The sequence below is a fragment of the Lepisosteus platostomus genome, chromosome 4 (genome assembly GCF_059453375.1).
Source record: "Lepisosteus platostomus isolate fLepPlt1 chromosome 4, fLepPlt1.hap1, whole genome shotgun sequence".
Classification (NCBI taxonomy): Eukaryota; Metazoa; Chordata; class Actinopteri; order Semionotiformes; family Lepisosteidae; genus Lepisosteus; species Lepisosteus platostomus.
Genome location: NC_142614.1, coordinates 65,628,007 through 65,887,929, shown reverse-complemented (window position 1 = coordinate 65,887,929; position 259,923 = coordinate 65,628,007). Strand labels below are relative to the sequence as shown.

Genomic DNA, 259,923 nt, shown 5'->3' with positions numbered 1-259,923 from the left:
CTACCTGGACAGACTACATCTTCCCTACCCAGTATATTATATACTGTATGCTGGACAAATCATTTCAGAAGGGATTTGTACTGAGATTATCTGACAACGTTATTAGGCAAAATGCGTAATGGGACATGCATCAAACACAGCATAATGACAGAAGGAACAGTGAAACACAAATCAATGTTGTCAATTAACAAACTTTGAGTTTTTTATTTGGAACAGTGCACATCATGCAGGCCCAGAAGGAAATGGCCATGTTACAGGATGCACAGTAATTGTATACAGTATATACGGTACATTACAATGACAATGGACTAGACCAGGAGTCAGCAACCTTCCAGAAGAACCATGTCAAGAGTAAGCTCATGCACTTGTTTTTACGAATTTGCTTCATTTAATGTCAATAATAGCCCTACGTATACTTTGATTAATAAACTATAATCAAATATAAAATTAATCAATTCATATGCCCTTGCTTTCCCTTGCTGAGTTCTTCAGTCTCAGGCTTGTTAGAAAACTTTCAGGAGTAAATTGTGTCAGAACATCCAGAGACGGCAATATGTGGAAGACGTCTGGGAGACCTTCAGCTGAAATGCATTGATAAAGGCTGAAGATTTATCTATATGTAGACTCTTCCTTGTGTAATGTCTGCGTTGTTCGATGTTTTTATTTCATTTGTTTAATTCCGTTTAACATGGATGATCTTTTCCTTAGACAGACCTGATTGAAGTTTTACATAAGAAAATAAGCAATTAAGGCCCGTCTAGCTTGTTTGGCTTTTAGTAAGTAATTGATCTAAGGATACTATCCTTCATGGGTGGCACAGTGGTGCTGGTTAGCACTACCTTGCAATGCTGGGGCCCTGGGTTCAATTCCTGGGGGGCTATCTATGTGGAGTTTGTATGTTCTCCCTAATCTTGCATGAGTTTCTGCTGGGTGCTCCAGGATCCTCCTACAATCCAGAGACATAAAGTACTGGTACAGTAGTTTAATTTGCTTTTGGAAATGTGAGAGTATGTACTGTACATGTGTCTGTGTGTGCCCTGAAATTGATTGGCTAACCATCCAAGATGTATATCGCCCCACACCCATTGCTTGCAGAGATTGCCTGTGAACCTGAATTGGATAATTCACTCGAAAATAGAAGAATGAAAGTGATGTTAAGTTCATGTGCTATCTCTGAAAAATTGTATAGACTTCCACAGACGCAATAAGCTAACAAGAAGAAATTTGAATTTGTTGACAATGCAAAAGCATGAAACATTATGAACTAAACTGTTGAAATATTAAAATATTACAAGTCTAGTAATTTTAAAAATCAAAACTTTCTTTAAAACGGCATTTCGCAAGGTCGTTTGATTTGTTTTTACCACCAGGTGGCACTAGTGTGCTTTCCAAAGGTGAAAATAAGCATACGCCAGCAAAGAGAGAAATATCTTGATTTCTATTTATTTTGCATAACCACAGCATACTACATTAGTAATGTGACATCTGTTGGCAAAGTTTCATTATTAACTAAACATTGGTTCGGATTGCTGGTATAAATCATTAAATATGTGAGAATACGGTTATTGGTACTTTATGGAACAAGACAATTGATTTTTTAGTTATTTAATAACTATTCCAACAAGAAAAGGACAACAGCTCAATTAGGCAAATATTGGATGCTGCTTTTCAATTCCGTTTTTATGCGTATGTTGTCCTAAAAAGTATGGACTCATCTAATAAAGTTAGGATTATTATCAGATAAACATTTTTAAGCCTGCTTCAGCATAAAAATTGTGTTAATACTATATTAGTGCCTTTTAACAGTTCATATTACTCTTAAATTACATCTTTATACTGAAAACTGTCTTCTACAACCCACTAGCCAATTGTTAGAGGTAAAGAAACACAGCAAGTTTGCTAGTACATTTTTATCTTCTAAGTTAAATGTATACCCTTATACAGATTTCCTCTGACAAGAGTTTCCATTGTTTAAAATAAGCTTTGGACTCAAGCATGGGTCTATAGTTTCCAGTGGCATTTTTTGGTTAGTGGTTACTATCCTGTAGGTACATAGTTAGTTACCAATATTGTAGCTGGAAAGAAAAAAATACCAATATTGTACATTTACCATACATTCTTAACTTAATACTGACCTAGTTTTTGTCTTGGTACTGCCGCCCTCAGCATGTTATTTATATCCTCAGTAAATGCATGGAAGAGACTGCTTCGTTGGAATGTTTTTCTTTTACTCGATTTATGACTAGACTTAACCTAAGTCATCTCCTTCAAGTTGGTTATCTAAATAAAAGCAGCACCATACTGTATGTAATTTAAGATCGTGTCAGGTTACAACAAAAAATATTACATAGTGAAGTGTATACAAAGAAGTCATTTTAATCACAGAGGTTTTTTTTTGCTCTTGTACACTCTAAAAAAAGGAAATTCCTTCATCTTATACCCAAGTAGAAAATAAATAATAATAGGTTATGCTTTAGTCCAAGTTGAAAACTGACAGTCTTAGGCTGAATTGTTACACGTTTTAAAGAGGAAATTGCAACATATTTCACCACAAAGGAAACATTAAGATATTATTGCCCCATTTTGCATGAAACTCAGTGGAGATTGCACCAAGTGCCCCTGATTCATTTGATTGGACATTTTTTTCTTCATACCTGACATAGTTTTTAATTGACTCAACAACAGCCCGGTTCAGTGTAGTTGTCAGAACGGGTGGCTGGCAGTCAGAGAGCAATGAGTGCTTTGAGATTTGCACATGCTTCACATGTAGACTGAATGCATAAATATTCCACAAAATATGAAATAGTTACTAAAACTGAAAAATGAAAAAAATGGTAATACTCATTCATTGCATAGCTTAGTTTACGCATAAGCTGATTGAAACCTACAACCTCATCAACAAATCCCTACCAATTACAGTCGTTCTTATTCTGCCTGTGTTTTTTTAAGCTTTGTACATCCCCGACCCCATTTCAAGCAAAATAAAATAAAAAAATAAGTCATTTCCATTCACTCTATCCCTCTTCTTCTTCAAAGTGAACTTAAGAGATAAGAAAAGGAAACAGAACTGATTAGTAAGATGCAAATAAATCAAAATAAATCACTGTTCTCTGCCATTTCCAAAATGCAAACTCTGCATGTTGCTCACAAAAAATAAGATAAAGAGTCAGACAGTTCGTGCTTAGAAACATCTTGTAAGTCAAATCCCACTCTTCTCCCTCTTCCATCTGTCAGTGTGCATCCTTCCTTCCCTCCTTTCTAATTCCCTAAGCCAAATTAGTACACATTGGCAAATGTTTTGGAAAAAGAAGGATTTGCAGTCCAAGTCTTAGATGCTCACGTGAACCTTGTACCTCTTTAAAGAGTGGCACTGTTTTCCAAAATTGAGGACAGTGCTATTGTTATATGAATAGACAAAATGTTTTTTTTTGTCTTGTTTTTTGCTGTTTTGGACTGGATTAAATGTGAAGAATTAGTTGTCAAATTTCAGAATTTCCAATGTTTCGGCCCAATCTTCGTTCCTGATTAAACCGAACAGCTTTGATACCAGGAACATGAATTTTGAAGTGTTTCAACTGATTGGTGTGTAGAGGATTTTGAAATGCAGCTAATTATAGTGCTCAGACTTATGGAAGTTTTGGAATATGTGAACTATACCTTTGTGTGAACAGGTATTTTCACTCATAGAGTCAGTTCTCTGCCCCTCCTGTAGCAAGTTAACTGAACACTCAGAGGCTTGGGTGCTGCTTAAAGTGTCAAGCTATGAGCCTGAGATTGAAGAACTCAGCAAGGGAAAGCAAATGCAAGGATCACACTATAATTTTAGATATCCTTATATTTTAATGTTAAGTGTTTCATTAATAAAAAAATATGTCAGACTATTATTGACATTAAAATAGTGTCAATGACATACAAGTCTCCAAAACCAAGTGCAAGAACTAACTCACGACACACCCCTTCTTAAAGGTCGACAACCCCTGGCTTAGAGCATCGTTATGTTTATCACAAGAATTCCATATAAATTACATATACTGTTTGGCAGACGTTTGTCTTTGGTAGAATCGCATTACCTAATTCATCATAGTGAAAATGGCTTGGCCTTTGGCAATCAGCGTGTGCAGCTAAAATTAGATTTAATTTTGCCGTGGGGAATCATTGATTAGTTGGTGCTATGATCAAATTGATCCGACCCTACCAATAAAGTCAATATACCTTATCACACTGTTTATTTTTACTTGTGTTTTTGAAAGCTATGTTTTGCCTTTTATCCTTTATCACCTGTTCTAATGAGGGCTTGGAGTTAGCCTATCCGGGAAGCACAGGGTTTAAAATGGGACTGAGAGTGCACTACTGCACTTCCGTTAGATACAGAAGGTTACCAGTTCATTGGCGCTAGCACTAATCCCTACAGGCTACAGCTCCAACCCCCAAACCACTGCATTACCATGTGTATTAAAAGGGGCCACCAATAACTGGAGATTGACACAGAACATCCAGTTTCCAAGGTATGTAATTATCAGCATAGATCAAAGTACTGCACTGCTCAGTTCTATGACAGATGTCCAACTCAGAATACAGGAAATGCATAAGGAGTGGTAAATCATAAATAATGTTAGAAAAATTATTGTTTCTCTTTGAACACCAGCAAAGGACATGTGCCCAGACCTGTTTCTAAAAGTACGAATGATAAGGAAAGCATTTTCTTTCATTTCACAGTAATATTTAAATAAGAACTATTGAGCTAATGCAAATCAGATTACTGTTATAACCTGCTGGCTCAAAAGAGAAATACCTTGTCAGTTTGCGTGACGCAGCAGGTAGTAGTGAAATACAATAAAGTAATGTACTCACTGGCACAAGTTCATAAGCCAGTTTGAATCATTAAAATTGTGAGGGAAGCCAGTGAAAGAAGGATAGAGAAGTTAACAATCACCGGCATCTACAGTACCATCATACCACATACAGTATTCACTTTCTTTTGCTATCCTTCTTTTCAGTACACATGCTAATAGTCTGACACACAGCTTTCCTCTAGGACTTACTTCTTACTCAGGTGTTAATTCTGGAGATTAGAACTCTTTCTAAATCAGAAAAAAAAACATGATATGTCAAAGAAACCCTTCTTGGAAAACTTAATTACTTCCACTTGCATGGAAATTGTAATTGAGTTGTGCTGGTACGTGTGCACAGCAAAATGTTCTAATGACACATTGTGGGGCCGTGCCTTGTAATCAAGACCATTTATTTTTCTATAGAACAGCAGACAACAAAAAAAAATATTTAAAGCTTGTTGTTTTGAAAATAATGCAGGTAAATACAGTACATTACGATAATGGAATTAACCTTTGATTCCTTGATCCGTCCATTATCAGAAATCTTCTTAATCCTGGTAAGGATCATGGCAATATAGGGCAGCACAGGGCATAGAGTGAGCTGGATAGCATGTCACTCCATCCACGACACACACAGAGACAGCAATGTACTGTACAGTACCTAGGCAGCACATCTTTACAGTGGAGGTGCAATCCAGAACAGCTGTCACAAACCGCATTCCTACGTGCACCTCTTGCCGCCAACATCAGCGCACGAATTCATCAATTGTAATTCCTCACGCTCTTCCCTGTTTATAACCTCTCTGCTCAGTTTTCGCTCACTATTGGGAATAACCCTTGGCTTTGTCTTGTGCGCGTTTACTACTCTCGACCTGATTTCTGGCTACCCGACCTTGTTTTTTCTCGTGCTTTGACTTCGTCTCGTCTGGCGTTTGGGTTTTGGATACTCTCGACCTGACTCTTCTGATACCCGACCTATCTTTTCTACCTCGACTACGACCTTTGCCTTTTGCCCTTGGGATTTGAACACCAAACTCTAGCTGCCTACAGTCTCAGTGCCGCATAGGGTCCAACCAGGTACTCTTAACGGTACTTAAGGTACTCTCAACCCTTGACAACACCCAGACCATAATAAAACATGTGGTCGAAACTCCATGTGGATTGCATCCCAGTCTGAAGTAAAATACATAAATCAAGAGCTGTGAAACAACAGCACTAAATGTTACACTAGTACCTACCACTCCTTCATTTTATTTAAATGATCCTATACGTTTGCGGTTTGGCAAAGTATAAGAAAGATCCCTTGATAGTGCATTGTTTAATGTTCTTATTACACACCTCTGTAACTTTTTTTTTAACTTCTTTTTTAGTGCAACATCAATATAAGTTTTAGGTCTTCTCATGTTTCATGGCGTATTGGTTTTAAAGCAACCCAATCTCAAGATCATTTTCTTTAGATTGAAATGGTTGTTGCAATAAATTAAGTCTAACCATAGTGTTAGCCTCTGCATTCTCTGATTATCTGTCATATAATATCCCCTTAATTTTTGGAAAAACACATCTGTTCCAGTTTATGTTTTTATATTACACAGATGGTTTGGGTGTTTTATTTCACCTCCCCCTAAACACACAAATTTTAGGTTTTCAAAAACTTTGTTTTAATTTGTAGAATTTTAAGCATTGTTGTGATGCATGGAAAAATACTGAAAATAAAATAAAACACTCCACTTAATTTTCATAAACATTTCTTCCTAATTCAACTTTTATTTGTCTTTTTGTGCTTGTCTGGCTACACCACACTTTTTTTTCCTGTGTCTGAATCATTCCATAGTGCTTTTTTTCATATTTTATACTGAGAGCTATAACAAGTGTTCTAAATTTACCATTTCTAAATTGAATTACACTTCGGTGATGTCATTTTCCTCCTGAGGAAACAAATGATCAACACCAAAATGATTTTGTGTCCTTCCTTAATTATGTACCGTACTTTTTTAGGGATGCCAAGTTTTACACAATGTTTTTTTTTTTCCCCAGATATGTTATTTTACTAAATTAATCAGAATCTGAAGCTTGTGGCCGGTGTCTTTCTGATCAAATGAAAGATATCAGTCATTCTCTGTGTGTGAGTACAGGGGTCACGGCTGTGAACTGAAAAGCAAAGACATAATTGTAAATTCCATACTGGGTGGGTATGTAATAAAATAAGGTCATTCTAAATTTAATAAAATTATAGCTATCATTATTATTTTTTTTGCTAGTGCTCAGTTGCCATAACTTTAAGGGAGAAGGCCTTTAATCACTGAAGTGAAATTGGTTTGCTGTAATGCAGCAGTATTAAAAATTATTAACATTTAGAATTGATTTTTGTGATTAAATCCTTCTGTCCTGCGATGGACTGGTATCTCTTCCAAAGTGTACCCTGGGGCTCAAGACATGAACACAACCTAGGCAAGAGTAATGTTACAGAGAATAAGTCTATATTTTGTAGAGAGAAGTAATTGAAAAAACAAAACAACTGTTCACTTCCTTCAGGCTGTATATTCTTCAAAAATAACTTTAATATCAGGTTGGCTTGTTTGCCTCGATAAAATAAAAACACAAACAAAAAAAAGGCCAGTCGCCAACACAGTGGAAAACAAATAATTTTCTTGTATCCCAAACAGACGTATAGATTTTTTTCTCAAAGTTAGAAAAACAAATGTCACATTTTTTCTCCCTCAAAAAAACAGATCCCATATTGCTTTCTTAACAGAAATAGACTACCTCAGCATCATGTCTTCCTTTCATTCCTCTTCTTACTAATCGTTAGGTCTTCTTCCTTTAATTCAAAAAGAAACTAGTTGTGTGCTTGCTAGTCCCATTTTATCTTTCCCTTTTTCTCCTCCTCTTTCAGTCTCTTTTAATTAGTGCTATCTGTGGGTCCCTTGCTTATTTCTTTACTTTTTTAGTACTTCTCTCTTCTACCCTTCTGCTTCTTGTGTTTCACTATGGTTTAGTTTAAAAAAAAGTCTTAATTTTTCCTTCCAGCTCATTCTTGTTATATCTTTTTCCAAATGGAAAATTGTGTACTCACCAAATAAAGTCAGAAGTAGTTTGTATGGTTGCACAGCTTCAGCAAGCAATGAACTTACGCTTTGTCATCTCTGGGTCCTGTTATACTGTTATAAGGCCTGTACGTAGGAGTGCTCCTGTGTCTTCGTACCCTTCTGATGTCCTGAAGTGATCGGCACAAATTTGATGACAGTTGTTGTGAGCAAAGTGTTTTGTCCGGCTCTGTTTTGATCATAACACAGAAAACCATTGATGGTAACAGACACATTGATGTTGGGGGCAGGGAAGCTATGAAGCAGAGACATCAATGAGGAGGCTGTTTAATGTAAATATGGATTTAATTAAGGGGATAATCCTGAATGAGAAAAGGGGGAATAAAAAAGAGGTGGGGGAGGATCTATGGCCTTGTTGAATCCTGTGGAACAGAGGAAGAGATACATGATGATTTAACTGATGCAGGTAGACGACAGCCTGAGCTGAAGGTAAGGGGCAGAGCTGGAGCCAAGAGGTGTGTGACAACTCCACTGATGTGGACAGGCAGCCGCTAAACTGAACGTTGGGGTATAGAGGTGCATGAAAGATACATTGCTGTAGACAGGCAGTGACCCAAGGTCTGGCGTGCATAGCTGGAGCTGGGCAGAGGAGCCCAGCATCTGAGCAATGCAGAAAGCTGGTGCACAAGAGAAGAACCGCTCCACCCTGATCACCAAGACCACCAGGTCTGCGAGTATTTCAAGAGAGCAGACCATGCATAAAATAGACACATCCTAAGAAAAGTAAAATGTCCTAGAATACATGTGGAATCTGATGAGAATGAACGGAAACAGTTTAAATGTATTCAACTCTTTAAATGATTAGAGTGAGCAAAACAGATATCTAAAAATATATTTCAGTATTATAACAGCAAAAGAACAGTAAAAGATAAAGTTTTTATAAAGATGAATGTTTTACAGATAAAAATGGAAAGTTAATTGTATAATATTAAATAAACATTTTGATCAAGTGTTCACCAAGGAAAAACTCATCAATATTTTCCTCAGCTTCTCCTCAGGCTAAGGAAAAACTAATGTACAATATTTCTAGTATTAGCACTGAAGAAGCAGAAATCTTATGATGCTAGAAGTACATAAAACCTCTTCAACTTTCTGATGATTTTCCAAAATGTACATAAATAAAAAATTCTATTCAAAGCACAAAAATAAAACCCTTCCACAGTCGCTCAACAGTAGTACCTATGGACTGGAGAATTGCTAACGTACAGCCCATCGAAGAAAAGAGTGACAAAACCGAAGCACATAATCATAGAGTTACATCTGTATGAGTGATTATGGAAATGATAAATAGAACAAAACTAAAGGATCAGCTGGATTGAAATAAGATCCTAGAAAACAGGCAAAGTGTCTTGTAGTCAAACAGACAAAAGGAACATGGAAATGATGGGTGTGATGTTAAAGGAGAAGGTGGCCATGAAAAGCTGTGGGGTGCCTGCTGACTGCCAGGGTAGGACACCAGACTGTCTGACTGCCAGGAATAGGACACCAGACATGCCTAGAGCTGAAGACCTAGCATCAGGAGCAGCAGGGGCAAGAGGGGCGAGTTTGGGGCATTATTGGGTGTTGGGTATAGGACACCTGCTGACTGACCTGCAGGTAGGATGCCAGACAGACCCAGGACTGAGGAGGTGGTATCAGAAGCAGGAGGAGCTGAGACAGAAGAACCTCAGCTCCTCCTGCTTCCTGCTTGGACTGAGTTGGACACCGGTGAACAGAAGCAGAAGAACAAATTAAGATTAAAGAACATGAAAGAAGGAAGAAGGTGTGTGACTTGAAATTCTGAAGAGCATGGTTCACATACTATACAGACAAATAAAGCAGGAGACGAATGTGAAACAAGAAGTATGTTTTTCACTTTCATTCTGCCTTGTTTTCTATTTCCTGCCAGTTGCTTGAAGCTTTCAACATACAGAATGATTGTAAAAATGTGAGAAGAGGTGTAAGAGTTATATATAAATAATTATCGACTTTAAAAAAGTGATTTAAAACAGCAAGGTGAGTTTTGCTTATTTGTTGTTATCCCTCCTGAAGCTTTTTAATGTTTTTTACGTATGTCTAGTGTCCATCTGCACTCCTCTTATGCCTTCATAGCAGACAAAGCTGCAATCTACAGTTATCATCTCATCCAAAGCTGCAATCTACACTTGTAATCTTATCCAAAGCTGCAATCTAAACTTATCACCTTATCGGTGATCTCTTTTACAAATAAAATATCAACTGCAAAGAATGGACGATTCAGTGATGAAAACATCTACAAATGATAAATATCTGGGGTTAACTACCTTCTGTACTTCTAAGAAAGCTTTGAATTTTACTGAACTTGCTCTGTGGATACTCATTATTGACTTATGTTTTCAAGACTTTTCATAGGAGTAATAAAAACAAATCAGGCTTTAGATAAAAGATGTTTGCTTTGGTGATGCCTTTTCATTTGGTTTAAACTGGAATGCCCTAACAATTGATACAGCATATTCCTTCATTCTGTTCAGCAGAAGGAAATGTCGAGACACAAGGGAAATCTCCTGAAGAAATGTCTGTATGCATGGCTCATTTCAGGTTCCAAGCACTGGAGGCCCTTTGCTTTCAATCTGAACGAGTCTTTTTACCCCATTTCTGTTTGGCGTTGTGCCTCTAGTTTTTCCACAAGGCAATCAAACATGCCTTGCAGTCAGTGGCTTGTGCAGAAACCAAGCTTGTAAGCTTTTAATCAATATCAGTGGTTAAAAGATCACTGATCACTAACAGCACATTCCGTACTTCTAAACCAGTATATTATAGGGGAGTAAAACACTGATATGCTCTCAACTATTACCTACCCTGAATAGTATTTTCACAATTTAGAATCCAACAGCATGTTTGGGGTTTCAGACTATAAAACTGTAACTAGGCTATACTGTAAGTCTGTAAATGATCAAGAATGCAAGTGCATCTCAGAACCAGCAGAATTTAAGAGCCTGGTGCTGTAGTCTGCAGGTGATATACTCCCTATAATGAATATTTCATATTCAGATGCTCGTGCATGTAAACTTTGCTAATTTTTATATAAACACATACTAAAGTGTTGTCTTTTGCTTGTTTGGCATTATTCTGTTACTTTCATTAAAGTTTAAGGATTAAAAACCTGTTTTCATATTTAAGCCTCCTAACAAAGGCCATTGCTCTACCCTAGTTCTCTAGAGCTGTACACTTTGTTCTCTCACCTGCAGACTACAGAACCAGCATCTTAAGTGGTTTTCTGAAGAAATCTGTACTTTCTTAGGACTGAGACATTTCCAGTTGGCAACCAAGAATAGCGCAACACTAACAACAGAACTTGCATTGTATTTATAAAGATATATATAAAAATATATATAAAATATATTCAAAACAAAACAAAAGTGAAACGGACAATGAATACCTGCTGGTGGTAACATTACGTGCTAACACCAAGGAAAAGAACACTGCACGTCAAAGCACTTTTGATGTTTTACAAAGGTGAAAAAGGGTCTAAGGACGTTCAAAGTCAATTACCACATTAAATGGATGTAATTCAATGAAAACAAATTAAAGCACAGGCAGCTCTAGCAGTTGCAGTACTCTACCAGTACTCAGGAGGGGTGCATGGTCTACCCACAAGGATACTAATGATCTCCTTTAAGAAAGTACTGCTGGCCTTGTCCAGTTCCTTGATTTGACAAGATGTCAACCCATTAACATATTCACACTCTCCTCTTCTTTTGATTGCACGTCCTCCATTATTTAAAACAGTGTTTTTGATCCATCCATCCCTGCAGCCTTCTCCCTTCTGGCGCCCAAGCTGCTGAAGGATCTGTGTCAATAGAGGTTGTTTCGCTCAAATGACATGTGTAGCAGACTTTGGATTTTGCTTCACCCCGTTAAAACACAGTGAGTAACCCTCACATCTGACTGTCTTTTTCTTAGTCATAGTCGTGGGCTTGATCTGCCAAAACAGTGCATCTCAAGAGATTTTTGGTTTCTGCAGTATTTGTTTAAACTTTTGTACACCCATTCACACAAACTGCAATCAAATGGCACATTCCTCCTGCGTTTGGAAAAGCTTTAGTTACTTAACACACAGCACTGGACAGCCCCCATATCTTTATGATTAATGCAGTGACACATTAAAATGCATTTCAGATTATGTTCAGAATATGGGATCATATTTATGATGGTTTTGGTTTCCAGAAAGTAAATCAATAAGTTTTTGAGGTGTGTGGGGTCTAGGAATATACATAATGTAGCATGAAAAAGTACCTTTTCTTTTTTAATTTTCTTAAAGCCTCAGATAAATGTATTAATCCTACAGTGCAAGAAATAACTTTTTAAAGAACTACAATGCCCTTCACAGTTATTGGAGCAGCAACATCAAAACTGTTGTTTTTCTTTACGGTCATGTTGTTTGTATTTGTGATCATGAGACTATTGGGAATAATAAATATAAATTAAATCATATGTTGGACAAATCCAAGATTAATATGTATAAGTAATAAATGGAAAAATAACAGCATATACTAGTATAATTAATATATACTGTAATAATATTTAATTATTTATTGTAATGAAATTTTATATAATTTCATGTATATATTTGATCATATTAGAACATAAATACTTTAGACTATTTGGGACACATTTACTTTAAGTAGATATAAAGTAAGTCAAACATCTATTATATTGTATAAACATTCCATACACAATGCCTTGCAAATGTATTCAGACTTCTGCACAGTTTCACATTTTGTTACTTTAAACCCTGCAGTCACGACTCTTTGATGTAGCAGTTCATATGTGTTATATACATAGATAGAGCTAAGTACTGGCAAATCGTAAAGGAAAGTTTTCAGACCGAGAACTGGGCCCACAATTCACAGTTAAAAGGCACAATAATCCAAAGAACAAAGTCAAAGCTACACTGGAGTGGCTTAAGAATAAGAAATTGAATATCTTTGAGTGGCCCAGTCAGTCTTGACTTGAATTCTATTCAGAAACTGTGGAAAGACGTGAAAACTGCTGTCCATACAGTAAGCGATCCCCAAACAATGTGAGAGAGCAAAGCAAATCTGTCAAGAAGAGTGAGCAAAAAGTGGACAAATCAGTGTGCAAGGTTAGTGCAGACTTCCCCAAGAAGACCTACAGCTGTCCTGTAATTGCTGCCAAAGTTGCTTCTACCAAGCAGCTTAATGAGTTTGAATACTTACAAAATAAACATGTTTTAGTTTCTGCTGACATTTACTGTAGCTTATCTTGCCTTTAGAAGTCTTCATATTGAGCATTCAGGTTTTGAATAAAATAGTATAATAAAAAAAATGTGTATTTATCATTTTTAATTTCACAGCACGGAAGACCATAGGAATGGTCTGAAAACCTATGCAAGACAGTATTTCCAATTTTCCTATCCAGTCTGGTAGTTAATAACGAATACTGCATATTCAAGGATCTCATTGAGCCTTTTGTTGGAAGAAGCCAAGAAATCAGCCTTTTTCTTCTTTCCACTCTTGCAAGTCTTTTTCAATTAATTAAACCTTAGAGGCATATACGGTTTGAAGAATATTCCCCTCTTTACAAGAATTTTGTGAATACCGTATAAGGCCTAAAATGTCCATGTTGTATTTTGACTGGCAGTTTCCCATGTCCTACCTAGTGTTTCATTTCACCAAGTCAAAGGGTCATTCTGCCCAATAATGCTGGCATAGTGTTGTCACTTTAGGTTGTCAGGAATTGTAATAACAATTTCCTGAATCACCTTACTGCCCTTTTAGGTTCAGTGCTATCTACCCTGTGTTGATTTCACACTTGGTAGCATGCCAGAGGTATCAGATCTTCAAAAAGGCCACAAATAACAGCTGGCCATTTGGCTCATCATTCTCAATTTGCTCTACCTTTTTTAATAGTGCTAAAGCCATTCATGTGGTGTACTAGGAACAAACATACAATCTCTATGAAACCTCTACCACCAGAAAGGCCATTTTAGAGTAGTGCCTCAAATCTAACCCGTGTGTTTTTCAGATGTCGGAGAAAACAAAAACACAAATTAGAAAGATGACGTTCATAACACTACACTAACAACTCCTAACAGCCTGCATCCTGAAGAAGTGTTAGTGGGGCCAGCAGGGGGTGCTCACCCTGCGGTCCATGAGGGTCGTAATGCCCCAGTATAGTGACGGGGACACTATACTGTAAACAGGCGCCGTCCTTTGGATGAGACGTAAAATCGAACTCCTGACTCTCTGTGGTCCTTAAAAATCCCAGGGTGTTTCTCGAAAAGAGTAAGGGTGTAACCCCGGCGTCCTGGCCAAATTTCCCATTGGCCCTTACCAATCACGGGCTCCTAATAATCCCCATCTATGAACTGGCTTCATTACTCTGCTCTCCTCCCCACTAATAGCTGATGTGTGGTGAGTGTTCTGGAACACTACAGTTGCCGTCGCATCATCCAGGTGGATGCTGCACATTGGTGGTAGTGGAGGGGAGTCCCCATTATATGTCCAGAAAAATGCTATATAAGTATAAGCTATTATTATTATTATTATCCGAAGCTAGAATTGAAGAACAGAATGCACTAACCAGGAATTGTGAAGCTGCACTGCTATCCTCCACTAAGGTAAAACCATGCCAGCTTGGTCTGGATCCCTTCTTTGGCCTCATTAGATACCCTTGCACTTATAACTTGTTTTACCACAGGAATGTTTCAAATGCAAATGAAACCTTAAAGAAGCTTTATTTCTTAAATGTTTCATATTTCATTCTTAACACTCATGCATCAAAGCTCTGAGTCAGTCTTCTTCCACAACTACAGAATCTGCAATGACCAATTTCACAACCTTTTACACTGCTTGGTGCTCTGCTTTACCCTTTTCACACCATTTTTCAAAGCTCAGTAATTATTCAGATCAAAGCTTTTATCTAGATTAGGTTTATTAGCAAAGGATGGAGGTCAATTGCTTCTTGACTGGAAATATAGCCCACATGAATGAATAGGCGAAGGTATGATTATTGTTCAGTGTTTACACTAAGGGTAGCAAATACTTTAAGTGCTTTGTTTTGTTATCACACAAAGGGTGGTTTTGACTCTGATCTGACCTTTTATGAAGTTTGTTACTTCCAATGTTAAAAAATAATAGTTCAAAACATTTACTGAAAAAAACATGCAATACCATCAAATTCTGAAACATCATCTCAAGATACCGTATACATAGCTCAGGTGACAATACAGAAAACTTTCATATTCAGTTTTACAATTACACTCTGCAGCTGCTAATAATATTTTTTCTGATTAACATTTATGGTTGTGTGATTTATAATTTTCCTAAAATAAGATGACACTTTTTTGCTCTGGTTTGAATAGTATCAAAAATATCAAAATACTTAAATTGTTAACCTGAAAGCCGGAAGGTATTTTGCTCAAGAAAACATTTCTATGTACTGCGTGTCTAAGAGAAGCACTGTGCACAAGATTGTGTGATAACATACAGTATTTGTGATTGACTCACATTACATTTATGAGTTCAATATTTCTCTTGTACCACATAAATCCTCATTCATCTAAAATTCAAATTCATGGGAGTAATACCGCAGTTCATAAACAGTCATAGTATTTTTATGGAAATTCTAATTAGTTTGGGGGAAATTACCACTTTGAAAGTGAAAGAGTGATGGGTGAGCTGACACTTTGAAAGAGGTGAAAGAGTAAAGGGAGTTAACAATTTAAAAGTCGTGAAAGAATGAAGGGAGAACAAGCTGTAAAAATAGAAAAAAAAGTAAGTGTTTTTTGTTCTTTGGTAATCTTAAGAGTAATCTTCTCTTTCCTGATTATTTTCAAACTTTGAATATAAACACCAGTAAAAAAAAAAGTTTTATATATTAATACATCCTCTGGTGCAGAAAGTAGTGCTTCACCAAATATATACTTTTGACAAAATAAATTTCCATTTTACAAAATTTCTGATATTGAAGGGGATAATCATTAACTGTTACTGTTTTTTGTTTGGTTAACTAAATGAAAATGTTTACTTCTTGTCCCATTAAGACATTCTGTTATAGTGCATTTAAATTATACTGTACGTGTTCTAAAAATACTATACATGTATCTACTCTAATACTATAGTATATACTGTAACGCATACGGCCGACATTACAGGTTGTGCGAGCCAACTTGCCAGTGCGGTGACGTGTGACGTCTGCCCTTCCCTGTGAATAGCAGGGACCTCAGTCGCCACGCTGAGGGGAGATCTCCCTTTAGCTCAGCTGGCTGGTTCCCTGTTGAGTTATGTCAGAGGACCGGGTTCAAACCCCCAGCGGTGGTGAGCTGACCTGAGGCAGCAGCGGCGAGGGAGCATACCCATGTGAACCCGAAAGCGCTACAAAACTATACTGTTTTTCTGGTTGAAAACCCGTAAAAAGACTGCCTCAATCAGATTTCACAAGAAATGAGTCAGATGCTTAAAATGCATTTTGTTTTTACACTGTTTTAAGGGTTGAAGAAATACCTTCAGTTGAAAATACTGGTTACATCAGTGATACTGTTTACCTGAACTCCAAGAGACCTCCAAGATCACTTGGCTTTCACTTTAGCGTAGCTAATGATTATGAATTGATTAAATGTCTTAAATCACCAACATTTCTAGCAACAGAAGTTCTGACATTAACCTCAGCCTCTGAGGCTGTGACAGTTCAGAATGTGCACAAAGTATCTGTGTTTGTGTGTGCTCCAGCTCTCATCAAATCTTTAGCATTTAACTGAGGATCTATGCTGAAACATGCTGTCTCTTTTTTTAAAAAAAACACACGCTCCTCCTCCTCTCAGGAAGTGTGTCAGTGAAGAGGCTGAGATGTCGTACTGCTCATGCCGATCCATTAAATCACAGCTCTGCTGACGCAGGAGCTGACCAGCACTGGGAGCAGCATTTCCTTTGATAGGGTAAGCCTCCTTCATGAGTGGGATACTGAGTCATTTCAGGTGGGCTGGAGAAGCATGACTCACAGCCAGAATCCCACAGCCAGACTTCCATTTGAACAGTGTGTAAAATCTGTGAGAGATTAGATCAGGATGTGTAAAGGACATCTGCGTTAATCTACTTTTCTCACTTAGCGTGTGCTGTATGAGGCACTCTACTTATTTGCCTCACTTTCAGGCTGGCATTTTTGTGATTTTAAGAGTCAGAAAAACTTTGTTCTAAGAGAAATTATCTTCAGTTTTTAGCAAAGCAAAATTTATGTCACATTCCAGTCATTTTTCTTTATTTTCCTTTTCTTACTGTACTAATAAAAGGGAATTACAATTGATCAAGTTATTCAGATGTATTGACAACATATTCAATGTATTGCTTCAGCCACTGGACATGTACAAATCTTAGATCATCTGAATTATTTTTCTTTTGTCTAACCACCACATTGGGCAGCATGGTAAAACAGTGATTAGCTTTGTTGCCTTGCAGCACTAAGGCTATGGGTTGAGTTCCTGTGGGGCTATCTGCATGGACTTTTGTACATTCTCCCTGTGTTTGTGTTGGTTTCCTCCGGGTGCTCCAGTTTCCTCCCACAGTCCAAAGACATACGGTTAGGTTATTAGCCCTGTTGTGAGTGTGTGCGTGCCTGTGCCTGTGTCTGCCCTGTGATGGTCTGGCATCCTGTCCAGGGTGTATCCTGACTTGCAATCATTGTTTTCCAGGACTGGTTCGGGCGTCTCCACAACACTTTGTTGGTTAAAGTACAGTAGATAGAAAATGGATGGAAAGATAATCTCCAAATTCACCACTGCAGGGGAACAGAGGACTAAGCATACTCTCCTCCCACACATCCATTGTCATACCTGGTGACATACTGTACTATGTGCCCCACAGTTCTTTACAGGACAACTACATAACCCACACAATCTTTTCTGCACTCCTACTATAGCAAGCCTTATAGAATGAGCCAGTCAGGAGCCCCCACCAACTGATATATTTGATAGAATCCTAAATCTTTTAGATCTGTTGTGATAATAATCAAATTTCAACACCACTTGATACCTATGCAGATATTGAACTTTTCACTGCTGATAAACATCTCCCCTTTTCTTGTAATGAAGCATAGCATATTACAGTACATCAGTTTCAATCAACACCAATTTAATTTGGTAATTTCCCCAACGATACTTATGTACAGAATGTATTGTCTTTCAATATACAGTATTTCCTTATTCTACTACAGTAAATGTACTTTTTTACCACTCTTATACAACACATTTGTTCTACTATGTTTTTTCAAAATATCTCAGTGCTTTTACTTAAATTCACTATATACTTCTCCTTGTTCTGTGGTATGCTTCAGTAAACAATTATAGGGATTACTTCAGAACACTTTTTTTCAGATCTTAAACAAGGTTTCTTATCAGAAAGCTTGTAATCTAAGAAGAAATTAGAAAACAGGACTTTGGGGGGGCAAAGACTACAATCTAATGGCCAAATTCTATGTACTATGGAACCTTATACTGTAACCCTCTGACAAGAAGAGGTAAAAAAATTGTTTTTGCTGTTAGAAGCATGATTATGCAGTCTTTTGTCAGCAAAAGATTTCTTTAGAAACTTTCACTGTAATATTTTCTTCTGGCTGTAATTTATTCATGTGCTACAGAAGAGTCAAGTAGTGCTTAGGGATCTGGACTTGTAAGTGGAAGGGTGTGATTTTAATTCCTAAGCAGGGTGCTTCTGTTAAATAAATTTGTATAGTACCCATTGCAAAGTAGAAGCTGTTTTCGACTGACGTATCTGCTTGAATAAAGGATAACTATTGTTGTTATTGTTACACATGATAGATCAGCACCCATGATCCATAACCCTTCAGGATATATAAGGAATTCAAAGCCCTTAACATGACAAACAGCTCTGCTTTCACTGGGAATTGAACTGCTGCTCATGGTCAGCTCGGGTTTCAGAGCCACACAGCACCACTACCCATAAAGAAGAGAATTCCTGAGGCCAGGTGTCCCGCAGCAGGAGTGCTATCTGGGTTCCAAAGGGCCGACGTCACCTTCTGTAACAAGCCCAGTGCCAACTGTTCTCTTTTTCATTCTCCTCCTTTTCCTCCGCAGCAGCCTCCATGACTGATCACAGGCATCGGTTTCAGTCATTCAGGGGATGGCAACAATGTGACAAGTCTAGCTCTGCTCCAGCCAGGATTTCAGTCTTGGCTGTTCAGGGCAATTCCATTTTCTGAGCCGCACAGTGCCACTCCCCAGGCATTGGGAGAATTCCTCTACGCCATAAGGCCAGGTCTCCTGGTGGTGGAGTATTAAATCTATCTAGGTTCCAAGAGGGTGATGTCACTTACTTTAACCCTGTTACTTATAGACCTGATAAATAGTTGTAATTGCCTTTAAGAATAATTCCATTGTACAACCAACTCAATCACCAGCTATACCACTGGAACTCCACCACAATGAAAACCAGAAGACCACAAGTGGTTCTCTAAGACCAGCAGTGGGGATCACTGGTGCAGAGTTTTTTCTTCTCATTAATTGTTCCAGTGCTGCCACTGCCTGAGATTGATTTGATCAAATGTTGGACCACGAAGGTATGCAGCATTGTGACAGTATTTTTTTCCAATGACTGATCTTCAAATCTACCCATGCCAACACTACACAGACAGGCTCTCCAAACTAGAATCAGCTCCAGACCCAAGAGCTGCCATACTGTACATTTGAAAAAGTTTTTAAAAAGTTAAAATTCAAAATTCATCACATAGCTCAAATAACATAGTATGCAGCTGATAAAGAGGTGAAATTATAGATTGTGTATAAATATGGCATTGGAGATATTTTCACCATACGTATCCTATTATTGTCAAGCCTCTGAAAGTACATGTAAATATTTACAACTGGTAAGATGTTCCAGAGTTATCAACCTCTAGTACACCCTCTTGCTCAAATTGTTTTCTTCTTACTGCACTGTTTTCAAGCTCATGTCTTACGTACTTAAAGAAAGTTGTTGGAGAAAACCTATAATAAAGCAACCACATAATTATGTAGTTATGGCCATAAATAGCCAGAAATGTTTTGTGTTTCTCAAAGTGTGTGAAATAGCAATCTGCAGTGTTAAACTGGAAAACAAAGTAATTTATGTATGATTTTCCTGGACAGAACCAGACTATCAGCATGTGACGTAATAAAATGGGAGAATCTACTCATCAGCTTAAATGGCACAAAAAATAATGCCAAGCACCCTGCTCACTACTGAAGGTGGTATCAGGAATATGAATGCTATATTTACTTTTGATTTTTCTGCAGCTGCATACATTTTTATAAATTCAATTTCATTTTGTTTAGCATTGCTTTCACTATAAAAACGCCTTTTAATAAACCTTTGAGGTAGTACCAGCTGCCCAGTTTCTATTAATATTTCCAACAGATGATGCAGACAAATTGCTCCATTTTCAACAGACAGGAGAGTGACGTCATGACCGGTATTTTATTTCTGAAGTCTGCTGTCATCTGTTCAGGAAGAGTACTTGCAAAAGCTTTAATTTGACTTCAAACAAATGAAAAAAACACATAATTGTAATTAATTCAAGATGAATAGACTTCAGAAACTATCCAAGAATCAATCTGTGCAGAGTGTTGAATGACCGACTTTTGGCTTTGAATCAAGTAGCCTGAATAACATGCCATACAAAACCTACAGACTGAAACAATGCAGTTGCTTGAGCAGAAGGCACACAAAAATGAAAATCATTTATTGTTCAAGTCTACCTAGAGTCACACAAGTTAAAGGTATACAGTTGTAAGCAGTTGGAGGTCAAATGACTAAATACTCAGATAAAATACCAGCCAACCAGATTAAAAATAATACAAAATTATGTTAGTTTCTTATTTTAGATGCAATCAAACCAAGGATTTCAAAGAATATTACTGTATTTCTGGCACGTATGTAACACACAGAGGGAAAGTACAATTTTGTAGACTAGTTTGTAGATTTGAGCTTCTATTTAAGAAAGGAAAATGTCTACTGTTTTTAAAGAGAAGGGTATCTTTTGAGATGGCACAGCTCACTATTCAAATATAAGAGATTACAGGATATAATAATTACTGTACATGCAATCTTCAATATATGATGTTTGCTACAATAGTGTAATGTAAAACCAGAGCTGGATAACATAATTAGACGATATCCAAGAGAAGCAGAACAAAGTCGTGTCATTTTTTGCCACAGGTTTTTTTTAGTCCTAGCAAGGCGCTTATCACTCTACTGTGCATGCTGTATGCATCCTTTGTCTGAACTATTATTTCAGTAGTTTGATCAAATTCTCATGATGCCGAACAAGCAGATGAATATGAAGTGTGGCATGACACGGGGGGGCGTGCCCAGTGTGGAGGCGGAGACCTAGAGGATGGGCGGTGCCTCGCCTATGTAGTCCCGGCTGTTTTGGCTACTAGAGGATGAGCCACAGCTGTGTAGGTCTAGTATAAAGGCACACTGGTCACCCCCCAAAGGGCCGAACAGGGAGAGAAAGGAGAGTAACTTTTCACCTGCAGTTACGGAGGGAATTGTACTCTTCTTTTTGCCTGTCCCGTCACGTATTTCCACCGGGGCAGGTGCAGTTTTTCCACACACTAAGTTTTTGTTTTGTTTTGGCCTTGTCTACCCTTATCTACCAGACTGGACCCCGCTAAATAGGGTAAGCCCAGCCTGGCCGTGACGCACAGCGGTTAACCTTTCTTTTTGCCTTTTTGTGTTATTTTTGGTCCCCGCTAACCTCAGGCTGGTGCTTCCGTCCCTTAGCGGCGCTGACTTCGCCGTGGCTCCGCCCACTCCCGCACTGCTACAGAAGAGATGGCATACTGTTCTGTACTCATTCGTTGGGGTTACTTCACCTGGCTGAGGAAATAAGAAAGCACTGTCTGAAGATTAACACCTCCCCCAGGCAGTTAGGGTGAAGGGAGGGGAACTATTAAAGATGTGTACAAAATGCAGACATGGAGAATTTACAGTATACATAGGGGAGCAGAAGAATTTGACCAATCTGCAAACTTGTTAAACAGCATCATTTGTTAGAAGAAGAATCTGACGATAAAAGGAACAAAAATACAATAACATTATTTTGATCACAGCCTAATAAATCCCACTTTAGTAACACCGCTCCACTAAAGCATTCTTAAAATTAGCTTTTGAACTAAACACAGAGCTCTGTCATTTCTTTCGTTTTGTACTCGCTACTGGAATTTCATTAAGACGCGGTAACGTTTATCTTCCTCTTCCTCGATTATTAAAAAAAAAGAGATGCTTATTTTGTAGAGCTGAAAATTGGATGGATACCAGAGAAGACTGTTATCATGGCAAACACAGGACAACAGTGGGATTTGCTTCGCTACCTGATTTATCCATTTTGATACACAGACGGTCCTTGTTATAAGTCACCCCAAAATACATACTGTACGTCGTTTCTCACTTATGTCATTGATAAATTGAGGAACTCAGCAGAAGTTTTTCAAGGCACAAGGAACCAGAAACATAGGTGGTTTAGAGGATTATTTTGTTCCAGAACTTAAACAATATAGTGAAAAATCAAAATGTAATAGTCCAAATTCTTCAATGCTGTTGCATGTGACTTAAATGATGAGTCGTTATGCCCCAGCGTTGAGCTTAAATTCTTACCTCCTCCAATATGTTGCTGATCCAACCAATGTACAGTATCAAGGTGTAAACGTTAATTTTAAAATCAGGAACAGTATGTTGAAAAATAAAACTATCCTGTAGCAGTGAATGACTTATTTGGTTTTGCCAAGATCTTCCACAATTTGGAAAATAGTTGAATAACTATGTTTTTATTTATTGTTTTTATGGGTTACAGGTACATCACATGCATATACAGTACATATAGTGTCTGTATTGGGTAATTAATGTATTTAGCTGAAAACATATCTCAAGTTAATTACATGATTTCTTATAGGTATTGATTCATCTTTCTATGTAATTTGTTATAAGCTGCATTATTTTAAAATGTAACAGACGTACATTACAATGGGCCCTCTGTACTGTATTTGGTGAGCTACAAGTGAAAACACTCAATCTAACTAACGTTCCCTAATTTGATCCTTTTCCCTTCATTTTTATGGAAATAGCCCCCTACTTTATGTTGTATGGGCACAGTTTATCCTTTTATCTTATCTCTCCTCCATGTTTAAAATGTTCTTAGGGGACAAACAATCTCCTATATTAATTTAGCTATAAATCCTGACTTTCTGGTCCCTTAACCCAACATACTGTACTTCAGGGAACAGGTTCTTTACCCCTTTGTTCTGGGATCTTACATTTTCTACATCAATTCTCAGACCTTACATTCTTGTTTCTCTCCCTGGCCCTGTCAGAGAAGACAAGATGTAAGCTAAACTATGCTGTCTTTAGAGATGATATTTTGCTCTTTCTAAATAAGTGCGGTGCTTCCTGATGTGTACAGACATGTTGGTGCCCAATAATGTTGAATAATTCTAGTTTATAGTAGTCATCCCCTGTCATTAATCTTGACAGACCTGAGAATTAGGAAACCTGCACTATAACTGGAAGTATAATGTATGCTTTAAAGAAAAAGGTACACATTCTTGAGAGTATGTCATCTGAATGTTGACAAAACATTGAGTCAACAGCATAGATCAAAGGCAGAGAGAACTTATTTGAACTTACTGCTATGAAACTACCTTATTTGTTAGAAAAAATATAGCAATTTGAATTTAAAATGTGTTCTGTACAGGTTTCCTTGTGCATTAATTATATTAGACCAGTGTAATAAAATTGTTATTTTGGTGGAAATGTCTGCAGGACCTGGTATGGAATTAACATGCCAATAAATACCTCAATATTGAACACGAGATGACAAATCACACATTTGTCGGACACATTTGGCTTATCTAGCCTGAATAGTAGACAGTAACTTTTGATTCAATGATCTAATCCAGCAGCTTGCTGAAGGAAGCCAGGGTATCTGCTTCAACCATAAAGCTATGTAGCTTGTTCCATATTCACACAACCCTTTGAACAAAGAACTACCTCCTGTTCTCAGTTTTAAATGCACTTTCATTTAATTTCCTTTTGTGTCCTCTATGTCCCAAGTCATTGAGACATGGATTAATATATTTTTATTGACATGGACTTTATCGGTCCTTTTGAAACAAGCAAGAAAAACCTCTACACACTTTACCATTGCAAATAATTCATAACAGGTAATCTGGAGGCTATAGGCTATGTACAGTGTAATGTCAGAGAGAATTCGTGCACTTCTCAAGGTATGTTTGTCTCCCTTGAGTAATTAAATCCCTGTGGTTTACTGTCATGCTATAAACACATAATAGCATAGCTAATCTTCAAAAGAGCACATTAGCCTGTTGTCAAGCAAACTTCTAAATTGCCTTGGGTGGCAAAATAGTATCACATTCAGATTCAGGAGAGTGAAAATTGGCTGTTGCAAGTCAAGGTTAACAAGCTAAAAAGGTTCATAATTACGTAAATCTTTTCTCTACATATGTTTAGAAAATTAGTTAATATACCTAAAATAATTCAGATGTGTAAAATGCCTTATTAGATATTTTTATGTTGTTTTATTGTATTTTCATAGCTGATACAGTATGTACTTATCCCTGAAAATGTTTTCCCATTTTAATTTTAATTAATTAAAAGTTTACAACAAAAATACATAAAGTGTTAGTTACACTACAATTTTCGCACCCGTTCAGAGTTTTTTAACAGTAGAAATGCAAGTTGCAAGTAATTTCATGGAAAAAACATGATTATGTTATGATTCCCACCTTTAGCTATATTATTTCCTTTGAAAACATCTCATTTGAACAGTGACAGAATGTAGGATACATTTAAAATTTGTCGTAGACACATTACTCATCACGCAGAATAATTTGATCGATGCAGTGTGTCAAAGGCCTGCTTTTATTTGTGATTAATAATGTGATAAATAATTTCCAAAGAAATGGGGAGGAGCACTGGACTTCACAGACTCGTTAAATATTGAGAATAATTAAAGGCTGACTAATGTCAATTTTCCTGAAATCACTGTGTGCACCAATGCCAAAAACCACTGTGAAAGAGGTTTTTGTTAGAATTTGAAAAATTATTTTTGAACTAATCCATGAAACAAGTAGTTATCTTAAGGTACAGTGCATCCCTGCAGTAGATATTCACGTAAGTGCATCAGCAGTATGAAATATGTTCATCAATTTCCCTACGGGATTAATAAAGTATTATCTATCTATATTCCAGCTCCAGGAAGGATGATCTCTGCATCTGGAGCTAACGTACAGCGGTAGTCATTTCAGAGACAGTCAAAGGAGTGATTTTTTAGAAAAACGTTGGTCATTTGTATCTAGGCTTCCTTCAAAACATTCTAATTGACTGATTTACAGATACTACAGGCACAATCTTGGTGTCTATGAACTTTATTAGGAATTGATAAATATTTGTTTTTCATATTTTAGAATCAGAATACTAATCATTCATACACGCCATACAGGGGTTGTATTTTCAGTGTACATATGCATTTTTAATAAGTAATGTTTTGAGCACAGTTCTATAATCCCCTTTAAACATATCCTGTTCTTTTCCCAGCTGTTAACAAAAATCATTGGAGGAAAAAGTTAAATTAATTAAACCACAAATAAAAAGAATCAGGTTCAATGATCCATTACTGATTGATGTGTGTTACCAAGGCTACAAGATAAGTTATTGATATACATGTTATTGCAAGGAGCAAGTTATTGGACCTCTGACTCACATATTGATCACAAATCCTCAAGTGGCCTTTTTTCCTTTTGCTAAGCTAGATATTAACCCTTTGTCTCTCAGCTCAGCAGGGTTGAGACTTGTGTACTGTGCTACTACAGTATATGGAATGGAATCTACTGTATGACGTTTTTCAGTGAACCTTAACCAAATGCAGTGTTTAGCTTCATCTGTTTGAGTTTCTTATATACTGTATACCGGTGTGACTGACAGTTTAAGATTTAAGTTTTGTCAATGTGCAGAAATCTAAATGACAGTTTTCCAATTGTATATGTGGTTTATAAACCATTTCATTTGGGCCACCTTTCTCAGATCACTAATAATGGAATCCTAAAAGGAACTCAACAGTTTGTCTTCAGCTCTAATCTTGACATGAAGAACATCAACTTTCCATTTGAGTTAAGATAAAAATGTGAAAAGTTTTTAACACCTTCCATTTAAATGCATTCAAGTGGCATTCATGTTCAAAGGTATTAACTTTACATCAAGTTTCTCATCTTGCTGACTTGAGTGCCTTCTAAGTGTTACATTCTGGTTAAAGTAGAACTCCACTAGAGAAACAATTAACATACAAATACACACAAAACTGTTTTTAAAACACCCCTAATACGGGTCGGCTGGCTGGAGTGCACTGCTGTGGTCTGACCGACAGGTGGAGGTTCACTGGCAGGTCTTGGATCGGTGCAGATGGTCCGACCGGAAAGCCCAGCGCAGTGACCCTGACTGGACGCCTGGGGATGAAGGGCGAACAAGGAAGCCCACTGTGGTGCAGCTGACAGGAAAGGAGCGCCGCTAACTTCAGTGCTGCTAGCGAGGAGTACAGTACCTGGATGCTGAAAGGAGAGCGATGGTATTGGAGACTCAGGATCTCACAACGACAGGTTCCCGAAGCCGGGCAGTTCAAGGAATTAGCGGGATTTCCAGGGCTTAGAGGTGGCGATTAATTAGATGGATGATCGTATGACTGGGTCCCTGATTGAAAAGGAGAGGGTCGGATATACAGACAGCCTGACCCGGTCCTCACAGGCTGGGTTGCAATGCAAGCACTCGGGGGAATGCTGCTGTTGCCCGTGGCAACCGCGGGCAGTGAGCTGACCCCAGCCCAGGCCTTACGATCAATTAATATTGTATTATATACTACCCTATAGGCATCCATATAGGATAGCTGTTATTAATAGCTTATACTTTAGCATAACAAACACTTATATGATCTTCATGTTATGACAAGCTCCAGTGTTCCCAAGTGTCAGTGTAGGGCGAATCCGACTCAGGCAGGTTTATCGCCCTGTTGCTGACAGAGGGCCATGCTAGTCAAGGAGAGGGAAAATGCAGAAAGGAGTGAGAGAAACATTTGTAGAGCTTCCACTGGATAGACACGAGGACAAAGAAAAAAGAGTCGTGTCTTCCCTTCTGTTTAATAGGAGGAGGAAGAGGAACAAGTGAGCTTAACCAAGGGTGACAATTGTAGCAATTCAATGACCTACAAAGTGGTTCTAGGTCATTTAAATTTATGCCGAGCTGTTTGAAATTTCAGAGAACTTACAGAAAGTTCATTTTCCATACTTTATACTTTGATTTTACTCTTTCATCTTTAAAATAAAATCAGATGAAAAACGTTTAGAAAGCCTGAACTAATCCACTCTCCAAACGTCACGAATGGAAAATGTATGAAATTTACAGTACTTGCCTGACTCCACCAATGTGAATGTGGCTTGTGTAAAAAAGTTTCCGAAAGGAAACTACTTCTAAAGGAAAATGACGATGCCATTTAATCAGCACAACGTTCACTTCAGGGGAAATTTCTCTTAGCAAAGAAATTCTTTTAGCATCTGTGCCCAGACAATTACTATGGCAAGCCCGCTGAACCATTCCGACTTTGAATTTGACATATTTCTAATTGATTAACATGAGGCAAACTATCTAAAGAAAAGACAAAAGCAATCATTATTTCCTCCTACACATATTTCTTTGGCAAGGTGAAATCTGGAGTGAAGATTAAAAGATGGTTTTGGAGTTGGAGTCAAGTTGGCCTGAAAAAACAAGCCCAAAAAGTCTTTGAATAACATCATAGTACAGCACTTTCAGTAAATTCGAATTATTTCACCAAATAATAGAAAAGAATAATAACTTTGATGGCAAATGCTGAAAACCTTTCATAATTCTCTAGTGTTATTTGGAGTTAAATTCTCCTTTTGTAAAATACTCCACAAAGTTGTTTGTGATACAAGCTTGAACTTTGGTTAGTGATTTGGTAATGCCAAACACCATAATAAAAAAATATAATGCCATCTTGTTTTTAGCAGTTCAATGAATCTATCTTAGGATGACCATACCTTTGCTTGTGGACTGACCGACTTTGTGAGATGTGTGGAAACAAAGCTACAATCAATTCCAGTTTCAGAATATAAGTAGTATTGGCTCACTGTTTGATCCAACAGGAGCGATAGATACATTTTTCTATTTTATTACCAGCTGCTGCAAATAACCATCTTCTGCAAAGAATAAAAGGTCATCAAAAATGTGTAGCTGAAAAGAACTACAGTAGCAACTGATTGATGACTGTACCAGAAGTGTAATAAATACAACACCAAGACACAAGACAAAAACAAAAGCAGAAAGCATGCAAAGTGCTTATAAATTCTGAATATCCAATGCTGACAGATATCCTTAAAAATGACAGATATTTGGTTGACAAATGATGGAAGTGACAGAGGGATCCCTAACTATTTAATTTGCCTTTTCTGTCATAGTTCTGTTCTGCATTGGAAAAACAACATTGTTTTTAAAAATGCAGTGGGAGTTAACACTTATATGTCTTTTTATACCTCAAAAACATGAAATGACAATGAAATGACACTTACTGTAACTCTATGGCAGGGATACTCTATGGCAGGGATGAGGCTGTTAATGCCATACCCCGTTTTTCACACTGGCTTAATGACCTCACTGATGATCAGGATATTGATTTTTTGTGACTGCCCCAACTAAGAATTGGGTACTTTTGATGAGAGATTTCAACATTGGAATACCCCAATAAAGTGGTAAAAATAACTCTCAGGACAACGAGGATACTGAAAATGTTCAGTTTATTGTAGCTTTTTCAGAGACTCACTTTAACCCACAAGGTTTCAGTTAGAGATTACTACCATCCATTCAAATAGAATTGTCTTAAAAAATTGCAATTTGGCTCCTCAGAGTTCTCCAGAGTACTCCTTTATTATTTCCCACACACATTATTAATTTGTACCTCATAGTTCAATATTACTGTCTACTGGCCAGCAGCCATATCACCCTGCAACTCACAACTGGCAACCCACTGAAGCTAAGCAGGTGTGGATGGGAGACCTCCTGAGAAAAACTAAGGTTGCTGCTGGAAGAGGTGTTAGTGGGGCCAGCAGGGGGCGCTCACCCTGCAGTCCATGTGGGTCCTAATGCCCCAGTATAGTGACGGGGACACTATACTGTAAATAAGTGCCATCCTTCAGATGAGACGTAAAACCGAGGTCCTGACTCTCTGTGGTCATTAAAAATCCCAGGCTGTTTCTCGAAAAGAGTAGGGGTGTAACCCCGGCATCCTGGCCAAATTTCCCATGCCTCCTAATAATCTCCCTCTATGAATTGGCTACATTACTTTGTTCTCCTCCCCCCCTCCCCCACTCCGACGGCAGGCAGAGCGACGCGCCGGTTGGAGTATTTCTCGGTCGCAGTTAATGGCAACATCAGCTCAAAGATTTGGTTCAAACCACCAAATGGAGAATGGTGTGCCGACAAGTGGACCCTGCTGATGCGGGATTAACGCAATAATTGATATATTAGTAAATATATATAATAAACATTATAATATCAATATTACAAAGTCATAATATTGAAAAAAGCAAAAACAGCATAACAATGCACAATCTCCAGTCTTAATTTTGAAGATCCTGGGTTTTAGAAGAGCAAGTCTTTATTTTCTCTCTTTGTTGAAGTGATACATTTTAGCATTTGCTGTGACAATACTACCTTATATGTGTTTCAAATATTTAAATAGTCTTAAGACACTTAATATGAGAATATGAGAATGTGTGAATTGTGTTACTTTCTTAAATATATGTACATATCCAGTCCAAAGAGAAGAGAGCAGACGTGTCAGATCCACAATGATAATATGAATATTTTCTCAGCACCAGTCAAATGTACAGTATATAAATGTTAGAATACTAGAAAAAGTTACTTCCTTACACTGTTATTGCAGTTGTGAATTGGGATTTAACTTGACATTTCTGAATAACAGTCTCTCTAGCTATTGCAGGTTAATATGGAAAAAGTGTTTTCTTAGAGAAAAGCTTTCTCTTCCACAGACTGAAGTGAACATGCTGGTTGTTACATATGAATGCCCATTTCCAGCAAAGCTCACTCACCCCAGTTGTACCTTTGTACCTTGGAATTAGAATCAGACTGAAGAGCATGCTAATGAGGCCTTCCCCTTTGTTGAAACATGAAACATTGCTTCATTAGCCCTGAGGGGTTAATTATTTGAATTAACCTTTTACTTCAAAGTTGAAACACAGTACTATTTTATACATCGCTAAAGGCAGTATTATCACAAAATGTTAATTAAATAAAATGGCACCAGAAGCATTTTTACTCAATTAGTAAATTAGTAACATTACGTTATAACCTTAACATGAATGCCTAGAATGCCTTGTTTAGGATGAATTAAATAGGATTCGCCAAGAAATGCAACATGCAAAAAATGATTTCAAATCCATTAGATCTACCATCTTTTCTAAAAGCTATATACATTACATGGTATTGTACATCCAAGGATGTACTGTACCAATTTCCAATATAAAAAAGTAACTCATTTTACAGTAAATGGGCTTGCAGTTAAGCAATATAATTCATTAGGAGCAAACAGAGGTTAATTCTATGCTCAACAGGAGAAAAAAGAAAACACAATATTTCAGCTTTGGAGCATATTTCAGGTATGAAGAAGAATGGGAGAGAGCAGGAATATGAAGGAAAGAGCTACTGTAAGTAAGTAGGGAAAAAGAAAGGATGGATTAAGATAAGGTTTATCTTATTTTTGATCTTGTACTGAACATGATTTTCTAATAGAAAATGTGATATGGAGTTTATATAACGAAAGTTTGGGAGGTATGACAACAACCACGCTCAATCATTCCCAGCCGTCAGTAATCAGCAATCACTCCCTTCGTCCTTCGTCAACGCTATAAATACCAACCGCGATATCCCTCTCCCTTGCGTGCGACTTTTGCATGTTCGGGTGCGTCTTTCACTTTGCACAAGCTTTGCTAATTTCTCTTGCGTTTCAATCGCCTTCAGACCTGTACATTTTCTGCTCTGACGAAGAACCTTTGTCAGCACAGAGATTCCCCTACACTTCTCGACCAGCTCGTTCCTCCTGCCTTTCATTCCAGCGTCCTGTCGCCTCCATCCCCTGCCTTCCTACCAGCAGCACTCATCTCCGGCCACCTCTCTCAAGATTCAACTCCTTGCTGAAGTTCACATGCTGCAATTATCTAATTCTCCAAGCAGCCCCCCCCTCATACGTAAATGTAAATGTTCCCACCGCAGTCGCGCATATCCGCTCCTCCTTTCCCTGGATCGTCTCCCACGATTACAGACCTGACGCCGTCATCTGAAGGCTTGCGACAGACCAGTTTAAAGAAACGCTTCCAAATTTTCCGCCGCACTCTGCTGAAGTCACCCGCGCAGCCGTTCCCCAGCCTATGATAGAACTTGATAGGCCTATGATAGGCCATCAATGCTTGCTATCCAGTTCCAGAGTCCATAAGAGTCCCAGCAGTTAATTCCTTACACTTAATTTATCGTCAATTAGCAAAGGTGTTACTTGCCATAAGGTCTACAGGCTCCGCATTTCCTTCGAGCTGGCCACTCCATCCGTCAAGGAAACCCTCATCAAACTTATAACGGCTATAAAAGAACAAGTCACTACTGTCTACCTCCATCTCTCCTCCTGATCACCATGCGAATCAAGTGCAGAAGTCTCCAATTTCCATTGCTGCTTTTGAGGGACACAATCGCAAACATGGGCCCGTATCCATCCGGATAACACCGGCACCACTAACCCAATCCAATAATAGCAGCGATTTCCTTTCCCATCTCCAAAGAGCCTACGTGGTTTCTCATCGTTTAGACCTCATGTTCGTTTGAATTCCCTTCCGTCAACACCTCAACGCGTACCTATTATAAGCAACTCGCCTAGAGTACGCCAACAGAAGCCGACTTCCCTACAGTAAACCTATACAGAACGCAGACAGGGACTCCGGCCACCCTACTGCCGCAACAATCCATGCGTCACAGACCACACGTTCTTCAGGCTCCTCCAAATTCTGCATTGGTGGCTTGGGGTCCTGCTTGGTTCTTTTTGGGGGTTCTGGCCTCCTTGTCCTATGGCCAGGAGGCCAGCCCTCAGCCAAGCGGGTTAAGCCAATTATCAGCTCCATAATAGTTCATTACGCTTCAATCTTGGCATTGTCATTCCTAGTGAACTTATATATAGTGTTCCAAACTGCAAAACATAGCATATTTTGGAATTGTAAAAATTTACAATTTGTTTGTTATATTTTGCAAAAAGATTTGCCACATAGTGACTTGGTGTAGATCATAGTAGGTGCCAATTATTGTTATTATAGCATGCAATAAATATTGCTCTATAGAGGCTGTTCAAGACATGTTATGATAAGGCTTTGTTCACCAGCATTAGCTAACGAATGAAAATTAAAGTGAGATGAAATTCAATTTGACCTAATGTTCTTATCTTTTGGAAAGAATACTCAGGCGCCAAGCTTATCATGCAACTCCAGGGAGACAACAGCCATGAGATTGTGACAAGGGAGATAGACAGGGAAATAATTAGACAACAAGAGATACAGGGCAGGTGAATTTAAATAGGCTTTGGATATCCCAATGCTGGATTTTCTGATATCTGCTCCCTCTAATAAAATGCCAATATTAAGTTTATTGTGATCAGGAAACTAAATAAAAACTTGGTTAAAAAAATTCAGAGACCTTCACACAATTCAAAATGCACAGTTTATTTTTTTCTGAATTCTGACCGTCATATATAGAACTATTATTTTATGTGACAGCAAGGTTTCAGGAACAGATGTAACAGTCTGCTCATTACTTTAACCCAGCATATTCACTTCCCCTGGCAAAACGCAGACTTAGAGTAACACTATACTTAACCATAACTGTAACCCAGCAGAATACTGCACTTTAACCCAGCCTAACACTCTCCTTAACATTATCCAAAGTTGAGACCTATCTCTATCCTTTACCTAAGATATTCCAATCTACCACTCTGTGCTGTAAAAACTAAATGTACCCAAGATTAAACCAAGCAATATTACAAAATTATTCCATACCTCAAACAAACTTTATAAGCTTCCTTGTCTAAACTCTAATTGAACCATGAACATAGCCTTGGCCCTAAATTTAAGCCTGATCCTAACTTTAATACTGGCACCAACCAAAACTAGACATGCTGGAAGTGATCTAAGCAAAAATGGAAATGAAAAATGTAATTTTTTTTTAGTTGGCACAGTGGTTAGCAGTTGGCATTGCTGCCTTGCAGTGCTGGGGCCCTGGGTTCTGTTCTTGGGGTGCTGTCTGTGTGGCTTGCATGTTCCCCCTGTACTCGCATGGGTATCCTCATAGTGCTCCACTTTCCTCCCACAGTCCAAAGACATACAAATAGGCTAATTTGCTGCTGAGAAGAATTGGCCCTGGTGTGAGTGTATGATGTTTGTCCTGAAATGGACTGTCGTGTCGTCCATGGTGTGTCCTGCCTTGTGCCTGATGGTTGTCAGGAAGAGCTCCAGAACCCCCATGACTCTGTGTATTGGATAGAACAGTTAGAAAATGAATGGATGGATATAGTGGTTTTAAGAGATTCTTGTACTGATTTTATTATTGCTAACAAAAATGATGATTATTAAGTTACAAAATAAGGCCTTTCTTCATCCAGATGACACTTTTCCAATTCTTCAATGCCTCGAATATCATTTGGTACGCCAGGCTTGGTACAATGCTTTGCTATATGTTTAGGGGCTTCAAAACAGGTAATAAAATCACTTCACTATTACAGTATATGGCCACAATGGTGGCAGTCAGTAGTTAAAAATAACAATTTCTTTTTTTTTTCTTTCTTGTGGGACTGTGCACTCATTGCCACAAGAACTCACAGAATTAATAGGCTTTAGAGAGGCTGCTCAGGTTCTTCTAAAAGCAATTAATAAAGAAGCAAAACTAAACTGCAAAAGTATATACTGTATATTCTGATATTAAATGATATTAAAGAGTTTAGCTCTAATAGTTTTGATATAGGGGCACTTTCCCATTTCTCATTTAAATTAACTGTAGTCTCCACTCCTTTTAAGTCTCAATCTTGAAGACATTATACAAAGTCCAGTGTACATATTGCTGTCTTAGCTCTCCTCTCTATAATGGATGGCAATCTGACATACTGTCATACTAAAATATCCACATTTTCATTATTTTAACTAATGCAAACACAGGGGAATTGTGTCCAGTCACTTTTCTAGACATACCAACAATGCTATTGTCTCTACAGTCTGACGCTGCTTATTATTTTGAGGTTTATGGTCTTCACAAAAAAAGTCACAGGCTTTTTATAGAAAAAATAATACAAAAAATACAATAAATAAATCTAGTTTCTCCATATCTCTATTATAACTATTAATACATGTTTTTATATTTTACTTTCACATACATACAGTATTATTTACCCATACTTTATTGCACACAACATACTTTTGATAACACAGCAGTTGCATCAGGCCTGAAAGCACTTGGTTGTACTTCAGGAGAACAGAGTAATGAAGCCAATTCATAGATGGGGATTATTAGGAGGCCATGATCGGTAAGGGCCAATGGGAAATTTGGCCAGGACGCCGGGATTACACCCCTACCCTTTTTGAGAAATGCTCTGGGATTTTTAATGACCACAGAGAGTCAGGACCCTAGTTTAACGCCTTATCTGAAGGACGGCGCCTTTTTACAGTATAGTGTCCCAGTCACTATACTGGGGCATTAGGATCCACATAGACTGCAGGTTTAATCATTATAAAACCTAAAGAGAAATGATTTTTAATAACTCTTGGTATTTTATTAATAATAACACTGGGACTAAATGTATAATAATCAATTAAAATTGCTTAAAAGTGTCTAACACTTTCCAGCAGTCACAGGCCAATCTGTCAGAAGTATATCATACATTACTTACAATGTCTTCTTTCTCATTAACCAGGTGCAATATTAAATGTATTGCATTATGCTTTCCATTAAATATTATAATTACATTACATTAATATATAATGTAATGTGTACAGCACCATGTTTCTGTAAGACTGTTCTTTACTGTAGTCTATGTGTGTGTTTTTGAGTAATTCATGCTTTATTTATAACATTGTTATACAGTAAAAAAAATCAGCCCACTGAACACATATACGCAACACACAAACAATCTTATAAAAGACAAAAGCTACTAAAAAAGCTTTGATGAGATTATCCAGGATTTTGAAAAATGTGGTGATCCCTTCTCCCCTAGGATATTGGATAATCAATGATTTGCTGTTATTTATTTTAAGGAAAATAAAACATGAACCGTTTTGCAGATACAATTACCTTTGTGTCTCAAAATGTATACATATAACAAATGACATGTGGTTTTGTCTCTTGTATAAATATTAAGAATTGCAATTTCACCAGCTTTCAAGTAATAGAGATTATATGTGGGCAAAGGTTATCATGACAGGTTAGTGCTATCTTAGTCAATGGCAAATTATGAAATAATATTTGGATTTAAACCTTACTCTGCATTACAAAACATGAATATTTCACCACCCTTTTACTGTATTATAATTTCCTAATTGGAAATTATTTTAATCAGCATTTTGTATTGTAAGCTGTCATTTAACCAAATTTATGAAAGTAGAGTGCAGTGTAATTGAAAGTTTCAAGTGAATGATTTTATTCAGCACCTGTGATCAAAGCCAACACATGTGTAGCCTAGTCCTTTAAAGTATTATAATTATCATAAAAATACTTCCTTCACCTTCACTTTCACATAAAACCTGAAGCAATCTTGAAGTTTCACTCAAAATCAATACCCAATTAACCAACAGAAACAAACATAACCCCTACCTGTCAGTTTTATTTAGCTAACCATCTACATTGGCCTACTTTGTCTTTCGTCCTTTTGCATATTTTACTACCATTCTCTTTTTAGAATCAAAAGAACACAGCCACCTTCATCATTTATTAACAAAAATGTGATTTTAAGGATAGATATCTATAAATGTAAATGCATTAATTTAGATTTTTATTGAAAAATATTACCCGCTTTCATCTGCTGGCAAATGATGTACAGTAAAGCAATTCACTAAAAATGTCAGTAAAGCTCCTATTTTGAACCCAAGTGAAGTCCTATTATCATGGCTGGCCCCTAGTTCAATCTTACAGCATATCTTCATCTTTTTAATGGGTGCAGGAGGACAGCCAGAGGCTCCAAAATGTGAACTTGATGTCATTTCAGGCATGTCCTGAAGCCTCTTGTATCTCACTTAAAGCAAATCTCTGAATCTCTGAAAACATGTACAGTATAGCCGCCAGCGTGTCTCATTTAACTGTTCTCTACTCTTGCTTATTTTGACACAGGCTAACAGAGTGTAGCTGTAGCCTAAAGGACATCAAATTCAGTTGTTAGCCAGAAATATTACATTTTCTTTGACCTCAGATGAAGTGTTAGTACCTACACCAAAAAAAACATTTTTCTTTAGCATGTATTTTTTATGTATTAATTTTACTGGTATTATTAGTATTATTTTGAATGTGAGGTGTGACAGTTCTTTAATCATATGTAGAGAAAGATTTGCACTGTTTGGTGTTACAGTACAGTATATTGTGGATCTGTCCAGTATATTGTGGATCGGTCCAATATCCAATTAAAAATGGTTCTTAAGTTTATTTGCAGCTTGCACCACATACTGTATGAACTATCCAGGAAGAATATGAACATCAAAACAACATTTGTGAAAACAGCCACAAAATCTGGAAAAGTGAATGTGCTGTAGACCGATTTACATAAAATTTCATCCCACATTATTTGAAGTTTACACCCCATTATCATCATAGCAAAACACAGAAGAAGAGAGACAGTAGATGGTTCCAGCTTGTTAAAGGAATACAAGTACAGTTGTTTATCCTGACAAACCCAATTTACATCACTAATCCAAACAAGTTTGCTCTACTACAGGAGTTGAACACAGACACTCAATCCTTGGAAGCCCAAGATGACTTTTCCCAGGATATCACCATTATAGACAGTGATGTTCATACACCAATCACAGCAACTTCAGTCAGTACCAGTGCTACCAAAAACACAAGTTCATAAGCAGTAGTGGTTGCTGGGGACAGTGTCCTCAGTCTCACCACAAGTGAAATATGCACTAAAAGGTCAAAAACAGTATGATGTCCCACTTGAGTTGAGGCGATTAAATTCTTCTAAAGAAAACAAGGCCTAGTTGTCATTTTTCTTTTTGGAACAAACAACATTGGGATAAACAGCACACTTTCACCATGAACAGTTTTCAAAGACCTTGAAGAAAAACACAGCTGGCCTCAGCTTGCCAAAGGCTGGATTTGTAGATTCCAACCATTGCTGAATTTCTTCATCAATATTAGCTTTCTATAGAGGCAACTCCCAAGATATGGGAAGCGCTCTTCATGGAACTCAATATATGACCTTGGGGGCATGTTTATTTGTAGATCATTAGTTCTATGTTGGAGTCGTTTAAGATTAAATAAATTGCTGCCCATTCTATAAATCAGCTGCTCTCCACAAAGAGCCCGTCAGTAGACTAACGCAGTGTGGTACTCAGAAATATTGTAAGGATAACTGTGGAGATGACACACCCTTATCTTTTTTCCTGTCATTACAGAATTATTGCACATTAACGTGACAAATCACTGATATCTTCACAGATGGCAGTCTTGATTCAATGGTATGGAAACCAAGACAGTTGATCTCATTGTCCTGCAGCTTTCATCTGTTGGAACATTAAGCAAGGTATTACAATATACATATACATGTTCTGCCACCTATTTTGCCTTGGTTGCCAGTGCCCCACTGAAGTCGTTATTGTGGAATAACTTTTTATTTCACACATAGACTGGGAGAAAACATCAGGTACACACGCATCTGAAACTGAAGGTAGACGTGAGTATCAACCACATCTTTGTGCTATATATTATCACTTCAGAACAACTACTACTGGTGGTTGAATTCCTGCATTGCTATAGTCATTTCACACAATAAAGCACAAAGGTAAGTGAACAATTGTGATCATACTTTACCGTAGTAGTCTGTAATAATAATTGCTTTCAATTATATAGCGCTGTTCTGGACACTCCACTCATAGCACTTTATAGTAATGGGGACACCCCCCTACAACAGTACCACCGATGTACAGCCCCACCTGGATGATGTAACGGCAGCCATGGTGCGCCAGTACTCACACCACACAGCAGCTATTAGTGGGGAGGAGAACGGAGTAATGAAGCCAAATCATTGGTTGGGATAATTAGGAGGCCATGATTGGTAAGGGCCAATTCTTTTCGAGAAATACCCTGGGATATTTCATGACGAGAGAGAGTCAGGACCTTGGCTGTACATCTCATCCGAAGGACAGTGAGTTGTAGGGTGATATGGCTGCTGGTAATATAATCTATTGTAAAAATAAAATTTCATTTATGTATTAAATCAGCAAAAGAACAGCAATGAATGGAGTAATGGGAAACATTTTGATCATGAAAGGAAAATAACTAATGTATTAAATTAACATTTCACATTTACTGAAAACTGTTTACCAATTAAAAAACTGACAACACGATTAAATAATCTAACGAGAGAGGAATAAATGCTGTACAGTAGGTACTACAAGTAACTAAGATAAATTTAATTTATGTTATTCATAAGTCACTCACAAAACTTCCTAAATAATTGATTCTCAGACTTCAGGTGGTAGGTTTTCGAGCATGTACTTTGACTGAGAACACATTTTGAAAAGAAAACATGGAGTACACATAAGCAGCGGATACTCTAATTGATGTGATGCTATTAGTGGAGAATGACAAGGATGTGTATAATGACCATTGTGCTCCTAATTAATATAGATAATCTGGGTTCAGGTACAGTATAGTGAGCCTATACCTGGTCTCACTTTAAATAAATTAGATACTGTTGGAAAATACTACCAAAACAGGTAGGTTTAGCAAATGACTGTAGACGTCGTAGTAAAGAAAATTCAGAAAGTCTTGACACAATTAGAGACGAAGATGACATTCACATTCATTGCCATGAGCTCCTCCTACTCCAACAACATTCATCAGCAATACTTATAGAAAAACTTAGTCATCCTTTTAGATCTCATTCCAGTACAGTACAGTGCAGGTACAGATCTAATTAACTCAGGCTGCAAAAGTCGTGATGCTTCATAATATTCAGCCCATGCTGTATTTTGAGTATTTTTGAGTATTAAATGTGTATTTAATACAGATACTGTATTTTACCCTTGTATCCTACAAGCATGTTACAAGGGAGAGAACAAGCTATTCTTGTCAGCTATGATAAATCCATCATCATAAAACCATTGGATTTCCATTCTTCACCACAAGCAGATATTGAGGTTTTATATTTTTGGACATTATGGACAAAGCTGAACATTTCTTAAGTGATTCTGTTACATGCTGATCACTTGCTTTAGCTCAGTAAAGCCCTAAGGCCAGCCAATAGTACAGAACAATTCTTGGGAAATCAATCTCAATGAAGAGTTTGTGGTGGGTAATAATTACAACTCTGTTCCCCAGAAGAAAATCAATCATCCTATTTAGAACTAAATCAATCACACAACTGCAATCACTGTTGAAATTGCAAGAAAATAATGTGGAACACAGTCATAAGGCACATCTTATTAAATTCACAATGCAAATATTTTTCAGGATTTTGGAGAAGGCTATCCATGTAACATACAATTATTAATATTGATATTCATAACTCATGCTTATGGTGATGTAAACTGATCTGCCTTTTAACAGCCATGGTAACTTACAATAGCACCATACTTCAACACTGCTCTTTCACACTCCCATTTCAAAAAGAAACTGAAAGCAGGACTCTCCTGGCTTTTTCTATTGGCTCCTCCAGGGAAGTCTTTTGCGTGGAGGTAAGATTGTCATTAGCTACAGCATGTGTGACCAAGATTCTCTAAGAAACCAAAAACGTCTGGGGTTTGTGTGGGCTTGTGTTGGTCAGTGTATCCTTGCCCTGTAACAGTAGGCCATGTCACACCTGAAGAAGACTCCACAGCCCAAACGTTGTGTTTCCTTTTTTTTCTTTTCAGCATGGAATAAACCCGTTACCTGTTCCTTTGCAGCCTACACATGCTGACGCAGCTACTGTACCTACTTGAGCTACTCGAATACTTGCTTAGTACCTGTGGACTTCTGTCCTAATGAGTGATTATTGTTCCTCCAGTCATTGATAATCATATTTAAATGGCACAGTGCTTCCGTGTACAGTGCTCATTCACCCACTGGGTGTAAACAACGCTGTGGAGATTATATCCGCAATTAGAGAATCTATACTTGTAACAAAGCTTTGTTAAAAACAACACAAGTGATTGGAGATTTTCCTTAAATATTTGAAGTCACTTGATGATTTTTATAGGGAGAAAAATCCATTAAAGGGCTTCATTTGCTGAAAAAGCATCAATAAAGAAGAGAAAATGAGAATTGTTGCCCATGTCCAGGTTTAAATATGGTGGAGTACATGCATACTATGGCCTTATTTTTTCTCCTCAAGTATATACAGTACTATATAAAAAGAATGGTGCCATGTACAGTACAATACACACAGGTTAATAATCCTAAGCATTAAGCAAAGCCTGTAAATAAAGAGGATAACAGTAATGGATTGTCCCTAGATCTGAATCCTATCAACATGTTATGGATCAGTTTAAAAAAAATACCTTTGATGAAGCATTACCAAAATATTTCCAGAGATACTAGTCAAGAAACTCAGTGCACTGGGTATCAACATCACCCTCTGCAACTGGATTCGGGACTTTCTGTCAGGCAGACCTTGTCTGTCAGGCTTGGAAATCACACCTCCGACACACTTACTGAACACTGGTGTCCCCAAGGGGTGTGTGCTTAGTCCATTGCTCTACTCTTCTACACCCACGACTGTAAGGCTAAACACAACACCAACTCCATCATCAAGTTTGCCGATGACCCCACAGTTGTAGGTCTGATCACAGACAATGATGAGAGGGCCTACAGGGAGGAGGTCAATCCCCTTTCATTGTGGTGTGAAGACAACAACCTTACCCTCAATGTCAGCAAAACCAAGGAGCTGATCGTTGATTTCAGAAAACTGCAAAACGGACATCCCCCTATCCACATCAACGGGACTGAAGTAGAAAGGGTCAGTAATTTCAAATTCCTTGGCGTCCATATCACTGAGGACCTCACATGGTCTCTCAACGCCACCTGTCTGATCAAGAAAGCGCAATAGCGCTTGTACTTCCTAAGACGTTGAAGAAGACTAAGATATGTCCCGAGGTCCTAACTAACTTTTGCAGATGCACTACAGAAAGCACACTGACAGGTTGCATCACAGTGTGGAATGGCAACTGCAGTATTGCTGACTGCAAAGCCCTACAGCGGGTGGTGAAAACTGCCCAGTCCATCACTGGGGTTGCCCTCCCATCCATACAGGACATTCATGACAGATGGTGCTTGAGGAAAGCTCTAAGCATCATCAAAGACCCCACACACCCCAGCTACAGACTGTATGACCCTCTACCATCTGGAAAACAGTACCGGAGCATTTGGGCCCTGACTACCAGACTCAGAGACAGTTTTTACCCCCGCACTATCAAACTATTAAACTCCCAGCCTCTCTCACCTACGATCTGAACCTCACAGTGCCTTCTCTCTTACCAAATACTCAAACACACCTTGAAATCTACCTCTACCTCACATGTCAAGAAGCTCACTACCCATAACTTTCTATCCTTTATTTCATTCTGTTGATGTATGATTTTGCACATCTGATGTTGTTTTGCACATTACCTGTTACCTGTTGTTGTTTTGCACACTGCCTGTTGTCTCTGTCTTTCTTTTTTATACAATTGTATTGTTGTTTTTTGTAGTACTTATCGTCTGAGATCTAGCTAAATAGCATTTCGTTATACCATATACCTGCATATGAGTACAATGACAATAAACTTGAACTTGAACTTGAAAGATGCCAAGAACTGGTTTCTAAATACACTAAATGACGGCTATCTGTAAATGAAGCAAACAGTAGGCACATGAAAAGAAAGGATGTTCAAATATTTTTGGTTAAGTATGAAAATGCAGTTATGCCTTTTCCCCTTTATCCATATCATACACTATTTTTTCTTTTATTACATAGCCAGATCTCGTTTTGTATTGTTCAATAACACAATTAAAATTGACAGATTTTTAAAACTTTCTTTCTTTAGATTTGTCTGCAGCTGTATAAATCTAAGCTAGTTTTTCATTTCTTTGGCAAAAGAAAATAAGTCTATCTAACTTGTATACCACCGGATGAGATAGATGTGATGGTGTGGTACTGTTAAGAGAATGTTAAAATAAAGATGCCATTTATATTTTTGACACTGTCCTCTAAGGCAGTCATCATCTCTTTATAATGATAATAGGGATCAGGCATGCATGGTTTGCGTCACTGCAGGCAACTGTAAATCTATAATGAGATCATTTAAAGGTCTCGAACATTAGTTGTATTGTGGAAATAGAGCATGGGTCATTACTCTATTAGGGTCACTAAATCCCATTTGAACACAGCTTTAAATTCTCTTTAACCTGGTAATTAAAGCTCAAGGCTCAGAAAAATATTACAAGTCTGTGAAGAATTTTCCTCCATGCAAAAGCATATATACAGTACAGGCATACATGAACAACACAAACACCACATGCATGCATTTTCTCTTTCTATGAAAACATAATTATAATAACAACAATAACATTGGTATACTGTATATTGGATCGGTATGTTTGGCATACCAAATGTATATTCAGGCTTGTTCGCAACCTGCTGCAGCGATTTCTTGAAAAGTGGTATCTGGACAGGTGAAGGTAGAGATTCAATACAAAATGGTGGTTGCTTGCCATACAGGATCATCATTTAAAGATAACAGTTAAGTAAAGGAGATGGGCTGCTTGTCTGTAATCTTTCTTATGTTCAATACAGTTAAATGGTAACATTAGTTCCTTCTTGACAATTGCAGTAGGTGTTCAAATAATAACATCTTACGTTTAATAACATATTCCTGATCTTAGTCTTCCTAATACTGCATTATGCAGTATTGGGTGGTTCTAGAAATGCTATTAAATTGACATCAATTAATACACACTTCCTTACTAACAAGGTATTATTATGGACCAGGTTTATTACTGAGAATTACTTTTTAACTGAAACTGGCATCAGCAAAATCAACTTCCTGCTTCTTGCTATACTGCATTCTTCCTCCTGGGTATCTTTGCTTCGAGAAACTCTATGAAGGGTGTAAAGGGCCTGTATAAAAAGCATGGGCCAATACCTGTACGTTTTTAAATCATCTGAATGTGCAATACTGGCCCTGATGTGACCATGTGTGTGTTTGTGTCTGTATGCATTCTGCCTTGCGCTAAAAGCCACTGTGACCCTGAACTGGATTACAAAATGGATGGATGAATGCAGCATAGTGACTGGGGATGAGCCTGTGGTTAGTATGCAATTCCATACCAAACTAGTCATGGAATTGCTGTGATATTCTTATGACGTTGTCATTAGGTCAGATTCTTCATAGGTATAGTTATATTCTTATATCCTTCCAGTTATATTCTCTACTTATATTCATGTTCATATTCAAGAATATTCATATTCAAGAGAAGAAAATAACACAATGTTTCAGCTGTGGATCCTTCTTCAGGTGTGACACCTGAAAAAAGGCTCCACAGCTGAAACGTTGTGTTTCTTTTCTTCTCTTTTCAGCATGGAATAAACCTTTACTTGTTCCTTTGCAGACTACGCATGCTGACGCAGCTACCCACTTGATATTCTTTCTTTTTTTGCCTTATCCTCATATAATAACATTGCAATATGCAGTAATGGATGGTTCTAGAAACCTAGATACTATTCCTCTTTCCCCCATCCCCCTACACACCAGAAGAAGGCTCAAAAGCTGAAATGTTTTTATATTTATACAAATTAGTGGATTCATGACATTTGTCACATAGAGTATTGCAGCCTTTTATCTAGTTTTGCAAGAACATTTTTTAAAGAAGTTCTGTTTCAAACAAAAAAAAAATGCTAACTTTTTATCGGGCTTCATGGAAATGTTTAAAACGAGGTCAGTTCCTTGAAGAAATTCAGCAATAGGATGTTGATGAAATTATCCATTCGCATGGAAATTGAACTTAATGACCAGAAAGAGCTTCATCTTAAACAAACAACAGTAGTGCAGCCTGCAGGTGCAAACACACTAACTCCCCAGTCTGCCTCACCATTCGAGATAAATATTCTTTGTATTTTAATTTCAATTAAATACTTCTCTTTCTGATTTTTATTCCGGGTGATCTGTGAGTTTTATTTCAACAACAGGATGTTCTTACATTTCAAGAACACGTTATCCTTCAGGCTGGTAGACATTTCAAAGCTGTTAAAGTCATTGCTTGTTAAATAATGTACGTTCTATTACTAAATGGTCTGATGTGGTCTAGTTTAGAACATGATTTCCTCTGATGTTATTGTTTTGTTTTTTACAAGCCAATTGCAGTCATCATACAATGTTTTCTGCTCCATGGAAGAAGGCATTCCTCATCTTGCTTGCAGGGGTTGGTCTCTGGATGTGGCTGAGAGGTACTGACAGTCCAAGAGAGTCTTTCTGTGGCATTTGCTGAAGAGAACAACTTGGAAGAGGGCTAAATGACTGTTGGACAGCCTTACACCCTGGCTGTTCTCACTAAGGGCTGGGAAACATTGACCCCAACTGGGGATATAATTGAGAAGGAGCGCTATAAGGAACTCTGAATCCAGTGGACATGCCCTATGTTCAGGAGGCAGTGGCAGAAGCCCCTGGTGGGACTGGGTCCATTTCTGTGGCTAAGGCCACTGTGGTGATTAAATGTAATGCAGAGGTAGGTGAGATCTGGACAGAAATGCAGCCTAGGTGGCTAACTGCTAGTGCTGCTACCCCTTCACTCCACACCTGCACCACACAAGTACTATTTCTGAATGTACTCATTCAAACAGGCTCAATCCTGTACCATCCGCGCTTCACATTTACTGCATATCAGACTCTACTCAATCAAACAAGCTCAAGCCTGCAGCCTAGGCACTTCTCATTGATACCCTGCTACACACACGTTTGCTTGGTTCTGCCGAAACGTCAGCTGAACTGATTCACTAGTAGCTCATTGTTTTGGGGGATCCTATTGCTGGGATTCGACACCACTGATCTCCAACCAGCACTGTCATTTCCTCAGCCAGGTGATCTAAAGTCAACATATTGAGTATTCAATCACTTCATATACGTTGGTGCGTTTTCGTCATTACCGAATTACCAAAATGTTTGAATAGAAATGCTTCCCTACACATACTGTAGAAGCATCCAGGCTGAGAATAGCACAGTAAGCATCTTTGCTAGCACCCCTACCTCCGCCCAAATTTCCCTATTGCAGCATTTTCTTCCTGGCTCATATTGCTAAGTAAAAGGCAGGATGTGACAGCGCTGATCTTTGACTAGCATTGCCATTTTCTCAGCCAGGCGAACTGAAGCCAAAGCATTAAGTACAATATCCCTTTACGTTTATCGGCTCATTTCGTCATTAGAATCTAACCAAACTGAAACTCACAGTTGCAGCACAATGTTCTGTTGAAAATGTTCTTTTGTCATATAGTCGGTTGGAAATATTTGCAGAGAAGAGGAAACATGGATGGAGAATTTTATGCTTTTGTCATTTAATATTGTAACGCTTACGGCCGACAAGCAGTGTGTGTAAGAGCCGGCGTACCAGAGCGGGTGACGTCACCGCCCTTCCCTGTGATAGCAGGACCACAGCTACTGGGCTGTGGAGAGATCTCTCTTTAGCTCACGGGGCTAGGTCGCTGCAGAGAGACGCGGAAGTCCCGGGTTCGAGCCTCCAGTCGGGATGGGGCCGACCAGATGCGGCAAGGGCGCCCGCCTGAGCCCCCGTTGCGTTACATTGGTGTCAGAAGTGGGATGGGATAGCCCTTCGCCGGGGACGGCGATTTAAGCGGGGGAGAGTGTAACGCTTACGGCCGACAAGCAGTGTGTGTAAGAGCCGGCGTACCAGAGCGGGTGACGTCACCGCCCTTCCCTGTGATAGCAGGACCACAGCTACTGGGCTGTGGAGAGATCTCTCTTTAGCTCACGGGGCTAGGTCGCTGCAGAGAGACGCGGAAGTCCCGGGTTCGAGCCTCCAGTCGGGATGGGGCCGACCAGATGCGGCAAGGGCGCCCGCCTGAGCCCCCGTTGCGTTACAATATTTCCTTCCGAAGAGTCATAGTATTTACCATCAATGGTATAACTGCATTTGGCTCTTACTGTACATATGCCTTAAGGTAGTGGGGCACCATCTGTTTTGTTGTCTGACAACAAATGGCATTGCAACTTTCAAGCACTTCTGTATCAGGTAATGTATTTTTCATGCAAATGTACATTTCTTTACATTCTGACTTTTTTGTTTGCTTTTTGTCTGCTCCTAAAACACACTCTTTTAGCAAATGTAGTTTTTCAGAGCTTAAAATATACCAGATGTGCATATAACCAAGATGTATCCTCTTTCTTAGGAGGGTTAAGCCATATTAAAATAGATTCCAGAAGAATTTGCTCAAATTTGAATGAAGTTGCTGGATTGTACTACTGTCTGGAGTCATCCAAGACACTGCTCTAGAAGATATTGAAAGATTCAGCACATCAACTGTTGACTAAATATTTGCCTAGTACCTCTATACTGATGTAATCTGTATACTGCTGCATTCACTTAAATATAATTCCTAAGGCCCACAATGCAAGACTCACTCTTAAATTAAGCGCTTTGAGAAGCCACCTTTAAAGGCGCTATAGAAAATAAAGTTGATTATTATTATTAAATTTTCTACATGCTCCAATGTAAACTGTGCACGATTTACTCACATATTGCGTAGTACCGTATATCTGCACAACCATTTCACAGCTTGGATCAATATACATAAAAAATCTTAAGTATTTAAAGATCTATTTTTCACTTTCTAAAAATAGAATAGTTTATTTGCACCTTTTGTTTCCTGTAAACCAATTTGTGAAAGGAAAGGTCAGAGAGATTTTGCATAAATCATTCTTCTGTTTCTTCACAGGCAGAGACAGGCAGGGTTTTCTGAGATAATCAGCTCAGCCCTTCAGGGCCTGTGGCCTTTCTTCTGATGAACAGATTTTCGGATGGAGGGACTAAGTCAACATCCAATATGTAGGAAATCTGCTTCAAGGCCTTTCACAAAAATGCAATTTGATGGAATCAAAAAGGCCAAAAAAAAAACAAAAATAAAAACAGCAACAACATATGTTACTAAGAATAAATAAATGAACAATTTTTCATGATGAAATAATACGAAGATGACATAAATGTGGTGAAGCTTGTGAATTTCTATGGAGTTTCTTTTTTTAACTTCTAACCATGTCTTAGACACACAGCCCGAGAGATCACCCAGAACACGGTATATCTCACTGATATACAGTGTTCTGTTTCAGGGAGCTCTTCCTACATAGAAAAACACGGATATTTTCTAAGAATACTCACTTTTTAAAAGGAAATTGCTTTCTCTTTTTATTTGACTAATTGTTCTGATTGGATGTCAGATTTTGTTTTAAAATGTTATATATAAGGGAATCAATTTTCCGTATTGCATTTTTAGAATATTCAGGAATTAGTGTTCCCTATGTTGCCATTAAACCCTTTCAGACAGAATGTACGTACTGTACTATATGGCTTTTGTCTTCCCGTCCAGGAGGAGCACCAGCGAATTTGGCTGCAGCTCTTCTTACTGGTGTACTTTAATTTCTTTATTTTATATTTTAATACTTGTACATTTTTCCTTTGCACTCACTTAATCTTTATATTTAAATTCATTTCCAGTTTTAGCTCTATTAATATTTTGCTCATTCTCTGCAAAAAAAAAAAGAAACTTTCACCTCTTTCCCTGCTGTGCTGCTGATTTGAGGCGTTCTTCAAACCACTGTCCCCTGATCTTGGATTTTACACTGTTTTTGTCTTTATGTCCTGAACTTCACCATAATGATTGTAAGGTAAACCTCATCACAATTACTGCAACTTAAATGGAATTATTTCCTCAAAAAAAACATCTTCCAGTCTTGTCTTGAGATCGGGATTTTGTGACCTACTGTATGAGATACATCCATCCCAGCTCTGGATGCTGTATTAAGCCAACCTCTTTGAGCTGTGTTAAAATTCCTGTTATTTTGGCACCAGGCCCCTAAATTGTCCTGCTCTGGTGCTGACCTTAACAGTTTACTTAACAGCTGCCTCCCTTGTCTGGAACACATTTCGCTTCTCACCAAATACCCTGTTTCACTGAGACCGGCCAAATCAGCTTCATTCAACACCCATTCTGCAAACAACAAAGCAGACTTTCTAAATAACTTCATTATTGACAAAACAAACTCAACTATCTGTGCTTGACTGAGACCTGGCATAGACAACATGGTGGTCTCTAGCTTAACCAGAGTATTCCTCCAGGGTACGGTTTCTTTGAGCAATCTCACAACTCTGGCTGTGATGGGAGCCTGATTGTTATTTTTAATTTACTTTTCTGTGTGCATTCATCTACTGTATCTCTGCAGTCTTCTTTTAAGTATCTTAATTTAATTGTCTGTGTTCTCCAGTGTGCAATAATTGATACACCTCATAGATCCCCAGGTATAATGATACTTTTTTAAGTGAGTCTGCTTTTTCACTATACTATGTTGCAGATTTAATAAGATGCTTATACTGGGTGATTTTAATATCCACATTGATAGTATTTCAATATAGCTAAGGATTTTTGAGCTCTGTTTGAATGCTTTGGTTTGTCACAGCTTGTTCTCAATCCAACCCACAAAAAAAGGTCACACATTTGCATTCAGGCATTATAAATGACTCTTTTTCTTCTCACTTATCTTATCTTGAACTAGGTCTTTCTGATCACTTGTTCTTTCTGATCGTTTGCTCTCTTTGATCTAAAATTCCCTGTCTCACACTCTTCAACTTTACAGCAAACAGTTGACCAGAATAAGTTTGCTAAATATATTCTCTCTTCATTGTCTTGCTTTCCTATATCTGATACTCTGGATGACAAACCTTTAATAGCTCTGTTTTAACTACTCTTGATACCTTAGCTACTGTACTTTTCAAAAAACATCGCATAGACTCCTATACTAGCTGTGCCACGTGTTATACTGACCTGTTGTGTTAAATGAAGGCAGTCTCACACAAACTAGAATGTAAGTGGTGGCTTCCTGACTGTGTACATCTTCAGTCTTGAAAGCAGTACTTACAGTAACTGAATACTAGATACAAACTCCACTGCATACCAGATATGGGACCCGCTTCTCGCATATCATTGAGAATGACCAAAACAATCCTAAATACCTATTCTCCATTATTCTCCAATTATCTGCCTTATCTCAACTTTTCAACACTTTTTTGGAGTTTTTTACAACCAAGGTAGACAATAACCGGCATCACATTCACTTCACCACTTGCACACCTCCTCACTGCAGGCTTTTTTTTGCCGCTTCTTCGTCGTGTTTCTCTCACCTGACACTGCATGCTTAAGTAAATTGGTATTGCGTATGAGATCCATCACCTGTCTACTAGACCTCATTCCTTCTGTTTTTTATATGTCCTGTTCTCCAGCCCTCTGCCCTACCATCCTCGACGGTTTTCGAGTTGACTTCAAAATCCTCATGCTCACCTACAGAATAAGGCTCAGTATCTGTTTATTCCCCACCTTGCCACCTTTCTTTCATTTGACTTTTACATGTCCCCCCAGACATGTTTGCATTCTATGAGTTACATGTCTTTCTCTTGCTGCACACCAAAGCTCAGCACCTACCCTTAGTGCATTTAAGTTTAGACACAAAACCTTTCTGTTCAGAAAAGGCTTGTTTTCAGTTATTGTCTGTGTCTGCTCCATTTTCCAACAACTGTGCTGTTTTTTGGGCTGGGTGGTGGTGGTGGGGGGGTTTTGTGCCCCTGCAGTATCAATGTACATCAATACCAGATAGATTGCCCTTGCGGTATTAACGTGACCCCAGAAAATTACCAGGTCAAGAATAGTCACTAAATGACTAAATATCAGTGAGAGGTATGGTTTAGAAGATTAACTACGAAATGGTTCAGAAGAAAAGGTTCAATTGCTATCTACTGGTGACCAGTCCATTCTAGGCAGAACTTTAAAAGTGTGTACAGACCAGTCTATAACAGCATCACTTTTAAAAACATGGATTACACTCTAGCTGTAAAAGTTCAATATATTGATGTTAATAATTTAGGGATAAGGATCTAAGGGAAAAGGTCAGTACCTTTAGTTTATAAGGCATTTTATGTAACCATTCCCTGAGAAAAGAAAATACAGTTTGAAAGTACAGAATGGCTAAGTGGCATATGTGCTGCCTATTCTTCTGGGAGAGTGCTTAAATATATCCTACTGTTTTGTACAGTATATTGGTTTGCTTCAGTATTCATTCTGCTCTTACCTTCTGTAATAGACAGCCAACAGGAATTATGAGACTAACAGGCTGCATCAAAATTCTCTGGAACTCTGTATAGTGATGCATGCTCTGAAAAGTAAAAATGTCCTATTGTACAGTCATAAAACTGCATATTGTGACCTACCTGTTCTTCAAAGCTGTTGAACATTTTTGAATATCTTTTTACTCATAAGTAGATCATTAAAACAGTCATATTAAACCAGAAATATTCAAGGTGACTGCAACATTCTTAGTGAGGTCATTAAGCCACTCTCCATATTAATGAACCATAGCATGAATACCGGAACAGACCTGCAGATAACCCATGAACAGACATGCAGAAAGACAAGCTAGAATAGGAGGAAACAAAGATAGGAAGAAGAACTGACATAATCATTTATCATCTTCATCTTCATCAGACACTTGCGTTGTGAGAGGGTACAGTACCTTTTTCCAATTGGACTTAAAAACAAATTCTGTCCAGTTAATTTGAGTGCTCAAAGACTACCAGACTCTGAGCCTTATTATATAAGAGAGCTTGCTGGCTTATTTATTTGGAAATCTGATTTATTTTATTGTGGAGTCTTCAGGCTAAACACACTGTCCTATTTTTAGTGATGTATTGTTAGAGTAGGGAATTTGGTTCCCATTCATTTTTGAGTACTCATTTGAAGAGGGAGATTTGGTCCTTTTCAGGACCTATTTTGTTTACTGAAATGCACGTTCTCTCTCTTTGGCCTATTTAGATGTTTGTGGAATTTAGATTACGCAGTAGGTATAGGATTCTAGGATTTTCTTTGTCAAAAAAGGGATCTCACATAACCATAAATATGCGTTCATATTTCAAATATCATAGCTCATAGTGAAATAGTAGTAGTGTGTGTTGAGTAACATTTTGTGAATTGTATAGTTATATTTTTTAATGTTCATAAATATTTGTTAGTGTTATCTATGTTTGGGGCTGACTTTTACTCCATTATCAAGCTGGGCTGGAGAATAAAAGAAAACAAATGCCATATATCACTTGGTAATCCCTGATTGTAGGGGGAGGAATCATTAACCGTCATAATTTGCTTACATAGCAAGCTGGTATCAGTACCTGATTCCTATTTGATCTTCATATTTGATTTAATAACATCCTTATGTTTTGAAATTTTAACACCCCCAGGTTGTAACAATGGTAATTTATTTCCCTATGCTCTGGTGGAAATGAGATATTTTTGAATGGATTAATGAGTAGCCAACTGTGCTTATGATACCCTCTGGTAACTTGTTGAATGCAAACTAGTATCTGATCATCATTAACTCGGGAACACGGGTTAGTATAGGAACATCATCTTAGCCAATCTTAATTTTGGATCTAAAATTGACTTCCTATTTTTTGTGCCTAGTTAAAATGATATGTTAACCATAGGAAAGAAAATACAATTCTATGGAAAAATGACAGTATTTATGTCTCTTTCACATTTTATCATTTTCTGATCTTTCCATCCCCTCATTTCACAGCACAGTGATCTACAATTTGAAGCAGAGACAGGTAATTACTATAAATCAGATCGGACTGTTGTATGAGAAGGTGATGGCATGCAATTATGCAGTTTAATTTTTTGAAGTTATGAAAGTGTTGACTCTGACCTTTTTATGGATTTTAAAGGTACTGGTCACACATGTTGTTCACATTCACGAATGTGAAACTAGGATGACGAACTGAGAACTTGTCTAGTGATCAACATTATAATTTGGCACCAGCAAGGTGAAAAAATCTCATAATTAGATTTCAAATAAACTACTGTTTCCTGTTTTTAACAGTAATGTGAAAATGTAGATTTTTCTTTCCAAATCATGCCATAGACTGTAACATTTTTTAAAGTACCATGTATATTTTATTAAGTGTTTTAGAACTGCAATTAAGAAACTACGTCTTTTTGTGCAGCACACTAATGAGTATATTTCCAAACATATGGGAGGTGTTTGGAAACAGTGGGGTATTGAACATTTATGATGTATTCCCATAAGGTACAGAATGCCCATCCCATCAGGCAATGCCAACTGGATCATTCAGCCATCCTTTCATCTATCTACTGTATGTCTGTCTGCAAACATACAAAGGAAAATGAATTGAGATCTATTCTAAATTACACTGTTATCGATAAGCTTTAGTGATTGATTCCCTATCTCCAGCTCTCACATTTCTGCATTTTACTGCCAGTGCTTGTGGCATATGATGTTGTCAGTGATTTTGATTATTTAACCACATTATTGTCTCACTATCTTGTTGTTGGTAAACACAATGGAGAAGATATGAGCAACGTTTAGTTCAGTGCACAAGCTACTACATGGATCATTGCAATTAGCTGAAACAGGTGCATAACCCTGTGATGAGGTGTAACTGAGCAAGAATAGAAATTGAGGAGACAAAAGTACCTACGTATTATGTCTATTGTTATACCTAAGTAGTGCACAACATGCCCTAGGTACTTGTATTATTAAATGATTGCGGAAGTTTAAAGATCAGTGACTGTTTCCTTAATAACTCGAAAATGAAGAGATTCTGAACATGATATATTTAAAGAAATGGAAAGTCAGACATAGTGGTGGTTTTCTTTCGGTTTATACGCCACCAAATACAGGATGGCTCCCTCGCAAAGAATATCTTTTCTTATTAAAAAAAAAACCCTTCAAAGAACATAAGAGGACGGCTTAAAAGGTTTCGGCAAACAAAATACCCCCTGCTGAAGATTCATTGTCCTGTGTATTAAACCAATAAAGTGTAATATTGAATGGAAAATGCCACGACCCCAAACTTGATCAGTTAAAAAGTTCAGGGATATAATTATAGTAACACACATCCCCCAAGGGAGGTGAAATTGTGAGCAATATGTATTGCTGATGCAACTAGTTCCGAAGTGACACCGGTCTCCTGGGCAACAGTGACATCTGCTAAAATGAACCGACGTAAATGGTGAAGGCAGCTTCTGTCACTGATTTTCCTTGCTTCAGAGCACAAAGTGGAGATCAAGTTCTTAAGAAGAAAAAGAAATTGATGCGTGAGCTTGAAAACATCAAAACAACCATTGAAATAACCTAGTAGCGTCATCCTGATTGTTTTTCTTTGTCTGTGAAATGCCTTCAGTTAACTTTAACAAAAGCTAAATGCCAAAGAAGTCAAATTATTGAGATTTAGGATAGACAACTACTGCCGACTACTTGTCTTACACACATTCTGGACAAAATAAAGAATGCATATGCACATCTTCCTACACTAAACTGAGCTATGCTCTTCATCCTTCCTGCACTCCCTACACTAAATCCTTTGATTTAAAGGGTTTAAATGAATATATATTCCAAAATATAACTTTTTAAGAGACAAACGTTTTTTTTAATATAAATAAATATAAATTTATATCACACATATTTTATCCCTTTCTAGAAATTAAATTGTGCTTTTGGAAAAAATGCATCACTTTCACTGTATAACATTTTGGTATGGAGCAGTTCAAGAACAGATTGTTGCGTTTAGTTGATTATTAATCATTTTATTCTAGTCTTCTAGAAATCTATAAAAGCCTTTCATGGCTCACAGGTCCACTCAGACTGCTTTCCAAATGAGTACCAGGGGTTAATCGTTCTGGGGTATTAGGACAGATCTAAGAGCAAACATGTGGAGTGACTGTTGAGAAAGCAAAATGGGAAGAGTGTACTGTATGTAGTGGAACGTATAATGTGCTGCAGGCGATGAGCATTATTAGAGTTAAAAGAGCTATCTTTTACCCAAACTTGTCTGATTGTACCAATCTGGTCATACGTGCCAGGAGCTCTCAATCCTGGTCATGCTGGTTGTTGTTCCACCTGTACTGGGAATAATACGTTGAACTTGAACTAGTTGTTTTAAGTTTCCTAACATGAATAAGGTTGCCTTCTACCTTGAACTAAACTTCCGCAAGGCTCAAAACTAGGCATCTCTTTAATCAACACAAATACAAGCCTTTATTTTAAACTAATTATTGCTGTGTGGTTCTCTCCAAATGCTTTATGAACATTTAGAAGAAATACTATTAAAAATAATAAAGCTTCAAAATAGATTTTTCTTTTTTCAAACAGCAAAAAAAGAGACTGTGGGTTTTAGACACAAAAATGGAAAAGAAGATTCTGGAAGACTTTTCAAACGTAGTGGTCCTGAACTTTCCTGCTGAAAATACTGAAGGGTTATGAAACTGTTTGATTTCACTGGGCTGGCATTAGGTCTTGTCAACTTTAAAAAGAAAGCCAAGCAGGATAGTTGTAGCCTGCCTATGACAAGTTTACTTGTTAGTTCAGGTTTATTCCATGCCGAAAAGAGAAAAAAGAAAACACAACATTTCGGCTGTAGAGCCTTCTCCACAGCCGAAACGTTGCGTTTCTTTCTTCTCTTTTTGGCATGAGATATACGGTAGTTGCTATTGTGATGGCCACATAAAGTTTACCCGTGCATACCTAATTGTAAATTACATTTGGTAAGGCATAAAAATATGCATATAAATCAATACCATACACAGTTAGGTTGGAGAATACTTTGGTTAAAAAAATCATTCATAGACAGAAGGTGAAGAAATGCCTCATATCAATGCTGTAGGATGTGATAAGAATATAACATTCTGGGGTATAAGAATAGATTCATGCTCTCTAGCTTTGATATGAAGCTCTGGAGCTTCTAAAATGACGCACGTCCAGCTGCAAGCTGTCCTTAAATATGAGAATCTCTTGATCACTGAATGGATAGCAGCATTTCAGATTGTTTATTCCCCCCTTCATTTCTTTTTCAAGATGGCGCCATGACATGGCGACGTCTCGTTTGTAACTCTCTAATCACTATAATTAGTTTTCTTCCATATTTAGCTTTGCAGACATTAGTATAGCTTTTCAGTCTCATCTTTGTGCAACTGTCCAGCTTTGCAAGTGTTTTATCAAGCTATTGAACCATTTACGAAACTGCAAAATCGCTAAAATCTTTTCTTCAGCTTTGTCTGGGATGTAATTGGTTTTATGTATTGATTCAAGAACTTCGTCACCCAAGTCTGGTTAATACAGCTAGAGTTTAAGCACTGTTTAGGTGGCATTGATAACATTTTTCTGCCTATATCATTGCATTATATGACCCTGTGTTTTCTCTGTCAGTATCTGGAAATGAACATTGTAAGTGATACCTAAGGCAAAAAATTCTTTTAAAAAGAACTGTCACCTCTATCCCTTCTAAATCATAACCTAAACAGAAGAGAATATGATCTCTGGGCCAGATTTTCTTGATCAGCTGTAGAACAAAATAGATTGTGTTTATATCTTCTGTGATTACTGAAAACAAACAAAGAGCAAGAGTCTCATTTTTCATGTGGATAGTAAATCCAACTGAGTTTAATGTTGTCATTTAGAATGTTTTCCTTAAACGTTGATGAAAGATATTTAACAGCAGGTGCAGAAAGCATTATGTAAGTTTCAAGCCACACAGTACTATTCAAGAGTATAGTACTGTGCACAAGGAAACACAAGGGATACATTACTGTAAAAATATTTAAAGGTAAATTTATAAAGTTATATTGATCTCAAACACTTATACAGTATATTTCCCTATAGATGTTATTTCTGACATACAATCACACAAACCATCATAATTTCCCAATTATTGAGACTCTGCTGACATACAGAATTCCAAAAGGAAAAAGACATGTAAATTAAATCTGCAATGTACAAATTTGTTTGAGCATATGCATATATATGCAGTATCTCCATGCCCTGGATAATATATTTGAGCTACTGTAGTTTCTTTCTAGGTTCATGCCAGTGAAGCAACAGTTGGATGTTCTACTGCAGGAATGTTGCTACATAAACAATTCAAGTAAAAGGGAACTGCAACACTTTTTATATTTCTGGAAAAGAAAGAATGAGCACTGATTAATGCATTCCAATATGCAATAAGTAAAATGTACACAGTAACTTGTAAAACCTCCAATTTACATCACAAAATGGACAAATTTCCAGGTATGTGCAGCGCCATGTTCTGTGATTCCGAGCGAGGCAGCAAAACATTTGTTGGCATGTGCGACCCTATGATATTGTAAATAAGCAGGTTTGTGAATATATCTCTTTTAAACCAATATAATCCAATTGCTTTCGATTTCAAGAAGGTTTTGCTGACAAATACTACTTGTTAACTTTACATGTAGATCACGTTGGGCGGTGAAATGTCTGGTGCAGAACCTGTATTTATTTGCTTGTACATCACATTACATTAGACATTACGGAGACTAGTGAGCAGGAAGGGCCACATCACGTTGCAATTCCGATGCGAGTTTGAGACAACATGGCAACTTACAGTGCTTCCACAAAGTTCACGATTTTGTGCCTAATTTGAAATTTGTTAATTTTTTCTATAATGTCAATGAATTTATTTTGTTACCAAGATGTAATAACCGGTCTGAGAAACTGGAACTGCAGTTGCCCTTTAACAATGTTCCTCTTATTAAGTCAAAGATAAAGTATTATTCCTGTGTTTAATCTTAATATATTTGAAACCCTCATTTAAAAATGTACTCTTATTTTAATTCAGCAACATCAAAGCAAATGGCAGGTAAGAAGAAGTATTCACCTACATGTGTCAGAGCATATTTAATGCTGACAGATTATTAATTTGCTGCTGACATTCTCAAGCTTTCAAATACCTGCATGGCTGGAGGCCAATTGCATTATGAGAACTCTGCATGAAACCATATGGTTATTGCTTTGAGAACTGCTGTTCTCATACTAACATGTCCAGATAAGGTGACCTTGCAGTTTTAAATTACAAATAGGAGAGATTTATTAACCCCTTAACATATACAATATCAATGTATTTTATTATAAAGCTGTGCTTCCAAAACTATTTTTTAAAAGCATAGTAAAAAAAGCTTGAAGTTTGAACTGTAAGCTTTCTCAGTGGTTTTAGCATTAGTAAACTATGAAGTGTCCTAACAGTGTCTCACCTTTCCATGTCAGCTCTTCCAGAACTGTTATCCAGTGATATGAGGCTTAGATGCACTGAGCTCTTCTTACAACTTGTGTTGTTTCGGTTCATCTGACAAGAAACGTATTGGTTTAGACACAGGAACACAGTCTTCTATCATTCTCTTTCATTCATATGTATGTAGTAGTGAAAAAGTGTAATGGTGAATTTGAACATTACAATATGTATCTCCCAGCACAGTAAAAAAAAGCCACAGTTGTTTTTATTCATGTATCAATTCTGAATTCAGATTTTTTATCATAAATACAGAGTGCCGCTACAAAATAAATTCCATAATGAATATCCTCCTAATTCACATTTTCAGTTTTCATGTAAACAGGTGCACAGTATGGTGGCACAGTGTTTAGAATTGCTGTTTCACAGTGCTGGAGCCCTGGGTTCAATCACTGGGGAGCTATCTGAGGAAACTGTTTGTTTTCCTCATGTCATTTACTCCAGGCGTTCCAGTTTCTCATGTAAAAAGACATACTGGTAGGAAAATTGGCTTCTGGGAAAACTGGCCCTGATGTGTTTGTGTCTTTATGTGCCCTGTGATGGACTGGCCTCCCATCCAGTGTGTATCATGCCCTGTACCCTTTGCTTCCTGGGCTCCAGATCCTCTGCAACCATGTATTGGATAAAGTGGTTATAAAATAGAAGCATGAACATAAACAGTTGAAATGAATCAAGGTAATGCCATTGAACATGCAGTATATAAATATAAATTCATATAAATGTAGAAAAAACAGAAGTAGAAAGTATAACTTGCTTGCACTGACACAGTATCAAAATCAAGATAATCAGCAACCATTAGATCATAGGAGACTGTACTTACAAATCTGCACAAAATGCTCTTTGTGGACCATTGGTTTCTGCCTCATTAGTGGTGAATTAGTATAACTGTTAGAAACTGTGAAAAACAAAACAACGAAACACTCCAAGCGATGTCTCTATATTCTTCTCTTTTAAATGATTAACTTTGATCCAAAGCAGTAGTTCACAGCATACACATAATGGTGCTTTCTTCATTCAAAGTTAGTTTGGTAATTGGAAAGCAGTCTGGCTTATTGGTTCTCATTCTGCAAAGCCAGCGCCAAGCAGTAAACAAAGTGACTGTTTCATGGCCATAGATGTGATGCCCTTTCATGCAGTTTCTAAAAAATGGAAGACCACTTTTTCAAGTGGGAGACATGAATGGATTTGCACTGCCACTTATGATTCAGTCTCAGTTGGTGAAATGTCAGTTCCCATCCTCTCCGTTCACCTGTCTGTTCCCTAATTATTCAGATTAACACTGGAGTGGGGCTGTGTTTTAGCTTTCATCTACATCTGAGTCATAAATGTCAAGTCCATCCAGGCTCATTCCGACACCTCCTTTTTTCGTATAGACCAACATGATTGGTACTGTAGCTGGATAGAGCACCTGTACTGTGATTATGCTTGCTTAATGGAAATGTACTTTACTTTACCTCCTGGGAGACATAAGCCTCACCACCTGGAGAAAGCAGCGAGATCAATTTTCTTTTACATTTTTGTGTACAACTTAATACTTCTTTCAAGTTTCACAAGCCAAGCAAAAGCTAAACAAAAGTCTGGCTGTATTGCACACACTTCAAAATATTTGTTTTACATCGGGCAGTATTTACCATTCTTTATATTGAGCAGATATATTAAGAGAGAGACAGTCTGACAACAGCCTGGGTGCAATTGTCAATTCACATACATGTATTTTGAAAAATAGCGATGGAATTTTTAAAACAAGTCCAAATTAACATAACACAGATTTTGGGATTGCAAAACAGGAGAAGTAAGATGTCTCCAATGACTTTAACTTGTGTTAATATATTATTAAATTCTACTTTTGGGTAAAAGTTGTCTTAAAAAAAACTACAACACAAAGTAAAATATGATCACCAATTAAGGAAGATCACACAGCCTGGAAAACATGATGTGCAACATTATGTATTTTATTCTTCTGTAAGGTGCTGATATAAGCAAAATAGGCCTTGCTGTCAGCTCAAATTTCTGGGACTCTCAATCAATCCGGATTACTGCAATCAGAACTTATTTGAAGTTACAGTACATGTCTAGCATCTACTTTTTTCCACACATGTAAACTCACTATTCACCATCTTTATCCACTAAATACTGTAGAAAAAGAAAAAAGAAGGACTGAAGAACAGAATAATAACATACAATACAAAGGGTATTTCTTGAAACTTTGCAAAACCCCCTATATAATACAGTACAAGGGAGCGGGAGATTTTCAGCCTTAAGAGGCGTCCTCAGCTAACATGAGCATGCTTGTTTAGCAATGGAATTCAAATAGACAGTTATTAGGCGCATGTTAGGGTCTAGGTCATGGTTACTTGGGTCGTATATTGCTAGAAGCAGATTCTGCCAGTTATATTTTGGAAGGAGGAAAGAGATGATGAACCTGAAGTCAAGTTATTCTACTATTAGCCACACTAACAATCAGGGAGTACCAAGGCAATCCATATACTCGGACTACTAATAAGATGCTTTTCAGAAGGATATAACATACATGATTTATGTACTGTATAGAATGCCTAATATTAAAATATGAAGGCCAATTGAAAAGCAAATAATTTTACGAAAATACATATTTCTCTTAGCTGACTTGATTTAACCAGATCAATGTAAAACTACTACTGTAATATTAGTTACTACTAAAGTAAATAGTAATTTTTATTAAAAGTAAATAGTAGTTTTACTTCTTCTATTAGTCCTACTAATGTAAAAGGCAGTAGGTTGGCACATGTACTTTGCCTTACAAAAATATTCAGACATTACCTATGATGGCCCATTTTGTGAAATTACAAATTTATACAGGCACATTTAAAAAAATATTTTATTGAAAACCTCAGTGGTCAAACTTCTAAGGATCAGATGAGTTATAGTAATTGTCAATAACCAATTTCAGCCACAAGTCCTTTCAGGTCTCCCTACAAATTGTCCACATCGGACTGGTGTTATATTCGCCCATTCTTCTTTGATAAATGTGGACAAGTTCACTCTGATTGTTTGGGGATCACTTATATACAGTGCAGCTGTTTTTTTTTAACAGGATTCAAGGACTGGAGTCAAGGACAATCGTTTTTTTTTTGCATTCTGAAACCACTCCAGTAGCTGTAGCTGTAACGTTGTGCCTCGGATCATTTTTTTGCTGAAATTTTAACTTTATGCCAGTTTTAGGTTTAGGCTTGACAAGTCCTTGCTGATAAGAAACAGTAACATAACATAATACTGCTACCATGCTTGACAGTGGGGATGGTGTTGACTGGGTATTGCATTATGTTGTTTGCATCAGATGTAATGCTTTGTATTAAGATAAACAAGTTCAAATTATGTTTGGTGTTGGCCACAAAATCATTTGCCACATTTGCAGTTATTTAGATCATCGTCATTTTGTTGCAAATCTCACACACCTGAACACACCCTTAGTGACCAAGTTGAGTTTTGTTCAGTTCTATAAAGCCCCCTGTGAGGACTGACCCATTTACATCTTCTCACATCAGCCACTGAACTTTGTAACTCATTCAGAATCGCCGTTGGTCTTGTTTTGCTATCCCAAAGAAGTTTTTGCCTTGTCTGGCTGCTCAGTTTGGAGGGACAGCCTGATCAAGGTGTCTTCTACTTCTTAATAATAAGCTTCAAAAAGTTCAAAGGGATATTAATGGTCTTTGAACTGTTTTATACCCTTCTTACAATATGCCTTTATATAGTTAAGTCCCTAAGTTGGTGTGAAAGCCTCAAGGTCTTCTAAATTGAATATTTGCTTAACATTCACTACCTGATTACCTTACAGAGAAAGGAGTATACAGTGGTGCTAGAACATTTGTGAACCCTTTAGAATTTTCTGAATGTCTGCATAAATTTCAGCTAAAATGTGATCAGATCTTCATTTAAGTCATAAAAATAGATGAAGAGAACCCAATAAAACAAATAACATACAAAAGGATATGCTTTTTCATTCATTTATTGATCAAAATGATCCAACATTAAATGTCTTTGTCGGAAAAAGTACGTGAACCTGTGCTTTCAGTAACTAGTGTGACCCCCTTGAGCAGCAATGGCTTCAACCAAACGTTTACGGTAACTGTTGATCAGTCCCGCACATCAGCTTGGAGGAATTTTGGCCCATTCCTCCTTACAGAACTGCTTTTAGATAAAATATATTGATATGTGAAGCAGTCCCACCATTAACAAATGGTGTCAATGCTTTGAATATTCAGAAAATGGTTACTGAATTTCTTGGCAGTTTTCTTAATGAACCCCAGGTTCTTTTGGGGGAAATGTGATGTGCTGTAGCTAAACACTGGTAAGTAAAATTATTTAATGTCTAATAAAAAGTAAATTTACCTCACATTCTATTAGCCTTGAGTGTTGTTCACAATAATGTTTATTTTTGCTTGTTTCTAGAAATGGGTTACCTTTGTTTTCCCAGCCACTTGATATAAGAAGACCGCTGGAGGGAGCACTGATAGTAATTTTAGATCTTGTCTTGTTCTTTTTCGAAACTTTGCAGAAAACCACAATTTCTCCATACTGCTTCCTGTGTAGATTTCACTACTCCAAGAAAAGCGAAAGTTGCCGGTCAGCTTCTCCAAGACGCAGGAAATTAGTTTGTCCTGCTAAGCACGCCACAGCCTGTGACAGTCCCTTATTTTACAAGGAAGAAGCAGCAGAATACGTGCCATAAAAGGTACACAGAAAATGAAACTATCCACAGTTCCAGAGGAACACAGGATATTTTATACACACGGAAGTTTCATTTTCATATCTGCAACTTTGGATCAATGTTTTAAAAATAAATAATACATGTTTTCAATCATGTGCTTGATTGCATTTACAATACACTCTACATTTAATGTAGAGGTGCACATCTTAGGCAGAGAAACCATGCCAAGAGACAAACTTTGGAATGTTAATTCCCTTTAAGATTAACAGGCTCTATTACTAATAAAATTGATATTTTGTAAAAAAGACAACACAGAATTACATTTTGAGATACTTGTGAAGAATACTAGCTTGCCTTGAATTTGTATCAGGAACTGTATGCTGTATGTACGGTATGCACATATTGTACCTCACTATAAATGTATGTCTGATCATGTGAACCCTTTCCTGGTCTAGCAAAATGTTTCTTCACTGAAGCTTTTTGTGGTGCATTTGTTTAAAGCAGTCAACCCTCAGGATGACCACATGGACAACAAAGAAGGTTCTGAATTTGCAGTTTACTGTGGAAGAAAAACAGAAAATGATGCTGAAAAGCTGATGTGCAATACATAACGTGCTCACAGACACTTCCAGAATGAGGCCATACATTGAGTCAAAGTGCTCTCATTCCCAGTATACTGCTGACTTCATTTCAGGACATGTTTTGCAGAATTGAAAAACAAGTTCATGTGCACACGTGCAAATATGCACAATAAAAAATAAAAAAAGATATGAAAAAAACAGTGTCCAAATACAACAACATAAACACTTTGCAGTTACATACTGTACCTGTATGTTTTACTGAAGCTTAATCAGCTTCCTTCTTCCAGACTGGTTTTGGGCAATGGGAGGTACTGTAGGTGCTAATATCCAAACGTCCTCTGTATGAAAAATTAAGTCATATTTAATTATGTGTCTATTGTCCAGTAAGAAAAGCTGTCAACTTTTTATCAGTTAACTAATTAACGAATTTTAGTTAATTAATTTTAGCAATTTATTTGCTTATATTAATGAGTGCAATGGGCCAATTTGTACCACTATTGCATATCAAAGAAAAAATTCTAAGACCCAAAACTGTAATTTATAACTAAACATCCCATTTCTAACATAGACATTAGTCAACTATTACCTCAATGCAAACTGAAATATCTAACTAAAATAACAAAGTTAGATATTTAGTAAATTTGTGATAAGAAGAAATTCGATTTCTGTAAAATCATGAACAGCATTCTAAATCACTTTAAAAAGATGCATGTTTTCATATGTGTTAAGACATGTCCATATGTGCTCACATATGTGGGTTAGAAGAGCAGGCTCATTTAAAAACAACACTCAATATGTGTTTGAAGTATCGCAAAACATATTGCTTAATAAGCACAGTAAATGCCTCATTAGAATTCAATGTCCATCTCATATGGGTCCAACACAACTGAAGTGTTTTTGTGGGATTGTTCAGTTTTTACCCCTTTATGCATCACAAAAGCTCCTGCTTCATGTAGGTGGCTTTAAGCCCAGCTCCTTGTCACCCACACTGAGAGAGTGACTAATTCATTCCTGCTCACACCTTGTATTCAGAGCTGAGTTTCACCCACCAGTGCTTGTGGATAATAAATGCAATCTATCAGGCTAACTGTTATCTAAATCTATACTCCAACTTTCCGATGTACATGCTCACAAAACAGAATCACTACAACAAATGTTGTATTCAGAAGAAAAATGGAATCGTATAACACCATACTCATTGGGGCTACATAAAGAAATGAAGATTTCAGCTGCCCATCTGAGGTGTTTATTTTTGGGTAAAAAAGAAAATTAAAGGCCTAGCATGCTATATGCATTATTGAAATAATAAAGAAAGGGAGCATTTTCCCATTTTAAATTAATATACCTTTTCATCATTTTAATTGATCAAACACTCAGTCATTCCTGTTATCGTGGAAGCAAACAAGTAACAATTAAACTGAAACTCCTCACGTACAGTATGCACCCAGAGCCATTAGAATCTATACCAACATTCAACATGATAAAGCAGCACATTCATTACATCCTGCCACCCAATGCACTGCTCGCAGCTGAAAAGACTTAATTAGATTAGGAACAATACAATGTACTGTGACTAGTACTAAACATTGCTTCCTTGAGTCTGAAATACTTATTCAAAGCTTTGTGCAAGAATAGAATCTTTTAATTAGTAACACATTTTCTTCCCCCTCATTGCTCTTCTTCCCTTTAATATTAACATTACATCAGGAGAAAAACAGATATTTTCTGCATTTGTCTTCAAAACACTTCAATGACACAGAAAAGTAATTTAGATTCAGGAAATACTGTACATCAACACATGTAATAAAGTGTTTAATTTGATAATACCATACAGTATGTGTGGCTTGCATTTGTGTCTGTTATGCATTTTTGCCCCTTTCTTTGCATACTGTATAAACAGTTGTTTCCTATGCATTGTCATTTTGTTTAAACAGTTCAGTTTTCAACTTTAGTAAGTTATGAGATTGTACATATTTTTCAAAAACACAATGTTATTACAGATTGTCTTTCACAGTTTGCAGATTTTGATATTTTCTTGCTCTAAGCCTAATTGATCTAAATAAAATAGAAAGTGAACAGATTAAGCTTTTCCTCATAGTCCCCTGTATAATAAATAAGCAAGAATAAAATGGCAGGATCAGTAAGACACACTAAATTAATCTAACTCTGTTCTGTTTACATCATCATAGTCTGGAAGTGTGATTTACAACTCGTCTCCTCTCCTCTCCTCACCTCACAGATCACAGTCTCCAAGGTTTGTAGATCTTTTTTTTAAGCACACCTACAGTACATCCTATAGACAATTTCTATAGTTTCTTTATTATGATTCAATAAAACTATTTAGAGCTCTCTAAACCATGGAAGACCATCCTGATCAGACAAATGCTGGATTTTCTGTTTTTTTTTTTCTAATTTGAAATTAGATGCTAAAATAATGATTGTGGGAGTGGGAGATGTACAGTATCTAGATGTTTCATTCAAGCAGGGTTTTTTCTCTTCCTTCCACAGCTGATTTTGGGCTGTTGTCTGAATCTTGTGTCTCAGGTGCCCGAAATTTGGAATCCATTATCTTATCAATCTGAGAATCCAATTTAATAAGACAGTTACCAAACGTCAGCTTAACATTTGCAGTAGTTCTTTTAGGTGGAATACAGCTTTTCCCCCTCATTAGTACAGAGGTAGTTTCTCTGTGGACTCCCAGACGTCTACATTTACGTGGAGCTCAGTACCCTTACTTACTGGGCTACAACCAGCACCCCAAAGTCCTCGATAACGCTTGGAGAGCTTCCGATTCAGACAGCAAGGAATCATATACTTATCAAAACAAAGGGCAAGACGAGACAAACACCTATGAACCAGTGGAGACCCATGGCACAAGTACCCTGAAGTAAACCTGCTTGATGAGTGAAGGGACACAGAAAACTTGGTGGAGGACCTCCAATACATTCGACAGGATCAGTACTGTAGCATAAACCTGTGTGCCTCTCTAGAGGTACACGAGTCAGCGTGGCACACATAAATTGCTCCTGACATCATCTGCCTGCATCTGTCAGAACTCAGATGCAAAAGCCTACAGATATAAATTGAAGCATAATTCTAAATGACTGCAAAGACATTATATAACCTTTAAAGTGTAAAACAGACATACTTTGTCTTTGCGATGGGTAGGAGAATTCTCATTATAAATAGAGGTATTTTTTTTTCTCTTGAAAGGAGCTTCAGGACTGCACACCCAAATTAAACTCTCACTGACGATAAAGTTATATAAAGCATTTTGGGTATCTCTCTTTTTCTCTTTAAAATGTTAAAAACAATACATATCTGTCATAAATGGTTCTTATTTCTCAACGAAATATTTTAGTTTAACCGATTTGTATCTCAATGAAGTAAATTCTGAGTAATATGTCAATAATGTACATACATTTGCATATTTCAGAGAGCAATGTGACTTTGCCTATAGTTTAAAAAACACTATATAGAGAAAGTTCTGTAACACTGCAAAAAGCATAGAAAAACACACATTCCAGGAGTGACAGTAATTCCAGATGTGGTAAAATAAAGGCTGAAGTATCACACTAATACAGTAGTAGTGACTAATATGGAACAAAGACTTTGTCCAGATATTTTTAATACTTTCTCATCATGACACCAGTGGTACTGAACTCATAATTTACCCATTAATAACACTATTCTCTTCACCAAAGAATACTAATGAGTTAAACATAACATTTATGTGTTGAAATATCCTATGGTGTTATGCACAATCCATAATGTCTGCTGTAATTGTCTCAACCTATTACACTTACATGATTAAATTACAATTATAATAAAAAAAATATTCTGTTTTGTTCAGAAATAAAAATTATTGGATGAGGACATTTCCCATTTACAAAAAAATACCAATGCTGGAATACCCAGATAAAAGAGATTAAAATGTATCAGAAGGGACAAAATGGCAATTAACAAAAAACATTGAATGATATCAAATCAGCTGTAGTGTACATGATCCTCTCTACAGTAAAGTTGTAAAAATGGCTGGCGTACTTAAACAACTATGACTGAAGACACAGGCAGACTGAAACATTGCTTAAGGGCCTTGAGCAGCTCTACCATGGGGGGGTGGGGTGGGAGGGAGTCATATTATAGCTTCCACATTCCACTGTAAGAAAGGCTTATGGCTGATTGTGCTCATGCAGACTCCACAACAAACTTCGCCAGGTTTCAAAAAACGAATGTACAGTACCAGTCAAAAGTTTGAGTACACCTCCTTGAAACCACGTTTGTCATGATTATCTGTGCTTTAAACTATATAAACTCATCTGTAAACACTTAATATTTAATTAGATGATATGTGTACTTATAATCTAAAGTGAACATTGAAAATGTTAATTTTTGAACACCCAAAGCAAGTAGATTTCTGTCCGAAGCCCAGGTTAGTTAAAAGTCAGAAATGTGTATCACATGGTGTTAGAACACTAAAAGAAGTTTACAATTGTCTTTGTTAGATGTTCTCACAGTTAACTAGCATGTTACCTCATTTACCTTTTGTCATCAATTATTGGTAAACAAGTGAGGGTCCACGATTGCTACAAATATAGGGAGCATGGGCAAAAATTTGTATTTCCTGAATGAAGATGGCAAAATTTGCTCGGCAAACAAGGAAAAAAGACTATAGTGACTTTAAGAAATGAAGGTCAACCTTTAAGACAAATCACAAGAACTTTGCATGTGTCAGTAACTGCTGTGGCCAAGACTATCAAATGATATGAAGAAACTGACACTCATGAGGACCTAAAAAGGTCAGGCAGGCCAAAGGTGATCTCAGAATCAGAGAATACGTTCATTAGAGTCACAAGTCTGCAAAACCGGTGACTAACTGCCCCTGAAATACAAGCTGAGCTCAATGCAACTAGAAGAACAGATGTTCTAATATCAACTGTTCAGAGGAGGTTGACTGAAGCTTTTCTCAAAGGTCCAGTTACTGTGTTTTTTGGCCCAGGCAAGTCTCTTCCTCTTATTCTGCACTCTTAACAATGGTTTCTTTGTAGCAATTCTTTTGCCCAACCTTTACATGAATGTGTCAGAGGATCAAAGCAGTAATGTGAAGCTCCTTCGACAAGATGATGGGTTTCTTGGATTGCTCTGGCATAGAAGCTCTACCGAGTCTACAACCAACTCCTAGAGCTCCATCCTGAAGGAAGGGATTGAGCTTGTAAATGGTACTAGTCCTCTTCACGCACTTTCTCTTAAGCAGAGTGTGGATTTCCTCAGGGAACGTGGCACATGATTTCCAGCTCTGCCCTTGTCGGGTCTTCCACAGAAAGGCGACTATGTTTGGCCTTTGCCCTCTCCAGTTCCACCTGTCTCTGTAGGTTTTCTCTATTCAACTGATGAGGGATGGCTACCAAAATCCTACTTGCCCTACTAAAACTAAGGAGCATGTCCCTTAATCTTAGAATCCAGACTACCACACGTTTCAACTTTGTCCAACATGAATAATGATGAACCAAATTCTTGACTGTATTGTTATTCTTAATGGTCACAGTGTTTGCCATTACAGCCCCTTTGACCTCTGGGTCCTCGGTATCCATCCTTCAAGCATTATCCGGGATTTCAGGCCAGTTCTGCTCTTAACTTCTGAGAAAGCTTGGTCCTGAGATCCAGACCTCGTTCTGCAAAAACTTATCAACCTTCTAGCCCCTGGATGCATAATCTGACAGATTTTGGGAGGTACTGACATATCGCCACTGTGCCACCTTAGACAACTCCAGAATGGCTAAGACTCTATTTGCCACAAAGGTACAGAATCTGGCATGTTCATTCCTGAGGTATTTCAGTACAGCCGTATTGTCTGTCCAGAAGATAGAATCTGTCAGTTCTAGATGAAGTTCTTTCCTTAATGGTCTGTCTATCCGAGCAGCAACCACTGATGCAGTCAGCTCCAGGCGTGGAATAGTTGGTTGCTTTAAGGGGGCAACCCTGGCCTTTCCAATCATAAAGGCACAATGTATTTTTCCTTCCTGGTTCTGCAACACAAGATAACTCACTCAACTGAGCTTCATTCTGCTTAAGTCTCGCAAAATCCTCTTCACAGATAGGAATACAGGTGCAAGGATTCCCAGAGGATCATTGGTTGAGCCCATCACAGACAGTAGACCTCTTCTTGTGAGTGGGTGATCCTTAATTATGATCTGAAAGTGAGGGAATTTCCACTGTCACTACTGGTTTAAAGATGGGATTGGGTATGCCTTTATTTGGACTATTATAGGACCGGGAAGGCGCTGTAACATCACAGTGGTCCATTTGCCATCTACATTTCTTTTTATTTTTTTAATAAAGGATGGTTTTATGTGCAGAGTTCACTGCTTTGCAATGGTTTCTTCCCGACTATCCTCCCATTAAAACCACTTCCATTTAGTTTTTTCCTGATAGTGGTCGCATGAACACTGACATTAGCTGTTGCAAAAGAGACTTGCAAATGCTTGTTGTTCTGGGCTGCTTTGTGACTTTGTTCCAGGTTGCTCTTAGGGAGATCTTAGCAGGATGACTGGTCCCAAGTAGAATCCCTAAATTCTTGTTTATTTTCCATTTGTAGACAGTATATCTGTCTACACTGACTGTCAAGTAATGACTGTTCAGTGTAGGTTTCCTGCACTGGGATCCAGGCAGTGGGAAAATAAAATTTTAGACAGTGTGTTACAGAAACTGAATGGAAGACCGTGGTTTAAGATGACTATTATACTGTATAACACCCTCTGAACAAGGTTAGCACTATTTTATAATAAATAGCCCTCTAATTATTAGATTATTACAAGATAAAGAAAATAAAGAAATATGTCTTGAGCCTTAATTTAAAGTTTAAGACCAGTGACCAAGGCACTGTTACTAATACTCAGTTGCCATCTCATATTACCGTCACGGATGTCGGAAGGGACAAACCATGGAGAGGCAGGAGAGCAGAAAAAGACCCATATGTGTAGCGTGGAACGGGGGGTTAGCCCGGGCTCAGCAGTTCAGGAGTCGTATAGAAACCAATGCCCTCAGGCAGAGGACGTGGGGTGAACTGGATGTTAGGCGGGTCTCAGGACATCCGAATGTCAATGCTGAGCGCAGGAGAATAAGTGACCCCGAAATATATAGCCCCAGAGAGAGAGAGACACCGGAAGGAGAGCAAAGCACAGGAAACAAGGGACAGGACAGAGTAGGAGCGCCCTCTGGCGGCAGAGGGTGTGACAATTACATCTAATGAGCTCTTTGGGTCATGTCATCAGTTTTTTTAATAAAGACACAGCACTGAAACAGCACTTGTTAAGCTCAGACTTGTAAACTTAATGTTTTTCCTCTTTTCAGATTTAAGTGCAGTTTTTGACTGTTTTAAAGGTGATATCAACCTATTTAATTAGGGGGTTCCACAGGGGTCAGTGATGGAAACTTTATTGCTTAGTACTTTCATGTTACTTCTTGGTCTATTTGCAATCACATACTTACAGTAGGTTTCACTTTTATGCTGGGGATACTCACAGACCAATTTTTGCATTTACAGTACAAGTGCCTTTCTGCTTATATGATATGGGTACAACAGAACTATCTTAACCTAAATTGTGACCAGACTAAAGTTATTCTCATAGGATCCTTACATCAAGTTCACATAGTTGATGACTTCAGCATTTTTATTGATGGTGCTGAAATCAAACCCAAAAAACTTAGGCTTGCCATTTGAAGCTTATAAAGAATGACACCAGAATATATTTTCTCTACCTGCGTAACATTGTTCCGTTAAGGCCTTTGCTCTATCTGAATGCTGGAGTACTGATACATGTCTTTATTTCATTGAGAGTAGACTTCCCTAACTGGCTTACTGGAGTATCTACAGTATTAAGGGACTACATAGGCTTCAGTATGTCTAGAATTCTGCAGCTTGTGTGTGAACTACAACAATTTTCCATCAGAAATAACCCGCATTCTATGTAGATGCTCTGGACTCTAAAGTTCCCCTGCTTGTGTATAAGGCGCTGAATAGTCTAGCTCTAGGTTATCTTAATGACACACTGTATAATCCAGCTCTTAATGTGAGATCTGCTGGTTCAGGCCTTTTCACTCTGTTCCATTAAGTGGGTGACACAGCCTTGTCTTGTACAGCACCATGTCCATGCTCATTACACAAACCTTAAAACAATTGACATTTCTAAAACCCACTTGAGCGAATCTGACATTTCACTTTCTTTAGGTTTTAGTGTATAATTTAGTTTTACACTTGGTTCTTTGGGTTCATTTTCAATGCCTTTATCTCATGCTTTTTACTTCTGCTACAGTATGTGTTTGCATGTATTTTTAATACAGTGCTTATAACCACAATTGTGATATTATGCATACTAATAATGTATGGAAGAATGTTTTATCCTGTTTTCTTTTCATATTTTTCATAAACATTCTCTGTACCAGCCTAGGAAATGTACAACTACAAATAGCAAAAAAGAAAGAAAATATAAATTTTTCAATTGCCATTTACAGGGGTCATTCACAGGATGATATCCATTTGATGTTGTCAAAGTAATTGCTATACAATTCCTGATTCCCGCTGCTTGAAGCCACTCCATTAAAAGTTACCAGTAAATGGAGCTGAAAGCTCCCCTAAGCATTTTGGTAATACAATCAGTTTACAAATCTTAAAAGATTTCTTACTGTTGTAATGTCATAGGGGGACTGAACACTTTGAATCAAGACAAAAAGTCAGAATTACTTACACAGCCGCGCTTCCTTTCAATACTCTCCGTTTTCACCTCCGACTCCACTCTCCTGTCCATAGGTAAACAACGTCTTCCGCTATTTATCAAAAAATCCTGCACTTGACTCGGATCGCAATCCATAAATCATTGTCTGTTCTCGTTCTTTTTCCATCACCGTTTAAGGAAGTTACCACACCAATCCTGAATCACAATCCGTAAATCGATTTACGTTGTCTGTTTCGTACCAGTCCGTTATTCCTTAACTTCAAGTTCAATACAAAATTTACTGACCACCCAACGCCTCCTTCTTCTTGCTTCCGCGTGCTGAGTCAGCTGCCTCCTCCCCGCGGCCATCTTGCTTAGGTCCATTCCGAGTATTTTAAGAATATCAGGTGGGTAGCTCCGTCAACATGTGTAGGCTGCAAAGGAACAAGTAATGGGTTTATTCCATGATGAAAAGAGAAGAAAACACAACGTTTAGGCCGTGGAGCCTAATTCATGTGTGAGTAGGCCCTGAAACGTTCTGTTTTGTTTCTTCTCTTTTCATCATGGAATAAACCTATTCCCTTTAAGAATATCATTGCGGAAATGCCTATCGTTGATGATCTTCCCACTGGTGAGTTTACACTGTATATGTTAGGAATATGGTTGGCATTCTTTTTGCAAAGTAACATTGTACAAAGATGACAACATTTCATAATTCAACTCCTTCTCCCCCACCCCTGTATTGGATGAAGTGGTTAGAAAATGGATGAAATGTTTTGGCATGATTCTATAGGAGTGTACCCCATCTTCGTAGAAACACTTGAGTGTTAGATTAAATACAGTGCATGCTCAAATGCTATTGCCAGGTACTACACCAATGGCAAGAACCAAGATTCACAACTGGCCTGGGTATCGTACATTTGTTGCATCAGGGTATCATCTTGTCAGGCAAGAACACCATGCCACATGGTGCCAGCCACCCCAGTGATTATTTACAGCATTACTGCCATTAAGTCAGTGTCCCACTACTTGAGTGACATGCAGCAACCATTATGTGCCAACATCCCCACTATGAAGCAGATCAGATGGATATATTGTGAGAAATTGCTTCACAAATTGAATTCATGGTAACTTGTAGGTAGGTTTTATTGCGCAAGCTCAGAGTCTGGAGACAGACATGAAACAGACTACTGAATGCTGATATTTGTTTACACAAAGAGAAATTCATAAATAGTAATGTCTGAAAATACTCACTTATGACATTACATTCTCAAGTGGAATCATCAACAACATTCAGACCTTATGCACCATTTCATGAAACAAATAACCTCACACAGAAAATGGCTGATTAAAGTATCAAAATTCACCAAAGGGAGGTGCCCTTTTTCATTGTAAAAAAATTCAATTTTAATCAAACTGAATTCTTGTTAAGGATGATAGTAATCTATTAATAGTTTTTCTTTAGAAAACCATGTAATTGTGTTACCCATTGAAAGTAAAGTGCTTGGCAAATATAAATACAATAATCATAACAAAGCCTTTTAAGAGCTGAAATACCCCTCAGGGATCAATAACTCTTCAAGCTAATGACAGTTATTCTGATTAAAAGTACAATGGGAGGTGACAGATGAGAAAATAAACAACACATTTAGTTGCAGTTGAATAGACTTCTACTGGTATTCCTTACACTAGTAGCGACAGTATGTATTTCAATTAGTGATCTCTCTCAGTCTGATATTTCATTCAAATTTCTCCAGATGGTTGGAGAAAACATCTGTTCACACTTCGAACCCCTACACGTATTTGTCTAATTAACCAATGCAACTTCAAAATAAAATGTATATGCGTGGAATCTATTAAATATGCCTCACCAGTGGGAAAGACTGTTTTTCAACTTAGTCTCCTGTACAGCTGCTCTGCTTCACTAGATTAGTGATAAAATTGTTATAATTTTATAAAATGATGTCATTTTCTTTCTGAGCCATTCCTGTACTATTACTTGGAGTTCTATTCCTTTACAGGAACCCTGACCTTAGAGATCTTCCTTTGTTGGACCAAACAAATTACAAATTAATTTTTTAGTGCTGTTGATGTTGGGATTTGAACAAATTTTGATAATTCTGGCACATTCAAACTTCTTAACTGTGTAACTAATCTTTCGTTTATTAACATTTGTGGTGGTGGTGGTGGAGTGGTTGAAATAGAAATCTAGAAGCGCTAGTGTCATATGTGGTCTCATGGTGAGACTTCTGAGAGCGCCAAAAAAAAAATCAACTCTGGAAGGGGACTGGTTAAAGCAGCAATCCGTGGGGGGACTGGGCATTGGGTTGCAAACTGAGTCTCATGGCGAGACTCCAGCTTATGTCTCGTGGCAAGATTTCAGATTAGTACAGTCTCAAGGAGAGATTGCTGGTTATTAGTCACAGTGGGACTTCAGGTTAAGTCAATGATTCCATTGAGAGCAAGGAAAGGTCCTCAAAAAGTTACCTAAATTGTTGTCATTTCAGCCCACTGTACAGTAATGAAGTTAATAGACCAAATTTGGCGGCCAAATAGAATCCACTAAGATGAGCCAAGTTTCCACTGATACTACTCATAAACAATTTCCCATTAGGCACTGTAGGCACAGTGCCTATGGCCTACGAAATTATTAGGGCCTACGAAGGAGGGAAACACTAGTGACTAACATAAAAATGAGCTGCAACGACATGCTTGCGATCGATTCTAGGTGCTCCAAATCAATAATCATGCGCTATCTAGCGGCTAGTCTAGAAACTAGAAGTATCAATGTGATGGTCGCTCAACTCACTCCATCAATCACATACAGTACAGTGGTTAAGCATCAGAATAGTTGAAAGTGCATCATGGCAATCAACGTAATTCAATTGGCGTTTACCCCTTTTTTTGCACATTTCAGAGTGAAAGTGCCTAGGGCGTATGAACACCAAAATCCGGCCCTGCTCATAAGGGCCGGAAAGGTTATAGGCATACAAGTGACGTACCAGTTTCAGGTTAAAAAAAAAGGTTAGCTAGGAATAACAACAAACAAGAATTAAGTGTACTGAAAGGATTATGGAGTGTTTACTGAAAATTTGGTATGTGTATTATGAAAAACACTTAAAGCTGCATGCATGTTTGCTATTACCAGTTACACGACCTAGTGTTTGCTGTGAATAACAACAACCAAGAAAACAGTGTATTAATAGGTTTATTGGGTGTTTTAGGTTACAATAATATGGCTTAACCCTCTTCGCTGAGGACTAACCTCCTGGCCATAGGACGAAGAAGCTAGGGCCTCCATGCAGAGTGAGGAGTGACCAAGGGACAGCTGCAGAGGGGGAGATGAGGTGGAGGTGGGATGCAAAAGACACGAGGGAGAGAAGGCAATCACGTGCAGAATGGATAGTGTTTCAGGTGAGGTAATGACGCCAGGAGTGATTGTGAATTACTGACCACAAAGTCTCATTGAACTTGGTTGTTGTCATGTCTCCTGAACTTTCATTACAGATTTCATTTTAAAGAAACGTTAGTGTGTGTCATTTAGATTATACAGTACCCAGGGAGTATTGTGTGCAGATTCCCTACTCTCAACTGCCATATAAAGATTTTTTTAAGATCACTTTATTGACTATATACAATTTGTTGTATTAGGAATTTGTCTTTTTGCATACCCCAGCTTGCTCTCTATGAGACACACAGACAGGGAGAGAAGCTTGAGGTCAGAGCGCAGGGTCAGCCATTTCTACGGTGCCCCTGGAGCAGTTGACATGAAGTTGCCTTGCTCAGGGGCCCAACGGAGTAGGATTCCTCTGCCAGTCGCAGGATATGAACCAGCAACCTTCCAGCCACAGGCACAAATCCTTAGCCACAGTGCTAACGCTCCAGCCTAGGGGAATCTGTCAGAGGGGAGTTATATGAAAGTCGGTGTGACTCCCAAATAAAATAGCAGCACAGAAAGCCAGACAATACAGAAGAAAGAGCATTCTATTTTTTGAAGCAGAGGGCAGATTTGTTTTAGGCATACATTACCTGACAAGAATAAGTGGCTTCATAGACTTTACAGACTGAACCTTTTTGCACCACTATATTTGCATTATAAAGATAGCATAGAGTACCAACCAACTTAAAATAAGATGGTCATTTATGCAATATATTATTTTTGTCTTATTATTGAATAACAATAATTATTACAATTGAATAATAAAATACAATTATCATTTAGTTTATAATATAATTAAGTTGTTTTGAACTTTTAATCCTGCTCTCAGGACCTGATGGTAACAGAAGTCTCAGGGATAATCAATATGAATTTTGAAAATGCAGGTCTTCTAAACTGACCTTTAAAGTACTTTGAGCAGGGAAGTTCCACATATAAAAACTAAATTATACCATAACCACAGGCATCCAAGGTAATGCATGTACTGTAAGAGAATTAAGGACTGGATAACTGATAGCAAATAGAAAGCATGAAAGTTCAAATTGAGGATATATTATTTGTAGAACATCAATTCTACTTCATTAGGAACACTGCCTTTCTGAAATTACAGCATGTACTGTATGTTATCTAGAGTGTGGTATCATTCGAAAACTAGATTATATTAGTCTTCTTATGGAACAAAGGTCATAGCACCTGAGCAGTAAAAACAGACCATACTATCAGACAGTCTCTGTGTTTAACACTGGGCAATACAGTGTTTCTTTATTCTCTCTTCCTACAGACATATTGCAACTTTCATGGTTAAAAAAGTTCTGTTTTGGATCAGCTAACCAGCTAATCAAACTTTATATGGGGAATTATTCAATCAAGATTTGTAGGGTTTCTTCAGTTCAGTGAAAAACTTCAATTGCTTTTGTTTGTGCTGTAATTTTTTCGCTTGGTTTCTTAAAAATGGTTTTCGTCTTTTGAAAAGTTTGCTGTTGAATTTCTTGACCTTTTCCTCTTAATTTCAGGGTGAATACATTCTTTGTTCTACAGAGGTCAACAAAAAAGAAAACAAATCATTCTGAAATTATACATCTGTGCACATTTGAATATATTCACAAATTTGTCAGAAATGGAAAGTCACCATGTCATTTGTCATCTATACGTCATCCTTAATGCGATTATTTAATTTCTTTAAAACACAGACAAGTTATATTGGCAATTATTTACCTTAGACAAATAGTGAAAATACAATGTGTATACAGTGTTTCCTCCAGAACTTTTTGTAATTTGTTTAAATTGTGTGTAGAATTTGCAAAGTATTCACAATTTTCTTTTACAAGGTTATCACAGAACTAATATAATTCAGGTGAAGTGAAATATTTAGTACAACAAAGCAATAAAAATTAAATATAGAATTTTGATTTTTTTACATAGATATGACTCGCTATCATCTTTCAAAATAAAATGTTTTATGATCTTTATTATGTGCCTTTTCACTTCACTTTTTTATAAATTCATTTTAATTTTAATGAAATCAAACAAGATTGATCATGCAAGCTTCATTTATGAACAGCTTTAACCCTGCGAGACCCAATCATAGATTTTTTTTCACATTTGGATGAAAAGTCAACAGCTTTAACTCACATTGAAGTATACAGTAGATTTTCTATATCAACTGGTTCAAAGAGGTCTCTCAGGGTTAATCAGTTTACGAAATTAACTGACATGATAAATCATACATTAAAATGAACATAGCTATAAAAAAAACTACAGAAGGTATTCCCACAATATTGCTTCTGCCTGTTTCTTCTTGTAGTATACTGTAATTGACATTTAGTTTTAACCAAAGATTTATTTTATGTTTTTTTAACATTATTTGATAAATCTTCTGGAGCTTCATTCTTCTAATACAATAATTGAGAATGTTTTAGGATTAGGTCTTTATATTTGGCTAAAATATTTACTGAAGATAGGATTTTTTCAACAGGAAAAGCAATGCTTTGAATATACAACTTGAAATTCTACAAGGTTTAGTAACAAAGTTCAAGAGTTTTATATAATGCTGTAAAGGACTTCACATATTGTACTACAGAAATGAAACAAGGGATATTGTAAATACAGTAAAAATACAATTTGTGCAGTGAAAGATTTGGTTCTGTTTTTTTTATCTTAAAATATTTTATTAACATCTGTTTTCCTTTCTTCATTTGAATCCGTTTTGAAATACCATTTTTGTTTATTGCAGCTTGTTTTTTTTCATCAGCGTTCAAGACAGGCTGTTAATTTCTTTATCTTTGACAATCACAACTATTGACCTACAGCTTTGCAAGAACTATGAGACAATTCTTTTCTATTCTATCTTTTACTATAAGAAAATGTCTTGTGTGTCTCTAACTTTTTATACAGTAGTGCAGGGTCTTTAAATCTCAAAAAAAGGAAAGTTCTGCTCTGGAATCAGTCGAACAGGTGTCTAGGGATCATGGTCTGACAAACCTAAGAGTACAAGTCATTTCTTGTAACAGCTGTCTGTTAATCCTGGATGACATATTGACCTGACACACATTTTTAGCTGCAAAGAAGAGGGTTTATTTATACAGTTAATGAATGGTCACCCATTTGAGTGCTCAGTCTGAAATCTCCAATTTTTTGTAAAAAATATAAGACCTTAATTGCACCCAAAGTGTAGGCAAACAAACAGAAGACCAATGTCTGGGAGAACAGGAGATTCTGTGGTGAAATTATCTGTTGAGAAAATCAACCCTTCCTACTGTACCATGAATAAACTGGACTAACATCCATTCTGTGGGCAAGCATATGCTAACCGCATTGGTTACATGTTCTGTGTAAAATTGTTTAGTATGTGTCAAGAAATAAAATTTGTATAGATTGCTGATTTGTGTGTGTGGTAAAATTCTTTCATTTCTGAACATGCATTAAAAATATTAGCAAAAGAATAACAGCTGAAAATTGCTCTAAAATGCCTTCGAACAATCTCTTAATTCTTATAGTCTGATAAGTGCTATGGATGACAAGGCCACTTTTAAAAGGGAATTTGAACAGACTGTCACCAGAATGCTTACGGGTGAATGATTTAGTGCACTCATAGCTGGTGGCTGCTAAAAAAAAATGTTAAACAAAGTATTATTAATTTAAAGACCTATTCCAAAGTCAGCAATGTGTGCCATTCTGCTGCAGACCAACTTTTGCTTCGTTTATGTTTCTCTCACATTGTGAGACTGTGCCATTAATGGTTAAGGGATAGATGTTTGTTCATAGATCTTTGCTTCTCTGCAGTGCTCTGGAACAGAAGCAGACAACTGTTTCATCCCCACAGCATCCTGGTGAAGGCCTGAAGCCAGGCTGCATTTCCTTTTAAATCAACCTTTGTGTCACAAGGTGATTGCCTCTATTTATTTGACATTGAGTGACAGAGTTTAAGATGCTGGCAACAGTCACACCTGGATTTCTAAATTGTGTTTGACATCATGTGGCATACAAAAATGCACATGTCTATTGCGCTTTAGCTCCTGATGGAAGAAATTATATCCAAGGGAGGAGTGGCTCTGGACAAAAAGATAAAAAAAAACTTATTGTTCAGTTAAGACTATTAAAGAGCCAACCTTGCTTTACTTTCTCTTCAATTTTCATTTAATAGGACAATTAAAAACAAACAAACAAATAAAATTAAAACAACATGTGGTTTAAGCTTTGTCTACATTCAGCCATATAAAAGTTTTCCTTTATCTTTGATGTTCTTCTTTGCCTTTGAAATGGGGGATAATTTCTGCTATAGCTAAAGTAATCGTTTTGTAATGAGGACACTGTCACAAAGGCTAGTAGTTGCTAACCTTCAAATGTCTGATAATGCATTTTGTATTCATCCTGTGTGATTACACAACATTCACAATAATACTTGCTATACACTGATTATATATAATTATTTATATGCACTGTGTACGTTCTGTGCTTCTAAAAAGTAAAGGTAGCTATTATTATAATTAAAGGCTATTAGAGTATATACAAAATGCTAAAGTAAAGGTTAACTTAAATAAAAGGTGCACACATTCAGTCCTTATGGGTAGAAGCTAAGAAGATTATCAAGGGATTTTTTAAAACATCAACCACTGAAAACCTTAAAATTTGTGCATTTACAGTAATAATTAGCTCAATTATGTCATTAAACCTGAAGACCCTGTGATTACTTCCAAGACAGGAGTTGTGCATCACTGGTTTAAATCTTTTCTCTGAATGGTACCTTTGTACTTAATTTTCTTAATTGTGTTGCTTTTAATCTCTATGAGGTGTTTAGTTGAGACACAGGTCTTGAGACTAAACAAGATTGCATTTAGTGTAAAGACAATAATAATAATAATAATAATAATAATAATAATAATAATAATAATAATAATAATAATAATTTCTTACACTTACTTTTCTGGACACTCCACTCAAAATGCTTTACAGGTAATGGGGATTCCCGTCCACCACCACCAATGTGCAGAGAGCAGAATGACAAAGCCAGTTCATAGATGGGGATCATTAGGAGGCTATTAATGGTAAAGGTCAATGAGAAATTTGGCCAGGTAACACCACTACTCTTTTCAAGAAATGTCCTGGGATTTTAAATGACCACAGAGAGTCAGGACCTCGATTTTACATCTCATCCATAAGACAGCGCCATTTTACAGTATTATGTTACCATACCTGTTACCTGTTACCATACCTGGGCATTAGAGGCCACTCAGACCGCAGGGTGGGGGCCCCCTACTTACACCACTAGCACCTCTTTAAGCAGCAACTTTAGCTCTCCCAGGAAGTATCCCATCCAGGTACTGAGCAGGCTAAAACATGCTGAGCTTCAGTGGGTTGCCAGTTGTGAGTTGGAGGGTGATATAGCTGCTGGCATTACAATAAGTAATTCTTTACTTATAAGTTTAATAAATTACAGTAAAGTGAGTTTCTATTGCGAAAGTCCCTTCCTCATCTTAAATCCCTGTCTACCTCTCTGAATTACATTCCCAATAGTTGGGTTCCAGAAGGCTGAGCACAATTATATAATAATAATAATTGCTTACACTTATATAGTGCTTTTCTGGACACTCCACTCAAAGCGCTTTACAGGTAATGGGGACTCCCCTCCACCACCACTAATGTGCAGCACCCACCTGGATGATGCGACGGCAGCCATAGTGTGCCAGAACGCTCACCACACATCAGCTATCAGTGGGGAGGAGAACAGAGTAATGAAGCCAATTCATAGCTGGGGATTATTAGGAGGCCATGATTGGTAAGGGCCAATGGGAAATTTGGCCAGGATGCAGGGGTTACACCCCTACTCTTTTCGAGAAACACCCTGGGATTTTTAATGACCACAGAGAGTCAGGACCTCAGTTTTACGTCTCATCCGAAGGACGGCGCCTGTTTACAATACAGTGTCCCCATCACCATACTGGGGCATTAAGACCCAGATGAGCCGCAGGGTGAGCGCCCTCTGCTGGCCCCACTAACACCTCTTCCAGCAGCAACCTTAGTTTTTCCCAGGAGGTCTCCCATCCAGGTACTGACCAGGCTCACACCTGCTTAGCTTCAGTGGGTTGCCAGTTGTGAGTTGCAGGGTGATATGGCTGTTGGCCATATCTGTTAGCATATACGATCGACTGCTTTCATTAACCTTTAATCCTTCAATGGCTAAATATATGGTATTTCTGTTAATTTGGTAAGAAACAGATCACTATTATAAGTATACAGTTTGGCCTACTGTACTGTACTTGTACAGTATGCTGAACTCAGTATTTATCAGTGTTACGTTCCATATTCCTCCTCTAGAGGGTGCTCCTACCCGTTTCTGTTATTGATTCAGCTCCATAATTTCCTGCTGTGTCTTGTTAGTGTTTTGGCTTTATAAGCCTAGCGTCTCCGCTGTTCCAGGCTCAGCACTGGAAGACAGACGTCTGAAGACCCGCCTATCACCAGACCTGGACTAGTCTGAGGGCATAGGCCTTCACCCCGGCGTCCTGACCTACTGAGTCCAGGGTTCGGAGCACTTGGTCCTGTTAAGGTTTTATTTCTCTGTGTTCCTGGTCTTGGTTCCCCTTCCCGGGGATTTTAACTGTCTTCCCAGTTCATGGAATATAAACTATGCCCTGACAAAACTTTTGGACCTCCCTGAACTTGGTTGCTTCTGCTTTCCCTCCATGCACTAGACCACTACAGTCAGCGCCCCCTGTGTGTCAACCCGTCCGGACCCTGCTGTATCTTCCCCTGATGTCCTTCTTCAGACTCTTCTGGATTATACCGTCCCACATAAGGTATTTAACAACATACTTCACGGGAGACAGAACCAGCTCTCGCGACAATCAGGTTCTTTGCGTTCAATAAATACAGTACATACATGTACAGTATATTCAGAATATTCATTATTCTTCAATCCAGATCACCAAGTATAGTTTTCACAGACATCAATTATTAATGATACCAGATAAAGATAAAGAAAAGGGAAGCATGTTTTTCATGTAATTAATAAAATTCCTATATTTTTAAAGGAATTCGTTTTGGCTCAAACCCTGTCAAGAGGGATATTTGAGGTTACAGCATGGCTGTGAGCAGCAGGGCAGCAACAGAACATTTGTAAATATTTGATAAAGTCAAGCAGGGATCTTAAACGTTCAAGGCAAATGTGGACTCTCCCTCAGCATTCCACCTTTGAATTTTTGCATAGAAAGTAAATGATTTCAACATTAGGCAAGTCTACAGAATTTGAATACCTAATCTTCAGATCATGTGGTTTGATAATTGGTCTTGAAGGGGTCAATTTCATAGTCAAACTATAATAACGAGTATCCATTACAACAACTCCCTTTTTTACAGCTGTGAGGGACATTCATTATTGGGTTTTCCATTGCCTTATAAACATAACACACTTCTATGAATGTGATTTGAGAAACAGATATGCTTAAAGGTGGCTTTAGAATCTTAAATTAGTGCAGAAAAAGCCTTTTACCTTAATCATTCTCTATCAGCATTAACAGTGTGAAAATGCTGGGATATGTAAAAAAGTGCATGAAGTGGAGTGCATAGAATACTGTATAATTTTCCCTTCATTACAGACCCTCATTTCACATTCCTCTGGTACATTTCTGTAGTCTTCTCCAGATGTTGGCCAGACCAGGGATTTTCCAGGAAAGCTTCAATGGTTTAATGAATTAATGACAGTAAGTAAGAGTACTATAAAATTCATAAATATCTGCCAGAGTAATATATACTGTACACTTCTTTCCAAATGTATCTGCTCTGCCCTTAACTACATATTCTGCATATACAGTAGATTCCTTTTCTAATGTCACTCATGAAATGACTGAAATCTGTTTGGTCAGGGTTAATAAGCTTATGGGACCTAATAAAGCAATCTTTGCTAATCTTTGCTAGAATAATTATTTCGATAATATTATTCTAATAATGCAAAGCTACTTTTTTTTGAAGGATTGAATGAATTTTTGTTTGGTTTGGAGGCTTGAAGCCAGAATCCTCAGTAAATATTTGACTGCAGATGTCCATCTTAAAAAGCTGCGCAAGCTCTGGTATATTCAATACTCACCCTCTGTATGGTTGCTGGTTAGCAGATGTCATATTGTTTGTGGGACTGCCATGACAACATGTCACAACAGAAATTGTGATTAAATACAAAAAAGGTCCTGAAGCCACTCAACTAAGATTTATATGTCCTTGTAAATCAGTTGAGCATTAATTAGAAAAAATCTACAGTAATTTGTTGAATGTTCTTTTGAGAAAAAAGCTAATGGGATTGTAGTATGATACTAGTGCTCAAAGACAATTATCTTCCAAATAGCTTTGTCAAGTAAGAAGTACAGTACAATGCAGCAATCATAATGGATTTAGAACACCTTTTATATAATCTGGTTTACACTGGTTTACCATAAGTTGCATTTTACAGCTCATTTGCTTGTTGTTTTGTAGCAACCAAAAAGTGCCTGTTACCTCTTACTCTCTCTTACGCAAAACAATAAAGATTAAAAATAGCATTATTACCTATTTTCCTCATTATTACCTATATGTTCCTATCCTATGTTGCTTGTGTAGATTTTCACATTCTGGTACTCAGCTTTGAATGATGTACTTGTAAATAAAAGTTTTTAAAACTACTTCATGACAAGCTTGTATCTGAAGCTCTGAAGCTGTTAAAAGGTCACACATTTATTTTAAACTAAGATATTCATGCACACTAAAAATGGAAGATTATGATGGCAGATCAGTTGGTTATATGTAATACATATAATGTTACTTGTAGTTTAAAGAGTTTGTTGATTGTTTGTGGTGAATTTCTCTTTCAGTATCATATTGGAATCATATTCTTAGGACCAGACAATCTCTGAGCTGATAGAAGACAATGTCATGGAATGTTTCTTTGAGAAATGAACATTACTTTGTCAGACCTAGAGGAAATAAATGTGATTCAACAATTGTGGCATATACTGTATTACACCAGATCAGATATGATATCTGAAGGATACTTATTATTATAATTCCCAGTAAGAACATACAGATTCAGTTCAAATTGTTGATCATTTAATTAAATAAGTGATGCATGTAAAATAGTTTTTCTTATAGATGTTTACTGCTCCTTTGTTTCACCATTGATGGAGTTATGCGACCACAGTGGAACTAGAACAGATACTGAGTAAAATGCTGACTTACCTAGTTTGAGTTTCTGACTCTAAAATAGGTAAGGAGATTTGGGAAGGTGCATAAGTCTCTAAGCAACTACAATGTTCCTTAGCAACAGCAAGGTAGTACAGTCATCTCCAGCTGTTTAAATGTTAGTGTTGTTTATATGGTTAACTTCAATGACCAAAAATCTAACTCAAAAGTGTTCATAAAATTGTTTTGTTTTTAAATTCAAATATTTGCTTATTTTCATATATATATTTCTCTTTAATGATTTTCTTGATGTTTTTAGTGTAGCTTTTAGGGGCATTTCTGTGATGATATTGTAAAGGATAGAAAACATCTCACCTAGAAACAAAATAAAAATCCAGCATTTTCCTATTTGTTTACTATTACTTCACCAGGAATAACAACATCAGAAGAATCAGATGATTTATGAATGTGTATTGAGTATTTCAAGTGAAATGATTTTGGTTTAACCCACTTGGTTAAGGGACAGTCCCCTGACAATAGAACAAGGAGGCTCAGACCCCTAAAAGTAAACAAGTGGACCTCAAAACCACACATGCAGAAACATAAAGACCAGTAAGGTGCAAGACATGGGGAGAATGCAGTGATTCAAGCCATTATAATGAAAAGCTGTGTGGAGCTGATTTGGATGAACTGCAAGTTATGCTTTTGATGACCAGTGACCAAGTTTATTTATTAAGTGGCCGGAATTACCTTGACAAGCTGCTGAGGAGGCCATACCAATTCTGTTATAATGTCGTGGTAAGATGGAAAAAGCAGTTTCTGCTGGACAGGCTAAGGAATCCAAGTGCTTGATCCCAGTGAAAGGACAAGGAGAAATGAGAGCTGGGGAGGTCACTGTGTGGGCTGAATCAAAAAGAAGCAAAATATCCTGAAGGTGAAAAGAGTATGAGGTACGAGACACAATGTGGCCTTTCTCATTAATGTTGAGGGGATCAGGTGAGAAGGTACCTTAAAAAAATTGCATAGTTGGAGATGATTATGATTGAGAAGAAGTTCATAAGGACTAAGGTACAATTGTATTCATATTTAATAGCAAATATAGGTGCTCAAATTAAACTGTATTGTTTTATGTTTTTTTAGACAAAATGTTAGGGTATCTAAAGATAAAACATTGATATCAGGTAAGCAGGGACAAACAGAGGAATTGGAAAACATTGAAGAGGCTGTAAATTCAGAGCACTTTGGAAAACCAAGGAAGTTAATAAAGATAAATTTCTTACATTTTATCAACAAATGATGAATGGTAGTCCAATATAATTGCGTACTGTATGTGCAAGCAGATAAAATATCTCTTGTAATTGGCATCTGCTGTTTTGGATAGGCTACTCAGGACATTGAAGACTTTTGATAAGCAAGATAATTTGTGGATGGGATGTGAACACATAAACAGTTCCATACATAAACTTATAAGAAAATTGAATTCTTCTCAGGTGAACCCTCATTGCAGAGAACCAGATCATGGGAGTTTTTGCGCGGTAACATATGAAAAAGGAAATGCTTAAAATTTCAGAAGATGGGAAGTTAACTAAAGATGGAAAAAGCGTGATGAAATGATCAACATTCCTGATTGAATGGAGTTAGTTCAAAGGAAAAGTAGCTAGGAATATGGCAGAACTGGGCAAGGATCCAAACTGGCATTTGGAGCTAAAGTCTTAAATTTCTGAAACTAGAAACGAGGAAGTACATCAGCAATATTATTAAATGGGATGTGAACCGCAGTGATTAAGGAAGATAATCAGAATGAATGAGGACAGACGTGTGTTTCCCATTTTGACCCTGAAAAAAGGTAGTGATGTTGATGGAGTAAAATTTAAAAAGTTGGAAGCATTTTCAGCATGCGATCTTGAAGAAAATTCAGAAGGCCAGTTTGCTGCAGACATATAGATAGTTATAGTATATACAATAGAATATTCAAAACAATAGAATATAAACATTAGCGAATCATGTTGAAATATCAAGGAAATGTCAATGATAGAACACCTGCTGACTATAAAAGTTTTTTCTTTCCTTTTTGGGGTTGTTTTGTTGTTTGTTTTAAAAAAAAAGCACAGTGGTGAATATTTTGTTATCTCCTGTCTTTTTTGGTTATATTATTTGATCATAAGAAGCATGGTCGTGGCATCTAATTTTGTATTAGTCAAACTGAAAAAAAGAGGTATGTGTGAGATACATTGGAAAGGTTATGATTTAGAACGTCTGGATGAAATTAGTTAAGAACTTCCCTTTGTCTCATTTTGAATTCACGCTGATCTCAAGCAATTCAGATAGCAAAATTATGAAATGTAGGGAAACATAAGAAAATACAGTGCAAGCCCTAATGTGGGAGTTAGCATCCAGGAGTGGGAGACACATTATGTGGAATTTTTGTGCCTGAAGTAATATACAATGGTCTGGTGTTTTTATGTTTTATTTATTTTTGGAACTTGTTGATGTTAAGGCTTTTGACATCAATCCCTCCATCCATTTTCTACTTGCTCTTTTCCAATTCAGAGTCACAGGGGGAACGAGAGTCTATTCTGTCAAGCAATGGACACAAGGCAGGGTTCACCCTGGATGGGACACTAGTCCATCGCAGGCCAGACACACACAAACACAGACAATCACACACTCACACTAGGGACGGTTTTACCTAGAAGCCAATTAACCTAGTAGTACTGTATGTTTTGAACTGTGGGAGGAAACCAGAGCACCCTGAGATACTTCTTGCCAAGGCCAGGGGTGGGTTGTGATTTGAGCATGGAAACTTACCATGTGTTGCATCTGAATGTATTGGATAAGAATAGTTGTTACTGTATATTGTTGGAGGAAAATCCTTTAACACTCTTATGATTTTAGTTAATCTTTATGCCACACATTGGGGTGACACTCATTTTACTAATAACCTTACTCCCATTCATCCTGATTTGAACACCCACCACTTACTTTTAGTGGGAGACTAAGTGCTGTATAAATCAAGTTTTAGATCACTTATCTTTAAAACCCCACATGACATTCAAAGTCTGCGTCAGTAATACAATTATTTCTCACAGGCAATTTCTGAACCTTGATGTTTTTCGTATTCTATGGGTATGGAGTGTTTTATTTGTTCCTCTGGTCACTATATATACTCACACGAAACATTCCATTTTATAGACAATAACTTAATATGAACTGCAAACTTTTGCATTTACCATAGCACAGTTATTTTAGACTATAATACTTTAATTCTGGAGATTCTTTAACCAAAGAGGCTGTGCCCAGAGCACCTTGGCAATTTAGTCTCCTTATGATAGTATGAAGAATTTGTGAATTTTCTGTCTGACAAGATTTTTTTTCTACAGCGGTCCCAATTATCTCCATATGGAAGGCAAAGAAAGCTCATTTATGTGGTAAGATTATCTCCTGTACTGCTCAAAAGAATAAAAGCAATAGGGACAGACAACATGTGTTAACTGACCTCATTCTACAACTAGACCAGTAATTTATCCTTTATAAGACCAGATTAAAAGAAAAAACATAATTTGATATCCTCACAACTCCTCAATTAGTAAAATAATTAAGCCCCATTGTTCTACCTATGAACTTTGTGGAAAAAAATCAATTTAACTCAGAAAGCTAAATGTTATTTGTAATATGACTTAAGCACCAGTCTTTTTATTAATATTTTTTAAATGTAGTAAATGCAAGAACTATTCATTCTTAACTGTTTTCCACATAGCTTGCATGTTTTCCATGATCTGCAGGGTTTATTTACTTTATTACAGATCCAGCCATTCAGAATGCGTGCCAGATTACGCAGCAATTCACAGTGCAAATGCTTCAACACAACATACTGTACTGCACCGCACTTTTTTTAAACATTCTGTTGTCAGACTGCAATATTTTGTAAAACTGCCAGGTGGCGCAGTGAATGTTTAACATGGCGTGTGGAAGTATTTGGGCTTGAGACAATCTTTTTCTGATTACATAACTTAAAATGTATAGTATTTAGACTTTATAATGTAAAATTGTGTATTACAGTATGTTAAATATTAAATAAAAAAAGAAAGTAGGGCTATTTTACAACAAAAAAATATTCAGTTGGATATATAAAGTAGTTTATTATTATAATAATATTATTATGAAGAAGCTTGTACATACAGTAAATGGTAGTGGTAGCTAAATACAAAAACATACAGAACAGTATTCCACCTTCTTCATAAACATTTTATGCATCGAAGTCTTTAACTCGGTAACTTACAGTGGTTATTTTGGAAAAGTTTTGACATGCTTGTTCAAACTATATTAAGTTTATATAGTTCATATTAAGCTACAGTATAATGTTTTGACCTTTTCTAAGAATATGTAATAAGAACACTGTACTTGCTGTTGTTATTGTTGTAGAAAAAAATGTAGTACTGCCTCAATCCCACATGACAGGGAATATTAACACGCAATTTTGTAACTAAAGAAATTCTGGCAGCTAAAAGTATCACTTTTCAGAAACATTTTGATATGTTCATTTTACGTATGTACATTTTGCTGTCCTTATAGTTGTAATGGACAACGAAACGCTCATACTGTACACTGAAATGGAGCTCATTGCATTCAAGCGGCAGTTTAGTATGGCAGTTAGACTCTCGCCTGCTACTCAAAAAGTGAAGGATTTGATTCCTGGACAGAAATGTTTTATTTTATAATATAATAGTTTATTTTTATAGCTTGCTGTAAACGTATCGTTTATTTCAACAACAAGTAATCAGGAAACAATTTAACTATTGATTATGAAAATATATTTCACACATACTTTTCTTTAGTGGATTTAAAACAATATGGCATCATACATTACTTTCTGTATATACAATATACATATAGAGTATACAGATCATTGATGTGTATGCTATTGTTTTGGCATATCTGTGGATATGACTTAATGTGCTTCATGTGTGAGGAAAAATTCACTATCAATTCTCTAATAAATGAAATAACTAATTTAATGATAAAATTAATTTGTAAATTATATTCACATTTCCGAATATTAAGTAATAACATTCATGAACCTCCAGGCCAACAATCTTGAGGTTCTTCGGAAATAGCAAGAAAATTTAAAGATGCCGCAATTGAGTTGTTACATGTATACAGCACTTAGTTTTGAACACCAATTTTAATGCCACTATGTATATTTTTAAATGATAAAATTTAAAATCTAATTTTTTATTTGTACACATTTTTTGCTGCCCTTTTTTCTTCCTAGTAGTTAATAAAATTACTGTATGTGCGCTGTTCCCTTATGTTACATGATTACTCCCTGGAAATTAGACACAAGAAGGGCATAGAGAACATCGTGGCACTGGGGGAATCTTTCTGTATGCTGACGAGTTATAGAGGAGAAACGTTGTGTCCCCCTTCTGTTCCTTTCAGCATGAATTTAACTTTCATGTGTTCCATTGCAGCCAACACATGCAACGCAGCTCCCTACTCAAACTTCTTTAACTAACATTATGTCTGTTACAAAGGGTAGGGGTTTAATGTCCCACTGTGTTTGTTATTTGAAATGGGCAGTTTTGCTTGGGGGATGGGACTGAAATTTCAGTCTTCTGCCCTCTTCTCCTGCGCTTCTTCTTGCACATTATCATAAGTCAACACTTATTTTTCCTTAGTGCACGTTCTGTAGTTTTAAAGCTACTACAGACCGTCAGTGTGAAACATATTTATTTGTACTGTAACAAAGCGTACCCCAGTCACAGAGTCCTACATTCAAACTATTCTTGAGCAGCTGAAACGTGCTGGGTGCCTGGGGCAACATCTGGATGCTAACTGCTTCCTGCCGGGGCGTAACAATGACCTCAGGTTGTTTCATGCCAATCATGCAATCCAACTGAAAGAAGAAAAATTAAATAAACATGAAAAGACTTTTTAAAGTTTTCATTAACAAACTTTATTCCAGAGATATTTCGATGTCAATAACTACGCAAGGAGAGCACGCAGATCTCATTACACTCTATGGAGAGATGAGCAATTACCTCCATTTGAAAACAAATGTGTTCTGAAGGATTTTTTAAAAGTATCAAAACATTTATAGACTTTCCTAATACATAACCACAGAATATATATTGTTTCCATTCAAACATAATTCTACTTGAAGTAAAAACACATTCATGATATGTTCATACCCCAGTATCCGAATCTAATTCATTCCTGAAAATCTGTTCAGAAGGCGGGAGATCTACAGTAATGAAAATTTGATTATTTCTTATGGGGAAAATTCCACTCTAAACATACAGACCGCTATAGCAAGCTTAGTGAACAGCGTAATTCTACTCAAACAAGCAATCGTCTAGAATGATGTGCATATTGTTCTCGACTATTATGCTAAAGAATCTTTTTCTCTTTGTTAAGATCCCATAATGAACAGCAACTACAAAACAAACACAAAGCTTTTGCCTCGCGGCGTCCTTAACCACAATGCTGTGCGCATGCGCAGAAACAAACAGCTGTTCACAGAAGGTTCTCAGCCAAAATCGGACACTTTCGAACTTCAAATTTTGGATTAGCAAAATTTCGTTCTTATAACGAATTACAAAGTACAAATTATGATCAATGCTGTAATTGAGAGTAGTTAGGGTTAAAATTTCTATCAATGTTTAAATGAATAGAATTTTGTCATTTTTTTAACTAAGCCAAACTATGTAAGTTTCAATGTCTTTATGGACACAATTTGAAAATGTTGATAGTACTTTATGTAGAAGTGCATAGTCTGATACCTAATGTCACAACCCAGAAATTGACAAAAATGCCAATGTAAAAGAAACTCAAACATCTGGTTTCAGTAATTCTCTAATACCTCTACGTAGTGCTGAAAATGGCTAGTACTTCAATTATAAATTAATGCAATGAATGTGTTTCAGAGCAACAAACCAGTGCAGAAAATAACTATTAAGGCAGAAGATTGATTGTATTTTATAATTTTGGAATCACTGAATAAAAGCTTTTTCATGATTTCACATTCTAAACATATGGACATACAAATTATTACCAATACTATAATTAAGAGTGATCGAAGTAATAGGGTCTACTTTACTTAGGGGTAGGGTTAAAATTTATATGAAAGTTCAAAATGAAAAGAAGCTTGTCAATTTCTTTAAATTAGCAAAATTAAGCAAGTTTCCCAGTTTTTACTTACACTAGAATTAGAATGTTTTGAGTAGCAGTCTATAGTCTAATACCTAATGCCAGTACCCAGAAAAAGTAAAGAAATAAAAAAGTGAAAGAAACTCTCACAGTTTTAATTAAAACATTAATTCTACTTACTCTTTTGCATGAAATGTTTTTGAATGTGAGACCAAAAGAGCTTAGAAATCTCATACATCTTAAATTAATGCTTTTTGCACAGACACCTTGAGCCTGGAGAGCTCCAACTGCTTGAGCTCATGTGTGCATGGAAAATAGATCTTCGGAATGAGGTTTAAAACATGTAGGGGATTATTCATGGGATCCTTGAAAGCTCCAATGCCTAAAGGCCCAGTACATTGTTGAAAGACCAATGACTTATATTCTTAAAATATAAGGGACCTATTGAGGTCTTGTTATTCTAGGTGTTAATCATTAATATTGTTGGCTAATTGACAACATAAACATGAAAGTGGATTTATTTGATAAGATTGTATTTTTCGCCAATGCCCTCCACCTCACAACAGTTTCTCCCTTGCTGGGGTGGGGGTGAATGTTTTGCACAACCATTTAGGTTAGACTTGATAATGAGATAATGGGCCACAGCTGTCTTGATTACTTAATTATTGAACGCAACCTTGAAGTCTAATCTTTTATGTTACAGTACTTACATCATTTACAATGTGATAAAAGGAAGTCTGTCCCTATGGGAAACATGGGAAAACTACTGTAGAACCAACCCACGGCATACTTAACTATTCCACACAACCCCAAAGGTATCATTTACCTTGGGTTTCAGGTGACTCCCAAAATCTCATATACGCATAAGACCTCTTCTGATACACTTAAAGGAAAATACGAACTTGTATAAAATTGGGTAGAATTAGCCTAGTAAAGATGATAATATTACCCAGACTTCTCTAACCTCTATCTATGCTATTTACTCCCATGACTAAAACTGACATAAAGGATCCGAATAAAGCAATATGAACATTCATATGGACAGGAAGAAAACTAAAAATGAAATGTAAGACTGTGCAGCTACCCAGGGATTATGCTGGATGTGCCCTGTTGAATCTGAAATACTATATCTGGGCAATACAACCAAGAATCCACCAGCAGTGGATTCACGCACCACCAGACTCCACCTGGGTGGAGATGGAGGCTGAACTCAGTAAACCAGCTTCTATTGTAAACCTCTTAGGCAGGAAGATGACAAATTTACCCCCGCTTGCTAAAAAGAACCCATTGATATTAAACATGGAAACATGGATCAAGATAACTAAATTCTTAAGTTATTATCCCTCTCTTTATACAGTATACCGTCTTCACAGGTGGGTGACCCTAACCTACCCCCTGGAAAGACAGGCTCCCATTAACTGGCAAACCCATTAACTGGCAAACAGCACGTACAGTATACATAGAACTTCTGACCTATTTGAAGGAGGGGTATTCAAAATTATTTGAGCATCTCGGAGCACAATATAATATACCAACTAGAGACTTCTTCAAATATCTCCAGGTCAGTCATTATGTACTGTAGGTACTAACAATGGTGGTCTTGATTTTTTCAGCAACTCGCACACATTGGGAAAAAAATTGGTAAAGAGTAAGAACGCAAAGAAATTTCCATCCAAGTTTTACACCTTCTTTTCTAGGCATGAGGCAGACTCCCTACAATCTTTACAGACAAATTGGAGCTAAGAACTGAGGTATTATATAGATGGTGATATTTGGAAAACTATTTTTCTATAGCCTTCAATAATCTCCATCTGTAACTGGTATAAAGAACTGCAGTGCAATTTGCTACATAGTGTAGAGCATACTGTATGTATCTCCACAGATCTACAGCAAATTGAGAACAGACACATCACCTAACTGCCCTAAGTGTAAAAACCAGGTTGGAACACAGCTCCATTGTCCATAGTGCCTTGATCTCATTAGAAACTTTAAGATTCATCCTAAAAGTTTAACTGGAATGCTTAAAAGAATTGCAGGGAAAAGCCTTTGAAATCATTAGTTAAAAGAAGAGTTCAATATACTGTATACTCTTAAGCCATTATATATAATTATACTATGATATTTATACCTTTTTATGGCAAACTCTGATATAGCTGACTTTATTTGTTTTTTTCTTTCACTGTCTCTATCCCTTTTTTTCATTTCTTTCCCTTCATTTCATTGTTATTCTCTTAGAAAGTATAAAAAATCATGTTTTTACTGTGACTGCCTTGTAATATTGAATAAAATTAAGAAAAAATGAAGTACTTTGTGTGTGAAGGAATACACTTAAAACGTAGGAAACATTATTACATTCAAGAACATGGTACATATTACATTAGACGCGTCATGTGCCTTACAATATAATATTTTAGCTTTACTGTGTGCCATTTTTCTCCTTTTGCAATAGAAATGTGAAGGGCACACAAGCTTTGGTTTTGTTGCTCTGAGATTCTTCCAGCTTGACTTCAGCTTATGGAGGAAAAATGCCTCACAACAAAATATCACATTCTGAAGCTACTGGACAGTCATCAGTATTCCCCCTCTTTCCCTGTTGTTCTTTTTTTTTTGCTGTAGTTGCTGCAGCAATAAAGGAGAAACACTGAAAAAACATTCTGCACTTAAAAATGGTCTAATGGAACTGACAACTTGACATGCTTTCTTTCAGGTTCTTTATATTCTTTAATAATAGTGCCTATTAGTCGCTAAGTGCAACGAGGACTGCAGAAAATTTATTAACCCCGTGATTCCCTGGATATGCTTTATGAATTGTACATCGTTTTATTGTTTCCACATTTTAATGTAATGAAAAAACACCATACTGTACATGTGTACTGAATAAATAATTTATGTAACATGATGTGAATCATTTTAAGAGATGAACAAAATGAAGAAATGAAAAAAGAGCTAAACAAAAGATAATCTTCACTCTTTAATGTTTTTAGATTAGTTCATCGCCACTGAGACTGCATCACTCCTTAGGTAAACCACTGACTTTTATTTTGGTATCTTCTCACTGCCTGAAAACCAGCTTTCCCTGAAACTCACAACTAGCTAAATGAAAACACTAGGTTTCTAAGCATGAAATTAACATTTGATCTACTGAGAAGGGTCAGGTCCTTCAAATATCAAAGTTCTCAACATATAGAAGCATAGGGAGCACAGAAATGAGATATTCAGTTTACAAATTAAATGCCTTTGTTGGCCTGCTACTAAAGAACATCTTGTCTCAATCTGAAAGCTAAATCAGTAACACCTCAAATTGACAAAATATGGTTTTAATAATTAACATAAGTAATATGGTTTGCTTTAAACAAACAGGGAAAAAATGTACTGTATGATGTCTATTGCTGCAATGGGCTCTCCATTTTAACATACAACAGAAAACACAAGGCTATGCCTTTTATTTATGGAAATAAATATCCATTCTTCGTCTTTTATTATATTCAGTTGAGCGCATTGAAATCTTCAAAATATGCAAACATTTTAAGCAATCATGCCTAAAACACTCAAGATTTTCATGCTTTGTGAGCATACTGGGTTAATAATGCTTGCATTTTTAGACGCGGCTCAGTTGTGCCACTGTCAGTCACATTAGCTATGGTTGTATCTCCTTAAATTTAATCCAACCCATGCTTATCTAAAATTCATGTTTCTGATTTGAATGGGGCTTATTCAAATTCCATACTGATAGCTAGAAATAAAGCTTTGCTGGAGCAAAAGAAGAGAAAAGATGGATAACCTACTGTATGATCAAGTTCCGATTGGATTGGATTTGACTGGATTTTATTCTGCGATGTGCTGATGCCAACGACTTATTAAAACCATTACCTACAGGACTCCTGCGAAATACACATTGCTCTGTGGTGTGCACAGTATGTGTGCATGCATGTGGAAGAGACTGGGAAATATGACAAACTGAAGGAGAGTTTTGCTCTGTGTACCCCCCTAGGTAAAGAGGATTACTGCATCAAAACAATCATAATTACACTATGGGTATAATCAGGATGCATTCAGCAGTTCTGGACTTACGATAATCTTAAACAATATGTTGTTTACCATTTATATTTTCAATATATTCTTACAATTTTTTACACCAGATCGACTTCTAGAGTAAAATTACAAATCCTACTGCAATAATCTCATTAAGAAATCTATGCATACTGTCTTGTACTTCACACTGCCTACCACATCATTCGTAATGCTCATAATCTACTTAATGGTAATTGCTAAACATGTATAATGTACCTGAATCTTTGAATACATAATTTAAAAATCTAGAGCCAAGCGCAAATTAAAAAAACAACAACACTACAGGACTGTGTGTTTAAATAAAACATAATTTAAAAAACACATTTAGTGGAATTATCCCCCCCCCCCCCCGTAACGTAGTCACACAAAAATAGCAGTCCCCATGAATTTCACTCTGCACAGGCGACAGTGTATGGAGAGGCTGGAAGACTGGACTCTATTGTCCTTTCAGAATACATACAGTAGGCGTGCTAATCACTATTTAAAGTCTATGAGACATACATGTACTTATTTTTCTACATCTGGTTCTGGAGCTATTTATTGCATTCCCTGTTTAGATTTACTGGAGTGTTTATCACATTTTTTTTTTTGTTTAATAAATTAGCTACTGCACTCTTCATGCATATCTATTTTTTCTGACTGGACTCTGCTTTTTTTCCATCTAAATAGAGCTCCTGCAGAGGTTGGGGTCGAATCAGGTGGATGGCCATCACATTTCTAGCATGTTTCTGCCATACTCAATAAAGTTCATGTCATAATGGTGTGACGATATAAACATTCAGAGGTTTGGTTTGAATACCATTTTTCTCTTTTAATCAGAGAAACTTTTTTATCTAAAAACAACAGCATGCAAATAGGACATTTTCAGCATCTCCTTTCCCTCTCCACCTCTCTACTTTTCCCAGCTCTCGCTTGCATGAGATCTAATCCTCATTTTATTTTTTAAATCTGTAGTACTCCACTATTGGAAACACAAACAAAAGAATGCCCCACAAAAATCACAAATCCCACTGTTCCGATGATACCCTTTTAATGGCATTTAACAGAAGCCACAGGGACTTCTGGATTTACAGTAATATGAACCCACATTTTAAATTAGTGGGTTTATCAAGCACATTATTAATTAATTTATTAAGTAATGGGTTACAGAAGTATGCAGCTAGCCATTCAGTCATGTAGTGGAAGCTATTACCCTGGATTCTTTCAGTTTGGAAAAGATCCAATTAGATCCAACTGGCCAATTAGCTAGTAACTGCCAAAGGCCAAGTGGCATGCGTCATTTGTAAACATTTTTATATTCTCATAAATAGTTGGTTGAAATAACCATTACCCTGGACTCTTAGTTAAGTGTTAAATAAATAATAACTTAGGATCCTACAGGAATCTGGCCCCTGTAGAATCTACAGTAGGTTGTTAAAGCTAATATTTGTTGTACTATAATGTCAAAAACAAGTAAAAGAAAACACACCAATTGTATTTTTATTTCTCTACCTGGTTATTTGGTGATAATCATTTTCAGATAAAAAGGCCAATTTTATATTTTATGGAATAATTCTTCAATCACAGTAAATCTGTCCCATAATTCATATTCCTTCATATGAGGAAATGTAAACAGAGGAAATAGAAATAAATGCATAGGTTATAACAGTAACCTTTGTAGTGGTAACTGTAGACCAGGGATGCGTAAAATCCATTTAGTGAAAAACTACATATTTACAAACACTTTTCAATTAGCAGCTAGTTCAGTTTTTTTTTTTTACATTGAAACCCATACAGTATATCAAATTAAATATTCCATCCCAAAAAATAATATGGCAAATTAATTGCTTATAGAATACAAAAATGTAGCAGGAACATGAGGACGTCTCTTCAGGTAGTTCCAGCAGTGATGATGAAACGCTTATCTGGTGGAGTTCTGAGCCAAAAAACTTCAAAACTGTGATGTTGGGTCCATCCCAAATATAAAATAATTGTACACTGATACAGGAGGAGTTGTTTTTATTAATTTGTTTATGTAAACATAGTGTTGTGAAACAGCTAGAGCAAATTATTATGGACATTGTCATAATCCATAGTGTTAGAGAAGGGAGCTGAAACAGTGCAAAATAGAAAGGTAAAGCAATGTTTCAATTGTTGAGCATTCTGTACTGTAGGTTTGGAACGCACACCTGAAGATGTTTCAACAGCCAAAACATTGTGTTTCCCGTTTCTGATTTTTCAGTGTATAATTTACCTTTTCTTGTTCCATAATTCATAATGACTACAAGCACTCAAAAAGCACCAAAATCAGTCCTTTGTATAGTACTGTATATATACTTGATAAAGTACTGTACATACTGTATTTATTTATCACTGATCAGAGCTAGTTATGTCACATTAATGAGCTCTAAGTAAAACATAGCTGTCCATAGCAACTGACTTTAACTTTATTTGCAAAGCAGAACTAAAAATGTGTTTAGATTGTTCTACTTTTGAGAATTGACCAAAAAGTCAGAATTAGTTTATATTCATATTCCCATAAGGTATCCATACTTACCTGTATAATGAAAATCTAAACATTGTATGGTCTTTACAAAGAGACAGGGATCGCTTGAAAGAATAAACTACCACATTTAGGAGCAGAATACAGTACTTTGTCATAGGAGCTGCATGGTTTACATTTTAATCAGCAGGAAACATACATCTTCTGACAGAAACAGAAGGCTGATTGTATTTTGCAAAATACAAACCACTCTCTGAGGAGCAAGTGAAGTATCATTGTTTACATATACAAATTACAGTCAAGAGGTGAATGTTACACCATACTGTATTTCCACATTCCAGCTCCCTTAACTAGGTTTCAGTGCCTGAAATAATTTATTTCACTTTTATAGCTGTATTCTGGTTTCATAATTTAGATTTTTCTGAATTAATCATTTTAATTTAGAATACCTTCTGAATATATAGGCTGCTGGGTCTCCTGTTTGCCCGTTGAGGCCAAGATCAAAGATTGATTCCCACCTTTGGTAAAAAATTTAGTTATGGCTACTTTTCAAGCAGCTTCTTACCAATGCCAAAAAAATCATATTTTAATGTCTAGTTTTATGGTTTTATGTCATTATATAACCGTTGGATCCATTATTGTTTCATTACTGGTATTATTGATTCGTATATAAGGCAGTGTAGAGGTGCAGTGGTAAGCATCACTTTCCTGCAGCATTGAGGCCTTGGGTTTAGTTCCTGGGGTGCTATCTGCATGAAGTTTGAATGTTCTCCCTGTTTTCAATTGAGTTTCCTCCCACAGTCCAGAAACATAATTGTCTGCATTTTCCTGGTGAAACAGGCCCTGGTGTGAGTGAGTGTGTGTTTGCATCCGTTTGTGCCTTGAGATGGACTGGAATTCTGTCTAGGGAGTTGTTTCCCCTGCGACTCTGGATAGGATAAAGCAGTTAGAAAATTGATGGATGGATGATTTGCTTAATTAAAGAAGTAATGCTTTAAGTACTTCTAAAGGAAAACTTACCCACTGGTCAGGTAGCATTGTGCAGTAAAAGGACTATTGTAATTCCTTTTTTTTGTTAATAACCACTACATAGCTTTTTACTTGGTTATCCAATCAGAGTTCCAAGTAAAAGTTCCAATCGGACCCAAAAAATAATGGCATGCAAATATTTTACCTATAGTATGCCATTTCGCCTTAGATTGGGATGGTTAAGTGAAGCATAATTACAGAGTTGTTAGCAATTAAGTAAAGGGAAAAATGGATTTGGCTCATACATAATTGTCTAGTATTGTATTGTTTATAATTTAAATTTGTAACCAATAAACTGGTTTTAGAATTTTAAGAAAGCCCAGCCAAGTCTTATAGGTGGTAGTAAAATTATGCATATAAAGCTATGTGCTAAACTACAAATACAGCACTCAGCACACACTTTATTGCATATAGATTTGATTAGAATCTTGCCCTATTCATGTTTTTTGTTATCCTTTTAATATTTTCATATTTGGATAAATTTAGGAATTAGTTCGTATTCGAAGGGATCTAGAAAACAGTCTCCGTCTGGGATATTCAGGTGTTCAACAAATTTTCCTTAGGATATTAAGCCAAAATTAATTTTGTTAAAACCATTGAAATGATATTGATGTACTGTATGTTATCTCTTCTGCTAGTGTTAAGATGTTCAAACATGTCAACTATTCAACTAGCAGATACTGTCATACTCCAAGCTGAATACTGTTTGTGTCTCAGGCACACTTAAGAGGACCATATGAGCTAAAATGAGCTTCTAACTCGCTGTGCAAGAGGATACGCCCATGTGTGTTTCCAGATGCGTGCTCATATTGTATACCCTAGTGTACAGTATGTGATCAGATCCCAGGTTCAGATTGTATTTGACACTCACTGAGACTCTAAGCTGAACAACCTAGATAAACATAAAACTCACAACATCGAAAAGCCAACATCCTGCTGCAGGTACAGTATGCCTTTTAGCACCTACGGTAGGTGTGTCATATCACTGCAACATGTTCATCTTATACCTTTGTAGATATAAAATGCATAATTTCTCCTAAGGGCTTCTTTCTGTAAAACTGATTTTGTGATTTAAAAAAATTCCACTCCGACAATTTGGATAGACAAGTAAAAATAAGGCCCCACCCTTTTATAAATTCATACTGCCCAGAAGAGGCTCCTAGTTCTACATGGGACTGTCCCAACCTCCTGATTGAGTGTTAAGCTTAGTTTGAGAGAAGGGACTGCCCTTTTATTTATTTTATGACTTATGCTGGTTGCACAGTATCCAGTTCTATTCTTAAGGTCTTCCTTAAAGCAAATCGTGAGTAATTTGTTCAGATGTTTTTGGCATATTCATTAATCTTGGGAAAGATATTTATGCAAGTATCTATATTTAAAAAATTAAATCAGTAAATTACTGCACAAAAACAGCAGACTACTGAACCAAAAAAAATACTGACAAAAAAACTTGTTTCTACATGAATTTATTTACAGATCTAATATATGCAAATGAATGACACATGCATTTACTTGGTTTCTTACAAGTACAGTAGTCATTCTTGTAAACTGTCCAAGTGTAGTGATACCTATAGCTCTACAGTACCATCAACACCTAATTTAGAAAATTACACATTCGTTCTTATGAATGTTTAATTAGATTAATAAGACTAGCATATTTTAGTGACATTTTTGTTTTATATTGGAAAAATAAGAAGTCCTGGATAACAATGCATCAATTGCTTGAGCCTGCTGATGTGTGGTATTAACATATTATAAGTTAGGTATCTTATGTATATGGTCCTTATTTTTATAGACCTTCATATACTGTACTGTATATATATTCACACTAGTGAAGACTTTGAGTAAAATGGCGTTCCTCACAAAATATATACAGTATATTTGTCATTCAGTTTGTGTCAAAGTTGCCTAGTTTTTTTGCAAATCACTGTAGATTTCAAAATCAAATCTGTGAAAATCAAGCTGGGTGTATTTAAAATAATTGTTAATGTAATATTATAGTATTATTTTATGCAATATTATATTTGCCAAAAATAATAAATCTTTATAATGGAAGTAACTGCAAGTAGTTCAGGTGGGTAGCTGTGTCAACATGCGTAGGCTGCAAAGGAACAAGTAATAGGTTTGTTCCATGCTGAAAAGAGAAGAAAGAAAACACAACGTTTCAGCAAAGCTCCACAGCCCAAATGTTGTGTTTTCTTTCTTCTTTTTTCACCATGGAATAAACTTATTACTTGTTCTGTAACTGCAAGTACTTAAATATAGGTAATAGCACAAAATGAATAATATACTTATTTTTTTACTTTTAGCATGCTGCCATCCTGATCCTGCTATCTGAAGAATTTGTTTATTAAAGTGAAGCAAATGAGTATAATAGGCTTTATGAATGCTGTTCCATTGTTCAGTGTGAGAGACATACAGTACAGAAATATGGTTATGGAGGTTTTCTTAGCTGTAACGTCAAACACTATATCATAAGATGGGTTCTCAAAGAACTGCTAATAATAATAATAACTGACATCTGCCAATAAGAGGGATGTGTCTTTTGGAAAAGTAGGTTTGTGTAATTCAACTCTTTATTTAAACCTCAGACTCAGAAATAAGCTCAAACACAGAGCTGAAAATTGGATCCAGTCTAACATTTTAATCAAACTTGCCATGACTCCCACCTAGAGTCTGCTACCAATGAGAAAAACATTCAAATCTTTGCCAAGTGTCACTTACACTTAAGGTAGGTAAACACAAGAGTATGACCTTTATGGCAAATTATTTTGTCAGCGAACATTGCACAGTAGGGCAAAATGTATTGTCTGGATTATTACAGGCCTGTTATAGGTTGGCTGTGCCTTGCTATGATTAAGAGTGGAGAGTCATGAGAGAAAACTGAGTAGAGAATTTCATAATGATAGAAAATGACATGGCTTTGATCTCCTTTGCTTTCTTAAGCGATGTGAACCAAACTCTCAGTAAACACCTCTCTCAACAAACAAGAGTTTCTGTAGATCAGGGTTCAAGCTGAGAAAATGCTTAGATTGTTTGAATCAACTTACATCTGCAAGTAGACAGCAGAATCCCTGTCTTTTGCAACATCCGCAACAGGAAAAGGAAACACACAAGAAAGTGCATGAGTAAAAATAAATCATCATTGTGACACCATGACACACACAATAACGCAAATCTGACACACATAACACCCAAAATGGCAAGAAAAGCATACAGTTTTTTACAGCAAACCTTGAGACACTGCGTCTACCAGGATGAACTAATTTCCAAGTCTAAACCCACGTCTGTGGTGAAAACCTCAGCAATTCAGAACCATTCAGAGCAAATGCTGGCAGCCAGTAATATACAACAATTTGGTTATAAAAAGGCAGGGTGATGTTAGATCCTTACACAACAACAGAGAAAATGAAATACTGTAATTCCAAGTCAGTTCAAACCAATGAAATATTTTTTTCTTTAAAGTGAATGAAAATCGTTATATCAAGAATCAGTGGTATCTTGGAGCAGGGGTTAACATTACATTCTCACACCACTTGGACACTGACTTCAGTTCCGGGCCTGGGGTGCTATCTGCATGAAGTTGTATGAACAAGTCTCCCCTTGTTTGGCATGAGACCTCCAGGGTGGGTGCTCTGGTTTCCTCCCACAATCCAAAGATGTACCAGTAGGTTAACTGGCTTCTGGGAAAAGAGGGCCTGGTGTGATTGTGTGTGTGTCTGTGTTTGTGTGTGTCGGTCTTGTGATGGATTGGCATTCCTTCCAGGGTGTACCCTGCCTTGTATCCATTGTCAACTGGGATAGGCTCCAACTCCCCTGTTACCCTGCTTATTGGAATAAGCAGTTAAAAAAATGATGGATATCAAGAATCAGATTGACGTCTTTCAGAAGCGGAAGTGGAAAAAATACTTTAGCACTGTTTACAGTGAAATCTAACACTGAATCATTAGGTTTCTGGTGGACATGAAAGCAACAGACATTAACAATTATGTATCCTGGATTGCAGTATGAATTAGAGTGTTTGGGATCACACGCATGCACTTTTCTTAATTTGATGCTTTGTCACTGAATAATTCATAATATTCAATGTATAATGGCACTGTTGTGTATTCACTTTTCAATGTGGTGAAATTAAATTAGAATTCATGTTTTACATCTATGGTCAGATATGGTCAGAATAATAAGGAAATGGACAAAACATACTGTACACACAGTACACAGTTTTTCTCAGAATTTCTTCTACTTTTTTATCAGGAACACTTCCACTGTGAACTGTCCTTTTTGTGTTGTAAACTTGCTTGAGATAAATCTTCTTTCCGGCACATTAACGTATGTTAATGTTGACAATTGCTTAAATAGTACTTTTCTATGTGCAGTAACTGTTACAGCAGAGCAGTCATTATTATATATAGTCGTGATTCTTTGTTTAACAGTCTCCTAAGTAGCTTTGGATAATGAAATTTGGATAATGAAAAGTGAAAAGGTATCTTGAATTGCTGCAGTACAGTACATTCCCGGTTTCAAATCTTGTGAATAAGTTATCAATTTAGTTAGCAATTACATCACCTTATCTACAGTGACTATATAGCAGGTTCTGAAAAGAAGTTGAGTGAGTAAAAGCAAATATTACAGATTATAGAGAATACCTACAGTGCACAATTGAAAAATTAATTAAAATTAAAATTAAATTAATTGTATATGGAACTTTATTGAAAATATAAAAAATAAATGTCTGTTTAATATATCTACTGGTATCCATTACTGATATGTTTAACATATTGCATGTTATGTTAACATGATCTGGCTTTTCTAAATCTCAGTTGCCTCTCCCTTAGAGTGCTGTTACCATTTAGATAATCCTATTGCTTATCTTTAATAAAAATCTCTATTGCTTTATATGTAATAGAGGTCAGATGTGCTGGTTTATAATTGCCTGGTTCACATTTGTCGCAGATCTTTACATTTGCTGTTTTTCATTGGGTGAGTTCTGCTCTTAACTCTGCAAATACTGTTGTAAATGGTCTCTCATTTCTTTCAGTGTCTTTTTCTTACTGTTCAGATATACTACAAATCCACTTTCTAGAAACCAAGTTCTGGTGCCTTTTGTCTCTCCTTTCTTAATAATAACAATGTTATATAAATATATAATATAATAACAAACAATAATAATTGTTATTTATTTTGTTGTTATGTTAACAATTTTCACTTGTGTTAGCTTTTATGAGGAAATGAAACCTTAAAAAACACAAACAGGGGCATATTCATCAAAGATGAATGAACAGAGTCAAATATGTCATTCTACACAACGTCCTGTTGTGGCGAGGTGGCAAACATATACTAAAGAATGCAGAAGGAAATTTTTTTGCATAATCTGTGACAATATGGCTTTCCCTGACTGGTGGCTTTCCCATTTTCCTAGAAGCTGAAGACCACAGGCAATGGGACTTCCCCTAGACAATGGTTTGTCCTATGTAGGCATGAATATTTAAATACTATTGGTCTGAAAGCCTACAACAATAATCAATTTACAAGGTGACATTCCTAGAAATGTATAGGTCTTTTATACAAGAGGTGTTCCTTTCAATGTGAACAGTGTTCTCATATTGACTCCTCCTTGAGAAATATTCAGTTGAATTGGCACAGATGATATATGTTGTACTTTAACCTAATGACGAACAACAAATCAAAACCTGCCTGCCATGAAAACAAGTGCTTGGGAGCCAAATACACTTCAAATATAAAACCTTTCACACAATTAAAGACTTTAAAGAATCCTTTCCACTGCAGCAGCTTTATTTACATGTATATATTATTTTGAAGATCATATTTGACTACTCAGTGTTATGATGTGGCAAGCAGATGATTAAAGCCATGTCTTGCTAATAATCCAAGAGCTTGAGCCCAGTGAAAGGCTCAAAGAGAGACGAAAGCTGATGGCGATTGCTGAAGCAGATTGGAGAGTGTCACGAAATGGTCTTTCAGGACCCTATGCAGACAACACAATCCGGGGGGAGTAAAGAAAACACAGGGAAAAAGGCATGCAAGGGGCTGGAAGGCAAACAGGGGGGCATGTCCACGGTGCGCTGGTGTTCGGGGGAGGTGTGGCTAAGGCAAACAGTCCGGGGAAGTCCGAGGCAAATCCAGGAGTGTAGCAAATGTCCAAGACGGGGTACTCCATCCAGACAGACAAACAGAGTAAAAAGCCAGAGCGGAATCCGGCGGAGGGTCGGGGGAATAAAAGGGGGTAACGAGACCAGACGCTCCCTAATCCCGGACTCAGAAGGACAGGACACGTGATGAAGCTTGTGTCGTCGAGTCTCTCCTGGACTCATGGGTAGACGTCCATCTTCCAAAGCTGATCACTGATAGACAGCAACGTTTGGCTTATAAAGCATGGGGGGCTGGAACCAGAGGCAGGTGCGGGAGATGAGTATAAAACAAGGAAGGGCTGGAGCGTCCTTAAGAGGAGGGGTTTACGATCATGACAGAGAGCGGAGGCTGATGGAGATTGACGAAATGAGAGGCAAGAGCAGATGGGCTGATCGTTGGATGTTGGCAAGGGTGACTGCGCTGTCTCGCAGGGTTATCAGACTCATCTAAGTTTCATCTAAGTGGCACTGGTAGAGTACTTGGCTGAACAGATTCAAGACAGACGGAGACATTCTCGGGCAGGATTCAGGCTGAGTGCTCTCCTGAAATATGTTCTAGTTATGACAGAGCACAGGATCAGGGGCAGATCGGGGTTTAAATATCCTACGCTTATGGAATACGTGCCCATTAATAAGCAGGAGATGGTTGGGAGAATCGGCTGGAGAAAGTACTCACAGCCCCAGGAGACTGGGAGAAAATGCGCAGGAGTAAAAATTATCCAGTCATTTCACAAAGTTGGGTTGTATGGCATAGAGGCAAGAAGGAGTTCATTACTTATCACAAGCATTTTAAATTACCCATGGAGATTGCAACAAAGCATTCATTTGATACTGCTAACATGTGGCAAAAGGTTTTGTGGTCAGACAAGACAAAATTGAAATGTATTTGTTAAAAACACAAAGTCTTACGGTACTTCTGCACAGACCCAACACAGCACATTGCATTACCTAGTTGACACCATTCCTACTGTCAAGCATAGCAGTGGTACTGTAGCATTATGTTATGTGGCTGTTTCTCATCAGCAGGGTCTGTGTAACAAACAGTTCTTTACGGACCCTATGCGGATGACACAATCCGAAGTAGTGAGGAAACATGGGGGAAAATCATGCAGGAATACGGGGATGAAAACAGGGGGGCGTGTCCAAAGTGCGCTGGTGCACGGGTGTGGCCGAGGCAAACAATCCAAAGGTAATCAGTCCATAGGCGAATTCCAAAAACACAAGCAGAAGTCCATGGCCAGGTGATCCATCCAAAACTAAAGATTTAAATCAGGAACCGGGTCGGAACCGGCAAGGGGAACAGGAACAGGCATAGAAACTTAAAAACATAACGGAGCCAGGTGCAACCAGGTCCCGTGCTCGCACGATATGGAAATCAGATGCAGATTAACGTCAGCGGATTAACGTCAGCGCCTGGCTATTAAGGGAAGCTGGAAGGAGGCTAGAACAAGGAACAGGTACAGGGAATAAGGCAAACAAGGAAGAGCCGAAGCACCCTTTAGTGGGAGGGACTACAATCGTGACAGACTGGAAAGATTGACAAGATCTGGAAACCCACTTTAGTCTGTTAAAGTCCTAGAACTGAAATGGAATTTTGCACAACAATGACACAAAAGCCAAAGCTAAACTGGAATGGCTTAACAACAGGAAAGTGTATGACCTCGAGTAAGCACTTTGCAGGCTAGACCTAATAACTGCTGCCCATCAGTGATCCACAACCCATTTAACAAAACTTGAGCATGTTTGCAAAGAAGAATGTTTGCAAAGAAGAATGGACAAAGCATCCCAGTCTGCAAAGCTGTTAGAGACTTATCTAAAAAGTCTTTGAACAATAATTGTTACCAAAACTACATCCAACACGGTATAACTCAGGGGGTTGTTTACTTGTGCAATCAACACATTTTAGTTTTTGATTTCCCTTTGCATTCTTTCTTTTGCTGACATTTAACTTCTTTTGCCCATATGAGTGTTGACTTTTGAACTTTTGAATAAGCTCGGTTTGAATAAGAATAAATCATTTTAAATAATGTGCATATTTGTAATTCAACAAAATGGGATAATGTTGGATGGGGATGGATTCTTTTGCAATGTACTGCAACAAATTCTAGCATGAATTGCTATGTATAGTGACCATCAGATTTATTTATCCATTGATGAAATAAGAACAAAAAATGTCATGTAGCAGAATGAGTTACGGACTGGATAGCGTTTCTTGATTGAAAAAGTTCAAATGTTATACATTAAGCTTAATATCATTGAATAGAACAAAGTCATACTTGAAATATATAATTAAATAAATTCCAGAGTTCAAGATGCTTACATTTATACTGTAAATGTCTACTGTAAGTATTGATTTGAATAAAAGTAAGCAAAAACAAACAGTAGTTAGAACCTCATGGCACTCTAAAGGAGGCATCCAGTAAGTGCAGTCCCTGTCAGAGGAGGATTCACTAATATAGTAACTACAAGGGGCATGAAAAATGTGACCCTTTTTGCAACAAATATGACTTTGGGCTGTGCAGTGCTATTAACTATACTGTATAATCCCTTTAGAATCATTTAGGCAATAAATGTAACTTTTTAAAAATATTTTATGTTATCTGATATTACAGGAGGATTTTTCCTCCTATTTAATGTAATATGAATACATCTGAAGGGCACTGTATATAGTCAGTAAGTCATATAAAGGCAATGAAGTATATCAAACTCTTTATTGTATGTCTTTATCACATAATATCATAAGACATATAGGAAGAAAAGAAAATCATTAATTCCCAAGTAGGCACAAAAAACCCATAGAGGCACCAATAAAACTTTAGATTAGGAGATGCAAATTGCCATTCTAAATGAAAATTGGTGTATTAATAGAGTGACATAAATGTGATGATAACCTTCTGATTAATTGTTGGTTGATTCATTGGATATTAATAGCAAAACTTGAATTCTGACCATAGCCTGAAAGATACCCAATATGATTTAGGGTTTGGAATACTTTTCATACTGCAATTTTGTAGCAACCGAGTAGAACGTGTGTGTAGCATGGAATGAATGAGAAGCGCAGGTGATGCAGGTCACAGAACACAAGTCAGTAAATGTGTATAACATCATTAATAATGTATTAATCAATTAATTAGAGACAGTTACAACCGATACTTAAATTGTGGCTTGGGTGCAGTCCAAAAGTGTTCTGCTCTGATCAGGAGTGCATCAGAAACCTGTTGAATCACCCTTGAAAATGAAGCTTTATGTGCCTCCCACTACCCATTATGAGTTAGTACTGTAGATCCTGCCAGTTTGGCATTTACTTACAAAGTATGGCATCTTTCAGCCCTGCGTTGTAAATCCCCCACTGATTCTTGACAATTCTCCAAATTTGTTTCCTTGGTATGTTCACATTTGAGTCTGGACCTTGGCAAGGCTTTATTTCTGAAAACAATAATAGGAATAAATAGATCTGTTGCTCTTTTCTGCCCAAATGAAACTCACATAGGCAGCTCATAGTGCATAATGCTCAAAAGTCTTTTTTAAGAAAAGAACACAAACTTAGGCGATAACAAAATAACTTTATAAACCTGTCCTGTTTCATTGAAGGAAGATCTTTGTGGTCTTTTTCCTTAGACAATGTTTCAAAGATTACTTGTAAATGGATGATTTACATGACACCATAACACATTAAGAATAAAATGTTAAAATTCTCAAATGTAAAAAAGTAATTTCAAAGAAAACCTATTAAGATTAAAAAACAGGATCTGGAGTGCATTACATACACACACAATAATATCTTTCTTGATTTTTGGTGTTTTCCACAAAATTTAAACTGGTGGAGTACATGACGTTTGTTGCTTTGCTTTTAATTATCTTGGTATTTTCCACTATGGCTTCTATCATTACAAATGCTAAATAAGGGAAAGTTTTAACTTTAATCTTTAGGGAAGTTCTCAGTTCTTATTTAGGGAGTGTACAACACTGTTTCTTTGATCATTGATTCCATTACTAAATTATGAAGGGGTTTAACCAGGGCCAGAGGACAGAGTCTACAATGAGGAAAGTGCTGAGGTCATATAGTTGAAGATCAGCATCTTGGCATGTTTTCATTTTGGCGAGAGGCAAATTTGGTATAACATGGGCATAAACAGAATAAAATATCTTTTCATTTTTTAAAATCACTGATAGACTGTTTCTCATCTGGTTTCTACTCTTAGGTTTAAGAGTTAAGCTTGAAGAAGCTTGTGGTTCACAAGCTTTTGGTTGATTGGGCCAGTTTGGAAATATGCACTGAAGGATCACTGATCTTGGGGTTGATGGCAGAGGCTGTGATTCTGTAATAGAAGATGCTGCAACAAGCCCAAAGTAACCCAAAATGATTTGTGCCGAGGCCATCTTTGTTTAACCCGGTACAGAAGTTGTGAGGGACCCTGTAGTGGATATCCACTAGCTGTTGCTTGTCAGCGAATGGATGGAATGGCAGACTGAGAAAAATTAAGTGACTAGTAAGAATAAGGAGACTCATAGGGCTAATTGGCAGAATTGAGCTCAAAGTACTAGAAGTAAATGCCCTGACCCAACTGGTCATTTTGCTACAAATGAATGAATAAAAATGTTTTGGAACCCCCAAAACAAAAGCTATAAAGATGGACTTGGGAGCTAGTAGGGGTCCAATACATTCATCGTGGGCCACACGTGAAATCCGGGTGAGGTGGGGGAGAGACAAAGTTGGGGTTGATACCATACTCAATTGGAGGCCAGATGAACATTTGCCAACATTGCCTGGACTGTGATCAGACCACAGCCAGTGGCAGAGTTGAAGGCTGTGACACTGCTGCCGACTGACACATGTGAGGTGGGGTGAGCACTGGTGATGGACGTAGGAGACTGGGGTAATAAGAGAGATGAAACACCGCAGATAGGAGTTCTAGAGGTTCTAGAGTATGGGGCAGGGGTGAGATTGAAGTGTTGCTTGTTTGAGAGTTGAGGTGGTACGTTATGATTGGAGATGATGGGGTAGAAACTAAGCATGGAGCACAGGCAATACACGGGAATGGTGGAGGATGAAAGGTCAAGTCCAGCATAGCTAAGTGGTAAAAATGTCTGTATCAAGAGCAAAATGCTGAGTGCAAGAAAAGTTGCATGCAAGGGTGCTCAATAGGCAAAATATGTATGCTTAAGAGAGAGGAAGTGGGCAAGATTAGATACTTGACCTCCTCCCAAACTATTCTTTACAAATTCCATTGGAGAACTTACAAATTTAAGATTTGAGAACTATTATCACTGCAACAATAGGAAAGAGCACTGGTTGAAAGATATCACTAACATATACAGAGCCTTCAGAAAGTATTTTTCAGCTTTGCAGTGGTAAGGACTGGGGCACTTGTCAGGATGAAGGGGACAATGAATAGATGCAAATACAGGCAGAGATCAGTACTGTCACATTCCCTCAAAAGAATCCCCAAAAGTCGTGCGGCTGCAGTTTTGTAGCAACCGAGCAGAACGTGTGTGTAGCATGGAATGAATGAGAAGCGCGTGTGACACAGACTTGATCTTGAGGGGATGCAGGTCACAGAACACAAGTCAGTGAACAGCTGGCAGCACTAGCGGGACTAGCCAACTTACAGTAGGTTTGGAGCTCTGTAGTGGGTCACGGAAGATGCTGCAGCAACCTAGAAGAGTAACCTGACAGGAAAATAGGAAAAGAGCTACCTTTTGCTGAATGTTTCTAGACAGAATGGATGAGATCATATTCCAATTGGAATACCCTAAAGAAGAAATATGAGCTACGTAGGCAGCTAGAAGCTTTGGGAAGGGAAAGAGCTGAGGGCCGGTACTGATCCAGTTAGACACCAACTGAACTCATCATATTAGTAGCCTAGGCAATGGGCCCTAGAGAGAGCATGAGTTATAAATGAGAATGCCAGGTCTGACACTGTCTTTGCAGGGACAGCTAAAAGATTGATTGGGCAGAGGGGAGAGATGAGATAATGGATATAGGCTGGGGACCAGAAAGAGGGAGAAAAAACGGATAAGGAAGGAGGGCAGAGCGAGTGGGATTATGTAGAGAGAAGGGAAGGTAAATGGGGAGACAAAGCTGTCATAGTTGTTTTAAGTTTTAATAAGGTTTGACGATATCAAGTGAACTAAAAGAAAAATACAGACACACTGTGGTAGCAAAAACATTTGTTTTCAGTGGAAGGTTCTGGCTGAAGTGCTGAGAAAGTGACTCTTGTCCTTGCATATAGGACATATACTGTATAGAAGATGAATGTGATAAATGTAAGGTGCCACCAATGCAGAGTGAGACACGTCCATCTGTGACAAAGCAAAACACCAAGTGCTAGAAAACATGCAAATAGGGCCATATTCGTTGCGGGGGGTGGTTATAGTACATTTGTTTAAAGAAAACCTCTCTAAGATTATTGTACTCTTCTATGTATAGTAATATATATTCGATGTGACACTTGGTGGGTTTCTTTATTTAGAATGACTGTTACCTTTACTGTATGTCTTTTACTTTCTTGTAAGGATATTCTGCTGGGACCTTCAAGGCATAAACACTGATAGAATGTGCTGGAGGCATGAATTAAAAAATAGAGGTCTTGTAGTTCATTTTTCAATAAAATGAAGAAATAATATACTGATGTTCAAAAGAAACATAACACTGAGATCAAAGAGATTTTATCATATATTTTAAACAGATCATAATCACTGGACGTTAATAGTTTTTAAGCAAGAAATAAAACTCCCTGTCAAAATGAAAATATTATGTGTGGAAAATAAATTAAAACAGTCTTGGGAACTCTGATCGGTAGATATGATTAGCCTATGGACAGACTGCTTTGGGTACGCCATTCTTGCAGCTGAGGAAGATCATGGTGGCATTGGTGAATAAGTCTCAAATATGTTCAACTGGAGGCAAGAGAAAATGCTGGCCATGGCAAGATTTGAACATTGTAGTCATTGTCATTGCTGTGCCATTGTAAACCTAGCACTGTGTGGTCTTGCACTGACCTGCTGGAAAATCTACATTTCTGGACTGGCTTGCAGGCACAGAAAAACTGTTGGCTCAGTGACTTAGTGAATATATCACTGAGTACTAAGGTTGCCCTCCATTAGCACCAGAGTTGCTCTTGTGTTAAAGGAGATTCCTCCCCACATCATCATGCTTTTACCACCCTAGCAGTTGGCTTGAATAATACACCAGTCAGCACAGTACTCACCACAGAGTCTCCACACATGTTGTCTTCCATCAGGCCTGTCAAAGGCAAAATGGCATTCATCAGTGAATAAAACACAGTCTACTGTCTATACTGCCACTTCAGACATCTTCCAATGTTCTCTGGCCCACAGAAGATGGTGATTTCATCTCTCAGCTGTCAACGTTATCCCTGAACAGCATCTAAGCATACAAATTATTTTCGTGCAGATGGCAAGTAAGACTCATTTTGCTGATGCTTGGATTTTTTTTTTCCCTGGAATTCTATGTACTATAGCCTCTGGATTCTGAAAACAGTTACATCACGGATAGATCACTTGCACAGATATTCTGGCATTCAATCATGTCAGTAGCAACTAGGTAATATTCAGTAAATACGTGAATGGTTTTGCTGTTCTTGTAGTACAGTAGTTAAAATAATGTATTTCTGAATGCAATTTATATACATTCTGAATATTATAAGTTTAACTCATATTAGAAACCAAACAGACAAGAAGAGGTTAATTTCATGCAGGAAAGTACTACTGTTCTGTTGCAGCTCACTGATTATGCAGTGTCTCCACTCTCACCTCTTTAAATATCAAACACGCAGCACCTGGTATTTTTATTGAATCACATGACTTGAGCTCAGTATTTTTTACCCCCAAGAACTACTACTCATAATTAAAAACAAAAACATTTCTATTCACCATTATTCATGTAAATAATATTATACATGTTCCATGTTAGAAGTACTGACTTGTATCGCTGGGATTTTGAACTCACCATGGCATACGCCATTCTACATACAATTGTTATCATAAAATAAAAAGATTACAAAAATAACCAAAATAAAGATGGCAAACTGCCCTTGTCCATCAGGAAAACAGAAGTCAATTGATCCAAGGATTCCATCCAGCCATAGAAGCTTGGGTATCGTTATTCAACAATGTGGTTGGGTACTGTAGCTTATTGTACAGTGTACTCCAACAACTCTTTGGCTAGAGAATCACTTCCTGGTCTAGGTTTTGAATGTATTTCCATGTGGTTTCCACTACATTGTGTTTCACTGTTTAGCATAACATTGTTGAAATACAAATTTCAATAAAAGAAAACACATAACTGAGACAAAATCCTTTTGTAGAAATTCCATTCTGTCTGGTGTCAAATTAAATAACATACGGTTTTGAGGTTATGGCATGTCCTTTGATTAGAGATGTAGGTGTATAGACTGTCTGAAGTGCCAAAATTACTGAAACCTGAGAGGGAACAATTTCAAAACTAACTACAAACTTCAAGCAGGCTCCTCAGTTTCATGTTTTGTAAAACTTTTTTATGAGTGAACATGCTGGCAAACAACTGGACTTACACATATTGCGGTATACACTTGGTGACTGAGAGCACAAACTGTACACCTTCACAATTGCTTCCAAAGTGTGCAGAACCACCCCAAGGGCACTGTCAGACAATCATCATTATGTCAGGGAAAGGAAGAAAATATATATTTTATGGGCCATACCAACAACATTGAACCGTTTTTTGAAACAGAAAAGTAAGGCCACTTCCAGAGGTCAGATTCAAACACGAATTAGATCCATGAAGAATCAATGTAATAAAGTTGTCACGAAGCATTCTTTCAGGACCCTGTGCAGACAACACAATCCGGGGAGGAGTGAGGAAAACACGTGGAAAAAAGCATGTGAAAGGGCTGGAAGCAAAACAGGGGCCGTGTTCATGGTGCGCTGGTGTTAGGGGGAGGTGGGGTCCGAGGCAAATGCATAAGTAGAAATAGTCCAAGACCGGGTAATCCATCCTGATGAAGACGAATAAAGTTAAAAGCAGGAGCGGGATCTGGCGGAGGGATGGGGGAATAAAAGGGGGGTCAAAGGACCAGATGCTCCCTAATCCCGGACTCAGAAGGTCAGGATGCCGTAATGAAGCCTGTGCCGTCGAGTCGCTCCTGGACTCGTGGATAGGCGGGCTTCTGGGCGTCCATCTTCCAAATCTGAGTCCAGACTGGGGGGAACGTCTGGCTTTTATAGCACAGGGGGCTGGAACCGGAGGCAGGTGCGGGAGATGAGTATAAAACAAGGAAGGGCTGGAGCGTCCTTAAGAGGACTTAAGCTTACGAACGTGACAAAAGTCTGTACTGTAAGGTGAGGTCATACCTCTAATTGATACTGTAACCTCCTTTTTAGAATTAATTTAAATAAGAGGAGCTCAAACAACAAGAGTAACATCTAATTCTAAATAAAATGTAAATAAAATTGCTTACATATGGTTGAGATTTGATGACAATGCTACTGAGCTATAAAACAGAAGAATATATCTACTGTATATCATATTTAATGTTTGGTGACTTTTGCTGATACATGTATAAAATAAAAGGAACAAGTAAAGGTTTATTCCATGCTGAAAAGAGAAGAAAGGAAACAACGTTTTGGCTGTGGAGCCTTCTTCTGGTGTGAAACGTTATGTTTCCTTTCTTCTCTCTTCAGCATGGAATAAACCTTTACTTGTTCCTTTGCAGCCTACGCATGCTGACGCAGCTCCCTACTTGAACTACTGTATAAAATAAAATACTTACAAATAATAAATAAAACTGTTGTAGCCTTTTTTAGAAAAGTTAAAAGACCAGTTTTAAAACTACTTATCAGTTTTAAAACTGATTTTATTTATATACTGTATACATATTTGTTCAGGACTGTATGTATATTTAAAATGAAGTGATATTACACATAATTTGCTATCTAGAGATAATTTTTTAATTCAGGGTAATTTTTTACAAGAAGAATATAATCCTGGATTCTGGCTGTAAGCACCAGAAAGACAGAAAAGTTTGTTTTTAGAAGACTTACACTTACCAATCCATACACAATACCATGCCATTTTATATGTCAGACAAAATGAATAAAACTCAGGACTATGTAATTTGTTTATGCTGTTACTTTGATCATTAAATAAATATTAAATCCACTATCATCTACAGTTTACTCCTCCTGTGGGCACAACACTGGCAAGCAGTGTTGCTGATTTATTGAAGGGCTTAAACACCACAACAGAATATGCCAGTTTACTAAATACCCTAATTTTAGAAAGAAGCAAATTGAAAGTTCTGGTAATTAGTTCTGGTAATTAGCATTTGTATTTTGAGAAGCTTGAAGATTAAAGAGAAGCATTTGAGGAAAAAAGTTTACTTTTAGTAACTCATACTGTACTTAGATTACATTGATTTTTTTATATAACAAAAAGTAACCAACCCTATAAAAACGTGGTGAAAGAATTTGAAAACTGTGAGAAATCTTTACAAATGTGAGGTATATCTAAATGGAGGCAGATGCAGATTTATCTGCAGAACATTTGTAAAACAAAGAAATCCAGAGGAAAACCTTATCTCATGAGGCAATGCAACTCTACAACATGTGAAATAAAATAAGGAAGAAAGCAAAGTTTGGATTTATTCTGTAGCTAAACAACTTCCGTCACTTCACTAGGAATGTGTCTGTGGTCCTTTCAGAGTGTTTCCTAACCAAGAGGGAGGAGTTGCAGAAGGTGAAGGTCAATATTGCTAGAAATGTTGTTATAAAATGGTGCCCACATAGTGTATGTACAGTGAACTGATAGGATTGTTTTTTATGGTGTGTTTGTAAAAGAATGTCACTCGCTGTTACTATCTGTGTGCAATCACCATCAGCAGCATTAAAATGCAGCACTATAGTTTTTAAAGAAGTGATCTCTGAACAGGCATGATGAATGGGAAAGCATCTGAAGGAGAAGATGGGGCTGGTTGAGCTGTGGAAAATATTGTGAAATACTGCTCGAAATGTGTTGTTAGAAATGTTATACTGGTCTCAGACATTCACAAATGCTAAAAACAGAGATTAAAATTGATACTGTGAAAACAATGGTCTGTACATTCTGCTTCTTCTCTTCCTTTGTTCTTCCATTTTATGAAAATGTCCTGTTCCAGGCGGCTTCCTTTAAACAGGTAATCTAAACTGGCAATACAGCTGGATCATGAAAGATCTTGGCTACAGACAGGCCAGCTGTACAAACCATACAGGAACTGCAGTTCATGCAATTAAAATAAGGTCCATTCATTCCGATGTGGTATAATGTCTGTATTTCTGTCTTATTACATTAATTAATCAATACATTTCTATATTTTCCTTCAGAATAACAGTGAAAACATAGCTTCATTTAGTGTTACTTCCCTTTCAAATTTTAACTAACCCTTGATTAATTTCCTTGCAATAAACACAGTATACTGTATAAGGTACAGTATACTGTATGAACTAAATATTAAGAGATTATGATTTGAGATACTGTAACACATACTGTCCTTCTGTTTATATTATTTTAATTTCCTTTGTTATTTTTCAATTAACGTGTTATCATAACACCTGAAACTCAAGTCAGTATATTTGTTTGCTTTTAATTATTTCACTAATTACATATTTTGAGACCTGTCTCCATATTTCATTACCTGATTATTATCATAAGTACCCTATCACACTTCAAATTTTAAAAGTTATGTGTAAACAGGGGAGGTACCACTGGGCACGTTGTAATGCAATCCCAGCCCTGATCCTAGACACCCAACAAAACAACAAAAAAATTAGACATTACCAAAGTAAATATTGTCTTAAAGCTGCAGAACCTTCTGAAGTTAACAAAAAATCTTTAATGTAATATCTAGATCAACTGATTTTGAGTGTTTTTTAGCTTTGAATATACCTTTAATTTTGGACTTTAATTAAAATGAGCATTTTTAAATATACTCTATTCATAAAGAGTAAAAGGATGCAGGAGGATGGTTATTTAGAGGGTTAGACTGTACTGAAGCAATTAAATGACTTGTGAGAGAAAAAATAAGGAGTACTGCACATAGACAGATAGCAAGAACAAGTGTTCTTGGGTACCAAAACAGTAGTTAGAGAAACTGGAAACTTACTGATTTAAGTGCCTTATCCCCTTATCTACCCTGAGAAACATAGCTTTAGCTGCTACAATCTTGCATTCTGTAGCTATCCCCTACAGCAGCTCCAACATGTTGTAAAGCTTGTAGGTTTGGAGACAGTTATACAGGATAATATCTTTCCAGGTGATGCTTGGGTGAACACCAGTCTCTGAAACAACTGCTATAAATAAAAGTGAAGATTCCATATTCCAATGTCATGAGAGTAATTTTAAACACTACTCGGAATAAGACTAAAATTATTTTATTTCTCTTAAAAGTATGAGCATACCCATGAAGTCATATTGAAAAACTAGCCAGGTCTGGAAGGTTTTACCATAAGAGAGTACTATTGTATTCATTTCTGTGGATGAACCTTCCAGGTAATATCAAGCTTTGGAGAAAAGGTTAGGTATTTCCGCAGACAAAATTATAACTATGACAGTTCTAGAAGCTTACCCACAAAGGAAATTATTTAAGTTAGTGATGTCAAGTATGAGACACACTCTAACAGCTGCTAAATCAGCACTAAATGGAATTTTCCTTGTCATGATTCCATGCTTAATCCAACTTGGGCCTGTTAATATACAGTATATTTTATGATATAGGACAATAAGTTGATGCAGCTTTGTGTAGTATTAAGGGTGTGCTGTGGGATCCTGATTTCTTGTTGTCGTAAAAGAGGCACAGGTCTAATGCATGTGCCACTATCTTTGCCACTTGTGGCCAGTATGTGGCTTGGAGGAGACGAATGGCGGTCAGATAATATCACCCTGCATATCACCATATCACCCTGCAACTCACAACTTGCAGCCCACTGAAGTTAAGCAGGTGTGAGCCTGGTCAGTACCTGGATGGGAGACCTCCTGGGAAAAACTAAGGTTGCTGCTGGAAGAGGTGTTAGTGGGGCCAGCAGGCACTCACCCTGCAGTCCATGTGGGTCCTAATGCCCCAGTATAGTGACGGGGACACTATACTGTAAACAGGCGCCGTCCTTCGGATGAGACGTAAAACCGAGGTCCTGATTCTCTGTGGTCATTAAAAATCCCAAGGCGTTTCTCGAAAAGAGTAGGGGTGTAACCCCGGCGTCCTGGCCAAATTTCCCATTGGCCCTTACCAATCATGGCCTCCTAATAATCCCCATCTATGAATTGGCTTCATTACTCTGCTCTCCTCCCCACTGATAGCTGATGTGAGGTGAGCATTCTGGCGCACTATGGCTGCCGTCGCATCATCCAGGTGGATGCTGCACATTGGTGGTGGTGGAGGGGAGTCCCCATTACCTGTAAAGCGCTTTGAGTGGAGTGTCCAGAAAAGCGCTTAGTGTTAGCAATTATTATTATTATTATTATTATTATTATAATGAGGTGGGAGAACCACAAGAGTGGCAAAGGTAAGTTTGAGACACATCTATAAAGATGTGCTAGAAAAGACAAGTGCAGCACGCTGTTCGGCCGGCGAAATATTTACATGTAAAAGCAGAAGTCCAAGATCACAGTTTGACCTCCTCCTGAACCTCTGTTCAACCACTTCATTTCATCTGGTTGAAAAGGACATAAGTCTGATTTTAGAAGGAGAAAAGGCATTTCATGAGTTTATTGTGGGCTGTGAGCTCTTGCACTTCTCAGTTGCTTTATATTCTGCAGTGCAGAATGTATTTTGTGCACTGCTCTGCCATTGTTCCTGTTTAGATTGTTGTTTGACAATATTCCTGGAAAAAAATAGTTAATTGAATGACTTCTCCAAATGAATAGTGCATAAAGATATCTGCATATCACTGTTAAAATCTGTAAAATGAAAAGCAATGCACAAGACCAATTTTTTCATTCTAAACTTCATGGCAGTGTTTTGGTGCATGTTTTATAGGTAGGTAGATGACATTCGTACTAAGGCATATCCACCCATCCATTTTCTAACTTTTAGTATGTAGGAAAATTTTAGTAGCAACTGGATTTTCTTACTGTTTAAACCCCATCCATCCATATTCTAACCACTTCATCCAATTCAGGGTCCCGGGAGAGTTGGAGCCGATCCCAGCAAGCAACAGGTGCGAGACACACCCAGGACAGGATGCCAGATTGCTGGGCACAAGCAGACATGCACACACTCACACTCACACCAGGATCAGTTTTCACAGAAGCCAATTAACCTACCAGTATGTCTTTGGACTGTGGGAGAAAACTCACACGAACATGCTTATTTATACCTTAAAGGTAGAGCAAACAACACACACATGTAAAGGCATTTCTACAGTATATATTTTATGCTAAATATTTACATACTGTACCATAGTAAAGGATTAATTGTCAATGGGAAAGGGTGTTGTGAAAATGAAATTCCAAATTAAAACTGCACTGTCTAACAACTAGTATTACTGTACTAACTTTTAACTTTGGCTAAGTTTGAGTGTGAGAAACTTGCTGGGAAAGGAATCTTACTATCAGTTAATGCACAAACCTTGTTCATATACTGTACACCATTACTTTTCCCTTTGCAGTATTGTTTACAAATAGCTGTTAAGATGACCTGTGAAAATCTGTCTTCGAGTTCACACACAAAAATGTAAGGTACAATTACTCAAGCCGAGCAGTGACTCAGAATCAGACCTTTCTGTTTTCTCTCAACTTTTTATTGTTCATTGATACAGTACGTGACCTTTTCGACCACAAGACGTCCTGTATGACATTAAGATGTATGTATACTTTGTGAAAATACAACTTCAGACGGAATTTTTTTTTCTCAGCCTTGTCTGGGAAGCACTTTTCATTGGAAACTTCCAGCGTCTGCCACATCCTCCTCTGAAGCTGATCCGGTAAAGATAAACAGTCGTCTGCACCTTGCTTCCCTTCCTGTATGCTGCGTATACTGTATTTTCACTTACTTGAGACTTAGAAGGCAGCTCTCAAACGTTAAGCATGGTTCAATATGCTATAAGCCCAAATTTGAGCATGTGCTTTTATTTAAAAAAATCTTCTTTGATTCATGTTTATCATTATTTACAGGAAATCCCACTCATTTGTTGGGGGTGGGGGGGTGTTTTGAAAAGTTCTTGAGATGTACTTGTATGCCATCTTGGACTTGGGTGGAGAGTTGTAAAGTATGTTGGTAACTATCAAAAAGATTTGATTCTTAAGATAGGTTTTGTACAAAACAATAAATTAAATTAACTTAGTGAAGTGCTAATAACCTTCCATTTGATATTTGCTGTTTTGACACACTATGCTCATACATTGGGGCTTAAACGGTTAATGTACTTTTATAGGCCTCTGATGGCATGACAACTAGGGCTTTCGAAGGCAGTGGTAATTATAATGGTGGGCTCAGGGGAAAGTAATTAGTATGAAACATTAAGGTAAAATCAATTGATACAAATTAAGACAATTATCCATGTAATGCTAATACCTGTACCCACTCAGTTCCTCATTGTTGTCTTCAAGAAGCCTTAGCAGAAGCCATTTTAATGGATGAGTTAGTTACCATGGCAAATAATTATCTAAAGAGAAATGGGAAAAACAGAGAATAACACTCGGCACAGGCAAACACAGATGACATACATCACTCTTTTATCCTCACTCTTTCATTCAGTTCTTCTTGTACAGCGGCGCTGTAGAGTTGTTTATCATGGAAATAAGGTATGGGAATGCAGCCTGAGAGTGGTTTGTCAGACCCTTTAAATTTTCAGGTGCTCTATACTTCCACCACATTGATTGCCTGATGGGGATTACTGTTTTAGTAGAAAAAGGATTCCCAGTCCAATTAATCTTGTTAGTGAGAGTTTGACACGATAGATTGGAATCTGTTTGTACTTGTCAGAAGCCCTGAATTGCTCTGTTGATTTCCAACCCTCTTGGCTGATATTCCAGAATAGCTCTGTTTATTAAAAATGTATTATGTATACTGTGCATTCAAAGGAATCTGTGTGAAATTTGCAGCAATGTGTGTTTCAGACGCAGAGGGGGGGTCAATTCAGAAAAATATAAAAAAATCATATTGTCTGTTCTCAAATGTTTGGAACTTTATTAAAAAAAATTAAGAACACTAAAATAATGCACTATTGCAATCTAGGCATCTGAATGAGAATACAATACTGTATATTGTGGCTTTAAGACTTTCAATAAACAAGCTTAACTCCCATTGTTCATGATGAGCCAACACTACTCAAATATTTTTTTTTACAGTTGGCATTATTAAGCTGCAGAGCAGCAGACTGGAAACAATACTTAGTACCCATTTGAAGTGTAGGGTTACAAACTAGCATTGTAATCTGTGGGGTATAGATACTGTATGTCAGGAAATGTTTTTGTTTTCTATTAATTTGCCAAAATACTTCTAACACTTTTCCTTCAGGCTTCTCTTTCCAAGCCATTGTAATCAAACTAATGTTTGCCAGGTCATTTTTCCTGCATCAAGAGTTTGGTCTTATACAGTAATTCAATTTATAGATCTTCCATTGCTGGAACAGTAAATCTAATTTTTGCTTAAGCTATAGTAAAGGAGGTTACTCAAGAACTGCGCTAATCGGAAAAGAGATAACAATCTTACTCAGAATCATAGATTTAGACATTGTGGTTAAAAATCTCCCACAGGTTTTTGTCTTCCTTCCTTCACTTAATTGCAGTCAGGAGAACAGACAGCAGGCTATGTTTTGTGGTAAACTGTGTACTTTCAGAAGAAGGTATTAAAATGCTTGTGTCATGAAAATGGAACAAAGCCCTATCACCTGTATAATTTCAGTAAAACTTCTCTAAAATGCGAATAATCTCATTTTTTCGTACATTTCAGTATTCGTAAGAGAGCTGTAATGTTCGTGCTACTAACACCTACTGTACTTCCCAGGCACTAGTAATTTAATGAGACTGGCACATCAAGTTTCTATACAAGATTTTTATCACTTCACTACTCGTAGGATGATGAGGCAGTCTAGGCTTTGTGAGTTTTTGTTTCCTGCTTGTTATTCTTTCTTACGTCAGATCTGATACATGGCAGAACACTGGTATTTTCTACCGTAAATGATGATAGTTCTGAACTGCTGTATGTCCACATTGCTCCATAATGCAAACTACTATTTCCATTTTGGAGCACGGCATTTATAAATAGCACTAGCATTTTCTAAAGAACTTTGCTGTCAGTTGATATAATCTGTAGTTTATATTTTGAGGTATGTATAAACTCCAAGCTTGTCAAAACTAAGTGGGATCAGAGGACATGCATGGAAACTACAGGGCAGTGCATTTGAAACTAAGTACAGGAGGCACACTGTTATGAGAAAGATTTGTGGGAGTCTGGAACAAACTCCCAAGACATGTTGTTGAAGCTGATATCCTGGCTGTGTTCAAGAAACAAGCAGATCTGATCTTTTGAAACTTTTTTCTACTAAAACCTTCTAAAAACCACATACTGTAAGTCATTGTAGATGGGCCAAATGGCACCCTCTCTTTGGCAAACTTTTTTCATGTTCTTGTGTTGTTGGTTATGGTGCTTAAACAAAACCTGATATTTTATCTTTTTATTCACGCGTTCTTACATTCCTTCAATCTCATTTAAAATATTGGACTTCTTTGGTTTAACGTCGGTGGTCGCTAAATACACAAATATTTAGGATTCAAGCTGCAAAAATATTGAGACGGTACACAAGACTTTTAAAAACGATATATAATGTTTACAGTTTAGCTGGTATTTCACCATGAAAAAGTTAAGACTAGTTTTCATTCATTTTTGTCCATCAATCCATTTGTTATCAGAAAACCCCTTATCATGATGAGGGTTATGGTTATTTATAGATTGTCTGGCATATTTTTATAATATTCTGAGGAATACCTCATTAACTTAATTTAAACTAAACTTAATTTAGTTTTTGATCAAATGATATTTTATATTGCAACAATGAGCTGTAGCCTTCCTGTGGAACTTTGATATTTGGAATATCAAAACCAAGAAACGGATTATAAAAAAAAATGGAAAGAATGAGATTGTGGAAGTTAAGTACAGTAAGAGAACAGATTCTCAAATGTTTCTTGTCAAGGTCTCCTGTTGAAACAAATCTACCCTTCTGCCATGCATTTCATAGCATTCCTCAGTTTGAGGCAGTCCAGTGGTACTTGAATTTGCCACACATTAAAATGATTTTTTATGGAAAATCTATTTTATGGAAGTTTATCAACACCCTTTCAAAAATCTCAATATACTGTACATACTGTACCATATGCTCTGTGTGTGTTCTTACTGCTGATGCTTGTTCAATCAAGAGGTTAAAGCCAGACATACATTTTCTAAAGTCGTATCCTGTAGGATCCTAAGTGATCCTCTATGTTAGTTCTTATTATTGTTGCATTAATACTTCAGAAAATCAGTCTTATTGGTCTGTAATGACTTGTTATCCTTTTTCTGCATGGGCATTATCAATCTTTCAGTCCACAGGTACTTCTTCCCCATTGTTAAGCAAAAGTTGAAAGGGTTGCATCAATTACCTGTATACTGTATACTGTAACATCTCATTTTTTCTTTGAGTACAAGTGACTGCCATCAAGCTGAAGATTTGTTCATCTTAAGCATTTATAATACCCAAAACACTTCTGTCTCTTTTATGTTGAAGTAAGTTAATACGTTTTTTTGTCCTTCCACAGCCAGAGGCATGTTTCAGATTTGTTCATGGTAAACACCTGAGTATAATACTCATTTAGTATATCAGTCATTTGCCTTTCATTGTCTAGAAGTATCCTGCTGTTAACCCAAATATAGATAGATACAACTAGTTTTCACTTTTCTTCTGTTCTTGGTTTTTGTTGGATGTTGGAAAGGGCTGGTTTTGGAACTGGGGGTTTGAACGTTCTTACTACAATGTTAGTACAGTATGTTGCCATACCTTAGTGCCAGAATCAACCCTTTTCCCCTCACATGCAGTTACAATAACACAGCTGTCAGTGGATCTCTTAGATACTAAAGTAAAAAAATCTGTGATATATTGCCTTTGGGAGAGATCAGGTAAAGTTATCAAGTATTAAAAACAGCATCAAGACAAACATAAAAAATAAAATTGAAACTTCACCCTTTTCTGTCTGTTGGGGTACTTCTTGATCCTGGAAGTCAAATCTACAGTACTTGATGTATCTAAGGTAAATCGTGTAAGTTAAAAAAAGATCTTTAGCTTAATAAGCTATGGGGGACCCTGTGCAAGATGACAAAAAAATTGAATTTCCTTCATGTGTACTTTATCTAACTCTCTTAACTCTTACCCAGAATTATGTTCTTATAGTTCTATTTTAAGATTTAACATTTGAGTTTAACATTTATAATTTAAAAAAAAAAAGATCCTTAAGATTATGTTGTTCATACTTAAGATTATCATATATGTAATTTTGAACTGTTACTTTTCCAACGTGACTGTCCTATGACAGTGCAGTTCTGTTGGTCACACTCATACTGCCTTCAGTTCATCTTCACATCTGGTCAGAAAAATACTGCATAATTAAATATAACTTATTTTCAATGTTGACACAACATTTCAAAATAATTGTTCTTTTTTGGTCAGATGATCTAACTGACTGCAATTTAACTTCATGTTAGGAGACAAATGTAATCAAATGTGCCTGATATTGACTTAAAGGAGACCACTAGATGGATCATCTTTATGAGAGAGATGTGGTACAAAATCTCATTTTCTAGCAAATGAGATCCAAAAACATTTGCCTAAGGAAAAGAATGTAAACATCAGCATGTTCAATTGGCAATTTTTTTTTGTAGCATCTGGATTATCTTACTGTTTAAGCAAGCAGCTATATCACTCTGCAATTCACAACTGGCAGTCCACTGAAGCTCAGTGGATCCGATCCTGGAACCAGTAGGGATTGCTTATCTTGTAGTCTGTGTGGATCCTAAGGCTGTAATGTAGTGATGAGAAACTATAGTTAAGAAAAGGAGTCGTCCTCTGGATAAGACATAAAACCAAGGTCCGTGGTCATTACAAATCCCTGGGCGTTTCTTAAAAAGAGTAGGGGAGTTAACCCTGCTTTCCTGGCCAAATTTCCCCATGGTTTTTATCAATCATGGCCTCCTAATAATCCCCATCTATGAACTGACTTCATCACTCTGTTCTCCTCCCCACTGAGAGCTGTAGTGTGGGGGGGCTACACATTGATGGTGGTGGAGGGAATTCCAATTACCTGGATTCTGGCGTATCTCAAAAAAGCGCTACATAAATGCAATTAATAATTATTAAACTCCATCCATTTTCTAACCATTTCTTCCAATTTGGGGTGGCAGAGTGGCTGGAGTCTATCCCAGCAACTACTGGTGTAAGACAGGATACATCCTGGATGGGATGCTAGTCCGTCACAGGACATACACAGACACAAACACACACACAGTCACCAGAGGGCTAATTTTCCCGGAAACCAATTAACCTACCAGCATGTCTTTGGACTGCGTGAGGAAATTGGAGCACCTGAAGAAAACCCACATAAACATGGGGAGAACTTACAACAGATAGCACCTCAGATCCACAATTGTGAGGCAGTCATGTTAACCACTGCGCCGCCATGCTGCCCTGTTTATGCTCCTTTTTATAAACTTACTGTACAAACACCATAACCCTCTTCAGTTAATAAGTCTTTTAAGAATATTCACTGGCATTAGTAACAAATGCTTTCTAACAGCTGACCTTTACATGGTGATACATACACAAGTTGTCCGATCATTTTCAAATGCCTCATCGTAATCTTCATGATGCTAGACAAAACCATCGAATTCAGAAGGTGCAAGTCCTGCACTAGGATTGCACTTCTAACGGAATAGGTGTGATTTGTTTATGGTGTGTTCATTCCTGAGAATTCCTGTGAATAACACTTAAAAAAGTTTTATCTCCACCCCTAAAATAAAGCATCTCCAAAAGTTCAATATGAAAAGTAATACAGTGTATCAGATGTGTGTTTGGCACTATTATTTTCTCCAGAATTATACTGTTTTTTTGGATTCCACACAGCAGATAATGAATGTTTTGCTATTTGCAAACCAGCATGATAACAGATGGCAAATAAGGTCAGATTTTAAACTTGGCACCTTTTTCTATTTGTGAAAAAAGACGCCATTCCAGGATGCCTGTATCTGTATCCTACAAACCACAGCAGACATTTTCATTTCAATAACAACCATTATTCAAATGACCTTTTGAATGGGCTGTAGGCCTGCAGGGATTTTCAATTGGCCTTCTTCTTGTTCTTAAATGATACTGTATACTGCCAGTTTAAACAATATGCTAACTCTGCCATAAATAAATTGCTCATGGAAAAATTTTAAGTGGGATACTTTTTGAGAAAAAAATATTTACTGTATTGTTTCATATTTACAAAATGGTAAATAAGTAAATGTGTAGTAGTCTGTAGGGCTTTTCACTTGACCTTCAGTGCTTTTTAAATTGTTTATGGCTAATTTAAACATTATGCAAGCTATGCAACAAACATCCAAAATTGTTCAATTAGAATCCTTTTCAGCAAAATAGATATTTTTTTAATATTTACCAAATGCGTAGACCTCTTAAAACAGTTTTTCAATGTCTTTAAGGATTTGTTTCATAGGGCCAGAGAGGTTTTAAAAGCATTTTTTAACAAAATCATTTTTGTAACTATCCAAAATTGACAACAACAATGCAAATAGCCTAAATGAGGAATTATGTGAAGACCAATTTGTTCACAAAAAAATAGATAAAGACTTTCCTTATACCCATATCCCCATGCCTTTTATGAAGTATTACTTTACGTTTGTTAAATTAACATTTGCAAATGGGCTATTGGGATATTTACCCCAAACAGGCCTAAAAAATGCAAAAACACAAAAAAGAACTAATTTCTTCTTGTTCCTTAACATAACACGTTTTGGTGTATATGCCTTACATACAGTATGATCTTTACCTAACATTTACAGGACAGGAACAGGAATGACTAAATTACGTTCCCCAGTTGTAGTTCAATTAATGCAACTGCACAAAAATAATTATTCTTGATCGTGATGATATGTTTAATTTTTCCCCACTCGTGACATACATATACATGACACATGTGAAAAAATACTTCTGAAAGATTGAAAGTGAAATATGTTTGCCATCATTGTTTGTGCTATCTCAACAGTTTTCTGCCCAATACTGAAACATGAGTCTGTGATTCAACTCATGTATTGTTTGTGAGTCTCTTTAATTACCTTAGATTGCAAAGGCTTATCATAATAACATACTCCACCCTATTTCTAGCACTCCCTTCTGCAGATAAGCTTTCTGCCTGTTGAAACTCGGTAAATAGAATAATGGAAGGAGATTTTATTGGGACTTAGGGTTGCTAGGAGTTTTTGTACTCTAAGTGGATTAATCTTAAAGTGAGAGTGTTCATGACACTCGAAAGACTTTGAGAAAAGGTTCTTGGTGATGATGTAGCTAGCAGGATTGGAGATTCTCATTGCAAGAGTTTGTGTGATCAGAAGGGCTTATGAAAGCTTTATGACATATCTTGTCAGGAAAGCTTTAGATTCTACTTACTGTAAGAAACCTTGTGTCAAGCATGGAATTATGCAAAGAGAGCCTTATCAAAGTAGGGTAGAGAGCCCTCTGAAGTTTGGCCATGCTAATAAATGGAAAACTGGAGTGTGAAATGATCATCCCCTCCACCAGCAACTCACAGCACAAGCCGTAACAAATCTTTTTACTGAGAACAAGACTGCTTCTTTAGCAATGTCTCACAAAAAAAAGTATTTTGAATTAAAAGGTGAGCTTGTGAATGTATATTTATTGTGTTCATTGAGATAGATAAGGGATAGATAGATGGAAAGGTTTCCAAAAATTCAGCAAAGTTGGTGCATGCTGTCCATCTTTCTCAGATTCATCTGAATACTATCCTTTGAACTTTTCAAGAGAAATAACACTCATAGCTTCTTGAACTCAGTTCTAAGAAGTAGAAAATCCCTTTTGAAAATATTATGATAATCTAACACTCATGGACCGCAAGGGGTAGGAGATGGGACTGCAGCTGGTGTCATAGTGGATTTCAGATGTACTTGATGTCTATACGAGCATGAATAGGAGTTTAGGCTGTGATTGGTCTGTTCTAAACATTCTTACATCTTTGATACTATTCTACTTTAAATATTACACTTAGGCCTACTGTTGTTACTGTTGACTCACTTTGTAAAGTGTGGGTTTCAGTCATGCTTGGGGGAAACGTGGTAAGGGCGAAGTGTTCGGTGTAGTCTTGGAAGTGGAAGGGGTCTGTTAATTAATAAATGCACCCTTTATTAATTGGAAATGTATGTTCTGTTCAATACGTCTTCTTTTTTCCGTTACATTTCCCGAAAACAAGTTACAGGTAAGTTCCACAATACCTACTAGGTCCTACCTTTAAATTGCAAGTAGTGCTTATTTTAGTATGGAATACCCAACCTCTAAGGTAACCACCACACAAGAAGTTACAGTAGATTACTTAACATGGACAGAGGGATCTTTTGTCATGGCAATACAGGATTGATGTCAAGTGAAGCAGCACTGTTTATAAACAAGACAAATTTGTTTAATTCTTAACAGGATGAAGAAATCAGTCACCAAGGGTAGGCTTTCCAGTTATAGAGCCAGGTCTCTAGAAATGTTCTGCCAACAGTCACGGTGACCGTTTCAATCACAGATTTGGGGTTTAGAAGTATTGGTGTTCAGAGGTATAATCTGGGGCACTTGAGCTGGATTAAGAACAAGCAGACAAACATGCCATATCCAAGATAAGGATGGGATATGTCTGATGTAAGAGTAGGAAGGCAGACACGATGCTGGATAATGAATATAATGATAATACGCACGCAAGGCGGGCTGAGAACAGCGCCCGGGGGTGGGACTACGGGACTGTACTGTATATAGTGGGACGGAGGCTGGGAGACAGCCTCTTCCCTTCGTGTGTGTGTTAGTGTAGTTGCAGCGCTCTAATCCCTGTCCCTGTGTGTGTTCCTTTCCAATAAATGTGTTGGTTAACCCCTTTTCCTGAATCCTATGCCTGCTCAAATCTGTACCAAACCCCGCGGTCGTTACACTACTGTATATTCCCCAGTGGGGGGGAAGCTTCCTGAAGAGAGTAGAGTTTTCCATCTGAGATCAGTAGGCAGAACCTCTGAGATGTACTGCAACAGTCGAAGCGTAGAATCAGACCCAGAAACGAATGAGGGTCTGACACAAACTCTAACTACAGTATATAAGCAACCAGATTTTTCTTTGAGGCTTCCCAACCGAGTATTAATCAGTCCCAACCTTACTTAGTTACTGAGATGTTATGAAATCTGCTTATGAGATGGTAGTGTTGCTGTCACTCTATTTTTCCAAATTTTTTAAACAACTAGACCAATACAGGTATTCTGACAAACTGAAGAAAGCAGTCTTCAGCCAGGTCCCTGCTTTTAATATTCAGCCACTGGTGTCAGTGATGGACATAAAACTTTCATAAAATAAAATGCTCACCTGTTAGTCTATCCTCTAAAACATTGGTCACTAACAAAAAAAAAAGCCAGGCAGATTTAAAAAGGGAAGCAGAATAGTTCAACCAGTATAAGAAATAAAATCTCCTTTCCATAAATTTAGTCAAGGTTTCAGTCAATTACAGTACACTCGCCCTCCATACTCTCACTCCTCTCTCTATTTTTCTCATACTACTTTATTGTTACTTGTGTTTTGTATAACACATGGACACATGAGTTCCTGGTCAGCTTCCTAATGTTGGATAAACAGTTAAATTATTCTAGATTTTTTTTAATTGATGCTTTCATGGATTACATATAAAGTCTGCTGGAATGGGACCCTCCAGATTCAGGACTGGCGATTCCTGATAGAGGTTAAGTCCCTGGTCCTAAATACTCTTTTTGATGTACATCTCCACCTTTCTTCCATATTTCCAATTCCCTCCCATAATGATGTACTGTATGACTTCATATATTGTGCATGTATGAATGTTTTATTCCCTTTTTATCATGAAAATGTAATTATTATTTTAGGCTCTGTTAGAAGCCTGTTAATGATGACAGTTATCTCATATATTACTGTGGTGGGGCGATATCGTATAGCCTGCAAACAGTGTTTGGTGCAGACATACTGTATGCTGTAAGAATGAAAACAATCACCATACTACTGTATGTGTTCTTACTGTACCTGAAGTTTTCCATTGACAATTTTAGCAGTAGATCAGGAAGAGAAAACCAATGGGATTTCGTAAGTAACTGCGAATAGTATTAATTGTTTTGTTTGAAATATTGAAGCTGGCTTACACTCACCTCTGCCATAGGCTAAATTTACACTTGAAGTCAGGGCCACAACATTTCTTGCAACTTTAACAGAGTTTTGTTTTACCACAATAGAATATTTCTTCAGGAATATACTCTAATCAAAATTCTGCTTTATATCAAGGTATGCAATCAGTTTTGAATGATGTGTTTAGTCACTGGGAAAACACACTGAATAATATGTTAAAGTGGGAGTACAGAGGGGCTGGTTTTATGTTGCTCTTTATCAGCTGTTCTTCTTTATATGACAAGTCTTTAAAGCCTACTCTGGCATTTAGGGATTTTTGTGTAATTACCCTTAGAGGTATTCAGGTCTTTTCATGTAGCAGGTGTGTGGCAAAGACAAAGGGAATGGTGAGGAGTAATGAGTTCTAAAATACTCCTGTTTTATGAATTTCTGATTTAAACTTTAGAAATAAGAAGTTTAAAGCAGAGCAACAACACAGCCAGCAGATTGTTGTCAACACTTTGGAAAGACATGTCATTGCAATTTTTATTGGTCATAGCTGAAAGGTAAGCAGCCGGTTCAATTTGCCTTGAAGACTCGACAAAACAATGTCCAATAATATGGGAAACCCTTCGTGAAAACTTTTGGTATCTCTGATTCATCTCAAACTGAATCAGAGATACCTAAAGTTAATCAGGTCATGTTTGTTCATAAAGTACAGCATATAAAGACTAATTTGTTATATTTCAACTATTGAAATACAGTATGTTTAGCCTGTTGAGAAATTCTATATAGTGTCTGTAATGTAAGAAACTCATGTAAGGATTGGTTTAATTACAATGTAATATTTTCAAAGCAAGAGTTTCTATTATACCAGGTTTGCTTTTAAGGAAAACATTGTGCTGGAATGTAGATTAAAAAATCTATTTTTTAACACATTATCTGGAACTAAAGACGGAAGTCAGCAAAAATGTCTTCAGACCTTATGAACACATATTAAGAAACATTTAAAAGGCCCTACTTACAGCATTAAGTATATACTGTTCTTAATTATACATTTTAAATTTGGAATTTTAAGTTAGTAATTATTGGATTAGAACATAACTATTTTTAACAAATGTTTTATTCATATATAAATTTGTTTTAATTTCATGCTCTATAATTGATATGAAAAATATAATGTTATTACATACAGGGAGGGTGTTAATGGTTCATAAATGTTCAATAATTGTCAGTGCTGACAACAACTCGTAAAGGCAAGTTATAAAAATAAAAACTGTCAGGATAGGCTCTTTGTGGAATTATCTGCTTACAATGAGACTCATGAAGGCTTAAGAAGGTACAGTCAGGATGCCCTCAGGAGTGTCACAAGTTCTGGCTCAGCTGGTTGCAGGGTTACTGTTTTGTCAGACCGAATGAGGATGCAGCCCAGGAGCAAGGTTGGCTTATGGCACCAAAACTGACTGGAGCAGTGGGGGATCACTTGACATCTTCTCCTCATAGTGGAGTGAGAGAGGAGAGTTGAGGTAGCAAAGTTTTTGAGTACGCCCAGTGCTGTTGGATCAAAAGACATACATACTGTATGATCTTTGAAAAGTGAGAAAGATGACAGCAAACTGGTTGCTGCTGTGTAAAAGATGCAAGTGTTGGTTCTAAGGAAGTGTCCCTGGCCAAACAGGATCAGTCAGGCCAGTCTGAGCGAAAGTTTTAGTAAAGACCTAGAACGGTCTGCTCCCGGAGACATAGAAGATTCTCAGTGGAGAGAGAAGAAGTATTTTAAAAAAGGACTGAAGCAAAAACCAAAGTCAAGACTAAGTGAAGAATAAGAGAAAGCTGACTACCATGATTAAAATCAGAATGTATCTGCAAGCTCTAATAACTGGTGATTAACGAAGTGCTCCAGAGCCTGATGATTAGTAGAAGTTAGAGTGTGATTTAGTGAATGATAGAAAATGGTGTGGAAGAAAGGTAGTGTGAAGCAAGACAGATACTGTATGTGTATGTGAGTCTAGGCTTTGGAAGACTAGCAGACTAGCAGAAGGAAGAGAACTGTGCAGTCTTCTAGAAGAGGTCAGTGTGAGACAGACCACTTAAAATGTAAAAAACTAAGATACATGTTGACATTGGCAAGACCTTCAAAGTGGTTTCACAATTTGCCACTGTGTCATGTTATGGTAGTCTTAAATCATCCTTTAATTCTGTACTGCACCACACTAGAGATTTGTTCATACTGTAACTCTTTGGTGGAACCATTAAAATTACAAAGACGCAACAGATATATTTTCACAATATTTTCATTTTGTTGTTCAAAATCTCTTTCATTAATAGAAAGTACACTAAAACTCTTACTTGCCCTTGCAACAATAAAAATACTCAGTGCAACATGGGGGTTAAAATATTTGCAAGGAGGACGCAAATACAAAGAAAATCAAGAACTTACATCTCACAGCTGACCAAGAATGCAACTCAGTTTTTTTTTATGTTAGCACAACACTGGGCTTCTTTAAGATGAAATTATGTAACTTTATAATCATTTTGTCATTTTATAAACCTCAGGGTTAAAGTATCCATAGAAACCAACAAAACAAATGAAAACACTTCCAACAATAATGAAAAGGGGCGTTTGAAATACAGTGATTTTTTTTCCAACTGCAAACTTTTCTAATTATTTTTTGTTACAGAAAGCAAAGAGTTCAAAGCTCCTTACAATGAAAATGAAGACCATGAGGTAATATATATTTGGTGTTTGTGCACATACATTGTGCACATGCATCTGTTCATGATAAATACAGACAAACTATAGCAACTCCAAAATACATTGTAAATGAATATAAATGATGTTTTTATATGTTTATTTGGAATGATATAACTTTTATCAAAATTACAAGGATCTTGAAATTAAACCTTTATGTTAACAATATATATATATAGAAGAAGAAAAGTACTTGCACCACTTTATCCATCAATTAGAATCTTTTAGAATTTTAGAATTATAATTTTTTTTCAGTTATTCCTAGATTTTGACATCATCAGGAAAAACAGAATGTTACACAGTAACAGAAAATAAGCTCTAACAGTATTAAACTTTCTGGGAAATGCATGTGAAACATGAGATTCTTATTTCACTCTTACTCCATTGCAGTCTTCCTGAAAGTCCTGATTGTTGACATTTTAAGTCATCTTTTGGCAGCCGTAGCTGGGATTTCTCCCTTTTTAATTGCATACTTTTTTTTCACCATTAGGTCTGTCCTTAGCATTTCAATTGGACTGAAGTGTAGCAACTGAGAAAATCAGTAGAACAGTCAATTAAAGCTAATGTACACTTCTTCAAACATTCAGCTGGACTTACAACATCTCAATAGATTAATGCAGTCTGAAACCACCAACAACAAAACTATCCTTACATAATAAGCACATTCTATAGACTCTACATCCCAAAGTTAAATACTAGAATATGTAGTAATACAATAAACATAATTATTCACTGAAAGTAATAATAAGTCATTATTTCCCTGGTATTTTTTTTATAAATGTATCATTACCAAACATACTTTTTAATTTAGTTTGGACCTAACTGATATTTTTGCAAAGACAGTATTTGGATTATCTTTTTAGAAAAAAAACGAAACAAACATTTTCAGGGTTTTGCTATTAGGGTTTCTTTGTTGAGCTGTCAAATAACTTGTGTTGGGTAACATTTAATTTGTGCATTTAAATACATAAGACACACCAAGAGGCGTGGTAAACTAACACTGGAGATGAAATGATGAACAAGTCATTATAAGTTCAATTACAGTGTGCACAGACTTTCTGGCTGCAGGCAACTGCACCAAATTAAGAAAATTACTGTAGCAGGAAGGTCAGTAGGAAGACAATGCACTCAATTGTAGATTGGTAATTGAAACTACTTTGCACACATAGTTTAATAAACTCTAATTACTGTTTTCTTTCATTAAACGCTAAACCTGTGCGTACTGCACTTTGTACAACCACTACCGAAAGTTAAAGCATTTACTAGCGGGGGAATTCAACTGAATTTATGAGAAGTGTGCAGTAAACAGTAATTCCTGAGGCATGTAATGTATATTCTTCAGCAGTACAGAAACATAAATCAACTTTCATTTTATATGGTGAGACTTATCTACATAGTATTTGTAATGTACCCCAAAGACACAAAAATAAAAAATGCAAAGAAGTTATCTAAACCATTAAAATACTGATAAAAGAGTCAATTCAAGAATGAGATGCCCTTAAAAAAAGGATTTGATCATTTTTTAGTTTTTGCTTTCTCTCCAAATTCCATGGACTTTCAAGAGTCCAATATTTTAATCAGCCCTCTATATATTAAGGAGCTGAAGATACTGTACCTAATAAGAAGAAAAACAGGAGTGATCAAAGGACACAAAAATATACAGCAAACTAGGAACAGTAAAGATTGCGAGTTGTAAAAAAGCCCAGCAAGACTAATAAATTGTGTTAATATTAAAGCAAAATATTTCTGATACAAAACTATGTAAAATATGGGGTTTCAGGTTTTGAGTATTGAAGATTCAGGTACACTACTGTAGTTATTTATTAATTTGTTCAAAGTAGTAGAAAATAATCTCGGTGTATAGACAGCATATTTTATAAACAACCTCAGGCTGCTGCTGTAAATGGTGTGGGTAGACCAGTAGGTAGCACGCTTCCCATAAAACCAGAATAATAGTAGGAATGTTATCCTGGTCTTTTTAAATTTCTCATTTTTCTACCTGATGAAGTGTGTAGTGGAATTTTTGGTGCATAATATATGCCATCCTACACATAAAGATCCTTTGTAAAGAAATCCCCATGTAAATTCAATTAATGCTTAAATGGTGAATAACATGGTGGAAGTTCCTAATATTTTGGCCAGTGACCATAATCCATCTGTCCTCCATCCATCTATCCAACTGCTTATTCCAATTCAGGGTGGCAAGGAAGCCAGAGTCTATCCCAAGCAAGCAAATGGTGTAAGGCAAGATACACTCTGGACAGGGCAACAGTATACTGCCGGGTATCTATCTGACATGTTGACATTAAATCAATAAAATAAAAACCATGTCTTTCAGGATGTGTGTGTCAGCCTTCTCAAACACATTGGAATTCTAGGGGAATTTCTTCCCCGATCCAAGACAACAGTGTGTTTAAACGAGTTTCCAATAGATTTCTCCAGAGAGCTTATCAAGAAGTGAAAGAAACATTCAGATATATTTTGGTACTTTTCCAAAGTAACAGAACTTTTTTCTTAGGTTTTGGATTATAATTCAGCACTACGTGTGCTTTTAAAGACTCTGAAGTTCTCTGTACATTCAGGAAAGATTTATCACTACTACTGTATCTATTGCAGCAATCACATGACAGTATCCATGAAGTTATTACCATAGCTTTCTTTTATTAAGTACTGTAAGAATGGAAAAGGCCCAAAATCAGGAATGATCAATCACGAGTACAGTATGTCAAATAAATGCAACATAAAAATAGAGAACAGGCAAAAAAAATGTAATGTTAAAATCCCTATACAATACAGTACCCAAAACTGTTGAAATCTACAAAACATGTCCAGAAGGTGAAGGTTTGAACCTAAAGTACAATAGTGTCTATCTAAAACTACTAGAAGTGGCTAAATATTTCATGTCTCCTGCTGTTTAATCTGAGATGGGATTTGTGAATACTGGAAATTAATACATTATTAATGATGTGTTCAGATGGAGTTTTCATGAAGATTTTTTTGTGGTTTGGGGCAGTATAGCATAGACTTTGTGTTCTTAACTGCTGTATTGTAGTTGAAAGTCCACACAGCAAGTGTTGCTGCTTTATATTAAAGCAAGTTTACAGGTAGTTCACCCATCTGTGTAAGTGACAACCAGCTTTTCTGGGGTTAATACCTGCAACTAACTGTGTCCTAACAGGAGGGTAAGTCATGTGCTCTCTAGTCCGTTTAACGCTACAGGAACCAGGATAAGCTCTGGCCCCAAGTTTGGGTCTGGATTGTTTATCTATCTTCTTTTTAAAGAAAAAATAAATTTAGTAAGATACTGTATGCTCGCACTGTACAGTATTTTTCGTTGGCAGAAGATGTTTTTGTACAATATATGTGTATGGGGTCCACACATTTCTTACACTTAAATCAGCAGGTGTTTTAGTGTCTTCAGATTTCTTTTACATCTGTCCTTCGAAGTTGCCCCCTGTCAGTGCATATTTCCCAAACTGCAAACTACCATGCTTTCCTTCTTCATGGTTGGGCTGCAGATATATTTTCTTAATTTAATCTGAACTCTTTTTCCAGACCTCATATTGCACACCACTCTCTAGCAGCCCAAGCACTGAATTCCTCCTTTATTCAGTTTACAGATTAAGTTGACATTTTGACATCTCATTCTTCTGTATGCTCCTGCACATTATCTGAAACACTTGCTTTCCTGTTTCTGTCAGAACTATTATTTGATCACATTCAGCATAAAGTCTTTGTTTAAATAAGGAGAGATCCAGTGTCAGATAGAGGTGGATTCGTGCCATTTAGAAACATACAGTACACTGTATGAATTAGGGTATTGTAATACTACATTTTCTCTATGATTGTACCTTTTTTCAAACTATTGAAGAAAGAGTAATGTGATTTATTTTTTTTAATATCTGTCGGTCTGCCATCCTCGTCAGGACAAGCAGACTAACAATCGGATGGATAGAATATCTGTAGGAAGAGACAAATCAAAGAGAAATAGTGAAATTTAGATTAGTGGGAGATTCGTAAAGCTAAAGCTGAGTATGCAAGATGCCAGTGATTCAAAATATGGAGAGTAAGAAATATAAATTGGCAAATATAAACTCTTTTCTAAATAAAATTGAGCTAAATTAAATTAAATCGATTAAATTAAACAATGTCCATTTTTAAAGAGCTGGCATAAGATAATTAAAAGCACATAGTAGTGAGAGTACCTTGTAATTGGGCAACAAGAATAGAGCAAAAAAAAAACTTTTGGGATCCTATGTAGATTCCCACAGAATTTAATTACTAATTAATTTTAATTCAAGTCGCATACAAAATACAAAGCCGCTGCAGTATAATCCATGTGTAATAAAATGGTACTGTGTGCTATAAACAATTAATAGGTAATATGTTTACTGCATTGCCAAAATAAAAAGGAACCAAACACTATCATGTTGCATGTTGCTCATATCCTGATGAGGAAAAGAAAAAAATACTTTGCCTTTCGTTATTAATTGTCCTTTCACCCATCAGACTACTGTAATATTTCCAATAAGTTAACACCCCTTACAGAACAGCCCTTTTCACAAGAAACTAAAAAGAATTATATATTCTATACTGAATGCAAATCATGTTAAAAAACCTTCCTTTTACTGTATGTCTTTGCACATTCTGGTTCATTACCTAAGGATAGGGATACATCTTTGAAGAGAAAGGTGACTCATTTTTATTTAACAACTAAAAATCAATAATAAACACTGGTACAAGGCCACTGAATACTGGAGTTCTTGAATCACTCTAGGCCATGTGGACTGTCTTTACCTATCAATAATTTTAAGTAGTGCAAGTAAAGCATTCACAAGCCATGCCCTACCCCGAGGGACATTGCTATGGCTACACTGGCAATAACAATAAGAAATAACACAGCTGAAACTGTTTGCATAGTACTGCAGTCTTGACTCTTGCAGCCTGTTTAGTTTCTCAGTACAACTCGGCAATTACAACGACATAAGGGAGAAAAAGCATTAAAATAAACAATTGAAAGCATGTTTTCTGTCTCTCCGAAGCACATTTGAGATTAGCTTCTAACACTAGACCCACACCCCCAAAGTATGGAGAAATGCAAATGAAACAGACTCTCGAGAGCGGTGGCGCATTCATATATAAAATAACCTTTATTGTTTTATCATGTATGTTACACGTATGATACTCATATCACCTTTCTGCACCATTTTGCTCAGGACAACCAAGATTTACATTCTTTGTATCCTTGAAATCCGTCTTCATTAGTCATCTTCTTACTGTTAAAATTGGTGTTAATTGCTTCCTGCAGTTTCCTAGAAGATGGTATTGTGAAGACATTTTACAGTATGCAGTCACATACGGTATAGACAGAAATTCTTAATCCTTGTCTTTAAATGTTTTCCTGGTGACTGTAACCCTTTGGTGATGTGTCCATTGACCTATTGTGACACAAATGCTGGAATCAATGGCATGTATATCAATGATACCATTTTCATTCTGTGGGTTGTCACCGGTGGGGAGGATTGCAGTGGAGGGAGGGTGGAGATGACAGGCAGGTATCTGTCAGCTCTCCGCCCTGATATCCACTTTCATGACCTGGGAAAGAAAGACGTACAGGGAGGGGAAGTCGAGGGGGAGGTGGATGAGGTGGTCTCTTAAGTCTTTGGATAATCCCCGGCGGAACTGTTAAATGAGCGAGTCTTGATCCCAAGTCATCTGCAGAGCCAAGTAACGGAATTCAGCTATGTATTCCTGCAGAGGATGAATTCCCAGTATGAGGATGGAGAGGCGGTGTGCGGTGAGGCGATGCGAGTGGAGCTGACCAAAGGCGGCCTGGAAACGGATGACCTCCGCTGTCTCAGGTGCGTTCCGGATGAGAAGAGCCGTGGCCCAGTCCAGGGCTCGACCAGAGCGGTATGAGACAATGTAGGCTATCCTTTCGCGGTCGGAGAGGAAACAGCCGAGACGGAGTTGGAATGCCATTCAGCAATGGGCCAGGAAGCCCTGACAGTTGGCGGAGACACCATGTAACTTATCTGGGGTGGGGAGTAGTATGGGGCTAGCGGGTGCAGCAGGAGGCTGAGGCGGTATGGCGGCCGCGGCCAGCTGGGGAGACAGTGATCGAGCAATATGGGTAACTAGTTGCCGCACGGCTGCAATTAGCTGACCCAGGGTTTGGGAATACTGGTGGAGGATTGAAACAGTTTTTTCATCCTGACCCGCAGGGTTCATGTTGTAAGCTCGGTATTCTGTGACGGAGGGTCAGAAAGAACCCTGTGTGGGTCGGTTCCGTGGACGAGGGCGAACAAATCCGAAGGGGCTAGACGAAGTCGAAGTCGGTGAGGCAAGCAGTGTCTGGATCCAGAGCAGTAGAAGGGCTTATTCACTGAAGGTCTCGGGAAGAAGGAGAGCTCAAGGAAAACAGCAGGCTGTTCAATATTGAGCAGTGAAGTGCGGGTTGATGAGGGTTTAAATAGAGAGTCATGTGCGGAATGTTAATTGGTAATTAACGAGGTCCGGCTGTGCTCATAACATACTTATTGTATTTATCACTACCCACAAGCCTCTGAAGCTATTTTGGTAGGTAGGAACTTGTAGCAATACACAAGCATTGGTGAGGATGGTGGCCTCTGATGTATTTTTGATGGAGTTTATAAATTGTTTTGGCTATTGTTTTTGGTTAAAATACAAAATTTATTATAAAGCACACATTAGTTCTGCTTAATCAGCACAAAGTGTTGTGTAGTTAGGGCATTGCAACACTTTAGCCAAAGAGCACTGACAAGTTGATACTATAGGCTGTAGATCTTCAGAAATGTTTAACTAGTTTCATTATAGAATAAATGGTGAGTCTGGAGAGTTTTATAAACAGAAAGAACAGGAGAGTTGAATGCAAGAAGACAATTCAAATCCTTTTGTGAACTCGGCATACATACAGTTCCATAAATCAAAATCAAACCAAAATTAAGGAAAGTTAGTTTTTTTGTTCACAGAACTTTGCCAATTCTTTGAAAATTTGTCTGGATTGAAGAGTTCAAAGAAAAGCTGTCATTAAAAAGATCATGTTTAGAGTCAAAGTGCTCCATATGTTTGCAGTTTTGCAGACTGTAGTCATTTGCATGCATAGTAAGCAGACTATGCACTGTAGTGGTCTGGTGAAATAGATTAATAGTCTTCTGTTCACTGTCCGAAATTAAAATAGTGATTTGCACTGTCAGGTTTACCCCAAATAAAAGACTTCTCTAAAACATTAAGCTTTATTACAGCCTCCATATTCACAATTTAACTCAGAAACCTGTGGTGCAACCTCGGTCTCACATGAAACTGTGTCTCGCAACACTTTTTCCCCTAATGTATTTTAGGTTTAAACATTACTTCAGTAGAGTTCAGGCAATGTTTTACTTTTGTCCTGTAAGTAAATAACACTCTCGAGTTCTGAAAAGGAAAAGTCATGGACTTGAACAGGGCCTAATACAGTCTGTACAGTAGGTATCTGGTAAATCTTCCCAACCATGTTGTTGAAGATGATGCCTTGGCTTCTTTCTCGAAAAGGCGGAATGCAATCTTCAGTACAATTAGCTCTAATTAAACGGGCCAGATGGACAAAATGACTTCTCACCTGTAACATTTCTCACAGTATGTTCCTCACTCCATCCCTGAAGGTTTTATAAAGACCGCAGTGTATATGGGCTTTGAAGCGTCTGTAATTCCAACCAATCAAATCTCTGGTTAATTCATTTACTGTAACTCGGTGCTAAGATAGAATGAAACAGGCTCAAGTGGAAACTAAGTGAATTTAAAACTGCAAACAGGAGACACTTCTTTTCCCAGAGGGTTGTGGGAGTACGGACCAAATTAACCAGTAATGTTACCGTATCTGCTGTACCAAATGGGCAAAAAGGCCTGCTTTAATTTGTAACCATTCTTTTGTTCTATTAAAGAGAAGATGCTGTGGCTTTCCAGGATCAGAGTTAGCAACACTGGTGTAGTACTGTATATCATGTATTTATTTTCTTTTTTACAGCCAATGGGTGGAGATGATACGGTAGATGCTGGTTGTAGCGGCAGTGAAGTACTCATCAAGCAAATTACATTACAAGTAGCAATTTTGTTAAGCATTTTGTTGTTGTTTTATTATTGTGTGCCAGAATTTCTACTTATCATGTAATGCTTAAATGGATTTTATTAGATAAACAACCTGTGGGGCTTATTTAAAAAATGCTTAGTTCCACCAGTAAAATACCATGGAATGTAAAACTGAGCTGTATCCTTGGCCAGAAGAGCTATTGCGAATTACATATAAACAGCCCTCTGGGTGATGAATACTATTGCATCTGTTATTGAATTCCCCCAAGCAGCTTCTTTTCTCCCGAGACAAATCCTGTGAATTTTAAAATATTTCCCTGTGACCCAGTTTATACCTTTTTCCCCTTCTGGAAACACTGCATCTTGATTACCAGATTGACTGGTTTTAGAACTGGAAACATTAATGTAACATGCATTTAAGGCTGGTTCAATAAAAACAAAGTATAGGTTGTGTGATGGATTGTTTTGTTGAAATACACGAAAAATCTTAAATGCATTCTATTGACTCTAATAAAAGAAAAACATTTTTTCTGAATTATTTGTGAAACTTGCAAGAGAATAGGATTTGCAGTATGAAATAAATTACTGCAGACACACGATTTAATAAAAATATGGTACATCCAGCCTCCTACAATAAATCACTATTTTATCCTTCACAGCATTTCCTCCTGCTGTGAAAGGGTCTATATTTCTCAATGTGAGCTCTTCTCTGTGTATTTTGCTTTATTTGCATTTGTGGGAGAGCTGAAATTGGGTGTAATTTCTAATTTACTACTTGACTAATATACAAAATAGTGCACAATCTTCACTACTGACAAAGTGAAAGACATGGGGTGATGAATTGATGCAAATTTTCTTTTCCATTTATTGTTGTTCCTAGTTATTATTATACAAATAGGTTTTTACTATTATGATTTTACAATCTCAAAAGAATAAAGTTGTAACTACAGTATTTTCTTATCTTTTTCATAACTCTAGATATTGTATGCTTATTTAAAATATTAAAATATTAGTGTGGGACATTATTCATACATTTTTTGGTATGAATAAAACAGTAGAAAACAGTGGGTCGTATTGTGTTTAGTGTACTGTATTTGCCATATTTTCATGAAGATTGTAGATAACAGTATACAGTATACAGTCTGAACAATATCTGAAAAACATGATTTGAAACAGCTGGGTCAACCACTATCAGTGCAGAGAAAAAGTCTCTTATCCCCTCAGGATGCTTCGTATTCTCCTATATTGTAGAGTAAAACAGAGTAAGATTGTCACTAAAGTCTATAAGATGAAGATAAGCTGATTAAAGGAAGTGACAAGAACCAGAAATCTGGGAGACACATTCTTGAGAAAGTTTGTATTAATAGAGAAAAATAATTAAATTACAATTCAATGCTGGAAAGGGGTTCAAAAGTCTTCTTTTTCTGGACAACAGTAAGCCTCTCTATAAACTACCCAGGTTTGAAGCCTATGTCCTTCTATTAAAGCTTTCTCCATATCTCTTCACCATAACTTGTTTCTTGCTTGGATACTTTGCTCTTTCCTCTTATTTCTAGTCATATTTCTAGTAAAAGCAAGTCTGTATGACGATTCGGCTACATTAAATGTATTTACAGATAGATAAAAAGTTAATTTCAGTGAATGTAACATGGAACAGCCTTCAAGTATCACATGTTTTTTTTCTTTTCATTTTGCATGGTTGTATCTTGTTTCATTTTTACCTGTAGCCAGAGGCTTTGCAATACAATTTAGAATGCATCAATTCTTTAAAGGTCCCATCATTTCAGAAGTATAAAGAAGACAACGTGCACAAGCTTCAATAACAGACCATATTTTCAAGGCATTGAATCTCTGCTAATATGCCATGCCAATATGTCATACATGACTAATTGCTTATGATTAACTTCTGCCCATGTGGAAGATTAATGCTATAACATTTGTCAACGAATGCTGGCTGGTCTTTGCAGGAGTTCATCATAGTAGTGCAAAAGGTAATTTTCAGAAATTCTAACATCACAGACCTAACTACAGTGTGTCTAGTTAATGACGTGTTGCTCTTTAACAACAGGCTTTGATGAACAAATTAATTATTAAAACATGAACACTCAGAAGTTTTTACAAAGAAAGGGGTTAGAAGCACACTGTATGCTCATAATGCCTTATTGCTGGGTGTCTGCACATCCTTATAAAAAACAAACAATATGAAGATATAAAATTAAATTAGTTGTCATTTTGAAATGTGTGTTATGTATCAAACAGAGCACAACTTCCCCTACTAGTAAGGAAAAGGTTCATTGCAAATTGAAAAAAAGGGTTACAGGTTTGTACAATGATAACATCTCAACACTATTTTAAAATAATATGTAATATTACATATCGGCATATTTAATTATATGATATATACTGTACTGTACATGGATTCTGTTTCATAATTTTCTCAGAAACAGACAGACTCTACATTAGTGTGACCTGGTTTTAAAGCTTGCTTTCTGTCTTGTACTTGACTTTGTTTCGGTCCATACCTACAGTACGTAGACTCCAGACTGTAAAATTGAATAAATATATATTCCAATTTCTCTGGCAACAGGTAATGCATTAATTATTGATTTTTACAGTGTAGAAGCCTGAGTGTGATTCTGCCAAGTTAATAGAACTCCTTGGGAATATTGAAATTGCACAAGCTCTTTTTGGAAAAATCTGGAATGATCCTTCATCATGTGCTCAAACAGTGGAATGTTATTATTATTATTATTATTATTATTATTATTATTATTATTATTATTATTATTATTATTATTACACATTGACTATGTACAAAAAGTACAATTATTTTAATAATTATCATCATTGTAATACAGTTGTTTCCATGAGTTAATCAAGGAGCATGTGCAGTATTATCACCACTGGCTTTGGCAGAAATTGCAAATATGCTTAACTTGCTAGGACTTTTTACCAAAAGAGTCAGTAGATCTCGTAGTCCACATGGATCGAAATGCAGTGCCTAGTAGCTTAGATCATTTTCAGACAGGTTGATAATGTCAGCAGTCTAGTTTACTTTAAAATTTGTTTTCGTTGTCCCATAAGGCAATCTTTCTAATAAGGGAGTATTCATATCCCTTTTTAAAAATTAATTTAAATTAATTTAATTAATATGGGGCTGCTGAAATGTCCAAAATAGTCCATTATTTTCTGAAAAAAAAAACGTTTTTTCCTAGACAGATACATAAATTTCCTTTGTTCATATGTCTTTGATAAATAGAAGTTTCGCCCTTTTATATTGTTTTTTATTAACAGTAGTTTTTCAGTAATAGTAAAAGAATGTACTAATTATTCATTTTTTATAAGACTGCAATACCCAGGACAGACATACAACTGGTTGTAAAATTTAAAAGTTTTTAAACCACAAATGGGAAGCACTTTTTGAAAGTAACAGGAAACCAGATGGGCTGTACATAAATGAAAGGTCTTATCTGAAGTTCAGGAAGGATGATGACAGCCAAGCCTCTTTCATCCCAATTGTTCTCAGTCATAAAACCATTCCCTTGGACATTTTCTGGAAGCTAATTACTGTATATCATTTCATTTCATGCAATGATGCATCCACGAATGGATAGTACTCCAAACAGAAAAACAAGCCGTCACTGTTTCATAAAGAAAAACAAACCATGCCTCTTGAGGTAATATACTTTTGGATAACTTGAGCAGTCAATGAGTTTTAGGCATTTCCAAAGACCTTCAGTATGACTACAGCATGACTTCAGAGCCTAACATCGACGTCACTGGTTCACAGCACCTTGATCTTCTGAGAATGAGCCAAGGGCCTACTGCAGTAGTGAAGATGGTGGGGAGGTGAATGAGCGATGTGCAAAGAGATGTTCAGAGGCAAACATTTCATATGTGGGAGTTTAGGATCTGACATTCTCCAGAATCTCTATTTAAAAACCCCATTACAAAGTGTTGCATTATATGTCTCTTGAAACAAATTCTTAATAAGAAAATTCCATATCAGAGATGATAAGATATTAACTAGTATTCACAGCAATCCTTTGGACAGTTCTTTTTTTTTCTCAGGATTGACAAAGTGAATATTTAGCAATAAAATCTGGGAATATCTATTAAATTATACAAGAGTAGAAACTTAATATCCAGTTGTGTTATTTGTATTATCATCGGTAACCCCAGTAAATAATTTACCCCATTGTGTTATTGTTTTGTTGTTAGGTGGGTCCATCTTGTGTATACTGTGAGACACATTCTTGTCTTGTATCAAACATGGCAACAATGCTGAATAATTTATCTACACATACAGTACTGTATCAAATATCAAAGCCATTTTCAATGTGCATGAAGAGTATAAAAGCTTGTTTTAACCAGCAATCATCTGCAAAGGTTAAATTGGTCAATAGGTTAATATTTTGAATGGTATTAAATTTATATGCACATAATGCTGTGCAAACATTTTTTCTCTCTTTCACTTAATTTAAACACGACTCTATGGTTGTCTTCTACAAAAATGTTACACCTTTTTATCCCAAGAGATCTGTATGATCTTTTATTTTTACCGAACATCTCACATTCAGTAGGTTTGATTGGTTAATGTGATGGATCATCTGCTATAACAGTTCATAGTGATAGGCAGCTACTGTATCCAGATTACAGGATTTGAGACTCCTATTATAGTAGATTGGGTTTCTCACAATTTACTGCTGTTGATGCACTGATATGGTACTGTATATACAATCAGACACACTACTTTCCTCTCAAGCCTATTCCTATTCCTTATTTTCTAACAAAATACCTGGATCAGATAGCTCAATTCCTGTATTTTCTTGCATCTAATCAGTTCTTCAAATCTTTTCATTCAGAGTTTAGGCAGATACATTGCACTGAAACCATGCTTGTTAAGGTAGATAAGGATGAGTTCATGGCATTTGACTCCTATATTATTTTGACACTAATATGTTAAAACCAAGACATTAGTGCCATGAAACACCAGTCATTAAATTCATTAAGTACATCTGCATAGGGATCCCTGGTTCTTCCTTTTAGTGGTTTGATTCCTACTAAGACAAGAGGTGCCTATTCACAAATCTGTGCTCCTTTAAATCTGATGTTGTCCCACTTACTATAGGTATCCAAAAGAGATCTGTAATTAGGACATTTAATTTCCCATTTCACATGTTGCCTCTTGGTCATTCACCATCACGGCCTTGAACTTTTGAGTGATGACATCAAGTTACCAGACTAATATTATGCTCTCAGGCTCCCAATATCATCTTTGAATAGTTGGTGACATCAGCAATGTTGCTGACAGTGTTGAAATCAATTTACTGACAGAAGTTAGAAACCATGGTAGTGTTATTTATTTCTGTGTTATCACTGATGTGGATGTTAGAAAACTCAAATGGGTTTCTTTATTCTATCTGAGTAACACTGCCCAGTTAAGATCTCATGGTATACCTGTACAGTAAATACACGCCCAATGGTACAATATACATACAGTACATGGCCATTTCTAGACCACCCCTTTCAAAGCTAATACAAGAAAAACAAGCTACAAAGAACGTATGCTTGCCCAGCGTTTCCTGATGTCACCTGAAAACGGAAAGTTGTCTTTGCTGACCATTTCAGGTAACATGTCAGAGCACTGAGGCCCTCTTTTTTCACCTCCATTAACTGAAGAAAGCTCCAAAATGAAGAACCTTGTGTGTTTTTTCATCTTTCATTTTGTTTTTCAGCATCAAATGAACTTCTGCTTGATCATGTGCAACCAGTATGCTGATGCAGCTCCTCTTACTCTTAACTCTCATATAATATCTGTAATTGTTTTTTGCCTGTTATTTTACGGAACAAAAAATGCAATGTAAAGAGCATTTGAAGAACAAATCAAGCCTATTCAGTGTTTCCCCATGAAAAACTGCAATAGCAATTATTTGTCTTAACTGCGTTTGCTAGGCAACAAAAACTGAAATGCTGTGATGGTGCATATTTCATAAGGCAGAGGTTTTAGTCTTTAAAACAGTGGTCTTCCCTCTGTAGAGAAGGGAAGAATTGACAAAAATGTGACTTGAAAAAAAACATAACTGCATTTCCTTTTTTTGCTGTGAAGGTTTGGAATATTACTACTGCAGTTACTGAATTACTAATTCAAAGCTGCATGACTTCAAGGTTGAAGACGTCAATACATTTAACACAACCAAATGTGAAAACTGAGTAAGGTATAAATATGAATACTTTTGGAAGTCACTGTAACTATACCAAACAAATGTACTGCCCCTTCATTTAAAAGGAAAAAGGTCTTTACTACTAAAAATTAGGTTTTCAAAATGTGTGTCTAGAAAGAAAAAAAAAAGTACTAATAATGCAGTTCAGCAACAGATCAAAAATAAAACAAAGCAGGCCTGTGATACCTCCAGAGACAGTGACACTATGACACTGCAAAATGTGATGTAAAACAGAGGGGTTCTGCTATAACATTTCAATGTAGAAACTAAACAAGCTTGTAAAATAGAAAGTTAACACAGAGTAAGAAAAAATGTGAAACTAGCTTCCAGCTGCATTTTCCAACTGATAAAATTATTCTTTGATCACAAATCAGAACTGTGAACTGAATGGAGACATGATCTTAGACACTGTAGCCTTAGGTCAAAGCATTTTGATCAGATAATTAAAACAATTAGGAGGTCTACAGTACGCTTTACAAACTGTACTTGCCTTCACAAATTTTACCTGCAAGGTTTCTGAATCAGTGGATGCAATTAAGGACATGCAACATCCTTATGTTACTGATTAGTTTTGGCCAATACTTCCACAAAGCTAATTCATTCATACTGGGTGGTTACTTTCTAAAGGTAATATACACATCTGCCATTGTGCTGGGAAACAGACATAAGCTTTTTTTCAGTGGTGAGTTAAGAGAGCACGTGAACAAACGTGGGGAAAAACTGAAAAAACAGAAGAGACCTAGATCTGGTGGTATTGATATAATCATAAAACATTTATAATTACTGTATATACCATTATAGAATAATGGTCCAAAACATACATGTGAGTTTAAGGGTTTTCTCAGATGTGATAATCCTATTGTCTTGATGTTTGGAAACATGATTCCAGCTCCCCAGACTCCTCACCACATTCTTTCCATAAGGCATGAAGATGCCACATTTCACCAGTCTTCCACATCTCCCTAATAAAGTGTGACACACACATTTCACAACCTCATGCATGGCTCTTTGTGCTGTTCCTTTGTGCCTTTCAACTTTTTTGTTTATGATGGTATTTACAGCAAAATCACTAAAATTAAACATTAAATTTGACAGAAAATAAGTATAATGGACTATATACACCTGAATACAGTGAAATATTAGGAAAATTAATTTCCAAATGAAAAAACATTGTCCATAATCACAAAACAATGATGTTTTTAACTTTATATTCTGCTTAAGTTGCTGTCTTTGTCTTTTATGGGTTTTTTTTTCAATTCTAACAGAGTACCGAGAGTTAACATAGATTTGTTACTTCTTGAATTCTTCCACTTATTTTCCACAAGGTCATAATTTACCTTCTGGTAAATTGTTGAGAGCTTATTTTTATTTTTGTCATTAACTGAAGAATGTTCTAAGAATTGTTTTTGATAGCAAAGAACAACCAAGGTCATAAGTTAAAATCCTTTTGATTTAAAGAAATCCTAAATCCACAAAGCAATTAAACATTTCTTCTTTTAGGATCCAGTGATTATTTTATTACTCTTAATTAAAAGTTAAAGTATGTTTTTAGATTGAAAATATTCAATTGAGAAGTGCAAATCCTAGTTTATAAGCATCCAATGCACTGCCATTTACAGGGACTGTTTTCAACTTCATGCAATATACAATAATATACAGTACACTATTTATAACACAGATAAATCACTGTAGTAAATGGATATTAGATGCCAGATTAAACTATGATTTTAATTCAGAGTATATATGGATTTTAGCACTTTCCCAGAACTATCCAAGAGAATGGGCATTCAATTATCAGATTAGCTCTATTTCATGCTGCTTTTAATAGCACAAACACACATTAGATCAATTTGTTACAGATCGGACACGAATCTGCCTAAATCATACCAAGAGCATCCACAGCTGGCAGTGCTTTTTATAAGTAATGCTTATAAAAATCCTCAACTTGACCCCTCGCCAACCCAAGAACCTGCATTTTAATGGAGGGCTCATAAACATAGCTGCAGCTATGCCAATCTCATACTTTTGTGGATGTTATTAATACAATAAAAATATTTCTTACCTTTTGATGACATTGGCAAAATCAAAGTTTGATACTGCTGTTCAGAATTTTCTTCATGGTGCTGCCATAGATGTTCATTATTAATAGCAAAATGTCTAAGGCAAAATGCTGATACCATAGTTATCATAGTTTACACAGTATATAGTCTAAATCACCATATGTGGGAATAGGAAAAAACATCCAATAACAACAGGCCTGGGTAGACTACATTTTTTCAGTTGTACCTACTGTAAGAACACCAAATAAGACAAATACTGCTACTGTTAACCATGCTCTAAGGGAAAGAAACAAGTCAGAAATCCAGCCAGAAAAATTATGGAACTGAGTCCAACAACTCACAGATTTTTTTTTAAAAAATTTGTGACTAAGGTGAGGTTTGATCATGAATCAGTAGTGCAGTAGGTGTCGGCTCTGTGGTTTGTGCCATCTGCATTTTTCTTTGTGGTGGTGCACAGAGCAGGGGTGGCAAGGAACGATGAATTCAGGTGATTTGATGAAGTGAGCTCTCCATCTCTCTATCCCCCAAACACGTAGGCAGCCTTTTCCTGGCCTGCAATTACACATTGTAAGGGAATGACTCACTTCAACTTTCCTTAAGAAAGCAGGACTGTCTGCGGTTAAATCAGGGCAAGCAATTCAAGGGGTTCTAGTAGAAAGCTAGATGGCAGCTTTTTACATTGAATAGAATGCAAATAATTGAATAGCGGTGGGTCGGTGGCTAAGGATCTGCGCCTGTGACTGGAAGGTTGCTGGTTCAAATCCTGCGGCTGGCAGAGGAATCCTACTCTGTTGGGCCCCTGAGCAAGGCCCTTAACCCTAACTGCTCCAGGGGTGCTGTACAATGGCAGACCCTGTGCTCTGATCCCAAGCTTCTCTCCCTGTCTGTGTCTCCATGGAGAAATGCTGGGGTATGCGAAAAGATGAATTCCTAATGCAAGAAATTGTATAGGGCTAATAAAGAAACTATCATTAGAAGAGGTGTCCTTTTCTTGGTTGGCAAATTTTGCCTTTTAAATTCCAATCTCATTAAGGAAATCCTACTGCGCATAATTCTCACTAAGGTTCTTTCTTCGCTGCTTTGTTTCTAGATTTTGAAGTCACGTGCCACAGTTAATGTAAGAAATTTAAGAAATGCAGAAGTGCAGGAAGCCTAGTCCATGTGCTGACGTTTCTCACTTTCGTCAGCGCATTTGCGGCACAGAAGCTGATCTTGTCCTGTTGGATAGTTTAGATCTACTGTAGTAACTGAGGGTTGAGACGTTTCAGTGTAAGTGAACACTATTTTCTGATTACAGGTAATTGATATGCTAGTCATAGTTTGCACCTGTGAGCATTTTACTGAATTTCCTAGAATCTCCAATGTCCAAGGATTTCCACTGTAATCAATTAGTACTTCTATTCAGGTTTGCAGATCCTGAAACTCATTCCATCACTGAAAAGAGTAAAAGATTTTGAATGATAACACTATCGTATGCAAAAGGATGATTCATGTAAAACCTCACAGGGTAGCCTGCTTCATTTCACTGTGTTTTTCTTAAATCAATAGGTGAATAGTATTGTAATGTTATAAAGAGGGGAAACCGCTAGTCTACAATCAGAAAAAGATTAGCCTAAAATTATAGAGTATCAGGGGCTACCACATGTTTCAAACAGTTAAGGCACTCAAGCCCTGTAACTCACACACTGCTGGTTACAGTTTGGGCTGTCATTATTTTAGGATTCCCAAAGAATTGCCACAGAACTGGCCAAGTACCTCCATGGTAAGGTGGGCTTAAACCGGCTTGTACAGCAACAACAGTGATTCCAATGATTTGGCACCTCTGGGTTAACAGTGCTTGCAGTAAGAATGTCTCTCACAAGCAAAGCTGACAATCCTGTAGGTCCTGAAGTGTGCGTTTCAGGAGGATGTGCAAACGGCCTTCAAGGGAAATCACAGTAACAGCCACGTCGGTAAACCATTCCCCATTCCAGATGGTGGTAGGATATAAAAAGGACAAAATAAGCGGCTATTCCAATGTAAGGAGTTTTGAAGAAATATTTGGGAGGAGGACAAAACCGAATCTCCCCCACTTCTGCCTTCTTACGTACTGTACGTAAATCGTGGTTTTTGCTTCCTCGCTTGTGTATTTCATTTTCACAACTGCTCTCAGAGGCACACCTCACAGTGCTTTTCTTCTATGGGTCCTCTTTCTATCCCACTTCTGCTGAAACCCAATGTTTCCACTGACTTAGTAAGCCACAAAACTCCGAAAGTAAAAGACGTGCGTTTTCAGCACCCCTCACTTCGTCTCTGTGGCTTCTCCTTTTCTCCGACTGCTCGGTGGAAATCGAACCCCACCGTTTCTGCCAGCTCAGCAAGCCGTGCTGCTCTTTTTTTAAACAGTTAAAAAATCAAACCTGAAAGCGTTGCTTTCCCACAAGACTTGCAGCGGGCAGCCTCACCACACCGACCTCCATCTCTTTCAGTCCTGCACTCCGCTCTCAGCTCTTGAATCTCGCAGTTTGAGCAGTGGACTTTTCCAAGTGCCTGTGTCTCTATATACTGTATGCACTTTTTTCCAAACATGCCTCTCCGGTCTGAACGTCCTATGCCTTGGACACAACCTGCGTTGTTATGTTGTCTTCCCTTCTTTCTTGTCCTGTCCTTCTGGCACAACACTTCCATGGAGCTCCAGAAGAACTGGAGTCACTCCAACAGACCAGGTAAGTGTTGGCCCTTGATCTTGTCCCCTAGGTTGCTTGCACCTCTATTCCAATCGCACCACTTAATTACTGTTTGACCAAGCTACTGAGTAAAAAAATATAATACATATCAAACTCGTAAGCATTTGTATATTTATTCAAAATTGTTTACAATAGGCTGAACAGCAGTGAAAACAAATGACCAGAAAAGCGAGGTGTGATGAACAATTTTTGAAGTCACTTTTTTCAAGATAGTTCAATAAAAAATGCTTCTTCAGCTGGTTAGAAAGAAACAGGTAAAGGGCTATTCTATTTTGAAAGGAAAAGAAAAGAGACACAATGTTTCAGCTTTGGAGTCTTTTTCAAGTGTCAGAAAGAATTATGACATTTCATTCTAGCCAATTCAAGGACTTGTTTCCTGAAACATTTTTTTGTCATATAGGAACATATACATGATCTTTCAGGTGGGTAGCTGCGTCAGCATGCGTGGTCTGCAAAGGAACAAGTAATAGGTTTCTTCCATGCTGAAAAGAGAAGAGAGAAAACGCGATGTTTCGGCTAAGGCCTCACAGCCGAAACGTCGTGTTTTCTCTCTTCTCTTTTCAGCATGAAATAAACCTATCACTTGTTCCTATACATGATCTTTTCCTACCATAGTCAGTACATTTCTCAAACAAAATAACTAGCAGTTCAGGAGGAGCTCTAGCTCTTGTGAAACACCAAATGTCCCTTCCTTTCCCTGTATCACTTTGAGACCCTTCACCACCCCCATTGACGCCCTTGCAACTCCCCCTTGGCTAACCTGTAGGAGTTCCCACCAACTCATCCTTATGGCCGATCTGCTGTCGGCCAGCCAAGCAGTGTGCCAGATTATATCTGCACATTAAATTGTGTAGAAACCACTACTGACGAAGCTACTACTGTTATGCAGATCCAAACAAAATGCTGCACATAAACTGCAAGAAAACGTGGTGTGAGTGTTTATATCCTCATTGCAAATAAATCTCTTTATACATGTTGTAACAGACAAATAAGTGCTGGACCCCGAGATGATGTTTAAACAACTGAGTTAATTATAAGATCAATAAGATCAAAGTATTGTTCGAAATACAGGTGCAAAACTTCCAGTTTATATAGCAAATTTCAGCCGCTTCTGATGCAAATTTTTACCATGGTAATGGGGGGCCACCTGTGTTTGGACATTCCCAAGACCTTGAGCACTTGTAATGGTCGGTTTTATCTTTCCTTAGTTAGGGGGTCTCTAGGTTGCACTCATATCAATTAACTCCCATCCTTGCCATAACTCAAAGGTACTTAAGCATGGAATGTCTTGTGTCACAAGAAGTCTTTGTGCAGAAAGAAATCAGTTAACCCCCTTTTCACATCTTATATCTTTCTTCATACAGTATATTATTATCGGTTATTGTTGTTTTTTTGTGCTATTTAAACCTTCTTTAGAACCTGCTCATACTAAAATATGAATACTGGAACTTATCAGAACTTAGCACACTAGACCTGTACCCTTGTTATAAATATCAGACATCCGCATGGCTGTGCACATGAGGCTTTATACGATGAACATAGATAAGTGAAGTCACCCAGATATGCATGCTTGTGCCGGCTCTGTTTTGTGCTTTGTGTTCTGGGGCAGTTGCATTATCTTTGTGTCAATGGTTGCTCATCTTTATATACGTCTGAGTATGCAGACACTTAAGGACATACGCTCAGTGGGGAGTGTATAAAGAGGTGTCAGTAATCTTTCTGTAAAACTTTGCAACTGTGTTTCTTCACTTGCTATGGAGAATTTTACAAACACTACTGTATGTTATCATTTTATTTTCTACGGTAATGCCATTATTCTTAAATTTGAAGCTCATATTTGCAATGTTGTAAGGGTGTCTTTTTTTATCTTGTACAGTAACAATGCTTACATCCCTTCGTCTCTCTCCCAATCTGGTGTGTAAAAAAGCATTCATACTTTTGTTTGTTAGAGGCTTGGTTGTAATGCTTGCTTGTGTTTCTAAATATGTTCTTAAAAAGTTGCAATACAGTATGTTCAGAACTCATTCTCACATCTAAAGATGTGTTACAGGTCCATACATTGCGTAATCCTGACATTTTTAGTACAAAATTCAAACCTGTACTACTCACCCTTAAGGTCATGCAAGGTTTGTGTCCTGACTACATTTGTGAGTTGTTATTATCCTATGCACTAACATATTCCTTCATACTCGCATACACAGACTATTCTGTTTAAATTTTTGTATTAAAATGTATATTCATAGAGTTCTAATGCTTTCCCTTTTGACTTTAAGGTTATTGTGTAACGTGCTAAAGCTAGCAATTCCATAACCAATTAAGCTATATAATAGTTATATAAACTAGCTAAATACAGTAACTATACATTATAACGATTAGCACAATCTGTCTTTCTAGCTTGTTTTAAAGTTTCTCCTGACTTTTATCAAATTATTATTTCTTCACGGGAAGTCAGCCTAGTTTCTCATCAGCAGTACGAAATCTGTACTGAACTCTCATAAAATGTCAATGGGAAACATTAAATTAACTGTTTTGGAAGGAAACGTGTCACGTTTTGTTCAAGTATAATCTGTGCTGTATTTTTGGTGTTAAAAAAAAACAAGGACATATTTTTCACAAGAAGAGTGAAGAGTCATATTGCAATTGCATGAGTATATATTGAGTCAGAAATAATCATCCAACTTGGATGGATTTCAGACCTTTTTGAAGAGCTATGATTAGATTGAAACCTGCAAACAACACAACAATGCTTGGTGCTGTGATATTTTAATAGCTCTCTTAAAGGGGCAAATCAATATTACTGTAGGTGATAATGTGTTGCAAGGCTTGCTCATTTTTTAACATTCAAAGAGATGGCAATTCATAATATTAACTGATCAGTTGCAGACAGAATTGCATATTTTAAAATACATGTCAAACCAAAAAAGTTTAAAATGTTAGTTGTTACTAGTGAGCTAATAACTATTGTATATTTATTACATATTTTAGTCTCATGAACTTGTTGATGCATATCCCTAGATATTTTCCTTCATTCCCTCATACCTGAAAAAGGCTTTAAAATATGTAAGGAAAAAGAGTAGAGGACAGAGGCCCTGGAATTGTAGGATTCAGGTGGTATTATTTTTTAGTCTTCGGGAAAGACTATACAGCATATTATAACAGTTGTGAAGATTTAGTTGTAAAAGGGGGGGGTCTATATTTTTTGCTTTGTTAGGTTTGGAAAAAGTTGTTGTGTATAACAACAACAACAGCACGTATAATAATAAAAAGAATTCCTTAAACTTACAGTATATAGCGCTTTTCTGAATACTCCACTTAAAGCTCTTTACAGGTAAAAGGGACTCTACACCACCACAACCAATGATTCTGCAACGGCTAAGTTCTACCTTTACATGCAATAATAATAAAGCCATAACTCCAAACTGTGACTATTTACAAGAGCTGAGGTCTAGCTTGGCTACTAGTGTTAGGTCTTTTGATGACCCAGCCTGCCACAGTTATAATTTATTATTTTTTATATTTTGACTGGAAATCACCTTTGATATTAACCCCTAAAGACCAGGTTTAATGCAGTGCCCCATAAAGCAACTTCATCATTATGTAAAATGTAACATTTTAATAAAAAAAGGTGATGAAGAATAGGGCTAATCAAAGACATCTTGAAGATATAAGAAAACATCTGACTGTGCTGCCACAGTTCTTTGATAAAATGTAATCTAGTGTCTTCTTTCAACTTATTAAATTACTTGAATCCATGGTGCATAACGTTTCATAGAAACCTTGGATTCAGCAGGAGTACTCAAAGAATCAACAGCCACAACCAAAAGCACATTAGCCACATATACTCAAAAGAGCTGTATCACAAGACACTTCCAAAACATGTGACCGTAGTGTGACACTGCCAGGGGCGTGGTGTGGTAGCACAGATCTTTTAATAGGCAGGTATCAGGAAAATAGACAAACAAAAACAGCCCTAGGGCAAAACAGCACCGCTCTTTAAAGTACTATATGGAGTTTAGAACAAAAGTTTGGGAGGGATGACAACAGCCAAGTTCAATTATCCTCAGCTGTCAGTAATTTACTGTGAATACTGATGTCATTTCCTCAAATAAACATTATAAAACCTTTACACAATCCCCTTCTCTCCCTGGCATACAGTACATCTTTACATCCCTCCTCCCCCTCTGCAACTGCCCCTTGGACACTCCTCACTCTGCATGGAGGTCCCAGCCTCCTCGTCCTCTGGCCAGGAGGTTAGTCCTCAGCCAACAGTCTGAGCCAAATTATTCTAATTTAAAATACTCAGTCACCTTTGTAACACACCTACCTGTATTTCTTGGTTGTTTGCAGTCCTAGTGAATACTATGTTAGTAATTAGTATTTAATACCGTGTTAGTTAGTATTGTAATAGCAAGCTGTCACAAAAGCTGGGGGCAAGCCGTGGAGAGAGACCGGCGAGACAGGAAGACCCTATGCGTAGCGGTAGGAACGGAGCAAACACAGGTGTTCGGTCCGGGATCAAGGTATTGGGTGGAGTCAGGAACGAGACATAAGCCCTCAGGTAACGGACGTGAAGCGAGCCTCTCGACAACAGATCCCAATCCCAAGCAAGGACGATAGAGAGACCCCGAAAAAAATAGACAAAGACACACCGGAAGAACAAGTAAAGCACAGCGAAACTAGGAACAGGACAGAGAAGGAGCGCCCTCTAGCTGTGGAGGACGTGACACAAACATGAATGCAGGTATAAATGCTTTTCATCATACACATAAAAATATATGATGTTATAGTCCTCAAGCAGAAAATGGACAATTTCGGAAGGTAAAGGCTGGTTTGGCAGCAGGCAGCCACGGGTCATATTTAACCATAGTCAAGATGAATTTGACAAGTATTTTGCCATCTATGCTGCAACATGAGCAGTCATTTAACGACCATGACAGGAAACATAATTTTTCTGATCTTGGCAAAGCTCTGAGACATTGTTAGACTCGGTGGTTTTACAGCAAGGCACCTGAGGCTTTGAAATTGTTGATAGTGAGAAATGACACTCCACACTGTTAGCAGCTTGATTACTTTTGTTGTTAGTTGTCTGAAACAGCCCTGTGGCTTTTTGTCAATCAGATAACGATTGATGACCAACAACTGTCTTTTGATCAACAGCTGTGTTTTGATTATTGATTATTGAAGTGGAAGCTACTGTACAATGTTGAGCAGGCCCTTAGAAAATAAATATAGCTATTCCCTCAGCAAAAGATGGAAGACCATGTCAAATAATTGATTCTTATTTAGATTTCAAAGTGTTTTATCATTACAAAAGCTATTGCCAATGTCCCATACAAAAACTCCCCTAGCACACATAAGAAAGACATGTTCTAACATAAATTAAACTTAAAATATTGAGATAGCTACTGTATCTTTAATGTACTGTAGCACAAGCTGCATCAGTTTAAAATAGTTACTGTAAGTTGTAGTATTTCATCAGCATTTTACAGAGGTATACTTTCAGTGAATTGTCAGACCCTTGGTGTATTTTACCCCATGATTCTAACACTCAGTATCATGAATAACATATCATTTTCAAAAGAAAACAACATTTAAGCAAATGAAAAAACAAGTTTTTCATTGTCATTGATGAATTTGCACTTTACTTGTGGTGTTTACATTTTTAATTTAGTGAATAATATATACAGTAGTCTTTGACAAACTAGAAAAAGAAAAAAACATAGACATACCTGTATGATGGGACAAAACAGGAAGTTGGAAAATAGTATTACTGCCGTCTGTGATAAAGCACTTTCTTCGACAGTGAAATACCTCATATTTTATAAATATGACCATTTGTCAAATATTCCATGTATATTATAAATATAAATCAATATTCCAATTTATTCCAAAAAATATTCCTTTTGTCAGGTATAAACCGAACAGCTCCTAGAGAGAAGGATTTAAGATATGTTCAGGGCAGGCTTCTTTTGCATTTCATAGTAATACATTTTCATGCTTTCCATGGTCTGTGCAAATTGAGGGAACAAAAAACCAATTTAAAATAAGCATTAATCTCATTCTTGTAAATATTTAAGAACGAAAAGCCTAGGCACGGTGTGTCTTGTTTTGCACACCCAACTTAGGTTGACAGAGGTGCCAGTACTGTACTTCAGGGTTGTCGTGATATGGAACCACATGATGTAGCTGAATAAAGACATTGGCTTCCGTCAGGAAAGGGCTGAAAGTGATCCTTGGATCAGGGAGCAACTACTGTAACTACCAAATGGGCCCAAAATGCCAGAACAGGCAGAATAGTATCCTCTCATTTATAACCTTTCTTAATGCTCGTATTTTTTTACTTAGCCCTCTAAATGGCCGATTTATATCAATTAAAATTCCCTTCTTGAATTAAGATTATTAGGTAAGTATAACTTTGACTGATGCAATCAGTTTTGTTTTTCCCCATTAGTATCTCATGGAGGTAAATAAAATCCGTTTTATACCAGCATGGGAAAAAAACGTATTTTCACATACTGTACATTCAGTAACGGAGGCAGGCATGCCAAGAGATAGAAATACTATGTTTTATCCTCTTTTACTGAGAATGACACTTTTTCCAGATTATCAGTCCACTCTCCAGTGAGAGGTGCTGTATACAATATGCACAAATACCAGCATTGCTGAAGGTGGCTCCTTTCTTTATTCATCTATTGAGGGTTGTGAATTTAGAGGCTACAGTTTATTATACGTGAAATTTGAAAAGGCCAGAATTCTGAATAGGTGCCCATGAAAAAGGGGAAAGTGGTTAATCTGACTTCAGTGGAGGGCAAGACTGAAAACCAACCAGATGGATTAGGGCAATACACTCAGGGCGTTGCTAAGCAATAAAAATAAAAATGAATACTTACGCAGTTACAACATGACAAGTTATAATGACTTCAGTGTATTCAGAAATCAGAGCTGTCTGTCATGGAATCCCTGGGCTTTTTTTTCCTTTTACATTTCCCTTCACAACTGTAATTAAGCATCAACTGTAATGCAAATTAGGATTGAAAAAAGTAACCCGTTTTAAGGTCATAATTCTAAAGCCCTCTGCTTTTAAGAATTGTTCTTAATTATACTTACAGTACACATTCTAAATGGCAAAACCAAGTGCATAGTTGGATAACACAATACACATTGCAATTATTGAGTTTTAAAATGTTTAAATTAGAGGCCAGCTCACAGATCTGAACGTTTGTAAAGGTTTTTTTTGTAATTCATTCTACTCTCTAAAACAATTGGTAAGTGCAATAAGGCAATTCTTGTTTTGAAATATTTGAAAAAAATATAGACTTTTGTACAAGTGCAGCTTTGAAAAGCAAATGAAAATAAAATCTAAAGTAAATTTTTATTAAATACAGTTCTTTAATCACCTACTATATGCGATGTCCATTAATTCATAAAATAAAAAAACATTAAAGAACAGTCTAAAGAGACATTTAATTGTCTTATCGCATATTAAGTCAAGGCAAGCAACCAAAGTATTTCTTTAGCTATACCAATGCTGTACCATGCAGATTAGCCAGTTCAGTTCAGTTTGTTTGTCATACAGTATGTCCAAGTGCAATGAAATGCTTATAAAAAATATGAGAAGGAGTGGATATGTCTTCATATAATCACAGACGAAAACAGAGCTTGCCCTAGATTTGAACCCAGGACCTCTCATTCCCTAAGCAAGAATCATACTCCTAGAATAACAAACAGCATAGGAAAAGATATCCCTTCTGTGGGATTCAAACCCAAACCATTGAAAGGACTAGAGCCTAAAACCCAGCACCTAAGACCACTTGGCCACGCTACCCCAGCTAATCCCTATTTATACCATTTTTATTCCTCAATCGTCAGAGCTGTCTCTTCATTAAATGAAACAGAAGAGAGACGGGAAACATAGTCTGAAGAAACTTTGAATGTAATCGAAGTCATAATTCAAAGAAAAACAATGAGGGAGGATTATCATATTTTGGTGCAAATCTCATATCCACAAAGGTAATTGTATACTGTAAAGTTTAACTTGAATATTCACCTCAGTCTGAACTTGATTTTCTTGGCATATAAAAACTTGTTATATTTTAAAAATGTTAATTCAATTTCAGTTTAAGAATTGTAAAAAAAAATAGTCTACAGTACCAGTAACTGAAAAGCCAAACACGATGTTTGGCCATATCAAAAGAAGATCAGCATGACTGCCATTATGAATACAGGAATTAAAGTAGGAACTGGATACATTATTAAACGAAAATGGTTCTATCGGATATTTTGATTTCATATTACATTTCCCAAATCCCAAATCTCTTGCATATTTACATAACCTTGGGGATTAATTTTGGCTTTCCAGTTTACATTTCTGAAGTTGTAGCCAATTATTTATTAAATAAAGAGTCAATTAAATTTGTATTTGGAACAGCGCCTCTTTGGTGGGGCATTGCACAACGAAAGCTCAATTATTTATTTCAGGCCTGTTCATGCTGATTTGCACAGATAATAAACACGTTTACTATTGAGCAAGGCTCATCTGAGTCATCCCAGATAGGCTGTGTAAAGATTTTCAGAACCATTAGGAAACAGAAAATAGGACTGGGGAAAAATGCTATCAGCAAAGCACCCATGACGTGTTTCATTAAAGCTTGCATAAGGTAGTTCAAAATAAATATATTACGAAAACGTGTTCTCACATTATTACAATTATAATAATATAGTACAATGTTATGTACTGGGTAATATTAATATAGGCAGCACAGTGGATAGCATTGCTGTTTTGCAGCACTTGGGCGCTGAGTTCAATTCCAGGGGTGCTACTGTATCTGTGTGTATATTTTTCCTGTGTTTGCATGGGTTTCTTCTTGGTGCTCTAGTTTCCTCTCACAGTCAAAAGACATACTGGTGGGTTAAAAAGGGACCCTGGTATGAGCCTGTGCGTGTCTGTGTCTGTGTGTGCCCTGTGGTGGACTGGCGTCCTGTCCAGGGTGTATCCTGCCTTGCGGCCATTGCTTGCCTGGATAAGCTCCTGTTCCCTTGCCGCCCTGAACTAAATGAAGTGGTTAAATGGATAATAGTAATATTAGTAGTAGTGGTACTGTATATTGTTGTTTTTGGCAGTGCTTTTTATGTTGACTTCCAGGAATACAAGGAATGTAATGAAAAAGTAAAATAGAATTTTCTAGATGAATTGAAACTATTCTTCAGACAGCACGTATTATAAAATTGCTAAAGAGCCAAGAAGGGTAAACAATTGGAACAGTTAATTATCACCAAATCTATTAAATACTGTTTCACTCCAGAAAAAGAAAAAAATAATGTTTGTTTTACACTCTAAATCTGATTACCTAATTTGCCCCCCCAAAAATACTTAAAAAAATAAATTAATAAAATAAATTATTTTAAAAAAAAATTACTATTATAGGATATTCAGTCTTATAATAGTAATAATAATTGTTTACACTTATATAGCCCTTTCTGGACACTCCACTCAAAGCGCTTTACGGGTAATGGGGACTCCCCTCCCCCACCACCAATGTACAGCCCCACATGGATGATGCAACGACAGCCATAGTGCACCAGAACACTCACCACACATCAGCTATCAGTGGGGAGGAGAACAGTAATTAAGCCAATTCATAGAGGGGGATTATAAGGAGGCCATTATTGGTAAGGGCCAATGGGAAATTTGGCCAGGACGCCGGGGTTACACCCCTAATCTTTTCAAGAAACACCCTGGGATTTTTAATGACCACAGAGAGTCAGGACCTCAGTTTTATGTCTCATCTGAAGGACGGCACCTTTTTATAGTATAGTGTCTCCGTCACTATACTGGGGCATTAGGAACTTTTGCAGTCAGAAACTCTTTTAAGTATTATCCTGAGCGCAAAGTCTGGGACTAGATACAGTATGGCTCCAATTGGTGTAAACAGTCACACCAACTACAAGGAGTCTAGATCCAGTTATTTATCTACAACAATAATACCAACAACAATAATAATAATAATTTGCTAATAAAGAACTTTTCTGGACAGTTCACTCAATCTAAAGCGATCATTTATCAATAATCAAATATTAAATATTATCTATGTGTCAAAGTTTGATTGTATTTTTCACACATCTTTTCATCGGGATCTACAGCATGACTGTGCCATTGTGCAGCTTCTCCTCTCCAAATGCTCCCTTTATTCTGCAAGAAGGGAACCACTAGACTCCTCTCTCTTTGCACACCATGGCAAGCTACGGAAGTTTCTCTCCCTCCTTATCTCACCCAAGTGAACAGCACACTCCTGTAACCTCAAGGGCAACCATCCTCCTACCTTGCGAAGCTGCAAAGTGTACCTGCCTACTGCCTAGCCTACATCGCCGCCCCCTACTGCGCTGGGATTGAGGCCAATGTGCCACAGTGTCACAATCTTGAGGACAAACAGTATAATATACATGTGTATCTTAATCAGAATTTAAAATACATGATTTAATGTCAATAGAAAACCCACACGCATGTTATTAATGGGGGCTGTAGATATGGGAAACAGCAACTTACAGTATGTCAGATGCTGTATAGAAAGTGCTCCTTTTTTGGTTACTTTCTTTTCCTGCATTTTGTAACCATAGTGCCGCTGTGGCAAAAGCCTCTTCCTGTTGATAAGAAACCCACACCTTTCCTAAAAATGCAACTGCAGTTGGGGGGGAGAGCTGATCTTGACTGAAATTCCTGCATCTTTACCCTTCATACTATCAGCTCTGATATATCTACATTCATCACGGTCTTATCTGGCATTTATGTTGGGGCTGGCAGCACTGCTGTTTAAATTTCTTCCCAGGGGTGTTATGTAAGGGGGTAACACAAAAGTGAAAATTACTTGTGTATGTCTGGCAGTGGTGGGAAGCCCTTAGGTGTCAACACATTAGACACAGCGTTCTCATGGAGCAGAAATCATTTGAGGCTAAATCAGAAATTGCTTATTGTTGTCAAATACCGTATAATGATGGACGTTCACTGGGAGCTTGTGTCCCTTTGTCCTTATAATTCTAGAAACAGTGTAGAACCAAAATCATTCTTTTTAATTTTTTTCTGCTTATTATGTTCTCTGAACTCTGTGTGTCTGAGGGAACTAGAGGAAAAAAAATCTCAAAAGCTTTGTCTGTGATGGAAACATTTCCACATCTGCCTACAAGCTTTATCTGTAGAATCTGGTTTGCATTTACTTGATAACCTGACAAGACTGACAAACTTCAAGAATTATTTTTCTGTCAAGCCAGCAAAAAAGATTTAAAAAAAATTGTAACAACAGGCTATAACCTGTGGCCATTCCCACAATACCCCACAATACGTGAAATTCCAATGCTCTGCTGTTCAAAGTATACATTACCTCATATAACATTAAATTAAATCTTTTTCATTGTGTTAATAATGACAGTTCATCCACTTAGACACGGGTTTGTGGTGTGCTTTTGATGTGTTTAGCCTCAGAACTGTGTTCATTATTAAATATGTCAACAGCCGTAACCAGATGTGAATGTTGTTTAGCAAATTATAGCTAAAATTACATTTTTCGTGGTTGAACAGTTCACTAATTACTTTGTTCTTTCAAAGCCCTGAATACACATTATTATACCCACCCATTTTTTATATCAAGGTTATTATTTATAAATGGTAGAACAATATGAACCCACATATAGTTTTTATGTTAAAATAAGTATAGTGTACTGAAAACAGTGTGAAATGTGGAAAACTAGCAGGGCAAAACAGTTTGGAAGATCGTGTGACCATTGAATTCTGGATTTTTGGGTTCTGCACTCGGTTGTTAGATAGAGATGCCAAAACCTACAAATGACTTCAGAAACATCTCCATTGAAAACTCTTTTTTCTGCACCTTAATCACTTACAGTGGATGGCTTTTCAATCTTGTGCACAGGATTAGCAGATTTATTTTTAGCATTCATTTTCTTTCCATTCTACTCTTCATCACTAGAAAACGTGAGAAAAGTTTCTGAGGGCAATGAAGATAAACACAGAGATTGATTTCTTGTGAAAAACAAAGAAACCCAGGAAATAAAACAGCCTACTAACATTTTTCCCACTGGTCCGCAGTGGCTAAAAGAGAGCAAGGATAGGAGAAGCGGCACAGCTCTCACTGACAGCACTGCAAGATCACAGGCATCTGTAAACCCACAAGAGTCACACAGCTTCTGCGGCTATCCATGGCAAACTGAGAATACCTTGGCTAAGTGAAGCCCACCCCACTCTCACAGTGTGGTTTGGGGAACCCTGGCGACAGTCTGCTAATGTCATAATCCAAATTCCAACCATAATTATCTGAACCATAGGGTCTTAACGGTCTTAATTAGTGCCTTTACCAGTTGAGCCCCTTATGAATATACACTATTGTATTTCATTGTAGGTTTACCTTCTGCTTCTTGAAAAGGGTTTTGTTTATTTACTTTTTTCAAAAGACTTTTAAAAAAATATATATCTTCTTTTCCTTTTTGTTAATAACAAAATATCCCGTTTAAAATTAGCATGTTTTATTCAACCTGTTTTCTGTGCACTAGCACAGAAGAGCATGAGGACCCGGCAAGCTTTCCTCCAATCTGTGCACATGTAGGTGCCAGCCTCCATTTCATACACCATAAGCCATACAGTGCCTTAAAATGGAACTGCAATGATATTTTTACATTTTGGTATTATCAAAATTGGCCACAAAGTACAGTGTGCATGGTCACTGTAACAGGAGCCGGTCCAGGCTCCCGTGAAGTGTAGTTCTGGACCCGATGAAGACGGTATAAGATCACTTTATAAGCCGTATAATCAGGAAGTAAGTGGAAAAGGAAAAAGACGGGGAGAAGACGACGAGGATCAGGAGGGGTTGACAGACAGGGGGGCGTGACGATGGTGAACTGATGCTTAGGGGGAGTAGCCAGAGCGAACTAGTCCAAGGAGGCGAGGGGGGAAATCTGGGGTGAAGTCCAAAAGTCCAAATCCGGGTGATCCAATCGAGACAAAACAAGACAGAGACTCAGCCGGGTCAGGATGCCAATAGGAGGCCTATGTCCTCAAGCCGCGGATGTAGGGCGACTTGATGGTAGGCGGGCCTCCAGGCATCCGTCTTCCAATGCAGAGCCAGGAGGACCGAGAGCGCCAGGCTTAAATAAGGAGGGGCAGGATTGAGGGCAGGTGCACATAATTAGAAAAATAAGAAAGAGCCGGAGCGCCCTTAAATGGAGGGATTACGATCGTGACAGTCACATTTAAAACCTCCAATTTACATCACAAAATAAACAAAATTTCCAGGCATGCATAATACCATTTTACCGTCATTGTTTGTGATTCAGAAAGAGGAAACAAAACTTCCAGTGATGTGTTGTGGCCCTATTACATCGTAAACAAGCAGACTTTTGACCACATCTCTTTGAATCCAATAGAAATATTGCTTTTAGTCATTAAAAACCTATTTAATGTTAGTAGATACATCTTAATCTTAAACATAATTGTGATAAAAACGGATCACTTAAGTCATGAATACAGACTTTTCTTTCCCTTTTACTATCAAACACTTATATCACTGTCTCATTGCATTCTCTTTTCATCAGTTGCTTTTTATGAGCAAAAATGGTTGGAATAGCACCTGGTTTGAGCCCAAGTTTTGGTTCAGTATCTGAAATTAAAATATATTTAATATTATGAACTGTCAGGCTTCATTAGCATGTAATCTTCACAAACAAAAATTTGACAATATTTGAAAATCAATACCATTGATTGAATGAGAGCCTTTACTGGTTAACACCTGAAATATATACTGTAGTGCTGTGTCTAAACAGATTTCAAAATTCTATAAGAATGTACATGTAGAGGCTGTTATGTTAAGACTCCTTTATCCATTTATTTTCTAAACCATTTTATCCAGTACAGGGTCGTGGGGAGAATGGAGCCTAACCTGGCAACGCAGGGTACACAACCCAGACTGAATGCCAATCCATCACAAGGCGCATACAGGCACATACACACACACACGCCAGGGACAGTTTTATTTACAGAAGCCAATTAGCCTACCAGTGTGTTTTTGGTCTGTGGGAAGAAACCAGTGCACCTGGAGGAATCCCATGTGAACATGGGGAGAACATATAGCTAAAACCGTAGGAATTGAATCCAGGGCACCAGTAGCATGAGGCAGAAGAGCTAACTACTGTACCACCGTGCTGCCAAGACTCATTTATGTTACTACAAAACCAAGTGAAAACATGAACTGGGTTCAGAGCCCCCAGATTGGTAGATATTCTACAGTATGTCTCTTTAAATTATCAACAGCCTTAAGCTGTGGAAACAGCTCCAGTTAATCCTTTTTTTGGATCAATTTATCCCTTCCCCCAGGTGAAGAAGTGTTTATATCTTAAGAGTCAGAAATTCTGCTGAATTCTGGCTCTTTATTCTCAGAGCAAACAAAAGAGGTATGATTTTCAGAAGAGAGAATTTCAGAACAAGGTCTAAAAATGTATGGTAAAATGTGATTTAAGACACAACTTTTTTTATTTAATAAATTTTTAATCTGTATAAAATGCATGCTATATGTTTACATATTTTATTATATTTAGATATTTTAAATGTCAAAATATCTGAATTAATCTATATCATTGAAATTATATACAGTATCTGGAAGAATCATAAAATGTCACATTCTTGTTTTCATTTTTTTAAATCAGTCTGTCAAATGTATTGCTAAGCAAGTAAAGTGATACAAAATGGAAACACAACTATTTAGCGCACTTTGGACCACTATTTCTGCAAAATGTCAGCATAATGCACACAAGTAACATGATGCAGTATATTCCATATCCACACTTCAGAACACAAGGATAGAATACAGGTGAAAATGTTTATCTTCAGAAGCAAAAACAACATTTCTGAGCTTGCCAAAAATTCAGAATAAGCTTTTAACCCATATGCAACTGGGTCTAATGTTTTTTTTTTTAGAATTTGAATCAGAATTAGAATTCATTACTTCCACACAACAGCAGTGGGTGATATTTGCGGTCAGTACAGAATAGAGAACACTGATGGAGCACGCAACACATACAATATTAAAAAAAAAGAATACAAATTGAAATGCAAAGACAAGCAAAACACAATTACAGTCACATGCATGTGTAAACATTAACCTTACATTTGGCAAACAGAACTGTTAAACTGATGCTCATAGGTGGCTAGCTAGCTGAAGGGAGAGAGTTTAAGGTTTGAATGACTGTGGGGAAGAAGCTACAGTAAGGCTGATGCAGGTGGTTCTTCAAAGGATCGATTTAAAGAATTTTCCCAATGAGTGGAGCTGAAAAAGATTATGAGCTGAATTCGAGGGGTCTGAAATAATCTTGTAAGCATGACTGGAGGTATGGCTTTGTGTAAAGGAATAAAATTGAAGAGGGTTTACAGCCTGTTATCTTTGGGGCTTTGAACACTATCCTTTCCAGCTTTTATATACTTTTAATATTTGAGTTTATGTATGTGTTATCTCAAGCTTCTTTATTAGGCTGGATTCGCTTTTTTTTCCATTCCTTCTATTTGTACTGTAAATTAACAAAAATTGCCTAATGAGTAGAAAAACCTGTTCTGCCGGATAAAAACCGGTTTCACCCAAGATGCAGTATGAGAGAGTGTCTGTCTATTCGTTGGCATTTGTCTTGGCTGATTTTCCTAACAAGTGGAGAGCCTGTAAGATGCTGTGTGTCCCAATTGACGTCAGGATTATTAGATTTTGAATTTCTAATGGAACTGCGGTTGGAAGACACCCCATCATTTTCCCTGCTGTTTTTTTGTGGAATCTTCCATTGACTTTTCATTAAATAATAATAATAATAATAATAATAATAATAATAATAATAATAATAATAATTGGCTCACTGTGATCACTGCTACTTGGCTCCTTCATTAAGGTCTATAGATAGCCCTGAATCACTAGATAAGACAAGTCCATTTGCACTGATAGGAGTCTGAGTAAAATGGTCGCCATCTTCTGGCTGTCAGTTTCAGTGAGTGACCTTATAATGGTCAGTTTCAGTGAGTGAGCAGTGATCATCTTATGATGGTCAGTTGCAGTGGTAGAACTACTGTACAGGAATAGAGACAGCTCTTAATACTTAACACTACAAATATGGATCCTATTTGACTAATAAAGAACAAGGTGCTGGATGAGTTACTATGTGATACTGAAAATAAAACCATCACAGTCAGACTATGTAAGAATTATGGTCAGATAGATTACATTTGTAGTCACACTTAATAATGTCTTTTGCAATTTTTAATCTTTAATATAATCAATCTAAGTTTTAAGTTTAAAAATTATATCATTAAAAATATTAATGGTTAACAATTTCTCAAAGTTAGAAACTATGTTGATTACAAATGTATTCACCCCTCTGACTAAATACTTGGGAAACCACCTTTTTGAATACATCTATAATAACTGGATACTGGGTTAGTATACTTTTCACTCATTCTTCTGGGCAAACTTGGTCTACTTCTGTCAATTTGTCTGGGGATTGCTGAAGGACAGCAATTTTCAAGACTTACCACTGTGTCTCCTACTTGACAAACTTTCTCAGTCTCTGCTGATGAGAAGCAGAGCTATAACATAATGCTGCCACCCCTATGCTAGATAGAAGGAGTGCTGTTTGCTTGGTGATGTTGGGTGTGCATCAGACATAACACTTTGTTTGCTTGCTGCTTTCCCTGTGGTCTTTTCTTTGGTCTTGCTGCACTTCTGTCCACCCCATTTAAAACACCAGCTTGCTGTGTGTTTTATAAAAAAGGTTTCAGGGATCACAAAGCCCCCCTTGGCATAGTCAGTTTGGAACATTAGCAGCTGCTCTCCTTAGCTGATTTTATTGTACAGTACATGCCTCTCCCTTAAGGAAGTGTCGCACACAAGCAGAATTGCACTGTTGGCTGAAAGCATTGTCATTTCTTAAAAGCAAGCATGCCAAAGCAATAAAGTGAAAGACTGCTTACTTTTTTTTAACAGATTGGTTAAATAAATTGTCTTTACAGTGTTTCAAAGTGATTCGTTTAGTGCAAGACCATAGGCTTAAAATGGTTTGCTCTAACTATATACTGTATAATATATGAACCTGCATGTTGTAACCATGTTTTCAAGAAAGGTACTGCTTAAGTATAGATATTTATGGCACTGTAATCTTTGCTTAGGCTGTCTTATAGCTGTTATTGGGGTTCTATCCAATCTCAATATTTATTATCACGACCATACATATTTAGTTCAGTAAGCTGAAACAGAATGAGAACTTTTATAGCAAGGAATCCTGACTTGTGGGCTGCCAATGTGCGTATTCAAAAAGGCTGACATCTGGAGCGTAGCCATGGCCTGTGTTCAAAGGAAATGCCCCCTTTTAAGTTATTAAATAGCCTGGAGTGACTGGTCATAAAATGATGCCATGTCTGGCTTAGAATTTATATTTGACATGTTTGCCAATTCAGTTTGCTTTTAAAAGTTTAATCGACGTAGTGCTCTGTTTACAATTACCATTGAACCAAGGTTAAGGCAAAATTTTAATTTATTGTTTATTGTGGCAAGGAGTTGAAATGGGAAATTCCAGCTTTCTGGGCCTGGAAATCTTTCAGATTGAACAGGTAAATATAATCGGCAGAAATGCTTGAAATCCGAATAAAACAAAAATAAAATATAATGAATTAAGCACAGACCTTAGGACTTCTGCCTTTGATGAGTATTTGGGATGGCTATTCATAACTTAGGGGGACTCTTTCCTTGATAGATTTTACAGTAAATCTCCACCTACTGTAAAAATATGGATTCTATCTCTGTTGCATGTCCCTTGAATATAAATATTTGTAAATGTTTGGAATCGCCAGGATGTGGGCATTGTCCTTCTTGGGGAGTGGGATGTTGCTCAATATTACAGGAGAAATGAAGCTGTAGGGCAAGCAGGCTCTAACATACACACTGTTGGGTCAGGCCTTGGGCCTTTTCTACAGTACAGCCTTCTTACATTCTGAGATGTAGAATTTGTATGGATTTCACTAGTGACCTAATAAGCTCACAGGCACTCGGCAAGACACAGGGGCTGAGGAAACCCTGGCTTACCTCAGCCTACTCAGATCCATTTGAAGGTCAGGAAATAGAATAAACCTGCTATCTTCAGACAACAGAGCTTCACCCGTACAGCGAATTTGTCTGCGGAGTCATTTAACATTCAAGCCACATGAGACTCTAAAGGGCACTTACTTACAGAATATTAATCACGCAAATTAATCAATCTGAGCAGAATCAGATGAACAGAGGGCCTAGTGCCTCTACTCATGTCATTCTGTTTTTGGTTTGGTTTGTAATGCTGTAATTTTTTTTTCTATCAAAATAAACTTTATTTCCAAAACAACATATTACTGTACAATTGAAAATATTCTCACAATCAGTAAACATTCTAGCAAGACATGCAACTAACATGCAATAAAATAAAATAATGGTTGTCCATTATCAATGCATGCGAGTGGATGATGGGGCCAGATTTGCCCAATTAAATGTCACATTTTATGTCACATCATTCCTTGAGAATTTAGATTTCAAAATATTTTCTAGGTACTTTTCAATTAATAACACTGATTGAAAAGTAATGAAGCCTTCATTAAGTGGGCAGTCTCAAAACCTTTTTTAAGATAGTGAATAAATGAATCAATTCCCAGATATCCTCTGATTAAGGAATTCATATTCAATGTGTTTAGCCTGCAAGTGCAAAACATTCCTTTGGCATCAGAAAGGGTTACTCTGTTGCTCGAGTTTAAACTCTTTCTTAAGCACTGAAACACCATGACAGAGGTTTTAACATCAGTAAGAGAATAGACCACAAAGCAAACTTCTTTGCTGTTTTGCTTTTTCATATTAGCAGGTGTTTCCCATTAGTTACAACAATTGCTGCTAATTTGTTTGGCCAGTTAAAAACTACTGGAATCCCCCCCTTGTCCCCAGATAAGTTACTGATAACTCTTAGGTCCTGATTTTCCCTTGAGGCAAATTACTTACAGTATGTCATCGACTGATAATTTCCAATGGAGTGGGCTGTTTATACACAGCGTAAGTCAGACCCATTCATTTTTAAATAACCACTCAACAATATACTTGAAAAAGGCCGGATGAACCCCACATTCAATTAAATTCAATAATTCAGTAATGAAACATAATGTAACTGGTCATTGTTAACTTAGGAAAATGTTTGCAGTATTAGTTTTAAAAAATAGTAGCTAGTTCTGACATTAACATATTTCAGAACTGCAACACTAACTCTGACCCTTTAGTCATAACTATCTACATTCAGAATAGATTTACATGTACAGTTTCACCATCTTCTCCACAAAAAATATACTTGTTTGATTACAATGAATGCAAAGTTGCATCACACTTCTTTATAACAGAGAGATGTATGCAATAATTCACAAGCCAATAAATATATAATTGGTCATGCTCTTTTGGTAAAAACTTAAATCTCACAATTTACAGCATGTTTTTCCTCCCCAGTGGTCCATAAGAAATAAATTATATACGAATGCATTCTCTTGAGCCCCAGTTTTCAGTAAACACATAAAATACTGTCTCTGATTACATAACTGCTGTGGTATTTCATTACAGCATAACCACTTGGCATGCTCTCTATCTTTAACCTAAGACAATCAATATAGTTGTAAACAACAGCAAGTTTAATATACACAAACCCAGAAAAATGTTTAAAGAAAAACAATAAAAAAAACAAAACTATCCAAACCAGTTATTGGTTTTAAGCTATTTTCAGCTATCACGTTTGACCTTTCACTTAATACACCGTATTAAGATAAGCCTTATTAGCTTTAAGAACTATTACTAATAGCTTTAAGAGAACTTTTTTATCCTTCGCTGAAAGAACAAAAATGTATTCAGAAATGTTTACTGTAGATTAATCAAATATTGCACTGTGCAATTTCGTGTTTGGAATTACGTCAAATGCCTGGAGCTACTCAAAGAGTAAATAATGCTGTAGATACAGTCTGTTTTTTATTGACTTATACATCTTTTTAAAAGGTGAATAACCCGAGTGATGCATTGTCTGCTGTTAAGTGTTTTGTTTCAAAGTTCATCCTTTGAAGGTATTTGAGTCTACCTTGATGCTCTAATTACAATTATTCTCTAGACAGTTTAATGATACAAAAATGATGTCTTTTTAGTAAAACCCATATCATAAAAGTGATCCGTGCCAGCATTGCACACTGTGGATCAAAGCTTCACTGAGCCTTCTGTCTACTTTTGCTCCTTCCACTTTAAATAGAATTGCTGCAAAAAATAATGGATAATATTTCATACCTATTGACAGCTATGGTTTGTGTTTTTATTTCTCTAGTTAGCTACAGTACCTGAACACGAGAAGTACGTTGTTTCCTTATTTCTCAGAACTTTGAATACGTGAGATTCTGGTCACTTTATTTTTAAAGACACTCAAAATATTCTAACAAACAGGAACATAAGTAATAAAGAAAGCAGAATTCCAGCAGTGAAAATGGACATAGGCATATCACATGCTTTACTAAAACTACCGCATTTTCAAATAAACACCTGTTCATTGAATTGATAGTCATATTATTCAACATGACGTTAAATCTGCCTGCTAAATAATGTGGCCAGCCCACTACCAGCAGGGAAATTCTTGTGATAATGTGAAATGTGCGAAATAGACTGGAAATGATCTTTGAAGACATCCTGAAACAACATGATATGCAAACACCTACATTTGCCAAACTAAAGATGAGTGTCGATAGTAAATCCACTTAAATTGTACCTTACACCTTCTTATTGTGGAATGGTACAATTATATATCAACTGTGTCAGTTCTAAACTCCTAAAAAGCTTTGTTCGTTCTTGTAAAATACATATCACACTAGAATGTAACTAAAGAATTATTTATAGCCAATTACATTATAGCCAATTTAAAAGTCAACTCAGACATGATTAAATCTAAAAGGAAAGTTTGTGTAAAACACCTAAGGCCTACTCCCTCTTTATAAGCATCAGTCTTAAACAAACCTGCGTAAATGACCTACACTCAAAGTAATTCCTTCCGCAGTATTGCAGCATCTATTTCTAGAGTATTTCTACCATACTTTTGAATACCATCCTGGGGTAGATGTTATCATTCTCTGTACATTAGGTAGGCGGGGCTGCAGGGTAATCACGTGTGCATTACAATGCTGGTATGTAGTGACAAGTGAAAATTTCCGGCAAAAAACCACAAGCTTACAAGTGCTGTCAGACTCACAGGTCGAAAGTCGTGCAGACAGTAACACATGTCAGTGAAATAAAGAATAAGGTAAAGTACAAATGTAGGTGGCTAACGCAGCTAAAATTATTAGACTGTTAATAGAAATAGTCAGTAGGGGATTTTTCCCTTTTACAGTGGAAATGTTGTTCGCACTTAATATCACATGATTTATTGGTGAAAACTGTTGAAGTATGATGCTAAAGACTTTGATCTGTGGTGACACTTAGTATTTGTAGATGCAATCTAGCCATTTTTCAAAGTGAAAGTTGTAATATGTTTACAGTTTATGCAAACAAGCCTCTTTTTCATTATCCATGACTTTAAAACATATTTTGCAGGAGAAAATGGTAAATTCTCAGCAAATTGTGGCAACTCCGATTGTAAATATATAAGGACATTTTCAGTTTCCTAGGAAATTAATCCAAAATTATGGTGGAACCGATAATTCATGGAGAAATATAGAAAGAGAAAGTTTATGTTAAATGTGATTGATTAAAAATGCTATTGATTATTTACAATGTATTTATTTGAGTTTTAAACTCAAATTAAAAAATTGTCAAAAAAGTACAATAATAAAAAACCCTCAGTGTTTCAAAATTTTACCAGACAATATTTTTTGGGGGGAAGCATTCACCAATATGAAAAGTATATTAATCATATTGAATTTCAGCAATTAATTCCATAATGAAGATAATCCGTACAGTAATTCTATATTTTATTTTAAAATAAATCAATTAAAATGAACAATCATCAAAATTATATTCCTATTTTTTCATCTTATATGTCAGTAAATTTGTACTTGTCTACATCATATGGCTAAGGAGGTTGCCTTACTCTTTCTTAGATCTAGACATTCCTGAATTTAATTGGCTTCTTCTACAGCATTTTCTAGCCCTCCTATTTTGGTATCATCAGCATGAGCAATTTGTTAAACTATACCAAAATCTAGATCACACATATAAGTGGATCACAGAGGATCCCAAAGTACTTAAAAAATAGGAGCACCTCATCCACCACTGAAGTTCTACATCCACTGGGCTGATGCATTACACCCATTATGCTCCTGTGCCACACTTTGAATTCATGGAGAGCAGTGAGAAACGACTACACTCTACCAATTCAACTACCAGGGAATTGTATCTCGGCTCAGACCCAGGGAGGAATTCAGACAGGATACTGGGTTTAACCTTCTTATTCTTACAGTGTTATGATATCTTTCATATCCAAGTAGTAATGATGTCTCATTTCAAGGACAGTACCACCTACAGCACAGTGTTCCCAGTCACAATACTGGGGTGCTGGTGTTTGGAAATCCTTGTCTAGGGAAAGGAGAGTCATCTACTGTACCAGTCACATTTATTTCATTCTTAGTATTCACTGCAAAGAGGGCTAAGGTAGGAGAGACCATCTTTAACTTGAGAATCCAAAACTTGAGAATGGTTTAGCTCTTTAACATGATTACTAAACACTGGGTGTTATAGTGGTGGTGGTGTTGGAGGCCTTCCTACGCCATGCTGGAGACATCATTTCCTCCACTGGAGCTGCTCTGCTCTTCTTCCTCTTCCGTTCTATTGCTCTTCCTCTTCTGTTGCTGTATAGGTCAGCAATCTAACACAAGGCGGAAAAATGTGTCACGGTCATCATCCCTCCTCTAGAGGGCGCTCTGACCTATTTGTATTTTAGTTTAATTATTACGTGCACCTGTCTCCTATTTTCCTGTCACTACTTAAGTTTGGCGTCTCCGGGCTTCAGGGTCAGTATTGGAAGATGGACACCACAATGCCTGCCTATCCCCCAGGCTCACGGGTATCCCGAGGGCAGGTCTTATTCCCCGGCGTCCTGACCATCTGGGTCCGGGGCTCGGAGCTCAGATTCCTCGTCCCCATTCCTGTGTCTGTTTGGATGGATCTCCCGGCGGTGGACTTTGGACTGCTTCCTGGTTTCCCCTTCCAGATAGTTTTGGACTTGTTCACCTGCGCCAAGCCCACCGAGCACCAGAACACTGCCGTCACGCCCCCTGTCAGTCATCCCATCCTGATCCTGCGTTTCCCTGTTGTCCTTCTTCAGTCTCTTCTGGATTTTACCATTTGCATAGGGTCCTAAATACACACTACACTGGAGTCTGAACCGGCTCCCGTTACACTATGCTGACAAAAATGTATCATTCTAAATTTACCCGGTCTCATGCTCTGCCTGTATTCCTTACTGCTGATGTTGGTTCAAAGGACTCTAAGAAGACAGAGACACTAAAAAAAAGACCTTTCTACATTTGTGTTTATCACCCACTAGAACCTTATTGCCACACAGAGATTAGTTCTAATAATTGTTTCTACAATCTTTAGTTATTGGTGTAGAATTACTTGCTTCATCTTTTGTCACCTTTTATAGGGATGGGTGCTATATTAACAATTTTCCAGTGAATGCGTATTAACCCTGCCTTGAGCGACTGTTGGAAGTCAATTTATTAATGGCCTATAAATAACTAACATAGATAGACTCTCACAGTTCCCTTAAGTAGAAATAGTAAAACAGCATCAAACCCTGGAGATTAGTTTATTCTTTTATGATCTGCAACACTCCACTCTTTTCCATCTGATACAGGACTTTGCTCCACCTTTAGTTTAGTTTTCTTTAGTTAGCACCTGAGTGAAATGTTAATTTTGATATATTAGCCATTTCTCTTTCGGTATCAAGAAGTCTTTTGCTTTTATCTCTGAGAACCCTTACTTCATCTTACTGTTGTAATACTGAAAAACACATATTGTATTATGTTAAACCCTGTATTGTATACTATACAGTATGTAGTATATAGAAGAGAAGAATGTAAATTATGTTCTTTCAGTCTTTCTAAAATGCTTAACCTGTGCTTAGAATTGATCAATTTCCTTAACTGAAATGTGAATCCACTGCTTTCTTTTTCCTTGTGTTTTTCTTAGGGGATATATTAAACCAATTGGGCTAATGCTACTGAGATGGATCTTTTCATTGCTTCAAGCATATCTTTAAACATACATTTAAACATATATCATAGTTTTTTACTGATTTTATTTAATCTGATCCAGTTTCTATTTGTTTTAAACTCACTTTCATTCCCTCATTGTATACTTTACTGAAATTGTAAATCTTTGTTTTGAGCTTGACTAGCACAAGAGTTTCAAAATGTACTTCAAAGTCGTACCATACTATGATCACAGTTTCCTAATAGTCTCATTATATCTTGATTGTTTGAAGACTAAATCAACTACCCATAATAGGTTTTCTGACAAGCTGTATCAGCTGCATATATCCCTGACAATTTTTCCCAATCTGCAGGAGGGAAATTAAAATCTCCCACAATGACTGTATTATAATTGGTATCTGAATTTGGTGGTCTGTAGTGTACTCTTATCATTGTGTCTTTTGAGTCTGCTTTATTATTCTGACCGATAGAGATCCCGAGATTCTTGATAACTATTGGTTAGATTCCTGTTTAAATAAGTTAAATAAAATGTTTTATTTAAATGTATGCCAAATGTCTACCTTTGTTGGGAAGCTCCAGTTGCATGTAATCTGTAAATGTCAGTTTTGAATACTTTGTAAATGTTTTGTCCTTTGTGTGTGATGTTCACACATTTCTCTCTGTCCTGTTGCATTCCTGTTGCTAAAATAATTCCTGAGAGGATCAGATCATCAATCCATTCTTCGGAGTTCCTCAACAGAGTACATAAATGGATGGCTCATAAATATTTATGAGCCTTTTTCCAAACAAGATTTATTTTTGCTTGATAGAAAGTTGGTGAACATTTACAATACATCAAAGGAATAAAACATACCACAACACGATTTTGTGTTTATTACTGTACAGTAAATGGCACTGAGTATATGTAATTCAAATGAACTATTGGACTTAAATGTTGTACTTTCTTGAACTGTTCTTCAAAAAACAACATTTTTTTATTTTGGGTATTGCAAAGCATGGCTACCAAAAATATGTTATGAATCAGTTGGTATGTTTTTTTTCTTCTCTTAAGAACATATAATATGACTTTTTATCATTTTACTGTGATAAAAAAGGGACTATACAGTATGTTTTTCAGCTAGTGAATATCTACAAAATGTTAAAAAATAGCAGTCTTTTTGTTGTAGTTTGGTCTTAACAAAAAAAATAATTAAAATTAAAATAAAAACAAGTTAGTCGAATACATTCACTTTTCAGCTGCTGTTGCTTAAAATGTACTCTGAATTGTCTTCTTTGCAATATTTAAAAGGAAAAAAATGAAAGGAAATAAACCTCGACTTACCGTGAAATTATAAGACGCTATTTTTAGTTTTACCACACTTCAGTATGCAATTAGTTATAGCTGTTTGAACACCCCCATGTCTTTCCAGTAATGCCCAAAGTTCAGATACCTCAAATCACATTTGATCAGATCATTTTGTTTTCTCTTTTTTGCAAGCAATAAGGGAGAAAACATTTACGGGTTCTATAAGAAAGTATATTCTCTTATTCTTTCACAAAGGGGTTTCAAATCTTACATACAGTATCATAATAAAGATGGCATTTGCTATATTATATTGAATTTGTGTTTGGTTTAAATAATATTAAACACTTTGAGAAATAAAAACTAGTTGAAAGATACCATCTGTCATTTTAGCTGCATGTATGATATGGCAACATTAAATATATCACTGATTTTGAAAACAGAACTGCCTAAGTCATCTTAAAATTACTTTTGGAAAATTTGGTCGTCATTTCCTGCAGAACCATTGCAAGTTCGAAAAAGATCTCAGATGATTAATATCAGAACAAAACATTTATAATGTGTGTGTATATAAATAATTGTTTTTTTAGAGTTGGTTGAACAACAATATGCAAATAAATGACTGGAAGCGAACAGGAAGTTTTTATGTGTATAACTTATTAAAATCTCTTTAGCAGTTTCAACACTTTCAGACAAAACTGTTTAGGAAGAAATTATGAGTACTTTAACCTTCTGTATAACATACTGTAAAACCTTTACTCTCTTTTTCAGTTATACTGTATATATCTAAAACTCATACTGTATATATACTTAAAGTATATATATATAACTGTATATAAGTTTGAGGTTAATTGAAAATTATAAAGTACTGAATTCCTATAAAAAATATTAAAAATACATCCCTAGAGTAAAGCTAACATTGTATATGGATAGTATACAATAAAATGATACAGTACATCAAGACTTACTACTGTATGTCAAGTTGTAATATTACTCTTCAATTTATTTGATGAAAATGAAAAGAGAAAAAAATGCATTACAGAAAACATTTGAATGAATTGGAAAAATTCCCACACTAGTATATTTGTCATAGATATTAATGAACAGTAATTCAGGGCAAATACAGTAATTGTGGCACTGCATAGAACACTGTAATGAAACTTGCAGATCATAACATTTAAAAATCTAATAAAATAGCTCCATATTTTGAAAAGGTTTAACAAAAACTAAGTTTGTAAAGCTTGGCATCTCATAAATTGTTCAATACAAATCAAAGTAAATCAATACATACGGAATGTTTACTTACAATGATATACTGATTTTAAAATTACTGGTACAGTAATACATCATTGTAATTTCAAATATAATATAAATAGTGCATTGATAAATAATTATAAGATATAAATTATAAGACAAAAACAAATACAACTGAATCTAACAGAACTACAGAATAGTAAAATTCAGTATATAAAAGTGTGAAAAGCTGTTCACAGATCCATTGTTTAAAAGACATTTATTTAAAGTATTTATGTACTAGCTAAACATAAATAAACATAGATTTTTTTTGAATAAGCAATGGAGCTCTTTCAGAAATATTAAAATCAACATTGTACTGAATCAGTCATATCATAATACTTACGATGACCCTAGTCAATTTTAAATAAAGGGATGTGGGAGTCTTAAACAAGCAGTCACACTATTGAAGCTAATACTGGCTTCCTTCAGAAAAGTTGGTGGACAGAGCCTTGACTCAATCACCTACTAGCAACCAAGCAAGCTTCTGTAGATGAACTGAATAGTGTCCACTTGTTTATCACATTTCTTAAGATTTTATTCTGGAATTTCAAAAGTCTAAAGAACTACTGAGAAGATCGTCTTAAAACCTTAAATATTTAACACTAACCTCTCCATTTCCTAATTAGCATAAACACCCTGTGACTTTAACTTACTTCTAACATTTTGCAGTCCAGTTTGTAATGCTTAAGAACTACTGTATGTAAAAATGTCTAAACACTGTCTAAAGAGTCCATTTAAGTACCTAAGGGCACTGTCTACCTTATCCTCCAGTGACTTCACTCTAATGATGCAGTTTACAGCAACTTAACACCCCCAGAAAAAAAACCCTTGTCTCTTTCACTATACGCATTCCTGAGTCAAACATGAACAGAAACAATACTATTAGCACCTAACTAATGTTATTCTCTTTTGACTCAAGAAGCTTTATGAAAGAGAGAGTTGTTTTGAGGGGAGTGGGTCTCCTAAGAGTGACATCACACATGCACTGCAGGTTCTCCTTTTCATACACCTGAATACTCATTTTTGTATTTTGTAATTATTAAAACACAGGTTTTTAAACAGCTGTCTAAAGAGAAATAAGAGAAGAGAAGAGAAATAAGCATTTGAGGAAACTAACACTGATGAGAAATGAGAGTTTGCTTTTCAAACCTAAAGACTGATAATGCAGTTTTCCTCAGAACTTTAACCACGTGTGTTTTCCGATAATGCAAGAAGAGTGTTGCAACAGAAAAGCAGATGATGAAGCTTTAATTCTCATATCTGTCAAGGGGAATGGAATTGAAAGACAATAATCTGGGTTTCCTAGACTGGACGTTACTGCAGGGGCAGTAATTTTTATGGGGTCTGCTAATATTACTTTGGCATAATAGTAACAAAATGCAGTACTAATAATAATATATAGAGTAATTATCATACATTGTAATGTGTGTTGAGGTTTTACTTAAGTACTTTTTTGTAGGATAGGTGTACATTTTGTCTTTTAAACTTCCGTTAGGCAATTCCTCCTTATGGTGTTACTGTAGGTTTAAATATTTATTTTATCACATAAGTCAGCAGAGGACAAATTTTCTTTTACCGTGATGGCATGGAGACCCTTTTTAACAGCAGGGTGTTTATTGGAGCAATCCGATGTACCTGACTCAAACGTAAAACTGTATCATCCATCCCAGGATTTGAACCCAGGAGCATTCAGTCTACAGGCCTAGACACTACTCCAGGCTGCTGCCTGGTTACAACTGTCGTATAATGGTGGCTGTAAGGAGATGCAGCTGTCAGCACATCTTTAAAATACAGCAGCAGAAAATACAGGTACTGGTTGTTCTGTGGCTCAGAAGAGAAGACCAGTGAACATGCTTCCTTCTCTGATCTTAGAATGTGGTTGGGGACGCCAAAGTACAAAAAACCTAAATGCATGTAGTTTGCACAATTATGTGCATACACACAAAACATCTGAAGAAGGATCCACAGCCAAAACTTTGTTTTTCTCCTTTCTTTTAAGCACAGAACTCACCTCTGCTTGTTTTTCTGCTGCTCACATGCTGACACAGCTCCCCACTCTAACCTCAAGGAAAACATTGTTGCATTTTTCTGAGTATTTAGAAAAGCTGTTTGGAACGAGTTATCTTGTGGCAGCTGAAGGTATTGAGCAAGACTGAAGAAGCCTAGGGCTACACACAGTAGGAGAGATCTTGGCTCTGCACAAGTGGCCATTGAAAAGGCAACCAAGTACTGGACATTTTTTTTTATTATTTTTTGCAAATGGAATAATAACACATTTGCATTCTACCTCTTAACTGCCTGAAAACTTAATTTTTATTCATCACAGAAAGGCTAATAAGTTTGTGTTTGTTTTATAGATTTTATTAATCTTGGTAATAAATTGTTAATAGAATCTCCAGCAAAATATTATTTGTGGTGTAGAGTTATTGTAACACTAATCCATAATATTGTAATGTCACCAGATGTCACCACTTCTGATCATCGATTGTGTGGCAAAGGCAAAGAAGTCAAAGGTTAAACATAATGACCATCCTTTGCACCAACATTTTAATTGTATTACCGTCTCATTGACCTTGTCAGTGTCTGAATCTGCCCTTGCACAATGTCTGTGTTATTCTCCAGTTTGATAAGGTTTAGCCTCCGAAGAACATCACCATTACTGATGTCCCAGAAATATGCAATGGCATTTAATCCTTGACTCTTCAGAGTAAAGTGCTTATTGGATCAGGTTGCAGTGGAAGTGTTGCTTTGCCAATTACATTAAACTACCGTAAGCAAGACAAGGCTATTGAACAATTTTATTCATCTTTCATGCAGATGAATCAGAACAGTACTATCACTAATCCCAGTGTCCAGGAAGTGGTTCTGTGGTTCATTGAGAACTATGGAAGTGATTACAAAGATCTTCTTTTGCGATGAAACAGTCCTGGAAAGATGTAATTCGACCATTCAGCTTATGGCAAATCAGAGTAGAAACAATTACCCTACACATGTTTAAGAACCTTGTAAAATGCAAATTGGAGGAGTTGGTGAGTAGAAGAAATTACTGCAGAGTATGATTTCTCTATAAGACTAGCTTCTGAACATTGTGGTATTAAAAAGATACAATTTAGCTTTAGATATGTGACTATTTTCCAGTTTTATAATGCAGTAAACCCTCGCTTTACTGGAATAATAGGGAGAAAGGGCTATATTGCCAGTTGCCCATTAAATTACCAAACACACTCGTGGAGCAGAAAAAATGCTTTCAGAAGTGACCCCAACTTTTTGGATATGGAAATAGACTACTAGACTTGATATCTTTGAGGACCTTCAGCCACAGTAAATTGTGTAACCTTTCTTTACAGGTGTCAATCTGTGAAAGCCGGCAACCCACTGAAGCTAAGCAGGTGTGAGCCTGGTCAGTCCCTGGTTGGGAGACCTCCTGGGACCTCCAGGTTGCTGCTGGAAGAGGTGTTAGTGAGGCCAGCAGGGGGCGCTCACCCTGCGGTCCATGTGGGTCCTAATGCCTCAGTATAGTGACGGGGACACTATACTGTAAATAAGTGCCGTCCTTCGGATGAGACGTAAAACCGAGGTCCTGACTCTTTGTGGTCATTAAAAATCCCAGGGTGTTTCTCGAAAAGAGTAGGAGTGTAACCCCGGCATCCTGGCCAAATTTCCCATGCCTCCTAATAATCCCCCTCTATGAATTGGCTACATTACTTTGTTCTCCTCTCACTCCGATGGCAGGCGGAGCGACGCGCCGGTTGGAGTATTTCTCGGTCGCAGTTAATGGCAATGTCAGCTCAAAGATTTGGTTCAAACCACCAAATGGAGACTGGTGTGCCGACAAGCGGACCCTGCTGATGCGGGATTACCGCTAGGAAAGAGAGAGAATCTGTGTAAGCCATCAGTACTCGCACACAGTAATTTTAAGATCCTTCCCTTCCTGATTGTACATCCTGGTACAGGAGGGTCATGCTTGTATGCTTAGGCATTTTCCTAGAGCGAAGACCTGAAGTGACCAGTCTCATCACCATGGCACAGTTGGGATAATATGATGCCTTGATCATGGATTAAATTCAGCCTCTTACAGAATGGTATTGTCTCTTCAGCGGGTGAACTTAAAACCTCAGCGTAGGTTCTTTTAATTTTTATACCATGAGGTTTACAAAGTCGCCAAAGCCACACGTCACTGCATTCGAAATTCGACTTCAGATTGCAATTCAGTACCACGGATGCCCCGTTTGTGGACAAAACTCCCCTTTACTGGAGTTTGTCTTTTAAAGTGAATTCCTTTAAAGCAAGGGTTTGCTGTGGATAAAAGAGCCAAAGTCAGACTCAAAGTTTTATGCACCCTCAGGAAATTGGAAAATGCATACTTGCAGTTTATTCTCAAAGGAGCATTTTGTCATCATTTTCAACTTTCTATCCCAGTGTTGTAACACATTTATCAATACACACTGTGTGATCAACAATATTGAGTTAAAAACCTCAGGAGTGTCTCAATTTACAGCTGTAAATTTGCTTGAGAACCTGTTTGCCTATTTAGGTTGTGAATACATGTTCTAAAAGTGTGACGTTTTATATGGTATTCAGGACAATGGGTTCAAAGTGAAGTCACAAGCCGCTAGCTCAAACATAAAGCCTCCAGAAAGGACAAGGTGTAAAACACGGCAATCATGATTTTTATTTACTTTTATTGTTTTTTATTATAAAATCTTCATGTTGACATTTAGGAGCATGACTTTGAGTATTAATAAAATATTTAAAACATTTTTCTGGATTATGTATCATAAATGTTTCTTGGTGCTCTTGAACAATTAAGAAATTGCAAGAAACAGCAATTAAGAAAAGTCATATACACTCCACAGTATATACTGAAAGTATTTCAGTGATATTTTTAACAGACTGTACAGTATCCTTACGCTAAACTAAATTTCAGTTCATACTCACCGAAGTTCAATATGCAGTAACGTTTGTAACAGATACACAAAAATATTCATCATAATATTATAATTCTGTACTAAATTTCTTGTTTTTAATAGAAATATCAATGTTCAATTAATCAATTAATGTTCATACACCCTTCTTCTCTGCAATGAAGTTACAGGTCAGACCAATTTCAATATGGTCTCACTGCTTTCCTAATTGAAATGAATTACTTGAGAGCCTATATTGTATATGGTCTGAACAGCAGATCAAATCTATCCTGTAGAAAGAAGAAGTGAAGATCAATAATATACGGAACCGTTAAAAGGAAGTAGAGGACAAGCACCTCCTTATCATGCTGTGAATGTGGAAACTGAGGCTTTTCATGAGCCATTTATTTAAAGGGCAATGGCGTAATAACCCTTTACTCTTTAGCGACATTAGAAGCGGCAAGAGAACATTGAAGAACTAATTAGAGAGGAAAAGTTGATTGAAGAAAAGCTATTACAAAAACATCACCTAGAGACTTTAAAACAGCCTTATCCGTTAGCTCGCGGGACTTAAAAGTCTCATATACTGTACAAAAATCAGAAATGTATGCTTTTGAAAATACATTTCCCAGAAGAGCATTGTCATTTCTCTGCCCTTGACATAAACAGAAAACATAAGTAACAAATAAAGAAAAGTGCAGCAGATATTAAATTCCAATATTCAGGAATATTTAGATTGTAAATGCATTACTGGGCAAAACTTCTAGACATCCTAGACATGATCAGCAGTTACACTATAGAGTATGTATAGTATATTACAAGCATCAGCTATTTACTTAAATCTTTCATGAGAATTGTCTGCAATTATAGCATTTCATTACTGTTATTCATCCATGTTAGTTTGAGCAAGAAGAAACTGGAGATGACAAACTGACAGAAAGACTGTCATTTAATAAAGTTCATTTCAGTTTGACTATGATTCCCAAACCCAACACAACAACTCAAGGTAAATTCTGTACAAGCATCCAAGGCAGTGCTGCAGCAGCTAATCCATCACATTAGCAATCAAACATTGTAGGAGCTAATGTACCGCATTAAATCTAATATCTCATTGTCAGGTGTGCTTCATCATTAGCATACAGTAATTTGATCCTCTCTGTATATCCATGAGGCTAAAAGGCTACAATATGTTTTGAACCACAAAATACAGGATCAATTGGTAGCCTAAATAAACAATGGTTGAAACATTGTAATAGAATATTCTGATATGGTTTTTGATAAAGTGAAACATCAACTGAAAACTGAAAATCGTAGGCAAATAAGGAAATGCGTGTATTTGGATTCAGAAATGTTTGATTGAGAGAAAAAATATAGATAAGATGTGAAACACTCAAATAGGTATGAAATAATTACTTAATAGTATTGGTCACTAATTAAATAGTGAAGTATCACAGAGATCTTTATTAAGACCAAGGTGGAACACAGACCAGAGGACACAAGAGGAAAACAAGTTGGAAGTGCTCTTAAAACTGAGAAGAGGATGTTCTTCTTTTTATAAAGGGTCATGGCAGTCTGGACAAAGCTGGGCATCCATGTTGTAAGATCAAGTGTTGAGGTTTCTTTCAAGAAGCACCTGGGTAAGCTTTTTAGATCAATTAGCCACTAGTTCAGTAGTTTGGGTAGATCCTATTGAATGTGATAGAGGGATAAAAGATGTATAGAGTACGTGGTGTGACTTGCCTAGCTGAGAGAATGGCAGTCTAGCCATGACTTCAAGGCTGCCCAAACCCACCTTATTTTTGAAAGGAATGAGCCAGGGAGCTGCTGTAAGAGTGAAGATGGGGTAGCAGTAGGGGTGCCAGAGAGATATGTGAAGGGAAGTCTTAGGTACAGAACTTACAGTATTTATACACAGCCGAGCAGAAATGTGTGAGATGAGCCTGTAGCCTTCCCCTCGACCCTCTGTCATAAATGGCCTGCTCTTGTTTTAATTTTTTTATGTTCTTACATTCCTGCTATTATCCTGAGTGAATATGTATTACTGTAAATATGATCTCTTCATTCCTAGTCCCTCTCTGTAATTTGGCATTTGGCAAAAACCAGGGGCAGCAGCGTTTGGGGTTCTCGTCTCATGACTTGAAGGCTGTATGTAAGACACTGCTGCTGTATCCCTGTGTAACTTGCTACTTCCCCTCTATTGCTCCAGTAAAATAGCTAGTAGTATAAACAGGTGTACAGCAAGTTGCTTTGGATAAGCGTATCAGGCAAATAACTAAGGAATAGTAATAAACAATAATTCTGAAAAGATTCCATTTGTGTCTCCATACTAAAAAATATGTGACGTAAATAAAAATCTGTTTACAAATTTGTGCTACTTGTGATCATTCTTGAAGAGTTTATGTCGCCATATTATTACAAAGATTATGCTCATTAAATACTTAACAAATTCCATTCTGCAAAGATATAAAAGTACATCCATGACACATTGTAGAGGTCATACTGTAGTTTGCTGTCGTATCCCAGGAGCCATTCATGTTCCCTGGAGCTTGACCTTCACAATTTATTAACTTTCGCTTCGTGGAACGTTTAGGTTCAGTACAGACACTCATTTTGTGGGATGCTTCTTCAAATTCAAATCTTTTTCTCAGGTGTGAGTGAAGAATTTAGATTTGGACCTTTGAAGGTAAGGGTAAAGAGCTTAACAAACAGCACAGTAATTCACCAAGAAGAGACAAAAGTATTGGACAAAGACATTGTCCTTTAATTTCTGAATTAAACAAAAAGGTTTCTTCTTTGGATTCAAGTCTATTGTATTCAATTATAAGCTTGCACATCTGAGGAGTTTGATACAAACAGCAACACTTCCATTAACAATTAACACTGTACAGATGTATGCAATTGATAGCGTTTGCTTCTGTTTTATTTAACCTACTTAGCAGTGACTGTGTGCTGAGCCCTCAAGGTCTTAACATTTCTAACCGTCAGATTGAATTAGCTGTCATAAGTACAACTTAAATCCTAAGCAGTTTTTGGTGAGTGACTCATGGTCTACATCCACTGGGGGAAAAAAAAAAGTTTTGTATTTGATTGTAGACTCGTGAACCTGAAAAATAAGCAAAGCGCAACACAATCAGCTTTCATCGCCCTTTTTTATAAACCATTTGAAACATAGAACCAAAAGAAGAACAAACACACACACACAAATCCTCACAAATGAACCCTAGGCAAGAAATCAGTTGCATTGTGCAATAAAAATTCGACCTCATCATCAGTATCTCTTGAAGCCACCATTGGCCCTCCCCCACTATAGTACAAATCTTCCTATAAATATATATCTTCTATAAAAGATAGCAAGACAGGACAGGATGTAATGAAGCAGTAGGAGGGGGGTCAATGTGGTGGCTCCCTAAGCAGCATCAAGATTTATTTTGCCTGCACTGAGACCAGACAACTAAAACTGTTCCTGCCACTGCAAGAGGTCGGCGTCTATATTATTTACAGTATGTTATCATGTACAGTAGTCAAAGTACTCAGAAAGAACAAGCAAGAGTCTTATTCAGAATCATGGCTAAGGAAGACCAAACGTGTCTCCAAAACGGAACTACAGTGCATCTTGGCATTCTGAAACCATAAGGAAGAGTTGCCCCACAGTGCCTCTAGGGCAAAACACATGGCATTTTTTCCTGACTAAAAAAAGCATTTATCATATGAGTGACTACCACTGACTTTGAAATGAAAGAATTAAGATTGCGTGAGCTCTGCGGTGGCAACAAAGATCTGTTTTATTTCATCTAAAGTATTTTTTAGGTCTGGTCACAGAAACTTAAAAGACAGAAAATGTAAATGCTAAACAAAATGCTACTACAGTGTCTATGTGTTTTTTTAGATGTTATTTTATTTACAGTATGTGTTCCAGTTCTCAATTTGTTTACTGTTGGCTATATGTGTAAACGTACAGTAATTGCTGTTTGTGTGCAGTTTTCTTATGCTATGTTTGGCACTAATTCCAGTAAAGCAAATCAAGGATAAGTTTCTTTCAAATTATACTTTTTGTTTTTCGTTTAGTTTGACAGGTGATAAAAGGCTTCACCTTTGCATTTTTTTACACAGTACCTTTGAGAAGTCCTGGCAGATGTTATTTTCACGGAATCTTAAACAGGTCGAAAAACAATCTAAGCAGGAAGAAAAATAGAGTATCACACATACAGCATCAAATTAAGTACAGAACAATACAGAAACTGAATTTAAAAACAGTCCTTTGAAGTCAGTCCTCATGTATTGACTATTGTCAGAAAGGTAAAAGGTGCGTTTCCATGCTTTTATTTATAATGATTGCTGCTATTTTATGTGACTGAAACCAATCCAAACTGATGTACATCTGCACCCACTGATACAGTTCCACCCATTCAGGTTCTGAGAGAGCACCTCAATAACCTCAAGCTACATTTTAAAAGGGCTTTCAGCTTTACTATGCAAGCAGACTTGGATGTGTTTCACATACACTGTACATGTACGTACGATTCCTTCAAAAGTTCAAAAGTGGAAAAAACAAATAATCCCAGGTACTGTGTCCCTAAAACAAGTTCAAGATTAAGGGTAAGCATCATTGCTTTACAAGCATAAGGTATGTCAGAGCATTGATTGCATGTGACTCATTAAAGGACCTAGTTTTTAAAGGGTGTGAGCTCAAAATCCTGCCCAGCTGCCCAGCAAGAGGCAAGATTGTTAAAAGCAGCACTGAGGCGGGGTGGGAAAGGATTTAGCTGATGGGACAGGGAACAGAGCAGTGAAGGTGTGGAGAAGGCTTGGAATAATGCAAGGCATGATGTGCTCCTTTCTGAATTAATACACTGCTGATTAAACTGACTTCGGCGTGGAGGAGTCCTTGCTCCACCCCTGACACTGTGCCAAAAGCCTGATAAATAAATACGTTGAATGAGCTGTCAAGTCATGTTGTTGCTGTTTACAGCACACCCTTCCAGACCTGGCCTGTGCTCTCTCTAACAAGTCCGAATGTGCTTTTGTCATCCGTAAACTTACCTGTGCTGCAGAATTTTAACTCAGTGAGTTACAGTTCAAGGTAAAACAACTGACTGTTTTTGAGTCTATTTAAAAAAAATATCTTTTGAACTTGAAATGGTACATTTTTAAGGTGACATTCCTGCTTGGAATACAAAAGCACACATCTACTGTAGCTGCTCCTTTGGAAAACCACCTATAAACTTCAAAAAGTGCTTATTGCAATACATTCTATAAGTTTCCACTGTGTTCTGTTTCAACATCTGACAAAGTGCCTGTTTTTTCCGAAGGTTTCCATGGCAACCAAGATGATCTGTGACTCATTTATGGAATAAGGTCTCCCACTGGTTACTGGAAAAAATGTCTTAAGTGTTTATGTGCCAAATAATTAATTTCTTCTAACCAAATACTAGCTATTTATTTTCCGATTGAATCAGCGACACATTGGTAATCAATTATCTTAAATGCAACAATTTTAAAATAATTACAAATGTCATAACATTCTTTCATTCTCCCTGATGTATTCCCTCCCTTAATAATTATGTATAAAAATGCATACAAAAATAATTTAATTGAACAAAAAAAAGTCAAAATGGGGACCAGAAAGAAAAACTACAGAGAGACTCATGTCCCACATACTGTAAAAATACCTAATATTAGTCTCACAACTGGTGTCATCTAACTTGTATCCTGAAAAATATTAATCAATACACCATGGATTTATATGTAATCTTAACTAAGTAGAAAGTGGATATAAAAAACATTTTTGTACTTTGTTCTGAAAAATTGGGATTTTTAAGCTTGTTATGTGCTTATACTGTAAGTGGTAAGTAATATTTCCATTTTAGCACCAAATGGTGAAACTGGCATCCTTTGTAAATCACTTAAATAAGATGAATTGAACCCCTGTCTATCAATTGTTTTCATGGCAGAACCTGTGAACAGGCTGTACTCCATACTCAGAACTTGTGATGTACAAGATAAGGTAGAGCTAGGAGAGAAAGTATATATGGTATGATTTCATAATAATTATGAAACCTTCTAGTCATTTCACAATGTCAGTACCTCCAATTATAGCACACGGTTGAAAAACTGAGGATGTGTCTTGTAATTCACAAGATTGCAAAAAACACATGAGGTTGTGAAGCCTTTTTTTCTGCTGGTTAAGTACAGTACATCTTAAAAGCAGATCTTGGACTGTGTTAAAATGGTGTAAGATGCATTTTCAATTTGCTCTATTTCCTGTCCTGTTTTAAACCTTCTCCAGATACTAGATATAAAGCACCTCCTATAAAAACTCAGTTTTGATCACAAAATATAACAGTCAAGATACCCATTGCATTAAGTGGCACATTATATATAATCCCCCATTCCCCACGGGCCTTTATGGCCTGAAAAGGGACCTACCTTATATATAATCTTCCTTAATTTTATAATGCAGTGTAACAGCTTCTTGTGCTACAGAATAAACCTCAAAAGTTGAAGACAGGTGAATTACAAAACAGGAAAATATTTCATATTAAGTATAGCTCTGACATACTCATAATCTATCCACATACCATACAATTCAATTCAGATTATAACAACAGAATTTTAACGAAACAGGTTATCAGGAAATTGCAAGAAACAGGAAATGGGATTTTTAAAGATTAAAATATAAAACAGTAGACACCGGAATGATTATTAAAGAGCAGTAAAATGGAGACTTATTGAAAATGGTATAGTACTCTTTCAGAATGGCAAAGCAAATACAAAATCACTGTGTCTTCTTAATGCTTAAAGGTAGTACAACACGTGTGAAATGTTCATGCAAGAAAAGACTAGACTAAAGAGTGTTGACCACAGATATTAATAGTTGAATCAATCACAACAGTATGTCTTCAATCAGCTAAAATACCACTTAATTGATATTGAGTTATACAATACATCAATTACTATTAGGCATGCCTTTTAGGACCTTACATTACATAGAATTACCATTAACTGTATTCCCAAAAACATACTGCTACCAACATCCAATGCATAGCTGTTTTATGACTGTATGACTGGGTTTCCTACAACATTATTGATATGTTCGAAAGTTATCTAATTGAATGAAAATACAGAGCTGCCATCCAATTAACCAAGAGGCTTCTAGTTTGAAGAGACATGCTATTATAATGAGAACTGTTAATGTTTCTTCTTGTAATATTTTTATAAACATATTGAAACATTCAACTGTGTATTTCTGAGATTTAGAAAACTGTATTACCTTTTGGGAATATCCCGCACTTCAACAGATTTCAAAGATGGAAAAAAAATTGATAACCTAGTAAACAACCTACTGTATAGTAAGCATTATATAATGGAGGTATTGCAAAGTTTGCTCAATAAACAAGCATTGGGGTGTTATAACCTATGGAAGTTTCTTTGGAAGCTGAACGTTTAAATACCTTCACCTGCTAATTGTTGCTAGATACAGTATGTTTCTGCTGGAGTAAGGTGCACTTTGTAAGGTGTGGATCTTAAGACTGATCGTTTAAGGTCATGAATGACCTCTGTGTCAGCACATCTCGATTTACAAATGCATGGTTCCCGTTACTTTAAGTCCAGAGATATTTTAGTGCAATGTTTTCTAAGTTCAATTTTCTACTTCTAGAATCACTAGCAGTAAACTGATTGCTTTAATCCTTGCTTTCAAACATCTAAGATTAAAAGTCAATATTCAATCTGTGAACAAGAGATGACTCCTTTGTCAAATCAGTCAACTTATCATACAGTATTTGTTGTACGTTAATGCTTAATTGAGAAGCTTCCAGATAGCTACACATTTCTGTTCATTCTCCAGGATAAAGACCTTAAGCAAAGCAAACTCTACTCATTCTTGTGCATATTATGTTATTAGAGAGAGAGAATCTTGATTAATTTCTTCACACAATATACATACTGATTTCACGCTCAGTAATTCATTACTTAATTTTACTGGTCAGGGAAGTTCTCAGACTCCTTCGGTGACACTTTCTGCAGTTGTAAATTAAATGTAAAATGACATTGGGAATCTAAGAATATCAGTAATAACAATTTGTATTTACAGTATCAAAAACCACTATGGTCAATTTGGAATTTTGTATAGCTTTTACAACACTAGTATAGTTTTATAGCTCTGTATGTCCTTTGACAAAATAACCTAAAGGCATGTTAGGGTAACCAGACTTGATTGTTTGTGTTTTATTTTGAAATGAATTACCACAACATTTAGAGCTTTTGGTAATTTGAAGTGTTCCACTATAGCCATAATCAAGCTGGGCCTTGTCTCTGCTCCACCCTTTGAATCTGGCTTGTGTTCAGTCATTCCTTAAAGTGCTATGCAAATAAATATTTATTCTATGGTCTCAGACGCTACCTCATTTCTGTTTGTTCAAACTTCTTGTCATCTTCCTGAATATTGTCACTTATTCCACTAATATCTTCAGGTACCTGCTAGAAAATAAACAGAACCTTTCATGACAGGGTGGCTTTGTTTTTTTTCTTCCAATTTTTCGTGTTTTGAACACCAGGACTCACTTCACATGTGTGTGACAACCGTGTTTTCATCAAAGTATCAAAGATCAGTTGCAATTCATGTACAAGTCTGACGTTTTATATTCAATTACCAACGCTTGATTCCTTGGCCTCACTGCATGCTGCAGTGTTTCCAGGGGATTTTCTATCCTGATAGCTCTGACATGATTGAACTGCCTTGTCACTTGTTTTCATTACATCCCCTGTACTTTTAATATAGCAGCCCATGCCAGGCTACTGAACTGAGGTACTGTGGAGAAATGAACCTTGAAAATATATTTTCTTCAATTTGTATCTATCTTACTGCAAATTCTGATCCATCCATCCGGTTTTCTAACCACTTTATCCAGTGTAGGGTCACAGGGGAGCTGAAGCCTGTTCCAGCAAGCATGAGCAGGACACACTCTGGGAGCCACACCTGTCCACTGCAGCCAAATTCTGACCTTACACAGCACATTCTTGATTAAAAAAAGATGTTTTGTTTTTTTCAAAATAGCCTTATGCAAATATATACCAAGAAATCAAAAGTTCAGTGTTCATATTGTGTTTTTTTAGGAAGCATTAATGAAATGTTATTTTTCATAATAGACGCGTGCATTAAAGACATTAATGATGTAGTCATTTTAGTTCATATTGGGTATTGGGACAGGAAAGTCCAAATAATCCAATACTTTTGGAGGGCACGGCATATGTACAGTATAATATACAATGTGTTGCAAATGTATTCACAGCCTTTCAATGCTAATATTGAATTACTCTACAAATGATGTACACTATATACACATTTTTAAAGTGAATATTTTTTAGGAAAAAAATCTTGTATGCTTAAAATGAATGTATGCTTGAATGAGTAAAAAACAGTTAAATGTCTGCAAAAAACATATTAAACACAAAATATGTTGATCGCATAAGTATTCACCACTCTGAGGCAACACTTAGTGGAAAGAGCTTTGGCAGTAATTACAGCTGACAGTCTTTTTGGATCAGTCTCTACCAACTTTGCAAATGAGGACAATGAAATTTTCACCCATTCTTCTTTGTAAACTTGCTCAAACTCTGCAAGCACATGTCACACCTCAAGAAGGCTCCACAGCCAAAACATTAGGTTTCTTTTCTTTTCCTTTCACCAGAGAATAAACCTTTACCTGTTCCTTTGCAGCCTACGCATGCTGATGCAGCTACTGTACCTACTTGAACGAACTCACCCAAACTCTGTCAGGTTGGCTGGGGATCAGTGATGGAAGGCAAAATGTGTGTTCATCATTTGTAACTTGGGATATCATTATGGGTACTTTTGCGATGCGCAATACAATATATATGTATATAAAAGTAACTGCTGGAATACCTTTGAGAAACAGTTCAAGGCATATTGAAATCACAGGTATTATTCCATTATATTTTGCATTAGCCTCACAGATGAACAAGTTAAATGTCTTGACAGCCAATTTAAAAGGCTACCAAGCACCACAGTATAAAGAAATCACATCATTGGTTTTAATTGTTCCTTTATAAACAGATTTATCTCACTAAAACAACCTTTTATTACATAAGCTGGAGTTATTATAATAAAAATATGAACACAAAGAGGAGAATAAAAGAGAGTTAAAAGCGCAGAGAGTAACATGTCATGCTTGATGTCAAGGAAATACACAGAAAAGACTGAGCTGCATAAAGAAGGACAAGACAGATAAAATGTCAATTTCATCCTTGGATCTATGGAGAAAAACTACATTTGTTCACATTTAATAATCGTTCTAAGAATCCTGATCCAGTGAACACGTGACGATGAGACAATGTGTTTCTGGCACAACAAAACAGGCAGAAAACCTAGAAGGTTTTACAGGCAAATGCTATTTTGTTAAGAGAATATGTCCTAGAAATGTTCCAAAGATTTCCACAAAAGGGGCTGAGACAATAGCTAAGTATAAGAGTGAAACGAAAAGCACAAATTTCAACACAACTATGTTAAGAAGCTGACAAATAGTAGATTTAAAGGAACAAGTAATAGGGTTTATTCCATGCTGAAAAGAGAAGAAAGAAAACACAACGTTTCGGCTGTGGAGCCTTCTTCATGTGTGAGCAAACCTATGACGTGTTCCTTTGCAGCCTTCACATGCTGATGCAGCCACCCACCTGAAATAGTAGATTTATGCTTGTAGTTTTGTATTAGGCAGAAAAAATTAATGAGTAAGCCCTGTTAAAGCAAATAAAAAATCTAGAAAATGACTCTTAAATAATAAAACACATAAGCCATAAGTTGGCTTGCATGGTGGATACATTAGATTTTATAATTCATATATTTTTTTCTTCTTTTCTTCTTTTGAACCCCTGAACTGCCCAACATATTTAATTGTTGCTATTCTGAGTTTAAATGTGCTTATTTTAAAAAATCGAATTCATTAAAAAAGTAATCAAAAATCTTAACTTGCAAGGGGAAGTTAAACAATAAAAGTGTAATAAAAGTTAAGGCATATATCTGAAGATGAACATGAAATGTTAAGGACAGTTTGTACTGTATGTCACTGTATACAGCGATTATGAAAGCTGTTGGTGACAACAGGATACTAGTCCATCAGTGCTCATCATTTTCCTACATTCTGAGGTATTATCAAAATATACCAGTGGTGTGGTAAACAACCTGTTGAAAATCAAAATATTTTAATAAATTTGTTTTTTAATAAACATTATGGTAAGAAATAAACAAGATGTATCATAAAACTTGGGGGAAAATAATCTTAACGAGAAGCATTAAATACAGTATCTGTTTAAATCACATGAACTGCATGTTTGTCATGGTCTTGATTGTAGCCCTGTGAAAATATTTTTGGGGTTTGGTGAACCACAATGGTGTTCTCTTTTCAATTTTACCCTCTGAAAACAAGTGACAGCATGTGTTGTGACTGCTCTAAATTTGCACATCTTCTTCATGAAGATGAAAAGTGTTATTTGATTGTCTGAAGTGACTACAGATAAAGGTGCTTGTTCAAAAAATATTGTCTTAGGTTATTGACACTGGCCATTAGATACCTACACCTTTCCCACGATGTGGTTTCCCATTTCTCCGCAGGTTATCTGCAAATGACAGCTTGATCCTTCTCTAGGGTTTCCAATTGCAGTCCAGTGACACCCGATGAGTCACGCAATAACACTCAGTATGGGAATTGTTTTACATTGTAGCTGCTGTTTCATCTGTTGGTGGATGCCAGGTGGTAGAACTTGTAAGGAACTCAAATATGTTAAATTGTATGGCCTAAGAATTTTGAAAAGGGAGGACGCAACCATAATCTGCCGTTTTAAGGAGAGCAACACTGGTTTGTCCAATTAACATTATAAGTAATCATGATTAAATCAAAATAAAAAAACAAATATATTACATCTACATAAAACATTTTTTTAATTCGGTTGTTACAACAACATAAGCTATTTTCAAAGTGGTTAAACATCAAACTAGTGTGTTTACACCATAATGGAGATATCCATCAACTCATCAACCAGGTCAATGGCCTGACTTACTGTATGTTCTTAATTTGTAAACCTTGGGATGTGATCCTCTGATCAGTTAGCTGCAAGCAAACCAAATAAGCTAGAGAGGCCAGGTGGCATCCCTCACTATATGATCAATTTAACCTTTTAATAATAATAATAATAATTCCTTACACCTATATACGCTTCTCTGGACACTCCACTCAAAGCGCTTTACAGGTAATGGGGACTCCCCTCCCCCACCATCAATGTGCAGCCCCACCTGGATGATGAGACGGCAGCCATAGTGCGCCAGAACGCTCACCACACAACAGCTATCAGTGGGGAGGAGAGCAGAGTAATTAGCCAATTCATGGGGATTATTAGGGGACCATGATTGGTAAAGGCCAATGGGAAATTTGACCAGGACACCAGGGTAACACCCCTACTCTTTTCTAGAAGCACCCTGGGATTTTAAATAACCACAATGAATCAGGACCTCAGTTTTACGTCTCATCCTAGGGACGGCACCTTTTATAGTGTAGTGTCCCCGTCACTATACTGGGGCATTAGGACCCACACAGATCACAGGATTTGGACCCCCTGCTAGCCCCACTAAAACCTCTTCCAGCAGCAACCTTAGTTTTTCCCAGGAGGTCTCCCATCCAGGTACTGACCAGGCTCACACATGCTGAGCTCTAGTTGGTTGCCAGTTGTGAGTTGCAGGGTGATATGGTTTCTGGCTGTATTATTGAACCAATCAAACAATTTCACATTTGTTAGGCTTATGTAGTGGTCCAAAAACATTATTCACAGGCACCGAATATCACAAATATAATCCAAAGAGATATTTTGAAAACCCAATAATGTGAGACATATATTTTCTTATGTAACTACATCCTTATACAGCTTACTATAATTAGGTACTAAAACCTGGCCAAGAATTTTGTTCCAATCTGAGCGATTTAGGTTTTTGCTTGGTCCTTCTACCAAATGACTTCAGCATGAAAAATCAGAACAGAAAAATAGGTAAAGCACAGTACTTCAATTTCAATTTTGAATACAATATAAAATCATTTTTTCACTGAAAGTGAAATTACATTTCAGGTCAGTTGGTAGAAAACCAATATTCTGAAATATAAACAGTTTATAAACTGTTTTGATCCTCCTTTTGAATGCTGACATGGACGTGATAATCACATTTAGGGTTTTTAGTTTTTTATCAGTTCAAAAAAATTGAATATCTTTCCTTCTGACAGTCAGTGATCATAAACACACATTAGATATTTTGATTAGGTGAATTCAATGTGACAAAGAACCTTTTTATTGCGTCTGTAAGACATTAATTCATTGTTGATATGTGCCGAGCATTTCGAAGATGTCTTGTTTGGACACACTTTTCTTCTTAGTCCCATTTCATTACAACATTTTGTATACCAATGAAAATTAATATTTTCCTAGAATTGTGTACTTTATTCTTCTCTCTCAACCGTAAACAACAATTATTGTTACAGCATCTCTTTAGTACTCTTGGGAAATCACGCTACATCTTTGATGTTTAGACTTTATTGGAGTGAGAACCAAAACTTACTAACATGATGAGCAAGTAAGAAAATTCCTTAAACTAATTTCTCGTGGGTCACGTCAATGTTGACCTCCTGGTAAATTAAAGGAATCTGTGTTATTTAATTCTTTCACCCATTTCAGTCATTGAACTCCATGGCTCTTTCAGAGTCACTTTCGGCTTCATGGTTGCATCCCTTATGAGTTTCCTTCTTGTCTGGCTGCTCACATTAAAAGGACTGTCGGATCTGAACACTTTCTGGGTCCACTTGGGTCCACTTCTTATTGATCACCTTCAGGGATACTGTATCATAGGATGTTTTTTAGCAGGAACTCTTCTGTCGACCTTGAAACCAACCACAACATATATAAAGTATCCATGTACCAGTTAACTCACACTGTAGGGCTTTTTATGTCTGTTTCTCAAGGTTTTCTGTGCAGATGGCAGCTGCCTCCAAACTTCAATTTTAACAAAGAAGCTATAACAATGTACTTTGACTCACACACCTAGCCATGATGAAAGAATATCCCTTAACTACTAACACTACAGTCATCCTGTAGAAGCTTATCTTACTGTTACCCGGTTTCTGATAAAAGTGATTCAGCTTTTTGAATTCATTCAGATTAAGTAACACTACATTGGTCTAAAATTAATTGGGATATATAATTAGCTTTTAACTGCTAAAGATTTACAGAAATGGTAGATACTATTATTTTTTATATAGTTACATCAGTTTAGGATAAATACAAAAAATGGATGCACCCATGAGGTATAATAGTCTGTACCTGTATGGCAATATGTTGTTATTGTGCAGACTATGATTGCACAAAACTTTACCAAACAATTTGACAGAAGGTGCTACGCATTTATTGCAGGAAATTCCAATGTAATCTGAAGAATATACCTATAGGTGCAGAGAAAGTACAATTTTTAGACGGACGCTCTGAAATAGCAAATACTTGAGGCATTCTGATTGACCTTGGGAAGAAAAGGTAATTCTTTTTTTTTTTAAATTCATCCCTGTTCTATTCGGTAGCTGAAAAATAACCCACAGCAACAACCTACAGCAAATCACATTCAAATCTTCTAACTACAGCAGACTGAAAAAATGTAGGAGTCATTTAATCCCCCACAGTGATACAGTGAATCAAGAATATCTGTGCTGTTGCTTTTGGCATTAACAATGTCCTGAACCTTCAGCAAATAAAAGTCCTTTGCTACAACAGAACACAGTGATGGTTTTTGAGAGTGCCCAAAGGCTAAGTGGGTTAGATCAATGGTTGGCATTTTCAGGAAACTTTCAGAAGACTCTTCTTTTGGGCTCTTTTGAGCAAATATTTAACATAGTGCAGAAATTTGATGAAGTTACACAGTCTCATCTTATCATTTATTAACAGCTCAGTACTATATATCAAAGGCAGAGCTTCCTTTATGTGTTAGATATGCTCCATATTAAAGAAAACAGGTCTGCAATAACCACAACCCTCTAAGGATAAAGCGGTTTGCTAAGGATAATGCTGCTAACTGCAAAGAAACAAAAACTTGTGAATCTTATCTTTAGCCTGTTGCAGTATTGATAGTGGATTTTACATTCTTTTCATTATTCAATGTAGGGGGGGTTATACAGTTGATTCAAAGATGTCTGAGTTAGAATTCAGAAACATAACTGAAAGATCAGGGCATCCATCTCATGCCTCCAAAATTAAAGGAAAAGCAAATTCAAAAATTGGTTCCCTTTTCAAGAATAAGTTGCTGTATGAATGAGAAAAAGATAGGCCTTCCAGAAGAAAATTAAAATTAGATTGAGGCTGAGGCAAAATCCTGTTCTGCCTTATACTGGTTTCACAATGTCTGTATTTTTTAAAGCACCTTTTTGATTAATTGTGCTTTCTTTGTAAAAAAAAACGTAGAGCACATACTGTAATGTACTTTGCCTCTGGACCACAATGAGCTTTGCTTCTCTGTGTTTAGGGTCAAGTGTAAAACAGCAGTGTGCAGTGTGCAGTTTGCAGTGTGATACAACCCAGTATCCAAAATTCAGGGCTATGAGATACATTAACACATACTGTACAGTATTTTCTATCTTGCAAAACCTTTCAATCCCTTCCAATGATGTCGCCTTACAGTATATTGTCCACACATTTGTAAAGCGTGTATTTTTAATCAAAACGTGAATGCTTAAAGAAAAATGAAAACAAAAATATGTTGACTGCTTAAGTATTTACTTCCTTTGCCACTATAAAAATAAATTAGTTCAGGTACACAAAATTACTTTGACAAATCACACTATAGTTGAATGGCCTCTGTCTGTAAGCAATAACAGTCCTTCATATGATTTCAGACTAAATACACCCGTCTCTGTAAGGTGTCTGTAAAAATACAGCTTTTAATAATACAACAAAATGGGGCATCCTATGAAGCTGGTACAGTACGTACTTGTGCAAGGCAATGAATATTAAACCTTTCTAAACTCAGATTATTACTTGAATATACCAAGGCAGGAGGACAATGGGACAGCTTTTAAAAAAATTCAAAAATAAAATGCTTCTGAGGCATATTTTTTATTTTCCCAAGTAGTTTTCCGCAACAGTTACCTATATTTAAATCGTCTATTCACTTTGTCATAACAATACAGTTAATTATACAGTTAATACGTTATTCATTTCCTTAATTTGCATGATCACCTTTGTCATGAATAATGGTGTTTCTATGGTCCAATAGGTGGCAGGAATAGTGAACAGTTGATAAAGACGTACTTTTGTCTGAGAACATTGATGTATAGTATGCATGTGTCTCAGGGCTGGTGGTTGAAATAGTTTTAAATGTTAAAGTGTTACTCATACAGTTAAGGGCATGAAAAAAGAAGAAAACACAGACATTTCCAACTTGGGGACAAAAGAATATACTGTACATTTAAAACAATAACAATGCTGAGTTTTGACATTTAGTGTAAAATTATGATTTTTGTTTTTTATATGAACACATAAAAGAGGCTTCAATTTCAGGCCATTTAGCCCCTGCAGATGAGGGGTATTTAGCAGCTAATTGATACATGGATCTCATTAAGCAGCTAAATGATCCAAGGATCTCATTAAGCCCTGTCTTTTGAGGAAGCCAAAGTACTGTTTTCAATATGGCTAGGTGCAGTACGTAGATTGTTCCATATTCCCACAACCCATACGTAAACAAGTGGCTCCCATTCTTCATTTTCTTTCAGCGTCCAGTACATTTCCACTTCAGTGTTCTTGTTCATTGTCACTGTTTATCCTGAAGGAGTCCAGTGGGTTGACTTTGTCAGTGTCTTTGAGGATTTTGAATACGTGTATCAGGTCCCCTTGTAGCTTTCTCCATTTGAGACTACAGTGGTTCACTTCCTTCAGCCTGTCACTACGGAACACTCCCTGAAGTCAAATAATGCACAGTACTGTACCTTGTTACTCTTCTCTGCACTGATTCCAGAGCAGCAACATGTTTGTTCTAAAACAATTCAGGGTGACCAACATTGTACACAATATTCTAAATTAGATCTTATTAGTACATTTTAAACATTAACATATACATAGAAATAAATTCTACAGTTTTAACTATATATCTCACACATATATCTATTTAACTATTTATCTAACACATATCTGTAGCGTTGCAGTTTCTGATTAACTCAAAGTGTGAACCAAGATACAACATAACAAGAGATGTATATTAATAGTAAAGAAGTGTGAACACATTTTGTCACAATTCCTTGGGCCACTGGATGAAATAAAACAAGACCTAATGTAAGTGATTCAAGCAGAAGGAGTGACAACACGCTCCAGCAGCAGTTAACAGTACCAGTGCTCATGGCCCACAAGTATGATGATTTAACTGGTATCTTTAAGTCATCAATAGCTAAGGACTCGAGAAAAGAATATTAATTTGGAGAATATTAATATTAAGTGGCTTCAATGATTAGCTCAATTGAGAAACGGCAAAGTCAGGCAGAATAAAAACCAGAAACCCATGTAATATCTTGCATGCCAAATCCTGAGTTACTCTATTTTCACAATGCTAACAATAAATCCTTTTGCAGAGCTCAAAAAACAGCTATTCTCTGAGCTTTTACTCCGATGACTAAAACCGATGACAGTTTAAATATACCCACCTGTGATCCCCCCCCTTAACTGGTAGTGTGGAATGGAGGACCTACACAAATAAATCCCTGGCAGCAGGGTAGCTGGGTCTTTGTGAACTGTTTGCTTTAACCTGAATAATGAAGTGTGAGGATAAACAGCAGGAAACTGTAAAACCCATGTTTTTACAGAACAGCCTTGGTGAAAGAGCCTTCCCACCCTGACTTGGTCCATAACCTTTTTTATAGCCCCTTGTAAAAGGCAGGAGAGATGGGCTGCAGTTCTTCTTTCTACCCTTAACCTCAACCCATCTCGCCTTTCACCATGCCTTTCGTCTTTAAACCCCACAGGACAGCAAACATTCGCTTCAAGGCTATGGGATTGGTAAACTAAAAACTAAAACTAGCCTGACTCCACAACCGGTCATTTATTCGACCTCTCCTGTATTCTGAGCCTTTTTATTAGAGAGGTCTGATGGAAATCAGCTGTGGCAGATTTCGCTCTCGGAACCCTGTGTGAATGCCTGCACTTATTTTCTTCCTTCGTCATCTGCACACTGCACACCTGCAGCACACACGGACATGGGCCGGTCAGAGAAACAGCTGCTCTGCTACACCCCCTTTATCGCAACTGCTGCACTTAATTACCGACGGAGGGAAGAATATGAAACACCGCTACAAGACTAACAGGTTCTTGTATTATTCTACAGCCGTCCTTGAACTAGTTTTTTTTATCTGCCTTGTTCTGCAAGGCTTCAAATCTAATCTGTCTTCCAGCCTGATTACTGATTGTGTTTCTTGGTGGTATTCCCAGTCTTTTGTAGGTTTACCTACTGTATGAAGAACATCACAATATCCCAAAATATGGTCTTAATATTGCCCATTGATGTTCAGCTGGATTTCAGCCAGAAGACTTTGGAGGTGTAATGGAAGAAAAACGTGGTTTCTTGCAAAAAAAAAATCAGGTTCATGTCACACTCGTGAACCCCTCCTCTTAAGGACGCTCCAGCCCTTCCTTGTTTTATACTCATTTCCCGCTCCTGCCTCCTGTTCCAGCCCCCCGTGCTTTATAAGCCACACGTTGCTGTCTATCGGGGCTCAGCTTTGGAAGATGGACGCCTACCCATGAGTCCAGGAGAGACTCGACAGCACAGGCTTCATCACGGCGTCCTGTCCTTCTGAGTCCGGGATTAGGGAGCGTCTGGTCCCATGACCCCCCTTTTATTCCCCCGACCCTCCACCGGATCCCCCTCCAGCTTTTCACTCTGTTTGTCTGTCAGGATGGATTACCCGGTCTTGGACTTTTGCTACACTCCTGGATTTGCCTCGGACTCCCTCGGACTGTTTACCTCGGCCACACCTCCCCGAACACCAGCACACCATGAACACGCCCCCCAGTTTTCCTTCCAGCCCCTTGCATGCCTTTTTCCTCGTGTTTTCCTCACTCCTCCCCAGATTGTGTTATCTGCACAGGGTCCTGAAATAATGCTTCATGACAGTTCACGTACAGTATATAATATAGGGCATGGAGCATCATCATTCCTTTGAATGTAACTTCAGAAGGCGATGAACGAAGGGCCACGAATATCAGTCAAGGGCTTCAAAATATTCCAACACTGGGTGAAACACTTTCAACCCTCAACTTTCAATTTCTTGTTTCAGAGTTAAACAAAGTCAAGAGGAGTCAGCCGACCAAAACAATCATGGACCTTCCCAGAGCTGCAGGTACAGAAGGAGTGGTAATTCTGGAAACAGTGTTATATTTTATATGAATTAACAGAAAAATAATAGAAATGTAATTATGTATAGAGCAAACTAAACTTCAGGAAAAATTATAAAGTACCTTCCAGTAACAGTGAACTGTACAAATTATTACTATAATGGCAGAATTTTGTTCCTAAAATTCATATCATATGTTTGCTACTGTTTTATATTGTTTTCTTCCTCTTTTCTATCATCTAAATTTCTATCATAATTACATTTTACTAACTTGTGTTACAAGATCTTTAGCAATTTACACAGCGAAGCTTTGTAGATAGAAATACAACTTTGATTAACTTTGAGTAACATCAAATGCAGTATGATGTCACTGCTTCACTTTACGAACAAACAGAAGTCTCTGCAATTAGCCATGGGAAGACATGACTCAACAAGGGGACAGAAATTTAGAATGAGGAGGGAAGAGGAGTGACATATGTCTTGCGGATGAGTAGAACATGACTTCAAGATGAGTGGGGCATGAAATGATGAGATTTTATCTGAACTACAGTACAGTACATATACACTGCCCTTCCAAAATATTAAGAGGCGCAACACAGCTTGTTCAAAACAAATGGGAATGGCACAACACATAGCATGACCCATGATTCATGAGAACTATTAAGTAGTAACAGATCACAGCTTTTAGGTTGTGGACTCCATAGAACCAGGGGTGAATATCATTGTGCTGGTGCATCACTGAAGGCAACATCAAACCTGGCTAATGTGTCACTTCAGACAGCCTCAAGGATGCGCTGACAGTCTCTGGCAGATACAACAAAAACCAAGAGGCTGTTCAGGCTGAAAGAAGCTAATTAATCATTACCCACATCATACAGAGCTATGTTAACTACTGTTGTAGATGAGTGATTCCATATTTCCAATAACATCTGTGAACATTTAGTGAAATTGATTTCAAAATGTGGAACAGCTGTAATCACCTCTGGAGCTGGACTAAATCACTATTTTGATTTAAGTTCATTTTTGTAAGGCTGTATACAAAGACATCGAAAATGGACATGTACCAAATGAACTTAGCAGCAATTAGTTAGGAAGTGGTTCAATAGAACATTTCTTATTTTTCTTTTCATTTCAAATTAAAATATTCCTTAAACATTTCTAATAATAAAGCTATAAACTCATCTGACTCATTTTTGTATTTTAAAAAGTCAGAACAAATTAAAATAGTACAAAAAGATTTTAAGTGGAAAGTAAAGCAGGAAATATAAAATACTGTACAAATAGAGTCAAAGGTTATGATTTCTTTGCTACAAGCTAATCATTTGTGAGTCACTTAATTAAAATTAACAATCATTAATCTCTTCATTCTAAATTCCCTGCAGATTAAAATGGAACATATTGCCGTCTTAAATAAAGACTTTTTTAAAACATCAAGGAAGTTGGCCATTGGTTTTTACTACAAAAGAACAGAACAATTACAAATTCTAAACATTAAGTATTTATATTTTTTCCTCAAGAATGTCAATACCACAGTAGTAATTATCATTAATCCCATACACTAAGATACACTACATAACTAATTTGTTGACGCTGGCTCAGAGACCACTGGCAAAGTCTGTTTGATTACAAACAGGATGAATGATTGACAGATTGTTTCTAGATATTTTCCAATAAAACTATTTAATGAGATGTAAGGAGTCAACTTCACCAAGGAGTATTTAAAAGTTATGATTTTTTGTTGTTTTAAATCCAGTTTCTTTAAGCACACAGTGACATTATGGGCAACGAGGATTTGTAATTCTGGTTTTTATAACTTTGGTTGTAGTAACAAGCCTGCTCACTTCAAGTTGCAGATTAGAAATTCCAGTCTTGCACCATTTTTATGGGCAGGTGAAGCTGTCTGGCATAGTTTTAATATCGAGCATTGTTCACAATGATCTGTCTATGCCTGTAGTTTTTTCCTTTAGGACAGATTCATATCTGTTTATTTATAGCCACCTTCTAAGTAATTGTTGAGTTCTATTTTCTCTTTCAATTGCTGTAAACATTGTGCAAACACCAATATGTCCACACCTTTCATGTTTGCCCATCATAATAAAATACAGTTAATCGTCTGAATGGAGTCAGTTCTAAGACACATTGGCACATCATGTGTACATCCTATGTGTTTTCAAAATGGTCTGTAATATCTGTTTGAACTGTGAGGCACCTACTCATTTTAGACTTTAATTATAGGATTGCTGTTTATCTCATGGAAAATCACAATGTGCATTACAGACAGAAATGTAGTCCTCAGTTGCAAACCATTCTGGCAGCGTTTAGACTTTTAACAAAGATGTTATCATCCAGCAATATGTCTCCTAGAAATCTTGTCAAAACCGATATACCAAGTCTCCAGATGGACAGAAAATCACACCAGTTCAAACAGGTTTCCCTTATAAAAGTTTACATTCTAAAACAAAGAGGACATCAGAAAGCAAGATAAAAAGCTGTAAATGTGTAAAAAGCACAATAAAAATGTAAGTAAATATGTCTGGTCAAGTACAAAACAGTCAAGGAAGCAAAATATCCACTGCACCATGGGAAGGTTCATAAAATACACAGAATAAAGGCTTAGTACCAAATCATATAGTAATAGCTTTTGGTGAGTGAATAGTTACCCATATTTGTTTGGGACTTCTAATCAAAGCAACATGAAGAGGTTCCAATTACTCGTTTTCCTTTTTACCTGTACGTTTATTACAGGATGTTCTAAAAGTTCTGGATCAAGTCTGCAAGAGAAAGGTGAAACCCTCAGCCCACCAATCATGGGTCCAGTCAGAGCCTTACAGTTATCTACATTGCCGCTCCATAATTAATACTAATTTTCCAAAATCAAGTGCACTTCAGACACAACAGAGCAAGCAATGATATTGTCTCACTAAAAAAAGCTCTCCACCAGAATAAATTACATTATGTTTTTATATGTTCTGTGGCTCATACAGTATGCAAGCACAGTTTGTTTTTTTCAGCACAGTTATACTGTACACACCATGAACTATAGAACTCGAGTAGGTGACCCCACACTGCGTTTCCACGCGAATTCAAAACGAGAACTGGCTGCTTATTCAGTTGTGTGCATAAATTTTTTCGGACCCTTTTGGCTTCGAGGGCCAGTATGGAAATCACATCACCAAAAACGTCAATCACACCATGAGGAGGCTGGAACCTTTCACTGCACATAGTGTTTGTGTTCAAAGTATCTGAGAAAAGAGAAAGGGTAGCCTCACCATAAGGATAACAAGAACAGAAAAACACTTTTTTTGCTCATACAATTTAAACTAACTTCATTGGAAAAGGTACAACTTTATTCTTAATTGCCGTTTAATTTATTGTTATTCCCTCATCTCTGTGAACTTACTTCCCTTTTCTTTATGCACATACTGTAGCACACCCTTTTCTGACAGCTGGGAAAAGGTAACAGCACTATTCCAATAATGATTCTGTCTCTTAAAGTTGCAAAAATTAAACAATAGTCTTGAAGGCAAACGCATTCTATTTATAGAATTCTAAACAATTTCATGAGCCAGCAGCATTATTCCAGTTCATTTCGCAAATACAGTACAAATGTCGCAACAATAATGAATTCAAAGATATTAAGATGACAAAGCGAAGACAACATCACATTGCCTGCCTTTGTACTGGGAAGCAAACACGAAAGCCCACTGACTCACAGTACTTCAGGTTTGCATCAATTAAGTTTTTTAAAGAATCCAGAACTGTTGAGCACTCCATCATACAAGTCCGAAGCAGTTTTAGCATTTTTACTGACCTGTGTGCCAGGTCACAACATCCTGCGGCTCAAGTTAGAGTCATCTCGTTCTCAACTAGAATCTGACCAAAGCTTGAGAAATGATTTGATGAAACCTGGCTAGCCTGCATTTCCATATTGGAATAAGCGGCATTCCCCACCACTTTTCAAGAACAATAATGTTGGTTTGTTTAGTTTTTCAGTGGCTTCTACCCTAAACTTTGTTGGGCTGTCTTAAGCTATAGTGGCCTTGGAATCCCTTCTGTTTAATTTCAGGATTTCCAGCTGGCTCAAGGAGAGCATCCTCAGTGCAGATCGAGTTCACACATGATTGTTCTGAGCCCGGTTATGGCATGAGCCAGCTGTGACAGGGATTCCTGTAGCGGTGCGCTCACAGCCAGAGTTGTGGAGGCTGTGGGCTCGTCTCCTCAGTTTTCCACAAAGCAGTACTCCCTGTGACCTTCCAGGCCCCCACAGGCCTGCACTCCCGCCACTACGCCAGCTGATGCTAGTCTGGCACAGGCTGCCCAGCCACTCTGCTGAAAACCGATAGCCTGGCCTCTATCTTCTGTCTGAGATCCTTGGATCAATTAGTCACTAATCACCAAACGGGCTAGATCGGCCTCCTCTCGTTTGTGATTCCTCCCTTATTGTCTAACGCTAGCTCTCCTGTGAAACCTGACACACTGTGGAAGCTGACGATAACAAATGGCTCTCCTGCGTTGAGAATTTCTAAAATAACAAGTAAACAATGGGGTTTAACAGGCTAAGTCTTTTGAATACATTTCCATGTTAGTTCCATGAAAGGAATAAAAAACATGAGAGAGAACACAAATCTATATATCTAAATGCACCCCCCACCCCCCCTCAATATCAAATAGTATTTCCACTTCTATCTGCTTTTTGAAGCCCTTGCCTCAGAATTAGTCTATGAGTTCACTTGTACAGCACTGGATTGTAGCTGTGTATGGGCATGGCACAATTCAGCAGAGAAACTTCCACTAACCCACTTGGGAGTCCACACCACAATTAATACTGTATAATTCGTATATTCTGTTGATAAAGTGCACTGGGGACACTGGATTGTTACCATCTGATCTTCTGCAAAGAGGCTGTAACTTTTGGCATCTCAGTCACTCAGTCACCTGCCTATTTATATACACTGCCCAAGCAATACAACAAGACACAGCAGCTCCGCTTCACTGACATGATTTATCTAATCGCCATACATAATCCCTGCTGAACATGTCGGGCCTATACCTACAAAAGTATCGCTTTAAGCCTAGTTTGCGATAATTACTAATTATTTTGCCGTTAGTTTCCTTACAGTGAGAAAATATGCCGCCAACACGGGAACAGCATAAATATCTACCACGGAGCACAACTGCGTCATTTTAAATCAATTTACTTTCGTCCTTCATTTCAGTTTACATCTATGCGTACACAGTATGTAAAACGAACAACTCCGTGTTGTTGTGTTCTTCACGAAATCAATTTTTAAAAACGTACTGTGTTTTACAGTTTAATTATTAGAACATGAGCGCAGCTCTACTCTACTAAATAAACCATCTACGGCATGTTTACAAATACATTCTCTTAACAAGGATGCAGTACGAGAGGAAAAAAAAATCCCGAATCTATTACAACTTCAGTATACTCTTTGCCACGAGTAGTAAACTTGCCTGAACGCTACCTAAAACTACTGTAAGTGCAACTCCTTGCTGCTCTCGTTTCTATCGTTCTCCTTCGTGCGTTTAGCATTAAGACCTTGGCCGTGTGTGCGCTAGTCTGTGTACAAAGCAGCTCACTCCTTACAGTCTTTTAAAAATAAAATATATATATATATTCTCACAATTTTGCTTTCGCTTTATCTTTCAAGCTCGACTCAATTGACTGCCTGGCTCAAAGGCTCTTAAAAATTTCCAGAGTACAGCTGTACTAGAGCGACGCTTAACTTAGCATGAGGGCACTGCATATCCGCAAAAGTTTCACTTGCTCTGGATGATTGTCTTGTACAGTAAACACACAATTTACAATAATACAGGTTGTCTACGGCATGCAAATGACTAAGAACAGAAAAAAAAGAAAGCCTTTGTAAGAACAGATCTCACCATATAGCACGGAGTAGGCGGCATAAAATGTGTGACATCAATACTGGGTAGTTTCAGGAACCAGAGAAGAAAAAGAGGGCGTGTGTTATTAGTCAGACAAGCAGAAAGTCCCACAGAGTCGAACTGTCAGCGGCGACGGCCAGTGGCGGAATCACACGCAACAGACTTTCAGCTACTTCTGCGCTCAAAAAGGATTCCTAAAGAAGACCTCTTCTTGTTTCGTGTTGTTTTGTTGTTGTTGTTGTTGTTGTTTGAGAAAACGAGAAGATATTCTATTATACTGCTGGATTATCTGAGTGTCGTGCTCGCCTTCGCAGGAGCTGCGGTGCTGGCTGTGCGGATTTCACATTGCTGTTTCAGATGAGCACGGCGGGGGACGCGCTCCCGGCTCCTGCCTCGCAAACGCGTGGATAAATAAATGCCAGCGATGGGTGGTTATTTCATGTAATCGTTGAACAGTCTGACTAATCAAACCGATCAGAGACCAGTTGGAAATTGGATGCTGTCTGGGAACTTTGTTGTTGTTTTTTTTTTTAAAAGAAATCTGCGAATTTATTTCACGAGTGTTGTTGTTGTGTTACACTGAAGACTTGTTTCACATAGGATTTCACCGCAAGCCGATTATACAGCGGTAAGTAAAATCCTTCATGAAGATATTTGCAGATGTTAAAATAGTATTTACTTATTTACTTATACCTGTAGCACGTTTAAGGGGTTGGTTGTGTTAAGAAATGAATTACGAATATCGATATTGAATATATAGATACAGTACTCGGTAACAGGATGCCTGTTTCAAATCATGATAATAAAAAGAGGAGGAATGCAGAAATCGCACAAGTTGTGTTTTAGTGGGGAAGGACTCATGAATTTGCGACACTGCATGTGTGAATCGAAGACTTATTTTACAATTATTGTGTTTCTGTCCAACATCCGTAAGAAGATTAAAACGATTGTAAATGTATTGCCTTACAGACAATAGTCAAAAACGTATGTACAGTACCTGTATGGAACAGTATTCTGAGACGTGCATCTGTCAGTGTGTTTACGTGCAAAGTATAGGGTCTTAAGGAGTGATTGGAAAGCTTGTTGCGTTTCAGTAGTTTGATGATGTGAACATACTGTAGGTGCGTTGGCTGCCGAGCAACTGCATCTTTAAACGTTATTATTGTCGATTACGTCCTTTCATTCCTATTCCTTTTAAAAAAAACGGTATTGTATTTTTTTTCTTTTCAGGTGTACCACTTATATTTACTGATCATCGATTTCGGGGCGGACTCTTACGTTATAAACATTTTAAAATAGACGGGACCCTACTGAGTATATAATGCCTCTGTGGAAATATTCATCCCACTGATACGCGGGACTCAGATTATGAAGTTATTACACCGTGTCAATGACGGGTAAGATGGAAACCCCTTTTTATCACGATGACACGCCAAACCTTCAAAATTTTGGACAGATCCCCGACTACAACCACAGGTACCCGAGCCAGAAAATAATGAGTAAGAAAAATATGGCTGCACAGAATTTCCCAGGTCCGCTGGGAAGCACCTCTGGTTTGAAGCTGTTGCAGGGACAAGGTGGGAGCAATGGCAGTATAAATTCGAACAACCCAGGTATTAACAGTAACACAAATGGCTCTTTAATGCCTTCGCCAGATGTGAATCTCCTAAAGCTGGCTTCCCCCGATTTAGAACACCTGATTATCCAGTCCAACCAGGGACTCGTCACAACCAGTCCGGCGCCAAGCTCAACACCCAACCCCTTCATGTACAGGAACCAGGTAACTAATGAGCAAGAAGGCTTCGCTGATGGTTTCGTGAAAGCCCTGGCCGACCTCCACAAGCAGAACCAGCTCATCGGGGCGCCCATCTCCCCGTCGTCTTCAATTCAGGGGCCATTCCAGAGGAACGTGATGCCCAGCGGGGACATGCCCATCTACACGAATCTCAGCAGCTACAACCCCAATCAGATCACTGTTTCCGCCTCGTATTCAGGGGGCCAGCTGCCCTACTCGGCAACCGGTCACGGGTCGTCTCACGGTGGCCTCGGGCAAGGACCCCACCCTCACAGCCGAGGACTCGACGAGCCCCAGACGGTCCCCGAGGTGCCCCATCCCCCCGGCGACCCCTCCAGTTCCCCGCCTTCCCTCTCTCCCATTGACCTGGAGACACAGGAGAGGATCAAGGCGGAGCGCAAGAGGCTGAGGAACCGGATCGCCGCCTCCAAGTGCCGCAAGAGGAAGCTGGAGCGGATCTCCCGCCTGGAGGAGAAGGTGAAGGTGCTGAAGACCCAGAATTCGGACCTGGCCTCCACTGCCAGTATTCTGCGGGAGCAGGTGGCCCAGCTCAAGCAAAAAGTGATGAATCATGTCACCAATGGGTGCCAGATAGCAGTGGGCACAGCTGCCCTGGCAAAAACTGGGGAGAGTACCAGCTGCTGAACGTGTTTTTTTTTGTTTGAGTCAGTGGTGTAAAGAAATGACGAAGCAAATAATAAAGGCTGCTGAAGCCTGCAAACACAGAGCTGGGGTGCAACCAATCTCTTACTCAGTTTTGCACCTCAGACATGTGTCTCAAGAATGAGCTAGGGAGCACAGAACATTGATGATTAGTTTCTTTATTAGTCTTGATTATAAGTGCGCCAGGGAACGCCCTCTGTCCCGCTGTTGAAAAGCAAGCTATGCCATTCTGTTTTGTACATTTACTTGTCTACAGACTTCGTACGTGTATTTAATTTCCGAGCTAAAGGGGCAACGTACCTACCTTTATGAAGAGAAGTACGTTAAAGAGACTTCATAAAGTCTTTAGGAGTAGGGTAGACAAGGCTGGGCGACAACTACTCTCAGAGCAACGTTCCAGCAGGGTACGAGCAAACTAATGAAGGCTTGTTGGAGAAAGGGAAACACTGCACTTTGAAATCTGAAAACATATCATTTAATACAGGATGGAGGTTCTTGAAATATTTCTCAACAGCTTCCAAAGTAAAAGTACATTTTGAGCAATCTCCAGGTAAACCTGGTTCTGAAACGTGACAAGTCCAGGGGAGGTGGGAGAGGAATAAACCCATTAAACGTCTGCAAGCACACTCTTACCATCGCACACCAGTCTTTTCAACTTCACGGAATCATGTCATCATTTATTACAACTTCTAATCAAAAGTTAAAGTCAATCCCAGGAACAAAATCATAATGTAAATTTAACCTTTATTAAAACTCTATGGGAAAGATGGCTTGGCATAGCCTTTTCTTTCCCCATGTGTTAACTAGCAGTTGTCTCCAAGTGGAATGATAATGATTTACGAATACATTGTACATGATCCCATATATTAAGTTATTACCCACAACCATGTTGAATTGTTGTAATCTCTAGTGATGATGAAATGTTTATTTTTCCTTTTGTCTCCAGAAACCTTTTGGGGTGCTTTGTTAGTTTGTTTTCAAGTGTTTATGTGTACAACACATACTGTAAGTTGACATTTTTGACTGTACATGAGAAAATGACCTATTGTAATATTGAACTTTAAAAGCTTACTGCTTATCTTTTTCTTCAGAACTTGGCAATATTTTGGCAAATAATTTCATCAGGTTAGATACAAATTATGTGATGTACAATATTCCAAAGTGAGACATTTGTTTTCACGGTATGTAAGTGTAATGTAGCTCATTCCATTTCAAGATAGAGAGCAGTATAGCTTTTCTTAAGCGTGCCCAATGAAATACAATAGAAGCCATTTTTTAACAGTTTACTGAATGCTTTGATACACCAGAACCACGTGTTCAAACTGTTGATCTAAACAGCAGCACGTGGACATGTTAAATATTTTGGGGTTTTTTTCAGTTGTGTTAAACTGGTACATTGCTTCAGCGAAAAACATTTTACACACGAAAGAAGTTTTGAATAACTCTGGGTCCCTCAGTTACACCCAGTGATGTTTCAATAATTTAATAGTCCTTTGTGACTGAAAAGCAAATCAGAAAAAGGGCTTAGATCAGAAGTATTTCTTGTTTGTTTTATCCTGTTTAAGAATCTAAGAAAGTATAACAATTTATTTATGCAAAAAAGCCTCTTTACTATTTATGTTGTCTGTATAAAAAGTGTAAGTAAAAAGAATGAGTGTCTGTCAGACACTTGCTTTATTTTGGAACTATAACATTGCACTTAAATCATAAGAAACATTAAATGATGTCTGGCATTTATCCTATATTAATATATTTACATGGACTTTGTTCAATGCAATGTCATAGGAAATTATACAAACCGTCTTGAGATGTGGTTGTTCTGATGGCATTTCTGGACTTAAAAAATTATTAGGATACTTTTTATGATTATTGGAATCCTTCTTAAATGGAAATATTGTGTCATCTGTAAAGGGAATTGTCACAGTGTGCTGAGATAATATAATAATTAAATCAACCTTTTGTCTAGATGTTACCTGTAAGAAATTTGTGAATTGAAATGCTGTTTTTTATACAGCTGATTGACATATAGATTTGCACAAACTTGTTTTGGGGGGAAAAAAAATCTTAAATTTTTTTTGTGCTTTGGGAATTACTCTTTAGGTGCACTGAATAAATGCCTTTCCGATAGACAGAGATATATAAATATAGATACTGGAATTTATTCTTATCTGTATTTATATGAGTCTGGACAGACAAAGAAAGGAGAGTCTGGATAGAAATTAAAGTCTCAAATAACATGTGAGTGTTGTTTAGAAGATATTTATTTTTTGAAACTTGAAAAAGGCTTTTGATGTTGACTAATGATTATATTTTTGTAAGAAAAATGTTAAAAATATTAAAGTTCTCATTTGAGAGAGAACGTTGTGAACAGAGGTACTACCTTAAGTGTTTATTTAACTTTGACCATTCCAGAATACATTATTTATTAAGGTTGTATTCAAAGGGCAGTCCAGGACTATTTGTAATCTTCAATTTGGGAATGAGTTTCTTTTTTCTGTCGCTTGTATTATCAACTGGTTTTGAAAATGGGAACAGTTGATTTAAGTTGTTTAAAAACTTTCACACTATTATGTGTTTTATAAATATAATATGAACATGAATAGAGACACAAAGCTGCATTTGTATATTACTGTATCTGTTTATGTGATCAATTTTATAACATGACAATTGCAATGCGGTACTTGTTACTGCTGATTTCATATTTATTAGCTAGATTCTGTTGAATGAAAGTGCAAGATAGGATGCTTTCATGTTTTATTTAGTCAAATTTAGATTAAAAAGAGCTGAATTGGTTAAGTTGATGAAAACACTATGCTTTATTGTGTATTGTTGTCTAGGTTGATGACTGGTGTTAGCACTGACATGGCTGAGATTATTTTGTGTACCAACACATATGTAAAACATGAGCAGTGCAAAGAGGAAGAATTTGTACAGGAAATGCAAGGGATTGGCAAAACGTACTCCAATCAACAGTGCACAGTGAAGATCTTCGAAACAAGAAGTGAAAGAGCCATTGGTTAGGAAAGAACTGAGACTGTCTCCAAGACTACATTCTCACTGAAACATGTGAGAGTACTGGTATTTTTGTTAAAAGCAGCAAGGGTTTTAGAAGTTAAAAGAAATGTAAGTACTGTAGATGTAATGAATGAAAACATCAAACTCTGATATCCGATATTAGTGATTATATTCTTGATGTCAGCAGTTTAGATTTTGATATTGCATTTTTATACCAAAAATAGAAATGGCCGATATCAGAAACTGAAATCTTTTGGAATCAAAAGGCCGATTAAAACTAATGTTGATCTCAGAAATGCATCTTGGGTAAAGATTTGCCATAAAACATCTGTCGGTCTAGTGAGAAGTAATTTGTAAAAGAGCTGTTATCCTTACCTGTTAAACCAGGAAACTGGAGTTAAAGATCAATGCCATGATTACATGCTGTATGCTTCTATCATACTGATGAAGTTTCACCACGAGAAAGAGTTTGAAGGGGTTTTTTTTGTCACAAGGGGAGTGTTACAGAGAATGAGCACCTACAGCATCAAGGCACCCAGTACACAAAACAGGAACTTGGCCAAATCAGTCAGGACTAATCAAAAGGCAATGGTAAAAAACAGGGATATTTTCCATCTGCAGTTCACAGGAATATCAGTATTAATGCTTAAACGCCTATATACTTCAAGGATAAGTTGTTATTTCCATTATGCTTCATTATCCAAACTAATATTTATTAAATCTTCCAGCTATTTATCAATACCTGCATGCTAGCTGTGCTGTAGCTGCGCAGGTCGTTGATGTACTAAGCTGCTTAAGATACACTTTCAAACAAACATGCAACAGTTCCTTAAAGTACACAGAAATAAAATAACACAAATGATCTGGAAGCTCATAGTGGAGAAATTAAAGTAAAGTTTTCCCAATGACGATAATAATTAAAAATCTCATTACAAATTGTACCCATTTTGCTGTGTTGAGCAGTAAAGGCCAAAAATCTTTGGCTTTGGCATTAGGCTTACACTTTAAAGGAATCTTTGGGTTTCTTTCTGGAGCTATTTCTGTTTTATGATAACTTTTGAAGTCTTGACATCACAGGGTTCCAAATGTTGGTTTTTTTCCGAAAGTTATTCTCTCATAAATTTCAGTGATAGTTACTAATACAGGTCCAGCTATGGAGCGGGGGTGGGGGTGGGTGCACACACAGAACACTAGTGGGGCAAACGACCAAAGGAAAAAGGAGTAATTGTTTATTTGAAAGAAGGACGCACTATGGAAAACAGTCATCATTTCTGAGGTTAAACTCCATATTAGCTCAGCTTTGATATAGTAAAATAAACGTTTGCCATTCACATTGCCCTTTCAAAAGGGACTGATCAAGAATAAGCTGAATTACACATACTTTGTATAAAAACATGGATTGTTGATATACATTTTGAATCATCAATATAAAGTAAATTTCCTAGTATCAGGACGGGAATTACAGATATCCGCATTTTGTGATTTGAAAGATATTAACAATTCATATTTCTAATATCAGTTATATATTTTTGGTATCAAAAATTATGTTTTAGTAGAAATTAAAGTACTGTTTTGATATTGGCAATTTGATTTTTTGATATCAGTATTTTCATTTTGGGGACCACAATTGATTCTTATGTCAAAATGTTTAATTGAGATGTTTTATTGATATCAGCAAAACATTGCTAATGTCCTAAACTGAATTTGAATATACTTGGAACTCTCAAGTCATGGAAAAGTTACAGTACATTTTTATTGTGGCAATGCCTTGTTGTCAGCAAACTGTTTTCAAACCAAAGGAGATATTCCACAAATTCTAACTTGATAGATTTAAGATTCAGTATCATATTTTTAATGTGTCACTGTGGCTGAGTTGTATTAAAATTGTAATCTTGTGGGTAGGGTAGTATACCTCAATTTGTAAACAGTTGTTTGAAATTCAACAGAAAAAATGCAAACAGATATAAGGTTTAATGAGATAGACTTCGAAGTGGATGGTTTTTGTATCTAAATTGCCATTGGAAAAGTAATGTTAAGATTGTGAGAGTGAAGGGACTGGTTAGTAAAAACAGCTGAGGTAAAAAAAATGACCTGCCAGTCCCTGTTACAGAAATCCTTGGACATCTGTTTAGCAATGCTCAGTTTCTTGCTGGATGTCAGAGGACTGTTGTCTGAATACAACCACAAGGTCAATTGAATAGTATGACTTAGAGGCGCCTTGCCTTGTTTTTTTTTTATTTTAATTCTTTTGTTTATAAATAATCTCTTTAACAATCTTGAAAAATGTTTATTGGTTTGCTGGGGGGGGGGGAGAATGAACAATAAAATAAATATGATTCAGACATAAATCACTTTTTGGTTGTGTTATCCTCAGTCAACAGCATTGCCAGCACCTGCTACTAGCTTATAACTTCAACGCGGGTGAGACGTGGCCTAGAAATTATTTTTCTCAATGGTTGGTCTTGGTTGTTTTAATTCATAAAAGGACACAAAGTTGTAACTGGTAGGACCAGAGCCAAGCAATTTCTCATAAGCATGAATACATTCAGGAATGCTGAGGTGATATTTACAGTATGTACAGTATTTAATTAAGCCAATAAATAAGAAAAAAACAAGTGCTAAACTATTCATTGTCAATCTATACAAATACAGACTCTTGTAATTTATGGTTCAAGAGTCTAGAAACCTCACATTTTATAGTTGCCTTTTTAGGTGAACTGATGTTGGTGGCACTTGCCTTTAAAAAAATATTTATTGGTGCCCTAAATTAAATTAATTTTGCATATCAAATCTAATAGAAAGGTTAATAGATTAACATTTCTTTCATAATCTCAGCTAAAATATTAAAAAAAAACAACACTCCAGTGTGTGAGTGGTAACAAATGACAAATTTAAACTTGACTACTGGTATGGTCTTGCTAAAGCTCACACAGCAAAATTGAAAAATATAACTGTGAAAAAGTATGCGCCCTCTGTCTTTTCAATGCAAACCTTTTAATACAATGTGAGAGTATATTTGTAATGCCCTGGAAAGTATTCACCCCTATAATTTCCCTTGCGTATGAAATATGTCTGTGTCAAAAATCAAACTTTGAAGATATGAAAAAGAGAAATGAAATAACTTCTGCAGAACTTTTTCTTTAATTGAGCAAACTTTAGTATTTTGCTATTCTTTCAGTTCACTATCTTCCTGAAGAAAACATTATATTTCTTGTTTTCAGAAGAGTTTTTGTTCCAGGTATTTGAGAGCATGTCTCCATAATAACTTTTTTCTGGTCTAGACTCTCTTACAGTAAGTCTTCAATAGGGTTTCAGTACTAAAACAAAATGACAATACTCTACCATAACACTTTAAATGGCGGTAGTCCCAATATTTGTCAACTTAAAAATGTATGAAAATGTATTACTAAATTTTAAAAAGTCCTTCCAAAAGAATAGTGTGGAACCATACAGCCCTTTTGTTCATAAACTTTGCTGGCAATGTGGTCCACAATTAAATCAAATTTGTGGCCCTCTACCAACTGCTGATGAGGAACCTGGTGTGTTGAGGTAATTCTTTTGTTTTTCAGAGATTTTTTTGCTTCTATTCAATGGAAGCCTGCCAGTAAAGTACTGGGTTTATAATTGCATATTGTTGGTGGGTGAACATTTTGATTTAAAGCAGAAAGTCCCTGGGGTCTCTTAGGTATGGTATAATATAACTTGACTGCCAGTAATTTCCCAGTGGCCACAAGGAGACAAAGTACGTAATGGAGATTTGTAAAAGCACTACGAAATCTATTTGGCAAAGCTTCCAAACAAAACAGAAGCTTGGTGGAAATATATCTGTCATTGTGGCACATGGTCACTTGGAAGCTTCCTGGACCCAGTGAACTATGCTTTTAGACATTGTATAAGATTAGGAATAAGATTATGATAAAAATCAACCTCATTCCTTTTCAGTTCACTTACTACCAGCACAGGACCAGATGGGGATTCAATCTCAATTTTGCTTTTAGGGTTGTATTCAAACATGAGTAACTAGCCACAGCAGAAGTCAAATCAAAAGTTACATGGAAAAAGCAGATGCAATACATATTTTCTTGGAATAGAACCCACATGTATTCTAAGTGGAAATTCCATTGTTGTCCTCTTTCAGATTTTATCTTTGTGATTCCTCAAAACTCTTCAAAACTGAATACTAATGTGTAACAGTCAATCAGTATACAGCAATTGTACTCTGCTACAGTATGTCCATGCCTGTTCATAAAAGGGGGAAATCACCATAAAAAGTCCTACAGTAAGACTATAAGGAAAAACATGGAAAGCATACTACATTGCTATTACAACACTATATAATAAAACATAAACTGCAACTCAAACCAGGGATTCAAAATGTACAGAGAAGAGCTTTGGTATTTTAGGTTGTCAGAATTTGCTTCAACCATTGTCAGTGATTGGTACCAAGATACAACACAGAATGCACTCAGGGAATATTATCTTGTAATTAACATTTTTAACAGTTCTTTCTTTGTTAAAGGTGAAATCTGAGATGAACATGGGGAGGAAAATATTTGCAATTCCTTTAAAACTGCCTTTCACCCCATCTTAACAACCACCTAGAGCACTTGCTTGATGACTTTGGCCGAGATTTGGAAAATAGTTGGCAAAACAAAAATAAAATATTTTTTATTATAAAATAGTAAAACCTTCCGTACTGCAATGAAAAATTATATTGTGATGCAGTGGAAGAATGGGAAACCTTAATGCAGTATGTATATTTTACTACAACTCACACAAGTGCACAGCCAGAAAACCTAAAAAACATGAATTCTCAATACCAACTGAAATGGTTAGAAGGTGGTTAGAAGAATTTTAGCCTGTAATACACAGGAAATTCTGATTTACACATGTGTTTTGCAGTTTGGAAGTTAGTGTAGGAGGCAACCTCCCGTAAAATATTTTTTTAGAGTGGCGCGTCAATTGTCAAAGATACAGTATCTTTGCAGTATGATTTTTTTAATGTAAACATAAATTGCTTCCATCTGCTTCCTAAATAATTTACCTGTTGGGCATAAGTACATTTTCTAAAGGGTTAATTACCAAGGGTAAACAACACCTTTGAATGGGTTAATAAAAAGACACACAAAACATGCTGACAGCTTGAAGTCTAGCATCATGGATCTGAACAGAGAGCCATGTTTGAGTGGGAGCATTATAATAATAATAATAATAATAATAATAATAATAATAATAATAATAATAATTGCTTACACGTATATAGCGCTTTTCTGGACACTCCACTCAAAGCGCTTTACAGGTAATGGGGACTCCCCTCCACCACCACCATCAATGTGCAGCATCCACCTGGATAATGCGACAGGAGCCATAGTGCACCAGAACGCTCACCACACACCAGCTATCAGTGGGGAGGAGAGCAGAGTAATGAAGCCAATTCATAGAGAGGGACTATCAGGAGGCCATGATTGGTAAGGGCCAATGGGAAATTTGGCCAGGACACCAGGGTTACACCCCTACTCTTTTCGAGAAACGCCCTGGGATTTTTAATGACCACAGAGAGTCAGGACCTCGGTTTTACGTCTCATCCAAAGGACGGCGCGTGTTTACGGTATAGCGAAACATTATTATGAGCAAAAGCTCTGTAGTGGTGGTAGGGTGGCAAAGCACATTTTCAGCACAAACCAAGTCAAACTACTTTGTGTTGGAAGTTTGCTTCGTGGGTGGCTTAAACACACAGAGAAGACTCAGTGAATAGTGCAGTTATTCTGAGGAAGTGTTGCACTCCTGGAAGGGTACTGTGACAAAGAGTTCTTCACATATCTTGATTCTTACTATTTTCTTATGTTTCTAGACACTTGCAGACGTCTAAGTCACAAGCTGGAGCATGGTTTTGGTTTGAAGCAGGCCATTGATCATGCCACATAACTTACCACATGAAAGGAAGGAGAAAATGAAAGTAAAGCCTCTATTTCATTTTCAGAATTCAAAGTGCACCTCAATGCTAACAAGAAACGGATGAAAGAGGTAGTTTTTGGTACAAAATCAAGACTAGCAGTATTCCTGAGAAGTCATACACCCTGCAGTCACATTTCTTTAAAGTCTCAAAAGCCCAGCTGAACTAAAACTCTCCTGTGCACAGTATTCAACCCCCTATCAGCACAGGTTTAATTGTCCCATTTGTTTTATCTTGGAAAAACATGTAGCCATTAAGCAGAGGCCTTCATGCTTTATGGCTTCTCAGCCCTTCCCTACAAGTGCATTGTTTGTGAGAAAGCAGCTGAACCTTGATTCCTCCCACAGACAGTCTTTTCTGTAAAGAAGGCCAGGGCTTCCTGTAAAGCACATGGAATGGACAAGGTCATTGCGAAAGTGAAAGAGATAGAGAGCACTGTACCCCATCCAGCCAGGGGAATCACAGGGGATTCCATTGTTTTACACTGGATACTTGAAATCACTCTGCATGTGTCAGTTTGCAGAAAATGCACATATAAATATGAATGTACAGTACATACACACATAGACAGAGACAGAGACAAACAGTCTGTGCTCCCAAGAAGAATACACCTTGGGTATAAAACACTACAGATCTAACAGATCACCTTCTCAAGGAACAGGAATGGGATTCTTCTTCGGCTCACTCAGCTTCTGAGAGTTTATTTTTGTTATTGCATTTATAAGTGGCCTAATTGGCTTTTATTTTAAACACAGTTTTTCCTTCTTGTGGCTCTTGCAACCACTCGAGAAGCGGACGATTTTTAGTTTATAAGGGGGGGAAAAAGGGTTTGTTCATTATTCATGATTCATGATTTACCAAATGTCCCAAAGACCCTGAAATGGTCTTCTGACTGTCTTAGCTGCAAATTCAAGAATGGATATTTTGGGTCTTGAATTTCCTGCTAATTCAATAGGAATCAGCTGCTTTGTCAGGATGTACTAATATAAAACATTAGACTACAGGTACCCAGTCAAGGGCTTGTGGTTTTGATTAAATTTATTTTCTAAATTTCTCGTTTGAAGGACTCTTCTATAAAGCAACCGATCTTGACATATTTCCAGGGCATTTCAAGTGTTAGTTGTATAAACAAACACATCCTACAATCTGTGCCCTTTAAAGGCTTCATATTTACTCCAGTGGTTTATGATTTCTAGTTCCTCTCAGGCTTTACCTGAATGTGCACAAACAAAACGAAACTCCATTGCACCAGTTAATGTGTGTGACATGGACTGTGTATCTGACTTTCGCTAGATTAAAAGCTCATTGCATTATCTCTTCATTGTGTGCTATGAACCAATAAAACAATTCATCCGGCAGGGAGAAGGGTGGGGATGCTTGTTATACATATGCACTAAGTAACTACTGTTTTGTGTGAGGCCTCTCTTTATTAGAAATTCCAATATTCTCTGATATTTACCTCATTTTCCATTATATAAATTCCATGTTTTATAAAAACATAATTTTGAAAATACGGAATGACTAATTCCCTGTTTCCACCTACTATGGCAGTCCACACAAACAGTGAGGGTACCAAAGGTCAGTGAATGTTGTTCCATCTCATCAAATCTTCTTTCCAGCACAACAGACAACACCAATGAGAAGACATTGATAAACACCAGGAGAAATGAGGTTACCCGAGTTTGTTCTGCATTACTTATGTCCATTACACAGTCCCTGCAACTCACAACTGGCAACCCACTGAAGCTAAGCAGGTGTGAGCCTGGTCAGTACCTGGATGGGAGACCTCCTGGGAAAAACTAAGGTTGCTGCTGGAAGAGGTGTTAGTGGGGCCAGCGGGGGGCGCTCACCCTGCGGTCCATGTGGGTCCTAATGCCCCAGTATAGTGACGGGGACACTATACTGTAAACAGGTGCCGTCCTTCGGATGAGACGTAAAACCGAGGTCCTGACTCTCTGTGGTCATTAAAAATCCCAGGGCGCTTCTCGAAAAGAGTAGGGGTGTAACCCCGGTGTCCTGGCCAAATTTCCAATTGGCCCTTACTAATCATGGCCTCCTAATAATCCCCCTCTATGAATTGGCTACATTACTCTGCTCTCCTCCCCACTGATAGCTGATGTGTGGTGAGCGTTCTGGCGCACTATGGCTGCCGTCGCATCATCCAGGTGGATGCTGCACATTGGTGGTGGTGGTGGAGGGGAGTCCCCATTACCTGTAAATGGAGGTGGAGGGGAGTCCCCATTACCTGTAAAGTGCTTTGAGTGGAGTGTCCAGAAAAGCGCTATATAAGTGTAAGCAATTATTATTATTATTATTATTATGTCAAGCACACCTCTAAGGTGTTCCCCAGTTTGTGTAAAGTGAATTTAGAAACAAAAGTTGAATATACAGTAGCAACTATTGAAACAACTGTCAAAGAACAGCTAAGAAAAACAAAACTTTATGGTTCGGTGTGCTCAGAATGAAAGTACTTGTAGTTTAAAGGGGAAACATTCTCAGAACTCCGACAAGTACAGAAAACTATGGCAAGTATTTTTAAGTGTTCTCTAGGGAGAGGAAAGAAAAAGCAAAGTACAATGTTTGCTCAGGAAAGGTAAGGCTGTGTTTTCTTAGACTGATACTTGGTTCATTGATTTACTTATGTGGTTTGCAAAGTGGGCAGTCAGTTGTACAGCAGAGGAAACCACACTTTGAAATTATAGTTTTTTTTATCTGTAACAAATCAGAAACAAAAATTAGTAACTTTACTTTACCTAATGTGGAGGTTGCTTGTGGTTGATTGGAACAAATGTGTGTGATTGGAAAAACACATATTTTTGATATTTTGGATGCATAGATCCAAATGAACCTGTTAAAGAGAGAACCTAAATCAAACCACATGAATAGTAGAAAGATTTGGCCAAGGATACAAATGAAGAATAAGATATTCAAACTCTAGAACACAGTCAATCCCAGAACCACTTTTATCATCAGTCACCACTTTATTATTATCAAGTAACAAAGATGTGATAATTCACTCGTTTGTTTAAAAAAAAGACTTGTGATTCAAATGATGTATGTGACCATTTTTTTTACATTTATACAAGAGATATCCATACTGTAGTTCAGACAATATATGACCACTTCCATGGGAAAAACAATAATTATGTGACCACTGCCATGGGATACCTTCGATAAATTATCGAACAACCTAATATCAAGGGGATAATACTGTATATACTGTATTCATATTTATATATCCATACAGATACCACTAATAAAGACTAGTTTTATGTTAAAGGACTGATATAATTAATTGCTTTTGTATGTCTGACATAAAGTGGCTTTTCTATGTGGCTCAATTGTAAAATGTTTTCTTGCTTGACTGTACGCAGTTTCCTATGAAAATGTGTGTGAATACAATTAAACAGACTAGAGTTACACAGAACTACTACTTTTACCCAAGCACTATTAAAGGTTAATGTGTAAAGACTACAAGAGCTTTTCCAGTAAAGCTAAGGAAAGGAGAAGGTCATTTTGAAACTGAAAGTGTCAAGTTATTGCCTGAAGCAGGGGAAATTTCACTGCAACCTGGATGTGACTGGAAACTTCCTTAACCCCTGGGTAGTAGTTCAAAGCTCTGTTTCTCTTTTCACTTTATTTTCTATGTGCTGTAGCTTGAACACTTTAGAGACAGAACAAGGCATAGACCAATGAACACTTGCTTCAAACTAAAGACTAATGTCTTGTCATCGGAAAATGCTTTTTTAGCCAAAATGAGAAATTATAAGTGAAACCAGACTAAATTATATAAACCAATATCTAGAATGCATCTTTTTTAAAGTCATAAAGCGCAGCCCAGAATAACGTCAAAGTCCCAAAAACAATTTCTAGCATAACATTTGCGAAGAGTCGTGTTATCATTTTCCTGGAACCAGATTACTATAGTGTTACACTGTGGTGAGCTCTGTCTTCAGTTCTGCCTTTTAGCAGAAAACCAGTGGAAAACAGCAGAGATGTGCTCTAAGGTTAATGCTCTTTTACAGAGCTCCAAAATGCTGCAGAGACACACAGCACACTCACATGTTGCAAAAGCAGCTGTGTTGCAAAATCCATTTACCATAACTTCCCACCAAGCTCAATGTTCAGAAGTTCACCCAAAGGCACATGTACAGTACCACTATATGTTCAAGTCCCACCTGCATCTCTTTCATTTTGCATACATTCACTCAGTTTAGGTTTTACTGCATGTGAGTGATGGCTTATACCGATGAGTTAATTTTGCACCAGGACAGATGTATTAGGCAGAAGCAGAATACTCAGGTTCGAATGCCCCTGAGGGACAGGGCACTCTCTATTACAAAAGAAAGGGAAGGAAAGAATGTCAGGAGGTCTGTAATGTGCTCAGTGACATTTGGAACAAAAACTTTAACTGTGTAATATAGCCACATGGATATGACTAAGAAAGATTTCTTAAATAAATATACAGTATTTCCTTTTTTCCTAATCCTGAGCATTGCTGAGATCATTTTAGCAAAAACTCCCCCATAATGCCCAGCAAAACGTTTGCAGGGGCAGAGAAAGAAATGTCATATTCCGTGAGAAATACCAACAGAGAGCGTACCAAGTTATGAATGTACAAAGTAGGCAGTAGGGGTATTTTGGAATCTGTCAAACAAGCTTACTGAATGGTATGGGAATTTGGTACACAGAGAGAGTTCTCGCGCTAATACTCTGCGTTAGAGCTAGGTAAGGGAATTTCAAGTAAAGCCCAAAAAACAAAGGAAGGCAAGCCACAGATAAGACAGAAAACAACAGCAAACCATTTTCCATGTGAAGTGTCTAAGACTTTGTACCACACGCAAACAGAGAGAGAGTTAAAAAATGCAAGCCTGGATAAGAAAGACTTGATTTATCTTCTTTTTCCCCCTGTTTGCATTTATTCCTATTTAGTTTTCATATCTTGTTGTTACATGAGACACTGCATATTAATTCACTTCGCTAGGTATTTCCTAGATGTGTTCCACAGTCAAATGCCAGTGCCTGTATACTGTGTTTAATGTTCCACATAAATGGGATTCAGATTTTGTAGCTCCTTTTGTTTGTCCCTTTTGTGCTTCTCTGCTTTTGCATGTCTATTCACTGGAAAGAAACAATACACACAGAAGCCATAAAATGAAATGACCTAGTACTGCATATAATCTATATGATTTTTCCTGGTATTTAAGGTTCTCACACACACTACAAAATGCATACTGTACATTTAAAGATAATTACATAAAAGCTCCCTGTATTTTATTTCATTCTGCGTTGATTATGATATGCAGGTTCAACCTCTTTATGCTCCACAGAGTATTTAATATACAAAGAGCCCAGCAAATGCGTGTCAAGTTTTGATTGATTTAATTTTATTGTGGGGCCCATTAGCACAAGCTGCTAAATGTACTCAAATAATCCTACTTCATATTATTTTAGTTTTGCAGTAGAGATATCTTTTTTTTAAATACTTTTAAACTTTACTCTTTCAAAAACTGTTATGTGATTGTTTTAAGAAGCTGTCCATAAATATAAAACTTATTTTTTCAAAGTAATAGTACAACTTATATAAAAAATGTATTGATAAAGAAGGAAAAAGAATATTGTGTTATAGGGTAAAGAATGTCTTTTTGTAAATTGATCACTTTTCATACGTCAAGTACTTAGTAGAAAAATGAACAGCCAACTGCTGTTGAATTGACTAACTGTACTGTATATCCTTCATTTTGTTTGGTTTCCTATGAAGGACTGTACTGTATATAACATATACTGTATGTTCTGTATGTAATATACTGTATCCTGTGTATATTATAAGCTACTTTTATGATTTTTCTTACAGAAGTCTTTAATTGTAAATCACCACATCTTTCTTTTCTTGTTCTTTTTAAACAAGAATCCTCACATCTCCACAGTAGATCATGGTTCAGAATTTCAAATTCTGATCTGCTCCTCATTTTAAAAAGACGGTGTGGTCCCTTCTTTCAAGTTTACTGAGCAGATTCCCACAGTTGTAAAAATGTAAAGATTCTTTCTGTCCTGTTGAGCCCCACATGATACAGAAAATCCCTATGCGGGCTGCATATACAGCAAAAGGAACAAGTAATAGGTTTATTCAATGCTGAAAAGAGAAGAAAGAAAACACAATGTTTCGGCTGTGGAGCCTTCTTCAGGTGTGAAGGCTGAAGAGCTGAAACGTGTGTTTTCTTTCTTCTCTTTTCAGCATGGAATAAACCTATTACTTGTTCCTTTGCAGCCTATGCATGCTGATGCAGCTACCCACCTGAACTGCATATACAGTAGGCACATTGGGCATTTAATGTTTATGAATGTGAACATTACTTCAACATCTTAGACTAAAAGAAAGAGAGAGAAACGTCAGCTTTCTCATATGTTGCTGACTTTTTTAAACAAAGATGCTTTAGAAAACATCTGCAAATACATTTTCATTTTTTACCCTATTCTTTTGAAAGTCATTGCGGCCTGCAATGGCCAAAATGACTTTTAATATTTCCTCCCAGGAAAGCTACACGCTTTCCCCAAATTGCTCACTTTGTCAATCCCAAGGCTCGTACTGAGTCAGCCTGCAACTACCTTTCGCTTAAGGTCATTTTCATCTGTGAACTGTGGTGATAAGTGAATAATTTAAAACTCCCAGAATGAGCACAATCTGATGTTAACCTGAAACCTGTCCTAAAGGGGAAGTATTGTAAAACTTTCAGACCACTTATGTACTGCAGACTTCTAAGTCTTGTTACTTTTCTCCATAGGTATGTTATGCATTTACCATACATGTACTTTGCAGTGGTATTCCATAATTTATCACCAATTACAATTACCATGCAGCAATTGTATTTCATTAGACTTTTTTTCTACTTTACCACAGAATATTACAGCAAACCATAATATCACCATATGTATAGGGATGCTTTTGAATGATTCTCAAAACTAAAACATTTTTTAGGCACTTAAACCAAACATGCTGCAACAATAATCATCATGAAATTCGACCATTCTCAGCTGCTTTTGATGTAAATTTTATATAGGCCTGCGGCTTTCTCGATTCAGCAAACCAAATCCACAGCACGGACAGAAAGCAACTTAATACTTCACATTCGCCCAGCATGTCTTAGAGATTAAACGTGCAAGGGGCTCCACTCTTCATAATGGAAGTGAAACCCACTGTAAATGAACGTCAACAAGTGGAACATTTGAACATGTAACATGCAACATCATCAAAGATGTACTGTATCTGCCAAAGGTCCACGCAGACAGAAGTCTATATAAGAACTCCATATATATGTGCATATGGCAACAAACTCCTCTTCTCTACTCTACAATACATGACTATAATAAAATGCTTATGGGTCTTTATTATTAAGCATTATAAAACCCTATTTTCCCCTGACACAGAAGCAAACACTCTTTTCTCCAAATGATGGGACTGCTCAGTCCTTTTAATTGCAAAAACAACAAGCATGGCCATTGTTCATTCTGGTCAAAGTCAAATCAAAACATAACCATTACACACAGACAGAGACCTTTGAGCTAATTTTGTGACCTTTCAAACTGTTCTTCCACACCTGGACTAGTTTAGGGGATGCCATACCGAAGGGCTGTGAAGACTTCTGCTCATTTTCTTTACAGATCTGGTACTATAGGCCTGTTTTATCTTCATTGGTGTGGAGTAGGTTGTGTAGATTCTGAAGTCCTTCTATAATCTGGAGTTTGTATGAAGTCCTTTTTGAAAGTGTCATGGCTACAAGCTCAGACAGCAACAACAGGCCGAAACTGTGGCCATCTTTTAAAAAAATAGATATCTTTTTGCTTTTAGCAGTTTCTTAGAAGTCAAACATTTTTGTCTCTCTGCAGAACTGCAAAATTATTTGAGGGGACTGGCATTTAATTAAAATTAATTTTAAAGTAATAAGCAAAGACCCCAGCTCAGTAGATAAAAAAATAGTTTGTCTATACTTTTACTGTACAGTTAGCAAAATTACACAATTGTGGCTATAAAGGCAACATTTGAAAAAAAAAAAGAAAAAAGAATAATTGTTCTGCCTACCCAGTTTGGAATAGCCAATTGCATGCATTTTACACCTTGGATCCCAGTAGCTTCACACTAGTCAGGAAAGAATGAGGAAGTGTCAGCAGACTTCCTCACCTTCAAGACATTCGTCAGTTGAAACAGGCAGCGCAGTCCCATACCTGCGGTTAAGCACCAAATTGTACGCGAAGCGTAGTTCAGGATCCTATGCAGACAGTATAATGTGGAAGTAAGTGGAGAAGGACATCAGGGTTGGAGACAAAGACGGGTCGTCGAATCAGGACGGGTTGACAGACAGGAGGGCGTGACGGTGGTGATCCGGTGCTCGGGGGGCGTGGCGATGGTAAACAACTTCAAATAGTCCAATAGGAAGATCCAGGGGCGCAGTCCAAAGACCAAAACTGGGGGATCCAGCCAAGAGGAGACAAACACAGTTAAAATCCGGAACAGGATCCGGAACAGGGACAGGGAATAAAATTAAGATAATGAGGCCATGCGCTCCAAGCCCCGGACTCAGATGGTCAGGACGCCATGAAGAAGCCTATGCCGTCGGGTCTCTCCTGGACCCGCTGGTAGGCGGGCTTCTGGGCATCCATCTCCCAGTGCTGAGTCAGGAATAGCAAGAGTGCCAGGCTTAAATAATGGGACACAAAACAGGTGGCAGGTACACATAATCAACTAAAATACGAAAGGGTCGGAGCGCCCTTAAGAGGAGGGATCCCGATCTTGACACAAATGGAGGAAAGGTATGGACTTTAAACTGCAAGTGCCCAGGAGGCCGAAGCTGTCGCCCTGCCTGAATAATCACACCCTACTCCTGGTAAAGCTCAGCCAATGGTGTGCCTCCACTTTGGGCATCCCAGTCACAGCTGGACAATGACATGATGCAGCAAAGCCACCAACCACTTCATGTGCAACGGCTGAGGTTCCAACTTCCAAATAAACACGGAAATGTCTGAAAAACCTAAGAGGTTGTTTAAAGTTCCAGCAAAGGGAAGTACTTGCGAAGGAAAGCTACAGTCAGCTTCAGGGTGATAAAACTCATCACCAATCTGATGACACTGTGAAAGACTGTCTGATACAGATATGATTTTTATTTCACGAAACAGAAGATGTCTTTTAAATCGCCCTCTCTAGAATGAGTATATAATGACACACTGTTGACCAACATTTTGTGTGATATCAGTTTAAAAGGAAAACGGATGACATTGTGAGTGACACAGTGGCTAACTCTGCTGCCTTGCAGAGCTGGTGCCCTGGGTTCAGTTCCTGGGGTGCTATCTGCTAACTCCAAATCTGGAGTTTGTATGCTCTCCCTGAGTTCGTCTGGGTTTCTTCTTTTCTCTGGGTGCTCCGGTTTCCTCCCACAGTCCAAAAACATGCAGTTAGGTTCATTCCTTTCTGGGAAAATAGCCCCTGGTGTGACTGTGAGAGTGGATCCTGCTTTGTGCCAGTCACTTGCTGGGAAAGTTAATTGTGAGCTTGCATCTTGCATCACCACATCCCCACTATACAGGGGATCAGGTGTGAGAAATTACTTAATCAAGCACATTAAAACTTTAGGAAAGGAAGACCTGAGTTTAGCCAGGTCACGGTTATCACTCCTACACATCTGAAGAGTGTTATGCGATTTTTAATGACCAAGGGCCTTGGTTTAATGTCTCAACTCAAGACATTAAGTGTCCCTTGTGACCATACTGGAGTTCAGATTTGGAAATTCTGATCTAGAGGGAATAGTGCCACCTACTCATCCACACTTACAAATTGATTAAGCATTGTCCAAATAAATCTAGAACAAGAAACCCTTAAGCTCATAGGCAAATTGTGGACTGTACTGTGCATGTTTATTTTGTGATGTTGAGGGTGTGCTTTGTCTTTTCTGCATTAATTGTAAAACATTTATGGCGTGCCTATGCCTGAATGTAAGAAGCACATTTTCAGCCACTGCTGTTTGAGACAGCCCCTGCTAGCTGATCTGTGTCATTGTTTTCTCAATTAAACATGCCTTCTTGGCTTTAAGTTACTTTCATCATATATTTACCATTCATTAAGTTGCAGTGTCTAGTAAAGCAGGACACCCCCAAAGGATTAGTAAAGCAGGTCTGTGTAGGGAACTGTTTTACTAATCCTTCGGGGTGTAATTCAAACAAACTGTAAAGTCTGTCATTTGTAAAACAAAAGTACTGTGTAGAATAGAAGAAATGATATTGCAATTTCTGGAATTATTTGAAGGTCTTAACAGGCACCACAATAACCACTTAAACATGATTCTTTTCCACTTTCAGATCTCAAAGCAAGAAGCTTTAGTGTGAAACTGAAGGGTCAAAACTGGGAGAGAATGACAGTATAAATTAAAAAAGAACTGTGGAATGACAAATAAACTCCAGGGCCTTAATTCTCAGAATTCTCATAAGAATAATAGTAATAATAATAACCTTTTACTTTCAGGGAAATGACGTTTAGTTTAGATACGTCTACGCTCATCTCTAGAACTTGTGCTGTTTCTTTTATCTACAGGAGAAGTTCTGTCCCTTTTTGCTGCTGGAGGAGTGTTTTACACAGACATTTCAGTCAGAAATTACACCCACTGATCCTAAGGCAGTGAAGACATTGCAACAGTGCAACTGTCTGATAAACCAGAAAAGTCCCAATTCGCATTTGCCCCTGTTCTAACTTAAAAAAAGTACTATCTACTATTACTTCTTGTCTTGAACATTTTGAAAGTTCAAAAGGGCTTCATCTGCTACTTTTGGATATATTCATTTGCGGAAACAGACTTTATTTGATATACTGTATCTGATGGATACTGTACTCGAGGATGTTCAAAACAGTAATTAAACAACAGCTTCAGCAAAAATAGCTTTGATCTTTGAAGCTGTAATGTATCTAATTATTAAATCTACACAACCTTCTAAGATTTTATTTCTAAACCACATTTCTGCTTTTTCTGTCTCTTTCCCCAAACTAAAGTTAGGCTTCAGAGACAACCGATCATAATTTTGGAACTAGACACAAAGGCATGTCCTTTTTTGTTCTTGGCTTCTCTTTTTAAGCACTCTCTTCAGAAGTGGTTAGTTTCTTTTGATTATTTGGTGTTCTCTGTCGGAAACACTGACACATTCACGGATTTAACTTATCGGTCACTTATGCTAAATACTCTTTCCTCTGGTGAGGTTTCTCAGCTTCTGTTCTCTGGTGTTCAATACACACCAGGCTAACTCTCTTCTCCTGAATCACTGATGTGCAGTATTTGTTTGTTGGCGATGTATGTGTGTCTTGATGGTATTGTAGTTTTGGTCTTCCGCCATGGGATAATATATATTGAATGGAATGGAATGAAATTGATTTGAATCAGATTGGTGCTAAGTAACTTTAACATTTGCCTTGACAGTAGCACTGACGCTTGACACGATAACTGATTTGTTGCAATTCTTTAATTTAACATAGAACCATTACTGTTCCAACTCATGTTATCTAGTACTTTCTTTCATTTTCTTTAAGATTGACTGTTACCCATACTACTTTAAATACCTCAGTTGTACTAAACATTCTACGATTACTTTTGAAACAGTTCTAACCAAACTTAGTTAGGGATGCTTGTCAGATGGAGTATTTTCACAATTCATGAGGTGGTTATAGATCACCTGCAAGTTCTCAAGATTTGGGTGAATTGTTTTGATAAAGACATTTTGATGCTTTATTTGATTTGATGAAAATTGTAATAAAGCCAAATCTACTTAATTATCAATAGGACCATGAGATTGTTTTTAAATGGGTCTGCAGTTGCTTTTAATACAATTGATGAGGTTAAAATTCCAAACCAGTTATTCAAGAAGACTTCAATTCTGCTATTCACTGGCACTAATATCTAAACTTAGAGACAATATTCCCAGAGTTGATTCACTTAGTTTCATTTTCTTTAGGTCTGTTAGGTCTGTCTACACTTAGTAATAAGTTTTCTAGTAAAATAAAAATTACTGTGGATGTTTTTTTACAAAACTCCAGCCTATTATGTGTAATATGGACTCTTTGCTGTTTTAAAACTGAACAATGACTGAAACTAACATAAAGTAAACCACTACTTAAGACTCTTTGTCTGTTTCTTCAGGTAATTGATCAAATTCTTGCCAACCACTGTTCTAACTATCACACTAGAAATGGCCTGTTGGAGAAATTTTATTTGTGGTCTTTTTTTGGGGGGTAATTCTTCTTTTCTGTAATATCTTCTGTTCAGCTACAAACAGTGGTATGATTTCAATTCTTGTTACTATAAATCAAGAACTATTGGTAAAACATCTAGTGTTGCATGTTGACCTCATCTGACTGGTTTGTCTCCATTCTCTTCTTAGTAGTTTCATTTTGTTTCAGTAGTTTAATTCCACACTGAGAGCATTGTGGTTTGGTGCCTCCCTTGGGACCCTCAGTTTTCAGTGTGTAAACATTACTCCTACAGTAGGTGCAATCATCAGGAAATAGAACCGTAGGACTCAGTTTGGATCACACTCAGATCCGTGCAAACAATCTAGCTTTATCTGAGTATTTTACTGAAATCACATCATGGATGGAGAGACACTGTTTGAAATGAAACCCAGACAAAACCACATAATTACTGTCTAAAAAAGTAAATAAATAAAACTTTAATGAACTAAGGTACAGTATGTTTTGAAGACATACTGTTGTCTTACAACAGTACATACAAATCATGAACATTTGATGATTTTTTGATGATGGGTTGAGAATTTGGGTGTCATTCATGGCTTTGATTTTTCATTTCATGTGCCCTACATCCTATTTCTGTGACTAGAACTACTGTATCTAGCACCTGGGAAACATTGCTAGACTTGAAACGTGCCTGAACATGAAAGGCGCAAAGATGATGGATCAGGAGTTCATAAGCTCCCATCCTGACTATTGCAACAATAAATTGGCTGGTTTGTCTGACAACAAATTCAACTGGATCCTTAACAGGATTCATCTTGTTCTGAGTGCTGCCAGTTAGCTACTGACCTTCACATGTCTGATCACATCAACACAGTACTGATGTCTTAACACTGGTTTCCAGTAAGGTTTTGATTTGAGAATATAAGAATAGTTACAAAAGAGAGAAGGCCATACGGCCTGTATACCCCATTTTGGTAGTTAATAGATAATTGACCAAAGATCTTATCTAGCTGTTGCATGAAAGAAGTCAGGATATTAACTCAAACTTTTAATGCACTTTTAAACATTCTACCACATAGCTTCCACTTGTGTTTTCTGGTTCATGGTAAACTGTTTTGGCGGAAGAAACCCTCTAGGTTGGGTTTGTTAATACATTTGAGGATTTTGAATATTTATATAAGATGCCCTTCTAATCTTCTCTGTTCAAGAATAAAATATGTCATTCTTTTAGCCTGTCAGTGTAGGATATGTGCTTAAGCCCAGAAATGTACCTGGTTGCTCTTGAAATGCTAGATACATTTAAGACTAAATTGAAAACTTTTTGCCCAACTTAGTATTTTAATGTGATTTTATACAATAGTTTGTAATTGGACTTACATTTGCATTTGCTTATAGAGGAAACACATTGGATTTCATTGCTTAGTTTTGGCTCCCCTTTTTACATAACTAAGAGTATAAGAATTCTAGAATTTTACTTTTTTATATTATCTAGAATGTGCCACAAGTCACGCGCATGTTTGTTAAAATAAGACAAATGAAACCAGCAGAAATTGCTGGTTGACACCACTGACAGTACAAGTCAAGTTCTGTCTGGAAACACAATCACTCAGAATGAAGAGCAGATCTGTTTGCAGTTTTATCCAGACGAAATCTTCCAAGATGCCATGCTAATACACTGGATTCTTTACAGTGAAGTGTTCTACTGCCATTTCTGTCTTCAATCTTTCTGGGTTTCTTATGTTCTCATAGCCCCTAACTTAAAAAATAGCTTCATAACTGCACATTCCTGGTTGATAATGCAAATTTGACCAACATGAGCCGTCTTATTTCGAATACCTATGTAGGTATACTTTTAACAGTTAACGATCCATCCATTTTCTAACTGCTTTACACAGTATGTGGTCATGTGGGGAGCCGAAGCCTGTCCTGGCAAGCAATAGGGCGGGAGGAAACTGGAATATATCTCAGGAAACCCACACAAGATCAGGATACCACCCCAGGAACTGAACCTACAGTAGGACCTCAGTGGGGTGAGGCAGGATTGCTAACCACTGTGCCACCCACGGGTAATAATATCCACTGGACATAGAATAGTGCACAGGCTGGTACCCACGTTATAAATGATAGATAGCTCAATGTCCCTGCCAGAATTCAGTCACACCCTCTCACAAGCAACACTGGCATACTGTATAGTGCCACACCCAAGATATTGAAGATTCCTGCTGCACCAAAAGACTGCCTCTCCCTTGGCTGTCTAAAGTCAACATTAGCTGTTTGCTATAGCTCTAATGGAGTGGCTTGTTACACCCACAGTGAAGAAGATTGTATGAATTGAGAATGTAGATAAAATCCAATAATGGCATATACTCTAAAACATGTTGACATCAGATTGCCTCCTCATTTTGAAGAGATTGACTACAGACTACAGATGAAACTATAAGCGGTTACAATCTTTCTCCACACTAGTAGCTATTTTTTGCTGTTTCTGCTGCTTGTTCAATATCGGTTTTAATTAGAGCCTCCACTGCCTGTTGTTAACTTTAGTAGGCATTAAGGTTTTTCACATTTACAAACACAGTATACTGTACGTGTCAGTGTATTGTATTAATTGGATGTTTTACTCATGAAACTCTTTGTCATGACAGTCTCTGATTGTTAAAAAATAAATTAAAGGCCTCAGCGAAACAAGTTCTGTATGGTTGCATCTTGATTGGTAAGTGCGACTGGAAAGTATGAATGTGGAATCCTGAGTGAAAGGTCTACACATGTGTTTCAGGGTGAAGATCACAATCATAATGTTACTGTCATGATCGCAACCCCTCTTAAGGGCGCTCCAGCACTTCCTTGTTTGTTATTCATCCCCTGCACCTGCTCCCCGTTCCAGCCCCCTTTTCAGTTCCCCCTTAAAAGCCAGACGTTGACGCTATTCTGGGCTCTGCATAGGTTTCCGCAGCATGCAAGCCCGGGACCTGGATGCGCCTGGCCTTGTTAAGGTTTTAGTGTCTGTTCCTCTTCCTGTTCCCATTTCCCCTGCCGGTCCCAACCCGGTTCTGGTTTTTAATCGTCTGTCTCGAATGGATCACCTGGCCTTGGACTTTTGCCCTGTTTTGGATTTCCCTTTTGACTCGTCCCTGGATTTTTTGTCTCGGTCACACCTTCCCCGACCACCAGCACTCTGTGGACACGCCCCCCCTGTTTTCATTCCCATATCCTGTATGCCTTTTTCCCAGTTTTTCCTCACTCTACCCTGGACTGTGTCGTCTGCACAGGGTCCGGAAAGAACCATCCCTGACAGTTACCATCTCTAGCGGGCTTAAGACACCACTTGTTATTTATATTCAAGCTGAATGGTTTGACTTTAAGTCAGAATACCCCCTTAACGGTCCAAGTTTAGAGGGGATTCTGACTTAGAGGTGTTCAGTCACAATTATACAGCAGGTACAGTAACTTCACATCATTGACTCCTCAGCCAAGCACACACACCAAAAATCTGGACCTGCGGTTCCTTTTGCACGGAGCAGGATTACTATAGCATAAGCCATTTCCTTGCGTTAATTGTGGACACATTTGAAAGACATAAGTTTGTTTTATGTACAATAATGAACCACTTTAGTACTTGGAATCCCACATGAATACTGAACATAATGTAAGAGTTACAGCACCATTGACATCTCTGATGGTTGTTTTAATGCTGCAAGATGATGCCAGGAATACTCTTTCCATTCATACATACTCATACATATTTGTTGCTTGACAGGGTTTGCAATATTAGAGCAAATACTCTTCTTTTAGTAATGTTTTGCCAAAAAATACTGCATCATTTGTGCATAGGTGAAATATAATTAAAGTAATGAAACACTCAAAACTGATCTCCCAAGTGATTTCTCCAGATGTAATGTACTTCAGAATTTAGGATCTGTCTGATTTTCATACTATAAATACATTAGTTAATTAACAACAAATGTAATTACCAGACAGAGGCCACTCAACAAATTGTGTGGCTTGTTAAGCCATGTGTCAATTACCATGTTAAGGTAATTGTGAGCACCTAAATTAATTTTTCTGCAATCATGACTTTTCCACTTTCCATTCATAGCAATTATTTACTTTTATCAGTTTTTCTGTTAGTATACAGTATAACAGATATTAACCGCTATTCCAAAGTATCATGACAGCAGGCTTTAAATCATCAACACGTGAAAACTGTGCAAGATTTGGAATACTTTTTCAAGTCACTGAATTATATTAAGATCTGTCTTAAAGTTGTGATGTTGTTACAGCTTTAGGTGACTGGGATGTGTTGCTATGTCTCACTTATGACTTATTACTTATTATCTTACTTATGACTTACTAAACCACTCTGTCAATTCCTGATTTTCATCATTTTTTAATGATTTTAACCCCATTTGTAACAATATTAATGAAATACAATGAAATACAATGACTGTGTGTTGAACCAACTATGAGGATTAATTTATTCAGCTACACAGCACCTATGGAGATGACAATATTGAAGACTGGGGTATTCTTTTTCTTCTTTTTCTTTCCAACAGATGTGCCTTCTGTTAAAAAAAATTGGTTCCCATAATTTAACCCACCATTTCATCCAATGTCTTTATGCCATTTCTGGCATGTTGTCAATTCAGCAGTAGGTCAGTATATGTGAATAAATAGACACTGCTTTGCACATTTACTGTTAAATGCTGTGCCATACAAAAGAAACTTTAAATATAACAGTCACAGCTGAAAACATTTAGCTACTCAATGAACAAGGCTGTTTTGCTTGCATTAGAATTGGTGAGAAGTACATTTCAATGAGTCAGGTGCTGCACTATAACCCATGGAGTATAACAGAGTGTTTTACAAAGGTAACAGGGATTTAAAGTTATTACAGCACTTCTAGTCACTCTTAAGCTGTTCAAATCAAATATTTCATGAGAAAATTTCTGAATGGTTTAGAATTACATCGTTTTCAAATGTACAGTGCAGCAGAGGGTGTACGAAAAAATACTAAACAGTCTTTTGTCTATTGAAATTATTGAAACCATTGAAATTCAAGGCTGTGTCCTCAGTGTTCAATAACATCTGTGTGCCAGACATGTATTGTAGGCTTGCATTGTGCTGTCATAGTGATGAGTGGTGTCAATTAATTCAGCTGTGTGGCAAATGATTTAATACAAATATGAATATTAGCAAAGTTCAGAGCAGTAAAAAGCTGATTTCCGATATTTCTTATAGATAAATTACAAGAGAAAGTAGTGAACTGGGGAATCACTGCTACAAGTTAAACATAGAGTACAAAGTAAGGAAACTACAGCACACAGTACCTGCACATGACAAAAGATGAAGGCCTGAAGCATTTCGAGGAGCATTAGACACTGTAACACTGATTCTCTCATCAGTAGTGTCGCTTCACCAGTGCTCCTAGAAGTGTGATAGGGTAACAGTAAACTAAAGCCATTAAATACTAGTTCAGCTGCAGATCGCTCAAACTTTATCAAGCAAAGTGGAGTGTCATGTCATATCAACAGGAATTGACCATTGTGCAAATGTGCAAAAAACACAAATACCTGCTAAATCTCAAGTGCATGGCATGGATTTGGTGCTACTTTAGGAGCACAATTACTAGTTGGCAAAACCATACTGTACATAGAAACTCTAATTCTTAGATATTGTTAGCACAGTTTAAAACACAAGAAAGTTCATCTGCATTTGCATTTCATAGTGCTTTTTTACCAGTTATATTTCTGACTTTTATCCCTTGGTAGATAAATAAATTTCACAGGACCAGTAATTGTGTATTTACAGCCCTGCACACTGCTTGTATGTTTACTTGGTGCCTCATAAAATCTGGACTCCTTGCAGCCTTGATTAAACAGCTGTAAAACTATGCCTCATAAATCTTCCACCAAGATCCGCTGAGTTCTCAGAAGACACCCTGAGATTTTATGCCTCCAACGGCTGTAGAATAACAAAGCTGTAAAAAGGTGATCTAACAGGACAGTTTTGCAAAATACAAATGCATGAACACCATTCATTTTCTTTGCTTTAGTTACAGATATAGGATTTACGGTAGTTTGCATTGCCATATTTCTGTTAATTAAAGTGCAGGTGGATCCCATTCATGAGGTTAAAGATGACACCCTGGCTTCCTACGAGAAACATTTGGACAAAATTATTGGCTAAATTAGTTTCAGGTTGCTAAATGAGCTCAACCAGACAGAATAGTCTCCTCCATTTGTAACCTTTCTTATGTCCTAATCATGAAACTACAGTTTTTCTCTACAGCTGTTGCAGAACTGTAACTTTCGCTTATCCACCTTGCTAAACATTGCGAGGGTCTCCAGAAGAGCTAACATCAGTCAGACAAGCAACACTCTTGCTAACAACTTGGTGCAAGAACACAGGATTTTTTCTTTAGCCTCGATTCAACAGTTCACTTCTGTGGAGCATGAGTGAGTCCCTAGAGGCCAAAAATGTAATAATAACTTATTAAAATATTAGCTTACTAGGTTGATGAGAGGAAACGACATCTTAATTCTTGTCACTCTTTACCGGCAAAATAAAACAGAACTCAAGCAAGAGGAAACTTGTCCAAACTCGACTTTTTCATTACACTTTTACAATGTCAGCCTAAGGCGGTTTGAACAAAGTTAATCCATGAAGTAAGGTAAGTGAAGGATACCAGCCACTGTGGTTGCCTACTTGTAGGCTTAAAAATGTGGCAAGGTGAGTATTTTGAATCATTTAGAATACCAGCAATTTTAATACATCAATTAAATGATTATTTTAAATATCTGGAACTGTGCTTTAAAAATGCTTGCTTCATGGTCTGAAACAATGTCTTTCCTGACATGTTGTTACCACATTGCAGGAAGTGAAGGACATGGTTTCAGAGTAGTCTCCTATCCTGCCTCATTATGTTTTGAGACACAACACAGCAATCAATAAAAAGCAAAATAGCAGGCATTGTGGCTCACCTTTCAAACATTTTCCAACCTCACATTAGTGGTCTCAGATTAATCCTCAGAGGAGAATGTAGGTCTGCATTACAAATAATTCCATTACTACTCACAGTTCGACATTGTTCAGGCCAGAGCTGAGGAAAACATCCTGTGTATCATTCATAGATACTGCTACGGTATGTATTCATAGATGCATAGATACAGTACACAGATACAGGGAAAAAACCTGTCCACACAACACTTTTCAGAACACTGTTTTGAACAACTTTGCAGCTCTAAAGACTAAAGTTTAAAATTAAATGCACTCAAATTAGCAACAATCACTGGTTTAAAAATAAAAGTTCCATAACAACTACTGTAAATGAGTGTAAGACTTCGAAAAAGTAATTGTTTATGATGTTGTCGTGAAGCTTCTAAATGTGTTTCCATAGGGATAGTTAACAGAACTTCTGTATTCCTCCTCTTAAATTTTAGATGAATATTTAGATTTTTTTCCCAATAGCCTTAGTTGTTTGTGACATATTTTTAAAATAAACAAGAAAGAACAAGACATACCATATTATAATGCCTCGTTATTTACAGTACTACAAATTCTCACAGTTTGAGTCCAAAGGAATGATTTCTGACCATGCCTCGGGTTGTTTGAAAGCGAAGCTTAAAAGCAGCACATGCTTACATCATGCTAGGATTATTTTGAAGGCCATTCCCTAGCTATGCCGATGTTTTTCTGGTAGTGAAATGGAATGAGCCCTCTTTCTGTTGGCCACAACTGGGGAAAACACATCTGAAAACTGTTATCAGTCATGATGACATCAGCTCATCTGGCTGCGGCGGTGCTGAGGTCATTCACTCCCTGTAGTTCATGAGTGACTAAACAGCCCATTCTGAGGCATAACATGCACAGCTCACAATGATGCTCTTCTGATGATGATGGCGACGATTAAGAATTTACTGCATGTGGAATATAAGGGTTAATAACAGCCACACATAATATTTCATACTTAATGGGGTTTGTAACAGAAGTTCAGAAGGAAGGTTAGATCCTAATCTCGCACACTTACCGTATGGAGGTCTCGCACCCAGGACTTCCTTTACCGTATCTCTCTTGCATTCCCCCCACCAACCCATCAACACCCTTACAGCAAACTTCTTAGCTCACTTCTTAGATAGGGAGGGGGGGTTTGGGCAGCCTGTCCTCATGGCTAGACTGCCGTCTCCTCATCTAGGCGAGTCACACCAAATACATTTTAAAATATTTCGTCTCTACAGCACATTGCATTCATTAGGAGCTAACCAAACTACTGAACTGTCATTCAGTGTCAGGCCTTCACAATAAACTCCTAAACTGGGCCAGGTCAGTGACATATTTTTACCCTGAGGAATAATACTATCAACAATAAAATTAGACAAAATGAGACCTAAGTATGCATTTTACATATTCTAAATGGTTATATTTCTATTTACTTCATTTCCTGTTTCTTGTTTAATCTGGTTTAAGAGACTGAAACACACATGGTGTTAATTTTAGAACCACCCTGCAGAGCATAGTTTCAAACCTGTAGCTACACGTACAGTATCTACAACCTGCTTTGCTTAAGAAAAATAGGATTCGTTGACTGGAACTACCTGTTCTATACAAAAACGCTGTGCTTAACTTGTTAACCTGGAATATTTCCAGGTTTATGCACTGCTGGGATCTGAATTTTATTCAGTTCTGTCTCTAGCTCATTGGGATCACTTATGCATTTGCAGCACAATGGGACATAACGTGTTGTTATTACCAGAGAACTTCTGATTTACTTTGTATTTATTAAGGGTTAATAAAGCACAATACTATGGACCAAGCATCAGAGTATAATTGATGGGATTAGATTTGAGATTTCAAGGAAGGTGATTATTAATTCCCCCAGAAATCAAATAATTGACAAATACTGTATCAATTTTAAGTGGCCATTTTTTAAACAAAGGAACAAGTAATAGGTTTATTCCATGCTGAAAAAAAACACAAGAAAGAAAACACAACTTTTCGGCCATGGAGCCTTATTCTGAACTATGTTTTTGTAGACAATACTGTATTCAGATAAAGCTGTAGAAAAAATAATCTATAGGGAAAAGAGTATGAAAACGACTACTGTCACACACATGTATTAAATGTAATGAATAGAAAGTGTAATGTATATTGTTGTTAAATTGTATTTGTCAGTTGCTCTTTTGAATTTATAAAAACACCTTTAGACCCAGCAAGTCATAGTTAAAAGTTCCCCCAAATTAACCCATTAATGACAATAGGTGTGAATTTATCATCTGTAATTCAAATTTATCATTTGTGACTCTCACTGCTTAGGGAGCAGCAGGCTTAGTGTTTAATAGATGCAGGAGATATTTAACTGTCAAATAAGTGCAGTTTAACAGACATTCTGTTTTACATGTTTCACACTGTTGAAGATGGAGGGCCTCCATATTCTCTGACACTTTTAACCTACCTAATCAAGATGGCATTTTCCCATTTTTCTGCTTTCCTATTACATTATAAAGCATATAAAATGCCTAATTTCCTGGAACTTGTACCTTCTTTACACACCATCTTACCTAACCTGCCACAGGAGGGTAAAAGGTATATGATTATTATTTGTATTTCCTTTGTCTTACGTAGCTTCAGCTAAACTGATCAATGCTGAGATCAGTTTACTCCAAAACTGGGCTGAAACCCCCAGTGCAAGATCTACAAGTTGAGAAATATTTCTACTTTGTAAGTAACCAGCGTATCCATCATTTTCAGAACACAACAAGATCCACCATATATAAGAAGAACGAAAGTGTGAACCACAATTAAAAGGAGAATTGTTGTATATTACATGTAGTCTTACCAGTCTTGGGTTCTTCTTTTGTTTTTTTAAAAAAATGGAAAAATTATATAACCTACGTCTTTTATAAAGGTGTACACTCTGATATATTCAGCTGTCACAATTCATTTTGAAAGGGGAGAGTGGAGTCCTGCCAATCCATCAGAAAAACACAGTCCCACCTGGCCTGTCAACAGCCTGCTTTGCACTGAACCGAGAACTAGATATACAAATTCAAGGGCTGTTTCTCCACATGAAAAACAAATTTTTCAGCAAGCTATACGCTTTATCTCAAGCAGTCTTGCAAAAACAAAAAATAATACAATTTTAAAGAAACGAAAGCAAAAATGGTCTGAGGCATTGTAGCTAATCAAATTAAACATTTTTAAAGCCATCGTAAACCTAAATGTGTGCAACTAATTTGCCTGGAGCACAACTGAGAAATTAAGCATAAAAGGCAGGAAATGTTTATAATTGGTGTTTCTTATGTGTCTGAGTTAATAAAATGCAAATGCATTGTATTTTTCTAAAGGCATTTCTTTAGGGGCCAATAGAAAAGCCTTTGAAAGCTATGTCACAGAGTACAGCAATTTGTTTTCTTGTCTCTCCTCCTCAAGATAGGATACAAACCACCCTTTTTTCATCCCAAATGTTTCTGTCCTGCATGTTATGCTAATTCTATTGTTCATCCTGGAAATAAATCTCTGTACAGTACTAAAGAAGCATTACTCACAGCAAAATATGATTTCAGAAAGATTGAAGTTATTAAAGTTGTTTTTAAATTACTACCTCTTCCAAAGCTGGCAATGCCTTACTTTGACTGATAAAAAGTATAGAATGCTGATAATTTAGAGAAAACTTAATGATCTTATTTTTTTAATATAATCAACCACGTATTGTAAACTATTACCATTTCTAACTGAGCAATAGAGTTTTCTGTTTCTGCATTTTCCTTCGAGTTGTTTATACTTCACTTCAATCAGGCATTGACCTTTTCTGCCAATTCCTACTTTTCCTTAGGACAGATTACTTTATTGACAGAGAGGTTAATTTTGTGTTGACCTAATAATTTCATTTCGCCTCCGAAAATTATTAAGGCTCTATATCTTTTTAAAATCATGACACGGCTGAAAATAGCATTTCATTGCTTTCAAAGAGCAAATAAAAACTATGTATTCTTACCTTTGTACCTGTTACAGACGATATTCTTTATTATAATGCGTTATTTTTTACTAACACTAACTATGAATTTAGTTCAGTTGGGGGCATACAGGGGACTGGTTAATTATTAGTCACTACATGTTACATTTTTATCATCAGCTGTAGGCCTCTGTCTTGAAGATACCTGCTCTTAGCCTGCCCAGTTTTCCTATCCAGGTGAGCACTGTACAGTAGTTGACACTCCACCTTTCAGACATAGGAAGAGAAGCAGCTGCATGCCAGGGAGAAGGATGATAATTCAAATGCTCCAAAACAATGATTAATCAAGGTTAGTTACTATAAATTACTTTACAAATCCCTGCCTTGCATTCACTGTACTTGTACTGTATGTTGCTGTTAATTATTTAGCAAATGAGTACAAGCTCATGTAGTTATATACATATATTATAGACGATTATAGACGATATTTAATTTGTCAACAGCGAAGCGTGGATTCAAATTGCCATCTCAGGCACTTCTGAGAGACTCTCTAGCACAGCATAAACAAGCACCAAAGACACTATACGAAAAGGCTGGCTGGATTGAGCTGGAACTTTTCAAGTGCTCTGGGGATTTACATCCCCATAACAGTTCCATCTTAACCTCTGAGAACTGCTCCATGCGATTGAATGCTGCTGTGTTGTACAGTATGTCTCAGGGTTGAATGAGGTCCCTGCCTACATCATGGGTTTGTTTGATGTTTATCTGCTGCGCAAGTCAGCGAGAGAAGAGATGAAGTGCGGAGGTGTTTCAGCGTGTTTCAGTGTTCCAAAAGCTGCAGAGCACAGGACTCCCTCTTCCTGTGGGGATTTACCCTGCTTTTTCTTCCCACTGAGAGGATGCTCCCCAGTCATCTATCAGAAGCCTTTTACGATGTACTGTACCAACATGGACAAGAATCAATTTAAAGAATTACAAATGACAGGGTGGCCTCCTGGGTTTCTACTTGTACAATGTCATTTCATGTTTCCCTCTTGATCTCTATGCCTTCTAAGACTCAGGTGACCTGCAGGCATAAATCTGAGGGAAGGGAAGATTTACATAACAGCTTGCTTCGAAAAGGCAAATCAATGGACTTAACAGACGTTATTGATTTCACTTAGATGCAAAAGCGTCATATCTCATTATTACAAATATAACACCCATACCTTCCTAAAGAATGGATTTCGTGAGCTCTGAGAGCACATGTCCGGAAAACAAAGCTGAACACACTCAAGTGGCTGGCCAATACACTGCACTTGCAGCACAGCACACATTTCAATAGATCGTACAGGATCGAGCAGTTCACATGAAAAGCACCTTCTACACCCACACATCTTTTTTTTTTTCTTTGCACAATTCCTGTTGAGCAATGAACCTCAAAGCTTTCATTCCTGTTTGCCAGGTTTCACACCCAGGAAATACACTGAGAGAGTGGGTGTTTTTTTTTTTTCAAAGCTTTCATTGATAAGACCAGCTGTAGGCCAGACTACCCTGTTTGCTCTGTCAATCTGATCTTTTCTGCAGCCACAGGGAATGAAGTGAAATATCGGAAGCTCAATGAATGTTTCTAATGGACTTCAAAATATTCGTAAAACCGTTGTTTGTTTTTGTCGTATGCAACACACAAGTGATCTGTACCATAAGTGCATTTAAAAACCAAATATAAAATAATTTAAAAAAAAATAAAAGCGATTTTCAATTAATCGCATTTCTCTGCCTCTTTCTATTAATTGTATTTTCAGGGGCGCCCTGTTTCATAATTCTACTCATAATTATGTTGATCACAATGAAAAACAAAAAAAAACTAAGCAGTGATTTCTCCTTTTTCGCAAGTGCAGTGTTATTGAAACACATAAAATTACAACTGAATAAAACCAATTTTGTATTGTGATACTGCTTCATCAGATTTATACAGCTGAACCATACAGTTTCAGGTGTTTGCAATTAAGGTCATAATTAAAGAAATAAAATGTGAGGGAAGTTTTATTACCTGAAAGTACTTTTTATAGGAGAATATACCAAGTATCCTTGATAGAGTGTCCATCCACATCTCGTCAGTTACAAAAATTAATCAAATATTGCACCTCAAACTGAAAGTTATCAGTGTGACGTTAATAGAAAGTTCTCTTTTTTGAGAAATTCTGTGTGGGCTGCACCAAAATGGTTGATTCTCTCAGTTCAAATGACAAAGTGACCCAAAATATCCCAAGAATGGAAAAAACCTGTAGAAGTCGTTGAGACTTCTTGTTTCCATCACCATAGTCCATGACATTAGGCAGGACATACAGTACTCTCAGTCACTGATTCCACATTACAATAAATTCAATTGTAAGAAGGTTTTTCTTGGGTTGACATAGAATAGGATTGCTTCTTTGGTAAATGTTTCTCAACACATCTAAAAAATTGAAATGATAAATAATGTACACTACAAGCGGGGTTTCTTCCATATTTTTTAGTCCATATTTCTTCCATCTACTTAGGCCAAAACAGTTTTTTTTAAGTTTCACTGCTAATTATGCAGTACACCGACACAACAAATTATCACAGATTTAAGGCCAGTTTGACAGTAATGAGTGTCATTTGAAGGTGCTGTCTTTGGTAATTCCTGGTGTAGGTGGGTATTACTGTAATTATATGTCAATTAGGATATGCAAATGAATGAGTATTACATGGAAATAAGCAAGTCGCATAAACAATTTGGCCATCAGACTAGTTTAATGCGGTATTACCCACTTTTAAGACTAACACTTAAAGAAGTGGGATCCCTCATTAAAAAGAGAAGTTCATTAGTCATTCACTAATCATTTAACATCTTATTTAAACAACTAATACATGCTTAAAACCAGGTGTGATCTAAACACTTGAAAATGTATTTGTTTTAACATTGAAATCTTTAACTATTAACTATAGTTTTCTACTATAATGCAAAATTGTCAGGAAGATTTTTAGCTTCATGACTATTTTAATTTCCGTCCAGTTACGTTTTCATAACTCTGTGTCACATGTTGTGAAGGATATTCTACACAAAACCTTTATTTTTGTTAAACCCACCCAATTTGGAATTACCAAGTACGCGTTTGCAGCTCTTACAGCGACGACCTACTGTACAGTATGTAGCCACACCTACAGTAGGAACGAGGAAGGTTCAAGCTTACAGGAGGTCTGACAGGAAAGAGGGACATGCCATTTACACTCAGCACCTCAAACCTGTATCCCATGCCCAGAAGGCCAAGAAGAGTTGCTGAGAGTCGAGAGAGCCCTGACCGAATTATCCCACCCTACCGTGGGCTGGGCTGAGCTGAGCCTCCGTCTGGGGATTCCCACTCAGAGCCAGATGCAGACATGAGCCAGGCTTGAACCTGTTATCATACTGTAGCTCAGTCTTTGCTCGGGCCAGCTCCTTTAGCTGGGGGTATTGATTTTCAGTTTTCACTGAGCTCTGCACAGCTCTCACCTAAAATCCATGAAGGGTTTATCAAATCTGCTCCCGTCATAAAATTGACATTTTCACTTAAGTTGTCGAGTTGCTGGAATTTCTTGACAAAAATGATAAGAGTCATAAAGTCTGCCTGACCCTGTTTTACCTGACCCTTATCCTCTACACCCACTGTCACTTTTGAAGTAAAATCAATTATTGTCCCTGTGTCACTTCAGAAACAAGGTACTGTATTAGGGTTGATGTGTGAGAAGACAAAAGAATCTTGAAAGTATTAAGTGACTCCAGTGCACACCTTTAAGATGTACTAAGGTCATTCAATAGAGGTCTCAAATGACTGTTCGATTTCTGGAATCATAAACAAGAGAAAAGGACTTCAGATTCCCTGAGTCATAATATTAGATTTGGAATAATTCGACACCGAGAGGAAATCCTCCACTGTGGTTGTCAGAAATGGTGGACAATCTACTCTGCTACAGCTAGGCAAAAGGCCACCAGGTACCAACAGCTGCTACCCACCAGTCAACCTTGGGCATCTGAGAAGGGATAAAGCTGCACTGCGCTGAGCACTGCCTACATTGTAGATATTCCCACTGTATTGGAAATGCCCTGTAGCATCAAACATTCATATAAAAAAGAATAAATATTGGTAATCCAAAATAAATGGGTCAGAAAATGTAAGCTGAATGTAAATTAGGATTTTAAAATATCAAGCATGTTGTTCTTTTCTAGAGCATCTAATTGCTTTAAAACGGGCATTTACAAAGGAAACAACAGGAACGAAACTTTGCACAGAGTATTCTTTTGTGTTGGAGCTCCTCTTAGTGGACAACGATGAACAATTCAGTTGTGGGCATTGTGTAAACTTGCTCCTCTCAAGGAAAGAATGCACTAAAAAAAACTATATAATTCAAGGTCTTAATGGAGACATTCTCTTACTCTCTACTGTTTTCATATCTAGCTCTGCCTATATAGATGATTATTCCATTCGAAAAGACACAATAACCACAATACAGAATAATTTACATGGTGCATTTTACAAATATGTTTTTATATGTACTGTAGTCCATTCAAACAAATATATAATGTAGTTCTTTATGATATAATATGATATATATTATGATATTATTTTTATTTATTTTATATTTATTTTGTATTACTGTACGTATTCTAATTTTTCATCTATTCTGATGTCTGTCTTTTTGCTTGTCCTGGGCTGGACTACTGTAACACATCAATTGCCCTTCAGGATCAATAAAGTCTTATCTATCTATACTGTATTGAAGCTTGAATATAACAGGATGGAAAACAATGGTTTTATTTTTTATTTTATAAGCATATCTGTCATGGCAAAAGGGTTATTCATGTTAAGTTCTAGCACTTTTTTTCTTCCTTGTAAAATTCTAATTGTTACCAATGACACGAAACCTACACATCAGTTTGGATTGTTCATATGGAAGGCTCAAAAGAAGAAATTTGAGTCTTGTAGCAAGTCCAACAAAAGCTACAATCTTCAGTAAGGTTTAATAATAATCTTTATTTTATGCAGATAATTGGTTTATGCCTTCATGACTCATTACCTCAAGCATTTTACATCAGAAATGAATGCAGTAAATTAACGCAGGGTTTGAAAACACTGACTGAGACATAATATGAACTGGAAGGCTATTCCACAGCCTTAGAGCACCAAAACAGAAAGAAGGGTCAAGAAATACAGCGTAAATGTGATGGAAATTATCACTATAAAGCAGGACTATAAACTTCATGTTAGTTACAGTTGGATTTTCAGAGTGTTACAATGAATCTTAATCAGATTTTTTTTTAATCAGCAGACTTACTTAGTTGAATGTGCATTGTATTGTCAAATACAAACAGAAATTAAAATTCAGACAAGCTTAATTCAGCCTGTTGCATTTGCTCACTGAGAGTAGAACATCCATTCTGGCAGCACATAATGGCTCAAGTGTACAGTACATGGGATATGCTGGGATTGAATTAGCAAGGGAGACCTACATTGGCTACCCCACAGGTACTCCTGCAGCAGATTGAGCTCCTAGGGGCTGCTCAGCAAGAAATTGTAATTAAAAGTTATTGCTGCTCTGAGAAGAATAACCTTAAGTGAATGTCCTACACCTACACTGATGGGCTGAAGGAATGGAACCCTTTCAGTCTTGAACAGAGAAGACTGTGAAGGCAGCTGAAACAAGAATTTAAATCCTGAAACGCCTTGGCCAAAGTCAGACACAGCAGATTTCTTTAGAAAGCACAGTGAAACCCGAACAAGAGGGATCAGGTGGAAACTGTGAAAATAAGACTTAAACTGAGAACAGGAAGAGCTGCCCAGCTCTGTTGTTGAAGCCAGTACTATGGTTTCTAACACAAAATGCCTGAAAGAGATCTTTGGATTCAATTAAGTACTAAATGGACTGGAATGGCCAGATGGCCGTCTCTCATTTGTAACCTTTCTTATGTCCTTACAGGACAAGTGTTTGGTGCCTTCAGTTCTCCAGATCATATTACAAACAAATCCAAAGTCAGACTATCACCCAGTTCTCAATAATTAAATATGAATAGATGCTATTAGGTTAAGCTATGCATCCTGAACAATATACAACCAGTATTTTTAGACAATATATATATGGTCTTAAATATATTATGTTAATAATATATAATATATCATATATTTTAATACATGATGGTACATTAACCTACCAATCAACTTTGCACATTGCAAAATGTAAATAACCCCCATTTTCTCGAATTTATAGCACTCAAATGGCACCACAACAGCCTACTATATAGTTCAATGAAAATCACAGCTATATACTGTATGACCACAATACAGTAGTGTGATGGCGCTAAAGGTATTGTGGCTACATATACTTTCCATATGACTGATAACCCACATAAGGGGGAATGATATCAACAAACCTAGACCATTTCAATCACACTAAAGAGATCTGAAAAAAAAAACAAAGTGTATGTTTTACTTATTTAGTCTTGAAGATATTCAGTAAATGTTTTTTTCTCACACACTTCTTCTTTGTTGACTATTTTGCCTTCGACGGGCAGGTGCTATAGCATTCAGTGAAAGATAAACAGCGCTCCTTCACAAGCCAAGGATCAATAAGAAAAAGAGGAAGAACAATGAGTAAAAATAAAATAAAGTTTCCCTTATTCACATGCCTAGTTCACCCAAGACCTCACAGTATGCAGAAGTTAAATTGAGTTCATTTACCTGTGTCATTTAGGTATAGCGCTGGTCTGCTGGTCAAGAAACACAAAATCCAAATTGCTGCCAGAGTACAGTGGAACATTAACTTTTATTTTCCCACTCAAAATATCTTACACAGCAGCTCGACCTGTGCCTTCTGGGGGGTTTGAGTTCCTCCCAGGTGTTTATACACACATTTCTTCTTGACTTCTCGACAGCATTTCTTCACCCTGTTTCCTGTTCAAAGCACACCCTGAGGTTCCTGTTTACACCGCAAAACAGAGCAACTGAGGTAAACACTGAGAATCGGCTTCTTCAGGAGGAAAGCAGCGAGGTTCATTTCATTGCTTTCATAACTGAACTAGACCCTTGCTACACAACACAACTCCTTCACAGACATAAGAATAGATTTAAAGAAACTGAAGCATTAAAGGAAGTTTAGTCCACTATGAGATATAAGGTATACTGTACAGTACATTTAAGGTGAATTGTCTGCAGATTCTCAGGTAGCTATAAATATATATATATATGTATGTATATTAAATATATAATCAATTTTAAAAATTCAATCAAATAATGGGAGACATAAAGCATGTATCCATACATCTTTCTGTAAATGAACAAACTACAGTTAGGCCTGGAATGTGATTCTGGACCCTTGACACTGGATTCAAGAATGTCATTTCTATCTTAAAAGGACCACATATCCTGAAGAAAGCCTATTTGTATATAAGTATTTCGTATCATCCCATAACTCAAGTATATTCCTCCTGTAGTCAGCCTCACCACGCTTAACATGTCAAATGTTTTAGATCAATAAGATGTCATAATATTGCTCATTGGAGTCCACTACAGTACATTTGGAGTAAAACCAAATCAGTAAAAATAAAGTAAAAATTTAAAAAAATACTGAATATATAAATTATGATATATAGGAAGTAGTTGCATCAAAGCAGTTTACATTTAAAGGTGGGAGGGGGAGGGGGGTTGTGTTGTACTTGAGCTATTGCACAACAGCCTATTCTGGGTTAAGTCACCTGGTTTACCTGGGGCCCTGCTTTCTGAGATTGCTGGGAAGGTTATGTTAATTGAGGATGCTGGGTACCTTCATCCAGAAACTGACAAAGAGTGTGATTAATGAAAAAGTCATGTGGTGCTGCTTTGCCCTCATCTTGCTTTCTCTCTGCACCTTGTAGGACATCCATCCATTTCCTGAGTGCTTTATCCAATGCAGGGTGACAGGGATTTTCTAGAGCAGTGGTTCCCAATCTTAGTCCCAGGGACCCACAACACATGTGCTAGTTTTTGTTCCACCTGAGTGCTCAATTAAGTAATTGTTAACCCTTAATAGACATAATAATAGGTTTAATTTGAACTCTTTGTTTTCAGTTCCTAAAAAAGTAGGAAGTTGCCTTTGACTGTATTTTGTTTCTTAAGCGACTTCAGTAGAACAAAAGAAAAAAAAACATACAGATATTCTAACCAAGCAACTATAGGTTAAGGACTTATTTAAGCAAAGAAGGAGGACTGTGAATCCCTGGTCTAGAACATGAAATTGATTTGTCAAGAAATTTGAGCTGTAGGCCATTTGTGTGAATTCAAATGTTATTTTAAAATAACTCAGAAGGAAAATATTTTTTCAACGATTCAGATTTCAGAGCTACAATTATGATAAATTATATACAAGTGCCTTTAAAATGCACTTTGGGGTGTTAAGTCAAACAATCGCCTCTCCGTGCAGCCCCTGCCACACCAAGTTTTAAGTTTGTAGATCAATTTATCGTCAAGTATTAGGTCTTTCATTATGTAAATTGAGTTTATTTAGAAGACATACACTTTAAAACTACAGTGCCACTTCGATATACTCACAAGGAAGCTGTTGTGAGCGTATAAAACCAATGAACCGTAAAAGAACGTCGTTTTATTTTTCACTTCCAAGTAAACCACGACCTCCTCAAGATGTTTACCAATAAGACGCATTCGTCCTGGATTTTCTCCTTAAGATCTGTTAAATACCTCAACGCTTCACTTCACTTCCAATTTTGGAAACAGATAAGTTTTAAGGATACCCCACACCCCGAAAAAAAGAAATACTTTTCAAATTCTGTACGTACTGTATGTTCTGTCGTAATTAATACCTCTATGTCACCTCACTGGAAAAAGCGGCTGCTATCATTCTAATGTGCGGCAGTGGTGCTTCAGGGAGGTCGCGATAACATAATGGATACAGGGCAATTATGCAGGTTAAATGTGTCACACGTCCACCAGATGCTAAAAGCTGCTTTAATGTACACGACTCGTCCCCGGCACGTTGAGATTTGCCGTGTCGACGTGATTGTACACTGCAGGTGCGTCACCCGAAAAGAGAAGAGACTCTTCCACGGCAGTGACCAACCCGAAACACGGATGCGCATCATGTGACAGCCAGCGAAGCCGTAGCAGCCATCTTGGAAACTGGAGAGGGACCTCTTCTGCGGAGAATTAATGAATAAATAGTAATAAAAAAGGCATTCGTAACATTTGCAGTCGCACCTGCGCTGCGCTTTATTTTCAAAGGCAGCGATGGTTCAGTCGTGTTCGGCGTACGGATGTAAAAACCGATATCACAAGGACAAGAACATTTCTTTTCACAAGTAAGTTAACTCCTGTCGGTCACCGCAGGGCGCAAGTACAGCTGTTTTCAAACAGTTTGCAATACTGAGGGGACAATCTCAAGTAGGCTACGGGGCAAACCGTGCCGTGATTTCTCCGCGAAGCCCAGCAAATGAATATAAAATCAGTTGATCGGAGATATAAAGCGTGTGTCCGCCGATCTTTATGTAAGCGAAATCAATGATTTGGGTATGACGTGCATTTCTGGGTTGCTACTCGTACATCGTGGTGCGTTATCCTCCGAGGAGCACATGACAGGACAGTTTGTGTAATTACGACCTTTCAAATGGATACATTAAATTAAACGTATACCGAAATGGGAAAAGGCAGTGTTTATGAAAAAGAATGGAAATGTAACACAGGGCTACACTCGCTTTTATCTTTAAATGCCAGTTCTGACTGTCATGTTTGGAAATGGGACAGACGACGAGGTAGCGATTTTTGCAGCCCTGTTCTTTATATGAAGTATTAAATATTATTTTATGTGTGATTTTAGGGTACGAGTCAGTTTCCACACTCTCTGGAGCTGGAGACGTCTGGATATGTGGAAATGTCAAACTCTAGGACAGCTGAATGTTTAGGAGAGTCGGGGATATAGCAGTGCTGCACGGATTTGGATGTTGTCTGATTAAGTTACACCTTAATTTAATGTGTTGCCCTGCGTTAAATTACATATGATCTGAACTAGCCAGAAGAGTGTAAGTGCCGTAGTTTTCGGTTGGCTTGCATTTTAAAGACTAAAGATTTTTTCATAACTATTTTAGATTGATTGCCCTGAACAACACAATAAACGTTATTGTTATAAAGTCTCTTAGAAGCAAAATAAAGGTATACCATGTAAAAAATATGGAGGTATTACTATAAATCCTGGAGTGCTGGACTTGTGTTGTTCTCTCAAACGACAAACAAAACAAAACAACATATGAATATATGAAGAGAAAGGCAATGCCTCTTGAAGTCGTGTTTGCTTATTCATCAGGTTTCCTCTTGCCCGGCCTGATGTGTGTGGAAAATGGGTCGCCGCGATGAGACGGAACAACTTCAAGCCCACTAAATACAGCAATATCTGCTCACAGCATTTCACCAAGGACTGCTTCAAACGCGAGTGCAACAACCGCGTGCTGAAGGAAAACGCGGTGCCCTCGCTCTTCTGTTTCAACAGGCTCGATGAAAAGGTAAAGCCAGGCGGAGAAGGTCACTTTTTCTTAAGAATTCAAACATGTGACATGCTCTGTTGTTTGTTTTTTCATCTTGTGTACAGTAGTTCAACTCCCGTGCTTTGCAATTGTTCAGTGTCTTCACAGGCTAAATGTTTTACAAACTTTCCAAGAACTCATAACATCTTGACTTACGTATATGTAACATTTAAGTAACGGATTACTGATCAACATTCAGCTGGGACTAGAATATAGGAGATGGAGATTGGACCCCTCCAATTGAACCAAGGGGCATGTTCAGACTCTTGTCTCATCCTAGGAAAATGAATGCTAGTGTTATTTATTTCATGACTGAGAATAACCTCTTGGGTTAAGGTTATTTCAAGTTCTTATGTCTCAGAATTCAAGAAAATCGTTGACTTTCTATTTTTTAGGAGAAAACAATTACCTTTATTTTTGAGCATCCTCTGGAATTTGGTGTCCTCAGTGTCCAGTCATTGTCACAGGATCCTCATATTCATATACGTGACATATGTGACAGGAAGAGGTACAGGGCCTTGCAAAAGTATTCAAACCCTTGTACAGTTCTCACATTTGTTGTTATAAAGCTTGCAAGTCATGATACTTTGAAGTGGCAATTAATCTTTATGTACACAGCCTCCACACATTCAAAGCAACAAAAACAAAAAGAAAGAAGTAATTGATATGAAAGGAAAAAGTTATGTATTCAGACACTGAATACCTTGAGGTCCTTTATAGGCCCTTAACGTGCTGACTACAATATCTGGACTAATGAATTACCTGTGAAATGTAACCTTTTGTATTTTTGTATTGCACCTTGTTGGCAGGCAATATCAGTTTGTGCTCACTTGTGTATATCTATTTTTACGACTTGCGTAGTGCTGGTAGGCTTTCATGCTCGGCACCACAGGAAGAGTCTGAATTCTTTTGCAAGGCTCTGTAGTGTACATCAGCCTGTAAAATCTGTCGGGTATCATTTTTAAGCAACCATTTGTAAAAGCCAGGCCTTTGCTGGAATAGATCAAACTTTCTGATGGCAAGAAAAGAAAAAGAGAGCTTTGAACTCCAAGACTGAAGTGTTCTCACGTTCATGGGAAGCAGTACCTGGAAATATCTCCGTTGTTTGATGCTATCTCCGTTGGAGGATGATATATCATCCCACATTTGACTCCATCTGAAAGAGAGAGAAGTACTGTACATTCATGCTCACTGAACGCTTTTTTTTTCCCCATGCAATCCTGTAGGATGAGGCCTTGGATGAGCAAACCCCACCAGAAATGACTCTTCCCCCTGAGCTGCACCTCACTGACTCTGAACAGTCACCACCACCGCCTTCGCCACTGCCGGCTCAGGAACCCGGGCTGCCCCAGCTGCAGAACGTGGTGCAGATGGTTGTGCACCCAGCCCTGCTTCCCAGCATGTCCATATCCTGCGACCACAACTACACAGTGGAGGACACCGTGCAGCAGAAGAAGAGGATCCAGCAGCTGGAGGAGCAGGTGGACAAGCTGCGCAAGAAGCTCAAGACCGTGCAGCAGAAATGCCGGCGCCAAGAACGACAGCTGGAGAAGATGAAGGCCACGCGGGAGTTCCAGAAGGACAAGGACGCCGGGTCGGGAGAGAGTTACGTCATCCTGCCCAAGGAGCTCTACGACGTGCTCAAAGGCATCGAGTCCATGGACAGCTTGTAGAAGCCCCCCCAGTCAGGAAACACTGCGTCTTGTGTTTCTTTTCCCCCTATGTTTCCAGCGACACAGCCTGCAGTAAGTCGAGAAGTCCACAAGGGTGGTGTATTGTGACGCAGTGTCGCAAGGCATGATCTCCCCTACAGTAATGTACCTCGCGGCACAAGAGGACCACAGCAGAGTAGGGAGGTGATGTCTCTCAAAGGTATGCGTTGGTCTTCGCTGTGCTGCCATTTTGTCCCTGACGCTATATCATGTGCACAAATCACATCACCATACATGGAAAGCCCATCTCACCCTGACTGGAAGCATCAACAGTCACGAGTCTTTCGTTTTCCAAACAACTTTTCGGCGTGCTGTTTGAAGCAGTGTTTTGTTTCGCTTCTGATTTGTGTTGGGTTGCTTTTTATAGGATCTTATTGAAATTTGAAGGACTCGGATTCCCAGATCTTTTGTATTTTGTTGCTTTTATAACAGGGTTAAATTCCAATTTTCTTTATACAGTCCAAAGGAATAAAACGTCATTTGCTGTACTCGTGAATTAGTGTTGTGCAAAGCAGTGGAAAATCTATTAGAAATAGTTTTACTGTAGTAAACAGATATTGCAGTGACTTTCCACTTTTGACAGAAATATTTGGACGAATCAGAGTGCAAAGCACTTAAGTGCTATACTGGTGTGCTGTGGGTTTTTATGAACTCGCTGTCTTGATGCTACCTACCTGTGAATGAGATATTACATTGGACCTGCAAATGCACGTTTATTTGCATACAGTGAAAGACTTTTTTCACATTTTCAAAGATTTTTACTTTTTCAACCCTTATAGTAAAATTATACAGTGATCATGATAATCATCATCATCATCATCATCTTAGGGCTTGGTCCTAAACTAGATGCTGCACTACAATTTTTTTGTTACAATTCAAACGGTAGCCTTTTAACACTTATTCTATATTCTACATGATCCCTTGGTGGCTGTATTATGTATCTACCTTTATTACAATTTCCCAAATACTTCGTGAGAATCAAGTCCTCTGATGACGTAGAGGTCCCCGGTTGTCTGAGCCAATTAAACACAGTCATACTTGATACCCAGGACAAGCAGTTTTTGTACCTTATTTCCCTTATAAGGCAAATAATTAATATCTGTACATGTAAATTCTTTGTTATCCACTGAAAGTATAAATAAAAAGAAACACCCTACCATGCCTTTTGTTACTTGTCCCTTTCCTCTTCATTTCTTAAGTGTTAATTGTCAGTGTATTCATAATAAAACCATAAATAGCATTGCACTTAAACCACTTTTTTGGATTAGTGTCAACAAATGAGTTTAATTTGCTCCGGGTTTAAAGGGAAGTGTTTGTTCATTAACAGATATAATGGATATAATTAATGGATATTAAGGATAAAATTAGGCCAAGGGGGAACTGCTGAGGTGAAATCACCTAACTAGATCATTTTCTACAGCATCACAAGGCCGAAATTAGACTTACTGCTTAGCAAGGGTTCTAAGTGAGAGCAAGAAATATCCTTATTTAGAACAGAGGACAAAGAAGATGAAATCTGCTTCCAAAACATTTCCCAAAATACTTAAAAGGGCACTTATAGGTGCCCACTGACTGAGCATATAGAAGGGACTAGAGACAAGCTTCACAGGATAGTATCAATAAGGGGTCGAGCACACTCCATTAAGATAATTAAAGTGAAACGTTCAATGCTTAGAATGTTTGCAGAAGCAAAATGAAACAATTGTTTCTGGTAATTTCTGCATCATTAACATTCATCTAATTCAAATAGTAACTGTCAAATGTTTGTATGAAGCCTCTAACAGAATAGCATCGATACGGGAAGCCAGTTCCTTTGTTTTGCCCAAGAACCCAAGCAGTTTTTGAATTGGACAGACAATCCCCCCCTGAGAGATGGTATTGGCATGGATTACAGGATGAGGTGTAAAAACAAAGAGTCAGGAAGGTCCTACTGAGAATGCAAATCCTGGAAGTGAGGACCATCCTTATTTAAATATCTGCTAGATTGTGAATCCACTCCATAATGAAAAAGATAAAGGGGAAGTAGGTGAGAAAGAGTTTACAATAATGCAATAATTAGGAGAGTGGGAATGCTTTCCTTCTGAGATTTCATCAATCTTTACATGAGACACTATATTGTAATTAAGTGCAGAATTATGGGGCCAAAAAAGTCTACAATGTCTACTGGTATGTACCAGTTCAAATCACATGCTGACGTCTAAATTGACAGATAAGACTTTCTTCAAGAGGACGCCAAGATGCAGGAGTGTCCAAATGAAACAAAACGCACAAAAAAAAAGAAAACAAGAAAAAGCTTGGCAGACCTTTCACTCTGTAGAATGGAGTATTTAGTACAAATCACTTAGCTTTCTATATTAATTCTAGTGAGCAATTTATGCCACTATCCCAAAGGGTGGAAAAAGATATTATCGAACTGAAAAGGTGAAGCATGTTCATTTACTGTATATTATGGAGATGGGCACTCAAAGGGGATTCTCATCTCATTGTTAAAGTTGTTTACTGTGATCATAGATCACAAGTAAAGAAGAGTAAATCTCAAAAGAGTTAAACCAGCAGCACAATCGCAGGTAGGCCAGTTTTCTCCATTGCCTAGTATCAATGTTTACAGTACTGTCTATAATTCATTCTACAGGCTTGCTGGGCACCATAATTATGAGAAATAGAGGCAAAGCCAGGTGGCACATTGGTACAGTGGTTGGCACTGCTGCCTTGCAGTGCTGGGGCCCTGGGTTCAATTGTGGATCTGGGGTGCTATCTGCATGGAGTTTGCATGTTCTCTCTGTGTTTGTGTGGGTTTCGTCCAATGCGTTTTGATTTTCTCCCACAGTACAAAAACATACTGGTACTGTAGGTTAAAATGTGTTTTTGGAAAACCTGGCCCTGGTGTGAATGAATACTTTCACGTCTGTGTGTGTATATTTGGCCAGCGATGGACTGGTGTTCTGTGCAGGGTGTAGCCTGCCTTGTGCCCTTTAATGTAAAGAACACAAGAAAGTTAGAAAGCAATTTATTTCTCAGTTTATTGGTTATGATTAAATCATTGTTCACTGTTTTTATATCTTACAGTAGGTGGAGGATATTAACCTTATGAATAGACTGCTAACACTGAATTAGAGGATAACCTTTCAGAGCTCCCACACTCCTACAGCAATACAGCGTAACCCCACTCCCCCACCAAGAAGTTAAATTATTATCAGTTTAGTGTGGTTTTAGATTGTATAACAGATTACTTAAAATCAAACATGTATTACAAATTGCATTTCGACAGCAACATTTCCTTATTTCAAGACACAATAAAAGATAATAATAATAACTTTTATTTACAAAAGTTATAAAATGCTTTTCCTACCCCAAGGACACTGTACATCGTGAATAAAGAAAAAGGCAAGAAAAGTACAATAATAGTAAATGGAAAAAAGAAACAAAAGCATACAAGTCTTTACAAAGTGATTGAGACAATCAGATGTAGACCTGGGTAAATCAGTTTTAAGTTTAGGTTTGAGGAGAGTTACAGAAGTTGTCTCTCATAAAGTCTGAGGAAGGTCACTCCACAGCACTGGAACAGAGGCAGTGAAGGCGCAGTCACCAAAAGTCCATGATTTAGTCCCAGGGACAGTGAGAAGCGGACCAGCCTCAACTGAACGGAGCCTATGGCAGGGAATGTAAACATGGAGGGTTTCAGAGATGTACAGTATGATGGAGCCAGATTGTTCAGAGCCTTGAAAGTCAGCAACAAGAATTAATAGTT

The 259,923-nt window shown here is 37.1% G+C and overlaps 2 protein-coding genes and 2 long non-coding RNA genes across 7 annotated transcripts; 2 read left to right on the top strand and 2 right to left on the bottom strand.

Moving 5' to 3' along the window:
• Nucleotides 1-25,194: 25,194 nt before the first annotated feature.
• On the bottom strand, nucleotides 25,195-251,144 carry LOC148673632 (uncharacterized). Of its 2 annotated transcripts, XR_015936073.1 has the most exons (6): nucleotides 250,640-251,144; nucleotides 228,976-229,215; nucleotides 112,263-112,297; nucleotides 108,361-108,477; nucleotides 71,898-72,025; nucleotides 25,195-26,525 (listed from the first exon to the last, which is right to left on the bottom strand). It is a non-coding gene; the product is annotated as an uncharacterized LOC148673632 (long non-coding RNA). The 2 variants fall into 2 exon arrangements; XR_015936074.1 differs by lacking the exons at nucleotides 25,195-26,525; nucleotides 71,898-72,025 and adding an exon at nucleotides 89,148-90,067 and having other exon boundaries at nucleotides 250,640-251,142.
• Nucleotides 200,144-209,438, bottom strand: LOC148673634 (uncharacterized). The gene is made up of 2 exons (XR_015936075.1): nucleotides 209,327-209,438; nucleotides 200,144-203,425 (listed from the first exon to the last, which is right to left on the bottom strand). It is a non-coding gene; the product is annotated as an uncharacterized LOC148673634 (long non-coding RNA).
• On the top strand, nucleotides 209,428-217,417 carry june (JunE proto-oncogene, AP-1 transcription factor subunit). The gene is made up of 2 exons (XM_088630317.1): nucleotides 209,428-209,957; nucleotides 210,560-217,417. The coding sequence occupies exon 2, from the start codon at nucleotides 210,720-210,722 to the stop codon at nucleotides 211,767-211,769; it is 1,050 nt and encodes a 349-aa protein (XP_088486443.1). The 5' UTR covers nucleotides 209,428-209,957; nucleotides 210,560-210,719; the 3' UTR covers nucleotides 211,770-217,417.
• A 1,880-nt stretch (nucleotides 251,145-253,024) lies between the features above and the next one.
• Nucleotides 253,025-257,334, top strand: thap1 (THAP domain containing, apoptosis associated protein 1). 3 transcript variants are annotated; one of them, XM_088630313.1, is made up of 3 exons: nucleotides 253,025-253,248; nucleotides 254,247-254,442; nucleotides 255,690-257,334. In XM_088630313.1, exons 1-3 carry the CDS (start codon nucleotides 253,178-253,180, stop codon nucleotides 256,134-256,136), a joined length of 714 nt encoding a protein of 237 aa, XP_088486439.1. In that variant the 5' UTR covers nucleotides 253,025-253,177; the 3' UTR covers nucleotides 256,137-257,334. The 3 variants fall into 3 exon arrangements, with proteins under 3 accessions (XP_088486439.1, XP_088486442.1, XP_088486441.1); XM_088630316.1 differs by lacking the exon at nucleotides 253,025-253,248 and adding an exon at nucleotides 253,277-253,434; XM_088630315.1 differs by lacking the exon at nucleotides 253,025-253,248 and adding an exon at nucleotides 253,463-253,698.
• The last annotated feature ends 2,589 nt before the right edge of the window (nucleotides 257,335-259,923 follow it).

Bases quoted from the DNA above. Each gene is read 5' to 3' on its own strand.
- thap1 (XM_088630313.1), top strand. From the start codon at position 253,178: ATGGTTCAGTCGTGTTCGGCGTACGGATGTAAAAACCGATATCACAAG. The intron at 253,249-254,246 runs GTAAGTTAACTC...CTTATTCATCAG, and splicing joins AAGAACATTTCTTTTCACAA to GTTTCCTCTTGCCCGGCCTG. The intron at 254,443-255,689 runs GTAAAGCCAGGC...GCAATCCTGTAG, and splicing joins TCAACAGGCTCGATGAAAAG to GATGAGGCCTTGGATGAGCA.
- june (XM_088630317.1), top strand. From the start codon at position 210,720: ATGACGGGTAAGATGGAAACCCCTTTTTATCACGATGACACGCCAAAC.